Source organism: Martes martes, assembly GCF_963455335.1.
Source record: "Martes martes genome assembly, chromosome: 13".
Taxonomy (NCBI): domain Eukaryota; kingdom Metazoa; phylum Chordata; class Mammalia; order Carnivora; family Mustelidae; genus Martes; species Martes martes.
The window spans coordinates 14,116,781-14,405,138 of NC_137901.1; the positions used below are offsets into that span (position 1 = coordinate 14,116,781).

The following is a 288,358-nucleotide window of genomic DNA, read 5'->3' on the forward strand; positions in this document are numbered from 1 at the left end:
GTACCAGTCAAAAGAGAGTGTCAGAGTAGATCAAAAAACAAGACCAAACTATTTGTTATCTACCAGAAACTTACTTTAAAACACATATAGATTAAAAGTAAATAGATGGAGAAAGATATACCATGCTAACACCAATTAAAAAAAAAAAAAGCAAGAGTAGCTGTATTAATTTCAGACAGAGCAGACTTCAGACAAAGGAAAGTTATCAGGGATAAAGAGGGGCATTATGTAATGATAAAGGGGTAAATTCTTTAAGAAGACATAAGAATCCTAAGATGGTATGTGCCTAACAACTGAGTGTCAAAATATGTGAGGCAAAAACTGATAGAACTGCAAGGAGAAATAATGAATCTGAAATAAGTCAATCGGAGAAAGACAACTATCATATGATCTCCCTGATATGAGGAAGTTGAGAGGCAACGTGGGGGGTTTGGGGGGTAGGAAAAGAATAAATGAAACAAGATGGGATCGGGAGGGAGACAAACCATAAGGGACTCTTAATCTCACAAAACAAACTGAGGGTTGCCGGGGGGAGGAGAGTAGGGAGAGGGTGGTTGGGTTATGGACATTGGGGAGGGTATGTGCTATGGTGAGTGCTGTGAAGTGTGTAAACCTGGCAATTCACAGACCTGTACCCCTGGGGCTAATAATACATTATATGTAAAAAAAAAAAAAAAAAAGAAATAGATGAATCCATTATTACAGTTGGAGACCTCAACCGTCTCAAAAATGGACATAAAATCAGTATGGACATAGTTGAACTCAATAACATCATCTATCAACTGGATATAATTGACATCTGGAAACTACTTCATCCAGTGACAGCAGAAAACACATTCTTCACAAGCTCACATGGAACATTCACCACGATAGACCATATTCTGGGCCATAAAACACATCTTAACAAATTCAAAAGAATGGAAATCAGAAAATGTCAGCTCTCAGATCACAATGGAATTAAACTAGAAATCAGTAACAGAAAGATAAATGGAATATCCCAAAATATGTGAAGACTAATAAAAAATTCTACATAATGCATAGGGTCAAAGAAGAAATCTCAAGAGAAAGTACAAAATATTTTAAACTAAATGAAAATGAAAACACAGCTTATTAAAATTTGTGGGAGGTGGCAAAACTGTACTTAGTGGGAAGCTTAAAGCATTGAATACACAGATCAGAAAAAGAAGATCTAAAATCAGTCACCTAAGCTTCTACCTTAAGAAACTACATAAAGGGGGGTGCCTGGGTGGCTCAGTGGGTTAAAGCCTCTGCCTTCGGTTCAGGTCATGATCTCAGGGTCCTGGGATCCGAGCCCCGCATTAGGCTCTCTGCTCAGCGGGGAGCCTGCTTCCCCCTCTCTCCCTGCCTGCCTCTCTGCCTACCTGTGATCTCTCTCCCTCTGTCAAATAAATAAATAAAATTAAAAAAAAAAAAGAAAAGAAACTACAAAAAGAACAAATTAAATCCAAAGTAAAAAGAAGAAAGAAACAATAAGAGTTAGAACCACAAACAAACCAAAAACAATGAAATTGAAAACAGGAAATCAACAGAAAAAATAAACATAATCAAAAGCTGGTTCTTTGAAAAGATCAATAAAACCAGGAGGCCACTAGCCAGGTTAACTAAGAAAAACAGAGAGAGAGAGAGAGAGAAGACACAAATTACTACTATCAGAAATGAAAGAGGATGTGGACATAACTACAGAGTCCATGGACATTAAAAGGATAATAATAAAGGAATACCGTCAACAACTCTATGCACACACATTTGACAATTTAGATGAAATGGACCAATTCCAGGGTGCCTGGCTGGCTCAGTTGGTAGAGCACATGACTCTTGATCTTGGGGTGGTGAGTTCAAGCCCCACATTGGGTATAGAGATAACTTAAAAAAGAAGAAACTAATCAATTCCTTGATACAATCTGCCAAAACTCAGAATCAGAATAGGCCTATATTTATTAAAGAAATTGAATCAAAATATCAAGAACTTTCCAAAATAGCACTAGGTCCAGATGTGTTCACTGATAAATTCTTATCAAAATTTAAGGAAGATATTATACCAATTTTCTGCGATCTTTCAGAAGATAGAAACTGAGGGAATACTTAACTCATTTTCTGAGGCCAGCATTACCCTAATACTAAAACTAGACATAGACATTACAAGAAAACTACAGACCAGTATGTCCCATGAACAGACCCCCACACAGTCAAAAATCTGCATATAATTTTTGACTTCCCTCAAACCTAACTACTAACAGCCCACTATTGACTGAAAGCCTTACCAATAACATAAACAGTTGACTAACACATATTTTGTATGTTACATGTATAATATGCCATATTCTTATAATATAGTAAGCTAGAGAAAAAACAATGTTATTAAGAAATTCATAAGGAAGAAAAAATACATTTACAGTTCTAGACTGTAAAAGAATTCCATGTATAAGTGGATTTGTGCAGTTCAACCCCATGTTGTCCAAGGGTCAAGTGTAATTGAATCCTGGCTCGCCCTAAGACACCACCTTCCCTGCTAAGCTTCAAAATGGAGGCTTTTCATTTTTGTTCTAAAAAACTTCTGTACCTTACAGCCTGGAGGTAGGACAGGTATCTTATTTGCTTTTCATTTTTACTCCCCAAAGAAGTATCTTTCCAGTTCACCTACTTGAATAGTTTCACTAAAACGTATTTTTAAAATGTTATTGGGACCCATCCCTCAGATTTTCATTTCCCCCCTCACTCCAGTATTTCCTTTCTCCCCTTCTCCAGTTTGGGTTCTATGGTCCATCGCTATAGTCATTGCTTCACAAGTAGCTGTCAAGTCCTTGTCCTTTCTCCTCCTCAAGCATCTAGAAAAACCCAGCCCTGTTTATACTTCTCTGATGCTTCACACCTGCTCTTGAATAGGTAGTTGCTCCTGGCTGGAGAAAAAGAATTCACTTGTGTTAACTAGCTCTCTTTCAATTCATAATTACTGTTCTCAAATGGGCTTTCAAAATTGCTTAGCAATCCTGCAATTCCCTCAGTAATTCATCCTGCCATTCACAGACAACCATGTCTACCTTCTTTCTCCTCCAACATTTAACACTTTGTAGATGCCAGCCAAGTTGATTTCCATGCTTCATACTTCACTGAGAAGATAGAAGGAATTAAGTGGAAACCCCCTAATCTTCCCACCACTAAATCTACCCAATCACCTCCACGCGCATCTGTCCTCTGCCTTCTCCCCTATTATAATGGAGGTCAGTCCCTCTATTTGTTCTCTGAATCTCAACCTCTCCGTCTTCCCAAGGACTTTGGTTGCACAATTTCTGCTTGTTACTGCTGCTGCATCATCATCTTCTTTCATTTTACTGGCTTATTCTCATTCGCGAACACGATCTGATTTCTCCTATTACAAAATAAGACTAAAAAAACCTAAAATGACCTCCTGTTATTTTCTGGTTGCCAGTAGCTCTTCTCCCTTTCATGGCAAAATGTCTTAAAAGAGCTGTCATCTTTAGTCACAGTCTCTCTTTCACCCACTCCAATCAGGTTTGCATTCCTATCAATGCACTGAAACTAGTGTTGAGGTTATCTTCCAGTGGGTTTCAGATCTATCCTCATCTCCTCATCTCTACCTATGAGTAGAAACTGACCCTCCTTAGAAGGTTCTTTGCTGGGGCGCCTGGGTGGCTCAGTGGGTTAAGCCTCTGCCTTCGGCTCAGATCATGATCTCAGGGTCCTGGAATCGAGCCCCGCATCGGGCTCTCTGCTCAGCAGGGAGCCTGCTTCCTCCTCTCTCTGCCTGCCTCTCTGCCTACTTGTGATCTCTGTCAAATAAATAAATAAAATCTTAAAAAAAAAAAAAAAGGTTCTTTGCTTCCATGAAACCACTCTCTTGGTTTCCCTCCTATCTCACTGTATACTCCTTCCAATTCTTTGAGTAGTTGTTCTTGCTCTGTTGGATTTTGAAGTATGGAGAGTGTCCCAGAGTTCAGATTTGGATCATCTTCTCCACAGTTCCTCTCTCCCCAGGCCATCTCATATAGTCCCATGGCTTTATCCAAATATTGATGACTCCAGAGTCTAGCCTGAGGTCCATTTAACTTAAAAAAAATTTTTTTATTAACATATATTATTAACCCCAGGGGTACAGGTCTGTGAATCGCCAGGTTTACACACTTCACAGCACTTACCATGGCACATACCCTCCCCAATGTTCATAACCCAACCACCCTCTCCCTACCCCCTTTCCCCCAGCAACCTTCAGTTTGTTTTGTGAGATTAAGAGTCTCTTATGGTTTGTCTCCCTCCCGATCCCATCTTGTTTCATTTTTTCCTTCCCTACCCCTCAAGCCCCCCACATTGTCTCTCAACTTCCTCATACCAGGGAGATATGATAATTGCCTTTCTCTGATTGACTTATTTTGCTCAGCATAATACCCTCTACTTCTGTCCACATCATTGCAAATGCCAAGATTTCATTTCTTTTGATGGCTGCATAGTATTTTCCATTGTGTGTGTGTGTGTGTGTATATATATATATATATATATATATATATATATACACCACATCTTCTTTATCCATTCATCTGTTGATGGACATCTAGGTTCTTCCCATAGTTTGGCTATTGTGGACATTGCTGCTATAAACATTTGGGTGCACGTGCCCCTTCGGATCACTACATTTGTATCTCTAGGGTAAATACCCAGTAATGCGATTGCTGGGTCGCAGGGTAGTTCTATTTTCGACTTTTTGAGGAACGTCCATGCTGTTTTTCAGAGTGGTTACACCAGCTTGCATTCCCACCAACAGTGTAGGAGGGTTCCCCTTTCTCTGCATCCTCGCCAGCATCTGTCATTTCCTGAATTGTTAATTTTAGCCATTCTGACTGGTGTGAGGTGGTATCTCATTGTGGTTTTGGTTTGTATTTCCCTGATGCCTTCGAGTGATGTGGAGCACTTTTCCATGTGTCTGTTGGCCATCTGGATGTCTTCTTTGCAGAAATGTCTGTTCATGTCCTCTGCCCATTTCTTGATTGGATTATTTGTTCTTTGGGTGTTGAGTTTGATAAGTTCTTTATAGATTTTGGATACTAGCCCTTTATCTGATATGTCGTTTGCAAATATCTTCTCCCATTCTGTCAGTTGTCTTTTGGTTTTGTTGAGTGTTTCCTTTGCTGTGCAAAAGCTTTTGATCTTGATGAAATCCCAATAGTTCATTAGATAACTAACTTCTTCCTTAACATTTCCATAGGTAGCGCTCAGATATCTTGAATTTAACATATCTAGAACAAAAATGTAGATTAACCCCCCAAACTTGTTCTTTACTTCCTCACTATTGTCAGCACCCATTATTTTATTCTGTTATTGCGGTCAGAAATCTCAGCAACATGTTTGGTTTACCCCTTTCCTTCCCTCTTCACACTCAAACTGTCAGGCCAGTTCTGCTTCCGACTATGTTGCAGATCTGATCCTTTCCCTCCATTTTTGCTCAGGCTACCGTCCTCTCTTGCTCAGGCTACTGCATTCGGTGGGTTCTGCCTTCAGCCTCTACTCATCTCCTTTTTAAAAACATCTTACAAAGCACAAGTATATCCAATATAAATTGGATTAAGCCATTCTACTACAACTATTCAAAGGCTCCCCTTTCTAATTTCTAATCATAGTGTACAAAGCTCTCTATGATCTGGCTATATCCATCTCCAACTTCATCTTTTGATACTGTCTCAACCATATTGGTCATTTTTTCCCCAGTTCCTTGAACACAACAACACTGTTTCTCATCTCATTGCCTGTGCACATACTGCTCTTTTTTCTCTTATGTGAAAACATGTTTAAAGCCTATTCTTCCTGGTTTTCAGGTAAAATGTTACCTCACAGATGTCTTCAAAGCAAACCATAAAGATAATCCCCCTAACTAAAGTACATCTTCCTCAGCCCTACTTTCTCAACCTGTTTGTTTCCTTGTCCAGCTGTTAAGCTCTGTCTTGTCAGTCTCGTTCATGCTTAGCACAAAACAGGTCCTCCACAGGTGTATGCTGAATGGTGAATGACTTTACAATCTTTAAAAAGGGATGGCTTCTCTACACTGACAGATCACTTGGAAGACTTGGTGAGGTTTGTTGGTAAGAGGTGCTGCGTGGAGAGCCAGATATGAGTATAAACTCTGCAGAGCTTTTTAGACCATACACACATGGCACAATTCTTTTTTGCACTTTTATTTATTCCATATATTCTACCTTGGATATAAATAAGGACATTATGAGGAACAAAGTCAAATATTTTGCTGAGGCCAAAATATGCACAAGACTACACAATCCTCCTGATCAACAACATGTAATAGCTCTATGAAAAGGACTGTAGGTTAGTTTGGCATGTAGGCTCAGTAAATTCATCCTGTTCTGGGGGTCTCATCCTTTTAATCTAATTGGCAAACTTGCACGGAATTGGTATCAAGCTCACAATTCATTAATTCATTCAGTTAATGTTGAGTACTTATCATACACCAGGCATTCTTCAAATACCGGAGACATATTGGTTGAAAAGGATAGACAACATTCTCTCTCATGGAGCTGAGTCTAGTGAAAGAGACAGACAATAAAAAACAAGAAAATGAGTACTGAGAAGAATAATTATGAAAGAAAAAAACAGGGAGATCTTAGGGAATTATAGGGGTTACTTTGGACTGAGTAGTCAGAAAAGGCCAACCTGAAGAGGCTTTATATAGATTTAGAATGGTAGTCCATATTTTGTCTTATCTTTTGGCTTCTCATTTTTTAAAATCAGGAGATTTATCCATTTCTAGTCTGTCGCCTCTCCATGATTTTCTTGAGGGTTACTACACTACAACACCGTGCCTTCAGTAGTATGACAGAACAAAATGGTCTCCAAATTTGGTATGTAGCATTTACCTCCTAAGATGTGAAAACTTTTGTAACGTTTTCAAGAAACCAGGTTGACTTTTAAAATCAATGGTCAACGGTTAACTGAAGAGTTTCCTTCTCTTAGATAACACTAGGAACCAATTATTTTCAAGAAATGGCAGTTCTTATTTTTCTTCCCTTAGTATGAAAAGTTCAGTTATAAGGAACTTCAAATAAAATACCAAAGAAAGCTGTAAATTACTATAAGAATCAAATATATACTAAAAGACACGAGTGAAGTTGCAAAGGGTAAATAAAATATTTTATAAAATCTAAATAATGTAATAAAAATTAATTTATTGGACTAATTTACTTATTAGGCTTTTGAAAAAAATTAATTTCAAGTTTTGGTAAGCAAAAAGTACAATTACCTTACCAGTCTTCACTAGGTTGGAAACTCTGGGAATGGTTAAAGTAGGCAAAAGTAACAATCAAAAGTGGTTTCTGCCTTCTACTGTAATTTTAGGTAAATGATGCATGTCATGGTAACCTATACACTTACTAGAAAGCAGAAGTATGGGGGAGGAGGTTATACAGTTACCCATGCTTTAGTTATTCAGGGGCTTATTTTAAATCCAATTTGAACCTTCCTGATACTAAGTGCTAACATACTTTCAGGTTTACTATTGTGTAATTTTCATTAAGTCCTGTAAGGAATAGAGAGCATGTTATTATTTCCATGCTTTTTGATTCTAAGACAAAAAAGAACTTGCTAGAAAGGAAACGATATTTATAAAATTCATATAAAAATGAAATTAGGAAATGATTTACATTATGAAAAGCATTCACCTTAGGTTCAATACTTAATACATGACAGGGAGATTTATGAATAGAGGAAGCTAAAAATTTAAAGAATTGTCATTTATCAGAAATGTAGATAAAGCATCTATAAAACTATAGTCAATGAGAAATCATTAGATTTACTTAGCAATGTATATGTTACATAAGATACTTATAACATTCTCAGCTTCATTGAAAATGCATATCCTAAAAATATCTAAGGTTGGAAATGCCAACAATTTAAAAAGAGGTTGTTTTTCCAGTAATAATAGTTCTTAAAAATTTTATTTTTAAATTTATTTTATTTATTTTAAGAGTTTATTCATTTGAGAGAGAGACAAAGAGAGAGCACAAGCAGGGGGGAGGCAGAGGCAGAAGGAGAAACAGACTCCCTGCTGAGCTGGGAGTTGGACATGGGGCTTGATCCCAGAACCTGGAGATCATGACCTGAGCCAAAGTCAGAAGCTTAACCATCTGAGCCACCTAGGTGCCCCTAAAAATTTTGAAAAGTAGACTGTCAACAAATGATAACCCTAAATAACAATCACTGATGAAAAATTTAATATCTATTACATATAACACAAAATGCCGGCTTAAAGACAACATAAATTTTACTACACTGAAATCCCTCAAGAAATCTATTAATGCAATGATCTAACTGAAATAAATATAATGGATTAGTCTTTAATGTATTAAAAGGATATTAAAATAGTAATATACTTTTCTTTCTTTCTTTCTTTTTTTAAAAAGGATTTTATTTATTTATTTGACAGAGATACAGCGAGAGAGGGAACACAAGCAGGGTAAGTGGGAGAGGGAGAAACAGGCTTCCTGACAAGGAGGGAGCCCGATGTGGGGCTCGATCCCACGACCCTGGGATCATGACCTGAGCCCAAGGCAGACGCTTAACAACTGAGCCACCCAGGCACCCCAATAATATACTTTTCTATATAGATATGCTTTGGACAGAATTTTACAGCTATTACTGAAGACTCTTAAGGAAAGTAAATAATTTACAACTGTCACCACCCTGAACCGAAGGAAATATTTATATACTATCAAAATTATTTATATACTATCACTTAAATATATATATTTATATATTACATATAATATACATATACTATATATAGTATAGTTATATATTATCGCTTATATTGTGTTGAGTTCGCATTATCTATCATGTACTTTATGATTGGTGTGGTCTTACAGTGAACAGGAATTTTTAAAGATTTTTCTTAAACATGCAAACAAAGTAAACTATAAAGAAAGCAAAGTTTCCTGTGCTTAGTTCTGATGGGAAAATCTGAAAGACTGCTGTGCCACTCAGAGATTGTGACTGGAGTGCAAATTCTAGACAAAATGCATGCAGAACATCCATTTGTAGTGTGAAAATAGCCTAAAATACAATTATTTTGCCAAGATGCAGAAATCTACCGGATACATTATTTTTTATTACTAGCAAACACCTTTAATCTATTATTTTTTAAACATACTGAAATAAAATAGTAATGAAAACAAGCTTACTGTAAAGTTACATGAGAACTTTCGAACACATATCTATTCATATGAAAAGCTAAATTTATTTCATAGTTTGCTTATAAAAGAGTTAACATCCAAGACAAAGTTGGAATTTTGTGACCTAGCCAATCTGGAGAATTTCTGGAATTAGAATTGCTAATTACAAAACTCTTCAAACATACATTCTTTATACAAAAATAGTTAAGGAATTGGTAACTAGCACAAAATGTTCACTGTAGTTAGCTCTCACAGTTCAAAGATCAACAAGGTGATGTCTGGAGATAGTTCTGTCCTTAAAGTTCAAATAATGGTCTAAAATAGGTTATTTTAAAAATTGGGATCATGACAAGACAAATCAATACATAGCCATTTCATCTCCCCAAACTTTATCAGAGACTATTTATTTGAACCAGTATTTCTTTCCTGTTAAAAAAGGAATTTGATAGCAACTTGAATCGAGACTCTATTAAAATTATTTGCAATTTCATTCAGGCTGCAAGTCTGTTTGGTGTTTAGCAAAGTAATCTTTCAAAAGGGGTGACTGGTGCAAACAAATGAAGTCAAGGACATCCACATATAAAGTTAGATACTGCTATCATTCAAGCATAGTTCTTGGAGTAATTCAGCAAAATTGCTAGCTATGGCATTTCTGGGTTTCTGAAAATTTTTAATTTCTGGCTTGCTTTAGAAACACAGGCATAATTTCAAATTAGCTTTAAATCAAGTTTACTTTGCAAACTTAGTTTTTTGTTAAGTCAAATATTTAAATCTGTACTGTTTTTATTTCTGTGTAAAAAGAGTGAGTATGGGAATTTTATGGCCTGTTTTGGAAGAACTCAGTTTCAGTGATTAGTGTGATTAGTCTATCTGGTCTTTAAAGAATCATAGTTTGCCTTAAAAATCATTGTGAAAATAAACATGAAGTCTTACTGACATTAAGATACTTAACAGCATAATAAGGGAGACTCCCTTGAAATATACTGTGTATCTTACTAGATGTTGCCTTTTAAAGAAAACACTAGCATTTAGACAAATGGATTCACAAACTGATAAAAATTATCACAATAAAAATATTTATATTCATACATTTGGTAACGAATATATTTATTTTACTGTATTTCAAAGCAAATGAGAGCCATAACAGTTCCTTTAAACTGTCTCTGAAATATATTCATTTTAGAGCAACAATCTTTTTTTAGTAAAAGTAAATTAAATAGGTAATTTATATAAATTATATTCCTTAAATAACATAGTACATTTTAATGAATACATTCTTTCTCATTTCCTTTTGCTTGGATACAGAATATATAGTGCTTCAAAATGAAAATAAATACACATAGCCAGAAACAAAACAAAAACAAATATGCAAAAACATTTTATTTATAATAGATCAACATTTTTGACATGAAAGGTAGCCACTTTCAATTTCTCAGGAATGCCTAGAATCCAACAGTTTCTGAAAGACTAATTTTAACAATTGTGTCACTACAGGTAAAAGAAATAATTTCAGAATGAACTTTTTAAATGGCTTTGTTTATGGCAACTCATTTTATAAGCTTGACTGTGTGGTAAGCTAGTTTTTCCAGAAGTGAATGTAATCCAACTATGTTCCAAGTGTATTAAAACAGTTTATACAACAAACACGAGAATCACCTATATGCATCAACTGTGCTCAAACAAGAATTCTCTTTACCAAAATATTCATTTTTCAAAAAGGCCTCACATTACCCCCTCAAACCAATCATCCCCTTCTATGTCCAGTCCCACTCTTTTCTACTTCAAGTTGCATTACTGCAGAGACAACTGTCCAATTCCAGTGGAGCTGTACACTGACTTAAGACTCTATGTAATATATATCAAACACAAGAATAGTCACTGACTGTAAGGGACAAGGTGTTAACTAACCAACAGTAATTTAGCTAATGTCAGTTTTAGTTTAGAGGGAAAAAAGCAGCCCCCAAAATGTCCTTAACTTTTCGGTACTTCTTTGTAACACACAGAATGAAAAGATAATCTCTGAAATCAAAATCATTAGAAAATATTTTAAATAAAATATTTTATATAAGTAAGTGTTAAATTTCAAATTCAAACCATATTTTCCTGTGTACTTAAATTTGGGAAAGAATTTCACAATTATTAGCTCTTCTTACCTACATTTACTTTTGAGTATTTAAATCTACTATATATCAGTTTGCAAAATTCACCTTGGTTACTACCCACCGTGTTTATGTGCTGTCTTCCCTCAGGTAAGTCCATTATATGCATGTAAGTGCTGGGAGGTTTGAATAGCACTTAAAGAATATTCATGAGAGCTCTGAAATGTGGAAGGTTTCATTATAATCTACTTACTGTAGGATCTGTAACTCAAATTCATCACAGCATTATAAAATACTGTGTGAATGGAATGCACACAATTCCTACAGACACAAAAACTGAAGTCCCAAAGGCACAGAGTAATGCTGGTGGCTCTTTCTAGTCAGTTAAGAAACAATAAAAAGTCTGCATTATTCTTTCATAATTTAAATACTTAAGTAATCTCCACTTTTATTACTTTATAACAATGACTTCAAATTTACATTATTTTAAGTACCATTGTAATAGCTTAGTGTATAATACAGATATTTGCTAATATCCCATCCAAAAATTAAAAAAAAAAACCAACTCTTCACTATATATATATATATATATATATATATATGTAAAAAAAAAATTATTCTGAAAGACAAGAACATAGAAGAGGGACTTGGTACAGACTATAAACCCAGTTTTCTATCACCACAGTTATAACTCCAAAATTAACAGATATACAGCAATAATCAAAAGCAGTGCAAATATCTTTGGAGGTTAGGATAAAATTATAATGCAAGAACATAAAACAAGGAAATAAAAAAGGCAAGTACTTCAAGTACAAGGAACCAGTCTGCTTGAGTCCATCTTAGTGTTTACTGGGGGCTTCCTTCCTGCTTTTACTTCTTTCTCTGAAACACATTGGCCAACATGGCACCTGATGTTGTCAACTGGCCCATTTTGTTCAAAAACTTGGTCTTTGTATCTTCACTCACTAAGCTTGCAGCAATTGACATTGAGCTAGGAAAGAAATTTTAAAATTCAAGTAAAGCAATTAAAAAACTAGAATATCCATTTTTTCATTTCTTCAGTAGTAATAATGTTAATAAATACATTCTGAGCTGGTATCACAAAGGGGAAGCTAGTATTTACAGACAGGAGGTTTTATAGACCATACTAGGTTAGGAGCTTCACGTTCATTGTTTATATTAAAGGAAATAGTATGGTGTAGTGGTTAGAAGCCAGTCTGCAGTGAGACTGAATCTTGGCTCTGTCATTTGGCAGCTTTGTGACCCTGGGCAAGTTATTTGATCTCATCTGTAAAGTAATTCTCATCTGTAAAATGGAGATAAGTCTATTACCTACCTCATAGGTCTATTAAGAATTATACATGTGTACATAGTGCTTATTAGTAGTGCCAGGCACGTAAAAACATGCTGTAACTATTAGTAGTTACTCTTCTTCTCATCACCATCACTTCGCTTAATTCTTATAGCAACCCTGGAAGATAGATATTATCCCTATTTTCACAAATGAGTATATTAAATCATAGTGAGGTTTTATAAACTGTTCTGATAACAATCCTATGACATATTACTTTTGGGAGGACAGGGCACAATGTCCTCAACTGCCACTTGCATTTAGTTTCAATCAACGATTTCAAATCCATTTCTTCTTTCTTTTTGAACAACCTTCTGTGTAGGGAGTAAACACATCTAAACAACTACTAAAGATTGCTAATTTATCATAATACCAAATAGAACATTGATCAAGTGCAATTTTTCAGTGATCCAACAATAAACCCAGTTTGCTGGCCTGTAGCTTTGGCCAACATGCTTTAGATTATTCTGATTCAATTTCTTCAACTGAAAAATATGGATTGCGATTACTGCTACAATCTGTATTTGCAGATTGCATTTGCAGGACCAAAGGAGAGAATATGTTTGACCATGTCAAGGGCAGTGAATGGCGAGGTGCAGGAGCCCGGGACCTGTCCAGTGAAACTACAGATGAAGTATAATGCTGCCATCAAGTGCTTCTGGTTTTCTTAGTCCTTAAAGGTGTGCGCTGTGAATTACTAAGTTAAATACCAGACCACGACTCCCATCTTGAAAATCTCTTCTTCCCACAGCTCTTCTGCCAGTACACCAACCTGGACTCTCCTTTGTGTCTACTTGTCTCCTGCTGCATTCTCTTCCCACAAAGTAATCCTCCATAAGTTTTGGTATTCAGCACCTGGTTCTTCAATTACAAAACTTACTACTGAAACTTGCTCTTGAAGTTTCAAGTATCATCTCCATAAGGAGTTTGGAAAAAGTGTCCTGTTACTGTTGTTTGTTAGATAAGCTAACATGAAGCTTTTTTCCCTCCTAACTTTAGAAATGATCCACCGTTTTTTATTTCCTTATTTGTTAGTGGTTTTAACATTTTCCTTTCCTCCCAACAGTGAATATAATGGCTCCCTGTCTTCTATTTAAAACACATCACCAGGAGTGCCTGGCTGGCTCAGTCAGAAGAGCATGTGACTCTTGGTCTTGGGGTCATGAGTTGGAGCACCACACTGGGTGTAGAGATTAAATAAATTAAACTTAAAAAAAATAATAAAACCAATCATCAAATCCTCTGATTTTATTCTATGAAACATCTATCATTAATTTTTATTTCCACTGACAATACCTTCCAACTGAATTATTCCAAGTCTTAGATCTGGTCTTCTTGCATGATCAGATTAACTTCTGAAATAATCACTTTTTCATATCCTATCCCTTCTCACAAATCTTCAACGGTTACTTACTACCTACAAGATAAATTGTGCTTGGCATTCAAGAAACACAGCAACCTATTCGTGTGTGTGTGTGTGTGTGTTTAACCAACAATTAACACTCAATTTCTAGATCCCCCTGCGTCAAGCCTGCTGAGTTTGTGTTCAAAACATTTTTTTAAAAAAAGTTGTTTTTTTTTTAAGATTTTATTTATTTATTTGACAGAGAGAGAGAGAACACACATAGGCAGAGCAGCAGGCAGAGAGAGAGGGGGAAGCAGGCTCCCTGCTGAGCAGAGAGCCCAATGTGGGGCTCGATCCCACATTGATCCCTGAGATCATGACCTGAGCCGAAGTCAGAAGGCTTATTAACCCACTGAGCCACCCAAGCACCCCTGTGTTCAAAACATTTTTAACTTATCTCTTCCTTTCTATCTGGTGTCTAAACAATCTTTAAATCCCAGTTCAAGTCCTAGATTTTCTCTAACGCCTTTCCTTAATGTACCAAGTTTACAGTTTTGTTTTCTTTCTGTAGAACAAAACTGTAAGCTGAAAGGTAAGTATGATTTTAGTTTGCATTGAGAAAAATAGGATTCATGGGTCAGATAATACTTGAGTATTATCAAGTTGGTTTTTTTTTAAGATTTTATTTATTTATTTGACAGAGAGAGACACAGGAAGAGAGGGAACACAAGCAGGGGGCGTGGGAGAGCGAGAAGCAGGCTTCCCGCTGAGCAGGAAGTCTGATGCAGGACTCCATCCTAGGACCCTGGGATCATGACCTGAACTGAAGGCAACCGCTTAACGACTGAGCCACCCCGGCGCCCCGAGTATTATCAAGTTTTAATGATAGTCTAACCAGAGGGCAACAAAGATGTTAAAGCATCTGGGACGTTCAGTCTGGAGAAGAGTAGATTCAGAAGACTTAACAGATACCAATGTTACATGTAAAAAATTAGATATAAATAAATATCTGCATAGCTGCATATATTTGTATAGCTCTACTAATATACATCACAGTCACCTGGAGAAGTACTGAAAATACAGATGCCTTGTCCTAACCTCAGTTATTCTGATTCTTTCCACACGGTATAAAGGATGCAGGCATCTACTTTACACAAAACTTTCCAACAGAGAACCATTACATTACAGCATTTTTTTCTGAAGAGAAAGTTTACATTTTTATCAGTTTTCCAAAGGGGTCTGTAACAACCCCCCATCTCTCTGCCAGATGATGAAACCTATTTTAGAGAGGAAACATAATAGGAAGGGAGACTAACTCAGGATAAGAGTAATCTGTAAAAAACAGAGTTGTTAAAAAAGAAATGGGCTGCCTTGTAAGGTAATATTGTCTCTTTCCTGCAAGTTTTCAAGAAAATCTCAGATCTTTCTTTTGCAACTCATATCAAACCAGTTGCCGTTTCTTATTCTGTGTCTGCAGAACCTCTTACACCTGACTAATCTTCAGAACTATTTATATCCTAGAATGTTTCTCTTTCCCTCCATACCATTTGATTTTGCAAATTAATGTCAAAAGGACTTGGGAAGTCAATTGGAGAAGCCTTACAATGGCCAAAGATGGGATCATTTGGGCATCAAAAGATACTAAGTGCAATACACTGAATTATATCAGCTATTTGAAAATACATGAGTTTATGATACTTGAGCAAAAAAAGTACCTAACTAGTCACCATCAGAAGATGAATCAATTCATTATTTTAGAAAACTGGTAGGTAAAGATAAAGAACTGAACATTTACCTTGCCTTTACTATAAAAAAACTGTATCACTGGGTAATTGTAGTACATATGGGGGAAGGTTTCTTCCCTGAAGTATTCTAGCTCACAAATGAAGAAGGAATGACAGAATTAGAGTAATGTACTTAGTAATAGCTAACCAATTAGTAGAGCCAGGTACTGATCATTAACAGATGCTAATACCACTGAAAAAAAGAAAGAAGTAGACACTGTCTCCCTCATGATAAAAACACACCTCCTCCTATGAAGCAGTCTTGCAAAATAAAGAAACATGCACTGAATACGATGAAGCCTCTAGATCTAGACCCAACCACCAAATTTATTTAGGAAATACAGAGGAACATGTTAGAACAAGAGGGAAATGCAATCGGCCAAATTCAGACTGTGGGGACCTCTACAGAACAAAGACTCAATTTCTTCAATAAGTACATGAAGAAAAAAATGAGCTAGAAGGGGAACCTATTGATTAAAAGAGACTGAAGAGACATGTCAATTAATTGCAATGAATGGAACTCTGGATCCTGACTCAAAGAAACAGACTGTAAAGAAAAAAAACCAACAAATTGCTAATGACATTTATAAAACAATAAAAAATTTGAACACAGGCCAGATAGTTGATAATATTAAGAAGTAGTTATTTTGGTTTTAATGACATTATGTTTATGTTTTAAAGAATAGCATTGGTCTTTCGGAAATGCATACCGGAATATAGGAGGGGGATGGATGAAATAAAATTGACCATGAGTTGATAACTACTGAAGCTGAGTGATGAGTACATGGGAATTCACTACATTATTTATTCTGTGCTTATTTGAAATTATCTAAAACTTAAAAAAAAATACAGAAGATTTGAATAACATGGGAAAATATGATTATAAAAATAAACTGTTTTTAAAGGACGTTCATACAACTGAAGCAATCTTGGGAAGTTATGAAGGTATTTTTCTCTTTCTTAATTCCTGCATGCTAATTAATGAAATTTCATTTAGAATACATTTCACATATACTTCTTCTTAATTTTGTCCCCAAACTTTTTACATTTTCAACTGATAAGGCACCAGATAATCTTAGCCCTAAATATATGACAAATGAACAGAAGCATTTGCTTTGGCATTAATTTTATGGATTATGTGTTCAGAATTGAAGTCTATCGAAGTACTTTTACTGTTTTAACTCTCCATGGCTACAACGGCAGGAAAGTTCCTCTCATCCCAGGAGGCTCAAGAAAGGTTTCTGACACACAGTAAGAAGTAAAAAGCTGTATGTGTACGTGTGTGTGGAAGAAGTTGGGGGTGTGGAGAGGTTTAAGTGTGTGTCTGGGTACCTAGCCTGATAGGATGACACACTTATTCCTAGTAGTCACCTTTATAAAGGAAAAACCTTTGAGCTTTTTATGCCTAACAGAGTCCATTTAAGATTAACTGCTCAAGGTTACATCAATAAGAGGTAAGAGTACACAGTCTATCTGTAAATTACTTCCTCTCCTGAATGCCCACCTTTACTCTTCGACATCTATGCTTATATTTTAACTTCAGTGAATCTTTGAATTCAAGTTAGTTTGGTTAGGAGCATGTGAATAGAACATTCACAAGTTTACAATCCTTTACGCAGTGAATCAAGTTACACCTTATAATTCTTGTCATAAATTTCTAAGAAACTATTTTGACCAGTGATTCCCAAATCGGGCTACCTATCCCATTGTCTTCAGCTTTTAAACATACAGATCTCTAGGCTGAATCAGACTGTTGAGAGGATGGCACAGAGCACGGGGTAGAGATGTAAATTTTAAATTCCCCAGATGATTCTGATACATGGTTTATAAACTAGCATTTGATAACCACTGATTTAAATAATTTTTTTACCTTCCAAATAAGCGACTAACGAGTAACACAAAATAAAACACCACACGCATCTATAGAAAATTTAGACAGAGAAATTAAGGTTAATATGAAGTCTTAAAAAGAAAATTAATGTCTTACCCTTGAGGCTCTTGGACAGTCTTGTTCTCTACTTTTTGTTCACATTCTTTTATCATGGAACTTAAAATGACCTGATTTAAAAAAAATGAATTTAGTTAAATACTATTATTTAATCTAAACTTTTTAATTTAATTTTTAATATTACCACAAACTAGTGTTAATTAAAAATGTCAACTTTTAGCAGTCACTTTGTTAAAGAAATTCACATTAGATTGCTACATTACGTGCAGAAATAGTTTTAAAAGACCTCAGTCAGGGGTGTCTGGGAGGCTCAGTGGGTTAAGCCTCTGCCTTTGGTTCATTTATGATCTCAGGGTCCCACATCGGGCTCTCTGCTCCGCAGGGAGCCTGCTTCCCCCTCTTTCTGCCTGCCTCTTTACTTATGATCTCTCTCTCTCTAATAAATAAATAAAATCTTTTAAAAAAAGGACATCAATCCTATAACCTAGTAACTGATTTTGATTTTCACTAACCTTCCTAACTCTGACTTCAATTCTCCCTTAGTTTTTCCTACCATCTAATGGTAAAAATAAAATTTGTGTACATTTATACATTTAACATATATATATATTCCATGATCACACACATTTTTCCCAGTAAAAGCTGCTTTGCTTTCTCCACGTTGCGAATAGTAAGATGCTCTATTTTAATGTCAAAAGCAGGGACCAGGTATAGGTCTGTGGTTACTAAAGTGTAATTGGGAATACAATGGGCATCTAAGAGTTAACATCATTTTTTCAGGGAGATTGAGTGAGTGATGAAAGGGTGGAGGGATCTAAGCTGCTCCTCCAAGCTGGTGACCACACCAGAAACTGAATGTCTTCCTGAATATTCCTGGCCCATGTTCGGGCATGGAGGTCACTAAACAACAAATATTTACTGTCACCTACTATGTGCCAGGCACTTTTTTAGATACAAAGAATGCACGAACAAACAGAGAGCATTCCCACCTTATGGAGAGCTTTTTCTTGACAATAAATATAAAAAATAGGTAAGTTATGTAGTATATTAGGAGGTGACAGGGCTTTGGAAAGAGCATTGAATAAAATATAGGGTACTAGGAGGTCAAGGTGAAGAACGTTACAATTTACATGGAGGTATCCCAAGCAGTCTTCATGGAAATGACATTTAAGGAAAAGCCTGAAGGAGATGAAGGAACAAGTGTTTTAGACACCAGGAAAAGGCTGAGCAAAGGCTCCATCTAGGTGAGAGTATGCCTATCACATTCTAGGTAGGAAAGGAGGCCAGACTGGTGGGTCCAGAGTGAGCAAAGGAGAGGGTAGAAGATGAGGTCTGAGATGTGAAGGAGGAGGAAGCCAGATCTTAGATTGCCTTGCAGATTATAGTAAGGACTTTGGTTACTAAATGAGACTTTTGTCATATGCATGTTAGATCTAGATTAATCCTTTTTGAATCTTATCTGATTTTCCATTCTCTCATCTCACAGATTATAGATTTTGTTTGTTTAGCTAGCTTTTGCTTTACTGTGTTTGGGGGGCTTTTTTTTGTACTTTTTCTTCTGCTCCCTGAATTGTTTCTGTTTCCTCCAGAACCTCTTTCTTGCATGCATGTTTTTCATCTCTGTCTCTGAAGTTAGAGGGTTTTCCTCAAATGGTTGGTGATCCTGGGATGTCCACTAAAGACCGGGGCACGAAAGTGCTGATTACAATTTTTTCCATGCATGAGTAACTTCACTTTAAGGTAAAATGGGCACAAACAAACTTTCTGTCTATCTTCTTCCCCTGTGGGTATAATCCCAACTGACAGCATTTTTGGACCCAAGAAGGGGAACGGTAACAAAGTTTCCCATCATTATGCCTTCACTTAATTTCCCCCTTCTCATTATAGCACTCATTCCTGTTCTTAGCTACATGTGATAACCCAAGTTTAGAAAGTAAAGCTCCAGAATTCTACCAAAGTCGGAAAGGGAATCTGGGAGTCTGATCCTTTGAACAACTTTTAACCACTCCTACTTTCAGTCCAATCTACCCTAATAGAGTGGTGAAATATGGCTTATAATATCATTTCTTCTATCCTACAGGCTTAGCCTTCATCTTGGATGCAAAAATTCTCAACAAAATGCTAGCAAACCAAGTTTAGCTTCATATAAAAGGAATTATGCACCATAACTAAGTGGGATTTATTGTAAGAATACAAAGGTTGATTTAATGTCCAAGAATCCATTAATGTAAAACAATGAATCAAGAGATTAAAAGAAACAACCATGCAATCTTCTCAACTAAGGAAGAAAAAAACATCTGACAATATTCTAGACTCCTTCATGATAAAACTCAACCAGTTGACAATAAAAGGGAACCTCCTCAACCTGATAGAGGGCACCTGCAAAATATACCAAGCAAAGACTGAAAAAACTACAAGGAGAAAAAAGGTAATTCCTAATCATAATTTTAATAGGTGTTTTAAGAACTAAGAGAAGAAGCAGACCACAAAAAACTTGTAAAAACACAGGAGAATTAAATCTCAATTTACCTTATTAAACAAAACCCATGGATCAATTAATAATAGAAATGAGAATCCAATTTGAACTGAATGATAATGAATATACAATGTAGCAAATGCACAGGATGTGGCTAAAGGAATACACAGAGCCTTAAATTCATGTATCCAAAAAGAAAAGTTTAAAAGTAAATAATCTAAGCTTCCTCTGTAAAAAGCTGGAAAAACAGAAAAAAAAAAAAAAATCAAACCTACCATGATAATGGGTAGATAAAACAGGCTGAAAATACAGAATAGGAAATAAATGACAAGCGATTTTGGAGGAAACAAGAAGACAAACAGAATAAAAGAGTTAAAAGGAAATGCAAGACAGAAAATGCAAACTTGGTTTCTAAGAAAGTTAATGGTCAGAGATCCAATCGCATAGCATTTTACAGATTAAAAAGCATTTCATGTACATTAGCTCATTAGATTCTAATTACATTCAGTGAATGATGGCATGTAATCCCAACCATACATAATTAAACAGAGGATCAAAGATGTTAATGGACTTTTTCAAGATCTCCTAACCAGTAAGTAAAGCTGTAAAATGACCCTACACTAGATTTAAAAGAATTAAGCACAGCATATCATAATTGTGCCTCACATAAAGAATGCAAGTCTGTAGAGGAGACAGTAAAACATATGAAGGTGGCACAGATAATCACAGAGGCTTAATCATCATGGAGGCTTACCTCATGCTCTGGAGAAAGATGTTCCATGTCAGTGCGTAAACATCTAAGACCAGGTAAAAAGTGATTAACCATTAAATCCTCTGAAATGACTTGAGACAAGGCAGTTAAGGGAATTAAAAACCAAACTGGTATCCAAAAGAACAACAGAATAATAAAAATGATGCCTAAGGCATGCAGATCACTTAGAGCAAACAGGTTTCCCTCAAGCATGATTCTCATTTGTTGAGTTAATCACTTACCAAGAGTCAATTGTGTTTAACCCCACAAATCCCTTTATGTCAGTGGTCTTCATTATTTTAACACTACATAATTTAATTACATGTTATGTAAACACATGTGGTAAGTGTAAAAATTAAATCGTGTAATTTAGTTGGATGCTTAAATGAGTATGAAAAGTAAGAAAATTAATGTTTCCATGACAACTAAGTTGAAAAGTTTAAAAGAACTGGTAAAGGCCAATTGCTTAAAATGGTGCTGTTTAATTATGCCTGAAACAACTGTAAAAGATTAGGAAAAAGATAAAAACCTAAAAAAGGTCTATACCCAGTATCAGAAATGTTTCTGGATCCTCTTTAAAGAAACTTAAACTGAAAATCACAATTATATTATGGATGTGGTTTATCTAACAAAGATAATATTTAAGTCTGTGAAGCAGACTCACACAAAAGAAAGACCTCAGTCCTACATCAAAAGATTGGTAAAGAAAAGATCATGTATTTTAAGTTAAAATAAGTTATATAAACCATTTTCTTGATTTCCTGCTTTAACCATCCTATTAAACTAGTCTACTATTGGTCCTAATTGAATTGGATAAGAGAACTTTTACTATAACGTAAATTTAGTACTAGTTATATTTGGTGGTCACTTTAGAGTTTTAGTTGATTATCCTGACATTCAAAGGGATCAAGAAAGCAGGTGTATTTCTCAAGAAAACAATTCGCTTTGTTTATTTACAGCACATTCTTAGCTTATCATAGTTGTTAGCTATTTAAAAATAATTCTTAAAAAAAATTCTTATTTAGTATTATAAATACCATATTCAAGAGAAAAATGCAGGTAACTGAGTTCCCTTATAAAGATGAGTTAACTAGTCTTTTTGGAAAAAAAGTTATAATGAATTTCATTAATTAAAAAAAAATCGGTATTGATATATAACTTCTGCCTTAAAAATACTGTTCCGACCAGGGCGCCTAGGTGGCTCAGTCAGTTTAGTGTCTGCCTTGGGCTCAGGTCATGATCCCTGGGTTCTGGGATCCCTGCTCAGTGGGGAGTTTGCTTCTGCTTCTCCCTCTCTTCCAGCCTGTGCTCATTTGCTCTCACTCTCTCTCTCAAATAAATAAATAAAATCTTGAAAAAAAAATACATTTATGACCTAGATAAACTTACAACAAACACAATTTTGAATATTGTTTGTAAATAAGACTCCTATAATGAGTGACTTATATTTAGAAGGACTAAAAATATGGACATCATTTGGTTGAACTAATCCCTATAGTCCTAGAGAGGGCTGCAACATAATGGCTATGTAGTCTTATTCTCTAGATCTAGGGAAAGCACCACCAACATGTAACTGTGAGTGACCTTTCAATTAGTAGTTAAGAGTCTGACTGGGGTGCCTGGATGGCTCAGTTGGTTAAGCCAGTGACTCCTGACTTTGGCTCAGGTCATGAATATGAAACCAATCTAATTAGGGTTATGAAACCAAGCTCCACATTGGGCTCCCCACTGGCTGTGGCCTCCTCAAGCTTCTCTCTCCTTTTCCCTCTGCACCACTCTCCTACCTGGCACACAATCTTTCTCAAAAAAAAAAAAAAAAAAAAAAAAAAAAAAAAAAGTCCAATCTAGAGAAATATGGGCATGGATTAAGAAGCTGAAGATGGCCTTATTTGCAGGTAAATAGTTACGTCACCTCCTCTTTCTACTCACTGTTTGGTTATAACTTTTCCCTATGGAATCACACACTCTTTCTTAAGGGTTGGAAACTTAAGAGGTCATTTTATCCTATCTGATATTAGGAATCACCTCTATCTCATCTGTGAATGACGGCCATAAACCCTCTAACTGCTAATAATGACAGGACATTCATAGTTTAGATCCCTCCATTTTTAAATAGCTAAATTTGAAAGCTTTTCTTAAAGATTTTTTAAAAGATTGACTTATTTATTCTAGAGAGAGCAAGTGCACAGAGGGACAGAAGGAGAGGGAGACGGAGAGAAGCAGACTCCCTGCTGGTCGCAGAGCCCAACAGGGCTTCCGTGACCCATGAGATCATGACCCAAGCCAAAATCAAGAGGTGTATGCTTAACCGACTGAGCCGCACAGGTGCCCCCAGGAAGTTTTTCTTATAAAATCAGACTCTTTGCAACCTTCTTATGAGTGTTAGCTCTATACCTGAGTTACACAGTGTGTCTAAACTTGCTTCTACGTAACAACACTTAAAATAATTTTTGAATTATTTTTTCATCCCCAAGCTAGCTCTTCCTTGGGTTAAACATTTCCAAATTCCTTCTAATTTTTTTAAAACACGATTTTTTGACTTATTACTATGCTTAAATGTTAAAAGTTATAGTTTTTCCATGTCCTTATTAAAACGTGATGTCAGTGTTGAAAGGAATATTCTTGTGCTCTATCAGCTCAGAATTCAATGGAACCTCAGAACAGATTTGGATCACAGTACAATGTGATTTTATTGTGGCCATATGGCATTCTGTTGACAAAAGCACACATTATGACTCATGTAGAACTAACACTTTAAGTAACTGAAGTGGGTCTATTGTTCAGATGTTCTTCCCTTTACTGTATTGGTGTAAAGACTTTATTGTATTTATTCTATACTGTGTGTACACTAAAACACACAATAATATTCTTTCTATACAGATTCTATGTGCTTTAAAAGCCAATGGCTTGCCTACTTGGAATATTTGGTTTTATATAGCTACAATTTTTGATTTTTTGACTTTCCAGTTTCCCTTAAGGCATACTCCTTTAGAAACTCTCTGCTATACAAGGTTATACATAACTTTTTGCTTCAGTTTCTAAACATCTATTTTCACAAAGTCTAGGAAGGTATAAACATAGCAGTATTTTCTTGCTTTGGAATACAAACTTTGACACGCCATTATTACTTTCTTGAAAGTCTTGTTACTTCTCCATTAGTAAAGAGTTCTTCCTTGCCAGTTCAGAATATCACTTCCTCTTTTTGCTTCCTCTATCTTCTCTAAGTAGAAAATGCCAACAAGATAAATCAAGAATAATAGTAAGTTCTCCTTTTAGTAGAAATAAACTTAGAGAAGATATATGGATAGCCAAAGTACAAAATTACCAAAATATGGTGTCTCTGCCACTTTATAAACTGTATTATAAAAAACACAGCTTACATCATCCACATGAACAGGTAATCTATAGTCGTTTCCTAAAAATAAAATGCTCTCAACTACTCATCCAAACTCAAGTTTTAACATATCCCAAAGGACAAAGAGCTCCTTAACAGCTCTATGTTTCTACTTTCCCTACTTGATTTGTTCAGAATAAGACCTCCCACTAGAATGTTCCAATCAAGAATCCAGTGCCAATCAGTGGTATTTTGGAACATATTTATTTCATTCAAAATTACTTGTTCACTTGACTTATCACCTCAAACTGGTATATAATAATATGGAACAAAAAATATTAATCCTGAACCTTCCTTTGTCCTCTGTTTTCTCCTAGGAACCTGTCTCTACTGTCATTTTTTCTGTTACAATCAGAATTCTCTGAGTATGTTGTCTAGCCTGTACTTTTATAGTTCTGTTTGCATATTCAGCCTTTCACTCCTTTTTCAATCTCTTATTTCCTCTTTCTTGACCTCGCCTGCCTTTTAGTGGGAAAGCAGAGAAGCTGGAGCTCACTCTGCCCATCTTTATCTTTACTTCCTTCTTCGTTTTATTTTACTAGGTCAAGGATAGTAAAGAGAACATGTAACAGGACAGCTAAAGTTCTTTGTTCTAGTCACAGTTTTGCTTTCAACTATAAAAAACAGAAGAAGTCACTAATGGCTTTAAGCTTTAGTTTAATCATTTAAGTTTAATCATTAATAAAATGTAGTGGTTGACATGGGTTAGATGATCTTTGAGTTTTCCTTCAGTTGTACCGTCACTGGAGGTGATCAGCCATGTCGGCACTATACCTCCATGCTATGGAAAGTGATCTCTCCATAGCATTTCACAGGATACAGATGGTTAAACATTCATTGAAAAACCTAAATGCCAGAACACATACAATGCTTCCTTCCTTTTGATTAAGAGAAGCGTCAGCTGTAACTCATTTCTTCCTCAGTTACATTGCCAATTAACATAGATAAAACTTTTGTCAGTGTTTCAAAATTATAGAACATATAAGCACAGAGGATTTAAAATAATCTTTTAAAATTAGGAGTGGCTAGAATACGTGGTGGGGCAAGTCAAACCAAATTTTAATTTTCTATAACCATTATGTAAGTTGAAGAAAAAAAAATTACCTTTCAAACTTTAATAACTGAGGTTCACTGTAAGAATGGTTATATAAATATAGATACACATTAATAAAGCAAGGATACAACAACAGGAAAGTGCACTGTAGGCTTCAAAAAGATGGGTAGCAATATCCAGTCTTTTAGAATCCACAATTTGTAAATTGTTCACCAAGGCTAACTTATGCAAGTGTGGTATAACAACTGAAAAAAGAAAAGAAATTGTTAGATTTTTATCTAAAACATTGTACACACTATACTCATACATTAAACAAAATTTTTTTCATTTAAAAATTTTTAAAATTTCATTTTAATTCTGGATGATTTCAAATCCTTCACTTACTTTTTCTTACTAGAGAGGAAAGCATGTTTTTCAGAATAAAAACATTTGGAAGGAACAGACCATAGCACTGTCACTAAAACCTAAATATGAGGGTGTCTACAGGTTATTTGGCCTCACTGAAATTAAATTTCCCAATTTGAAAGATGAAAACCAAATAAACAAATGTAAACAATCAACCTCTTGTGTTATTATTATCTTTACAATTAAGTTTCTTTCTAAAAATCAGATATTACCACTGCTACTAAACAAAGGACAAATACAGTATACTTATTCTTTTCTAATATCAAATTATTTCACTCCATAAAACAATTCTTAGCTTTAGTTTCTCAAATTCTTAGAAAGACCAATGTCAAATAGCACCAATGGCTTAGTTCAAGTCACTCAAAGGGCTCAATATCACCTTCTGTCTCAATGAATAAGATAAAATTTCAAAAATATAAACATCCTAGTACTAAAATAAAAGTGATGGCCCAAGGAACAGTATCCAATGCAGTAGCAATGAGCACCTCTAGGGCCTAAAACTGTGTTTCCTAAATACCACTTCCCAGTAAAACCAGGGTTCCTTGAAGAAATGGTTGCAGGGCTAATGACTATTAAAGTATTGCTCACAGGGCCCCTTTCTAATCTCTGCTCAGTTAGGGAATCCAAAACACCACTCATAAGCACATACTTCTGATCAACTGTAGTGACTTCTTTCATTTTGCATTGAGTTTATGTATGTGAAAGCCACAATATTCCCTTAGAAAAACCTCCTGCTTCCCAATTAACCGACATTATAATCACACGTTTTACACTTATGTTAGTAAATGGCCAAAAAATGAAACAACAAACAAACCATGAAAACCATGAATTAACAATGGCCATTTTTAGGGTATTTTGACTTATCAAAATTAATAACAAGATACTTAAAAGGAGCTCTTGAAAAAAACTGGGAGACAAAAACTCCAAACATTCATTGATTTCCCACTGAATTCACTGAAACTCCAATTCACTAACTGGCACGCTTAGGCCTCAACAAATGGTGGCTCTAAGACAGTCTCTCTAGAGAATCTTTGAGATTCACTTCCCCTCAGCCTGTAGAATGTTCCTTGAACTTTTTCTATTGACACATGGCCTCTTTATTCCTTCTGCTCCTTTTCTGACCTCCTAATCAAGTAATCCTTTCCTTAATGTTTTTCTCAGAAACTCAATAACCATACTGCACAATAACCCCTTAAAGTTGCTTAACTAGAAAACAAATCTATATAAGTTACTTTAAACTCTAGATCCAATTAAAGGCTCTTGATCTAAGAGCCTCCTAAAGCTCAGAAGATAGACAAAAATTTACTACAAAATTCAACATTTCATTACATACATAGTATCCTAGCTACCATATCTGTAGCAATTAATTTATTTAACTGATAACTCCTTAGATGGCAAAAATGGTTAAAAGATTTACTAACCAAGATATGCATAATTCTACAACTGACCTTCAGTGGGCAAAGAAAATAGGAAATGTATAACATAAGGTCATTGCAGAAGCCTTTCGCTTAAGGGCAGATTAGATAGAGTCTACACTACAAACAAAATCAATCCATAGGAGACTTTATAAAAATTGATTTCAATAAACTTTCCAAAAATATCTGGGGTAGATCCAACAGCCAAAGTAAAGAGAATCTTATCCTTTCTTTTTGTAAATGGGCTCAGAACTGAAATAAAGAACTTCTAAAAAAAACCCCAACTAATCTGAAATGTAAAACTGCCATGTTAGAAAATCTCCAGCATATGACCGAACATTTTCAGAGGGCTTTATAAAGTAAAAAAGCTGAAAAGAAACAACAACAAAAGACTGAATTGTGTTCCAAATAAAACCAATGGCCTCTGAAAAAAAATCAAGACCAAAACGTCCTGTGATAATGAGGAGTTGGGAAAGAAAAAAAGTCCACTGGCTTCTGTTCTCTAAGAAATAGAATGACGAATATCCAAAATGCCACTCCAAGGAAGATACTACAACTCAACAATTCTCTGACCTTCTTCTAAACTCCTAAAAAGCAACGGTCTATAAATAAAGATGGATATCAGTATGGAATCCTTGTCAAAATGACTTCTACTCTACCACTAAATTTATTAACATAGTACATTAAAGTCTTCAGGGTAAAGTTTTAAAATAAAACGAAAGCGGGGCGCCTGGGTGGCTCAGTGGGTTAGGCCGCTGCCTTCGGCTCAGGTCATGATCTCAGGGTCCTGGGATCGAGTCCCGCATCGGGCTCTTTGCTCAGCAGGGAGCCTGCTTCCCTCTCTCTCTGCCTGCCTCTCTGTCTACTTGTGGTCTCTGTCTGTCAAATAAATGGATAGAATCTTTAAAAAAATAAAATAAAATAAAATAAAATAAAATAAAATAAAATAAAATAAAACGAAAGCCATTGGGCAATAAGTACAAAAGAAAACAAAAGGTTTTTTTTGTCTTAAATGGGGGAAAAAAAATCTGGTTGTACCAGAATGTGAAAGAAGACTGTGTTAAGACATATCTGTGGGTATACATTAAATTGTAGAAGGCTACAGGGATAACAAGTGGTTTATTACACCTATTCAAGCAGTGGAACATCTATCGTCAATATTCCCAAGACAACCTTTGTTATTTCGGGACCTTTATGAAAAGAAAATGTCTTTCTTCTCTGCGATACATAAACCTTTCTTTTGAATGTGCACAAGAAGGTTAGACCATGTTCTAGAGAGTTACTAACTCGACAACATGGGCACACACCAAAGACTCATTGCCTACTTAGCCAATTCCTTGATCTAAAAGCCAGGACGTAAGTCTCTCCACTTTAGAACAATGACAGCCTCAACAAAGCTGGTCAAAGTACCTTTACAGTTTTTACTAGAATCGCCTATAAATCTGATGTTACGGTATGTGGAACTATCCCTATTGCTAGCTAAAATGCCAAATCTTTTCCTGTTAACTAATCGTGAAATATTGCTATTTTCTCATGTCATCAACATTACCCATTAAAAAATCATTTCGTGATTATGTTTCTGTAGCTCAGTAAGTGTTATGCCCTCGAAAGGCCTTTTGGATAATGCTGTCCAATTCCTAACAATATTTTTTGTTGATGACACTTACATTAAAAATATCAGGCCAGATACGTAACAACTAGACTGTGGAAGAGTCCAATTTTGTTCTAGAAACCAAAATGACTTTAAGAAGCCAAACTTGTGGTCCTCTCTAGGGCATGTCAAATTGCTAAAAATTAAAGGACTGAAGAAGTATAGCAGTGATAACTGACATATGCTTTTGGAGTAATAATTACTGGATACTTTGATGCCACTAAAAGAAATTCCCGTCATAAAGGCTGAGGCCTACAGTAAAAGAAATACTACAGAAAAAAAAAAAAAAAAAAAAAAAGAGCTACTACAGAAACTAGAGAAAATGTTTTAGCAGATAATTATGCAAATCATTAGTAGATGAACAAGCTGTGCATTAAAACAAAATCATTGATCATAGCTGAATGGCACGGTAAGTGGAAGAAAAGCTTATTTTTCTTAAGAACATGTTTAGAAACACAAAAATTTCCTTAAAAATGAGAATTAAATAGTAAGTTTTAAATAGAACACAGTAAAGTATTTTGAAATTTACAGTTATTTTAAAATGTCTTAAAAATAACTTGAAATTGTTGATGAGTTACTTTTCATGTGTTACAGCAGTCAGTATATAGTATAAAAATTATCCAGGAATAGTATTACTGATCAGTTCACAACAGTCAAATGTGGCTCACTTTTAGCTTTCAGTATACGAAAGATAAAGTGGAGAAGGGCTTTAACATAAGACAAATCCTGAGAGAAGCTTCTGGCTTTGATCTTACATTACAATTTAGGGAAAAAAGGTAGAAAAATGTAACTTACACTCATCTCGGAACCTCGGTTCTGCATTAGGCCCAACTCTACCAAAAGTTTTTATGATCTCTGTATGCAAAGAATACTGGTCTTGGTACTGAGGATCTTCCAGAAAAGAAGCCAACTGCATTTTCACCCTTTCCAGCAACTTAAAATTGGATATTGTACAGTTATTTCACAGAATATTAAAAATAGAGTAGAGTTGTTACAGAGAATGTTATACATTAATCATGGCTTGCAACATGGATTCAAATGATTTATATCAACATGACACGAAAAATTTGCAATTAAAAAGTACTTATTTAGTCTTTCAGTTCAGAAAGTTTTTACATTTTTGTTTATGCTTGTTAATTCTTCTTTATTTTTTTGAAAATATAAATATTCCCTAACAAACTGTAAAAACAAAAACACCCACAGTAGAGAAGAACATAAAATTTATAATGATTTTGTATCTACATTTTAATTCTTAAAACCAATCACAGTGTAAATTACCCAATTATTCACCTTCTGAAAGCAATGAGTCATTAATGACTTATATCTTACTCACATTTCCCTAAAAGACATTTTTATTTTAGGATTTAAGAACATGTTGAAATTCTGCCAAGACTGCAAGCTTTGCAGAATGACACTTTTTAATGTTGCTTCACCAGTGAAATATATAAGGAAAAGATGGAAAACGTCTCCCCCGCAAAACTAAGTTGTTTAATTTGTTATTAAAAAATCTTTATGACAAAGGAACTTTATAATATAGTGTTTCCTTTTTTGGGGGGGAGGTAAAATGTCTATTTCCATTTAAGTGGCTATGTAATACGTGCACAAATGATTTATTTTCTATCTGTAGGGTTTTTCATTTGTATAAGACATGTCCAATTTGATAATAAAGAACGAAATTCTGATACTAATTTTAAGAAGTGTCTTACAGTTAATGTTGCAGACAGAATGTAATAAACTTGAAATTAAATCACAAGATTCTAAATCAAAATACACTGTTAGGGAGAAAGAACTTGATCATCTCCTGAAGCAGGCCTAACAGAGGGTTGTCACAGTTCTATGCGCTGCAGTGACATGATATCAGCCCACTAGACTTGCACCTTGCTATCAGTGACACAGTTATGAGAACAGAGGTGCCCTCTAGCCTCCATTTGTGAAACTGAAATAGGTCTGTGTTCCTAAAGTTATCTGGCAAAATTGTCTTCAAATCTGTGCAAACTGGTAATCAGGAATTAATGTCGACTATCTAGAAGTTTACTGGAGAACAGAAGGCCTTCTGCTTTGAAGGTTATTCAAAACTGCAATATTCAGCTAGGCTTAAAATGGAACATCTAAGAGTTGGCTTATATTTAATTTTCTAATTGAGGAGAAAGATGGAGATTTCCTTAGGATATGAAGATATACTTTGGGCAAGGCTCTCATATTTTCAATACTGAGATATTCCTCTGGCCCATAACGAACTAAGAGATAAACTAAGAGGTATAATGCTCCCTGCCCCCTACCACTGGATGCATGTGTGTAATGTATCATTACCTCAACAGTACACAGATATTAAATTTCAATAATTTCCTACCTCTCTCTGAATAACTGTTTCCATAATAGTGCCAAAGGCCGGAATTGTGGCAATTCTGACAGAGCTGTTAGAATTAAAAAAGAAAGAAACTGAAACTTTCTTTGAGGTGAAAAACTGATTATTAAAATGCATATCAAAGTAAGTACAAGGTAAATATACTGTATTAGTCTCTAGCAATGACAAATTAAATTTAAAAAAAGCAGACCAAGAAGAATGCTCAAAAAGACAGACAGGATAACTTAAGGTCGCAGTCTGTGGAACTCACAATTCAGGATCACTGGACAAGGTAACAAGGGCCGGAGCAACCCGCTTGTCAACTAACGCTTCACTCATGCCTCGAAGAGTCAGCTGTAAACCAGTCAACATGCAATAAAAAATGGTTTGGTAAACTGGAATGAGAACTGGGTTAGCTGTGACTGAGGATGGGCAGGCAGACTCATTGGTCTTTCTTGGTTTAGTCACCCACATGAGACATTAAAAGGTTAAGCCTTTGGTTCATGCCACTATACTTACTGGTAACAACATGTTAGTGAGATTAGCAGAGCATCCTTTCTTGGCTTGGAAGAAATAGTCCATCAGCATATTCTAAGTTTTGGAAATGTTTATTGAGAATGATAATAATGTATTCTTTTCATGTATGGCCTCCAAATGTGATGGTTGACATTCAAAAAAAAGATACATGAACAGTATAATAAAGTTTAAAATCAAGTGAATATAATCCAATATTATTATTTTAAAGAGATAAATATATTCTTTAATGGATTTAAAAGCTGATGGTTATTTCTTGACAGGCACATTTTGAAAGGGATGCTGAATGTAAAAGGCAGGGATGACACTTACATTTCAGGGTCACTGGAGAGAGTAATGAGAGCAGGAACAACCCTCTGAGCTACCAGAGTTTCATTCACCCCCTTCACCAACAGCTGATTGGTCAGCGTGGGGGGTATTCACAGGTGATGCATGGAAAGAGCAAACAGTGCCACGGGAAGAAGAAAGGAACAACCAAGAGAAAGAGAGAAAACACAAAAGCAAAACCAAAATTAGAAGCTAAGCAAATATTGCTTCTAGAGTGCTTTATAAAGGCAGAGAATGCTTAGAAGAGAATAAAGCTTAAATAGCCTAGCAGTCCACGAAAACAGAGTCTGTCACCAATTCAATGGCAGTTTGTACTTTTGGTCAAAGTATCCAGGCAATTTTTGTGTTCAATCAAATACAATTTTTTAAAAAAACTTCTCTTTCTTCCTTTCTTTTTTTTAAACTTAAAAAGAAGATATATACTGGATTTTATGGTTAAAATTGTTGAAGTAAATCTGGTGTCATTTTGTTATGACCAACAAGGTACAAACTGGACTGTTTTAAAACCAAACTCAAATGGCCAGCAGACACCACTGAACTGCTCTGATTGTTCCATGGCAAGTCAACATAAAAATCCAGGACAATTCCCAACCTTTTACATCACACAGTTTTCTCTTTTTAGGTACAGAGACATAATGCAGACTAAGTGGAAAGTACTACGTCTGGGAGTTGGATCTGGGTTCAGACTCTACCTCTCCACTTAGCCCACGTGGCCTTAGATATGTTACATAATCTCTTGAAACTCAGTTTTCTCATCTGAACGTGGTGATACTGTTATTTATCTTAAAGGATCATTGTGCTACTAACTACATGTAATATACCTAAGTACTATATCTGACAAAGATTATGCATTCAAGAAATGTGAGTTTAATTATTATGAGTACTCCAAGATATAAGATTTATGATGTATTTGAATGAAGAAATTATTAATTAAAAAATTGTTTTGGCCAGTCCAAGTTGTTAACATTTATAGTTATTTTACATTTCTCTAAAAGCTCAAATGAATAGGAAAAATATGATAAGCACAATTAGACCAACCTATTTCTATGATCTAATGATAAAATAATTCATTTAGCAACCAACCCTAAATCTAGAAGAAGAGGACAATATTGGGCAGTATACATTTTGTTTTTAAAAGGGCGACATCCTAATCCTACATTCTCAATTTCAGAATTAAACAAATGAATCCTAAATGCTAATCAATCTGTTCACCTTGTAAGGGATCTAGGCCTCATGGAAGATGGATGATGGGCTTTAGTAACAAAAGCCTAACACTGTGTGCATGTTAACACATTCCCCCTATACACCATATCAGAGACAGCAGAACTCACTTTACATGGGATTTTTAATTTAATTCTTAATTCTATTTAACAACTGATTGACTTTAAAATCTACTTTCATATTTTGAAATAACTTTTATAAAAATACATGGATAATTAGGCTGGAATAAAATGACAAAAGAACTTTTGCTACCACCTTAAGATAGTAGATATCAAGCAGAAAGAAACAGTGGAAAGAAGTTCAAATACTGTTAAATAAAACTTTCTTCTCTGTACCACTTTATAAATAAGATAGCTTGGATTTGAATCAGTAAAGTGTATTTTAAAGTGTCTGCTATCTCGTGCCAGCCAAAAAGCATTTCAAAAGGGGGGGAAAATCTAGGGGACAAGTTAATTTTTCATTGCTCTGCAGTTTTAAGTGTAATTTCTTTATTAAGCTAGAAAAAAAAGGGAAAATTTAAGAGCTATTGCTTGTTATACATTTTACATACAATGTATTGTTTGACTTTTTTTTTTTTAAACGATTTTATTTATTTACTTGAGAGCACAAGCAGGGGGAGTGGCAGAGGGAAAGGGAGAAGCAGGCTCCCCACTGAGCACAGAGCCCCATACAGGGCTTGATCCCATGACCCTGGGATAATGGCCTGAGCGGAGGCAGCTGCTTAATCAGTTGAGCTACCCAAGTGCCCCTCATTTGAACCTTAAACCTGGTGAGCCAAGTACAATGACTAATATCAGTGTTCTAACATATGAAGAAACGGAGTCTTAGGGAAGAAGTTAAGTAACCTGTCCAAGGTTTTGGAGGCAATAGGCAGTTAGAAAATGGACTCAGCCACATGGGTCTCACAAGCCCCAGTGGTCTTTGAGCTGGCTACTGTTACATGCTTAGCTAGTATGAGGAATCATCCCATGAAGTTCTTTTCTGCATCTTTTGGGAAATCCATTATGTCATATGACAATTTCCTTATAAATCAATTTCAATAACAATCTGTCACTTCAAAAAGTAACATACTACCTCTTATTTAACAACGACAGACTGAATTTCCCCTTTTTGCCCTGCTGTCTGAAAACTCAAGAGCTGCATTTAGCATATAATTTCACTAAGTATCTCCTATTATGTCCTTGGTATATCCATTTCTTGCTTTCTTCTCAACAGTTTTTGGTCTCACATTAAAAATTTTCTTTTGTTATAAATGTCCCGCTTTTTACGTTTTTATTTTGAATTAACTTGATTGGCAGGGGGAAGCAAGCACAATTGTAAATTATAAAGAATTAGTTTAAAAAAACCTAATGAAACATACTTATTCTTTCAGTACAATTTTGTTCAAAATAAGGTTCGTTGACAAAAAAGTAATTATTTTTTTAAAAGATTTATTTATTTTTAGAGATTTTATTTATCTATTTATTTATTTATTTATTTGACAGAGATCACAAGTAGGCAGAGAGGCAGGCAGAGAGAGAACGGGAAGCAGGCTCCCAGACGAGCAGAGAGCCCCACGTGGGGCTTGATACCGGGACCCAAGCTAAAGGCAGAGGCTTTAACCCACTGAGCCACCCAGGCGCCACTCTTTATTTATTTTAGAAAGAGAGGGCAAACAGGGGGAGGGGCAGAGGGAGAGCAAGAAAGAGAATCCTTAAGCGGAGGCCCTGCTGAGGCTGCAGCCTGATGCGGGGCCCCATCCCAGGACCCTGACATCATGACCTAAGCTGCACTCAACCGACTGAGCCACCCAGGCTCCCCCAAAAAACTAACTTTATTTTTTTCTACTGATGACTTTTACTGGCATGATCACTGAAAATTTTTTTATCATAAATGAGTTTGAAAAAATATTGAAATAAATTTCTCAAATTTGACTCAGAAGTTCATAATCAACCTGAAAGAACACTGAAAACTCCTGGAGCACAGGTATAGCTTCCAACCCAGCACTGACTGCAACCGTAGAAACCAAAGCCAGGCAAAAGCCACATATAAGAAATAAGACAGAAAAGAGCCAAAAATAGAGAGGATGTTTTATTTTATTTGCTTAAATTTTTTCATTTATATGGTATACTTTGCCAGTGCATACATAATTTGAAAAACAAATGGTTTAAGAGAAAGAAGTAGCTTTTAGGGTCTTAGAATAAAATCCTATGGGAAGAGTGTATTAAAGACAGTTCTTTATATAAAAGGATGCTTTTTTCTTTCGTGGATGACTTTTTTTCCAACATATTGAATAATCAAAATTATTTATACTCACAAGGAACTTTTATTACAAAGCAAACTGATTTTTTAATTTGGCATTCAACTTGACAAAGAACACTTGAACATAGTTTTTTTTTTTTATCAAATATGTATAATAATGGAGGGAGTAACATGGACAGAGGATGTTCAACCTCCTTGGTAAAACTGGAATTTTCTTTAGATTTCACAAATCTATTTTCTGTATTTAAAAATTTGCTTAGATACATATTTTAAACATACCAATGCTCTATGCTTCAAATGACAATTTATCTTAAATTGTGGAAAAATTCTGAAATTCAGGAAAAATTATCCAAAGGACTGAATTAACCAACTCTCTTTATGGAAATAAATGCTTTAAGATATTTTAAGAATCACATGCATATTAGGGATAATTTTAGCTTAGATAGATATATGTTCCCTAAACTATATGTTACTTTGTGAAATAGCATGATAAGAAAAAAAGAATAATGGTAATGACAGTTAACATTTACTTAGTTTAATATGTGCCAGACACTGTTTTAAGGGCTTCACAAGTATAAATTCATTTCATATTAACAAAAATCTTTTGAGATGGACACTTATTATTATCATCTTCATTGTGTAGATGAGGAAACTAAGGCACAGAGAAGTCTGAACTTGCTGCTAAGTGGCAGAGACAGACACTGAACCCAGGCAGTCAGGCTCTATGGCAAGACTCAGTAGCAAAAAGAAATAAGGAACACACTTTATCAACTTTAGCCTTCAAATATAAGTTCTAGAGCTAGAAATCAATCAAAATAAAATAATCAAGTAGGTTATGGAATAATTTCCTCTATGATGGCTATTTCAATTTTCAGAAGATAGGCGTTTTAATTTTCATACTTAACTTGGGTTGGTGGCAATTTAAGAAAATGTAGTTAAACAGACAATTTCTCTTAATAAGTCTATGGGCAGTTAATGTACAGGGATGTTATTCTAGATACAACATGTGAGAAAATAAGTAGAAGTAGTCAATAAAGTAAGTATTTTCATATTTCCAATAACTGATTTTTTAATGTGATTAATGAATCCAACTATAATTTACAACTTTAAATATATCTTATATTGTTTTAGTTTATTTTAGTAGCTCTTTTATCTCTATAAATAGAAAAGTATAATCAGAAAGATTTATAAAGGATGGAAATTAAGTAAGATTTAAAAGAAAATATGAGAAATAGAACTGATAATAGAATAACATCCAAGGAACCAATAAGGCTAGAAAACATTCTTAAATATATCAAAGCTAAATTTCTGCCCCATCACACAGTACACAACTAGATACTGTTTACTGCCAAAAAAATACACATCAACATAACATAGGATTCAAAACCTTTTTAAAAAAACATTCCCTTCTCCTTCTTCCAAAGAAAATCATTATAATCTGAACCGAGAGAAGCATTTATTTACATACCTCGAACATTCTAGCAGCAGTACATCTCACAAGTGCTGACGTATGGACAACACCATACCACAGAACAGTTAACAGTAACTCATGGTAGGCTGGATTTGCACTGAAAGAAAAAACTTGGTGTTAAAAGTGAGAGCCACAGTGCCTCACTGGTGTACTGAAAAATACTACATTTATAAGTAATATTATGACAAAATGGCAAAACTGACAAAATGACAATGACAAAAACATTGGCAAATCATATGAAATTACTCTGTGTAGGTTTAATAGGTTATATCCAAGATTCTTTAAAAAAGGAAGTCACCTCACAAAGCCACAGACTTTTAGCATATTCAGGAATTATAATTTTAGGTTCTACAAACATTTGCAATTATGACAGAAATTTCAACTGTTTAATAGCATAAAAGTTAAAATTATTAAAAAAAATAAAGAAAAAGAAAATCTACCTAGGAGGAAAAAAAGATAGGGCACTGGACTAAGAGTCAGATGGGTAAGTTAAACCTCTGTGGGGCTTAATTTCTATATCTACAAAAATTGGGGAAGCAATGCATGTCCTTATTTATGTCGTATGTTTACTGTAGGATCAAATGAGATCAACTCAAATCATGTACAGGGAAGGATAAGTTGGCTGTGAAGCCTATCTAAATGTAAGACTGTATTGCTATTTTTTTTTTTTAAAGATTTTATTCATTTATTTGACAGACAGAGCTCACAAGTAGGCAGAGAGGCAGGCAGAGAGAGAGAGGAGGAAGCAGGCTCCCTGCGGAGCAGAGAGCCCGATGTGGGGCTCGATCCCAGGACCCTGAGATTATGACCTGAGCCGAAGGCAGAGGCTTAACCCACTGAGCCACCCAGGCGCCCAAGACTGTATTGCTATTAAGTGCAGAGATAAAACTACAATCGCAGCTAGATGATATGATTACGAGCAGGATTAGGGAAACCATAATGAACTGGTTTTTACTTGGGGCTCCTTTTTCAGTTTTGGAAAACTAAATTTTCTTCAAATCTGAACTTTATTTTTTCAACCACTTCCAAGAAAACACCTGCAGTCTTTCCCATTCTTTTATTACAACGTATTGATCACAAAATATTAAGAATGTACAAATAAGCAAAACCAGAAACCAAAAAAAAAAAAAAAAAAATCCTTAGGCCTCAAAACCCAAAAGATTTGGTGTGTATGCCAATATTTTTAGACTCAAATTATGTATTTCATAAATCCAATTTAAAAAACTTTATATGAGTTTAAAAAAAACAACAACTACAAGCTATTATTTTTACCCCAGTTCCACAAAAGAAGCCTTCAGGCTATCAAGAGGAGCATGAGATAATGAAAGCAGGGTCATTACGTCTTCTAAAAATCCAACTAACAGTTTTCGGTCTTCTTCCTAGAGAGGAAAAAAACTGATAAGGAATTTGTAACAAAGTAAGTAAAACTAAAATAATAATTTCCTACCTATAATTAGAAAATTTCATCAAATATGGGGAAATATCCAGTCTTAGAAGTATTTTAATTAAAGCTATTTATTCACCATATCTATGACCACAATGGTATGAGGACAAAGACTATCCTGATTCATAGATTTAGACCTGTGCTGTCCAATATGGTAGCCACTCACCACATGTGATTCTTTATAATATTTAAATTTAGACTAAAAATTAAGTACAGTAAGGGTGCCTCGGTGGCTCAGTCGTTATGCATCTGCCTTCAGCTCAGGTCATGATCCTAGGGTCCTGAGATCAAGCCCGCATCGGGCTCCCTGCTCAGTAGGGAGCCTCCTTTCCGCCTCCCTCTCCCCCTGCTTATGTTCCCTCTCTCAATCAAATGAATAAATGAATAAATAAATCTTAAAAAAAATTAAGTATAATAAAAGATTCAGTTCCTTAGCACTATTCAAGTGCTTAATACCCACATGTGGCTAGTGTTTTCCTTATTGGACAGCTCAGATACAGATTATGTCTGCTGTTGCAAAAAATTTTATAAGACAGTCCTGGTTTAGAACATAATAAGGCATATTTTAAAATTAAAATTAATTTTTACCAACTTCAGTTCTCATTAATTTTGACAATAAATACTTAAATACAAACTAGTAAAAGTTATCCCCTTAACAGAAAATCCATTTCCTAAAAATTATCTTTGCAATGTCTTAGTGGTAAGAAGCTACATGCTTGTTGAAACATAGACTACTGTGTTCTTAAAAGACTATATTTTGAAATTTTAAGATGGCTCAAACCTGTTTTTAGAAGAAGAGTACAATAAATATGAATTGTTTTACTTTGAATTCAAAGGACAAAAGAAACCTTTGGTATTAATAGGGGAAAACTCAGCAAAAAAGGCCTTCCTTTTTGATTCTCACACCCTGATTTCTATTTATTAAAAAAAAATATTTTTAAAGTAATCTCTACAACCAATGTGGGACTCGAACTCATGACCCTTAGATCAAGAGTCACATGTTGTACTGACTGAGCCAGTCAGGTGCCCCTCACAATCTAATCTCTAAAAATGCTTTATCCTGAAGCTATACTTTCACCTTACTGGTGAGACTGCCTCACACTTAAAAATGACTGATAAACCTCAATACAACATCATACTATTTCCTTAAAATAAGGTTAAGTAGAGTGTGGTGGTCTGTTATACTGTGACCCACAACGCACCACAGCTCCTGATTCATGTCCTTGTTTAGTGCCCTCCTCTTCAATTTGGGCTGGGCCTATAACTTTCTATAATCAAGAGACAGCAACAGAAGTGATGTGCTGATTCTAGGCCTCAGCCTTAGCCTAGAAGATGCTGCTTTTGCACTCCTAGGAGCCCCGAGCCACCATGTATTAGGTCTGGCTCTGCTGCTCTAGAAGTCCCGTGGAAAGAGAGAAACCCCAAGACTGTACGTGGAGACCGAAGCTTGGTCACCCTAGCTGAGGTGACTTATTCAAATATGCTCTCCACTAGTAAATTACTTACTGAGTAAGACAAATATTTAAATTTTGGTTTCCTTTATGGGTACCACTTTTATTTGTACACACATTAAAAAGGCATAAAGTTAAGTATCTTTCTAAACACAAAGTGCTTTTATATTTTCTAGTCAAAGAATTTTCCCCTTACCTGAATGTAACATGTAAGGACTCCTGTTGCATAAATGGGGACAGTAGCTTTCGTGAGGACCCCATTTCCTGCTGAGGAATCTAAAATCATTAAAATAATTTTAAAAATCTAAGCATATTTTAAACATAAAGCAAAAAGTCACAACACAAATTATACTTAAAATTCCAAATGGCTAGAAGGTTTACACATAAATCTTATCCTTACTTTGGAAAATGATTTTGATTAAAACATATATCCAATGGTGGTTGTAAAAGTACAACTTAGTACTTTTTATAAAGCCATTAGCATAAACATTTTTGGTAGATGGGAAAAAAACTTTAATAACCAAAATGAGATGCTATACTTCCATTTCCATACTTAGAAGTTAGCGCTTTCCTGAAGTCTCCGAAGTGCCAATCCATAAAATCAGGTCTTCTTACATTTTTATACTTTCAATTTACAGTAAAACATAAAGGTACTTAGGTAAAAGGCACCTATGTACGTATTATTTATCTGCTTCTAGATATGAGATATTACCTAGCTTCCTAGGACCAGTCTAGTTCCAGAGCACCTCCTGCATTTTCTATAGTGTTTTTCAGCCAGATAACCCTGATTATTTTCAATGGGAAAATTCTAGCTAAGTAAAGCCGTAGAAGAGAGGAAAGCATTTAACCCTAGGAAAGTACCCTGCGACTATTTTAAGAGAAGATAAAATCACCTGTAGATGCTTTCAAAAAAGCACTTCTAGAGATGGTATGACATTATTTGTTGTACCAACATCTCTTGCTTATTGTTCCTTAGGCACTATTTTAAGTCCTTTATATTTGCTTTTACATACCCCCAAATTATTTATTACTTTTTTCTTTTTTTATATTGCTCCAAATTCTTTTCAGAAAGTAGTACGTAGTACATAAAGAAATTTAACTAACTGCACTGAAAGAATTATAACAAAAAAGAAAGTTCCATTTTCACATCAATTAGTATTTGAGGTTTGCTTATCTCTTAATAAGATTAATTTTTTTTTCCTTGGGGGTAATACTGCTGTGCTATTTGAGAGTTAAATCTGAGGTTAGGAATATAGGTCTAAATTGGATTCAGAGATACAGACTGTATATACAGGGATTAATAATCTCTTCCTACATGAACAGCTAACATTCAGAGCTAACTGAATAATTCTAAAAGCTGTCAGTTTCTAAAATATGTAAATCAATTCTTCACTAATTTATCATCAGAATTAATAACTGAACAGATAATACCAACTACTAGGCATTCCAAACATCAATCCTTTTAAAAAAATACAAATTTTGAGAAGCATCTGTCAAAAAAAAATCTCATGTTTTATTCTCTCTGAGGACAGCTCAAGGTGGAGTTTTGTAGATCACTCAAACCAAATCACTAAGGAAGGACTGAACTGAGATAAGAATTATCTATATATCCCAAATCAACAAAGTTAAAAAAAAAAAAAAAGAGGGAGGCTATACATTTTCCTTTCTAACATTTTTCAATTCTTAGGAACTAGAAAAATACACAGGGACATAAGATCCATAAAGAAATGAGTTCTTAGGCCAACGGTGCTATAACTAGACTTCTTAAGACAGATGAGTGAAAACAACACAGAGGCTAGAACTCCCCAATCAAGCATGTAGTTTCATTTTAAAAATGTATATGCATACCATTCATTCTCTTCCGCTATATTTGTTTTAATTTTAAAAGTTTTAAATAACTAATTATGACATAGAGGCCCTTTATTTTATAATTTTCAGTATCTTGAATATACCACTTCAAACCTGTAAGGGTACAAGTACTCAGTTTGAGAAACTCAGACTTAGGTCAGTTTAATTACAAAGAAGGTAGATATTTATAATCAAATTAACAAATATTACTACCACAGTCTCACAGGAAAGAGATTAGATGTGACACAGCTGTAAAACCAAGAAACAAATTTTCCTTTTCACGTGTACTTTCATGTGTACTTGCTAGTTTACAATGTGCATATAACAAATACAGTATTTTTCCTGAGTGAAGAGATTCAATTGCTTTTAAAAGTAATAACAATGAACCTACCAATGTTTTCTTCAGACAGTCTTAAAATCTCCTGGAACTGAGGTTTTACCTAAGCAACCCAAAGAAGATACAAAGTTTTAGATCCAATGTATCAACTGATGATTAAACGTTTTACTACTATTGCTAGTATTTATTTGCTTTGCTTTATAGACTATTAGAGTGGTCAGAAATATAACAATGTCTAAGAGGCTTAGAATAAAATAAAAGGCAAGTTACTGAAAACAACACCTTTAGAGAAAAAGTATTTTCAAAATCAATTCAAGTCAGTAAGTTTTTCTCAAGGGCCTTTGGTTTCCTTCACTAAATTAAAATAATTTCCAAGATGATTCTCAGTGCTTGAAATAGATACCTCCTAAAACTGAACTTGATTATTTAGGTAAATATTACCATATGATTAGATTTATTTTTTAAATATTTGCTTATTTAAAAGGAATGAAAAGGAAATTCCATTTATTTAATGTATTAAATAAGTAATATATTCATCATGTAATAACCATCTGCTTAGATTTTAACTTCCTTAAAATATAAATTTAAACATCAAATACAGAATTTAATTATAATTTTTAAGTTAGAGTAAATGCTTATTTCAGTTCTTTTGTTAACATTATCACAAATTTTAGATTTCAGGCCACTGAAGCCAACCACTTAACTGCTAAATGCTAAAGCAGACTCCTACTTACTTCTTTTTCATCTCTCTCTCTTTTTTTTTAATAATAGCCACTTCTTTCAGAGTTGTCAAACAATTTGATTGCCAATGTTGACAACCATAAGATCAAATTATATTTAACAATTAGATGTTAGTTAAAAACGTAAAATGATCCTGTTTCTTCTACAGTGGTATCGAGGTCTGGTTTTTGCCCTCCTATCAGCAGGTCAGCATGATAACTTACATATTCAACTTAAGCTGAGGTGAAGCCCCTGTTAAAAGATTAATCTACAGAATCATAGAACAAAGACACTGAAGTGACTTTTCATTTCACACACGGAAGTGACTTGATTTCACACATGCCCAGACAACTTAATTATTTATTATGGGTCACAAACATAATAATGTTATAACCCATTTTCTGAATTTTGCCCAGTCTGCTATACCAAATTACTTTACTTTAAATATTTCAGTAACTACAGAGTAAAGTAACAGTTAGAAGTAAAGAGCTGCACAAAATTCTTACCTTTTAAACATCTTGTTTAGCATTCGATTATAGCAACTGTATCTTTTAATGTTTTTATGAGGTCTCTAAAGAACTGGCTTAACAATATGCCAGCAAGACAAATGGATTAAAAAGGAAATTGGGATCTGAGGACATTCTGGTTTTAATTGTCTAAAACTATAAAATAACCTGGATGTGCAAACGTGACAAACAATACTGCTGGTAGTGACTGAAAGATGCAGCATTAATCTCAAGTGTCCATGCTATTCTAAGAGCTGGATCCTTGCAGCAAGTCCTCTGTATAAGCTACTTTGGTTCCACCATAGCCTGGAGTTTTGACAAAGTGTGCTGAGCAAACAGCCACCCCCCTGAATCTGGGGTAGATGGTAAAGCAGGAGGAGCACATCGAAGAATTGCAGTTGAGTTCCCTAACTGATACCTATGCTGGAAATCTTCAAGATATCTACAGTGAGTAGATCTTATACCCAAATCTGGATACAAACTAAGTTTAGGCTAAATCATCTGAAAATCAGTAAAGATGAAAATATTACTGACTAGAATTTTCTTTTACTATCATATTTTTCTAAGATATTAAAAGATAATTAGGCTAAAGGAAGGGCTCATGCTTTTATTTACTCTGTTACAGCATTAATTAACACATTACATTTCTGTATCTCTTGCACATAAGAAAACATGGAATACAAGTTTTTACCTTAGTGTTTGTAAAAATTTTGCCAAATGTCCGGCAAAGGCGCCAGAAAAATCTGGAGAATTCATGGACACAGGCAGTTGAAGTAACATTAATTTTGCCAACTATTTCTATAAGTTGTGGCAACCTAAATGTGAAAGGAAAGAAAAATAGGCAGGGGATACATATAAATTTCTGTTTCCTGGCCAATTTCTGAAACAATGCAAATCCAACAACCTCTTGTTTTGCTTTTGTTTTCTTTTTTTTCTATGCCCAGCATGGAGCCCAACACGGGGCTTGAACTCACAGCCCTGAGATCAAGACCTAAGGCTGAGCCACTCAGGCGCCCATTGATTTGCTTTTCATAGTCAGCAAACTTGCAAATCAAAGGAGTAGTCTGAGGTACTTTGGAAGGTTTTAAGCTTATATTCTTTTCTATAAACTGCTTCTATATTTTTACTGCTTGCCATAAAATATAGGAACCTTAATGGTAGCGTTCTAACTATGAAGTTGAGACATAAGTTACGGGATTTGATGCTTCACATAAGAGCATGGCTAACGTGGCATTCATTTTAGCTTCAACAATGAGAATCTGGATGTAGTTTAAAATTCATCACCACTATTAGACAACTACAAGGCAGCAGACAGGTCATTCTGACATAGTTCAGCAGCACCCTTTGCATAGATAAACAACTACATATCCAGTAGTATAAATCTCCTCTCCGAAAGAAGTTTATCACAGATAATGCCAATTATGTTAAGTTATATTTTTTCTATTTTGTCCCTCAGTGCCAAGGCTAAACACAGTGAGCTATCTTCCATTCAACTGATAGAGGTGTATGAAATGAAAAGGGAGGCAGTAACTTACAACTGATTGACAACCCATAGTAAAGTCTCCCAGCCTGTTGTCCCTTCATGTTCCAGCTGGTAATCATAAAGTTGTAGTAGCACTGCCAATTGCTCACGACTTCCGATTATTGTAGATACATCTTGAAGAGGCGACATAGGCCGAGGGAACCTAGTCACTATAAATAATAGAAGCAAAATAAATCACGTGAAAAATGGCAGTTTATGAAATTAACTGTTCTGTCCAAAGGAAACTAAGATTCTGCCTCCTGATATTTAATTACCTTATTATAAACTTTATCTTTTTTTGTTTGACTATTTTATTTTTATTTTTTAAAATAATTTATTTTTATTTTTTTAATAAACATATAATGTATTATTAGCCCCAGGGGTACTGGTCTGTGAATTGCCAGGTTTACACACTTCACAGCACTCACCATAGCACATACCCTCCCCGATGTCCATAAAAACTTTATCTTTTTTTAAGAAAAAAAATGAAACAAATTCTTGTCACATGTGAACGAATTAAACAAATCTCAAAAATTAAGATTTTATGAAACTAAATAGTTAATAAGCAAATACTGTAATGACATAGTTTGCTAATGAAGAGTAAAATTTCATTTAGGTTAAATTAAAATTGGCCCAAAGATGTCAGACAAAATACATATTTGAATTCAATTTAAAAAAATAGGAATACTTGTTAAATCTACCAGACTGTTTATAACTATGAAATAGTAAATATGACAAATACGTTTCCTTCAGGGAGTAAGCAACTAATAGATTAATACTGGGGAAATAATGAGTACCAGAGAATAATGACATAAAATACATTAAGGCTTGAGCCGAACATCTTTCTTACATATTTAATCTCTAATATCAAATACTTAATTTTAAAAATTCCCATAGTTTGAGAAACATTAGCTTAATATAAAGTATAAAAACCAGTGACCAGAAAGATAAGGCAAAATATACTATAAATATTATAACCAGGGAGGGTCCCAAGAATATACGTTAAAAATTTGGGGGGAAAACTGAAGAACTTATAAAATTATGTAAATAAAACATGAATATATAACCAACATATTTTAAATTAGCAAACATATCAATAAAATTTATGATCTTACAGAACCTAATAGATCCCAAGTTATTATTAAGAGAACACTTTTTTTTTTTTTTAAGAGAACACTTTTTGATGGCTATTAAATGAATAATGCATGCCAACACCTCATTCACTGTTAGTCAGAAACTCCTGTATAGTGACTAACATCCTAAAAAGACACAAATATACAGAATTGTCTCAAACATATTAATGGTTTAATAATTATTATTAAACTTAAGAGAACATGAAATACACATAATTTTTAAAAAGGCTCAAAGACAAAATTAAGATGTTATTACCTTTCTATGCTGCCGAAGGCTTTTAACAATATATTAAGGACAGATCAGATAAAGGTCATCCCTTGCTAGCCAGACTCTCCTATTTGTATTTTTTTTTTTCTCCAAAGATTTTATTTATTTATTTGACACAGAGAGAGAGATCACAAGCAGGCAGAGCACCAGGCGGGGGTTGGGGGGGAAGCAGGCTCCCTGCTGAGCAGAGAGCCCAATGCCAGGCTTGATCCCAGGACCCTGAGATCATGACCTGAGCTGAAGGCAGAGGCTTAACCCACTGAGCTACTCAGGTGCCCCTGGACTCCTATTTGTTATCATAATATACCAACCAACAAATAAATGAGTTTGGGTAATATGGTATTTCTCACTATCTGGAGTTTCTGCTGGAATTCTCACTGTATCCCACCCATGAGTCATACAAATATGAATTGTGAGGGATATTTGTACTTCATATAGAAATATATCATGTCAAAGCATATCTGACATAATTTCAAACAGGATTATATCATATTTGTAACAATCTGCTACACTATGATAGAATTAATGTTATTTCTTCAAAAACACTAACAAATTATTGAAAAATAATTGAACAGTTTAAAGTAAAATAGATACATCAAAATTAATTATAGGGAAAGTGAGGTCTAAAAAGATTAAAAGGTAGGTCCAACAGAAGCAAAATAATGTCAAGAAATAAGCAATTACTTGAATAACTCAGTTATTATAGGTAAGTAATCAGAATGGTTCAAGAGCCTCAAAACAGGATTCTGTTTTTTTTTTTTAATTTTTTATTTTTAAAGATTTTATTTATTTATTTGACAGAGAGAGAGATCACAAGTAGGCAGAGAGGCAGGCGGAGAGAGAGAGAGAAAGGGAAGCAGGCCTCCCGCTGAGCAGAGAGACCGATGCGGGACTCCATCCCAGGACCCTGAGATCATGACCTGAGCAAAAGGCAGAGGCTTAACCCACTGAGCCACCCAGGAGCCCAACATGATTCTGTTTAAGAGGATTTTTTAAAATATGAGCATCTAACTTATAACAATATAGAAAGGTCCCCAGAATGGCATTTTAATAGGCTGGCAAAATACCAGCATTTTATTGTCAATAAAATAACCACAATTATCCAGCAACCTAACAGTTGTTACAACTTTTTAATACGTTTTCCTCTCACTAGAATATAAGTTCAAAGATGGCAGAAAGTTGTGTCTATTTTATTCATGTATGATCCAAAGTGTTTAAAATAGTGCCTGACATAAAGATTAGCTAATGCTGTAGAATAAATTAGTAAGAAAAATATTTGTGTGGATTAAAAAGAAAAGATTATTTTTGGTCTGAAGACATAAACACAAGAAAAGTTCACATAAAAGATAGAAGAAATATGTTCAGGATGTTAAAGCACTTGTTTTGACAATTTTCATCTACTCTCCAGCACCTGGCTGGCAAAAGGTAACATTCAAGAGTCATTGAATTGTATTTCCTTCATGTTAAATACATGAAGGAAAGGATGATAGCAAATGTTATAGGTTGAACTATGTATGTATTTCCCCCCCGCCCTAAAAATTCCTATGATGAAGTTCTAATCCCTAGAATCTCAGAATATGACCTTATTTGGAAATGGTGTTGTTGCAGATATAATTAGATAAGAAAAAGTCATACTGGAGTCAGGTGGGCCTTTAGTCCAATATGACTGATCTTATAAAAGGGGAATATTTGGACATAGAGACAGACACACACAGAGGAAGCATGGAATGTGGAAATGAAGGCAGGGATCAGGGTGATGGCATCTATACGCAAAGGAATGACCAAGACTGCCAGCAAACCATCAGAAGCAAGGAGAGAAGCATGGACCAACTTTTTCCTCAGAGCCGTCAGAAGGAACCAACCCTGCTGACAAACTGATCTGAAACCTCTAGTCTTCAGAACTGCAAGACAATAAATTTCAGTTTGTGGTATTTTGTTATCGCAGCCCTAGCAAACCAATATGGCAAGACAGAAAGAGAAAGATGGAATTAGAAATAGGAAAGCCCGTAGGCAGACAAGGAACCTTAATACAGGAAGGGGTAGAACCCGAAGCAGATGGCTGTGAATGCTTTAGGAAGGCCTTTCTTAAAAGTCTGAGTTTTCCTTCTCCTCAATAATATTTTGAAATGTTAAATTAACTCTACTCCATCCATTCTCAATTTTTCCAGTAAAACAGACATTCAAACAATATATACCATTTTTTATTCTATGATTCGTGTATTCTTGGGACACAGCTTCATATCCCAAAGATTAAAGGTAGCCCACAGTTTACATGAAAACTGCAATTCTTAAAAACATTGTCTGTTGATGTTCTCAGTGTTATCATTCTTTTGTTTATCAGAAGCCAGTCAGAGACATGGACAATTTCACAAATCTGAAGATGTTGCAAAGGGATCTCCTACAAAGTAATAGCTGGTCTATAGCCATTTTTTATCCTGGGGGTTGGGTGCAGTAGGGTTACTAAGTACCATGGATCAAAGGTCATTTACTAGTTAGGTGGACACTGAGAGGAGACTGGCTTTTGCTATCGATGTCACAATTTCTGAAACTAAGATATATTCCTTCTTTGGAGAAAAAAAAGTCTGCTACAAATGCTTATATTTCTATCAAGGACAAGTAGAAAAGAGTAATTACATTTACCTTCCCCTACTGAAAGTAAGATGAAATAGACGGGGCAGAAAAAAATATAAAGAAAGTGGAAATGACAAGCTTCATAAAGTGGCACTAGTAACTGTTCAGTGATCTTTCCACTGATTCAGCTCTATTAATGAAAGAAAACTTACTTCGGCCACTGGAAAAAAGGTTATAAAAAGACTATAGATTAGGATTGGAATGAAAGTACAAATATTATAAAATAATACCATGAGGCTTTTTCATAAAAGATGGAGGCACAGTTTAACTTAGCTATCATATAATCTATGACCACGAGATTCCACACACGTATTATAATAATCATGCTGTCATAAAAAGTGATCTTTAGAAGTTTAAATAAAAACAATTCTTTGGGAAGCCAAGTTGCTAATATTCTACATCTTCCTTCCATAATTTAAGTTCAGTACCTTCTATCTGTGGCACTTCACCATGAAGCTTGGCTTTGCTGGAGAAAGGTGCATTCTGTAGCACTAATGCAAAGAGAGATGGGATCAAGGACTGCAAAGCAGAAAGATACATGTGGAGCTTATGTTCATCCAGCCCGTGCTCTCCTTCCTGAAACATAAGGAGGTGGAAGCTAGTTTTAGTTTTCTGAAATTAGGTATTTATAATGCTCTTCCTTTCTCTGGCTATGAATAAAACATTTAAAGATCTGTATGGTAGACTCATAACATAGCACCTAACGGAGATGTCCATGAATCTTTTCTTAATTTCTTTTTTTTTCTCTTAATTTTTCTAAGTTCATGAAAATGTGAAGAAGCACTAAGGCACTATAAAAGTAATATAATTTTTTATATGGAAAACTACTAAGGTGGACATCAGTCATTTCCATTTGTATGAAACTTCTTTTATAGTGTTTTTTTTCTTTTAAGAGGATCTTATCCTTTGAAATTTTATAAGTTGGGATAAAGAAATTAAAGTGAGCCACATGAATCATTTTAAATGTTCAACGGTTAAACCAGCAGCAGTGCTTGCTACTTTCCTTCGACTTGCGATCTTTTACAGATTTGGTGTCATCTATATTTGCAGGCACTGAAAGCATTTTAAAATAATTCAAAGCACAGATGAAATGTAGGAGAAAAAATTTCAAAAGGAAACAAAAGAAAGAGAAAACAGAAAGAAAAAAAGAGTAAAAGAATCGGTATGGAGCACAGAAACCAAATGTTAAAGTAGAAAATAGAATCATTAGAGACAAAAGTGTTTACTGCTATTCAAATCCACTTGAGATGTCATTACTATGCTGTAAAATAACAACTGTGTCAGAAATACCAGACACATGAGTTACATACCATCAACTTCTAAATTAGTTAATCTCTTCATGAAAGAATTACCTATGCTGAATACTATATATATGTTTAACAGCAAAATGGAATTAACCATGTTACGAAATGGAACAAGAAAAACAAAGGTATGGATAATTTTCAGGTACAAGGAATGCAAACATTAAAAAAAGTGCTTTAAAAAATTTCCTAGGTTTCACAAAAAGATGTACTTCAGCCTAGTTATCCATAGTTTTTTAATACCCATTTTTAAATTTACAGAAAAAACAGCTCAATTTTTAAAATTAAATAAATACGTGTGGATACTTATAAGACTGTCTACAGAGTAGTTACGAGGCAAGAGCCTTATAGATTCTTTAAAATCTGGGGGTAGAACGGTAAGAGTTTGGTATCAGTGACCCAAACCTGTCATTTGACGGCTACAAGACCTTGGGCAGGTTCCCTAAATGCTCAGTTTCCACACCAAAACCAAAATACAATTCAAAGAGTTGTAAGAATGAAATAATAATGTTTTATTTATAAGGTATTCACTCTAATGCACATAAGAGCCATTAAAAAAACGTTAGTTTTTCTTCTAGACCCTAAAAGGGACCTTTAGTATAAAAATTAAATCAAGAAGTTACTATCTTCTTTTCAACTTTTCTTCCTTTCTTTTACTCGGTTAAAAAAAGTTCGTAATGAACTACTGCGGTGAGGGAAACACAGTTAAAGCATTTGACATCGTGTAAGAAAGTTTTGGAGACTAGTATTTGAGTCAGCTCTGCATTCCGGGAACTGGAGCAGACACGTTACCCAAAATCTTTAAATCTTCAGAAGAGACAAGGCAGAGGTAGCTTTCTCAATAATGTACAAGTGAGTTCCACAAAGGTGCTACTTCATTTCCTTTTTCATCTGGCTTTCGCAAAGCAGAACTTCCTCCAATCTCTCTTGGCTCCACTCCAGTAAAAATCTTTAAGTGGTAAATTATTAGAATGTTCAGCCAAGTGGTATTTTCTGCCTTTGCTTCTTTCAAGATGATTTAGAACACACCTTTTAATTTCTATAAACTGTATACATAAAGAAAGCATTTACCCTGAGAAGTTTTTCTATCTTGTTCAGCAATGTAGGTATAAGATGAGACTGTAAATTTCCAAGTTCTGTAGTCCAGGCAGCGTAGGCTGGTAAAAATACTTGATGTGTTGCACTAACTACTCTTTCTGAGGGATCACCCAAGGCTGACAACAACAATTCAAAACCCTGCCAAAAAGAAACCGGTAAAATTTAGATTTTTAAAAGAATAAACTTCCAGAAAAAAAGCCCCTCAATAAAAAAGGAGTAAGTATACACTGCAGTACATTTAGAAAACATTTAAGCAAGAAAGCAAGCCATCCGTAATCCTATCATTCCCATTTTCTTGAAAGAAAATGTCACGTATCCATTGATGCGGAAACCAAAGAGAAAAGGTGGTAAACATGGCACGCATGTTGCCAATTTTCTGCCACAAAACTATGGTGGAGATTGTAAATGAATCCTAGCACTCTTTCTTCTGAACTGAAGAAGTAAAACAAGGCAGCCATAAGCCAACATACCTGCCATTCCTACTGCGTATTCCTGGGTAGCTGAATCAGATTTGGAATATTAACTTATTTGGAATTTCATAATGGAATAAATGGGGTTCATTCTGAAAAACATACCTGTTGATATTTGTCTGGATCATCAATGTATCCCATAATGATACCGAGGCTTTTGATCACAGCTTCTCTTACTAAATCTGCCTTATCTTCCATTAACATTTGTTGCAACATTGAGAGAACCAAGGAGCTACGTATTTCTTTCTGAAAGTAAACAAAAACATGTTTTTACTATTTATTCTATGCTAGCAGGAGAAAAGCAAAGAAAAAATAAGATGGACATCCACATATTCTACACCCAGATTAAATACATTTACATTTTGCTGTTTTTTTTGTCTTCATTTTCCAAAGACCTAAGACATTACAGATACAGCTTTTCTGATTCTCTTCACCCTCTCCCTCTTCCTCCATCCTCCCTAAAGATAACATCTACCTTGAATTTGGTATCATCTTCCAACATGTTTTTCTATCTACTAAATATGTGCAAATCCTTCAAATCCTACAGCACACAGTAGCAGGCACTTTTGGCAAATGAACAAAGTCAACGCTGCATTAAATGGAAAATGACTCCTCTATTAATACCTGTCTTTAACTCAGAGAGGAGCTTTCAGAGTTTTAGTAACAGGAGAGATTACAAATATCTCTCCGTTAATCAAAAACATTTGTCTTGGGTAGGAGTGTGGAAACATTCTAAAATCCTGGTGTTCCTAATTTTGAAGAACTAAGAAAAAAACAAGATGATAAAATATGAGAGCAAACTTTAAAAATACTTCAAAGGGAACTGCATTGCTAATCTCAGATGCTACTCTTTAATATAATGTCAATCACTGTTGTATCTTAATTTCACACAATTTTTTCTTTTGTTTGTTAAAGAATGTTTTAGCCCAGTGAATTCTGGAACACTGAAAAGAAATAAAATTAAAAAAAAACAAAACACCAACGAATGTTTTAGACTAATTAATGGCTGAAGATAAAATAAAGAGCTATCATTACATAAATTTTTGCCCTTACTTCCTTTCTCTGGACCATTATTATAATTTGATCAGTTTATAAAATTCTTCAAATCTAAACTTGTTTAGGTCCTTTTCCCATCTAATGGTTAGAATACAATAAAGATAGAGGATGTGACCATTTTCATAAATTTACAGTGTAATTTTAGTATGCAGAGCAAGGTCTAACAGTCATCTTTAAATGACCTATTTTTTTTTTTAAGATTTTATTTATTTATTTGACAGACAGAGATCACAAGTAGGCAGAGAGGCAGGCAGAGAGAGAAGGGGAGGAGGCACCCTGCTCAGCAGAGATCCCGATGCGGGGCTCGATCCCAGGACCCTGAGATCATGACCTGAGCCGGAGGCAGAGGCTTTAACCCACTAAGCCACCCAGGTGCCCCTAAATGATCTAGTTTTTGGTTTGACTTCCTAGAAACTAAAATATATATAATTTTACCAAATTTTGGTCACATTTAGCTTGGTGAGTATGTATTTTAGTACAGCCTTATTTACTTATCCTTTAGGATAAAAACTGCCCAAAAACTATCTTGGAGATCTTAAAAGGGCTTCTGGATTGGTATCAGCCTTGGCAGCAGGATGGAGATAAGTGAACTTCAGCTGGGTATTTTCTTCACATTGGTCTGGGCTGAGGTCAAGTGCGGCAGTTAGCTTCAGTATGCCATAGCGAACCCACAGGACAAGTCAGGAGGCATTACTCCATTTAAGCTATGACCATGCTGAGATTTTACTGTTAGCAACTGTGGTGGGATATAAGGCAAAGGAAGATCCATAGAGGAAACATTAAGTCTATTACTAAAACTGCTTAACATTCTAATATCTGGGGCAGCGTAGAACAGCTTATTTATCCCCTTCGTGCATGTGATGTTCATCTCTGCTTGGAACAGTAAATAAAAGGATGCTCAAAACTGACTCATGTATATCTATCTACATGATTTATCACAACACCAAGATACCAGTTTTCTCCTATGAGATGGGAAAATATTAAAAAAGATTTCATCATGTCCAGTTCCTGCAGAAGGTATGTGAAAATAGGAACTCCAGTGAATTGATGATAGGAGTATAAATCTGTGCAGTCTGGGTTGGAGCCAATTTAACACTGTCAAAATAAAAGAATGCAAATGCTGAAAGAAGCAAAATGTGGAAGTATTGACAGAATGAGAAATTTAAAAATACAAGTTACCTGTACAAGAACCTACCCATAGTGTCTACCGTCAGGGATACAGAATATTATTATATGTAGTATGATTAATTTTGGGTAAGAAAAACTCAAATATAAAAATGCAAACTGGAATATGCATAAATTTTTATTTTCTCCAAGAACTGATTAAAAACTATTAACAGTAGATGAATATCTTTGGAGAGAATGACTAGGTAGGACACAGAAGCAAAGTCTTTGATTTTCATTTTGTTCTTCTCTATACCATATGAAAACTTATTTTTAATAAAATAAAAAGAAATATTACTGGAAGTGAAACTATGGACTAGTCTTTTCTTCTCTATATTTTTCTGAATTAAAAAAAAAAGAAATTTTACTTTAAAAAAAGACAACAAAGTCATCTTGGTTTCTCACTCTTCACCAAAGAATATGAGGTTAACAGTAAGTGTGACATAAATGGCTCATGCATTATCATACAATTCCATTTTTTATATCATTTTTAAGAACAATCTTACAAAACTGACCATTTAAGGCAAGGGCCAACAAACTCTGTAAAGGCCAGATGGTACATGCTTTTGGCTTTGGGGCTGTGAGGTCTCTGTTGCTACTACTCAACTCTGCTGTTACAGTGTGAAAGCAGACATAGACAATACATAAACAAATGGGTATGTGTTCTGATAAAATTTTATTTACAAAAACAGGCTACGGACTAGATTTGGTCTCCAGACTGTAGTTTGTCAAGTTCTCCTTTAAACTACAGTTGTTAAAATTAAAATAACGGTGATGTCACTTCATTCCTCTACCTACTCTAAGCCCTGGACCTATGGGAAGATATCTAAAAGAGCCATCTTTTTGGTGGAAGGATTCCTTTAGTCATTTAAAAATTAATGAGCACTGCAAACTGCTTTTATTTGGGTAGGTAATATCTACCGACATTTATCGTATTAGAAATTACACTAAGAAATTTAAAAACAACAGTAAAATCTTTTAAGGTTAGCAACATGTAAACATTTTAATGAAAATAACTTTATATGGGGCATCTGAGTGGCTCAGTGAGTTAAACCCTCTGCCTTCGGCTCAGGTCATGATCCCTGGGTCCTGGAATCGAGCCCCGAGTCAGGTTCTCTGCTCAGCGGGGAGCCTGCCTTTCCCCCCACTCTGCCTGCCTCTCTGCCTACTTGTGATCTCTGTCTGTCAAATAAATAAAAGATCTTTGAAAATAACTTTATAAGACAAAAAAATTGGTGAGAATGGTGCTTTATATTTTGCTGCAAATCACTTTAATGTCTGACTTAAAAGAAGACAGGTAGATTCCTTGCTCTGCATTCCACTGATATGATACATAGCTTCAGCTGAAGTTTTTAAGAAAATCTGGCCCCACAAAGACATGTAATTGAAAAAGGGAGCATTTTAATAGCCTTTCCTGATAAGAACATATATTTTAATTCTACACTAAAACTGGAAAAGTGGTAGTTTCTTAAAGGTTAGATGCAATATAGAATCTGAAACCATGATGTTTTTCCTTGCTAATAAACTCTAAATTCTGGCGTATTAAATTCCACTAGTTGGGGCACCTGGGTGGCTCAGTCTGTTAAGCGTCTGCCTTCGGCTCAGGTCATGATCTCAGGGTCCTAGGATTGAACTCCATGGGCTCCAGCCTCACACTGGGCTCCCTGCTCAGCAGGGAGTCTGCTTCTCCCTCTTCCTCTGCCTGTGCACCCTCTGCTTGTCCCCTGCTCTCTGTGAAATAAATAAATGAAATCTTAAAAAAAAATTCCACTAGTCTATCTTGGAGTTTGCCCCTCTTTTTACCCATGTGTGATTTTGAGCAGTATGCATTGGTCATTTGGGAAACATTGTACCACACTCACTCAGATGCTCTTTAATACTGACACGTTTTATTATAATCTCAAAAAATCACATTTGTTAATATCACCAGTGATCTCAGAAATGTATTTATATACTTAGAAGCTGTGAAGCCCATGGTGGCAGATAATAAATTTTCCAAAATTCTTGTTCTCACTTAAAGTTGCAATTTTATTATTGGCAATAAATACCATCTACTTTTTTTTCCATAAAGTGATAGGCTCACTTCACTCATTTCCATAAAAAAGTCTGCTAAATACCAGAGCTTGTGTGTTAGTGGTTGGTCAAGTAAAATCAGCATCTCATAAAAAAAGGCAACTAGTTCAAATCACAACTCGAGCCTATTTGAAATGCTTTTCCTTAAATCGCCGTTATACCTCAGGATTTAGCAAAAGGGATTGTTATTAGTATTCTCCATTCTGTCACACAAAATATTAAAAAGACACATACTCAAGGGTCAAAATTTAGTAGAATTAATAATTTTATTGATTCATCAAGGTTGTTTTTAAGTGAAACTGGCTTCTTCTGAGTGCATGGCAGTGAAGCATACATCATTATCAGTATATTTGGGGGTCACTGCCTGGATCAGTGCTAATGCACAGGCACTGTTGCCCATTAGAGCTTTTGCCCAATCATGTAAATGTAAACACAGAGAAAAAGATGAAAAATATTTTAATGTTATGAAAGTAATTTTCAACTCATGTACCTCTTTGAAAGTATCTCAAAGAACCTCCCAGGGTCCTCGAATCACAAACTTTGAGAACTGCTGATAAGTTAATATATTTAAGACTCATGCAAAATAGTTAATATACCTGTCTGCAAAGCCACATTATATCAACATGAGCCTTATCTTTTTGGCTTATCTTCTTCCTTTATTAGGATAGCATGCCCTGGCAGAATTTGAATTAAAATATATAAGTCACTTGAAAAAAGTTTTCTCTATTATTAAAAGGAAAAAAAGTTTTAAAGAAAACAATGACAATTCTTACAGGAAGATAAGGTGCCAACGCGCCACAGGATTCTGCCACGAGTAGTCGTCTTTCTGGGTATTTGTGGTTAATCTAGAATAAAAAATACACAAATCAAGCACGAACAACATAATCTCCTTTCCTCCAACAGGGAATTACTTCTCACAATAAATCCTGTTAAGAATGCAATAAAGCACCTTTTTTTTTTTTTCCCCCACTTCTGGGAATCCCTGTGTGCCTATAACTGGATCAGGAATAAGGGAATGAGAGAGAGCCTTAAAAATGAGGTCACAAGGGTTATCTGTTAAAGAAAAAAGGATAAAGCAAAGATGAAAACGTGGCATGGTGTCGAGAGGTAGTGGGCTTACCTACAACTAGGTTTTCCTTAAGATGTCAGAAGCACCTTTCTCCATCCCTAGCAACATTAGTTTATTTTTAAATTTGAAAAACTCAGCTTCTGGATATTATAGATATGGCTTATAATATGTGCCAGGAATGACTCATCAGTTCTCTTTTTTAACTAAGGGATTAGGAAGTAAGTTAATCAATGATTTAACCAGAGCCCTTGACTAGTGATATGATTTTGTTTTTAAGGTAAGCAGACTTCAATCCATTCCTGTTTGTATATGCAAGATGATAGGGTTTTGCTGCTCTGATGGCTACACTGAACCATTACAAAAAATAACAAAAAAAAAATGACACATACTGGGTTTTGTTCCCATATGTCTTCTTCATAGAATATAAATCTTTCCTTGACTGGAAAAGAAGTATATCTGTTCTCATATTCCCATATGAAAAGGTGACATAATTCATTAATGTATTGGATGCCTAAAATTAAGAAAAGAAATTACATAGCAATCTACTGGGCAACAAACAGGAGGTAGTCGGCTAGACAGATCCCCGATATCCATGTTTATTCAAGTAATAGAAGAGATGGTGGTAAAGATGTTTATAACTAATATATGTAAAATAAATTTTCCAGAAATAGTAACTTCAAAGCAGAATGGTTTGAATGTCAAAGTATGTTATATGTAAACTTTCATTTTGCTTTTCTTTAGTCTAGCTCGATGAGTCTTAAAATTAAATGTACATACAAAAATCAACTGTATCTCTCTATACTGTAACAAATAGAAAATAAAATTAAGAAAATTCTGTTTACAATAGTATCAAAAAGAATAAAATATTTAGGAATAAATTAAACAAAAAAAGTACAAAAATTATATTCTGAAAGCAACAAAACATTTTTGAAAGAAAATTGAAAAGACCTAAATAGATGGAAAGACATCCTAAATTCATGGGTTAGATGGTTCATTATTGTTAGGATGGTGAGATATTCTCCACACTGATCTATAGATAAAATGCAATCCTTATGAAAATTCCAGATGCCTTATTTGCAGAAATTGGTAAGTTCATCCTAAAATTTACATGGAAATTCAAGGGACCCGGAATAGCCAAAACAAACTTGAACTAAGAGAACTAAGTTCAAAGGTATTTGGAGTTTCTTTTTGGGGTAATAAAACTGTTTTAAAATTGATTGTGGTGGGAGCACCTATGTGGTGCAGTTGGTTAAGCAGCTGCCTTCAGCTCAGGTCATGATCCTGGGGTCCTGGGATCAAGCCCCGCATCGGGCTCCCTGCTCAGCAGGAGCCTGTATCTCCCTCTGTCCTCCCTTGCTTATGCTATCTTTCTGACAAGCTCTCTATCTAAAATAATAAGTAAAATCTTAAAAAGAAACTGATTGTGGTGATGGTTGTATAACTCTGTGGATATACTAAAAAGCACTAAATTGTACACTTTAAATGGGCATATAATATCTATTTCAATAGTGCTTAACAACAAAAAAAAAGAAATAGAAAAAATGATTAGTAATTGTATGTACCTATGAATAACTGTACAGATTTGTAAATTTAAAATTGTATATGCTGTTCCCAAGTTTGGCTTTCAATGATTAGAGCCTCACACCCTAAATTAGTATGCACTATAATCCAGGTGACATAAGGAGACTGTCAGAGACAAGAGGACCTTATATAACATTCAGTTTAGATGTTTAGTCTAGATAAAACTCCACTACATTTTAAAGAAAAAAAATGAATACTCAAAGAAATTAGGAATAGAATTCTAAAGAGGCATATGCTTTAGTGATATCCCAGGGACCAGTAATAAGAATAAATGACTATGCTATTTATAAATAAGGCCATGAAATCTGTCTTTATAAGAAAGAAATCCAACTTTTTAAAAGATGGATAAGTAAGCCACTTAGTGACCTAAACACTAGTCTAGAAAGTCAATGACTGTCAGTTCTCCACAGGACTGGAATATTAAAATTCAATATAAAACCAAAAGTATTGTGAGTAAATGGGTGAGCTGGATTATAAATACAAAAACCTCCCATATCAACAGTTTATACTTTATATTCTGCATTTATTTGCAATATATACAAATGTATTATACATATGTTATTTCTCCCACCCCCCCCCACACACATGAAAACACGCATGGCCTCACTATCCCTTGAACCCACCTCAGAGCTTTTGTATTTATACTGACTCACTTCATTCAGATCTTTACCTAATCATTCCTTTCTCAGATTCCTGCTCTAACCACCCTTTCTAAAAGAGCATTCTCCATCACTCTCTAACCCTTATTCTGCTTTATTTTTGTTCATAATTTATAATATAAGACATACCATTTATTTGTTTACTCTTATCTCCCCACTAAAAGGTCTTTGTCTTTTGTTCAGTACTATCTGTATTTTGTTCATTACTGTATGTAATGACTGCAGCAGTACTAATGTTTCTTAACTATTTGCTGGAAGACTGAAGAAAGCAAAGCATCCCAGAGCATTCTTAAGTGCTATGAAATTACTGTGCTGGACTACAGATACAGTAGCATAATTTAGATTCCACATATTTCCTATTGGCATTTAAAAGAGAAAATAAGAACACTTATAACAGGTTAGAATATAATAGTGAGGGGAAAACTCAATACAGTTATTTACCTGTTCCCAACACTGTGGTAAAAGTTCAGCCTCTACACGTGTTGGTCCAACATGACGTGCAAATGCCACACAACCCGTCAGTATCATCTGCCTGAAAAATAACATAAATTAATAAACGTTTATAATTGCATGAGAAAGCACAATGCTAAGGGTTAAAAAGAGCCAGCTCTGTAATTCACATAACATACAACATTTTTGTACAATCAAACTGGACTTTTCCAACAATGGACTAGGCTGCCACCAAGAAAATGAGTTAGTTAAGATTCCTTCCTCCAGCAGTGACAGCACCATTTGTGAGACACTGAAAGAATTCTCTGTTGGTGTGAAGCTTAATCTCATACCTCCTAAATTAACTTCCCATACATGCATTCTGAGATACTATGTCTAATACTTCAGCTTCTACTGAATTTCAGTTTCTAGACACTAAAACAGCCAGTCATTATTTCCCCAATGTTTCTATAATTATAATCTAAAAATGATATTTCTTAAATTGGAATTTTTTTTTAAAGGATTATATTCTTTTTTTTTTTTTTTTAATTTATTTGACAGACAGAGATCACAAGTAGGCAGAGAGGCAGGCAGAGAGAGAGGGGGAAGCAGGCTCCCTGCAGAGCAGAGAGCCCGATGTAGGGCTCGATCCCAGGACCCTGAGATCATGACCTGAGCCGAAGGCAGAGGCTTTAACCCACTGAGCCACCCAGGCGCCCCTTAAATTGGAATTTTATACAAAAGATAAATGGGGTAGGCAGCTTCTGACGTGGCTCTCAATGTTGTCTATCTCCTGACATTCAGGCTCTTAGGTCATTCCATATCCTTGAGTGTAGACTGGACTTAATGATTTGCTTTCAATGAATAGAATAATGGCCAAAGTGATGGGATGTCACTTCTGAGATTAGGTTACAGAAGTCTGTGATGTCCATCTTTGGGACCCTCTCGACTGCCTTCTCAGCTGGCAAGCTTTGATGAAGTATGTGAGGCCTCTGTGGCAAGGAACTTAAGGAACTGGCTGAAAGCCGCTAAGAAACTGAGGACCTCTTCACAGACACAGGAAAAACTGAATCCTGTCCATGATTCAACTATTTGAGTAAGCTCAGAAGCAAATCCTTTCAAATTGAGCCTTGACAGGACTACAGCCTCAGCCAACACTTGATTACAGCATTATTTACAGACCCTGAAGCAGAGGACCCAGATTAAGTGACTCACATAAACTGTAATATAAAAATAAATGTTTTTTCAAACCACTTTCTTTTGGGGTAATTTGTTACAGAATCAGTATATAAATATAGTAACTTCACTTGAATTGACAGATTTGAAACTTAAGAAAGTATAAAGCTTTAAATATGATTTTTCACTCTTCAGAATGAAGTTCATTTTAAATGACTTTAAAGTGCAGAATTATAAACTTTTCCTCTTTTATCTAGTTCAAAACAGTAAAATCTCATGGGAAAAAAAAGTATGTTTTTAATACATGTTTTAAAGTAGGCAGCTTCTAAGAAAAACAAATTAGAATGTTTAATTCATATTAATTATAGAAACAGCACTTTAAGCCCAGGCACTGCCCATTGCTACTTCTCAAAATAAGACAACTTAACTTAAACTGCAAAATGACCTTAAATTTTCTCTCAGGTTAGAAGAATAATGTCAGACAAAGAGTATCTGGACAACAATGAGGAAAATATTGAACCAGTGTATCTTCATTGTACGCTGCCCCTTATTCTCATTTACCACAATCTGGTATTTTTATCTATCCGATTCCCCTTTTTATGTATATTATTGTTTTCTATGCCTATTTCTCAACTTTCCCTTTGCTTTTCTATTTTCTTCTACTTTGGAGAGGCAAACAAAGTGAATAAAAGAAAATGGTGGGGGGGGCGCCTGGGTGGCTCAGTGGGTTAAGCCTCTGCCTTCAGCTCGGTCATGATCTCAGCCTCATGATCTCAGCCCCGCATCGGGCTCTCTGCTCAGCAGGGTGCCTGCTTCCCCCCTCTCTCTCTGCCTGCCTCTCTGTCTACTTATGATCTCTCTCTCTGTCAAATGAATAAATAAAATCTTCAAAAAAAAAAAAGAAAGAAAGAAAGAAAATGGGAAAAGAAATTCTAAGATATACAAACAGAATTTTAGCTGCCTGTCCCCCAGTGGAAATTTCCCAATATCTGAACATTGTTTTTTCCCCACTAGTATCTTATAATAGTGAAAAAGCATATACATTGGTTCCACAAATGCTGGACTTGTGTAATAAATGAATTTAGGTAAAATGTAGGCACTTCAACATTTGCAAGAAGTATACACTTGTATGAAAACTTCATGTGAAATAACTTTAATCATGAGCCACTGCCTACATACTAAAGATGTATAAACTTGTTGAAAAAATTTTAGGCCCCTCAAGACAAACTTCTTAGCCAACAAGAGTTAATTTTAAAAAGTATGACAATTTTGAAATACAGGTTGAAAACAGAAGAGGTCAGATGGCCTATTAACAGATTATTAATGGCATTGGAAACAGGTTTCTGTTATGGTAAAAATTAATGTTCACTTGGGGCACCTGGGTGGCTCAGTTGGGTTAAGCATTCAACTGCTGACTTCCGCTCAGATCATGATCTCAGGGTGCTAAGAGCACCTGTGTGGAGCTCCATGCTCAGCAGGGAGCCTGTTTGAGATTCTCTCTCCCTCTCCCTACTCTGCCCCCCACTCACACACATTCTCTTTCTCTCTAAAATAAACAAATAAATCTTTAAAAAAAATTAATATTCCCACTTGTAGAAAAATCACAGGACAGGGACCGTTTTACTAGTATTTGATGCAGGTAGAAATATGGTGTCAATTACAGTTGTTAGCAAAGAATAGGCAAAAAGCACCAATACTAAGCATAATATTAAGTTTTTCTTAGGATATAATCGAAGAAGCCTGAGGTTTATTAAGTAAGGAAAAGTAACAATTAATTATATGGTAAATATATTACACTTTGTTAATTATATACACAGTGAGTCAACTGATAGGTATATTTTAATAAGTACTTGTGTATCTGAAAGGTAAAAAATTTAAATGTGAACATGAGTGCTGAATTCCTGTCATATCAGGTAAATTCATTATTTTGAAGTAAAGTAATAACAAAAGTTTATTTCTCCCTTTCAAAGAAACATGCAAACCAAAGCTGTTTCACATTTTAAATAAACGAAGACAAAATTCTAAAATATATTCAAAAGATATTAATGTTTTTCATGTTGGAATAGATCTTCAAATCTAAAGAGAATAAAAAGTCCAAACCTGAAGTAAGGCTAATGGGTACTTTTGGCCACCAGGTGGCAGCTATTAGCTTCACATGTGGAGTCTATGAAAACGGGCTAGAGATCTCGAGGCTTTTGCCTTGTAAATTTTTTTTTTTTTTTTTTGTAAAGATTTTATTTATTTACTTGACAGACAGAGATCACAAGTAGGCAGAGAGGCAGGCAGAGAGAGAGGGGGAAGCAGGATCCCTGCCGAGCAGAGAGCCCGATGCGGGACTTGATCCCAGCATCCCGAGATCGTGACCTGAGCTGAAGGCAGAGGCTTTAACCCACTGAGCCACCCAGGTGCCCCTTGCCTTGTAAATTTAAAAATAACAATGTAATAATGGCATTTAGTTATTAGTTAAGTCATGAAGATAGGGAATAGTATTTTTATCTGACTTTACTTAAATTCAATTAATTAACATATAGCATATCATTAGTTTCAGATGTCCTTTAGTTATTCATCAGTTGCATATTAAACCCAGTGCTCATTAAATCACGTGCCCTTAATGCCCATCACCCACTTAAATACCATCCCTCCACTCCGGCCACCCAGCAACCCTCAGTTTGTTTCCTAGAGTTAATAGTCTGGGAATAGTATTTTTCAACGCGAAAATAGAATATTAATTTTCCTAAACAGCACCATCAAACTGTTCCAGAAAATTTTCAGTTTGCAATGAATAGTGATTTAATTTGCTTTCTTTCAATTTGACCAGCCTGTGAGGTGCTGGTGCAGATTCATCTTGACTGGATCCTGAAAGGACGTGTTTCTCTGCTTGCCCAGGTATATTTTGGTAAGAAGGGGAAAGAGATATACACTCATAAGGTTTTAAAGTCTGTATGACTGTTTTTATTCTCAGAGTTGAGAGATAATTTGTATTTAAAATTTTGAGCTTTACTTGTTCTATGGTTCACTCTTAAGATTTTCCAACATTTTCAGATGAGGTAAAAATGTTGACAATCAGTGAAATGAATACTGAATACATAAAGTTACCTAATCATAAGGTACTACTGTTTTTCAAAAGTATTCATTAAAATAGAAAATTGTAACACAGAAAAACATTTCAACTGCCCAATTTTACCCATCCATTGCTTATTTAACCCAGGATGTTTTGTTCATGTTCACATTTGCATGGCTTCACTTAAAAGTTTCACTTTTATTTATTTATTTATTTACTTGACAGAGAGAGAGAGAGATCACAAGTAGGCAGAGAGTCAGGCAGAGAGAAAGGGGGAAGCAGGTTCCTTGCTCAGCAGGGATGCTGAGGCAGATGCGGGGCTCGATCCCAGGACCCTGGGATCATGACCTGAGCCGAAGGCAGCAGCTTAATCCACTGAGCCACCCAGGTGCCCCTCACTTTTATTTAAAGGTTTATTCTCTGTGGTAAACATCATTGTTGCTTGACCAAAACCTATTACCATTCTTCTGGAAAGTCACCCTGATGTGTGTACCTTCACTACTCTCAGATATAACTCATTTCTTCACTCAGGTATCAATAATTGAGATTTGAGTCACAACTAACAAAATAAAATACTGTCTTCCTGTAGCCACACAGTTAACTGGTTTAAAAATAGCCCAGTGATGCAGAAATTCATATATTAAATATTTAACTTCTGTAGAGAAGTCATGATATATCTAGTTAAGAAGTCATGATATATCTAGTTCATCTGTGGGAAAAGGGGGAATATTAAGCAGTTCTTTGAAATCAAAAGTGAAAGACGAAGGTGGAGAGATATCTGAATCAGAAGTCTAAAGGTAACTAATACAAAACTGTACAAATCCAACACGAGTAACTGGAATAATAAGAATGGAAACACTAAAAAAAAAAAAAAAAAAAAAAAAGAAACACAGCAGAACTCTGTGAATGGGGCCAATGTTTCCTCTGCTTATTAAAATAAATACTGGAACAGAAAGAAGGCACTTAGATTAAAATGCTAATCATTGATGCCAAATGAGTAAAATTAATAAATCAACATTATATGTGTTTCCCAAAGAAGTAGTCATACCTACCTTTGCTCATCATCTGGCCTCTTGATCAAATTGAAAAGTATATGGAGAAGCTGGTCTCTTTCTTTAGGCTCAGGATGCAGGCATGCTGTACACAATATGAGGGGGATCAACTCCTGAAGAAATATGAAGGTGGAAAAATGCAAAGTAAAAATGCGTTGCAAAATATTCATTTTTCCCCCCAGAGTATTCTTAAATGGACATTTAAAATGAAATAAACCTCAACATACAGAAGAGCAAATTCTAATTTGGTAAAATAAGTAATTCAAGAGAAAACTCTGAAACATACATTTATGCGTTGGTTGTAGAGAAAGTGTGAATCACAACGTAATCAAGTTACTAAAGATTCAACGAACCTTACTTCCTCATCCAGTCCTTTCTAATGGTCTACTAGCTTTTGCACTAAGTAACATTCTATCTTACTTTAAGCTAATACGGTAATTTTAATTTTGAAAGTGTTTTAAAAAAAACTTGCAGAAGTTAACTATATTTTAAAATTTAAAAAGCTAGCAGAAAATGAAGACAACTCATCCCACTTCCATAAATACAATATTATGTCTTAATTAAGGCTACCTATAATTAAAAAATTTGTACCCTTCCCACATAACCCCATGGCTAATTAAAAAGAAAACCATTTCCATGGGTGCCAAATGCTCTCAGCACTGCTGTAGAAGTATTAGTAGAAATATTTTATGTTCAAATGGAAATTTTAGTAATATCTTATTTGTTGCACATTCAACATGCAGAGGTAAATTCAGTATTTTGTACGAAAGTAATAACAAAAGTTTACTTCTCTCTCCCCAAGAAATATGTAAATCAAAGTTGTTCCACATTTTAAATAAACTAAGACAAAATTCTAAAATATATTCAAAAGATATTAATGTTTTTCATTTTGGAATAGATTTTCAAATCTAATGAGAATAAAAGTCCAAAAGTGTTAAATATTTTTGGAGGAAAACTTTTTCTAAGTTGTAAAAATAATATTCTATAGTTAATCTAAGGAAATCAGTGTGATGTAATAAGAACAGAATGATTACTCCTACCATTTCTTTTTCCCATCTATCTTCCTACCCACCAAAAAGTGTTAGTAGATTTAAAACAGAAACTGGTGGGGGCACCTGGGTAACCCAGTGGGTTAAGTGTCTGCCTTTGGCTCAGGTCATGATCCCAGGGTCCTGGAATGGAGCCCAGCATAAGGCTCCCTGCCTGGCGGGGAGTCGACTTCTTCCTCTCCCTCTACCCCTCTACTCTACTTGTGCTCTCTCTCAAATAAATAAATAGAATCTTAAAAAAATAAACATAAAAGGAACTGATCACTATGTAGTAAGGTACAATATCCTGTAGAAAAGGCTACACTGTAGAAGTATCTTCCCAATCTGCAGTCAAATGCTCTACCACTGAGCTATACCCCCTTATCTTCCCATTCTGAAGATGCTCCCTTAGAAAAGGATGATAAAATTTTTAGCAGAGTTGAAACTACAGCTTAGAGGAATGACTACAAGTCCCTTCCCATTATTTCTAAAGTCTTTATGTATTATTTTAAAATTATAATTACCTGGTACAAATCTTTAATTGAAGGTACAAAGATATAGATAAGAGCTAAGAATAAATCTGAGAAGAACAAATTTAAAACATTTATTCTGTCATCTTTGTATTTGGGCCCTCTGTAGGTTTTACATTAGTGAGCAAATGAAAAGCAAAACTAATAAAAAGTAATTAGGGAAAAAAATTTTGTACTGGGAATGGAAGACAAAGTATAGATCTTACATTGTTAAGTAATGTTTTTACCAGAGATTTGATGTGATGCTTGAAGCATTAGTCTTGACTTTGTAGGAGAAAAATAAACAACCTTTGATGAAATACTAGAGGAGGAGATTATTAATAACAAGGACTATCCTAATCCTTAGAGGATTCCATCTGGACTACTAAGAGCCAGCGATACTCATGAGAGGACTGAGACGTTGCATCAGCATATCCCAGTGAGAGAAGAACCTTAAAGATGAAAAAGCAGTTATTCTAGAAGGCACTAACAAAAGGAGAAAAATATTAATGTATGAAAATCAAGAAAGACTCTAAATATTTTATTCGTATTTTCCCCTCATGTCAGATCCTTCTTTCCTCAGTTTTCTTGCTTCTCCTCAACCTTCTTCCTGTTTCCAATGTCTCTACATACGTACTCTTCCATTCTCCTCCTACTGTATTTCTCTTTAAAGTTTTGTAATGTAGATATTTGCTATAATTGCAAATGTATACATATACACTGTTGAAAATATCAAATACAATTATTTAGCTTTTTTATCTGAAAACAAGCATTGCAAAATAATTGTTACTATTTATTCTTTGTGCCTTTCATTGTCTTTTTTTTTTTTAACTCATGAGGCTTTGTGATCCTTAATCAAAGAGGAAGGTTATATCCTACATTAATATAAAGAATCTTTTAACTGAAATATGGCCGTAGATGTGCCAAAACTGAAAACCTAAAGAAAAATCACAAACTTCTCTGATTTTTAGTTTCTTCATGTAAAACATAAAAAGAATTAAGATCAGGGCAGAAATGGGAAATATTTCATATACAATCTGCAATTTCCTTCTTTATTGCTAATGCGGAATTATTAATTTTTCCTTGTGAGATCAAAGTTGGGCTCACAAAGCCTTAGCACTTACCAAAGCACTTCTCAACACACCAGCTATTACCAACCAATCCAAACTGACACATGGGAAGAAAACCTGTCACTTCTTGTACCCTTATGAATTTACCTTCTTGTATGCTTATGAATTTAGGCCTTTGAAGGAAAATACTTTTCACTTTTCTGAATCAAAGTAATAAGTTATATTGCCATTTGCTTTTATTTCTTGCTGGCAAAATTAACAACACATGGGAAGTCACTGCCAATCATTTTTGGATATTCCATGCCCAGGAGAATTGAGTACATCTGGGCACATTAATGACTCAAACAGTTATAACTCAGTGTATAAAGTAGGTCAGTCTCTTCCTCTTAAAGAAATATAGAGCTGAGAAGAGGCCCAGTAAGTGATGGCAGAAAAAAGTGGAAAGAGTAGTCTGTTTCTCACAGGATCATCAAGGATTTTAATTGCTAAGTTATGACTGGCTCCAAATATCTTAGTTGTTCACAAGTTCTATTTGTACAAATTCATTCATTTATTCAAAAGTTCTATTTGTGCCACCCTTGAAATAAAGAATTCTGTACATATGTATCTGCTGTTGTATATTCACATTTATTTACTGTGAATTCATCTCTTTCAAGCCTCTGAAGTATTAATATATCCACATCAGAATCTATTAAGTCTGTATTCACCATTTTCACACTATTCATAAATATGTAGATATGAACCAATATTCTCTCTTTGGTATCATGTCTCCAACGAAGAGGTCTAGTGTTTTAAGAACTTTCCTTATAATTCTTGAATGAAACATTTAAAAAGTGGTAGCTAAATTTCCTTCAGGAGGCAAGGTGGTACCTTTCCCCCCCCCCCAAGGTGATAGTGGTTTAAAAATGACTTTAAATGATTACATACAAAAAATGTATTGAGAATAGGAGAGCAATGTCAGACATCTTATCTAAAGCTCTAGAATGTTTCACATGGGATGCATAGGTGGCTCCATCGGTTAAGCATCTACCTTAGGCTCAGGTCATGATCCTGTGGCCCCCAGTGCAGGGCTCCCTGCTCATGGGGAGCCTGCTTCTCCTTCTCCCCTATCCCTGCTTATGCTCTCTTTCACTGTCTAGCTCTCAAATAAAGAAATAATCTTAAAAAAAAAAAAGGAATTTTCCACATGAAAAGATCCTTAAGCAAATCAGATTTAATATTGCATGTTGATAAAAAAATAGTAATAACCATGGTAAGAAAATACTATCGCTTTGATAACATTATATTCAAAAGGTAGTGGCCCCCCAACCACACACAGAAAGTTACTGAGTCCATACCTCAAGGCAAAAGAAATCTTAAATGTTTTATTTAAAACATGCTTTAGCAACTGCTAGTACTCAATAAGTGTGTACTGAAGTGAAACATAAAACAGATGTCCTACTAATTACTAGGGAGGAAATCAGTGCAGTAATCCTACTGTAGTACATAGTCCATTACTTTATTGTCATTTTGGAAAAGATATTTGTAAGGCCTTTAGAGTTCATTAATCTAAAAGGCTTAGTTATTTACATTTTACTCAAGTAAATGACTTTTACAGTTTTAATAACAAAGCTAGTTCTCTCTATATGAAGGATCTCCCACCTCTCCAATCTTAGGTTGCCAAAGGGATTTTGTAGGGCATTAAATAGTTCAGTTTTACAACTAAAACAAAATAACATCTAATGATAACAAAGAAATCACTTTAGAGGTAGGAAACGTCTTTAGAGAATTTTACATTTGATTTTATGAGGTTTTTTTTAAAATTTTATGAGTATTTTTACTTAAATTTCTTAGTCTTACGAAGATTGGTGTGTTTAGACTATAAAAAGTGAGAGGTGGGGAGAGGAAGCACCTACAAAGGATCTAAAACAACCTGAGGGATTAGCTGTTGGGTGGGGGAAATGAAGGCAAATTTTAACTTTAAAAAAAGCCTGGAAATGTTGATTAGACAAGGGCTTCAAGATCTGTAAGAACTCTAAAACAGAAATGGAAGCATTACATTTAGATCAGATGCCAAGGAGGAAATGTTTGAGTGCTTCAGATCAACAAGAAAAATTTCACCGTTCTAGAAAGGTTAACATATTAGTCCAGTAAACTATAGTTCACTGCTTGCCCTCATTTTTCCATTAAATTATTTCCTATAAGTAAAGCTTCATTTAAAAATTTTAGGTAGCTGTCATCTTAAAATTTTCCATTTTGTCTTTTGCCTAGATATTAAGCAATAGCAAATTACAATTTAAATTCAAGTTATAATAAGGGTACACTCTCTGATTTAGATTTTCAGTTGAAACTTGTCAGGGTGTTAACAGTAACACATTTAAAAAAGAAAGAGGGGCTCCTGGCTGGCTCAGTTGGTAGAGCATGAGACTCCTGATCTCTGGGTTCTGAGTTCAAGCCCCATGATGGGCATAGAGCTTACTTAAAAAAATTAAAAGAAATAAGGAGATAAAGAAAGGAAGGAAGGAGGGAGGGAAGGAAGAGAAAGGAAGGACATTACAAAGACTCACATAAGAAATAAAAAGATTACTCACCTCTGGAAAAGTTCTATACTTCAAGGGTCCCTAAAGTATCTATTCTCAAAATTATTATCTAAGGCTTATTATTATCTATCTTAGAATTATTCCTAAGGTTCAACCTTCAGGAAGCCTAATTAAAATACATGAATGACTTTAAACCCCTGATACTGCTGGGGCGCCTGGGCTCAATTGGTTAAGCATCTGCCTTCAGCTCAGGTCATGAAATCAAGCACTACACTGGGCTCCCTGCACATTCAGCAGGTGTCTACTCCTCCCCACACCTCTCCAAAATAAATCTTAAAAAAAAAAGGGGGGGGGGGATACTGCTAAAGAGCACGTGACTTACTTCCAAAATGAACATACACATAAAAACACACATTAAACAGGTAAAGGAGATGGACAAATCCTATCTACTTCACCATACTACGTATTTTACTTTACTTATCTACTATTCTTCTGTATAATTCTTGAAGGGGTTCAGAACAAGTCTTCCCAAAATATCCCATTTTGGCATGTAGACTATTTTGAGCTGAAGGCAATCAAGATCCAGCAGACCCAAGAAAAACTTTCACCTCTTCTTTAAACTACCAAAAAGAATTTAGATAGGGGGCCTGGCCCCCAAAGAGAGCTACTTCCAACAAATACGTGTTTTATCTGAATGACTTATCTAAATGAAAAGACAAACACCTAACTACCAAACATCTGCTCTTCTTACTGTCCTGTGAATTACCCTCCTCCCCGTTCTTACACCATCAGCTCAAGACGGCATGTAAGCCTAATTGCCCAGCTTGTCCTTGGGTCTTATATTGCTATGGGGCCCCTATATACATAGGTAATTGAATTTATTTTTCTCCTACGAATCTGTCCTATGTTAATTTCATTATTAGACTAGCTAAAGAACTTAGAAGGGTAGAAGTCAAACCTCTTCCTACCAGTCTCATATACTTATAATTACCTGGGCTATTATCACTCCTAAGTTAAAAAATGCATCATGGAGCAAACATGATTGAGCGAAGTTTGGTTTCTCAGAAGACAGGCAGATCTTTAGAGACAATACTACACTTAAAACGTTTAGGAAAGGGCACCAGGATGGCTGAGTCATGTAAGGGTCAGATTCTTGGTTTCAGCTGTGTCGTGGTCTTGAGGTCACAGGATGCCCCTCCACAAGCTCTGTGCTCAGGGCGCAGTCTGCTGAGATTATCTCCCTCTCTCTCCCTCTGTTTCTCCCCCTGCTCATGTGGCGCTCCCACTCTCTCAAAAATAAATAAATAAAATTAAAAAAAAATTTTTAGGGAATTGGTTCTCTCCTTTGCCCCCCTTTTTTCCTAGCTTAATGAGACATATTTTATATATCATAAAAATTCAAGTGTACATTCAGTGGTTTTTAGTATATGTAGAGTCGTGCAACTACCACCAATCTAATTTTGGAACAATTTCAACATCTCAAAAAGAAAGCTTGGACTCATTCCCCATTTCCACTTGCTCATCCCCATTCCAGGCCCAGACTTCTTTGCTTTTCCGAGTCAGCTTTCCTTGGCATAGAATGAAAATAAAAATTAAATTTAGATGTATTATTTAAAAATGCTTTTAGAAGTAATCTGTTATGAAATCTTATTTTTAAATTACAGAATTTTCCCTTCAAGTGCATTTAAAGCAGAGACTGAAAAATCAACTTCTTTAGCCTATATACATACATTTATTCTGTAATTTGGTTTGAAAGATTCAAGTTCTTCAATGAACCCATTAAGATGAACTACTACAAAAGCCACAAATAGAAAATTTGTTCATGATTTTTTTTCCTCCCCAAATCAACAGGCAAGTAGGTCTTTTGAAACACTTTTTTAAAAAGATTACCATTACTTAACAAGAGATAGGAGGAAATTTTTTTTCACTTTTAATTATCTCTGAAATTGGGGTGTACCTTATAATGGAAAATGTTATAATTTCATGGGACTTCTTCTTTCTTAAAGGGGCATAACTGTTATAATTAATGGCATCTTAGATTTGAAACATTACGGTATATTAAATTTAAAAAATGTAATAATTGTGACCTAAAAATTTAATGAGTTTGTTACTTTTCTTTTAAAAAACAAAACAAATAACACTAACATTTATATTCACTGTGCTTTCCACTTTTATAAAAAATAAAAAGTTTAATTTATTAGATAGCTTTAATTAAATTTTATGTCACTCCCTTTAAAACTATGGGTCAAAAACCAATTAAATGGATCGTGAAGAGCATTCTTTTTTTTTTATTAAATTTTTAAATTTTTAAATTAACATATAATGTATTATTAGCCCCAGGGGTACAGGTCTGTGAATCACCAGGTTTACACACTTCACAGCACTCACCATAGCACATACCTTCCCCAATGTCCATAACCCCACCATCCTCTCTCTACCACCCCCCACCCCCCACAACTCTCTCTTATGGTTTGTCTCCCTCCTGATCCCATCTTGTTTCATTTACTGTGAAGAGCATTCTTTTCTTTTTTATTGTTTATTTAGGCATTATTATTTAAAAATATTTATAAAATTATGCTTGATATTGATTGTCTTCTATTTTAACTTTTCATAATTAGTAAAGGCAATACTGGTTTGTCAAACTTTCATTTTAATTATATATATATGTATTATATACTGGCACATCACATAAAATGTCTTACTAAGTGTGGCCAATAAAGTCTGAAAAACACTAATTTAAAACATGTTTAAAAGACTATTAAAAAGACTAGGTATTATGCAGCCTTAAGAACAAGGGTAGTTCTTTATATACTGACATAGAGTGATACAAAAATATAATGTTAAATGGAAAAAAAGCAAAGTAAAGAATAGTACATAGAAGTGTAGTACCATTTGTGTAAGTCATGGAAGAAAGATCATGTATTTGCGTTTGCTTACATGCACAAAATATTTCTGAAAAAAATACAGTGCAGCACTATAGTATTTGGAGACTTCAATTCCCTAGTTTCAATAATGGATGAGTAACTAAACAGATCAGTAAGGAAGCAGAGGACCTGAACACTATGAAGTAATTAAATCTAATAGACATATATAAAACACCCTGACAATGGCAAAAAGTTTATTTTTCAAGTGCACATGAAACATTCTCAAGAATAGACCAGATGTTAGGTCAGGCAATTCTCAGTTACTGTTAAAACTTTAGACCAATATATACCACAAATTTTTAGATGCAAAAATGTGCAAAAGAATACTAACACCCAATCCAACAATACATGAGAAGGATTATACACTGAGACCTAGTGGGATTTATCCCAGGAATGCAAGGGTGGTTCAATATATGAAAAATCAATAACATATTATACTACATCAATAGAACAAAGGGAAAATAACTATCATCTCAATTGATGCAGAAAAAGCATCTGACAGAATTCAACATCCTTTCATGATAAAAACACTGCAAACTATGAATAGAAGAAAACTTCCTTAATATGATAAAAGGCATTTATGAAAAACCCATACCCAGTATCATACTCAATGGTGAAAAACTGAAAGGTTTCCTCATAAAATCAGGAACAAGACAAAAAATATCTGTTTTCTCAAAACACTGCTATTCAACATTGTACTGTAAGTCCTAGCCAGAGAAATTAAGCAAGAGAAAGTAATAAAAGCCATCCAAAATTGGAAAGGAAGATTTATAGATAATGTCACTCCAGATAAAGAAAATCACATTAGAATCCACAAAAGAACTACTAGAACTAATAAACTAGTTCAACAAAGTTGCAAGGTAAGAGATTACCACACAAGTATCAGTTCTGTTTTTATAAACCAGCAATGAACAATCTGAATGGAAATTAAGGGGAAATTCCATTTACAATACCATCCAAAACAATAAAAATACTTAAGAATAAATTAAAACAAGGAAGCAAAGAAAAAAAAAAGTAACAAAAGGAGCACCTAGGTGGCTCAGTAGGTTAAACATCAGACTCTTTGGGCTCAGGCTGTGATTTCATGGGTCAAGGGAAGGAGCCCAGTGTTAGGCTTTGTGCTTAGCAAGGAGACTACCTGAAAGATTCTCTCCCTTTGTCCCTCTCACACTCACACATGCATCCTCTTTCTCTCTAAAATAAATAAATAAACCTTTAAAAAAACTAAAATAAAGGAAGTGAAGGACTTACACATAGAAAACTACAAAACACTGCTGGAAAAAATTAAGGACATAAATAAATGAAAAGAATCCCATGTTCATGAATTAGAAGAATTACTGCCATCTGAATGGCAGTACTCCTTGGATGCCTGGGTGGCTCAGTTGGTTAAGTGTCTGCCTTCATCCCCAGTCAGGTCATGATCCCAGAGTCCGGGGAGTGAGCCTCGCATCAGGCTCCCTGCTCAGTGGGCAGTCTGCTTCTCCCTCTGTCCCTCCCCTCCTCTCTCAAATAAATTAATAAAATCTGGGAAAAAAAAAAAAAAAAAAAAAAAGAATGGCAGTACTCCCTAAAGTGATCTATAAAATTCAAGGCAATTCCTTTCAAAATTCCAATGATGTTTACTGCAGAATGAAAGTGGAGTATTAAATTCCTATGGAACTGCAAGGGGCCTTGAAAAGGTAAATACTGAAAAAGGAAAAAAAACTTACTGAATTCATACTTTTCAATTTCAAAACTTAGTACAAAGCTACAGTAATCAAAATAGTGTGGTTGGTACAGGCGTAGGGATAAACATAAAGACCAACAGAACAGGACTGACAGTTTAGAAATAAATCCAAACATCTGCAGACAACTAATTTTGACAAAGGTGCCACGACTATTCAATGGGGAAACATTTCAACAACTAGTGCTGGGACAACTGGACAATCACATGAAAGGAATAAAAATAGACCCGTGCCTTATTCCATATACAAATGCAAAATGGATCAATGACCTAAATATAAGAGCTAAAGCTATAAAACTATTAGAAAGCAGCATAGGGGATAAATCTTCTTGGCCTCAGACTTGGCAAGAGATTCTTAGATTTGACACCAAAAACACAAGCAACAAAAGAAAAACATTTAAATGTCCATCAAAGGACACTATCAAAAATGTGAAAAGACAACTTACCAAATGGAAGGAAATATTTGCAAATCATATATAAAATAAGGGCTTAATATTCAGAATTGTAAGAACTCTTACAACTCAAAAACAAAGACAACAACCTAATTTAAAAATGGGCAAAGGACTTAACAGAATATACTAGAAACTAATAACATTTATTGCATGTGGAATGGTGGCTCAGTGACAAGGGAAGAGTTTTTGTTGTTTATCTTTTTATATTTAAAAGAAATTAACCATGTAAATGTGTTACTTAACCAAAACCTTAAATCAAGTTTCTAATGATTTATTTATATAACCAGCTAGGATATTACTATGACCAGTTTACTGAAGGGCATTTTAATTGTATTTACATATTAATAAAAAGGCTTATCCTGATAAAAGATTATATAAAACTTGAGAAATAAGAAAAAATCAAAATATTAATCCTTTAATCACAAGATCTTTTTAAAAATATGTATTTAAGGAATTAAGGTGAAATATTAAATAAAGGTAATCTAATATCAAAGCATGAAATGAAACAGAAGTTTTGTCCTTTCATGCCCTGGGATTGGTTTCAAACCAAACCAAGATAAACTTCATTATTTATCAATTTAATTTCAAGAGAATACAACTTTGATATATTATAAATGGTAAATTTTCTGGTAAAATAATGTACAAATAATTAAATCAACAAAGATAAACGATCACTTCCTTCATGAAATTATAAGTATATATTTTTTAAATACAAAAAACTTAACCCAGCCATAAAAGTAAACATCATACCACAAACGAAATGTGTATATGTATAAATATATATGGTTACATATATATTTATATATATAGTGTATCTGATTACTGATGATGCAAATTTATAAATATTTCATGCAGTACAATCAGATTTTAGTGGTAGAATCTTTTATGATAAAAAAAGGGAAAATTAAAATAAGGCTTAAACTGCATCTCATAACAATTAGGTTTCTGTGCTATTTTAAATATTATATTAAGGAAACACAGTAAAAGGGATGCAAACATTAAGGCATTGCATGGATTATGTTACAAGCTAAAAAAGGAAAAGAAGCTCAAACACCATTCTGCCAGGCAGAACTGCAAAACAATCTGAAATTGGACACTGATCCTTCAAGATACAGGAATCTTCCACACTTAACGAATATCTCACAACTATTTTCATATATTAGGTAAAATAAAACCACCAGTAAGAAAACAGTCTTTTAAATTTTTCAAAACACCTACAGGAATAAGCATTTTTAATATAAGTTTCACATGTAAGTTTCTACATATAAGTTTTCTTGAGGATCAGTACAAATTTCTTGTGCTAAACGGATAATTAAGGATAAGCTTTATATGGGTTTTGCCAATGCACTGTGTACCTATCATACTGTAGGTCCCAAGAATTATGATTGAAATCAGGTAAATATTAAGAGGATAACAGAAGACTTGTACGATATATTCTAAAATATTCTTAACCCATTTTTTATAAAAAATATTTTGTTAACTGGAAGTCATTTTTATAAATTGAATAATTCAAATAAATTATTAAACTCGGTTACAAATAAATCATCCACTGTCATTTAAATTAGATAATGGATAACTTTTTATTGCTCTTTTCTTGGCTAAATATAACTCTAAAGATAACTCCTTACACTATGGCTCATAACAGAGGCTATCTGAACTAAAAGATATCTGCTACTGTATTTTGAGTATTTTAAGCATCTGTCAGTAACAGAGTTAACTATAAGAAAAGAAAAAGAAGGTACTTTCAAAAGTTATTGTCAATACTATAACTATCCTATCATTGTAAGACAAGTGTGATTATTGACAAACAAATATAATAAAACTAACATTTATAAGGTCATTACAAGTACATTTAGGAAAAAAGTTACATTATTAGTCCCAGTTATTTTCAATATGAAGAGGGTCTATTTTTGTATACATATCAAGCATACCATATCAAAAGCTGAGATAAAATAAATTGGTTAACTGGTAATGTAAAAAAACATACAGTATTCATGGCACATAAATGGACCTACAGTAATAGTTAGTGTTGCAGAAGCTAATGATGCTTTAAGCACAATTGGAAAAACATGAATACCATGCAGTTTTACTGAACTCACCTGACAGAGGTGTAAAACCATTTTCTAGGAGCAGAGATGCATGCACAAAAGTAAGAATATGATTGCAAGTAATAGACTTTAACAAAATAAAAATATAACACTAAACTTCAAAATGACAGAAAATGGACAACATGATGGAATTACTGGGATGAAAACACTTCTAAGTGTCTCACCTCTCTCTTTGCCAACAGCACATTAGGAACAATGTGTGGCAGGCAGCGCCCCAGCATTAACATAACGCTCTTCTCACTGTCTGCAATCCGAGACACCTAGAAAACCAAAGAATTAATAAATGATGACAGTGTAGAACTTCTATGAATGATGGTTCTTGTAGTTTAGAACCTGCTTTAGACCCTGCCACCTCTGCTCCAAGCACGCATCCAAAATCCCAACTGCTGATGGTAATGGCAGTAACAAGGACATCCCCATCAACAAGAACAAGAACTGTGTTCCACATAGCATAAACATTTCTGTAGCATGAAATGGGTTGAAAACACCAGGAAGAAGCAAGGGGGAATCCAAGGAGCCCTACTAGGCTGCAGTTCTGGGAACAACTACAGATAACATAGGACAGATGCAGCTTCAGCGGTTTTTCTTTTATTCTTGAAGATGCCCTACAGAGCTAGGATCTATGCCTACAGTGAGAGTTGGTAGAGTGAAGCTGCATACAAGAGGTGGCCCCGGAGGCCAACCTACTCTTGCTGTGAGGATTGCCAGAAATGTAACCAAACCATCCTCTCGCTCTTTTCAATTAGCAATGACATTGTGATACTGAAGCCCACAAGAGGTCGAGTGGAATCAACCACAAAACAACTAAAAATGGGAAGAGTGAGTATAAAGATAGAAAAAAATAATAAAATATCCTGTCAAGATGAGCCTCCAACAATTACAAAGCACTCGGAGAAAACTAATCTGAGAGCTAACAAACTCAGCCATCAAAGATAACCACTCCTGGGGCACCTAGGTGGCTCAGTCAGTTAAGCGACTGTTTTCCAACCCAGGTCATGATCTTAGGCCCTGGGATTCAGTCTAGTGTCGTCTAGCATTGTGGGGCTCCCTGCTCAGTGGGGAGTCTGCTTCTTGGTCTCCATCTGCCCCTCCACCGCACTTGTGCTCTCTCTCTCTCAAATAAATAAAATCTTATGAAAAAAAAAAAGATAACCACACCTAATGAAATAATGGAGTGATCTAAAAATAACTGAAATATAAACAATATGTACACTTATACTGGTTTCCAAATTATACCCAAAAGAGGCATATTTCCATATGTCAGACATAACAAATTAAAAATAGACTACAAAAGGTCACTTTAATACTAAACCGAACTTTAATTGAAAGGTCAGAAATAATCAACTACCTTTCTTAAAAGTTTAAAATTTTAGGAATATTTCTTAGAGCATTATTTATTTATTTATTTATTTTTATTTTTTTTTTATTTTTTTTTAAAGATTTTATTTATTTATTCGATAGAGAGAGATCACAAGTAGGCAGAGAGGCAGGCAGAGAGAGAGGGGGAAGCAGGCTCCCCGTGGAGCAGGGAGCCCGATGTGGGGCTCGATCCCAGGACCCTGAGATCATGACCTGAGCCGAAGGCAGAGGCTTAACCCACTGAGCCACCCAGGCGCCCCTTAGAGCATTATTTAAAAAAATAGATGTTTATTTGAAATGGAGTCTTATCACAGCTGCTTTTGGATGAGATACTGGGAAGAAAAACCAAATATTTTAAGACAGTTCCAAGAATATATGATATAATTTACCTCTGATCCTAAACGACTATCTGCTGACATTCGACAAAAAGAGAGTAGAGCTTGGTGGAAAGCAGGAGACAATTTCCTAGAAGAAAAATTGGATGAAAAGGGGACAATACCAAACAGTTACTACTGGCATGTAGGAGAAGGTAAGTTGCGTGTTATAACTCCGAAACCTGCATTAATACTGCCCCACAAATGCTAACTGGATTTTTCAACCAACAATGACTTGAAGGATACTTCCCTAGAGAATTACAGAGGGGAAAAAAATTAGCAATAACTAATTTTTAAAAAGTTTGATGTTATATGAACAAATAGACATAAATGTCAACAGATCAAACCTGAAATGTAGAACAGGTCAATGATTACAGAAAGTACTTGTAAAATCTGAAACGAGGACTTTTTTCTCCCTAATTCTCTCTAGTCCCAGAAAAGTAAACAGTGGATACAAAGGTGCTGGCAGGAATTAGTTTTGCAGACCTCTCTAATGATAATGATAAACCTTTGTATCAGAAGCCCACATAAAGAGGTAAAAACCAGAGATAAATGAAGCAGAGACTCAGTCAACCTTCACAGTATATTGTAAAGTATTTTTTGTAATTGAAAATATTAACTTTTTAATGTTAAAAAAATGAGTTTAAAACATTCATATCTCCAAAACGACACTAGTCTCTATGTAGTAGTATTCATAAAAATATGACTAAGTTGTGCTATATGTGTTCAATCCACAAAGAAAAGGTCTAACCCTACAAGTTACAAAACAGAGGTCATTTAGTATACACACTACAAAGTGATTCAGTAATTTCTATGATCACAGAGAGTAATGTACCAAAGCTTACGTCTATTTGCTCATCTATGTTCCTTCTCCCATATTCTTTCAGTGGAACAGCCATGATCCATCTAATCAACCAACCCAGAAATCACAAATCAGCCTTTATCTTTCCCTTTCATTTAACCCCAAATTCAATAAAGCTTTTACCTTCGAATTATCTTACATTCTACTTACTTCTTTCTAACACAAGTCAGGCCTCAATCATTGCTTACCCAGATTCTTCTAAGAGATGCCCTATTACAGTCTTCTTTCCTCCCATCTTGCTACCCTCCAACACCTCTACCTTAGAGGACTCTTTCTAAAACTTAGATACATACCATCATGTCCCAGCTCTCTAAAATGAGTTAACATGGCTTTATATGACTTAGTCTTTGCTTAAACCTTACTAAATTCTTCTTAGTTCCCCAAAATGTGTGTTATTCTCGTAGCACATGCTATCCTTTCTTTTCTTTTCTTTTTTTTAAGATTTTATTTCTTCATTTGACAGAGATCACAAGTAGGCAGAGAGAGAGGAAAGGAAGCAGGCTCCCTGCTGAGCAGAGAGTCTGACTCGGGGCTCGATCCCAGGACCCTGAGACCATGACCTGAGCCAAAGGCAGAGGATTAACCCACTCAACCACCCAGGTGCCCCCATGCTATCCTTTCTTGATGAGAACACTCTTCCTCCTACATCTTTGTTTGGTTAACTTCTATTTAGTTTTCAGGCCTCAGGTTAGACACTTCTTCCCTGAAAACTTCCCTGTTCTGATGACTAGGTTAGGTGTCCTGACTGTGTGTTCCTAAAGAAAGCTGAACTTCTCTTATATTACTATTTTTCATACTTTATTAAGATTGTCTGATTGTTGGCTCTCTCATATTATAATGTTCGTGACTGAACGGATTACCACGTTTTGCCTTCCATTATATTCCTTGTTAACACTGCCTAGCACATAGTTAAGAGCTAAAAAATTAGTTGAACATATTTAATAACCATCTTTCTCCAGAAAGTGGCTTTGTATATCAAAAGAGATATACGGAGGTACTCCTAAACACTAAAGAACTACTACAAATGCCATTATTGCTGAGTATTGTAACATAGATTTTTGACTCTATCTTACCCATTCTAGAAAAAATACATTTTGAAGACTGGGCCATATGTACTTCAACTTTGTAACCTCTCTAATACCTGAAGAAAAATGTGGCTTAGTAGTTATACAAAAAGTTGTGGTTCATCAGTGGAAAGATTTGTTAAAAAAAAAAAACAAAAAACTTCTTACCAATAGTGAGTACCTCTAAATCTAAAAGAAATCAGTCGTACTTTCCAATCTCCCAACACTAGGTGTAATACCTGTCTGTTTAATAGAAGGAGGAAGCATGACTTGTGGCTCAGAATCGCACCATAGGATATTTGTGAAGATGAAATAAGTTAGGATACAGAAAGAATTTAGAACTGTGCTTAGAATATAAGAAAAGAGCAGAGTAAATATTCCTTTCTTAAAACGATTTTTTCACATTACAACCTAAAAAATTTTTAAATTATATTTTGTCTCCTTCATTAGAAAACCTGATTGTAAAGGGCAGGTACCACCGTTATCTCATCCGATTTCAATCACTGAGACCCATAAAAATTAAGTAAATGAATCAAGAGAAGACTAATGATATAGTATTAGTAATTGAAGCAGACACAGGAAAAAGGACTAGGAGCAGAAATAACTCCCCTGTTTACACTGGTAACTATGTAGTACCAAAACCTTCTCGTGAATCTGTTAATGACTGAACAGAGAAAAGGTAAAAATCACTGGCTACAGGGGCGCCTGGGTGGCTCAACTTGTTCAGTGTCGACTCTTTGATTTCGGCTCAGGTTGTGATTTCAGGATTGTGAGATGGAGCCCTGTACTGGCTCTCTGCTTAGCAGGGAGTCTGCGTCATATTCTCGCTCCTCTTCCTCTGCCCCTCCTGCCTGTGTACACGTGCATGCTCTCTTTCCCTCTCTCAGATAAATAATTAAATCTTAAAAAAAAATCACTGGCTGAGTTTATAGCACATAGAACATACATATTATTTTGTGGGTTTAAGTACTCTGCTAAGATAGAAGATACCCCATTTATGTTTTAACCCTCTTTAACGTAATTGAACTTAGCAATTACTTTGTGATATGTATCTTGTGTTAAGTTCATGCCAAATGTAAAAATTCATACATCTGACCTGCAAAACAAGAAATGAAGCTCTTCCAGTTTCGCAAGGTATTAAAATAACTGAAAGATACATTTCCAAACATACGTTGCATACTAACCTATTAGGTTTATCAAAATGGACTGTGTTTTTACTTGATGGAGAAGAAGATGGCATTTCTTCTTTTTCTCTCCTGGGGACAAAATTTGGGAAATTCTCCTTAGGAATAGTGGCATCAACTTCATCTGACTTTGAAAGATGGATATCTTTGTCTTTTTGCTTGTCTGAGCTACTTGTAACTGGATTCTGTCCACTGTCTTCGGAGTCTTTATGATCCAAAGAAGATTGAACAGAGTCACAAACTACTGGGATAGCAAAGTGTTCATTTTTGAAGAAGTCCATTTCACTGTAGAAAGAAAGAGAAATTATCAGAGAACAACTATATTCTTAAAACTTTGGCAATAGCATAAACCTCATACTAGGTTTCATGCATTTAAAGTATAACATATTGATAGAAAATTGTTCGGCAACTGATTAAGCTTTTCTGTACTATATAAAGGAATGCTTCATATACCTAAAAGTATAACTACAAACTCTTTATCAATGAAGCATAAAAATGGCCTTATAAACTCTGTTTTGAATTGGCATTTAACTTTCCTTTCTGTATTTGCAAAATGGGAATAATTCTATCTAACCCACAGGATTATAATAAGAATTAAATGAAATAATCAGTGGGAAATATTTACAACATTAGTGTGAAGAAGTTATTTTATTAATGCTGACACAACCATGGGGAACCGATTACATGATTACTACAATGACTTAATAACATTTTTGGGGGAAAAGAGCATATTAAATATTTAAAACAAATATAAGATTTTTAGAAGTATCAGAATATGAAAAATTATGTCTTACAACTGAAATATTATCTTATATATTTATATAATCTGTCAATTTTTAAAAAAACTTTAAGAGGTTTTTTTTAAGAAATGATGATTAAGTACTAACCTTTCAAGTCTTCTGATTTGCTCCATCAAAGACCATTTCTCACTATTTAATAAACTAATTTTATCTTCTAATTTCTGTACTAGCAAGGAGTTCTAAAATCAAAATGGGAGAAAAACAGAAACTCAAGATCTCATAGCATGCTTTTACACAATTTAAATACTTTTTGTGGACTTGACTAGTTAATGCTGTTCACCTCTACAGTCTGAGGAGTTTCAAGGCTTGTAGGAAGGCTGCCTAAAACTGGTGTAAGAGCCTCTAATTCATCTTCTTCTACACCACTGGCCACATCCACAAGATCTTTCCCAGTGACTTGATGATTTCCAAAATCTCGGTAGAGTTGCAGTAAGTCTGGAGGTTTTGGAATGTTTAATCCTACATCATCCCAGAGTTCAAAATCCTAAAAGATAAATAATAATAATATTAAAAAAAACTTGAAGAAATTTTACCCTGCATTTTTGAGATTCATTTTATTCCTTATAGCAAATATCTTAAGAACCCAACACAATCATAGTTTTGTTGTTATGTCAAAGTGTATGTTCCAAGTGTGAAAACCTCATTGTTAAACTTACATCTTCCACTGTCTAATATTGTTCTTGTAAGTTTCCTGATACTCTAGGTAAACAGGTTTAACTGTTTTAGAGGTCAAAATGTTGCACATTTAATCTTGTTATTAAATCTCTCAAAACTCTTAACTTTCAAGATTGTAATTTTCAAGCTTGTAAAATATACTTAAATATTTGGATGAAGTCATACAACATGTCTAGATTAAGAAAAATCTTAGTTTGTAAGTTGTACCCATTATTTAAAAGTAAACTAATTGACAGCATTAATTTTGTTCCTCCTTTCTTTATTATTCTAACCTATATATATTTAGTGTAATCTCTGGTGGGTAAGCAAGCAATTTAATCTGCTTGCCATCTTGCTATAGCTGTTTGAACCTAATTTACATTATTAAAAATGCTTCTGACAATTTTCAGAATCCAAATAGCTGTTCTTCAATCTGTTGTATATAAAACATTCTCTTGAATTCAGTCTAATACAATTTTATTACTAAAGTTCAAAAAGGAATAGCACCTCAAGCACTCTATGAGCAATGATTTTTTGAAGAGCTTTATAAAATTCCAGATTAATCACAGTAAATTAATTTATGCAAATATATTGTCCTACCATTCTCTCTTTCTCTAATACATCAAAATTTAGTATTAATTTGATATCTTGCAACTTATTTATTTATAATTTATTTGGGAAGTCTTTATTTGAGAAACTATGGCATATTCATTTGAATGTTCTAAATGTGACCTTTTTATTCCTTTGAAGCTTTATTTGAATAAAGAAAATAGCCATTATTGAGGCTTAAATCTGAGGCAAATATAAGGCAGGTATTAAAAGCAGGGGCTTTGGAGAAATCGGACCCAAGGTGAAATTCATATTTGCTCTGTTTATCATTGTTATAAATTAATTTGAAACTTAAACAGGCCATCTGTAAAATGGATATAATACTCATCTCTTAGGGTTTTTGTAAGGATAAAATAAAATGTCTATTAAGATCTTAACACAGTGCTTGGCCTACAGTAGGAACTAAACAAATTTAAGCTTTTAAAAACAGTTATTAAATGACTACTACACATATTATTCAAATGTCCATTTATCCATCTATATTTATCAAACATTTATTAGCTATCTACCATGTGCTTAGAAAAAAGAATATATACTGTCTCCACTCAGGGGCTTTCACAATTCAAGAGTGAGGACATAAATAGGTACACTTTTTAGTATTACAGATATTATAATTAAAGAGCTGTGAAGAATTTAGAGAAAGGAGTCAGTTTCTGTACTGAGGTAGAAGGAAAGGTTTTGGAAAGGTGATGACCTGTGTACTCTCTTGGAAAAGGCTTAGGTATTTACAAGGCACATGGCAATGAAAGGATAAGGGAACTAATTATTTCAGAGACAAGGGTAAGAATGAACAAAAGCACAAAACCCTGAAGGAACCAGATATGTTAAGGGGGATGCGAGCCCTTCTGTTTGGCAAGATTATAATGAATAAGCAAAAGATAACACTGGAGAGGCAGGTAGAGGATAAGCTAAAAACAAAGTTGAGAGTGCTTATAAATTTAGAATTGATAAGGAAAGAGTTAAAGCAGTAGGTAGGAGAGATGACGGACATGAAAATGGGGAGATTCAGAAGGCAGAGATACAGATGTAGCGGGAGTAAGACAGTGACATAGTTGAGTGTGGCAATGGGAGCATGGCCAAAAGAATACCAGACTGTGTGGGCAGAGAAGTGTCTGGTAACTTAAGAAATTAAAGAAACTTAAAAAATTAAAGAAACTAGATGAAAGAGAAAATAAATACACTATAAGTTAATAAGGAAACAAATCACTGTAAAAAAAAAAAATTGTACCTGATCATCATTTTCATCTGAAAAGGTTATTGATGTAAGCTTGTAGTTATTCTTCAATAAAAATTCATTGACTAAGAAGTTTAGAGCTCTCTTTTCAAGAGGTTTGATTGGTTCCTACAGGCAAAAAGAAGATACAATATTATAAGTTTCCTTTCTTCAATACTTGCGCTACCATTTTATGTGGAAGATACTTTTAGGTCTGTCATTCACCCACCTGAATTTCAGGACTGGATTTGTAATTTTTTCGTTCCTGTAAAGGAACTTCGTGTTCTGGTGGAAGAAAATATAAATAACACTTTACTATTTTACATCTGAAAATATCTCAGCTACTTCTACATTGTCAAAGTAGAAAAAGTCTCAAAAAAGTTTTATGTACACCACCTGCAGCCTTTGTCAGGTTGGCTCGGAGGGCCTGAATGGTCTCCTTGGCTTTCCGTAGTTCAAACTCCAGGACTGGACAGGGATTTGGAATAAACACACACAGGCATCCAACCAAGAAAAGGGAAACAAAATTAAAAAATAAAAAGCAAGGATGGGTATGAAAAAAAAATACAATTTGTATTGAAAACAGAAAGCATGCAATCTTTATGAAATTTGTGAACGCATGCAGCAGAGTTGGTTTGCAAGCAAACTGGTGAATGTTTTCCATAGTTTTTGAATTCAGGGGACTGTTTATCAAACGTTCTAGCTGTCTGACAGGGAATAGCTCTATTTAAAAATAAAATCTATGGCATACTCTCATTTAGGTAAATAAAAATACTGGTAATTTGGGTGCTTGTACTTCACTCAGTGTAGGTAAGACAATGCAATGGAATATTTTCAGGTGGAATAATTTTAGGGGAAAAGACAAAAATTTAGACCAAGTCCAAGCAAATATACCTAAAGAAGTCCTTAGTATTAAAAAAGAAAAAGGCATCTTTAAATGCATTATCTAGAATAATGTTATATATCAATATACAGAAACATCAGTGACTATATCCCTTCATTAAGATGTTGAAGGAACATGGCTTAAATATTTAATAAATGTTGGGATGGCTTTAAGTTTTTCTACAAAGTTATGCTATCTACAAACAAGCATAGATATGTTAAATACATATCTTTAAAAATGTTCCTATGGTTTTAGGTTTTATTTAAAGCTAAAGGGTTGAAACAGTATGTTTTTTTCATTTCTATTTAAGACCATCCTAAAGTACCTGTGTACAATTCTAAAAGTATAGTACCTAAGGATGCTATGTAAAATTAAATAGGATCTCAAAGTTTCCGGTAACTCTCCAAATAGGTATCTCTTAGTGTTAAGAGACACTAACTAGTGAAACTCAAAGACTTCTCTTGTTACTGATAAGATAAACATGAATATTGAGGAAACATTTTTAAAAGCTCTTTAAAATGTTTCATTGCCAGCAAGATTTAACTAAATGTGTCTTAACTGGCAAGTTTCTTTAAAATATATAATAAATATTTCTCTGAAGAAAAAGCAAGCTTAGCTGTGGGGAAAAAGGCCATTTCCATGAAGTAAAGCTCTGGGAAAATAAAGTAATCTTTGTCACAACTGGATATTAAACAAAATTATGGTATTTAAATAGTTCTTGCATAAAAACTAGCAAATTAGAAAGTTTAAAGATGGCAATTTTTTTTCCTGATTGACTAATAAACAGAAAAAAGAAGATGGCAAATGAGATGCTATCAGAGACAACAAAGCTATAAAAATATATGGAAAAATTAGGATTCACTCAGTTTGCACATTTTCATTAAAAACTTATGATGTAATTGAATCACATCTAATACATGAAGGCCAATTATTTTGATGCACAGAATCTCACTGCAGCAACATGAAGGCACAACTAAAAGTCAGAAGACATGTATGTTTCTATTTCTTTTTTGGTAGTTAGCAATGCTGATCTGCAAACATTTCTGTGCAACAAAGTTAAACATTTTCCCTAAAACACTTCTGGAAACAGAGTTTGTCTTTAAAGTCAGACTGTACACATTCAGTGTGTAAGTACAAAACAGGTTTACTTTCTTTTTTTAATTTCAAAGTTCTAAGTAATTGATTTTGATCTAAAAATATTTAACAGTACCTTAGGTAAAATCAGTGTATGTATTATGCTTTCAGTATCACTTACAATTTACGAAGATATATTACAGAACAATTGCAGATCAGAAATGCCTGCACCAGAATGATAGAAATATGAAAAAAATAAATTGAAAAAAAAAAGGGTTAAAACACAAACTGTGAAAAACTCAAATTCAATTGGTGGAAAGTTTAGGTGACTAAGAGCAAAACACTGAATGATCAAGGCACAGAAAGCCAGAAAAACCCATGTCAGACGGCAAGAATTTATATTTTTATGCACATCTACAAATACATTGCCAAATGTCACTAAAAATTACTAACGCTTTGAAAAGATAGTGCTTATCAAAATGAATTCACTCTGCTGCATGTTTCTTAATATACAATATAGACTTTAAAAGACAAAGGCATTATCTTTGAAGCTATATAGCATATCTCTAAAAGGCACAGTATGATCAAGTAATTACAATTACATGAGAAAGTTTCACAAGAAAGGTCTCTGAACAGCTATATTCACATATATATGAATTTGTCTCTTCTTTTTTAAAAAAAAATTGTATTAAAGCTCAAAATTAATGATCCTATAAAGAGATGCACTGTACCAAACAATCTCCAAGTATTTTTCAAATATTTTTATTCTTCATAAAAATGTTTAAGGATGTGTATGTTTGTAAAAAAACCAAGAACCAAAAAACAAAAAACAATAACAAAAAAAACTGTAGGAACCAACTACCTACCTGCTCACCCCACTATCTCAATCCTCTAGTACTAGTCTAACCCTATTGACAGCAATTTTATTGGAATTAAATAACTGCAAAGATGTAGCTATATTCTAATATTACATATTATAGTCTTACCAAAATAATTAATGAATTTCAGTATAAGCATCTCTAGATTAGTTGAAATTACTATCTTCCAACAGGGGATGGAATACTAGTATTCTGTCAGAGGTACCTGAGTGTTTAAAGATCATGCTCTCATGACTTTACATGAAAGGTAAAGTGTTAAATTTCAAAGCAGAAAAAAAAAATAGCAATCCCCTGTGCCCCAATCAATATATCACTATATTATCTTGAAATATTTGCTAGTCTTTGATCATCTTGGCACGAAACTCAAAACATTATTTTGGAAAAATTTTTCCATGACTCGGACATGACAAGAGTCAAATACTTTTTCATTCCCATTCCTGTTCACTGTTGAAGAGTTCAAATCAACAAGACTGAGTCAAGGTCCTTCCCATAGTAGACATGAAACCATCTTCTTTCAGGTCAGAATTTCCTGGATTTCTTTCTTTCTTTCTTTCTTTTTTTTTTTTTTACTATAAAGTGATTTGAATTCATAATAAAATACGACTTCCCCATTTTTAAATATTTATTTTATAATTCCAGGAATGGTTCTAAGAAATAGGAAAATTATTTTAAGATCTCAAGTTAGAACAGAAATCTATTCCTAAAAATGATACAACAATCCTAAGAGAGTACCATTACTTCCCCTCCTGGGTTTAGAGAATTCTTGCCTATTATAGACTTCAGAAAGGAATAGTACTGTTAGGTGTCTTAGTAGATAGTGAAAAATAAATGAATGGAAGCAAGAAGCAATCTTTGTAGTTTATAGATATTTAGTTTTCTATATTCATCTTAGTCCAGGGAAAAATCCTCTTCCCCAAATCTTACAGATTCCTCTATCACTCATCTCAAAGCTGGTGTTTTTCAAAGTACCATCTTTGCCCTTTTCTTACCCTACATATCCCAATGGGATGATATCCAGTCTTATGGTTTTAACTTTGACAAGTACGCTGAAGATTCAAAAATCATTAAACCTTTTCCCGAAGATACAGACCTACCTAATTACATCTAGGACATGCTCACCTGAATGTCTCATAAGTTTTGAATTTGATCTATCTATATGAATTTCATCATCTTCCTCTCATATCTACTCTCCTTCTTCTGCCTGCAGCCTCTCTCCATTAATGGCACCACTATCGATGCAGATACCCAAACAGGAAACCTGGAATTACTCTTTACTTATCCCTTGTGCTTACTCAGTCCACATTAATCAAATGTCTAAGCCATATTAATTCCAACCCTTGAGTAACCCTCTCCTAAAAAACCATTCATCTCAACTGTCTCTGCAATTTTCCTAGTTCAGACCGTTAGGACTTATCACATAAATTGTAACACCCTTCAGTCATATTAAAAGCTTGTTACCTTTAAAGCCTTGCTTGAGCATCTACCTCATTTAAAATCATAAAGACTTAAGTAAGGCTCAAAATAAGAAAAACAAAAAGTACTACTAATAGGAAGTATAAATATCTGTACTAGGGGAGAAATACATCAGGAAACAAATAGGTATATTTAATCTGGTAAGTCTGTATATGCATATTGCAGGCCAATAGCTAACAGACGAGAGGACTGTTGATGCTGCTTTTAAATCAGTGGACAGGCCAGGTTATTCCCAGGCAAAAACCTGAAAGTAATTTCAGAATGTCTACTAGATTATGTAAGGTTTACAGAGGTTTCAAATGTCTATTTTATTCATTATTATTAACAGAACAGCTTAATACCTTGAGTATTCAATAAGTACTCAACAAATATTAGTTGAGTAAATGGATATTCAGAGACTCTGATGTTAAAAGACAGATCATGTGAAACGGAGACAGGGTTATAGGTGGTCCCAAACTTAACAAGGCCCTTACCACCGTTTCTAAAGTACTGAACATTTATTTACAATTACAGATATAGACATTTTTCAGAACAAATTCCTTGAGAGTGGAAACTTTATCTCATGTTTCTATATCTAGTACCTAACACATAGCAGATGCTCGGAATGTCTAAAATAAATTTTCAAATGGCAATCCCAATATTTAGAATGCGCATGTCCCTTGCTATCTTTAAGAAAACTTGAAAATTTAAGAGGTGCACTGTACACACAAAGTAACACTAGATTTCTTTAATAACATACAAAAAGCTCAGTTAGGTTAAGCTCAGTTTGGTCTGGTGTCTACCACTTTTTAAATAATTTTTATGTGAAAATATACACTTCTAAATTCAGAAACAGAAAATACTTAAAATGAAAAACTTTTTAAAATTTTTAAAATTTTACTTCTTTTAAAAGAAAATGGCTATGCTGAAATAGTCTTGTATGGGAAAGACACAATTTGGCTATCCACCCACAGGAATGTACAGATGGGTGGAAACCATGGCCTGTTACTAAAATATATTTGTGGACTCTGTGGACACAAAATAAATATATATATATATATATATATATATATATATATTTTTTTTTTTTGGACTCTGGAATAAGGAATTATGTGTCCACATCCTAATCCCTTATAATTTATAAATAAATAAATAAATATTAAAAAAATATATATATGTGTCTGTGTCCACATCCTAATCCCTTATAATTTGGAGGCTACCGGGCAAATTGGTCAATTGTGGTGAGCCTCAGTGTCCTGATCTATAAAATAAGGATAACATGACCTATTCTTCAGAATTGTTAACAAGAATAAAAAATAAAATATTGTATACAAACCACTCTACCATAGTGCCTGACACAGAGCAGATGCTCAATAAACATTATTTCATTTAGAGATGTCTTCCTCGTTGAAGGAAAACCTATGTAGACTTGATAAAAAAACCCGATTTTTAATTTAGGAAAAAGATGGTAAGAATGATGCTGAAAAAAAACATATAGTATCATAAACAGCAGCCCTTGAATAAAGGTTGGAGCAGACTCTACATTTACCTGGTGGGACAATGGACTCAATCAATACCTGTGTTATCTATAATCTCCCTCTGCCCAAGACAGGTAAAGAAAGATTTAATAAAGAAATTTCTAGAGGGTGGTTGGGTTATGTGCATTGGGGAGGGTATGTGATACGGTGAGTACTATGAAGTGTGTAAGCCTGACGATTTACAGACCTGTACCCCTGAGGCAAATAATACATTATATGTTAATGAAAATAATAATAATTTAAAAGAAAATTTCTGTTCTTCCCTAGTGAGGTTTACATGTGTTCCAATCACAGATGACAGGATCTTTTCTGGATTACTGGTTCTTTAGATAAGCTTTTAAGTTACTACCAATGGTTAGTGAAGAGCCATAAATCTTTTTAGAAATGGGAATTGTGAATTGAAACTTTTTCATAAAGTTTCACTCAAATATCACACATTTGATTCAATTACAGCTTATCATAAAGAACGCTACAAGTCTGAAAGTAATTCTCTTATAGTAACGTATGTTTTCCTTCCCTTTTCCAATTAAGATAAAAGGTTTATTTATATATTAGCACTGTATAATGATCAAAAATTACTTTAGCTCCCCAAACCTAGAGACAGAGTATAAGCTTTAGATTACAAATACAAGGTTAAAACCACCATGTATTTATAACATTTCATTCTTAGTTATGCTTGGTTATAACATTTTGCTTTTACATCAATAATGTTTCCCCTAATTAGAAACACTAAAACACTTAAATAACAAGAATAATGAACCTCTTAAATCTGACTAAATTTTAAATTTAGGTTTTCAAATGAAAATTAAAGGAAAAAATAATTATGTAATCTATTTTTGGGTAGAACTTACTTGCTAATTATATAACCATTTGAACAGTAATACAAATATACAAAACCAGATATATTTGGTTAGTCTAAGAAACTACCATGTATTTAATATTTAACATATATTAACATAAAATATTTTTATGTTATATATATGACATATATATAACATAAAAAATATATATATAACATATATGATATAATTATATAACATAATATGACTTAACAAAGGATAAAATAAATAGGATAAATTAGTCCTAAAGTTATACAAAGAATTTCCATTTGATTTGTAAATTTTTAGATAAAACTGATGTAATTTACTGTTTTGATACAAGTCAATAAATAATGCTTCTGACTAAATCATGATTTAATATTGGGAGCCACATTAAACTCTTCCAATGATTTCCCATTCAACTGACACCACTACTATTTACACTATTGAATCCTCTCTTCCGCTGAAACAGTTACATTATTTTTTTCCTAATACAACACCATCTGAGATTTATTATATGTGCTGCCGAAGCAAGCACCCAACTGAGATTTAAAATTATTCTAATATTTCTATTCTTGGGCAATGAGTGAAAGTCATATATTGAAATGTCATTTTTAACCAGGTTAAACCTCATCCTTCCTGCTATGACATACTATATGGCATAGTCAGTTGCGGACTCTGTTGCTGGGCTATCTGAATTTGAATCTGAATTCTAGCCTTGCCACTGAAGCCTTAAATAATCCTTCTGAGTGTTTCAGTCTCCTGGGGTGGAGAGGATGATGACAACTCTGTAAGTCAATGAGTTAATACACATTTAGAATGGTGATTAGAATAGAGGAAGTGCTACATAAAAATTAGTACTCACTTTTATTCATAATGACCACAACAGGAAAACATTTGGTAGACTGTAACAAACTTGTTCCAGTAAATGGAAGAAAAATTCATGGTCAAGAAAGTAATCCACATTATGGGTACTTCCTGATAATCATATTGCCCCCAATGGGTCCCATCTGTCCCATGTGGCATCCCTCCTCCTCCAGGAGTGCCACCATTCTGGTGGAGATCAAACTACCTAACTGATGTCTGTCTGCTTTCCCCATCTAAGAGCCAATATCCTATGAAAACTACAATTCCTGCAAGGCACTCCAGAATGTCTTCAATGACAGATAGCCACAGCTTTGAAGCACCTGACAGGTACCAAACATTTGACACTAAAGGAGCCAGGGCTGCTACCCTGATAATTTCCAGGGTGTACCCTAACCAGAATCTACGTGGCTTCATTAGATGGAGGCAGAGCAGGTCGGAAGGTAGAAAGGCGAGGAGAGAAGGAGATTGGGTGAGTAACCAAGCATTTAGAAAGAATGTCAGTCTTCTTATTGGAATAAACAAGGTCCTGGAGGCCCCTGTTATACCAAGTATTAACCCTTTATTTTTGGCTTACAGGAAAGTTAAGGGAAATTTTTAGAGAGATGCTGTAATGGCTAGGGAGCACCCAGAGATCTCAAGACAAAGCTTTATTCACCAGCCAACATAGAAGTATTTCAACCCATTTTTACAATCAGTAGAGTTGTGTTGATATACAACACCTAAATGTCAGCCCTGGTTTGGAAGATCCAAGGAGTGAGGAAGACAAGGTCCAACTAACTTTGTACTGAACTATAGCTAATTTAAAACTGCTTTACACCAATTAGAGAACTACATGGTTGTAAACTGTTGGTCACAAGCAGAACTCGGCAAATTTTAGGTATGCATAACCAGAAACTCACAGCACAACTCCAAGAGGAAGTTGAGGGTTCAGATGTTCCCTGTAGCCAATAAGTTAGTAACATAATTTTGTGTAATAACTACATAATTATATTCACATACCAAATCGTAGAAGGAAGAAATTCCTCAAGTCACTTTATAATTTCCCGAATGTCAAAGAATCCAAATCTGTCTTTACAATGTTACTCACCTGCCACTCTCTCATCTGTTTCCCTGTTACCGTCATCTGAGTATCTTGCAAAGTCTAAAGAATCAAGAGTACTGATGCTTCCAGCTCGATCTGTAATAATAAGAAAAATAACAGAAACTTATTTTTAATTGTCAAGATAAAACACTGGAAATCATTTACCTATGATTATTTTTAGCTTATAAAACTATGATTCTAAATTCTACTAAAATAATAAACTAAGGTAGAAATTCTCACATCAACTAAGCTACTTTAAAGCAACTCAAGTTTCTCTGCCTAAATCTCTGGCTAACTCCTGAACAATGCACACACAGGGTAGACTTAAAGGAGTCCAGCTAAAGATGAAAAAACCCCAAACAAACAAACAAACAAAATCAACTTGAAATGAAATTTGAGCTATTGTATGAGAGTTTGCAGACTGAATTCAAGAAAAAAATTTATGAAAAAACATAACACTGTGTGAAAAAATAGAACAGAATCCCATCTCCACAACATAATGCATATTTTGTGCACCATACAGTCCAAACTACTTGATACACAAGAACCAGTAAAATGCGACTTAGTCTCAAGACTAAACACAATCAATAGGGATCAACTTGAAGATAATCTAGATGTTGGAATTAGCAGACCAAGTTTTAAAATAACTACTAGGGGCGCCTAGGTGGCTCAGTGGGTTAAGCCTCTGCCTTCAGCCCCAGTCATGATCTCAGGGTCCTGGGATTGAGCCCTGCATCAGGCTCTCCACTCAGCAAGAAGCCTGGTTCTCCCTCTCTCCCTGCCTGCCTCTCTGCCTCCTTGTGATCTCTCCCTGTCAAATAAATAAATAAAATCTTTAAAAATAAATAAATAAATAACAAAATAAATAAAATAACTACTAAAACTGTGCTTAGTAGACTAAGATTTAAAAATAACTACTAAGGGATGCCTGGGTGGTTCAGTGGTTAAGTGTCTGCCTTCAGCTTGGGTTATGATCCTGGGGTCCTGGGATCCAGTCCTGTGTCCGACTCCGTGATTGATAGAGAGCCTCCTTCTTCCTCTCCTGCTCTCTCTGCTTGCTCGCTCGCTCTCTCTCCCTCCCTCTCTCTGTGAAATAAATAAAATCTTTAAAAACAAAATAAAATAAAATAACTACTAAAACTATGCTCAGTAAAGGAATATATGCGCACAATGAAAGAAGAAAATCTTAGCATAAAAATAGACTATAAAAATACTAATGGAAACTAAAAGAGAAAGTTATCTGAAATTTAAAATTCTCTAAACAGTTTAAAAGCAAAATGGAAGTAACTGAGGAAGAAATCAGTGACTTTCAAGATAGATTAATAGAAATTATCCTAACTCAAGAACAGAGAGAAAAAAAGATTGAAACAAAAATTAAGAGAGCCTCACGAATCGATAGAATAATAGCAAAAGATCTGACATATGTGAAATTGGAGTCAACAATAGGTAAGACAAGAGATGAGACAGATACAAATTCAAGAGGCTCAAAGAACACCAATAAAGATAAAGAGAACAGAAAGTTAGGAACATAATCAAATTGCTCAATATCAAAAATGAAAAGAAAATATTAAAAGTAGCCAGAGAAAAACACTATTTTACATATAGGGGGACAGTGATTTGAATGACTGGTGATTTCTCATAAAAACTCTATGAAACCAAAGGCATCCAGATTGGAAAGAAAGAAGTAAAACTTTTTCTATTTTAAATATAAAAAAAGTAAGGAATCTAATAAAAGATAAACAGACCTAAGAAACAAGTTTTTCAAAGCTGCAGAACACTGGGGCGCCTGGGTGGCTCAGTGGGTTAAAGCCTCTGCCTTTGGCTCATGTCAGGATCCCAGGGTCCTAGGATCAAGCCCTGCATTGGGCTCTCTGCTCAGCAGGGACCCTGCTTCCTCCTCTCTCTGCCTGCCTCTCTGCCTACTTGTGATCTCTGTCAAATAAATAAATAAAATCTTTTAAAAAAAGCTGCAGAACAAGATCAACACACAAAATTCAAATTTTTATACACTAGCAATGAACAATCCTAAGGCAAATTTTTTTTAAATTGATTTCTAATAACAACTAAAAGAATAAAATACTTAAGAAAGACACCCCCAAGCTTATAGATGAGAATATCCATGCTAAGACAATAAAAATCCGCAATACACAGATTCAATGGAAACCCTGCAATCCCTATTAAAAAAAAAAACAAAACACAAAACTCTGCTGACTTTTCCCCACTTCTTTGCAAATATTGAGAAACTGATCCTAAAACATGGACATGACAACGGTTCAGAAAAGTCAATTTTTTTTAAAGTTTATTTATTTAAGTAATCTCTACATCCAATGTGGGACTTGAACTCATGACCCCAACACCAAGAGCCCAATGCTCTTCTGACTGAGGAAGGCTCTTTTGGCTTTCCCAAAGCCAAAGTAATCTTGAAAAAGAATAAGGATAGAAGAATCATACTTCTTGACTTTAGACTTACAGCATTTTTCAACAAATGGTACTGGGATAAACAGATATCCAATGCCAAAGAAGGCAAGTGGATCATTATTGTATACAATAAGCGAAAACAAAAAATGGATCACAGACCTAAATATAATAGTTAACACTATAAAACTTTTAGTAGGAAATGTGGAGGGAAATCTTTGTGGCCTTGTCTTCGGCAATGATTTCTCAGATATAACACAAAAGCATAAGCAATGTGATAGGCAGAAAAATCCTAAACCCTTATTATCTGTGAATATGTTATCTTACATGGATGGAACTAAGATTGCTAATCAGCTGATCTTAAAATAAAGAGATTATCTTGGATTATTCAGGTTGGGACAACCATAATAGCAAAGGTCTCTAAAAGTAGAAAAGGGCCATAAGCCAAGGAATATAGGTAGCCTCTGGAAGCTATTTTAAAGATTTTTATTTATTTATTTGACAGAAATCACAAGTAGGCAGAGAAGCAGGCAGAGAGGGAGGGAAGCAGGCTCTCTGCCGGGCAGAGAGCCTGATCCCAGCTTGATCCCAGGACCCTGGGATCATGACCTGAGATGAAGGCAGAGGCTTTAACCGACTGAACCACCCAAGTGCCCCTAGAAGCTATTTAAAAGGCTTCCCCTAGAAGAAATAATGACGAGGGAGGGAGACATGATGGCGGGGAAGTAGGAGGAGGCCCCGTTTCAACCTGTATCCTAAAGTGAGCTGATTACCTACCAAAGAACTCCGGGCACCCATGAAATCAGCTTGAGATCAGAATTATACACGTCTGGATCTCTATGGGGGCAGAAGATGCCAGTGGGCAGGTAAAGCAGAGTGGGAACGTCAGACTGATATCGGAAGATAAACAAAAGGGGGAGGGAGCCACCAGAGGCGACCCATTGGAAAGTAGTACCCCAATATGAGAGTGCCCTGCGACTAGGGACCAGCTTTAACTTGGAGTCTGGCTGAAAGCACTCAAAAAGAGCAAAGGATCGCAAGGGGAAATTGTGGGAATTGGGGCGGTTAGGGACAGGGGCTTAAGTCTCCTGACACAGGACAGCCACCCTTGGTGCTGAGCCAGAGAGAGTGCAGCGGAGAAACCAGGTCTTAGCTCCTGAGCCACCGGGGTGGCAGCTCCTGTGAGGGGCTGGGAACCTCGCCAGCCGGCAGAAGCACAGCCATTTTGCAGTCCCCATGCGTGCGCGCCCTGCCGTGCTATCAGAGCCTGAGTCGCGCCTCACACCCTCCCCTGAGAGAGGTGCGCGTAGGCGCCAGCCCAGTGCTCTCGGACCCAGAAAGTCTGAGCACTCCCAGCCCGGGCCAGCAAGAAAATCTCAGTGTGCGAGCGCTGCTTGGAACCTCTCTGGCGGTCTGGAGCTGCCCAAACAGCCACCGCCGCTGTCGTGGTTTTGGGTACAAGCAGGAGTTCCTGTGTCCCCAGGGACCGCGACTCGGACGTGCTCTGCCAGCGGCTGAGGGGTAACTTATGTGCTCTGCAGCACCCAGAGGGGAACAGACTGAGGCTTCTCTCTGAGAGGGAGGCCTGGGTGCAGTTTGCTTTCCTCTAAACCTCCAAAAACCACCAAAAGCTGTCAAGGCGAGAGAAAAAAAAAAAAAAAAAACGAACAAACAAACATAAAAACCTCCAGAGAACAAAAGCCTGAAACACCGGTTTCCTCAGAGCCCACCCCCTTGAGGGGGGTGGGAGGACGTAACTCAGGGAACATTGACTGAAAACCCACGTGGCAGTCCCCTCCCCCAGAAAGCCAACCAGGGAAAAAAAAAGACGACAAGAGAACAACCACCACTACTTCATAGATAGAACTTTATTTTTAATTCATTCCCACTATTCTGGTTCATTTTTTTTTATATAGATAATTTTTTAACCTATTTACCATCACAGTGAGATGTCCAGTACATCAAATTCCATAATAACCTTTTAACCTCAACTTTTTGATACATATACCTGTATTTTTCTTTTGCTTTTCTATTTTTAAAATTTTTAAAAATTTTAGTTTAGTTTATTCTTTTTTTTATTTTTATTTTTTAATATTCATATAGAGTTAAACTTCAAGGTAATCCCCTTTCCCCAATCAATGCTACCCTTATAGGTAAACCAACTTTTTTTTTTTTTTAAAGATTTTATTATTTATTTATTTGTCAGAGAGAGAGAGAGAGAGAGAGCGAGCACTGGCAGACAGAGGCAGAGGGAGAAGCAGGCTCCCTGCCGAGCACGGAGCCCGATGTGGGACTCAATCCCAGGACGCTGGGATCATGACCTGAGCCGAAGGCAGCTGCTTAACCAACTGAGCCACCCAGGCGTCCCTAGGTAAACCAACTTTTAATCCCCCTTTATCTTAGGAAAGTTGAGTCCTTTAACAAAGATATCAAGATACATCCAGAAAGAATCAAAATAACCTTCCTCGGCCACACTGAGAATTTATAACCACTCTCCCATCTTTTTCTTCCTCCAGTGTTTCTGTGTATTTGTGTTTGTCCTGATAGTATATAAATCTTATACTTGGGGTTCTTTTTGAAAAGGTTCTTTTTTTTTTTTTGCTTTTATATACATATATATATATTTTTTTATTCTCTTGTCATTTACTTTTATCAGTCTTTTTGTTTGTCTGTTTTTGTTTGTATACTTCATAAATCTCACCTTTGGGCCCATTTGGGCTGAGACTTCTCTTTTATCTTTCTTTTTTTTCCTGTCTCTTTCTCTCTCTCTCTCTTTTTTTTTTCCTTTTTCTTTTCTTTTTTCTCTCTTTCAGGTGGGGACTCCTGATTGCTCAGAAGCATTCCAGGGTGCACCTTGACTGCACCACGGTCGATACATCCAGCTATCTACATCTGTTCAGCCATCTCTCACCAAAATGACTAGGAAGAGAAATGCCCAACAGAAGAAAAATTCAGAGGATGGGCTTTCTGCAACAGAGCTAATGGCTATCGACATACACAATATGTCGGAAAGGGAATTCAGGCTAACAATTATCCAGGCAATAGCTAGGTTGGAGAAAGCCATGGATGACCAAACGGAATTGATTAGGGCAGAACTGAAAGCCACCAGGGATGATGTTCATAATGTTAGGGCAGAACTGAAAGCCACCAGGGATAATGTTCACAATGCTCTCAATGAGTTCCAATCTAATCTAAATTCTCTAAAAGCTAGGGTAACTGAGACAGAAGATAGAATTAGTGATCTGGAGGACAAACAGATAGAGAGAAAGGATCAGGAGGAAGCCTGGAACAAACAGCTTAGAAGCCACGAAAACAGAATCAGGGAAATAAATGATGCCATGGAACATTCCAACGTCAGAATTATTGGAATCCCTGAAGGGGAGGAGAAAGAAAGACGTCTAGAAGATATAGTGGAACAAGTTCTCCATGAAAATTTTCCCAATCTCGCGAATGGAACCAGCGTTCATGTACCAGTGGCAGAACGGTATCCCCCCAAGATTATAGATTCTCGAAAGTCCTCGAGACACCTAATAGTAAGAATGAAGAATTATAATTGTAGGCAGGCCCTCTTGAAGGCAGCTAGGACAAAGAACTCCTTACATACAGAGGAAAGCCCATCAGAATAACGTCAGACCTGTCCACAGAAACCTGGCAAGCCAGAAAGGGCTGGCAAGATATATTTAGGGCACTAAATGAGAAGAACATGCAGCCAAGAATACTTTATCCAGCAAGACTGACATTCAAAATGAATGGAGAGATAAAGAGTTTCCAAGACCGGCAAGGCTTAAAAGAGTATGCAACCACCAAGCCAACGCTACAGGAAATATTAAGGGGGGTTCTATAAAAGAGGAAAAATCCTAAGAATATCACTGAACAGAAATACAGAGACAATCTACAGAAAGACTTCAAAGATAACACGATGTCAATAAAAACGTATCTATCAATAATCACTCTCAATGTGAATGGCCTAAATGCGCCCATAAAATGACACAGGGTTGCAGATTGGATAAAACGACAGGACCCATCCATATGTTGTCTACAAGAGACCCATTTCGAACTTAAGGATACACCCAGACTGAAAGTGAAGGGATGGAGAAGCATCTTTCATGCCAATGGGCCTCAAAAGAAGGCCGGGTTAGTGATTCTCGTATCAGATAAATTAGATTTTAAACTAAAGACTGTAATCAGAGATACAGAAGGACACTACATCATTCTTAAAGGGACTATCCACCAAGATGATCTAACAATTGTAAATATCTATGCCCCCAATATGGGAGCAGCCAATTACATAACAAAACTATTAATCAAGATAAAGAGTCATATTGATATGAATACGTTAATAGTAGGAGATCTTAACACACCTCTCTCAGTAATAGACAGATCATCCAAGCAGAAAATCTATAAAGAAATAAGAGCATTGAATGACACATTGGACCAGATGGACCTCATAGATATATACGGAACATTCCACCCTAAAACAACAGAATACTCATTCTTCTCAAGTGCACATGGAACCTTCTCCAGAATAGACCATATACTGGGTCACAAATCAGGACTCAACCGATACCAAAAGACTGAGATTATTCCCTGCATATTCTCAGATCACAATGCTTTGAAACTGGAGCTCAATCACAAGGAAAAGTTTGGAAGGAACTCAAACACCTGGAAGCTAAAGACCACCTTGCTTAAGAATGCTTGGATCAACCAGGAGATCAAAGAAGAACTTAAACAATTCATGGAAACCAATGAGAATGCAGACACTTCGGTCCAAAAACCTATGGGATACAGCAAAGGTGGTCCTAAGGGGGAAATACATAGCCATCCAAGCCTCCCTTAAAAAAATTGAAAAATCCAGAACACACCAGTTGTCTCTACACCTTAAAGAACTGGAGAATCAACAACAAATTAAATCAACTCCACACATAAGAAGGGAAATAATCAAGATTAGAGTAGATATCAATGAGGTAGAAACTAGAGATACAGTAGAATTTATCAATGAAACTAGAAGCTGGTTTTTTGAAAGAATAAGATTGATAAACCATTGGCCACACTAATCCAAAAGAAAAGAGAGAAAGCTCAAATTAATAAAATTATGAATAAAAAGGGAGAGATCACAACTAACACCAAGGAAGTAGAAACAATCATCAGAAGTTATTATCAACAGTTATATGCCAATAAGTTAAGCAACCTAGATGAAATGGATGCATTCCTGGAAAACTATAAACTCCCAAAATTGAACCAGGATGAAATTGACAACCTGAATAGACCAATATCTAGTAACGAGATTGAAGCAGTGATCAAAAACCTCCCAAAAAGCAAGAGCCCAGAACCTGATGGATTCCCTGGGGAATTCTACCAAACTTTCAAAGAAGAAATAACACCTATCCTCCTGAACCTGTTTCAAAAAATTGAAGCAGAAGGAAAACTTCCAGACTCTTTTTCTGAAGCCAGCATTACCCTGATCCCCAAATCAGGCAAAGACCACACCAAAAAGGAGAATTTCAGACCAATATCACTGATGAATATGGATCCTAAGATTCTCAGCAAGATCCTAGCAAACAGGATCCAACAGCACATTAAAAAGATTATCCACCATGACCAAGTGGGATTCATCCCTGGGTTGCAAGGATGGTTCAACATTCGCAAATCAATCAATGTGATAGAACAAATCAATAAGAAAAGAGAGAAGAACCACATGGTCCTCTCAATTGACGCAGAAAAAGCATTTGACAAAATCCAGCATCCGTTCCTGATTAAAACACTTCAAAGTACAGGGATAGAGGGAACATTCCTGAACTTCATAAAATCTATCTATGAAAGACCCACAGCAAATATCATCCTCAATGGGAAAAAGCTCACAGCCTTCCCGTTGAGATCAGGAACACGACAAGGTTGCCCACTCTCACCTTGTTCTTGTTCAACGTAGTATTAGAAGTCCTAGCAACAGCAATCAGACAACAAAGAGAAATAAAAGGTATCCAAATTGGCAACGAAGAAGTCAAACTCTCTCTCTTCGCAGATGACATGATTCTTTATATGGAAAACCCAAAAGACTCCACCCCCAAACTACTAGAACTCATACAGCAATTCAGTAACGTGACAGGATACAAAGTCAACATACAGAAATCAGGGGCTTCTTATACACTAACAATGAAAATACAGAAAGGGAAATTAGAGAATCGATTCCATTTACTATCGCACCAAGAACCATAAGATACCTGGGAATAAACCTAACCAAAAAGGTAAAGGATCTGTACTTGAGGAACTACAGAACACTCATGAAAGAAACTGAAGAAGACACAAAAAGATGGAAGACCATTCCATGCTCTTGGATCGGAAGAATAAACATTGTTAAAATGTCTATACTGCCTAGAGCAATCTATACTTTTAATGCCATTCCGATCAAAATTCCACCAGTATTTTTCAAAGAGCTGGAGCAAATAATCCTAAAATTTGTATGGAATCAGAAGAGACCCTGAATCGCTAAGGAAATGTTGAAAAACAAAAATAAAACTGGCAGCATCACGTTACATGATTTCAAGCTTTACTACAAAGCTGTGGTCACCAAGACAGCATGGTACTGGCATAAAAACAGACAGATAGACCAGTGGAACACAGTAGAGAGCCCAGATATGGACCCTCAACTCTATGGTCAAATCATCTTCGACAAAGCAGGAAAAAATATACAGTGGAAAAACGACAGTCTCTTCAATAAATGGTGCTGGGAAAATTGGACAGCTATATGTAGAAGAATAAAACTCGACCATTCTCTTACACCGTACACAAAGATAAACTCGAAATGGATAAAAGACCTCAACGTGAGACAGGAGTCCATCAGAATCCTAGAGGAGAACATAGGCAGTAACCTCTTTGATATCAACCACAGCAACTTCTTTCAAGATATGTCTCCAAAGGCAAAGGAAACAAAAGCGAAAATGAACTTTTGGGACTTCATCAAGATCAAAAGCTTCTGCACAGCAAAGGAAACAGTCAACAAAACAAAGAGGCTACCCACAGAATGGGAGAAGATATTTGCAAATGACAATACAGACAAAAGGTTGATATCCAGGATCTATTAAGAACTTCTCACACTCAACACACACAAAACAGATAATCATATCAAAAAATGGGCAGAAGATATGAACAGACACTTCTCCAATGAAGACATACAAATGGCTATCAGACACATGAAAAAATGTTCATCATCACTAGCCATCAAGGAGATTCAAATTAAAACCACATTGAGATACCACCTTACACCAGTTAGAATGGCCAAAATTAGCAAGACAGGAAACAACGTGTGTTGGAAAGGATGTGGAGAAAGGGGAACCCTCTTACACTGTTGGTGGGAATGCAAGTTGGTGCAGACACTTTGGAGAACAGTGTGGAGATTCCTCAAGAAATTAAAAAATAGAGCTTCCCTATGACCCTGCAATTGCACTACTGGGTATTTACCCCAAAGATACAGATGGAGTGAAAAGAAGGGCCTTCTGTACCCCAATGTTTATAGCAGCAATGGCCACGGTCACCACACTGTGGAAAGAACCAAGATGCCCTTCAACGGATGAATGGATAAGGAAGATGTGGTCTATATACACTATGGAGTATTATGCCTCTGTCAGAAAGGATGAATACCCAACTTTTGTAGCAACATGGACGGGACTGGAAGAGATTACGCTGAGTGAAATAAGTCAAGCAGAGAGAGTCAAGTATCATATAGTTTCACTTATCTGTGGAGCAAAACAAGTAACATGGAGGACATGGGGAGATTGAGAGGAGAAGGGAGTTGAGGGAAATGGGAAAGGGAGGTGAACCGTGAGAGACTATGGACTCTGAAAAACAATCTGAGGGTTCTGAAGGGGCAGGGGGTGGGAGGTTGGGGGAGCCAGGTGGTGGGTATTAAGGAGGGCACGTATTGCATGGAGCACTGGGTGTGGTGCAAAAACAATGAATTCTGTTACGCTGAAAAGAAATTAAAATAAATAAATAAAGAAATAAAAGGCTTCCCCTAGAACCTCCTGAAAAAACACAGGCCTGCTAACAGTTTAATTTCAGCCCATTTAGCCTATCACAAGACCCATTTTGGATTTCTGAACTACAGAACTGTGAGATAATAAATAATAAAAATAATAAATTTGTGTTGTTCTAAGATACCACATGTGTATTTTTTTTAAGCAGCCATAGGAAATTAATACAAGTGATAAACAAATGAATTGATAAACTGGATTTCATCAAAATGAAAAACATTTGTGCTTTAATGGATAAAGAAGAGGTGATATGTATCTATATATGTCATATAGATATATGTATATCATATATATAATCATATACATATATACATACTTACGACGAAATATTATTCAACCATAAAGAACCATTTGCAACAACATGGATAGATCTAGAGACTATAATGTTAAATGAAATATGGCAGTCAGAGAAAGACAAATACCATATGATTTCACTCATATGTGGAATTTAAGAAGCAAATGAACAAAGGAAAAAAAAAAGAGACAAACCAAAAAACTCTTTCATTACAGACAACAGGCAGTTACCAGAGGGGAGGTAGGTTGTGGGATAAATGAAGTAGGTGAAAGGGATAAAGTGTTATTTACCTTGTTGAGCAGTGAGTAATATATGGAAGTACTGAATCACTATATTGTACACCTGACACTAATAGAACACTTCATGTTAACTCTACTGAAATTTAAAAAAAACAAACAAACAACATTTAAAAAGTAAAAACAACCCACAGAATGTGAGGAAATACTTGCAAATCAAGCATCCGAAAAAGGAGTTAAATCTACAAATATAAAGCACTCTTCTAACTTAATAAAAAAAGAGCACAACTTCAAAATGGGCAAAAGATTTAAACAGCCATTTTCCCCAAGAAGATACACAAATGGTTAATGAGTACACTGACGGATACTCAGCATCATTAGTCATTAGGGAAATGAAAACCAAACCACAATGAGTTACCACTTCAAATCCACTATATGGCTATAATCAAAAAGACAGATATGACAAGTGTTTCAGAAGATGTGGAAAAAGCAGAACCTATATATTTTCCTGGTTGGAATGTAAAATGGCTCGAGTCCTTAGGAAAAGTTTGGCAGTTCCTCACAAGTTAAACATAGAATTCCCATATAGTATACACCATTGGTATATACCCAAGATACTGGAAACCTGTATTCATACAAAAACTTGTTCATGGATGTTCATTCACAACATTATTCACAATGACAACAAGACACAAAGGAATCAAATGTCCATCAACTAATGAATAAATAAATAAAATGTGGTATAACTATACAATGGAGTATTATTCACACATGCTACAACATATATAAACCCTGAAAAAATCCTAAGTGAAAGAAGTCAGACCCATAAGGTCATATATTGTAGGATTTCACTCATATAAAATGTCTAGAATAGGCAAATCCATAAAACACAAAGTTTGCCAGGCGTTGTTGATACAGAAGAGTGAGCAGTGACTACTAATGGGTACAGGATTTCTTTCAGGGTGATGAAAATGTTCCGGAATACAGAATAATAATGATTGCACAATTTTGTAAATATACACTAAAACTACTTAACTGTATATTTTTAAATGGTGAATTTGGGGTATTATACCTACTTTTATGAATTACACCTACTTTTTAAGTGTTGGCCAAGATGCACAGAAATTGGAACCCTTGTATATTGCTGGTGGGAATGTAAAATGGTACAGCTACTTTGGAAAACAGTTGGCAATTCTTTAGAAGGCTAAACATTTGAGTTATCATATGACCCAAGCAATTCCTCTTCCACCCAAAACAAATGAAAACATATGTTCACACAAAATCTTGTACATGATCATTTATAGCAGCATTATACACAATGGCAAAAAAGTAGAAACAACAAAATGCCTATTAATGGATGAACGGAGAAATAAAACATAGTATATAAATTCATACAATTGAATGTTATTTCCCAATAAAAAGGACTGAAATACTGATACATGTTACAACACGATGAAGCTTGAATATATGCTAAGTGAAAGAAGTCAGTCACAAAAGAGCCACATATTATATGTAAGAAATGTACAAAATAGGCAAATCTATGGCAGCAGAAAGTAGATTAAATAATTTCCTAGGGCTGGAGGGTGAGGGCGAATAGAATGTGTGATAATGGGTGAGAAATTTCTTTTCTGGTCCATGGAGATGATCTAAAATTAGATTAGGTGATAGTTGCACAAGTTGATAAATATACTAAAAACAACTGAACGATACACTCTAAATGGGTGAATTTTAAAATACTTAAATTCTGTCTAAGTAAAATTAATACTTTAAAAAAGGCGCAACAGCGTTGGAGTGCAATAAGAAAAAATGTAATTCAAATTCTGTATTCAACAAAAATATCCTTCCAAAATGAAGGAAAGATAAACTTAAGCAGTTCCCTAAATAATTTTCACAAAGGTCCTTGTGCCTTAAGATGTTCCTAAGAAGAGTTTTAAGAAAAGAAAGAAAAAACACAGTTTTGCGGGTGCGTGATAGCTCAGGTTTTATAGTGCGCATCAATATAACAAAGATCCATAGAAGTCCTGAGTTAAAGCAAAATAAGATAACATTTCCCAAAATCATTTATCCACCACATTCCTTTTTTGAGTAATATCTATTTATTATCACGAGGAAATAATGTTACTCAGAACACATTGTGAAAAATGTTAAACTGCTTTCCCTATGTTTTGTAATTAAAATTTTTCAATTGGTAAGGGAAATAATGCATTAGAACAGGAGTTGGCCAGCTAAAGCCTGAGCCAAATGTGGCCTGAGTCCTGTTTTTATATGATCCCCAAGCCAAGGGCAGCATTAATGTTTTTAAAGGGTTGTTATCACTTATTCATTTACTAAACATTTATGGAGCACCTAATCTGTACCAGGTACTGTTGTAGATTTGGGGTACATAGCAGTGAAAAAACTGATAAAGAAATAGTATGCCAAAAGATACCCTGTAGAAAAGCAAAACAGTAGAGAAGGGAAAATTAGTTTATAGAAAAACATCTCAACTATATTAAATTTAAACATGCAGAACTGGTTACAGTTGAACACTCAGCTTTCCAAGGAAGGTGGTTCCTCAGTAAAAACTGGCTAAGCTTTTTACTCTTTCTGAGATAGCACACAACTGCCTAGCATTCTTACTCAGAAGACACTGTAGAATTTTGCAAGTGTTGGTGTCATTATTATAAAAAATATTGCTGTTTTACTATATAGGAAACAAAAGAAATAGAAACTCAAGTATTCAACTTAGGGCAAGACTTATTGAACTGCACTTAATACTTGAAAATACTTCATATCCTATTACAATTTGTCAGGCACCCTCTTAAGTGCAGGGCATTCAGTGTCAGCAAGACCGGTAAAGTCCCTGTTCTTAGAAAACAATCTACAGTGGGGAAGAGAACAGTATGTAAGTTAAAAAAAGAAAATTAATTAATTCAGATGATCAAAATGGTATAAAGAAAATAAAACAAAGCAAAGCCAGGGGCGCTTGGGTGGCTCAGTCACTTAAGCCTCTGTCTTCAGCTCAGGTCATGATCTCAGGGTCCTGGGACTGAGAGCCCCCGTCAGGCTCCGTGCTCTGCGTGGAGTCTAATTCTCCCTCTGTCCTTCCCCCTGCTTGTGCTCTCTCTCTGTCTCTCTCTCTCAAATAAATAAATAAAATCTTAGAAAAAAACGACAAAGCCTGAGTAGTAGGTAGGTTGGGGTATAATATTGTGTACTCAGACAAAGCCCTTTTCTGAAGAGGTGAGAATAGGTAAGAGTTTCAGGCAGACCTGGGGCAGTAACAACAGAGGCTAGTGTAAATAATCGGAAAGCCACTGTGAACAGTTTGAACTCTATTTCAAATACAAAGGGAAACAACAAAGCACACAATTTTTAATCATTTAACCAATTTTTAATCAAAATCATTTTGGCTTATATATGCTTATATATGCTATAAGGAAAGTGATCTGTGGAGAGACCAATTAAGGTAGACAGTATTATGTGAAGTGAAGTCTGTCTGAGAAAGACAAATACTCTATGATTTCACTCAGATGTGGAATTTAAAAAACAAAACAAATGAGCAAAAGCAAAAAAAAAAAAAAAAAAAAAAAGTGATGGAGAGACAAAGCCAAGTACAGACTTTCAACTTTAGAGAACAAACTGAAGGTTACTAGATGGGAGGTGCGGGGGGGGGGGGTGTTAAATAGGGCGTGGGGATTAAAGAGGGTACTTGTCCGGAGGAGCACCAGGAGTTGTTTGGAAGTGATGAATCACTATTGTACACCTGAAACTAATATTACACTGTATGTTAACAGGAATGTAAGTAAAAACTTAAATTATAAAAAAAGAGGCTCTTATGGTCAAGTGGGTAAGAGACAGTAAGATTTAAACTAGAATAGCGGCAGTAGAAGTGTGAGTAGAAGTCAGATTCAGGTCATGCTTTTATTTTTACTTATTTTTTTTTTAAAGATTTTATTTTATTTATTTGACAGAGAGAGAGATCACAAGTAGGCAGAGAGACAGGCAGAGAGAGGGGGAAGCAGGCTCCCTGCCGAGCAGAGAGCCCAATGTGGGGCTTGATCCCAGGACCCTGGATCATGACCTGAGCTGAAGGCAGAGGCCCAACCCACTGAGCCACCCAGGCGCCCCCAGGTCATGCTTTTAATGTAGAACTACATGTCCTGCTAAAACAATGGATGTGGGTTTAAGTAAAAGAGAGAAAACAAAATTATTCCTGAAGACTTCATTTACTGAATTTGTAATGATACAAAAGGTGAATAGAGTTTCAGAGGTTCTGTGTTTTAAGTGCACTGTGGTGATGGGGAGAATCCTTAGCTTACACCAGATTTTTAAGGGTCCCTAAACAGAAAGCTCTACGTTAATATTCTCACTTGGGCGAGGAAATCAAAGCAGATACTTATTATGGATGACCTAACTAGCTAATGCAAAAAAAAAAAGGACAATTTAGAGGCCAGGTCAAGTTTTTTTTTTAATTAAAATATTACTTTATAAAGTACTTAACTATATATTGATCTAAGGAAATAGATTATCTCTGTTCAGAAACCAGAATCAGAACAAATGAATGCAAATTACAGAAACAGATTTGGACCTCATGTAGGGCTCCCCATCTTCCTTTTTTTTTGGTAGTTTATTTATTTATTTATTTAAGTAATCGCAATACCTAACATGGAACTCGAACTCATGACCCTCTGATTGAGCCAGCCAGGTGCCCCCCACCATCTTCTTTTAAAACAATTAGTACACATCAATAACTGAAGTGATTGACTTCAAATAAAACCATGTCATTATCAATCTACCTTATCTTTAAATTCCTGTTAAGGTAAACTAAGTGAAATTCTATATATAACGCTCTTCTTAGAACACTGAGTTTCGAGGCATCTGGGTGACTCAGTGGGTTGAGCGTCTGCCTTTGTTCGGCTCAAGTCATGATCCCAGGGTCCTGAAATCGAGCCCTGCTCCCTGAAATTGCAGGGAGCCTGCTTCTCCCTCTCCTCCCACTTGTGCTCTCTCAATTAAAAAAAAAAGAACATTGTGTTTCTATTCAAGGAAGCATTTAATTTTCTTGCAATTTAATTGTATCTGATAAATAATAATTTGCTATTACATTTTAAGACAGCACAAGCAAAAATGGCAAAAAACAAGTAATACAGTATTCCTCATTATAGCATAATCTCTTTTAAGCACAAGCCAAGAAATATCAAAAACAATAGGAACCACCAAAGTATCAAAAGTTCATATTAAAGGGGCTGGCTCAGTTGGTAGAGTATGTAAACTTTTGATCTCGGGTTCTTGAGTTTGACCCCACACTGGGCAGAGAGACTACTTAAAACAGAAAGTTCACATTAAAAATGGGCTGAACTCAGGAACATTACTCAGCAATTTAAAAAAACACTATGATATATACAACATGAGTGAATCTCAATGCTGAATGAAAGAAGCCTTACACAAGAGTACACACTGTATAAGTTCACTTAAGAGGTGTTTTAGGCCACACAATAGTAATTTATAGCAGGAAAAAAATCATAATAATGGTTCCTGGAGTGCGGGGCTAACAGGGAAAGAGCATGATGGAACTTTTGGGGGAGATATGTATTAATAGGAGTTTGGGTTATCACAGGTGCACTCTTTTGTCGAAACTCATCAAATGAGACACTTAAAACTTACATATCTTGTTGTGTTTAAATTTTACCTCAAAAGAAAAGATTCTTGAGCTCTTAGTATTGAGCTCTTAGTAATGACAGGCATACTAAAGATTTTAAAAGATATCTGCAGCTTAATTTGAAATACATAAAGATAGGGTGGATTTTTGGATGAATAGAGGGTTGGAGAAATATCTAGATATAAGCCAATGCAAGTAGAGTAGAAGGTGAACTGTGTAATCTAGTGGTGGGTATAGGTATTAAAATTCTCTCAACTTTTCTTTAAGTTTGAAATTTTCAAAATGTGGGAAAAAATAAAACTTGTTAAGTTAAACATTGATAGGATCCACTGACTCCTAGATTTTAATAATTAAAGCTGTAATACTGGAAATAGCTACTATTATCGCCTTAAATGACAAAAATTTTTTTTTAAATGTTTTCCCTCTACTGTTTGAAATTGAGGCTTATGTGGTAAGAATTTGCCAGATCATTAAGGTTATCAATACATATTGCTTAAAAGGCTTCCCCTAATAAGTATATATAGCAATCTAAGTTCCAGTTTATAACAGTCTAAGTTCCAGCAGTTTATAATTCCAATACTTGGTATTATTTTTAATCTCACCAATTTAACACACTATAAAACTGTGTATTGCTTAATTATGCATCTCTGATTGCTGATGATCTTGAACACTCTTTGAAAAATAAGTGTGTGTGTGAATTTTTAATTCACATTCTTTGACCTTATAGCTAACATCTAGATTTTCCTGATATATTAGTTTATCTGGCCATTACTGCCCTAACCAGAAACTCAACTTTTAAGAACTACATCCTCTATTCTTAGTCGCATGTCTTAGCTCCTCATTCTGATGTCCCTAACGTGTGTATTAAAACATGCACACCCAACAGGATCAACTTTTATCAACCAATATTCTGGTATTGTGACATCAGTCCTCACAGTCTCACTTCTGATTTCATGAAATGTTAAGGATGATGTTGATTGTTGATTTCAGATAAATATTTTTTATTATGTTAAGTATTCATCTACTGTTAGTTTTCTAGTTTTTTTCTTTCTCCTCCTATTCATATGTTTAATCATACATATAGGTCTAGATTAGAGCTGTTTAACCACCATACATTATTCCTCCATTATACTGTTATTATTTCTCTGAAGGTTTCAAAGTTATCTAACAATGGGAGAGTCCTTGGGGAAAACAAACACCTAGTTTAATTTTCAACTTGGTATTATTATGGCCATTGAAAAATATTTTGGTACAAGCCAACAGCTTCATATTTTCCAAAAAAGAACATCTGACACCTTTCTAAATAATAACTATGATGTCACAAAAGTAAAAATCTCCTAATTCATTAAAATTTACTCTACCGTGTCAGAAAAGGAAAAAACTACTAATAAAAACAGTAATTTCAATTTTGATTGAACTAAACTATAACAGATTTTGTAAATACAATGTACTTTGGATTTTCAGACTAGTAACAGGTAATCAATCCTATAGTCCTAAGAGAAATATGCTTCTGTAGATCCAGCCACAATTCTTTACAGGTTAAGTGCCTTTCTAAGTACTCTAAAAGAGAGAGCTTGAAAACTACTCCTTTTATTTAGAAAAAATCTACCATATTCTAAAATAAAGTACACCACAAAGCATTTCATCAAATTCTAGGATTGTGTAACTTCTTAATAATTCATTTTATAACTTAAGAAACTGAATGGCCCGGAAGTTTCATCATAGCAGGCAAACTGGTAAAACCTGTATGCAGGTTTTAACTTAGGTCCGAGAACTAAAACATTACACACAGTGTGACTTTAAAGCATGCATATTAATTTTATAAACCACATACCAAAGTCTCACTTATATTTACATTAAATATTTTAGCACTGATGCAGGATGTACTTTTACAATAGTTCAAAAAATTAGTTTCAGATCCTTGAAAAAGTATTTTTTTTAAAGATTTTATTTATTCATTTGACAGAGAGAGAGAGATCACAAGTAGGCACAGAAGCAGGCCCCCTGCTGAGCAAAGAGCCTGGTGCGGGGCTTGATCCCAGGACCCTGAAATCATGACCTGAGCCAAAGGCACAGGCTTTAACCCACTGAGCCACCCAGGTGCCCCAAAAAAGTATTTTTTATGGAAATTATACAGTACTATAAAATCTAAATGTAATTGATCAGCTGCTGATTGGTAAAGAGTACTGGTTAATTCAATTAAACATTTATTGATCAACTACTGTGTACCAGGTTACTGACAGGAAGGTACAGTAAGGTATTAAAGGATAATTTTAAAGGATGTGATATAAAAGTCCATGTAGGTGTGTTGTGTATGCTTATTAAATATTTCTGTAAACACACAGAATAAGTTATTAATAGTAATCAACTCAGATGAGTAGAATTAAAATTTTCACTACATACTCTTCTTTGTATTTTGGCACTCTACCCTCAAAGACGTGTAATACTTTTTATAATATGAGCGTTTAATAAGTAAAAAGTAATGAAAGCACCCAATTCCTAATGAAAGGATAGGGAGTAAAGCATTACCAAACAATTAGATTTTTATTTCAATTTTTTCAGTAAAGGTGATTTACTGAACCATGCCTAAATAAATCTATGTCATAATACATAACAAAGGAATGTATATTATAGAAATTCAATAAAAGAAAGATAATAAATTTCCCTTAAAAGTAATTATCTTTAAACCTGAGACCATGTAAAAACATTTTAATATGCTATCTGCCTAAATTAATTATGGACCTTAGAGATCTGTCAAAGGCAAAACTTACATTTATAATTTCTGATGCTCAATTCTCCTCCAGTGCTGGGGCTCACTTCACTGACTCCCATGTTTAAAATATTTGAGAGCAAGAAGGAATCGCAGAGATCGTCCAATCCCCTCATTTTTACAGATAAGAATACAGAGTTATGTATTCATTCAGTATTTACTAACCCTTAGTGGGAAGTATAAAATCCAGTAAGATTTGGTCCTTGCCTTAAATAAGCTTATAAACCACTGGAGTTAAGTCATGTACACAGATAACAACGATACGATTAGACCATTGTATGTTAAAGGTTTAAATAAACTAATCTGAGAGTAAGCCAGGAACAGAAACCCAGTCTCTCAGCTTGCAGTCCGCCGTACTCTCCTCTTTATCAGAAGATTCCACAATGAACTAGACTTCCAAAAGACTGAAAATTAGGAAGAGATTTAAATGCTGAAATTTTATAACAAACTATTTACTTAAGCTAAAATTTCTACAGCATGGGATGATTTTACCATAAGAACTGTCAGGCAAAGAGAAGGATTATTAAAAACCATTATCAATAATTGTATTTTTAACATGTCTAGAATACTTATTCTGTGCCAGACACTTTCCATGGATAACTTTACTTAACCTCATAACAACCCCTGCAAGAGGAGAGGAGTCATTGGCATCTGCTTTTTTTAAGATTATTTGAGAGAGAGCATGAACACATACATGTGGGCACGGGGGCAGCACAGGGGGGTAGGGGGGTTGTGTGGCTGGGAATCCTCAAGCAGACTCCCTGCTGAGCACAGAGCTCAACTCAGGGCTTGATCCCAGGACCCTGAGATCATGACTGGAGCAGAAATCAAGAGTCCTACGCTCAACTGACTGAGCCCCCCAGGTGCCCTGCCATCTGCTTTCTACAGGAGAAGAAACAGAGTATGCAGAGTGCTGCAATTAGAAAGTAGCAGAGTAGAAATGTAAAGTTGAGCTCTCTGATTTGGAGGCCTGAGCTCTAAACCATTAAGTTTCTTCAATAATACCTAAGAACATGTAGGTTCAGATCTCCCAGATGCCAGGTAAGTTGGGCTTGATACTGTGAATGGCTTCAGAAAGATCAGACTTGACTCAGCTTTGCTCAGACAGAGTTGAGGGAATAGGCTATAGAGGAAAAGGCTAATTTTCACAAGGAATATTCTAAACTCATATATTTAAAGGAAATGACTATCTACCTACAGATCATTTCTTTAACACAGCTTCAACATTCAAAGCTTTTTCGCAGGCACAATGTTAGGCACTGTGCGTTAGGGGAAAAAAGGTCATTAGTAAGACATGTAAATTCACAAGTCTCTAAATAATTAATTTCCATAAGTGGAACAGATTTTAAAAAATACCACAAGTTAGAGGATTCAGAGCTCACTATGGGCTGGAGAAGCTTCAGGGAGAGGAAGGAACATAAACTGGACCTTCCTTTAAGGATACACAAAATCTGGGGGGGAAAAAAAAAGGACAACAGGGAATAAGCATTCTCAGAGAAGGAAAAAGGTACAAAGTCACTAAAATATAAAACATGTTTAAGGGACATTGAGTAAACAATGTAAGTATACTAAAAGTTTTGTGTATGGACAACATGGCTGAAAAGGCAAGAAGAAACAACATTTTAGAAAGAACTTTATTATACATATCCATGGTAAAATATTTTATAGTCACTTTTATCATACTATGCAAAAACTGGCAAAAAATTAAAATTTCTAAACAGGTTTATAAATTCTTTTTTTCTGTATGTAATATACAATTTTGCTAATAAGAGTTGGAAAAAGTTGCTTTAGACAGGAGGAAGCAATTTTAAAAGGTTTTAGCTGGAATGATATGAATAAATAGCTTTTAAAATCAAGTAAGAACAAGAATGGAAGAAAAGATTAAAAGCACATGAACCAGTTATAAGGTTAAAACTGATGGTCCAGATGTGAGCTAAAGGCCTTAACTAAGGCAGCACACAAGCAAAGAACTGACAGACGGTCAGAAATAACAGAAAATATGATGACACTACTTTGAGTGAGCAATCTTATCTACCTACAACAGGACCAACTGGTTGCCAAAACAAATGAACATCATTTCTGATTGCTGGGAATTTTTGAAATACTGGGTGGGAAAATCTGGAAGAAAGCTACACCCATGATTGCAACTGTGGTCTCCTCCTTGAGGCTTTAGTTAGTCATGCTCCATGACTACACCAGAAACTCAGATGTAACCATGCAGCAAAACTTCAAGACTGAAAAAGAGAATACAAACAAATTCAGCCTTATAAGATTATTTCATTCAGAAGAACAATTAGTGACTACATCTGGCTCTAATTTGAAGCTCAGCTGATCCTGGTCTATGGCCCAGATATCCTACAATCACATGTAAGACATGTATGTCCTGAGTTAGATTAAGTTAAGTGCTGTGTAACATGGACATCTTGAATTAGGTGAAGCTTTAGGCAGACTATTCACCTCTGTCTTAGTGTGGTGCTACAGTTTGTCACTTTGACTGTTTTTTAAATGGTTAGTTTTAGCCTACCTGACCTGCCTTCTGCATTAAGGAGAATGGCGGATCATACACTAACATGACCTAAGAATCGTGATAAGCTATTTTAAAGGTGACATAAAATAGTAGCTGTGGTGTAATGGAAAGAATGCAGACTTTGAAGTTAGTGATCTGGGCCGGAATCTGAGTCCTGCCACTAAAGACATGATTTGTGGTAAAATAGAAAAGGGCATAAAAGAAAGGTAAGCCCCTGTGCCTATCTCCCAATCAGCAATCCTCCTCTGTGGCATCAATCACTGTTTAGACTCTTCTGTATGTGTCTTTTACGCTAGGCATATGGAAATTTCTCCCTTTTTGTACATAAATGGAAATATTTACATACTGGCTGCATCCTAAATTATTCAATTTATAATATATCTTGGTGATCATTCCACATCAGCACATATAGACTATTCTGCTTAAATTAACCAATCCTTTACTGTTGCATATTTAGGTTGTTTTCAAACTTTTTTTTTTTTAAGACTTATTCATTTATTTATTTAAAAGGGAGAGAAAGCATGCAAGTGAGCATGGGAGGGGCAGAGGGAGAGGGAAACCAGCAGACTCCCCGCTGAGGAAGAAGCCCAACATGGGGCTTGATCTCTGAGATCATAACCTGAGTCAAAATCAAGAGTGGAATGCTTGGGGCGCTTGGGTGGCTCAGTGGGTTAAAGCCTCTGCCTTTGGCTCAGGTCATGATCCCAAGGTCCTGGGATCGAGCCCCGCATCCGGCTCTCTGCTCAGCGGGGAGCCTGCTTCCTCCTCTCTCTCTGCCCACCTCTCTGCCTACTTGTGATCTGTCTGTCAAATAAATAGATAAAATCTGAAAAAAAAAAAAAAAAAAAAAAAAAAAAAGAGTGGAATGCTAAACTGACTGAGCCATCCAGGTGCGTTAGGTTGTTTTCAATCTTTAATACCTTTACTTATAAATGATATTTTAAAAATCTTGGTTCTAATTATTTTAATGCAAATGAGCATGTATGTCTATAATACATTACAGAAATGGAAGTAGAGATTAAAGACTATTTTTTAAATGTGATTGATATCACCAAATTATTCTCAAGTGTGTGACCCCAACAGTGCATGAGTATACTTTTACCTTCCAAACTTTGTATCACACGTCTATTTTTATCAAAACTACACTCAGAAGACAATACTGCTTATAAAAAATTTGTTGGGAAGAGTCCAGTGAGACTACAGATTCAAAAATTACCCACTGATGCAGGCTACCTTTTTGATATGGACATCGTATTCAAAAGTTTAGGAGACAAAAATTGGTATTCTTACTATTATGACTTATTAAAGGGCACAAAATGCAAATATTCATCATTAAGAACAATGATAAAAATGGACTAGAAATTTTGGGGATACATTCATAACTCCTCATTCCACCTTACATTCCTGGATTAACTCTCCTTACTCACACATCTCCCTCTGATGGAAAAAAGAAAAAAAAAAAGTTTCGATTCTTACCATGATTGTAAAGAACATCTTTAATAAAAAACTACTACTGACTAGAAAAATTAGAAACCTTAAGGCTGTTGCTAGGTCCTTTTCTAATTCCACTTCCACACACATACAGAGAATATTTATAGGACACCCATACAACACAATAAAGAGCTATTGGCATAGGGGTTCCTGGATGGCTCAGTAGGTTAAGTGTCAGGCTCTTGATTTTGGCTCAGGTCATGATCTTAGGGTCATAAGACTGAGACCCCCTGGGGCTCCACGTTGGGTGTGGAGCCCGCTTAAGATTCTCTCTCTCTTCTTCTCCTCTGCCCCATTCCTGCTGCTTGCATGCACCCATCTGCTCTCAAATGAATACATAAATAAAAGTTTTCTTTATTAATCCTTATATTTGTAAGATATATAATTTGCAAGCAAAAAATGATTTTTTACAGTTAATTTTTGCAAATTTAATTAATACATGATATTCAGTATAAGGTAACAAAAAAGGTAGGCAAATTCCAGACAAAAATGAAGAAATAACTTATCATTCAAAATAAAATAAAACTAAAGCAAATCCCCAAAAATCAAAGGGGGCACTGTATTCAAAATATGGACAAATAGCAAAACACTATTTACTTAAATATTAATAAATATATTTCTAGTATAAATAATTTACAAACCATAATTAATCCTCAAATCTCATAGTACTTATAGGTCAAAGCCAGTAAAAACAATAGGCCTTTCTCAACTGATATTTGTGTTTTTTTTAATTATAGATTTATGTATTTCATAAAGAGAGAGAGAGCCGACGCAGGGAGGGCCAGAGGGAGAAGAGAAACTTCAGCAGACTCCATGCTCAGCAGCGAGTCCCATGCAGTGCTCCATCTCAGGACCCTGAGATCAGAACACTGGGATCACGACCTGAGCAGAAATTAAGAGTCAGTCCCGCGCTTAGTTGACTGTGCCACCCAGGCACCCCTCAAATGATATTTGTAATTTAAACATAAAACTACATTTTTAGACCAAGACAAATGTTTTTCATCATAAGATCATGGGTGAGAGAGGCATAGTTAAAAGCCATAAAAAAATTAACTAAATTAACCAAACTTCGTTTTTAACCTAAAAATACCAAACAAAATGAAAATTACACAAATTGAGAAGTTTTTTCCAATGAAGTTTTTTAAAAAACAAACAAGCATATATTCTGAAGATCACTAACTTTCCTTCTAACAAATAGTATAATTTTAATTTTTGACAGAAATAAGGTCTGTTTTCCTTGATTAATAGTCTTATCTTGGTTCCTCTCAGCCAAAATACCACAATGGTTTGAAACATCACACTGCATTTTTCCAAGTACCCATATGGAATCACTTTATTTAGCAGAGCCAGATAATGGGGAACCATTCCCAGATGTTTTAAATAAGGCAAAATATAAAATAAATATTATCTTTTCTTTACCCTCACTTCCTTTTCCTCACACAAGATAAAGTGTCTAAATAGGGCCAAATAATAAAGTAACTATTCAAAATTTCACTTTCTCCACAAGGGCCATTTCATTACCACAATCAACAGTAATTCTTCTATATCTGAATGCTTACTCTACTATCTGTATGACAGATGACTATTCTACAGTTCTGTCATGTGTTGGTCTTGTCTCTTCTCCAAGAACATAAGCTCAAGGACCTGCACTAAACATCACTTGGATTCCTACAATCCTGATTACATAATTTAATATACTGATCAACATAAAATATTGAATACCAACTATATTCAAGTCACTATGCTAGCCAGTGACAATATCTGATTAAATTTTTATCAGAATTAATAATAATGTTGAAAGTACTAGACAGATATAGGCAAGAAAAATGGTAAGTTATGCAACAGATAAATTTGGGAATGTACAGGATCCAGAAAATAGTAGAAAGTCTCATTCAGCTAAAAGCAGTGAACCCAAAAATATCAGAGATATTTTATTGATGTTTTCTTTCTCAGAAGCCAGAGGAAGCACTAAACTCAAATTCAACCCAACAAGGGCAGAACTACTTTGTAAAGTGGAAGAGATGGGAATGCTGGAAGATGGTAAATCTTGACATGTTAGCATTGGTGATACTGAAAAAAGAACACTGACAACAATGAGATGTGTAAACTTTGTGAGTTCTGAGAAAAGACAGGTAGGATCATGAAACAGAAAATTTTAAAAAGAAGGAAAATGACTCAAGAAGGCTGTAGGATCACAAATGAAATTATCACATTCATTCATAAATGCCTGCCTCCTGACAAGCTACCTTATAAAAACTTGAAGACATGGTAAATACAGATTAAAAGAAATCCATCACTGAAAGGTATTAAGTTACTTGTTTTTCCCATTTGATCACCTACTGCCTGTACTATAAAAAAAAAAAGCCGGGCTCATCTATGAAATTACAGTCCAATTTTAATCAGTTCTTAAGACTTCAAGAGGAGCCAGCATTACTCGGACAAAGACAGCACAATCTGTTCAGTGTTAATCAATGACATTGCCTCAATTTTTATCTTGCAATCTAACTGAAAAGCAAAATAATTACTAAATGGAAATTTATTCTGGCCCATTTGGCAAAAATACAGAGGAAAAAAGAAATACATATATATAATGTGTGTATATAAAGATATAATTAGTTCACTAAATAGATCTAGTAGAAAATCTCACAAAGATGCTACAATTTAACAAACACTGAAACTTCCTTAGATCATTTGCTAGAAGTAAATTTTTTAGTTAATACAAATCTATGGGACACCTGGGTGGCTCAGTCTGTTGACCCATCAACTCCTGATTTCGGCTTATATCTTGATCTCGAGCCCCACATTTGGGCTCCACACTCAACTCCTGGAGTCTGCTTTAGAGTCTCTCTCTCCCTCTCTCCCTTCTGCCTCCCTTCCCCCACCCCCCTCGTGCTCCCATGTGCTCCCTCTAAGTAAATAAATAAGTAAATAAAGTCTTAAAAAAAAAATTCTTCTACTGAAAATACCAAACTTATAAAGCTGTAATTCTTTTACCATTTGAATGTTTTATAAATATGAATTATTCTTCCACCCAAGAAAAAAAGGTTAAATACAGTATGAAGACTTCTTAAAGTATTTTAATAGCACAACCATACTATTTACCTAGGTCAACAGACTTTTAATAAATAATTCAGTAAGTCTTTTTTTCTTTTTTTAAATGATTCAGTAAATCTTGCAAAATTAAATTGTTTTTAGACATCAGTGAAAGAAAGAAACTACTTTTGGTTATATATTTATTGTTTTTTGAAGTATTATTAAGTTTCAGATCAAACACATCAATCAAATTTAGAGAAAAAGAAATAAAAATAATTTAATGTTTTAGATAATCCATACTCTCAATTTTAACACTGTTTATAATGAACTATGATGCTCTTATTGAGTATTATAAAATCATAATCCAATTAGTAGCAATCAACATGCTACACTTGAATATAGGGGACATTTAAAAGGAGGCAGTAGCTCAATCCTAGAGAAACATCCTCTGAATTCCTAAAATATAATTTGTGCAATCAGGGGCTTAGTCAAAATCTTTAAAACATGGTACTAAGCACAGACTTACAGACTTATATTAATATTTATCTATTTTCTAACTGGATTAAGACACTTACAGGCACCGATATTTTGAAATATACAATGCATTTGTATTTAAGCTGTACTAAAGTTCATGCTACGTGTACACATTTATAGAAAGAGTATTTAAGAAATATTTCTTCTTTTTATAACTTTAATTAAAATAGTCTTGCCATCACAAAACTAAATTAAAAGCTAAAACGCTAAGACTTCTAGAAGAAAATTTCTGCAACCTGGGATTGGTAAATATTGTTTATGTAGGACACAAAGAACATGAATCACTAAAGAAAAAAACTGATTAACTGAACTTGAAAAAATGCAGAAAACAAACAAAAATGTAGAAAACAACACAGCAAACCATACTGGGAAAAATATCTGCAAAACACTATAAAGTTTTTCAAAACTCATCAAACTGTATCTTGAAACAGGTGCATTTTATGTGTGCAATCTTACATCAAAGTTGATGATAACAATTATAGTGCCTATCAATATAAAGCTATATGAAACAGGTTAGTCCAATGTTTACTTTTTAAAATACATGCATGAAAAAGACAGGTTAGGCATATATCATTGGCAAGATTACAGATAACTTTTTTTTTTCTCTTTTGCTCATTTCCTTTTTGTTAATTTGAAAATGCTGCTTAGAGTCTAAATTATACACATGATCTTAGCCAAAAGGCCGAGAAGCAACAGAGTCTAAATTATAAATGTAAGTATCTCTCTCTCTCTTTTTTTTCTAAGATGTATTTATTTCAGAGAAAAAGAGAGAGAGAGAGAGAGAGAACACACACACATGTAGGGGAGAGAACAGAGAGAGAATCCCAAGCAGACTCCCCACTGAGCAGGGAACCCTATGCAGCGCAGACTTCACCACCAGCAATCACTACCCCAGCCTAAACCAAGAATCTGATCCCCAGTCAACTGACCCACGTAGGTGCTCCATAACGATTTCTGTATACAAAAAGTTTTTTTTTTTTTAAAGATTTTATTTATTTATTTGTCAGAGAAAGAGAGAGAGAGTGAGCACAGGCAGACAGAATGTTAGAGGGAGAAGCAGGCTCCCTGCGGAGCAAGGAGCCCGATGTGGGACTCGATCCCAGGACGCTGGGATCATGACCTGAGCCGAAGGCAGCTGCTTAACCAACTGAGCCACCCAGGCATCCCTGTATACAAAAAGTTTTAATGAGAAATTTTCAGTATGAACAGTGATATCAAACTGTAATAAGGAGGCACAGAAATTCTTTCAAATAGAATGAAGTCATGAAGTAAGGAATAACCTATTTCACTTTATTAACATGGTAGAAAACCATAGCAGATGCAATTAAGTTATGCCCAACATAACATAACTTACAGCCAAGGACTGTACAAAGTATGAAGAATATGAGGATATCCCTCAAGAAGTGACTATTTAATGGAGAAAAATGATACTGTCAACAAATCAAATACAAAATAATTAAAGACTATAGTTTACATATGAAAGCACAATGAAACAAGCAACTAAGGGAAAAAAGAGAGAGAAAGACAGATGCAACTAACTAAACACGGAGAGTGTGGGAAGCATTTACAAAGGTGACATTTAGGCTACCCAGCAATGGGAAAAATCTCTTCCTGAAATGATTATCCTACATACTGAGTAAGGAACTTACACCTACTGAGAAAATTCCATATCAAAGAGGGAAATGTGCCTAGAATTTACCAGGACAGAAAATGTACTCTTTGCACTTGCATTACATCTAGATTTGGCAATAGAAGTCTCCGACACCATTCAAAAGTACAAAGAAAAAATAATCAATTAGACTACAATTTAAAAATTGTACATTTAACATTTGTTAGTAAATTCCAGTTGGCCTCATCTGATAACATTAAAACTTCTCATACCATTAGTAAGGGAAAATCCACGATGCCTCCCAAAACTGAATCTGGGAATCCAGAATACATCCCTAATAGTATGTTTTCAAGCCCAAAGAAACGCTTATAAATATATGATGGATGGGGTAAACAATTACTCTGTACTGCTAAGAATGATTATAACACGGTGAAAAAGGAAATTCCTAACTTGTGCAGAGAAAAAAAGACTGCGAGGTAGTGGGACCACAAGATAGACTACAGGCAGAACCTGTCCACCCTACTCCTTGTATTTTCTGTCATTTTGGAAACTTCTTGCAGTTAAGGCATCGAAGTGGAATTAAAAAGACTTTACTTAAACATATTTTGGGCAGCAGAAAACCCAGTTTTTGAGTGAGAAAGTCATTCCACAGTAAAGGGACTTTGGGGGATCTGTGCGTAAAGAACATTCCCTGTTCTTTTCCCCCTCTTGACTTTGAGTCAAGGAATTACTGCAAGCAATTTAAGAAACACTATTTCCTGGTAGAGGTGATTTAGGAGATTGGAGGAAAAAGAAAAATGATTAAAGCGATAGGCCAGTTTGCAAGGGAGACTTCTGCAGTCCCGTAACAGCCAGCGAACTGGAAACTGGTATTTTTTCAACACCGAAGCCAAGAGGAACCAGGAGCAAGTCGAAGTCCAGCCAAAGGTTGGCGGCACACAGAGAACAATCGGTGCCAGATCCTTTTGCTTCCACCGCAAAAGACTCCCACCCCCCTCCAACTCTCTCTAAAATGTTCCTAATACGCACTACCCGCCCAGAAATACCTCCTCCCCGACAATCCCGACCATCCTGCGGGAGTGACAGGCTGTGTTCACTTACTGAGCTGTCCCCCGCCAGACGTCGTACTCGGTTCCCGACCTCCTCCGCCTCCAACGCCGGCTGCTCCAGGGATCCCCGGCGCTCCCACCCCTGGCGGGGTCCCACTCTGCCTTTCGAAGTTGCCTGGATTGGAGAAGTAGTCGCGCAGCCGAGGCAGTTCGCGGCCGCTCTCTAACAGCTCGGTGTGCAGCTCCAGGGCGGTCAGCAAGTATTGATCGCGCAACAGCTGAGCCGCGATCGCATCAATTGACAATCGGGCAGGGGTCTCCCCGCAGCCCCCCAATGCCACCGCAGCCGCCGACACCTCCCCAGGGAGCCCTGGCCGCGCACTGCTCCCTAAGGCCACCGGATCTTGGGGCGATAGCGAGTCCGCAGAGCCAGGATCTAGGCCGCTCCCGGAACCCAGCCGAAGTCCTGCCCGCCGCTCCTCGGTCGCCGCTACCTCGTCGTCGTCCTCGTCCGAATCGCTGAGGAATGGATTCACACCGCCGCCACCGCTGCCACTACCTCCAGGCGCCATTGCCGCCATCTTATCCTGTCAGGACCGTGGGCGCCTCCCTAACTGGCTTTGACAGGCCGCAGCCTGGATTCCCCCTAAGCCTCAGCGGGCACTGCGCACCTCCACAATCCTGGCCTGGCCACGTCCCACCTCCCCACCCGGAGACCAGGAGTAGGCTCGGAGGCAGAAGGTCCGATGCAGCAGCACCCGCTACCTCAGCCACTGCTGCACCAGCAGCGGGGCTCTGCAGGCGTCTTCCTGGTCTCAGTCTCGCGAGAAAGGGTGCGAGTCCTGCCCCCCTCTCCCCGCCCAAGCCCTGCCCCAGCCCCGCCCGTTCTCAACACCAGAGGGCGAAGATTGAAAGCCCCGCTCCCCGCTCAAAGGCAAAACCCCGCCCCCACTCCTGTTTGATTGGCTGGAGGTGGAGAGAGGGGCTGGAGTTACCGAGGACCGGCTCTAGAATTATCGCGAGAGCAGTCTCCCGGCAGGTAGGTTTCGGGGGGCGTTCCGCAGTTGAGAGGCAGTTATGACGGTGGCTTAGGAACGTTCTCTCCCCTCTCCTTTCAGGGGTCAAAGGGTAACTCTGCGGGAGAGCTGGATTCTGCCTTTGCGCCGAGGAGGCCTCCTTCTCGAGATAACGCCTGACACGGAAAAGCCCCAGGTAAAGCCCCGGGACCAGAGCGCAGAGGTGCGGTGGCACCAAAACTGGCCTCCACGCCCGCGGGCGCGCTGCTTCCCTGGCGCTCTTCACTTTTTCTTGTTGTTTGCTGCCAGTGGGTGGTACTGTCTTCGCACATGTAGCAGGTGTCAGGGCAGTACTTAGAATTTGGCTTCCTTTCTCTTCCGTTCCCAGCCAAGTGCCTGATCGCTCTGGAGGCCTGGCGACGGCACCGGCTGCTTGAACTTCTGGAAGACCGCCTTCTAACCTCCGAGTTAGTGCTGTGAAAGGGCGGGGCGTGCTGGGCTGTGGGAGGTGGAGGAAGTAACCGGACAGAACTCTAGAGTTTTGGATTTCGATGGATTTGTGGATAGATACCCTGAATGAGCACTTAGCATTTAAAACACGGTTTGCACAACAGGGACCCTTGAAAGTGTTAAATGCAGCCCCAGCAGTAGAGAGGTAATGCAAACTTAAGCCTAGAAACGTTCAACGACCTGGTCAGGTCAACTCCATTAGAAGTATTCGAAGGAATTTTAAAATCAGTTTTCTTATGTGCAAAGCCATTCTTCTCCCACTAGCCTTCCAGCCTTTCTGGCTTGGCCATTTAGGCTGGAATTAAGGTATTGACTGTGGAACATATTTATTTTAAAGCTTGGATGCTTTGCACAGTTTTAATTTCCTTCATCAAATGTTAGCACGTAGAGTAAGTACACTAAATTTTGGAAGTTCCACCTTTATCTTTTAGGTCATTGCTTGACTACAATGCAAGGTGGTAAAGGGGATGTTAGTTTCTAGTCAAACGGTATTGGAATGCTAGTCCTAAGATCTATTTTCTTCACACATAAATTGCCGCTTTTGCAAGGTTTTAAACTTCCTTTCTTTCCGTATAGCTCCCTGTAAGCACCAACATAAATAGGTAGCAGTAATTTTGTTATCGGGTGAGTTACATGTTACACTGAAGTAGTAAAGTATCTCCTTTAGCTCTGTGGAAAAATAAAAACAGAGCATTCTTATATAACCATAGGTCAGGTTATTGGCTTACATGTGAAAGTATGCCAGCGGTTAAGTGTAGGCTTTAATTTCAGTTTACCCAGGCTCAGAAAACTAAAATTTTCATTTGAATGAGGCTTTGGGTTTTTTTCTTCTGTTTTTGCTGGAAACTTTTTTTTTAAACATTCTTAGTACTAAGAATTCAAAATATATATATATTTTTTTACAGAACATGAGCTCCTAATGTTTGAATTCTAAATATTTTTCTATGCTATATATATGGAAGAAAAACATGAAAAAAGAATCCCCAATCTTAGAAAAATAGTATCAAGATAGCCAATGCAACATCCTGTTATTGTTTGTTAGCAAAAAGGATTGCTGATACTTATTGTAGTTGAATTTGCCAGAGAGATTGAAAATGGAATCAATTTCTGGAATGGAGAAATGGGAGGGAATAGTGAATGGCATGAAAAGGGCACGGTTGGAAATGTATTATTTATATACAATATTTCCATCTCTGTAATTGAATTTTTAGAAATCCCCTGCACTTAGGGTCCCTAAAGAAGATAGTCCTTGTCTGGCAGAAGTGCCTAGAGTTCATATTCCAATTCTGCCAATTATTTGCTGTAACACCTTAAGTTACTTAGCTTCTCTTAGTCTCATTTAACATTTATCTGTCAAGGGGATTAATGAAAGTACACAGAATTAGAAATGTGCTTGTCACAGTGCCTGGTACCTAGTATACCATAAATGTTATTATAGTCAGTTGCAAGTAGTGCAATATTAGTATATATTGAAAGTATTTGAGAGGTTTTTAAAAATAAAACAAGAGGGGCGCCTGGGTGGCTCAGTGGGTTAAGCCTCTGCCTTCGGCTCAGGTCATGATCTCAGGGTTCTGGGATCGAGTCCCGCATCGGGCTCTCTGCTCAGCAGTGAGCCTGCTTCCCCTCTCTCTGCCTGCCTCTCTGCCTACTTGTGATCTCTCTCTCTCTCTCTCTCTCTCAATAAATAAATAAAATCTTAAAAAAAAAAAAACAAGAAAAATTTCAACTATTCAGCCACTAAACCTGGAAAAAGCAATTAAGTCAGTAGGGTACAAAGGGAGTATCTTTCATTTAGGATCTGATTTCTAAAATGTAAGTTGAAAATATATTTAAAATATGTTTTCTCAGAGAGCTGTAAGAGGTTGGATGAAGAAGTGCTTCCATGAGTGACTTCCTGTATAAATCTGTAATTTCCTGATTGTACTTCGTATCCTATAATCATGGACTTGTTTATATGACCTTTCCAGCCTATAACAAATCAACTGGCCAGTTTTCTCAGTAAGTACTTTTCTTTTCCACAGTACATAGAGGTGTACTTATCAATAAAAGTTCTTAAGAAGTAGCACATACTGGGGCAGCAGGGTGGCTCAGTGGGTTAAGCCGCTGCCTTAGGCTCAGGTCATGATCTCACGGTCCTGGGATTGAGTCCCCCGTCCGGCTTTCTGCTCAGCAGGGAGGCTGCTTCCTTCTCTCTCTCTCTCTCTGCCTACTTGTGATCTCTGTCTGTCAAATAAATAAATAAAATCTTAAAAAAAACAAAAAAGAAGTAGCACATACTAGAATGTTAATAATTGCTAATCTCTATTTATAATAATTTATTAATATGGTTGGGAAATCTTCTCCTTAGCAAAACTTACATTAATGTAGGTCTTTGCAGCTAAAATTTGGATAAGGATAGTCATTGAACTTTGTATGTTAGCAATAAAACGTTAAAGATTTTTTATACTTTTAAACACTTCAAATATTTTAAAGATTTTATTTATTTATTTGACAGACAGAGATCACAAGTAGGCAGAGAGGCAGGCAGAGAGAGAGGAGGAGGAAGCAGGCTCCCCGCTGAGCAGAGAGCCTGATGTGGGGCTCAATCCCAGAACCCTGGTATCATGACCCAAGTCGAAGGCAGAGGCTTTAACCCACTGAGCCACCCATGCACCCCAACACTTCAAATATTTTAGGGCTTAAAAACTAATTTATGGTTTTAACAGTCTTAAAGTAACCACAGGTAACATTTTAAATGCAAATTTTTGGTTAATGTGAAATTTTAGAGATATGTAATTTTTAAATTGTTTTTCAATGCCTGTAAACATTCGACAGGTATAAGCTAAATAACTTTTATTGGTACATGGATATGTATCTTTTAAAATTTTTAATAGTTATTCATTTGTTTTGAGAGGTTTCCAAACAATTCAACCATGACAAAATTTTCTTCAGTAAATCTGAATAAAATGTGGTTCTCTTTAAAGAGCAATGTTAATAAAATTGCTTAATACACATGTGCTTGGCAATAATAAAATAATTAGTATGCGAAGAATATTTTGGAATCACTTCAATTTTATGTATAGTAAATGACTCAAGCATATAAGTTTGATTTTTGTTTTGTTTTTTATGGATCCTGAATCTTCACAGTTCAAGTGTTTGTTCTGGAGAAGTAAAAAGAGAAACAAGGCAGCCTCTAGTGGCTATAGTGCATATTACATGTACCTTTGAAATGATAATCCTAAATAATTTCTGCAGCGCACATCTGAGTCCTTTCTAAGCCCGTAGGACTGTGATGAGTGCTGGAGGAGCTCTGTCTTGCTGTCATGGAATTACAGTTAAGTAATAGAGACAGACATTAATTGAAATGGTAAAAACTGAAGTATGTATTTATCAACTTGAAGTAAAGGCTTTGGTTTTTGGTTCGGACTGCATAGTTTCTGAGGAAGTGATGTTTGAAAGTGCAAGGAGATGTCATGAGACAATGCAGTGAGAGAGGATAGAAGGTGGGTTGGAAATGCAATTTATGCAAAGGTCTTAATTACAATAGGACGCATGGGCTCCTGATATAAAAAGGACCAATATGGTGCGATGCCATAAAGCAAAGAGGAGGGCCATGGGACAAGGCTAGAAAGCGAGGCAAAGACCAGTCCGTGTAACACCTGTGTTGTATTAAGGATTCTACTTTTTATTATGATGGGGGAGAGGCACTGAAGGGTTTTACCCAACAGATGAGGTGTTCCTATTTGCATTCTGAAAAAAGCAAAATAAAAAAATAATACGTGGCTATACAGCTGAAGAATGGGTTTTAAAGAATGACTGCTAGTTTTCAGATTGGTATACCTGAGTAGAAGGTGGTGCCATCTCCAGAGACTGTAAACACTAGAGAGTTAGGAGGTTTACTACCTAAACAAGGTTCATGGGGAATATCATGAGTTTGGTTTTAAACATACTCAGTTTTTGTCTCAGGTGGATGTGTTAAGGTTGGAATTGCGTATATGCATTTGGAGCTGTCTGTTAAGACTTTCACATGTAAGTGCTAGCTGACACCAAGGGTAGGGTCAAAAAAACCTAGGCAGTGGGGTGCCTTGCTGGCTCAGTTGGGGGAGCATGCAACTCTTGATCTCATGGTTGTGAGTTTGAGCCCCATGTTGGGTGTCTAGATTACTTAAAAATGAAGTCTTAAAAAAAAAAGTCTAGACAAAAAGTACAAGAGTGAGAATAAAAGAAACCCTAGGACCAAATTTTGAGTAATTCCAAAATTCATTGACCATATAGAGACCCCTCAATATTGGACAGAGAAGTAGGAGAAAAACTGGAGCAATGTTCACAAAAGCTTAGAAATGTTGGCTGTTTAAGAAAAAAGTCATGGTTAAGGAAGACAAATTGAGTGGAAGATAGAAGACATAAAAAAAAGCCACTGGTTTTTGTAATATTGGCTACATTACATTAACAGAAATTTTTTTCTCTGATGTAGTAGAAAACAAAGGCTCAAATTGTTTGAGTTTTAGAGGATCAGGGAAAAAGAGATCATATTATTTTCAAAAAGTTTGGCTGTGTTGGGGAGAAAAGGGCAGCCAATGCCTTTAAAAATATTCTTTATTAATCCTTTATTTGTAAGATACATTTTTGGCATAGGTGTGGCTTGACTTGTTTTCCATACTGTATAACGTTTCCCTGAACAAAAACTATATCTGTTCCTCTTGTTAGATATTGTTTCCAACTTTTATGATACAAAAAGCAAAAGACAAGAATTGCATTTAAAGGGGTTTTTTTGGCCTGTATTTGTATTTGATATAGAATTTACCTTAGGACATTCTAAAGTGGTAGCTATACTAGTGCTTCCATCAGGTAATTAAAAGCTTCGGACTAGATCTCTGTCTCACACCACATACAAATAAATTCTAGATAATGCCAGGTGAAAAGCAAAAATCTTAAACTTAGAATTTAGTTCTAATTTAAAACTATTTTTATGTGACATTAAAACAAGGGAAGTTTTCTTATGGAAAACACAAAAAAACTTACTGCAGAAAGAATAAATTTGGTAAATTATACTGTATTAAGGTTGTAAAACTTCTATTTAACAAAAAGCACCATAAACAGATTTGTGTTTGCTTTGTTTGCATGTGTGTTGCAAATAAATATCTATGTGTCTATATCTATAGAGAGAGAGATACACAGGTACACATGCATATAATATAATGTACAAGTCCAAGAAAAAAGGCCAGCAAGCATAATCCTGTGTGATCAAAGGATACGGACACGCAGTTGAAAGGATAGGAAACCCAGTTGGCCAGTAAAAACATGAAAAGATGTTCACTCTGAGTAGTAATCAGGCAAATAGATACTCAAACAACAAGATGCCATTTCATCCTGTGTAGGTTGGCATAAGGTGAATATGATAGTAACAGTCAATTACGGGGATTTAGAGAAAACATGAATTCTCATACACTGCTGGTGACACTTTGCTACTATCTTGTAAAGTGGAGAATATAGGTTTACTCCAGCAATTCCACTTAATAGAGGTGATTTTCAAATTTATTTGAACGTAAAATAGTTTGAAATACTTTTTTTCAATGCTGTATTCATACAATGCACATGTATGCATGTGCACACATAGAGAAAAAATAAAATAATTTTTCAGAACCATCATTTACCTTCCTACTTCTGAAGTACTTCATTGTGATGTATTCTCTATCCTACCCTATTCTATTTCACTTTTTTTAAAAGAAGCTAATGGCAACCCACCAAATTAATTTTGTGATGGATCATCATTCTGTTTGTCATTCTGAAAATCTCCCAAGTTTACCATGAGAAATAGGCTAAATTGCAGCATTCTTTGTAGTAGTACAGGCAAGTAAAGTGGCAGGCAGAGGCAGAGGGAGAAGCAGGTTCCTGCGGAGCAAGGAGCCGGATGTGGGACTTGATCCCAGGAAGCTGGGATCACGAGCGGAAGGCAACCACTTAACTGACTGAGCCACCCAGGCATCCCAGAATGAGAGCTTTTATTCCCATTATTGACTGAGTTTAAAATGTAGACCCTCCCTGTAGAAGAATTCAAATAATCTGTGTGGGTACTTCATGCTCTCAGAAGATCGAGTATAACTCAGTATAACTCCCTACTCCTTCAGTATTAGTTGTACATATAGCAGCTTCCTTCCAAAGAGTACAATGTGAAATCATTAAATTTATAGTGGAGAGGAACCTGACAAACACTACCTTGGCCAGAGGATCAAGTTTAATATCAGTTGTCTATAAGCCTTGTTGATGGCATACGCCCCTGGTAAGATGTGATAAAAATGGCACCTTACACATGTGGTTTTCCTTCCTCTTCTCTCCATAACCCCATTCTAATCATGAGAAAAATATCAGACAAGTTCCTATAAGAGAAGTCTCCTACAGTATACCTGACTAGTACTCTTCAGAACTTGCAAGGTCATCAAAACAGGCAAACTCTGAGAAATTGTCCCAGCCAAGAGATGCCTAAGGAGGCATGATAAGTAACTGTACTGTGGTATTCTGGAACAGATGAAGGATGTTAGATAGGAAGAAAAAGAAAATTGAATTCTTCTCAAGTATGTAGCTGGGAATGAATCCTCTAAATAATTAGCAAGTCCTGTTGGTTTACTAGCCATGAGGGAATTTGAAAATTAGTTCTTTTATGGCATTTGTAAAGTCACATGTAGTTTTCACTTGAAAGTGATGTATAGCATGATGAAAAAAATATACACCCCAAAATAATAAGTATAAAGAAACAAGTGAACTAGTGAACTAATAAAGAAACAAATGAACTAATAACCTGTTGTGTGCAGACCCCAGCTACTTCCTTACAGTTTTAACTGGCAGTTAAACTGTAACAGAGTCTAAGAGAACTGCGAAACACCGTCTTTAAATAATAAGCTCTTTAGTATGGCTTATGCTGATGTAAACACTTAAAGGCTACGAGTTTAGTAAATAACCTTTATTTACAAGAACACAGGTTACATGAAATCAGAGCTGTCCACGAAATTTGTGGTGGTTATAACTATGACTCTAGTCAGTGTTATCTTTTGAGTACAGACTTAGGCTTCAAATTAATTTTTTTTCTATTTATGCTCCAAATTAATTTTTTTCTACTCTATTTTTAGATCCATAGAAAAGTTTCAAAAATAGTACAGAGAGTTATTGTACACCCTCCACACTGTACCTAATGTAAACATCTTATGTAACCACAATGTAGTTATCAAAACCGGGACATTAACATTTATACAAAACTATGAACTAATCTACACTTCTTAGTTGACATTCACCAGTTTTTCCACTCTTGTCTATTTTCTGACTCAGGATCCAGTTCAGGTTTCCTTATTGTGTTTGGTTATGTCTCTTCAGCCTTCATTCTGTGACTATTCCTCAGTCTTTCCTCGTCTTTCATGACCATGATACTTTTGAAGAGTACTGGTCCATTATTTTGCAGCCTGTTTCTCAATTTGAGTCTGTCTGATATACTCCCATGAATAGATCAAGGTTTGCATTTTTGGCAACACCACATATTCTTTTACCAAAAATGTGCTATGCTGGGCCTTTCTTAGTGCACCGAATTAGGGTTACATGATGTTAATGTGTCTTATTACTGATTATGTTAACTTTGACCACTTGGTAAAGTGGTATCTGAGGGGTTTCTCCATTGTAAGTTAGTGTTTTACCCTTCGTAATTAATATATATTTGGTAGAGATTTCTTTGAGACTGCAAATAGCCTGTTTGGCTCAAACTTTGACCCATTGAGTTTAGCATTTATCAGTGCATCTTGCTGGTAACAAGTATTACTGTGGTGTTTGTCTAGTTGTAATTTTATATTTTTCTCATTCCTTCTCCATGTATTAATTGGAATTCTTCTGTGGAAAAGAGGTGTGAGATTCTAAGATCATTAATATCTCGTTGTGTTCTGGTGGAGATCCTTAAGTTATTACCTGATGAAGTAATTATTTCTAACACTATGTTTTTTTAAAGATTTTATTTATTTATTTGACAGCGATCACAAGTGAGCAGGGAGGCAGGCAGAGAGAGAGAGAGGGAAGCAGACTCCCTGCTGAGCAGAGAGCCCAATGTGGGGCTCAATCCCAGGACCCTGGGATCATGACCTGAGCTGAAGGCAGAGGCTTTAACCCACTGAGCCACCCAGGCACCCCTCTAACATGATTTTTGAGAAAAAATATCAACTATATTCTCGTTTGATTTTCCTTCCTGAAATTCTTTTAGATATTCTCATTTCACCTTATCTTTCTTACATTGAAATAAATTATTTAAAACTAAGGATCACTTGAAAATGGGTTAGAAAGTACATGAGTTTTAGGGTTAAGGCCTATGTATAAAATTCGTGAAGACCCATTAGAATAAAATATAATGACTAGTGAAATTTAGTATGATTTCTAGAGTGCAATATATAAGATCATTACTTTGAGGAAGGGAAGAATTTGTATCATGTAGTTTAGTAGGGAAACCCATTTGTAGGTTGTTGGCATGGTCCAGGTGAGGACCTGATGAACTAATGTGGTGGTTGTGAATGTGGAGAAGTAAGAAACACAGGCCCTTTCGAAAATAGAACCCAGGGTTTGCTCGGTCGGTTAAGCGTCTGCCTTCAGCTTGGGTCATGATCCCAGGGTCCTGGGATTGAGCCCCACATCGGGCTCTCTGCTCAGTGGGAAGCCTGCTTCTCCCTTTCCCACTCCCCCCTGCTTGTGTTCCCTCTCTCGCTGAGTGTGTGTCTCTCTCAAATAAATAAAATCTTAAAGAAAAAAAAAAAAGAAGAAAGAAAGAAATAGAACCCAGAGGCTCCTGGGTGGCTCAGTCGGCTGAGTGACCAACTCTTGATTTTGGCTGGGGGCGTGATCTCCGGGTTGTGGGATCCAGCCCTGTGTAGGGCTCTGCACTGAGTTTGGAACCTGCTTGAGAGTCTTTCTTTTCCTCTCTGCTCTTCCCCTCTACTCATACTCTCTCTCTCAAAAAAGAATTAATGAATGAATGAAAGGAAGAAAGGGAAATAGAGAACCCAGCTGGACACTGAGAAATAGTAAATAAATATATAGTGCTTGTATCATTAATATTTGGTGGTAAGGAATATTACAAGTCTAATCAGGAACTTACAAAAATTGATTTGACTGGAACAGGAAAATACAGTATACCTTTTTCTTTTTTACTGCTTTCTTTTAAAATAATGTAAACTCAACTACTTAAAGTTTGATTTAAAAAATAAAAATAAAAATCGAATGCTTTATAATCTAGAGTATGTATTCCTAATGCTTTACATTTGTATGGTGCCATGTCTTAGTTACTTCACACTAGACTCCTGCCATGGAATAAGGCTGATGGTATCTTTTTTTATGGATAAGGAAGCTAAGACAGGGAGTGACGTGACTGGGATCCTGCTGTTCTTACATAACAGAATGTGATTTTTAACTTAGCTCTTAGAGCTGTAGAAAGGTCAAAGTTCTCAAATAAAATTTTTGTTTGATAACTTCAGTAAGCATTTGGGTAGTGGAAAATTTATATGTTCCTTTAACACATAGACTTTGTTTGATACGTTATTCAGAAAAGCTGTGTACTAGCAATGGGGAAAAAAAGAAAGAACATTAAATCCAGGGAGTTAGTTGTCAATGCAAATGAAAGTGGGAAATGACTTAGATGTTTGCTTATTTATAACCATGATAGAAAGTGCTAACGTTTCCATGATAAAGAGGAGATCTTTAAGTCATTGTGAGCTTGGGGTGCTTGGGTGGCTCAGTCAGTTAAGCAGCTGCCTTTGCCTCAGGTCATGATCCCAGGGTCTTGGGATTGAGCCCCACATCTGGATCCCCATTCAGGGGGAACATGCTTTTCCCTCTTCTTCTGACCCCCCCCACTTATGCTCTTTCTCTGTATCTCTCTCTCTTTCTGTCAAATGAATAAATAAAGTCTTTAAAAAGAATATATAAATCAGTGTGAGCTTCTGTACATCCGGATATACCATATGTGCTTTAGCTCTGACTAGAATTTAAGATCTAACTGAAATGAAGTAAGTACTTGAAAAGCAACTTACTTTGAATAACTGAATAAGATACCTGGTAGACTGTGTCCTGGAATGGAAGTTAGGAAAAAAGGATAAAAATTGAATATAATATTATGAATGATTTTAGACCAATAAATTTAATAATTTGGATGAAATCAACAAATTTCTTAAAAGGTATAACTACCAAAGCTCACTCAACAATTAGTAAATCTGAATATCCCTAAAATATATGAAGAAATTGAATCTAGAGTTAAAAACCTTCCCACAAAGAAAATTTCAAGTGAGTAGGTTCACCAGTGAATTCAGTTACACAGTAAAGGAAGAAATAATACAAATTCTACACAAACTATTCCAAAAAATAAAAGAGGTAGCAACACTTCCCAAGTCATTGTCTGATACCAAGACCAGAGAAAGACAAGAATTACAAGAAAAGAAAATTAGAGTCTAGTATCTTTTCATAAACATTGCTTTAGAATGCTAGATTATATTTTTAGCAAATGAAATCTAACAGTCCATAAAAGGATGATACTTAATGACCAAGTAGGGTTTATTCTGGGAATGCAAGCTTGGTTTAACATTTGTAATTCAATCAGTGTAATCCACCACATTAAGAGACTGAACTAGAAAAACCAAATGATCGTGATCATCTCAAAAGATCCAACAAAAAGCATGTGACAACATCCAGCATCCATTCATGATTTTAAACTCCACATATGAGAGTGAAAGCAAACCTCTTTAACTTAATAAAGGAAACTTCCCAAACCTGGAAGATTGACAACTTTCACCCTAGAGTTGGAAGGCAAGGATTTCTGTTGTTACCACTTCTGCTCAATATCGTACTAGAGGTCCTAGACAGTACAGTAAGCATGAGACAAAGATAAAAGACACTTAGAATGACAAGGAAGAAGTCCTTCATTCATAGGTGATAATAACTATCTCTGTAGAAAATCAAAAGGTATCTACATAAAAGCTACTATATAATAGTTTGTCAGTGTTGCAGGATACCAGGTGAATGTATAAAAATCTGTGATTTAAGAACTAACAAAAGGAAATTGAAATACAAAATAGCATTTACAATAATATCAAAAAATTAAAAAAATATGTAGAGGTGAATTACACAAGCATGAGGAGAGTTTTGAGGGTTATGGGTGTGTTCATTATCTTGACTGTGTTTATTGTACATTTTAAATCTGTACAGTTTATTATAGACTAGTTATGCCTCAGTAGAGCTGTAAAAATGCTATAAAGAATATTATTGGGGCATTTCAAAAAAGTTGTGGTGTACAGATGGTAGATGAGATAAAATACTGACATTGAACATACTGAAGTTGACAGTTGCTGTCTGTGTGTAAGAGAATATCATTGTTCTCAGGAAATAAGCACTGAAATATTTAGGGGTTAAGGGCCACAGTGTATGTAATTTATCTTCAAATGGTTCCGAAACAGTGTTATGTGATTTTATACACATGCGTGAGTAAAATAGACCAAGGGGTGAGGTAGACATGAGGGGTAAGATAGATAAAGCAGGGACAGGAGAGGCAAGAGGAAAAATGACAAAGCAAACAAATGTTAGCATAGATGTATGTGGCTAAAGGATATGTGGGTTTTTGTACCATTATGCTTGCAACTTTTTTCTCAGCTTGAAATTATTTTCAAATAACAAGTATTAAAAATCTGTATTAAAGTAAGTGCTATCATTTATAAAAATTTCTTATGTAGGACACAAAATAGGTAACTAAAAGAAAAATTAATTGAACTTAACCAAAATTGAAAAGTACTGCTCTTTGGAAAACACTGAAAAATAAAAAGGAGGAAAAAAAAGAGAGTATTAAAAAAAAAACATGCCCATTAAACACATGAGAAGTTGTTTGACATCATTGGTTATCCAGAGAAATGTAAATCAAAACCACAGTAGGTTACAAGTACGTTCCCACATACAGAAAAAGCAAAATTAAATGGGCTACAGTACCAAATATTTTTGGCAAATATATGGAGCAACTGGGGCTATCAGCCATTTCTGGCCTGGAGGACATTATACTAGCTGAAATAAGCAGTCAGAGCAAGACAAATATCGCATGATTCTTCCTATGTGAGATACCTAAGAGAGTCAGACTCACAGAAGCAGAAAGCAGAATGATGGTCCCCAGGGTCTGGTTGGGGAGGAGAAATGGGAGTTGTTGTTCAGCAGCTATAAAATCTCAGGTACCCAAGATGAGTAAGTTCTAGATATCTGCTGTACAGTCTACAGTTATCAGTACTGTATTGTGCACTTGAAAATAGATAAAGGGTAGATCTCCCATGTTAAGTGTTCTTACCAGAATTAAAAAAAAAAACAAAACAAAAACCATATAGCTAAGGAAAATAGCAGTAGAGCAATTATGCTAAAGTTGATGCTTTGGTATAAAACAAAGTTTGAGACTTGGTTTCTCTAAGAGATTTACATCCGTTAGATTAGATTTTTAAAGTCAACAAGGGTGGCAAACAAATTTTTCTCACGTGATCAATCCAACTTCATGTACATCAGAAACAATAATATTAGCCAATAGTTAATGACTGACTGTAGTAGGCACTCTTTTGCATATTTTACACATATTACCTCAATTCTTTTTTCTTTTTTCTTTTTTTAAAAAGATTTTATTTATTTATTTGACAGACAGAGATCACAAGTAGGCAGAGAAGCAGGCAGAGAGAGGGGGGGAAGCAGGCTCCCCGCTGAGCAGAGAGCCCGATGCAGGGCTCGATCCCAGGAACCTGAGATCATGACCTGAGCGGAAGTCAGAGGATTTAACCCACTGAGCCACCCAGGCACCCCTCTTTTTTCTTTTTTTTTTAAGATTTTATTTGGCACAGAGAGAGAGCGAGAGAGCACAGTATGGGGCAGAGGGAGAGGGAGAAGCAGACCTTCCACTGAGCAGGTAACTTGATGGTGGGGCTTGATCTTGGGACCCTGAGATCATAACCTGAACCGAAGGCAGACACTCAACCACTGAGCCACCCAGGTGCCCCACATTAAACACATAATGTGAAATGTCTGAAAGTTAGCATGAAAATTACATTAAAATTTAAATTAATCATGTTGACATTTTTAATAATGAAAAAATGGAAAACAACTCCGTGTTTACCAGTGTGGAGGTGATCAGGAAAATTAAGGTATGCCCATTGGATAGAGCATGGTGATGGTAAATGATGTGTGAGAAGAATTTTATAAAAAAAACAAAGAAATGTTCATGTATGATAAAGAAAAAAATCAATACATGAAATTGTGAGCCTTTATAAAAATGTAGATTAGATAAAAACTAAGGAATGTAACAGGTTTTTCTTTAGGTGGTAAAATCATAAGTAATTTTTCTTTATTTCCAAACTTACCACAGTGATTGTTTAACTTTTCAACTTTTTTTATTTTTTAAAGATTTATTCATTCATTTTAGAGAGAGAGTACAGAGGAAGGGGCAGAGGAAGAGGGAGAGAGAGTCTCAAGCAACCTCTGTGCACGGAGCTTGGAGCCCAATGCAGGGCTCAGTTCCACAACCCTGAGATCACAGCCTGAGCCAAAACCAAGCCTTTGCCACCCAGGCACCCTGTGATTGTTCTATTTTTATATTCAGAATACAGTTATTAAGATAATGCTTGCTATGTAGTTGAAGCTCATGTATACTAGAAAAAGCAGAATATTCTGAGAGTTTTGCCTTAGGTTGCAGAATAGCATCTACTCACTAAGGGACTTTTATACTTTGTGGAATATCTTTGATCCTTATTGGACTCTTAAATCTCTCGGGAAAAAAGTGGCCCATAATTTGGCCATTTACTTTATTTTACATTCTTTTTATGATGTGCTTAACTTTGACAAGGTTTTGGTTTTTTTGTTTGTTTGCTTGCTTGTTTATTTGGCCACCCTTTCCTCCCATGATATAATTCTTCAGGCCAGGAAGAATAAGATGTGTCTGTAATTAAAATTACTTCATCTTTGGTGTTTTTCAGCCAAGTGTCACTGTGTGTAACCAATGTTAGTTATATTACAAAAAGACAAGTTAAGAGTATTTTGTTGTTTTTAATCTGCAGGGAGATTCACCAACAAAAGTAAATTATAGACTGGCTTGAAAAGCATTCCCATGGACTTGATCTTGGCAGTTAATGGCATACTGTCATACAGTATTATTTAAATGTTTCATATTGCTTAGTTTTCCTTCCGTAAGTATGTGTTTATCAGATCTGTGACTGTGTCTTCTTGGTGTTCTCTCTTGTACTCCACACAACATTATGTACAGAATGTATGCAAGAGCATTTTAATTGAATTTGTGAATATAACTTGCACTTTCGTTGGTTCAGGGAACTCTTTCTTTAATGAGTGTACATTTTTTGAAACACATGGAATTTAACTACCTTTTCCTTCCTGTAATTTATTTAAATGGACAAAAATGCATATAATCTGTCAGGACGATCTAGAAGTCTCCTGAGCTGATAACGAAAAGTCAAAAAAAAAAAAAAATCCTCAGACTTTAAGTAATGTTAAATTCCAGGAGTATCAATGGTGGTCATATGGACAACCAAGACCACCATGAATTATATTTTCTATTTTATATAGGATTTGATTTGACTGGACCCTGACCCATTTTAGGACTCATTTATGTATTTGTTTTTGATCCTGTATTGGTTTTTATGAGCTTAGCATACATTTAAATACATTTAGCATACATTTAGCATACATTTAAATTTATTATGAATAGTTTAGTGGTATTAATTGGGTATTATACTTGAACTTTCTCTTTTTGTGTGAGTGTATTTTATCATGTATTTTATTTCAGTATTACCTCATTATTAAATAATGTTTATTTTTGCTATCTTAAATGAAAGTGAAGTTGTAAATTAGGTAACATCTTAAAATATATGTTCAGTCTATATGCAGTCATCAAAATATGTGAAAATATGTATAATTGCATTAAGGTTTATCCAAATTTAATTTAATTTTTTTCCCTCTTTCAGTTTTTCTTGAAGATTAATTAGTTACACTGGATATGCTGCTCTTCTTTATTTTGGGATTGCTTGTACATTTTGTGTTCTTCGGCTCCATCTTTGATATTTATTTTACATCTCCTTTGGTTCATGGAATGACTCCTCAGTTTACACCATTACCTCCTCCAGCAAAAAGATTAGTACTGTTTGTTGCTGATGGCTTGCGGGCAGATGCACTTTATGAATTTGACGAAAATGGAAATCCTAGAGCGCCATTTATTAGGTAAGCATGTCAACTGATACAAAGACCTTTCTGGAAAGTGTTATCTTGACACTTTTATCTCATGTTGGACACAGAAGTGATGATGAGAAAGAGAATAGGGCACTTATACATCTGCCTTTGTCTTATGGATTAAGAAATTTATTTCCTCCTAGGAGTTAGGTATGACCTTAGCTGCTTGGCTTAACTTGTCCTAATTTTCCAAACCTGACTTACAACTCACTATATTTTTCTTATAAAATAAACTTGTTACATTTTTAAAATAATGATAAGCATAAATATTAATGAATTGCTAATTATAGTGCTGTTTAACTAAAAAATAGAGTTCAACTGAAAACAGACTTATGAAATACATAAAGCCCTTCTAAGTTTATGTCACTGTTAATTGTGATTTCAGATTTTATGAAGTGGCTTTGAAAAGAAATGTTTAATTTTTTAAAACTTATGGGGCTCCTACAAATAATTGTTATTTTTCTTTTTAGTGACAAGTTCCTCAAAAGCCTTTCTTTTTTTTTTTTTTTTAAAGATTTTATTTATTTATTTGACAGAGAGAGATCACAGTAGACAGAGAGGCAGGCAGCAGGGAGCCTGAGCAGAGAGCCCGATGCAGGACTCGATCCCAGGACCCTGAGATCATGACCTGAGCCGAAGGCAGCGGCTTAACCCACTGAGCCACCCAGGCGCCCCTCAAAAGCCTTTCTTCATGCTGGTATAGAGAGGTTAAAACTCAAATTCAAGTGAAAATTTATCTAAAGTATTCCATTTTCTTCTGTTCTCACCTACCATCATTACTTTTATTCTTAACTGTATTTTAGTTTTCTTTATAGTACTTGGCACGAGCAGGTTCTATGCAAGCTGGGCATCTGTTTTGTATACTACTTTGTTTCCGGTTCTTAGAACATAGTAGGCCATTAAATATTTGTTGACTGCTAGAAGAATGAATGAACTTGGAATTCTGTTGAATTTCCAGAAATTTGTGGTGGCTCAAAGAAATGCATACCATATTAAAGGATAAAAGTAATTAAGTGATCAACACAGGGCAGCAGAAAAATATGAGTAGGAAAATAAGATCAAACCAGAGTTAAGTTCGGGTCACAAAAATATGTCACATGAATTTCTACAAATAATTTAAAATTGGGGTAATATATTTGGAGGAATTTCTTAGCTGTCACAGAAAGGAGAGAAATATAGTTCATTGCAAATTAAGAACAAAGTATACCAGTTATTAGCGAAAAGGTGAGCTTTCCTGGTAGCACTTACTTCTCCTTTGGCTGGTGGGTAGCAGGCCAAGAGCTTGAGTAGTTCATGTGCCTTGTGCTGTATGCCATCATGTTTTTACAATTTTAGGAATCTTCTAGTTTCTTTTAAACCTGTTTGTGAAAGTTTTTATTTGTTCTTCACTTCAGTTTTTAAAAAATATGACCTGAACTTATCAAAATGTTTTTAAACAGAGATATCCAAATTTCTTTATACCTCCTTCTTTGTGTTGAAGTTCGGTTTTCGTTAAATAACTGAAGAAGTTAAAAAATATTTCTCCCTTAACAAGTGGTTCACTGGTTTTCAAACTTCTACTTATTATGCATGCGTTTTACCAAAATTGGTTTTAGGATGAGGTAAGTCAGTAATAAAGAGTATCTAAACCAGTACTCATAGTTACCCTTTGGGGCGGCTTCACCCCAGAAATTGTTATGGATGCAGTCACTGTCTGATAGCTTGTTGCTCTGCTGCTTTCTCACGTGCCTTGGCATTGTTGGTCAGTCCTTTGCTTTCATTGCAAAGGATATTGATACATTTTAGCAAAAGAAACCTTTTGCCTGTTTTAGTCTCAAATTTAGGAATGTAATTTAACTCCTAATTGGGAGTCTAGCTGTTTCCCCTACCTTTAATTTTTTTATTTTGAGAATTTTTCAACACAGAAATTGAAAGGACTCTATGTTGAAATCTGTGTACCTTATCCTAGTTTGAACAATTTTTAATTGTTTTCATATTTGCATCCTCTCTCTCAATACACATACATACTTACACACACATGCTTAAATTTTTAATTATTCTTTTTCTGACTAATTTGAAGGAAAGATCTCATGACACTTGACCACTAAACACTTAAGCATGTGTCACATCAAAACAGGGACTTTTCTCCTATAGGACCGCAATACCTCATCACACCTGGTAAAATTTGACATTTATAGAACAATATTGTGTATGTCAGTTGTTTCTCATGTAACAAACCATCTGAATACTTTGTGGCTTCGTACAAAGATTGTGTATTTTGACTCATAGTTCGGTGTTGTGGCCAGATGGTTCTTTGTCTCGCCTAAGCTCATTTATGCTGCCGAATCCAGCTAGTCGGAGGGCTGGGACTGGGCTCAGCTGGGATCAGAAAGATTCCTCACCTTGTTAAATTGTGACTCACTGTTTGGTTTTGATTCCTTCTGTAATAATCTTGTTTTTCTAACACTCTAACAGGATTTAATACAAGTCTGTGCTATTGATCTATAATATCTTTTAGGAATATCATCATGCATGAAGGCAGCTGGGGGATATCTCATACACGTGTGCCAACTGAATCTCGGCCAGGTCACGTAGCCCTGATAGCTGGGTTTTATGAAGATGTCAGTGCAGTTGCCAAAGGTATTATCTATGTGGACGACTTTATTATACGATAAACATACTGCATATAGACCGCTTCTTTAACACTGAATTATGACACAAAGTGAAGTGTGTTTTGGCATACTTTTGGCAAGTATTTTAGCTTGCTTTACTCATAAACACATGCTGGTGTTGATTCAAGAATTAAGCTTTGGTCTTTTATCATTCTGTGCTACTGAAACAATCTGGATGGGTCCATGGTTTTCCTCAGTGTTAACTCTCAAAAGTTCAAAAGTGATTCTATGGTTTAGTAAGAAGTAAATTATCTCTTGCAAACTTTTTTAAAAAAATGGTATAATACATGTAACATAAGATCTGTTACTAGTTTTGCATTTGTTCTATAATTAATTCTCATTATTACTATTTGAAGAATATTACTTTAGGGGCTATACTAATACTTCACCATATATATGTTACTGTTGTTACTATTTGCTTTTTTTTTTTCAATGACCTGAAGGATGGAAGGAAAATCCTGTGGGATTTGATTCTCTTATTAATGAAAGCAAGTACACATGGAGCTGGGGAAGCCCAGATATCTTGACTATGTTTGCCAAAGGTAAGAGTCATTGATTATATTTTCCTCAGATGGTAAAGTAATAAACCAGTATGGTAATTTTTGTGTATTGCCTACTATATTTTATTGATTTTTGAGATACTTGTTTTTACATATTTAACATCTCTGACATAGGAACATATATTACAATGGATAGATATGACCGTTTGATTTTTTCTCTTAGTTGTACTTGAAATATTGGCACATCATATAGGTGTTAGTATCTTGAATTCAATGAAGTGGTATATGGCTCTCACATTTAACCACTTATAGTCCTGGACAAGTTAGATGACTTCTCTGAACTTCAGTTTGCCTTTTGTAAAATGTGATGATAATAATAATTTCTATCACATAGGTTTGTTTTTAGGCAAATTAGATAATTCCTGTGAAATATTTAGCTATGTGCTTATCATGTAATTTTTCATTATGATGATGGTATTGATGTCTGGTTCATTTTACTTTGATAATTTATGAAGTTTGTGAAAAACTTTCATATGAAATATGTAAAAATCTTTCACATAAAGATTTAAATGCTATAACTTATAATTCCTATTTTCATATATTCAAGATAATGCCGTTTGGATTTGTTCTGTTTGTTTCTGTGCACTGATTATAAAATTCATTAAAATTTTTTTTCTGAAATGATTGGATTCCACTTGAAGTTTGTGTCATTAAATGCTTTTTAGTGAGAGTAGAATGACTGGTCATTTCACTTGATAAAAAGGTTTTGTAACATTATACTTAGCCATAGGTCTTAATAATTGGCATTATTGAATATTATTGTATGTCCTGAAAGCAAAATATATATTCAGAATTTTACATATGATATTCATAGAACGTAATTATATAGGTCATGGTAAAAAACCTCAAACTAGGGGCACCTGGGTGGCTCAGTGGGTTAAGCCTCTGCCTTTGGCTCGGGTCATGATCCCAGGGTCCTGGGATCGAGCCCCACATCAGGCTCTCTGCTCCCTGGGGAGCCTGCTTCCTCCTCTCTCTCTGCCTGCCTCTCTGCCTACTAGTGAGCTCTGTCTGTCAAATAAATAAATAAAATCTTTAAAACAAACAAACAAAAGCCTCAAACTATTTGCCACACACACACACACACATACACACACTCTCCTTTCTTTGGAAAGCAGTTTAGCTTCTGGGGGGACTGGTGGTGGTGAGGGTGGATTAAGTTGCTATGATTCACCAAGCTTACCTTCTTGCTTCTGGCTGTAGCTGGTAAGATGTGAGACTAACACTTGAATCAGAAACAATCCCATAGGAATGTTCCGTTTATGGTAACCAACAAAATCACTCAGATCCGTACTTAGGATGTGGAAAGTGGAATGGCTGAGCGGTGGTTGTGTCATTGGAACTGCTATTGCTATTATAAGAGATCGTTATTACTTTGTTATATCTCTTCCTCGTGACCTGCAAGAGCCTATCTCAGCAATTCACTAAGTTGATTAGATTCTTAATTAAATCTTCTAAATGTGTAAGATTAATATATTTGTTGACCCCTTCAAAGAATTTAACAATGGATAATATTTATTCCCTTATATTGAGAAAAGTACACATTTTATGAATAAGATAAGGGAAATTTTTGAATTTTCTTCTTGCTGTACGAAGTACCAAATGACTTCATCTATTTTAGGTTGTAGTGTTCCAAGACAAATTTGTGAAGAGTTTAATCTGTACAGGGAGACAGACTTTGGTGTTTATTTTTGTGGTGTTGTGTATTAGCACTGTGACTTTGGCTAAATTAATTAACTTATATGTAGTGTATCTTTAAAATTAAGAATGTTACTGTGAGAACAAAAACAACAGCATGTTAAAGTACAAGTCATGGGGGCGCCTGGGTGGCTCAGTGGTTAAGCCTCTGCCTTCGGCATGAGGTCATGATCTCAGGGTCCTGGAATCGAGCCCTCCATCGGGCTCTCTGCTCAGCGGGGAGCCTGCTCCCCCTCCACTGCCCGCCTGCCTCTCTGCCTACTTGTGATCTCTCTCTGTCAAATAAATAAATAAAATCTTAAAAAAAAAAAGAAAGTATAAGTCATGGTCCATGGCACATGAAATAAAATGTTCATTATTCCTCCTTTCTCTTCCCCATTATAATTTTGTTATAATTGTTAAAAAAATTTTTTCCCCAAATTTTCTTTTCAGGTGTTGGTGGAGACCATATTTATACATATACCTATGATGCTGAGAGTGAGGATTTTGGTGCCCATGATGTAACAAAACTAGATACTTGGGTTTTTGATCATGTGAAGGTGAGCGCTATTGAGTTGATCATCTCCAGCACATGTATTTGTACCCAAAGTACTAGACACTGATTTGTTGTAAATACATCTTAATTTTTTCTACTTACTTAAACATGAAAGTTCTATATTTGTAGCATACTATTTTAAAAAGACTAGATTCTAAGAAATTACACATTCTACTATAAATAGTTAATGGAAGTTTTTAAAAAATAATTTGAAAAAGATGACTTTTTAAAATTCCATGTTTCTGACAATTAAATGGGCTCCATAGATTGGAATTCAGGGAACTTGTATTTCATTCTTATTTGCTGAATAATCCTAGGTAAACTTTGATCATTCTTTGACCATACAATAGTCTCTTATAGTGGTAAGATCATGTAAGATGTATGAAAACTGCTTTTGAAAATGCTATTCAAGTGTAATGCATTGAAAACAGGATTTTTAAAAAATTGTACTTCAGAGAAAGATAAAAACAAATTAGTAAATTAGTCATCACAAAATATCCATGAGTTTCTCTAAGAAATAAAGTTGTTTGGACTATTTGCTAGTGACAATTATCACAATTTTCACCAGGAATCCAATAGAATTTACATTTTGAGAAATTGTTTGAAAATCTCACTTGTGGATAACGGCTTCCTTTCTTCCTGTCCATTGTTTCTCATTTACATATTACAACTTACAAGTTGTCTGTTGTAAGAAACATTTATTGATTGACCCTTAATGGTTCTTCTTTTTACCAGTAGTGTCTTTTGAAATGACATTGTGGACTTCTCCATGGTATAGTCATTTTTGTTAGTTAGTTTGTAAATATATTCCTCAGTGTATTTCTGCATTTTTCTTTGTACTTACTTAGCAGGAATTAAGTTTTCAATACATTCTTTGATAAACCCTATTTCCTTCATCAAGATCTTTCTTCTTGAAATTTTTCTTTTTTCATTTAACATATACTTTTGTCAACAGGAAAAACTTGAAGTTAAATAAAATCTCTTTAAGAAAATAATTGACAGGGGCGCTTGTGTGGCTCAGTGGGTTGAGCCTCTGCCTTTGGCTCAGGTCATGATCCCAGGGTCCTTGGTATCGAGCGGGCATTGGTCTCTCTGCTCAACAGGGAGCCTGCTTCTTCCTCTCTCTCTCTGCCTGCCTCTCTGCCTGCTTGTGATCTCTCTCTCTGTCAAATGAATAAAATATTTTTTTTTAAAAAGAAAACAATTGACAAATTTTACTTTGCTAATTATTGCTTCTTAATATCATCTACTTATGTTAGCATCCCTGAAAGGCATTTGGCTGCAATTTCAAAAAACACAGCTAAAAATGCTCCAGATTCATGGATTTGATTCCTTGTGTATGGGCAGATACAGCTTATGGCTGGCCTGATTTTATGTCTTCTTTCCTTTCTTTATCTCAATACTGCTAGTCATCAGAAAAAATGATTTGCCCATGACTTCATAAAATATGGTTTGTATGTATAGTAATAACAGTAACATGAAATCATCAGCAGTGAGAAGTGGTATGAAGGAAAAATACAGGGACTAAGAATATACCTTTAGAAAATTGTTTTCTAGACAGTTAGAAGAAGGCTTTTCTGAGAGTTTTGAGGTGATCTCAGAAGTATAGGAGACAAAGTTGGATGGACTGGATTGCCCATGAAAAAAGCATATTTCAAGTGAACAGCAATATATGTACATCTTGGGCACTGAAGGACGAGCCAGCATAATAGATTTGAGGAACTGAAGGAAGTTAAGTTGGCAGGAGTACTCACTGGGAGCAAGATCTGAGGGGAGGGTAGACAGGGAGTCAGGGGTCTTACCTGGACTTGTGCCCGGGCCAGAGACTCATGCTTATTTAATCCAAGCAAAACAAATCCATGTAAATGTCTACTCACTTTTTTTTTTAATGTGGTAAAATACCTATCACATAAAATTTGCCATTTTAGCCATTTTTAAGCGTACAGGTTCAGTAGTGTTAAGTATATTCACATCATTGTCATCCAATCTCCAGAACTTTTTCATCTTGCAAGACTGAAAGTCTGTTGTCATTAAACAAATCCCCATTCCCCACCCCACCCCCAGCCTCTGGCAACTACTATTCTACTTTCTGTTTCTTTGCAGTTGTACCTATATATCTATGTTTTGTATCTAGATAGCTCATAAAAATGGAACCATGCCATGTTTGTCCTTTGTGAGTGGCTTATTTCACTTAGCGTCATGTCCTTAAGCTTCATTTGTGTTGAATCTATTTGCTTTTTAAAACTCTGTGCGGGGGCACCTGCATGACCCAGTCAGGTAAGCATCTGCCTTGGCTTGGTTCATGATCCCGGGGTCCTGGGGTGGAGCCCCTCTGCAGGGAGTCTGCTTCTCCCTCTGTCTCTCCCCTATGGCTTGTACTCTCTCTCTCACTCACACACTCAGTCTCAAATAAATAAAGAAAAATCTTTTAAAATAAATAAAATAAAGAAAACGCTGTTTGTGAACCATCTCCTTTATTAAGCCTTCCGTGACTTCCCTTTGCTTCACTTTGCTTCCTGCTAGACTTAGATAACCCTCTTCTATATTCCCTTGATACCTCTATCTTAACTACTTTATTATGCCTCAGCATTGGCATATCCCCCTTCAATTCTGTATACATCTTATTGGTAGAGATACTGACTTTTCCTCATTGTTAACTCAATTCTTTTTTTTTTCCCAAAGATTTTATTTATTTATTTGACAGACAGAGATCACAAGTAGGCAGAGAGGCAGACAGAGAGAGAGGGGGAAGCAGACTCCCCGCTGAGCAGAGAGCCTGATGCCGGCTCGATCCCAGGACCCTGAGATCATGACCTGAGCCGAAGGCAGAGGCTTAACCCATTGAGCCACCCAGGCATGCTGTTAACTCAGTTCTTGTCAAGGAATTGTCTAGTACAGAGATAAAAGTATTAGCTTAGATTAGGTTAAGTTCTGTGTAATAAGGAAAAAAAATCGGCTTAAAAGTTTACTTTTATCTCAGTAAACATAATGCCAGAAGTAGGCAGCCCAAGATTGTTGCAATACATGACTGTTGTAATCGTTCCACGGTGTCATTAAGAGCCGGTCTCTTGAATTTCTCCTCTGTCCTCTGAGCATGAGTTTTATCTTCAAGAGATGCCATTATTTCAGTGTTTAAGGACAACAGTGCAAGGAATCAGAAAGGACCTTCTTTCCTACTAAGTTATATTTCAGAGAGCCTTAGGTCTTCATAGTCTTTTGACTGAAATACTTGATTTATATCTCGTTGGCCACAACCACTAAGGCACATCTGGCTGTATGAGAGGATGAGAGATAGGTGGTTTTAAGGTTGAGCATTGGCATGTCTCGTGAAATCACAGGTTTTTACTCAGAAAAAGAGAGTGCAGGTTGGGATAGTCATCTAGTAGTCTCCCTTGATGCATAACAAATATTTGTTGAGTGTAAAAATGAATGAGTGCCTTTCCAAGGTGATGAGGAAAAGTTGGGGCTGATGCTCACGAGCATACTAAATATAGAAGGGAAAGTAGCTTCAGGTATATTTCACCTCTTGTGTCCAAAAGACTAACTTTTAAAAAGCCAATAGGAATCTAACTGGTTGAGCTCTACAACATTAGTATTTCATAGCTTCCCAGATCTTGTGTCCATATATGAATGAACAGCACTTCTTACACCCTGGAATATTTTTTTTTTTTTTTTTTACCAGTCGTGGAACAAATTCTAACTTAAGTTGCTAGGTTTTGGGGGTTTTGTCAGCTTTCAATTATATCATTAGAATTTAACTCCTTTCTTTTGAGGAACTTGCCACTTCTATCTTGATTGAACACTTCTTAGGGGGGACACCTGGGTGCCTCAGTCAGTTAAGCGGCTGCCTTCAGCTCAGGTCATGATCCCAGCGTCTTGGGATCAAGTCCCACATCGGGCTCCTTGCTTGGCAGGGAGCCTGCTTCTCCCTCTGCTTCTGCCTGCCATTCTGCCTACCTGTGCCCTCTCTCTCTCTCTCTCTCTCTCTCTCTATCTCTATCTCTCTGAGACAGATAAATAAATAAAATCTTTAAAACAAAACAAAACAAAAAACTTAGGGGCTAAGTAGAATGTATATGAAAACTAGGGCACAGTTTTATGCTTTTAAGGAGAGTGGTAGCAGGTTACATATTGTGTTTTTTAATTTACTTCTATTTTTGAATAGCAGGCTTCTCTAATGGCACCATTTGTATTTTTTAATATTTGTAATAATGAAGAATTATTTCAAGACGTACTTCAGACTCGTATTGGACAATTAAATAGCTCTTGTTAAAGTTACCATCTACTATATGGTTAGAGACATTTATATGAACAATAATTATGTATCTTGGCCTAGCTTGTTGACTTATCTAAAATAATTTGAAAGTATTCCCCACAGGTACTTGTTTACATGTTCATGTGTATGTAAGTAGCAATTTAATCCTTTGTCTTAGGATGTTTTGAATCCAGCTTGTCATTATGAAATTAATATAGTAATTTTTGACCCATATTTTATTAAGTTAGGGCATTTTTCTGTCATACAGTGTGAAGAACAGATTCTAGTCTTGGGCGGAGGAGAGTGTTCGGAAGCTATTCACGGTGTCCCGAGCGAGCAGTTATGGTTGGACTTGTTGGACTAGGGTGGTAGTCTAGACAGGACAGCAAGAAGTAGTCCAGCGCTGAAAACATTTAAAAATGATAAAATGTTCCTGAAATGTTGTCTCTAGCACTGTTTCGCTTGGCTCTTGTCAAAATATTTCTTCAATCTGCTGTATTTTATTCAGTGCTTATGAGATCTTCATGAAATCAAGATCCCCCTTCTATAACCTTTTCTTGGCCTGCTTCTAGCCCAGAAAATAGCTCACTCATTATTCGAATGTTGCTGTCTGAACCGACAATAAAAACTTTGTATTGGTAGGTCCTGAGGACAAATTTAAACAAAATAAGATAGTTTAATTTTATCGTTATATATAAATGTAATTAAATGTTTTTATCAGAATTATTTTTTAAATAAAACAAATGAACTAAATTTCTTTAACTGATTTGTTACATATAGGAATTCTTTCATGCTGCCAGAAACAACCAATCTTTGTTTTCTAAAGTAAATGAAGAAAAAATAGTCTTTTTCTTACATTTGTTAGGAATAGATACAAATGGACATGCTCATCGGCCAACATCGAGGTAATTTTAATGCTGTGTTTAATTTTGTGTTTTTGAGGGACTTAGCTATTCTGTTTAAACTTTTAAAGTGTTATAATTTGGGGGGGCACCTAGGTGGCTCAGTTGGTTAGGCATCTGCCTTTGGCTCAGGTCATTATCCCAGGATTCTGGGATTGAGCCCCGCATCAGGCTCCCTGCTCAGCGGGGAGCCTGCTTCTTCTCCCTCTTCCGCTGCCTGCTGCTCCCCCTGCATGTGCTCTCTCTCTGTCAAATAAATAAATAAACTCTTTTTTAAAAAAAGTATTATAATATTTTTGTAGTTATCATGTTACTTATATTCCATATTCTTGATTTATCAAGACAGGAGAAAAACTGTATGTTTTAGAAATATTTAAGGAAAACTTGGTGGGGGGGGAGCATTTATATGGTGTTAATATTTATATCCTGAAAAGATATAATTAGCTATTCTTTGTGTGTTCCATTTAATCAGTATTGTATCTAGCAAATGTATAAAGTTTTGTGTGCTATATTTCAGTAGCACTCCGGTATAGAACAGCAAATATTTTTCTCAGTTTTGCAGACCGTAAGAGGAAGAACCATGTTATACTTCTGTTCTCTACTTAGAATTTGGTTTAGATAAATCTAACTGTAACTCTAAAGCCTATTGATTAGCTGCCAGGAATGAATACCTCATGCTCCACTTCTTGAACATGATGGACTGTTCAAAGTGATAGAGCTCATACCAAAGCAACCTGTTCAACTGAATGGAGTGCTTAAATATAATTTATTTAGCATGTTATGTTAACGTTTTATATCACAAACACTCTAAGGGTTGGAAACATTTTATACTTGAAACAGTGATACTTACCTATTAATACAACAAGAACAATATAGATTGCATTATAAGAGACATGAACTTGTAAGTCATGATACATTTGAGATGTAAGAAGCATTCATTAAAATATATTTGCTAGTATAGGGGGGTATTCTTTTAAACTATTTCTAAAAACTATTTCATATTCTTTTGCTTCTTTAAAAGGAGAGAATAGGGGCGCCTGGGTGGCTCAGTGGGTTAAGCCTCTGCCTTCAGCTCAGGTCATGATCTCAGGGTCCTGGGATCGAGTCCTGCATTGGGCGCTCTGCTTGGCAGGGAGCCTGCTTCCTCCTCTCTCTCTCTCTCTCTGCCTGCCTCACTGCCTACTTGTGATCTCTGTCAAATAAATAAAATCTTAAAAAAAAAAAAAAGGAGAGAATAATATTTTTAACAATCTCAAGAGCTCTGACTTTAAAATATTAATGATGAAGTCTAAAAGTATTTTAGGAAGGGACTCCTGGTGGCTCAGTTAGTTAAATGTCTGCCTTCAGCTCAGGTCATGATCCTGGGATCCTGGGATCGAGTCCCACGTTGGGCTCCCTGCTCAGGCGGCAGTCTACTACTCCCTCTGTCTGCTGCTCCTCCTGCTTGTGTGTGCTCTCTCTTTCTCTCTCTCACTCTCTTACAAATAAATGAGTAAAGTCTTTTAAAAAGTGTTTTGGGAGCGATGTACTCTATGTTGACTAATTGATGAATTTAAATAAAAAATTAAAAAAAATTAAATATCTTAGGAGTTACCAACTTTAGATGTAATTAGTTGATGTTGAAGAAATTTGAGTTTTCCAAATTATTGTAATTTAATTTGTTCTTCTTTTTCTTTTTAAACAGGGAATATAAGGACAACATTAAAGTAGTTGATGACGGAATAAAAGAAATTGTGTCCATCCTTGAACATTTTTATGGAAATGATGGGAAGACAGCATTTATCTTTACCTCTGACCATGGGATGACAGACTGGGGTTAGTCTGTCTTTAAACAACATGTACTTTATGATTAAAGTAGTGGTAAATACAGCTTGCAGGTATCCTGTAATGTTGAAAAGGATTAGATGTCTTACTATATGCAAAGTGTCTAGCACACAATTGTCTGCTTAATGTATTAATGTAAAAAAAAGCTGGTTTTATGTAAGGAATCTTTCTTCTAGCTACAAAAGGAATATATTCTCATTTAAATGAGAAATTAGAGGACAGTGTGGAAAAGAAAACAAAAAGTATCTATCCTATTATTTATCTTCCTAGAGTTAACTGTAAGGGACGGCAAACAGGGTGAGGTTAAAGTGGTATCACCAGGGACCCTAGGGCTCCTGAAAGTCTCCCCTAGATGAACTTGTCCTCCCTGTGAGATTCCCAAGGCAAACACAGTGCGTGCACAGAGAACACAATAAGGCAAAGATAAGGTGTGGGTCCCCAAATCACAGTACAGGATTCTAGCAAGCTGGTACCACTCTGTAAAGGCCCTTTGGCTACACCAACCAGACTGGCCTGGAACAATCTCATCAAAGAGGTTTTGCCGTCCTCTCCAGAACAGATCTGGCCTTGACTGACTGCTTGCCCTACACGGAGCTGCTCTAGTGGCATCTCCTCCAAGTCTTACTGTGAATATTCTTCTTCTGCTTTCAACCAATCAACAGATACTCTTTTTTTTTTTTTTTTTTTTGCCTGTTCATTGTGGATGCTCTGACTTGCTTTGGGAATATTTTAAAACTAACTAATGAAGAGTTGTAAGCATTTGGGAGTGTAGTGGCTAGAAGTAGAATCACATATGGATCAACTCTTTAAAATTAAGTATTTAAAAAAATATTTAGTTGTAAGTTAGTTCATGCTTGTCTTCTTACTCTTGGAGTCTTATTTGTAGGTTTCCATGGCGCTGGTCATCCTTCAGAGACTTTAACTCCATTTGTCACTTGGGGAGCTGGAATCAAGTATCCCCAAAAAGTATCAGCACAGAAATTTGATGATGCATTTTTGAAAGGTATAAACATTTATCTTTATTGTCTTTATAAATATAACAATTTAAAATAAAACCAAAGTTTAACTTTAAAAGATTACTTTTCAAGTTATATAAAAAATATTTTAGAACCCTTTTGGTAATATATCTTAAAATCATTAAATCAAGACATGGTCTCTCATCATTTGTTTTGATGACTAATGAAATTTCTGAATTTATATGTAGGAAAATAGGGGAATGAGATACCTCTGAAGGTGATTTTAATAATAACTCACTATAGTATTTTAACATTTGGATTAGTGACAGTAGGAACATCACAGCTACAGTTTTAAGTATTTTGTAAGCAACTGCCATTTGAGAAAAAAGAAAGGCTTGGGTTGACTAACAGACTATCAATCATGTTAATTACTCCCTGGAGCAGGACTATCATTAGTTGTAGTCACGCTGACAGCTGTTATCATTGTGCGTTTTACTTCCATCTTCCCTTCCTTGGCCTTTTGATGTTTTGAAACAATTGTCTGCAAATGAGCATTTTGGAAGTTTAATAAATCATCACAGAAAACATCCAAATACTTATTTTAAAGCTATTCTTTTAAAATTCTACTTTTAAAAATATACAGCTCTGCCTGTTTAAGTGCCCTTTTTATTCATAGTTGGCTTAAAATAGATTTTCCCAATACTTTAGTTTGACATTATGCCTTGATCTCTCTTAATAATGAAACTATTTTTTTTTTTTTTAAGTCTTAACACCAGCTCTTGTGTCTAATTGTGTTTCAGAATGGAAATTAGAGAACTGGAAAAGGCAAGATATCCATCAGGTATTCAGTTCAATTTAATCACTTTCAAGTTTAATTTTATCTCCTATAAGAAGTTTAGACCAAAAAAAAAAATCTGAAAAACAGTATTAATAATAATGATGATAAAGGATTTTTCCAAACATTTCAATTACCAAGGGAAATCCTTCTAGTGCAAATATTTTAACTCAACTAATCTTTCTTCTGGCAAAATAAAAAAGCTTCAAGTAAAACTGAAAGAAGGTTCCCTCCAAATAACGTTGGCTAATTAAAGAATTATTATGTAAATTGAAATCTGCATGCCTGTTCGATTTCTGTGATTTCTTGTCATGGTTGCCTTGCTTAGTTGCTTTAAGCATAGAGCTAATAAATAATAAAACCCTATTATGGGTTTTTTCCTTCTAGTATGAGAGTTACCATTTCTTTTTTTATTAACACATATTTTAATTCTACCCAGGATGCTTACAAATGCAATGGAAAAAAGATGACAAAATATAGATAACTTAGCTAGGAACCTTAGATTACAGGAAAATACATGGCCAACCTAATCAAGTTAGACCAGTAACATTGTGTATAAATATGAAGCATGGAATTTTCATTGTCGAAGATATGCTCTGTAAACAACCATTTTCACTATTTGTAGAAGGCATGGCATTATCGGTATATGGCCTCCAAGGTGGTAGGAATATTTTACCTTCTCCAGGTCACCTCAAAAGCCAGCATTTCTTATTATAGTGAATAAACCAAAGTTCAGCATCTCATTTTCAGGCCTATGATTACAGAAGCCTGTTCTCTATCAGCATATTAAGAATGGTCTTTGGGGCGCCTGGGTGGCTCATTGGGTTGGGCCTCTGCCTTCGGCTCAGATCATGATCCCAGAGTCTTGGGATCGAGCCCCACATCGGGCTCTCTGCTCAGTGGGGAGTTTGCTTCCCCCGCTCTCTCTCTGCCTCCTTATGATCTCTGTCTGTCAAATAAATTAAAAAAAAAAAAAAAAAAAAAGAATGGTCTTTTCTGTCAGGATGGCTGCATATCACCCAAATAAATGGAAATATATAAAATTAGAATAGCAACTTAATTAATTATGCAATAAAAATCACCATCAGAGGAATAGGGAATATCTTGAAGATCATAAAACATGTTTTACTTATAGCCAGACTGGATTATAATTTAAAACTAAATATAGATTCAGCTATTGCTCTCTGAATGCTCCTACTTCAGATCTACATTAGATGAGAATTTCTTTATTCATTCTTTACACCAACATTGATATGTGTCTATAGTGTGTTTAAACATTGTGTAGACATTAGCATTAAACATGTATAAGGGATATAATGGTGAGTAAAAGCAGACAAAATGCGTGCCCTGGGAAGCTTACAGTTTGGGGTGAGAACAGAGAGTGACCAAATTATAATACAAATAAATGTAAAATTACAGCTATGCTAAGTACTACAAAAGAGGACTGTGAAGCCAGGAGAGTGTAGAGTGGATGTATCTGGTAGATGGTACGGTCAATAAAGTCTTCTTGAGACATTGAGGATTGAGCTGAGACTGAAGATTAAGTAGGAGTTATCAGGCATATGATACTCCCTCTCCCTTTCCAGGCAGAGGCAGCATCATGTACACAGAGCTCTGGTAAGAGGATACATGGCACGTTAAAGGATCACAGCATAGAACACCCGGGACTGTGGTATGATGTCTGGGTAGGCATTAGACCCCGCAGGGTCTTACGGGCCTATGGACTTAATCCTAAAGCTTGGGGAAGACCTTGAAGTATTTGAAGCTTAGAGAGTGATATAATCTATCTTTTTGGGAAAGGATTTCTCAGGCTGCAGCATGGAGAATAGATTAGAAGAGGCCAACAGTGGATTCTGGGGGAAAGGGAGAAGGTGACTAGAGGCCATTGGAGTTTTCCAATTTTCTATGGGTTGGTACTTCATAGAGAGAGTCCAGATGGTAAAGAGTGAGAAGCATTGAGAGCCTGGGACCAAACTCCAACTTTAAATGGGGAACTAGAGATGGGATCTGGAAAAGAGCCACAGTGAAATTGAAGACATTCAGTGGAGTGGGGTGTTACAGAAGCCAAGAAGGGAATGGTCTACACAGTCTGCTGAGAGGCCAAGTAATTAAAATAACCACAACAGCATTTGTAGCGACCATTTATTGCATGATTATCATGTGCCAAGTACTTTATAAATTTAATCTCATTTAATTATGCCATAACTCTGTAAGGGATAGTTTTTTAAAAATAAATAAACGATAAGGAAATAAGTAAATAAATGATAAGTTAACCTGCCCAAGGTCTCAGAGATTGCAGGCAAGGATTTGGAACTGGGTATTCTGACATCTAAGCACTTTACTGCCCGAAAACTTATAAGGACTAATATAAAAAGAGTCAATCAGATTTAGAAAAACAGAGGATGTTAGTTACTCTAAGGAGTGGTCTTTGGGATGGGTGAAGGGTCATAAAGGAAGTTGGAGTGGGCTGAGGAGAGATGGGGAGTCAGGGAAGTGAAGGTAGGGGCGCAAACAACTCTCCGGGAAGCTGGGGGGTTATATCATTTCTGGACTTAAGTGGCTGGCCAAACCTTCTGGTGTATACTTTTTCTTTAGTTGATATATACTTTTCTGGAGTTGGTGCCTACTATTGCTATTTACTTTTTATCTAGTTAAGACATCCTTTTCATAATACTGAAAAACTACTATATAAAGTAGTCAAGTTCTTAGCTATCAGAGTAGGTAACTTTTTGTTTTAGCATGTTTTACATTTGGGGCTCTTTCAAATTTATTTTTTTATACGTTGATACAGCTGTAACAAATGATATTTTTAGAGTTGATATCTACTGTATGTTAAATGTTTGAAGGTAATAGATTATAATGGACATCATGATTATAGTCCAAAATATAGTTGCATTAAATTATTTAATTTTCTTATTAGTATCTGTAAACTTAGTAGAATTGAACTTTTTCTGTTTGTAGGCTGATGTTGCACCACTGATGGCTTCTCTTATTGGAGTTCCCTTTCCCCTTAATTCAGTGGTAAGGAGTAAAATTTTTTTTATCAACTCTCAGGGAAAAAAAAGTTAGTGTACAGTAAAATTTGCTTTTTTATGTCTTTCTGAATAATCTTTGGTTACATTTAAAACTATATTTCCCTCTCTTTCTAAGTATATAATAATATCTCATAAGTGTATGTATTATATAACCTACAACATGGAGTACTGGTGTAATAGTTTTTCTTTAAAATTTTTTATTTTCTAAAATGTGTACAGATTTATCTTTATATTTCAGTTATAATTGGTAAAAATATATAAATAATTTTTATTACAAGCAGCACAAACCCTATCCATTTAAAGGGGGTTTATTAAAAAGATATTGCTGGGTTGTTGAATCAAAGGGGTGTTCAAAAACCAGGCTTAGAAATGAACAGGAACTAAGAGAACACCGGAGACTTGGAAGAAAGAGCCGAACAGTTGTGGCTAGGGCACCAACACTAGGGGAGAAGAGTATTACACCTGTTGTACCTTTTGTTCCTTGACTCCCAAGAGTCAAATTCCAGTGCTTACCATTTGAGTGGGCTAGCCTTATTTGTCTACCCTTCAGTAAAGGAAGGTGGGACTCCATCAGAAACCTACTATATTATATCCAGTGGGGGAGAATTTATTTTTTCCTTCCAAGAATTTTATTTAAATTCAAGTTAGTTAACATATGGTGTAGTATTAGATTCAGGAGTAGGATTTAGTGATTCATCACTTACATGTAACACCCAGTGCTCATCACAAGTGCCCTCCTTAATGCCCATCACCCATTTAAACCATCCCCTCCAATGCCCCGTCAAAACCCTCAGTTTGTTCTCTATAGTTGAGTCTCTTATGGTTTGTCTCTCTCTCTGTTTTTTTTTTTTTTTTTTTAAAGATTTATTTATTTATTTATTTGTCAGAGAGAGAGAGAGAGAGAGAGAGAGAGGAGTGAGAGTGAGCACAAGCAGACAGAGTGGCAGGCAGAGGGAGAAGCAGGCTCCCTGCCGAGCAAAGGAGCCCGATGTGGGACTCGATCCCAGGACGCTGGGATCATGACCTGAGCCGAAGGCAGCTGCTTAACCAACTGAGCCACCCAGGCATCCCTCTCTCTCTGTTTTTAATCTTATTTTGGTTTTCCTTCCCTTCCCCTGTTTTCATCTGTTTTATTTCTTAAATTCCACAGTGGGGAAGATTTCTAAACATAGAATGGTAATGCTGTAAAGAATGGGAACTGGATGCTGAAAAGCCAAAATATATATTCCAACCAGCCATTCTTATTAGCTCTTCAAATGAAACTTTAAAAAAAGTTATGTTGGGGTGCCTGGATGGCTCAGTGGGCTGGGGCCTCTGCCTTCGGCTCAGGTCGTGGTCCCGGGGTCCTGGGATGGAGCCCTGTGTCAGGCTCTCTGCTCGGCGGAGAGCCTGCTTCTTTCTCTCTGCCTATCTGTGATCTCTGTCAAGTGAATACATAAAATCTGAAAAAAAAAAAAAAAAAAAAAAAAAAATGTCATCTAACTCAGAACTCTGAGAAAATGATCCTTATAGTCATATTTTTGAGTGTATGTGTATAACTGAAAAAAAAGTTTCACAGAACAGTCTTTACTCTTACTGTGCATGGTATACTCTCAATTTTCTTATTAGGCCTTTTTTTTCCCCTTAAGTGTACTGGTTGTGGCCCACCATAGTGATTTTTCATGTGTGCAAAGCATTTCGTTCACTTCCTAGCACATAGTAGTCTTTCGATAGATACTGGGTTTTATTGAACTTATTTCATCTCTTTGCTTTATACAACTTACTAAATCTACTTTGTAGAAAAAATAATAGAACATTTTTCAATTATGATTTTTAAAAAGATATTTTGCTTAATTATTTCGGTAAGTTATTCATCTACCTGTCTTGTCTTTAGTGCTTCCTTTGTAAGTTTATTTTGTTTTATAAGAATAGCCTGAGCTATTAATACTAATAATAGTATGCTAATAATATTAATACAAATATTAAACCAGTGTTTATTATTTACAGGGTATCCTTCCTATAGATTATCTTAACAACACTGATCTCTTCAGGGCAGAGAGCATGTTTACAAATGCAATGCAGATTCTTGAACAATTCAAGGTAAAATAAGACACACACAATGATGGATACTACTACAACTTTAAAACCAAGTATATTAAGTGAAAATAATTGATTCTGTGTTTTAAGAAATTATTTTCTATAGTTTATTATCTTTAAATTTTGTGTATTTGACTAGTGTCATAAAGTTTAACATTTGTGAGGTGCACATTCCATGAATCAGTTTGAAGTATAAAATTACCTTTGATAAATATCTCTAATTGTAAGACTATCACATATGCTTATAAAGACTACACTCCAACTCTGCTTGCCCCACAGAAGTAATAGTAGAGATTGCAACATTTGTTGTCATTTCATGTACATCACCATATACATTAAGCTAAGTAGAGAAGTGACAATTTAAAGGAAACTTTGTTATCCTTAATACTCTTAATGCAGCTTGTTTTGTTTTCTAAGAGTAAAAGAAGTATTAGTTACATTACAATATGTTATTTTGCAGGAAGCTTGGTATGATTAATTCTCAGGTTATTGTGATAGTATGATAATTGAAATTTCTGTTTAAATATTTATGGACTAATGTAGTAACATAAAATTCCATTTAGTTTCAAAGTAATAAGTATCCCCAATGAGACATTTTAATAGATGTTTGTATTTCAAAATGAAACTAATGTTTTTCTCATTTATAGTATATTAAAATATTTTTCTATCTGGCTCCCAGGTAAAAATGACCCAGAAAAAAGAAGCTATTTTACCGTTTTTTTTCACACCATTTAAGTAAGTCTCATATTTTTTATTAACTCGTAGAAGGAATTTTTTAATGAGTTTGAGTACTACTGATAGGATAGAATACTTAGAAACTTTGTCTTTTTTGTTTATATTAGTGCAGACTCCAAAACAAAAGCCTCTTCTATTATTTTTGTAAATAATGGGCCAGTTGCCAGATGCTTTTGAATGGCTAATAAAGGAGATAAAGGAGCCCAGAGAGATGTGGGAGACATTAAGATCATTGAACAGGGCCTGCCTGGGAAGGTGTGGGGAGTCTTGGTTTGGTTGATTGGGAGGTGGTGTTACCATTATGGCTTGTAGAAAAAAAGATGAGGTGGTTTTATGGGCGAGGATGAATGCTTCTGAGTTTAGCCTACATTGAAGATATCAATTAATTAGAACTAATTGGAAATTAGTTAGAAATAAGATTTGTATAGCAAGTTAGGGACTTGGATCTCTACACAGAGATGAAAGTTGTTTGTGTAGATTGGAGATATCAGCATGGCGGTGTTAACTGTTGCACATGTAGGAGGCTCTAGGAGAACTTAGAAAGTGACAAGAAAAAGCCCATGATACAATTCTGGGAGACCTTGATAACTACTGGATGGGTAAGGAGGAGAGCAGCCTTTGGTGGGCAGCAGGATTTTGCTGTCCTAGATCTCTCTTCCTTGGATCAGGAGAGGGGAGATATGAGTCCCAACCCTGGCTCTGCAGTTCTGACGTGGGGCGCTTTATTCAGCCTTCTTTGTTCCTCCTCCTCAAGGGTCATTTTCAATTAGCAAGGATTTGCATTTAATTATGAAGGATTTGGTCTTGACCAAAATACACGGAAACTCCTTGAAATGTGGGTGTTAGGAATGCATTTGAATGACTTCGTTGGTTATTTTTGACAACTTCTGTAGTGCTAGTGTGGTATTCATAAACTAGAAAGGCTTAAGTATTGCCTTGCTCTCTGAATAATGTGATTACCTCCTTGACTTTGTGTGTGTGTATTTGTGTGAATAGAAGATAAAAAAAAAACAAGGGCCATATGGGTGGCTCAGTGGGTTAAGTAAGCCTCTGTCTTCAGCTCAGGTCATGATCTCAGGGTCCTAGGATCGAGCCCCACATTGGGCTCTCTGCTCAGCAGGGAGTCTGCTTCCCTCTCTCCCTCTCTGCCTGCCTCCCTGCCTGCTTGTTATCTCTGTCTGTCAAATAAATAAATAAAATCTTTTTAAAAATTAAAAAAAAAACAAGCAAAATTAGGGCTTTGCAACTTATGATCATATGAAATTAATTACCCTAAATATTATATAATATATATCAAAGGTAGAATTACCTTTGGAGAGTGTCCCTAATTGTAAGATTATCACATGTACTTATAAAGACTATAAACCAAGTCTTTACTGATTGGAACTTGCCCCATCTTATCTCATATACATGTCTTATGCATCTGTTTATCTTTAGTGTAGTGGTACAGTCAGAGCATAATAAGATAAATGAATAAGAAACATATTATCAATTCCTGGTATGAAGAAAATACATAGGACATTGGAAGCAAGACTTAGTTTAGACCAGCCATTCTAAAAGGACTGGTCAGGGAAGATGTACTCTTCTGTACAGGGCTCAGGTGCACACTGCCTGCCTTCTTCCACTTAGGCCTGCTGGCTGATCGTGAACTTCCTGTGCTCTGATGCTCAGCTTCTGCCTGTAGAACTGCTGCTGGCCTCGTGTCCTCTGGGGGCCCTGCAGCATGCTTGATTCCTCCCCAGTGGTCACCCACTCTGAGCAAAGCTCCCAGGCCTGCCTATGCTGAAAATCACCATTTATCAAGAGCCTGCAACATGACCAAGAAGTACCTTAGAGTACATGAAGAACTGACTCCTGAGAAAATAATTTAAGGCCCAGAAAAGAACCTAAAAATGTTAAAGTTCTCAGAAATATCTGAGAAGCTATTGTATCCATAAAACAAAAAAAGCCCACACTTTGCAAAAGAGAAAGAGTTCAAAATGCAAATTTTAAAAAGAGAAATGCAACTAAAAATTTACAGAATAGTACATTGTACAAGAATAGACCAACTGGGAGACAAACCCTCCAAATGAGAATAGCCAAATGAAATGAATTTTAATACATGGATTGGATAAGAAGCTGGAGGAAACACAATGGCACACATGGATGGCATACATTTCTTCATCCCCTGAAACAAGGACAAGTGGAAACTTCAGGGAAAAGAAAATATTTCCAACTGTACAAGAAAGCCTGCTTCAAACATGAAGCAACCTAATATGTCAGGTGATTTCAAACAGCTGCTAGGAGGATGAGAAAGAGAATTCATTTGAACAGTGGCACATAGATTAAAGCTTCAATGAAATAGACAAGAAAATCTAATCATAGCATAAAACTTAGCTACTCAGTGAACAGTATTTAAATAACCATAATAGAGCAAATACTGGTTTTCAGTTTCTAGAGTCAAACCTTAGACAAAGCAAGGAAGACTTAATTGCGATTACAGAACAGAATGTAAATGTTCCCCGTCTTGACACTGTACATGTAAGGGTTACAAGTTGGAAGGCAGAGGAGGAAAGAAATGTAAGTGGAATAGTAGTGATGCTATTGTTCTCATAAAATAGAACATGGAAATTCTGGATATAGTTGAGAAAGTAAGACCGAGATGTAGGTATTACATTATTAAAGTGACCAATGTAGGGGCGCCTGGCTTGCTTAGTTGATAGAGCGTGTGACTCTTGATCCAGGGATTGTGAATTCGAGCCCCATGTTGGGGTACAGCTTACTTAAAAATGAAGTGACCGGGGCACCTGGGTGGCTCAGTTGGTTAAGTGTCTTCCTTTGGCTCAGGTCATGGTCTCAGGGTCCTGGGATTGAGCCCCACATTGGGCTCCCTGCTTGGTGGGAGCCTGCTTTTCCCTCTCCCTCTCGTTCCCCCTGCTTGTAATCTCTCTCTCTCTCTCGCAAATAAATAAATAAAATCTTTTAACAAATAAAGTGACCAATGTAGCCAACAGAAGACGTAAAGATGGTAGTATAACCATATGGGTAGAGAGGAGACCATGGGAACAGGCAGAGTCAGTGAGGAGTTCACAGAAAATGCCTCAGGTCATCTAGTCAAGAAATAGTAATAAAAGCATATTATTAAGAAACATGGAGGTGACTACCAGAATAACAAAAATAGGCGTAAAAGGTTTTGTCTCTGGGTTGGGGAACTGAGTGATGAGAAGGGTGGAGCAGGGGTTTGTTGGCTGTCTTATGTCTTCTGTACTGTTTGTTTTTTTTTTAATTATGTGCCTATAGTACTTTGATAAAGCGTATATTTTTAAAAAGAACAAAATAAATAAGTATTTTAGTCACTAGCACAAATGATCAAATGAAATCATAAAAATAATGGGCATCGGTAAAGTAATGTATTTTTCCATATAAATATTAGAATCAGTGTCTTGAGTTATTAGAAAAATTCTTTGGTTATTATACTATATTTAGGAAATACTTTGGTGAGGATTGACATTTCTACAATATAAAGTATTACTACCCAACATTTACTTATTTATATCCTCCGTTATGTCCTTAAGTAAAATTTTAAAGTTTTCCCCATAATATACATTTTTCATTGTTTTATTCCTGCGTAATTTATTTGTTATGAGTAGTATCTTTTTTTTTATTACATATGTTCAGTATCCCAGGAAAAACAGTTATTGCCATTTACTGAGTACAGGGGACTCTCTATTTTTCTCTAATCCAGTGAATTTACTCATGTTTACACCATCCGTTTTCTTCCAGTCACCTTTATGTATACACTTAATATTAGCATTATCCACTTAGAAACTGTATCATGTAAATGTTGGCATATAAACATCATAATAGATGAAAGAATATAGTTTTCACAGATCCTTTTTGCAAAACAGTTCAAGTTTTTGTTGCAAACAGGTTTTGTTTTGAAGCCCTTCCCTCTTGAATAAGTAACATATTTCCTTTTTCTTCTTAGAAATATATAATTCACTCATCAATTCTTAAGTTTGAGAAAATTTATCTAGGATATTGACACGTGAAGTCATAGTTTTGAGATTTTACTTACCACGATCGATTTCACCAGCATCACTGGATTTTAGTTTAATGATATCTCTCCACCATTCTTCCATTGTCTTATTTAGTCTTGTCTAGCATGAATAATTTATGGATAATGTAATAATTCCTGGGGTGATGAAATAGCAAACGTTTTAAGAAGTGCGAAAAATTAATTGCTAAGATCCTTTAACATATCTTACACTGGTAAAAGAGTCCAGTGGATCCATTTGGTAATTGGATATCCTATGTTATCCTATTCTTTAAAAATTAAGTAGATATTATCTTTTATATCTTAAAGACCTCTAGAGAAAAAGTAGAGTCATGAAATAACCTATTCTGACAACTCAACAAACTCAAGCCTCGTGCTATGCCAAGGGATAACCAGCAGGTGGCGCTACATGACTAGGAGAGGCATAAAAGTTTTGACGACATCTTAGTACCTCAAAAAGGAGGAAATACACTTTGTATTTGAAAACTGTAGACTTTAGAGGACAAAGTAAGATCAGAATAACTTTAAAGGAAAACAATTACATGAAATGAGAAAAGAACAAGAAAGGTCTCTTAAGGAGTATTTCAGAAGAAAATGAAATCGGAAAGAAATATTATACCTTGCCAACAGAAGCGAAAATAGCTGTTCTCTTTTACTTAAAAGTCACTATATAAACTCGGGATAGTTAAACTTTAACGAAATATTGTAATATGTTTTCTACCAAAATGGCAAAAGCTGTTTTGGTTCTTTTTAATATGTTTGTTTGTTTTGGCTGATGTGGCTTAAAATTCCTCCCTTAGACCAAATTTAAATACTGATTTTAATGGGACTCTTTCTACCACTTCACCCATCTGGCTTACGAATTATTTATTAGAAATGCAATTTTCTCTTTCAAAATTGAAATTCTTTTTAAAAAAGTAACTTTTATATATCACATACATACATAGAAAATGTTTATTTACTCACTCTGTCTTTATCTTCTTCAGATATTTTTCCTTTAATCTAAATAGGTGTTCTAAAAAGTAGTAGGCTAGATATCACTAGCTATCTCTAAAATATCATGAATAAATGCAAGCAAAATATTTTGTAATAAAAATCTGAGGAGATGTGGAAGATAAACTTCAGAGGGCAGCATTTTAAGGAGATCTTTTTCCTCCAAACACTAGTCACCCTAAATAATTGATGATAAAATTCTTAATAATTCTAAGCATGGTTTATTTCTTCTGCAGTGTTCAAATAACTGAAAAAAGTTGGAATAGTAGCAATCACAGCAGAGAAATGTGCACAATTAGTACTCATTCTTTCTTTCTTTTTACTGAAGTATGATGTGCTGGTAATAGATTGTTTTAAAACTTGATGTTTTCAATGTAAAAAATTTAATCAATAAAGAAAAATTTTTCATACACCTTACTATGTAGACATGCGCTGTCACCATTATCATCAAATATAACTTCTGCCAAATTCTCTCTCCCTCTCTCTACAGGATTCTAATTACATGTATAAATATTAGGGCTATTCACAATGACTTGTATGTCGTTTGGGGGTTTTTGAATAGTCTTTTCTGTGCTTTTCATTCTTTCTGCTCTTCAAAGTTCAGGCAGGACATTTTCTGGTGACCTATCTTCTAATACACCAAATCTCTTTCCTACCTTGTCCAGTTTGCTGCTACTGAGTTGAGTCTCAGTTAGTACATTTTTTTCAGTTGTAGAATTTCTGTTTCATTTTTTTAATTTTTTAAAAATATTCTATTTATTTATTTGACAGATGACAAGTAGGCAGAGAGGCGGGGGGGGGGGGGGAAGCAGGCTCCCTGCTGAGTAGAGAGCCCGATGCGGGGCTCGATCTCAGGACCCTGAGATCAAGACCTGAGCCGAAGGCAGAGGCTTAACCCACTGAGCCACCCAGGCGCCCCTTTCATTTTAATTCATTTTAAAAATAGATTCCAGTTCTTCGGTGCAGTTTTCTATCTTGCTTTTTATTGTTGAATGTATTAACCACAGTTATTTTCAGGTGGACCTGATAACACCACCAATAAGCAAATGATTTGTGAGTGTGCTTCCGCTGTCTTTTTTCATTCCGTCCTGTTGTTGAGTCTGGTGATTTTTAGATGAATGCTTATCATTGTATAGTAAAAGTTTTGAAAGGTCTGGATTATCTCATTCTCCAGAGAGGTTTCATCTTATCCTGACAGGCCCAGAGTGGCAGTTGCCTCAAGGCTGTGTTGCGTCTGTCGTCTTCCTCACCTCTGGTCTGTGTCTGCTCTTAGAGTGTAGCTTCCCAGGGATCTCAGTGGAAGGCGTTTGTTATCCAGAGCCCTTCCTTAGTGGCTCCTGAACACCAGTTTTTGTCTCTTCTATATCCTGACATTGCCAAAACTTCTGTCCTTTCTTTCAGGGGCTTTCTTCAAAGCATCTTGTTCTGTTGTCCTGCACAGCTGAAGAATTTGCTGGATGCCCAGCTTATTCCCCCTCTCACCAGGACGTGGCCTTTGTTTCTTTACCTGAATTCTCAACATAGAGTAGAAAAGAAGTTGTTGCTTATAAAAGTTCCTTAAGACTTCACCTCAGAATCTGTATTAAATTAGTTTAAGTAAATTCCAGATAGCTTTTTATTCGTGTTTTTTTTTTTTAATCCAGAATGAAAATTGTATTTTACTTTCTTATTTGTCTCCTCAAGTCCTGGCTGCATTAGCAGCCACAGATTTTATGTTTTATCTCTGCAGCCTTATAGGATTGCCAAAGGCTCTATTGGATTCTCCACCTCCTGGTATCAGCTATAGGCCCAAGTTCTCAGCCTTTTGCCCAAAATAAGTATGGGAAATGCTCTAAAGGTTACACTTCGTAAAAGGCTGGACTACTTCTCTGATTTCCTTCTCTCTAGGATCTTAACTCTTCAATTCTTGATGGTCTCAGCAGCTCTCCAGCACCTTCAAAGTGATTTTTAATTTTATTTTATCAGGCTTTCTAGTTGTTCCTGGTGGGAGCATTGAAATGGGCAAGCTTTTCCATCATAGCTAGAAACTGTGCTTATACTTTAATGTTTTAATTATTTTCTTAAAAAATAAAAGCTCATTAGTAAAATATGAATGAAAAAGTAATATATACACACAATGAAAATTATATAAGCAATAATAAACTGTTACTGCTCCTGAGTTCTAGTGTTAGTCCTTTTCCCTGGAGGCAAAGTTGCAGTTTCTCATACAACTTTCATATAGATCCCTCTTCAAACGTGCTGAAAAGAATAAAGAATATAACAAAAATCTTTGTACACATAAGCAGGTTTAAGAAATGTTATGTGGTAAAAATAAGGACAAGGAAAAGACATAAAGAGAAAAATGAAAGGTTAAGGGAACAGAAAAGGTATATGGTGTAGTATAAGAATGGCAAAGAGATTCAAATTATTTTCTAACTTTCATTGTTGGTTTGGACTGCCTGGAGTTTTCTGACAATTCTCAGGCCCTGTGTAGCTCCAGGGAACAGAGAGCCATAATGGATTTGCCTTGTCTGTTGTGTGCAGGTGAGCGCAGGACTGCTGAGCGGTGAAACCACGCCACTAATTTGCTGTTCCATTAATTACATTGATTTAGTCAGAATTTCTTTGTTATCTAGAGTATTCCAGTTCTCCAAAATGATGGATCATATGACTGTCATAAGAGTGGTGTGGAGTCAAGAAAACGAAGAAACTTAGAGTCAAGAAAACGAAGTTTAACCAAAGCTATTTTTGGGGAGAGTTCAGATAATGAGCAATAATACAATTAGCTTTTGGTTTCTTTATTTTCTTGTTTTGTTTTGTTTCATTTCTTTATTTTCTCAACCATCACTGTCCTTTTATTTTTCAGTTAAGAAAAAAATATATCACTGAAATGAGGAAACATTTTAAACCTAACCTTTTTTTTTGTAGGTTGCTTTCTGAATCTAAACAGCTAAACATTTTAAGAAAAGCAAGATCATATATAAAACAGAGAAAGTATGATGAAGCAGTAAGTATGCAGGCCTTGTCTATATAAATAGCTAGTCGTCGTTTTGGGTATGGGGAGGGGCAAGGTACATGATGGAGAGCAAAGTGGGCAGGGAGCTTTCCTAAACCATTAAGGAAGGATTGAATTTTCTAAGTAGCTGCTTTAGCCATGGAATGCTTCTGTTATTTCAAATATTATCAGGGGTAAACTTTTTTAGGTTAGCATTAAAAATGAACAATTGCCATTTTCTTTAATGAGAAAGTATATTCCAATTTTCTGTAACCCTACTTGAGTGCATAACATTTCAGAAAATGGCATATGTTTATTACATTTGACATTATCTATCCACTATCAGAAGTCTAACGATTCATACTGAAGCTTCAGATCTCAACAACTACCCCACTATGTTTTCCATTAATTTTCTTTTTATTAAATGGTCATAATTTTAAAGAAGGAGAGAGTTCTATTTTCAGTTTCTCAGATTGCCTAAGCAAAATACCACGCATTTCTAATGCTCATTTTTGTTATGGTTTTGAAACAGCAACCTATTGTTTTTGTTTTAATGATGCTTTATAACTGATGTGGGTAATCTGGTATGAGAAAATAAAACATGATACAAATGTGGATATCTCTGCCATTTGGGATCAATATTAGAGAGACTTCATTTCTTTCTTTTGTATGTATGTCACCTGTAGATATTTCCACAGAGTGAATCATTTTAAATCACTACACAAATCATAGTTTACAGTGAAAATGCCCTTCCTTATCAAGATTCAAAATCATTCTAGTCAGGAATTTTTCTTGTACTTTGCAAAAAGATCCTTGAGTAATTAAAATCTGTTCTTGATCCATCATTTACAGTTGTACACTCTAATTTTAACAATTTTCCTTGGGTTTTCTGGTTCTTCCCATGTGGCAAGTTATGTTTTCCTTTCTCTGTAGGTCTCCCTTTGCAAGGAGCTGATTCATCTTGCTCTGAAAGGCTTGTCCTATTATCATACTTACGACAGATTCTTCTTGGGTGTCAGTGTTGTTCTTGGTTTTGTGGGATGGACGTCTTATGCTTCTTTGTTGATCATCAAGTCTCATTCCAACCTTACTAGAGGTGTCAGCAAAGAAGTTAAGGTATGTTCCGAAAATATAATGAAGATTCAGATAATGGTGTAAAATCACTAGGACCGGGGAAAGAAATGGAATCAAATCAGCTGTTATGAGTTCATACGATGTGCAAAGTCGTACTAAGCTGACTCTTACCTTTCATTGGCTTTTGTCGTTTTGAGTCTTTTTTTTTTTTTTTCTCAGTTATCTTTATTTCTCTGGTTTGGGAAAGGGTATATTAATAATAATGGCCCTATAACTTAAGAGGGTTATAAAGATAACTTACAATTTAAATCCTTCTATGGCATTAACTGTTGACTTCCTATTCCTTTTAATAATTATTTAGCATGTTATAAGCATCCCATATCTTTCTAGTACAGGTGGTCAGAAAACTACTTCAAAGCAATATATTTAATTTTACCTGCTGTCAAAAGTTTAGGAGCTAGAAAGCAATAAAATCACTTACTAAAAATGCCCCTTTAAAAATAATATATGAGCTTTTCTGGAACTATTCTTACCTTCTTGCAACTTACTGAAATTCTTAATGCAAATTCTCAGAACTTTCTATTTATCCTCGTTTTAAGAATTAGTCCCTAATTTACTGTACTTTCAATGAAAAAAAAAACCAAAAAGCTTTAATAGTACTTCATATAACTGAGTAAATATAAAAGCACATATATGGTTTTCCTACATTAAAACACTATACTCTTTTAAAATATATTGCCAGTTATCATTTATTAGGGAGAATATGCCATTTCCATTTCCTTTACTTCATCCTAATGATTATTACTGTGTCCAAATCCTCTATGAAGTAATATATCTGGATGATATATTATTGATACTAACAGTCTGCAAACATTTCCAGTAGTAACTTTTTCCAATTTTATATTTCATTTTTCTGTAATGAGGGAAGGAAGAACAGTAGTTTATCCCAGTTTTTTATAGCGCTTTAGTGCATCTTAAGTAATCTCAAGTAATTTTCATTATTTGAATGTATGTAAAATGGACGAGGACAAGAATGATTTTTGACATGGTACCAAAGGAAACAGAACCAGCCGTGTTTTAGCAATGGCATTCTGCTGGGTACTTGGAGTTTGTCATTGTAAACTCCTAACAATGCTGGAAGTAGGCATTAACATCTTGTTTTACAAAAGAGGAAACCAAAGCTGTTGAAGTATTTTGCAAAAGGCCACTGAGCTAGGATGTGGAGGAATTGAGATTTGAATTCAAAACAGTCTTGGGCCAGACACTGCTTTTTCATGTTTGTCTTGATATTCGGAGAATAGTTGAGAAAAGATACGAAGTCTTTAGATTGATGAATCAACACAGTTTCATGGCTGGTAGTTCTCCTGTATTCTATTCATCTGAGAATGCAGTGAATGTTTAATTGAGTGTACAGTATTATGCGAGCTACTGCCTAGGCTGTCCGAAAATATAAAATCCAGATTCTGCCCTCAAGGAGCCTGGAATTAAGTAAAGTAGGTAAGAGATGTACACACATAATCACCTTGTCAGATGTAGGTCGCTATACTACACGACATTGGAAAAGACGGTTTTAACATTTAACAACTTCAGTATACATTATTTGTGATACAAAGACCATCATATTTTCAAAAGAGGGGAGCTCACTTTAGCAAGGGTGATGATAACAGGAAAATGAAGGTCTGGTGGAAATTTAACAACTATAGGGAGCAGATGAGAATCGAAGCAAATTGAATGGTATAAACAGAGGCAGAGTTGGGAAAATGTATGATTATGCTGGGATAATAAGGAATATTTATTGAGCCCCACTATCCCAGGACTGTCCTGGGTGCTTTACATGTGTTATTCAATTAAGCTTAACACTACTCTAAATTTGGTGGTTGTGATTCTCATAAATACAGATGGGGGAATTTAGGCTCAGAGAGATACATGTTTTCTTCAAGGACACACGGGTATGAAATAACTAATATTTTCTAATACTTAAATTCAGGCTCTTTCATACTGCTTTCAAAATAAGTAGTTCAGTTTGGGGAGAATGCAGAAGGGTTGGTTCAAGGGACTAATGAAAGATCATACCAACAGTTTAGATTAGGCCGAAATAATCCAAGGCCTCAAATGGTGGACTCTAGACTTGAAACCATTACTGAGGAGTTGGTGCATTCGTTTGCATTAAACCAGAGTGAAAGAACCAGTGGGATCTATGTATTAGGAGATTTTGTGTAAGGAATTGGCTTATGTGATTGTGGGGGCAGTTAGGTAAGTCCTAAGACCATAGGTCAGGCCCTCAGGAGGGGCAGACTGGAGCTGACGGGCAGGAGCCGCGGCCAGGAGCCGAAGCCACACTCACTAGTTACACTTTTTCTATAGGGAAGCCACCACTGTGCTCTTAAAGCTTTTCAACTGATTGAAGCAGGCCCACCCCAATTGCAGACGATAATCTCCCTTACTTAAACTCAGCTGATTATGGACTTTAATCACATCTGCAAGATACGTTAACAGCAACACCTAGATCAGTATTTGGAGAACTGGGGACGGTCGCGTAGCCAAGCTGGCCCAAAACTGACTGTTACCATTGAGGTTATGAAAAGTATTTTGAACGCTTTCCTTTTGTTTGCAAAAACGTTCTGATTCCTCTTTGGTGAGAGTTTATAACCTAGCGAAGAGATGCGGTCTTGACAGTTTTGAAGGAAGAATAAAATGCCAGGGGTCGTCCCTAGCCTTAACTGAAGGCAGGCTTGGAGAGCAACTAGGAGGTCAGATGAAGCCCAGCTGTGCATGTGTTAGAATGTGGTGCCTGCAGTGGGGTGTAGGGAGGCTTCGCAGGGGACGTTGTTGCCAAAGTGAAGTCTTTTTTTTTTTTTTTAAGTTTTTATTTATTTATTTGAGAGAGAGAGCGAGAGCACAAACAGAGGGGGTGGGGGGCAAAGGGAGAGGGAGAAGCAGACTCCCCACTGAGCAGAGAGCCCAATGTGGGGCTTGATCCCAGGACCCTCGACCAAGCCAAAGGCAGATGCTTAACCAACTGAGCCACCCAGGTGCCCCCAACGTGAATCTTAAGGGGTGAATAGTATAGCTCAGTAGAAAAAGGGAAGAGGACACACAGAGAGAGCAGCATGGGCCAGCTGAGGAGGGAGGTAGCATGGCCTCTTGCAAGAGCGGCAAGTCACTGATACGCTGAGTAGAGAGGGCCTGCGGGGGAGGGAGCCATGGGCTTGCAACAGATGCTATGCTCATTGCCAGCTGAGGAAACAGGGCTTTAGACTAAATGGGTTAGTCAAAGGGATGGGCAACTATGAAGACAGCATTGGAATTAAATTTAGGTCTGACTCCAAAATTTATGTCCCTTCTCCATGATAGTGTCATCCAAATTAAACAAGTCGTTTTTAATTTATCACCATTACAGGCAGTGGGTATCTTCTTTTCTTTAAATGTGATTTGCTACAGCCCCTCTTCGTTGTCTTCTGCAGGTAGCTTCTAGATACTCTTCTCCCCTGCTTTTTTGCCAGTTCAAATGTTACTTGCTTTAGAACTAAATATCTGTATCATGCCATATGCTTGCCTTTATTTTCCTGTTACCTAATAAACATCCCCAATATCAATCCCTTAAACCAAGTCTCATGATTCCATCTCAACCTGTATGGTTCAAAGCCCTTGAAGGCCAGCACCTAGCATGAAGCACAGCATAGAGAGTGCAGCTTAGTAAGTGTTTGCTGGACAAAGGACTGATCCTAATGCCCCCGTGTGGCTCGTTACCATCAGGTGTGTCTTGAGGGGCGGGGAGGCGGTGGGGAGTCAACTCATGATAAAGGAGAAAATGCCCCCCACTCTTATTATTAAAAAGTCTTTCAATCTCTACTTCAGCTGAACTTAATTCCTCATGACTTCATTTCCTACAAGCGGATGTCATTGGTAATGTCTAATTTAGGTATCAAAGGGTTAGATTATTACATCATATTATACTGGCCCCAGAAAATCCCTGGAATTTTTAAAAAATACTCTTTTCAACTTCTTTTGTTATTATTTTACTATTCTCAAAATGATGTGAAACCAGTCTCACCTCTTAAAATGAATACATGCCTCGGCTACCTTTAGCTTGTAGACTCCAGTCACCCACTTGTCTTGGAGATGTGTGCCTTGCTGCGGGACCTCCCTAGCTGTCTCGCACATCTCCATCTCCAGTGGTGTTACTCAACACGTTTCTGTGTGCCTTTTGGAACTAACACAAAGAAATAGGGGAGGAAAGAGTAAAAATGAAGGTAATAAAAGCAACGGTTATTTACTAGGCCTTAATGACATTCCAGACATTTTGCTAAGCTCTGCATAACCTAAACATTATCAACCATGATAAGTAGATATGGAATTATTATTCTCATTTTATAAATGGGATGAAATTAAGTCTCACTACAGTTTTGTACTTTGCTCATGGTTGTATGTGGTTGTACACAGAGCAAGTGACAGAGCCAGATTTTGAGTTCTGATCTGTGTAGTCCTAAACTCTTAATCACACTGCTGGTGTTTCACCTTCCTTTTCACAACGATGTCCTAGTTTATCCTTATTTCTTACTTCCTTTCTGATGACATTTTATGCCAGTAAGGAGGAATTATAAGGAGGGAAAAAAATCTCTTGTCTCCCTCCTCTGCAATTCCTCTACTCCACTGAGTAATTCTTAATTCTCACCTTACTTAGCTTTGGCTAGCAATGCAAGAGGAAAACAGAGACAAAACAAGGGACAGACAAAAGATAATGCCATATTACCCCTCCATTCCTGGTTTTTTCCTCTGGTGCTGTTATTATCATCCCAGCTTTCCATAGATGCATTCTTTTTCCAGTCACTGGAATGTCTGTCCCTGAAGCTTGCTTCATTACCCCTGGCCCAGAGCACCCATGGGCCCACGTGGCCCATGGAGGCCATCACAGGTGGCTTACATTGAGGAACTCCTTTTTTGTCTGGCAGGTGGTTGGGAAGAGAAGATATGACTGAATGAACACACTGTGGTTGGGCAATGGGGAGAGGAGCGTGGGCAGCATGTCAAGTTGGAGTTTGAATAGACAGAAGCATTGTTCCAAAGGAAGATTAAGTCCCACAGTTTATTGTGCATTAAATGGGCTTCTGTGAGCTGGTCAGGGAGCTCAGTCAACATTTTTAAGATTGTTACTAAAGAGAAGTATGTTCAGAGTTCCAAACAAGTTACTTGCAAACAAACTAGAGGAACACGATCACCTTTAAATTACAGCAATACCAGGATATCCAACTTTTTTCTCTGTAATGATACTTCTCCAATGACAAAAAAAAATTTTGATGCCGTTCTTCAGTTAATCAGGTAGTGGTATGGTTTTAAAAACCTATCAATTAATATGAATTTAGAAGTGTTTTAATGTTCTGTTTGATTTTCAGAAACCAAGCCACCTCCTGGCGTGTAGTTTTATAGCTATTGGTGTTTTAGTAGCATTTTTCCTGCTGATTCAAGACTGTCCCTGGACTTACTACGTATATTGTTTGTTGCCCATCCCCATATGGTATGCTGTGCTGAGAGAGTAAGTAACACATCTTACTGTCTTACCTTACACTTCATTGACAGTTTAATTTGTATTTAAAGTGCATGAGATTTCTATGGCATAAATCATCAAAGATATTTATAATATCCTCCAATCTCTGAGCCTTCTCACTTCATTTGTAGCGCACAAATGTTGCACATAAACATCCTTTTTGTTTTGCCTTTCCCTTTTGACTTCATCTTTATTGCCCTGAGGTACTATTGACCTTGTCCCCTCTTTTTGTATCCTCTATAAATAAGAAAAATCTGGACGACAAATAGGGTAATTAATATTGATGGTACTTTGCCAGAAATAACTTCTGTTTTGAATTTGTCTCATCATCTGAGATCCCCAGCGTATCTTCATGTTTCACAAGGAAATGTACATGTTTTCTTTCCACGCATTTTCCCCCTTCTTTTTGTAGCTATCATGTCAACCTAGATAAATGGAACTTTGTAATTAAATCCAGGCCTGTAATGTATACCTACAGAGAGTGGTAGATATTATTCACATGGGCCATGGTTTCTTCCTTTAAGCGCCTCCTTACAACCTGGAAGTAAGAGGGATACTTACCATTAGAGAAAACATCAGAGGTAGAACTCTCAGGCGAGTTTTAAGCACTTTAAGATAAAACCACCCAAATATTGGGCTGGTTCACGTTCATAGGCAGCGAGGGTCATGTTGCACATTATGTTGACCTCTATATTTGCACCAGTAACCTAGAATTTAAACTTGGTCTTGGGTATCCAGGCATCCTCTTGAGAAAACCAGACCCCAAGAGCACACCATGGAGAAAGACCCAAGACTTAGTAAGGGTATTTTCAGGGTTAGCCAACATGTTTGTCAAGACATGATGTGTATTTTTATTCTAATTTTTGTTAACTCCAGCTTTGACCACATTTTCTATCCTTTAAAAACATTAAGTATTTTAAAATATTAACATATTAAAATATCAAAAATAAAAATTAATATTAAAATGTTTAATATTTTAAACATTTAAAAGTATAAGACAAAAATACACTAACAAAAGTACATGTGTGGCTTCTCCATTTGAAAGGACTGGGATTGCTACATAATATATACTTAAATCAGATTTTTTTTCTCGTGTCATTTACTCTGGTTTAAAAATTTTTATTTATTTTTTTTAAGAGTTTATTTATTTATTTGACAGAGAGAGAGAGAGATCATAAGTAGGCAAAGAGGCAGGCAGAGAGAGGGGAGAGCAGGCTCTCCATTGAGCAGAGAGCCTGATGCGGGGCTCGATCCCAGGACCCTAAGACCATGACCTGAGCCGAAGGCAGCGGCTTAACTGAGCCAATCAGGGGCCCCCTGGTTTAAAAATTTTTAGAATGGAAGTTTTATCCTTGCAGAAAATTCTATTCTACTACAGAACCCCTCCTGAATTATTAAATGTCTTCATTATGAAGATGACGTATATATTTAAACTTTAAGAGGAAAGGTGATTTTGAATGTACGTTGTGTTCTATCTTTATCTTTTTGATAGGTTGTATAGAAAGTAGTACCTAAAAATTTACTTTTCTTATAAGATCTTCTAAATAATTTACAGAATCATCTCTTGTTTTCCTATGCTTATTCACTGTTGAAAACAAAAGAAGCATTCTCCTTTGGACTGGTGTTATATTTACTTAGTAGTTTTGATAACATTATGTGGCCATTGTTTTCAGTCAGAAAAAGATCATAAACTAAATGATACTGACCTTTTATAATTACTTGCTTAATCACTACAAATGCTAAAAAATTTTTCCAGTGATAAAATGTAAAGTACTCAAATATGTAATACATTTTTAACGGTTGTGGATTCACATTTAATTACAATGAGTGTACAATTAGCAGCATCTTAAATTGGGTTTGGAAAAGGTTATTTAGTTCAGAGAAAAAGTGCAATTAAGATTTTCTCTACCTAGATTAGGAAAACCTATGCTCATTAAGATATTTGAGATTTCAATATAAGATTAGCATTGGTGAATTTAAAAATTTTTCCAGTTTTTGTCCATTTGGGTTCATTGTATTTTGTTTCTGATCATATATCTATAATTGTATGTACTCATGTGTAGCCTAGGATCAAACATTTATTTATCATTAATGTTTATTTTTATTTTTATTTTTTTATTGAAAGGTTTTTATTTATTTATTTGACAGAGAGAGACACAGGGAGAGAGAGGGAACACAAGCAGGGAGAGTGGGAGAGGAAGAAGCAGGCTTCCTGCTGAGCAAGGAGCCTGATGTGGGGTTCAATCCCAGAACCCTGGGATCATGACCTGAGCCAAAGGCAGACACTTAACAACCGAGCCACCCAGGCGCCCCTAATGTTTATTTTTAAAACAAATTTTTGTGATCATTATCAAATTCAGAAATTATACTTTTTCCTAAAATACTTCTAGCTTTCAAAAAAATGACTTAAGTGAAGAAGCCATTGAGAGAAATCTGTTAGAGATTATACTAGTTTTTGAATAACCTATGAATTGAAAAATCAGTCCCTGATTTCTAGGTTTGCCCAGTTTTTACTTTTTACCATACATAACCTAAAGTTTTGTTCACTATATAGTATAAATAATCTTTTTGTAAATAATCTTGTCAAACAGGTTTAGAGTCATTCAAGACTTTGTCTTATCCCTGTTGACCTTTCCTCTAAGTCAGTTGGTTGCCTACCTGTTCATCTTTATCCTGGGAATTGAAGTATTAGTGAGTAATTTACCGCATTACAGCATTTTCAGATCTCTTTTATACATATGTAACTCCTTTTAAATGACCTCATTTTTCATTTCTTCTTTGGAATGCATTGCTAGGTTCTCAGTTTTTTCTACCGCTACACGCTCACCGCTGGACTTGTAGCTTTCGCGTGTTGGCCATTTATCACTCAGCTACGGACTCGAGCAAAGGTACAAGTACTTGTTTTGACATCAGACAGATGAGTCGCTACTTTGTTTTGATATGTGTTTAACTCAGGGAATTGTTCATTTTTAGAGAAAAGGGTAGAACGTGTCCTTACATAAAGAGCCTGGTCCTTTTGACAGGAGGACCGAGGTTACCTTTAAGTGATTCACATAGACTTTCATATAAAAATGAATTGGTCATGCGGTGATTGAAATACTCTGAGGCAGAACTGGTATGTCCTTCTCTAAATTGCTTCCTAGATTCCATTAGCCTCAAATATCTAAAGGATGGTATTGTCTAGAGCAGTGCAGCGGCTTAAGAGGCAGTGCTCGGAACTCAAGTCAGAGGAGTCACCTTTCCCCCAGCCCTGAGAATTGGCTCATGTTTCCACTTTGATACTTTTTTGATGGAGGTAACAGGAGGATAGAAATATCTTCTTTCCACCCTATGAGAACTTAGAAGCTTCTCCAACTAAGGGGGTGATTGATAATTTTGTATCTTAATCTAATTGCAAAAGTATTTCTACTTCCTTCCCTCCTGAGCTCAATCACTTGATTGCTATTGCAGGCCAGCTTTCCTTTAGATGCCATCAGTATATGGTGTCCCATAAGTTGATTGAAGCCCTTGCTGTGAAATATGACACAGGTTTAAATCCTGGCTGTTTCATTTGCTGGTCATAGACCTGGTACCACTGATACTTTAACATCTCTGAGCTCCGTTTCCTCATCTGAAATATTGTGAGTAATATAACCTACCTTATGAGGTTACTGTGGGAAGGTAATCAGATAATGCTCATATTATACCTAATACAGTACCTATCACATGACACATCTGCCACCCAGAGGAACTGTTTTACAGTTTAAACAGCTCTAAGGTTTTGCATGTAGTCTTCACAGTCGTATAGCCTGTGAAATACTAAAGACAGTTTTCTTTACCATACTTGTCTAAAGATAACTTTTTTATTTATTTTAGAGCATCTCACTGAGTTGGATTTTCTTCTCTTTGCTCCTGGCAGTGTTCCCACTGATGCCTGTTGTAGGACGAAAGCCAGATATCTTTCTAGTGTATGGACAATATTTTAACTTACTTTCTTTTCAACATAATTGTTTTTCTCCATCCACACCATGAAATCTGAACCTAATCTTGGTCATGAGTTTCAAAATAAACTAATTAATAAAAGTTAAAATACTAATATCAAACAATTAGAGATTTTGGCTCGGGCTCTGGGGAGCATTAAAGCTCCTTGGAGATGCTTCTGGGCCTTCAAAAAAATGAAATTGGACCAAACACTGATAATTTAAAATGCCAAATTTAAAAAAAGTCTAGAAGCTTTTGTATATTGAGGAATCAGTAAAAGGTTTCATATGAAAAAATGTTCTGTTTGCCAAAAATGAAAATATCTATAAGCCGTTGATGCAATCTTCATCTTTGCCTTTGAGCATGTCCACACTTTACATGTCTTAGAATAATGAAATTGTCTCCTATTCTAATCCACATGTAATGATCTCTAGGGGAGGAAGGTCTGTACCTTGACAACTTTACCATATCTAACCACGTAAACTGTTAGAAAATTCTGTATACATGCATGCTGCCATCACACTTATTTCTTCTCAATATATCCCAAATACATCTCTAAAATAATTGATTACCCTTGCTTTTAAATTATTATCAAGAAATCCACTGGCTCTGTGTGTATGTGCGTGTGCCTGTGTGTGCTTTACAAGCTAAATGATCTGTATTTCATGTAACATTTCCTTTCATTTTCTAATCATGCAATCATCTTTGCTACTTTGTTTTAAACTCTGTATAAGCAACTTTTTTTAACATTTTAACCTAATCTTTAATTGATGAGGGTAGATCTTTTTTAGCTGAAGGAATGATATTTTTTAAATGATATTTTTTGAAGTATATGTTAATTTTGGGTTGTTATTTATATGATATTTATCAGTGAACACATTTATCTCATTTCTGTGAATTACTAATATGGAATAAGTCAGGAATTATTCCAGAAAATCCATTTATTAGTAGAGCCCAAAATAATTGTATTGAATTCTAAGACCATACTTCTAAGCCATAATTTATTAGTGTTACTAAGTAAAAACATTTTGTATCTGTCATAAACTATAGTAGTATGTAAGAAGATGAATTCAAATATTTTCATTTATTTCTTGCTTCGTATTTCTGTGTGAGCTCTCCTATTGTCTTTGTCTTTTTTTTTTAAGATTTTATTTATTTATTTGACAGACAGAGATCACAGGTAGGCAGAGAAGCAGGCAGAGAGAGAGGGGGAAGCAGGCTCCCTGCTGAGCAGAGAGCCCGATGCGGGGCTCGATCCCAGGACCCTGGGATCATGACCTGAGCTGAAGGCAGAGGCTTTAACCCGCTGAGCTACCCAGGCGCCCTCTCCTATTGTCTTTATAAAGCCCCTTTCCCCACTTTGGTCAGTCTGCCTTTCTGTCCTGCTCAAGCAGTGTTGGCATAGTTGAGCAGAATTTATATACTGAAAGGAGAAGAGATTATATAAATAGTCTCCATAGAAATTTGCCACTTGCATATTTTGCTAAAGATGATTTCAAGATGCAAACGTGTTAAAACATGAGAAATCTAATTTGTATTTTTAAAAATTGTGTTTTTTCCCTCTATGCTTCTTAATTTAAATTCCTCAGTGATTTAAGTTTGTGCTGGTATTTTAGTAGCTATATTTGCAACTTCTTTACTTTGACTCCTGGTTCATGGAGAAATTTCTACTCACCATTTGATCTTTTACATCCCCTCCCTCCCTCCTTTAGAAAATTACCAAGACAGATATGTGAAACATTTAAGGATAAAATTAAAGGAAAAATAAAATATAAAAAAATAACAATAACTCTTACTTAAGTCTCTAAAACAAAAAACATATTTGCCAGTGAATTAAAATACCAAATTATTTTTTAAAAAGGAAAAGCAAAGAATCTTGATCATGACAGCTATTTTCATAAGTTTTAATGGTAATCCATGTTGAATGTATAACTACTTTTTCCCCCTTAAAAGAATCAAAACAAAAACAAAAGCAAGCAAATATGTTCCTAGGAATTCCTGCTTTGCATTCATTTTTAGCCCTGCTTTTTGCTCTTTCTTATTTCTCTTTAACCAACTCCTTTTCTCTTAGTTTTTGTATTGCCTGCTTCCAGATTGTGTCCTTAACCTTATTTCAGTTGTCCTGTTACTCAGATTTTTAGAAGGCGAGAAATACAGCTTAATATTAGTATACCATTTCCTTGGTGTCAGTTCCTTCAGCTTCAGGAACCAGACCATACCTGATGTTCTTGAAAAAGTATAATTTATCGGGGCACTGGGTGACTCAGGCTGTTAAGCAGCCAAGTCTTGATTTTAGCTCAGGTCTTGAGGTTCAGGTCTCAGGTTGTGAGATCAAGTCAGCTCATGTCAAACTCCAGACTGGGAGTGGAACCTGCTGGATATTCTCTCTCTCCCTCTACTTCTGCCCCTCCGCACCTTCTTTCCTCCCTCTCTTAAAAAAAAAAAAAAAAAAAAAAGAAGTGTTATTTGTTGTTTCTTTACTGTACAGATGCCTCACCTGCGTGTTGCCTTTGTGATCCTGTCCTGCCCTTCCTTTAGCCCCAGCAGCTGAGGAAAGTACCAAGATCAGTGCTAGAAGGAAACATGTTATCCTCCTAACAATAGTAGGGAATAGAAATGTTGATCCTTTTTGTGTGAATTAGTGCTCATAGTCAGAAAATTTATGTTGTAGATACTGATGATATGTTTGTATAACTATTTTTTATGTTGTTTTCTGTAGATTTATCCAAGTCAGGCTAAGAATTATGGTAGCTGGTATGCATAAAAGTTTAAAAAATCAAAATAATCAACAGATTAAAAAATCAAAAGTTCAAAAAGTCAAAGTAAAGAAATAAGGTAAGGATATCTAAAAAATTGTGAGAAATGAAAAATAACCCCATCCCTACTGCATCTTTTTTTTTTTTTAAAGATTTTATTTATTTGTTTATTTTTCAGGGAGAGAGAGCACAAGCAGAGGGAGGGGCAGACAGAGGGAGAAGCAGGCTCCTCACTGAGCAAGGAGCCCAATGCAGGACTCCATCTCAGGACTCTGGGATCATGACCTGAGCCAAAGGGAGATGCTTAACCTTCTGAGCCACCCAGGCACCCCCTACCGCATCTTCATCCTGTGATTTTTATTCCTGTTACACCAATATATCTATTTTGCTCTTTATTCCTGTTACACCAATATATCTATTTTGCTCCTTCATCTTGATAAAACCAAATGACTAATAGGGTCTACATTAGAGTGAATATCTGACATGTTCATATAATATGTGTTCCAGTAACTATCTTAAGAAAAATTAAAATTGTGAATTGTGTTTTAAAACAGAATGGGTGCCGGCTCGCTGGTTCTCCTGCTATCCCTGTGTGTTGTAACATCTCTCTTAAAAAGAAAAGATCGTTTTATAAATGAAGAGCTGCTGTTACATCTATTTCAGGTCAGTTACAGATTTTCAACACCGTGTTATACTAATGATAGACCAAACGGATCTTATGGTTGTATTTAATGATATTTTCTTAAGATGCCATCATATTTACATTGCTCAGTGCCTGCCAGCTGAGAAGAAAGTTCTCTGTTTAAGATATTACATGGAAATATATTCTCTAAGAGGAATGAAATTGCCAAAAGATCAGCAGGAGGCAGCCCGAAGGTGCCAAGAGAGCAGAGGTTAGGGAGATATAAGAGGCATCCATATTGACCAAAAAGCTGAGCTGTAAACAGCCTCCTTTGGTCTAAGATTCTGTACTGTTCTCCTTTGAGTCAGGGGAAGGGTCATCTTTGAAGTGAGAGCAGCCTCTGAGTATGTGTCTATAAAGAATAGCCAGTTTAATACTTTAGATGATGTGCCAGGGAAAGTAGACTTCACCTTGGTTGCTGGCTTTGGTGTGGTGAAAAGAACTTTGAACTTGAGGTTTCAAAATCAGGTCAATTCCCAGTTACATTGCATACTAGATGTGCGATTTTCAGTAATGTAGCTTCGGTCTGTTTATTCGTAAACTGTAGAGATAATACAGAGTTGTGAGCATGGAAACTACTTGTTTGGTTTTTTTACAAAAAAAAAAAATAAAAGAACACATCCAGAACACTGACAAAAGAAAACTTATAGGAGTCTTCTCAAAAAATTTCCTCTGAACAAAGCTGGGGTAATAGAAAGTAATGCCAAGAACACTCTAAAATAAAAGTATAACAACACTTAAAAGATGTTATTTTATATTCTTGGAGAAAAACAGAGAACATATAAAATGAGAAGAAATATTTTGTCAAATGTTCTGTCAAAACAAAGGAATGTATATTTCATTTTAAATGGTACACTGACAGGCTTTACACTAAAGCCCATAGGTAGCTTTGACAGAATTCACCTATAATTATGACTACTTTGGCAGAAGTGAATGTTTCTGGATCCCACTCTATAGGAACAAGTATATTAAAATTCTTTTTTTTTTTTTAAGATTTTATTTATTTATTTGACAGACAGAGATCACAAGTAGACAGAGAGGCAGCCAGAGAGAGAGGGGAAAGCAAGCTCCCTGCTGAGCAGAGAGCCCGATGCGGGGCTCGATTCCAGGACCCTAGGATCATGACCTGAGCTGAAGGCAGAGGCTTTAACCCACTGAGCCACCCAGGCGCCCCGTATATTAAAATTCTTATAGTCTTTGCTGAAAATACCCCTGAGTTAGTAAATCTGTTATGAAATTTCTTTTTACATTAACTTTATTAATTTGAATTAATTGCTCTATTGTATAGCATATTTTTGGTGATTCCAGGATAAATCTCTTTTGACATATTAACATCTCTGACATGAGAATGTGTCTTACAATTGAAAGGATCCTAGGATTGTGTCATAGCTTTATCAATAATTTTTTTTCTAAAATTCTTTTTTCAATTTTTTTTCTGAGTTCACTGAAAATATAAGAGAAATTGAAGGTACCTCAAGGGTTGGTGATGAGGTTGCTAATCTGATCTCTAGGAGATATTACTTTATTTACAGCCATAGTTATGTCATTTCTTAAAAATAGCAAATAACCCATTAGTTCAGGGGTTGGCAAATAATTCCCTAGAGCGCCAGATTATAAATATTTTCAGCTATAGGTCATATGGAGTCTGTTGTAAATTCTCAGCTCTACCACTGTCGCGTATGGGGAGCTGTAGACTACGCATGAATGAATGAATGTAGATTACACATAAGTGATTAAGTTTCGAGAAAACAGTATTTCTAGGAACAGGCCACCAGCCTACAAGCCATAGTTTACCAGTTCTCCACTTTTATATATATTCCCTGAAGAATATTGTGTTCCTTGTGTTCCCAGTACCAGGTAAACATTCAGACCCCAAATATGTGTTGAGTCAGTGGATATGACTGGGTGAGAGCCACAGGTAGAAGACACCCAACCACATGGCACCATCTGCCTTTCCATGAGTTAAGAAATCTTCAACATTAATAATGAGTATTTCTAAATAGATATGGTGTCATCACGTTTATCAGACTACTCTTGAAAGTGTAAAATGCCTTATTTTGTGCTTGTAAAGAAGGGCCTTTGCTTACTACCAGAGCTCTATCCTGTAGCCTTGGCTGTGAGACGGTGAGCTGGTCCAGGTTTAGTAGCTTTGGGGCTAGATTCCAGTTGTTCAAGCAATTTTCTTTTTTTTTAAAGATTTTATTTATTTATTTGTCAGAGAGAGAGAGAGAGAGAGCGAGCACAGGCAGACAGAGTGGCAGAGGGAGAAGCAGGCTCCCTGCGGAGCAAGGAGCCCGATGCGGGACTCGATCCGAGGACGCTGGGATCATGACCTGAGCCGAAGGCAGCCGCTTAACCAACTGAGCCACCCAGGCGTCCCTCAAGCAATTTTCTAAGGATTCTTTTTATATACAAATTAGTCTTTCACCACCTTCTCTTCTACTGGTGTGTTTTGTATTTACTTTCAGATGCTGAGCATTGTGCTTTCCATGTATGTTGTGTATACGACCCATGATAGTTTGCTCAAGAAACAAGGACTGCCTCTTTTTAACCAGATCATTAGCTGGATAACATTAGGTAAGAGGGCAATCAAACCAAATGAGTTAATGTTATTATATCAAGTCATATCTTAAAATTGTCCATTTACATCTGTATTATTGTTACTGAAAGAAATAATTTTGTTGAGTGAAAATAATAATAACCAACTATGATTTCTATCTCATGCTGGGATTTGACAAAGAAAATTAGAACTTCTGTGACCATTCATGTGTTAATAAGAATTACTTGATAGAATATTATTTACCTGATAATAAGGCTATATTTGTTCACATTTGATAAAACCCTATGGGATTCCCCAAGAGATTTTTATGCTGAAATTTCCTGTCAATTCATAAGTTCTCCATTCTTACACAGGGACTAGGAAACAGTTCACTTTTAACCTGGATTTCCCTTGCTGAAAATAACATTGATTAGTCACCTCCCAACACATTACACCTTTTATAAAGCCAGTTAAAGGTTTCAAAACACATTCCTCTTTAGTACCTTTACTTAAGGATCGTGAAATATGCATGTGAAGGAAACAGAAATAATTTAAGGACCTAAGGTTTTCCTTTCAACTAGAAGACAAGACAGGGGCAAGCTTGAATCTAGGTTTTTCCTTTAAAAAAAAAAAAAGACATTTTGTGATGCCTATGAATAGTGTAACATGCAGTTTAACCCCTCTAGGTTTTTATTTTTTAATGATTTTTGTTGTTCATCATTAAAAAAGAAAAAGCTCTTTGGATGGAACTTTACCTTAAAAATGATGGAGGCTGTTCTGCAGGCCTTCCCATTAAATTTCTTGATTTAATAAGATTATCATTTATATTCATTTTGCATGAACAATATTGATGACCACTCCTTCATTTAAAAACAAAATGTGTTCAATTTGTACTGTGTTCTGGCACTGCACTCTTCTGTTCCCTGAGAATAGTAAAGGTAGACCAAATCCCTGCCCATTTGGAGCTTATATACTGCATGGAAGGGGTGGGTAATATTTCCAGTGAGGTGACTATTAGTAATGATCTCTCTCACATGACATGTTAGTTTTTAAATCCCCAGAAAAAAACAGAAACTATGAATGAGAACTGTGGTATTAAAGGGAAGTCTTTCTGTCATAGTGCATAACTTCACGAATGCAGTCATATACAACGCACACCAGCAGGTAAACAATATACGGCTGATAGGAGGTCCCATGTCCATAGTAGCAATGTAGCCATTGCTCAATCCTCTCTAGGGCAGCCTGCCTCACCTCCTTAGTATTCTTACCTACCTAGGGATAAACTACAGTGAAGAGAAGCAAAGAAAACACAACTTGTGAGCATTTCATTATATCTCATTTTTAAACATCTAAAACTTCCAAAAAGGTTTTTTTTAATTATTATTATTATTTTTTAATCATTTTTAAAAAAAATTTTAATAAACATATAATGTATTTTTAGCCCCAGGGGTACAGGTCTGTGAATCGCCAGGTTTACACATTTCACAGCACTCATCATAGCACACACCCTCCCCAATGTCCATATCCCCACCGCCCTCTCCCGTCCCCCCTCTCCCCAGCAACCCTCAGTCTGTTTTTTGAGATTGAGTCTTTTATGGTTTGTCTCCCTCCCAATCCCATCTTCTTTCATTTTTTTCTTTTCCTACCCCCCAGACCCCCCACATTGCATCTCCACTTCCTCATATCAGGGAGATCATATGATAGTTGTCTTTCTCCAATTGACTTATTTCGCTAAGCATAATACCCTCTAGTTCCATCCACATCGTCGCAAATGGCAAGATTTCATTTCTTTTGATGGCTGCATAGTATTCCATTGTGTATGTGTGTGTGTGTGTGTGTGTGTGTGTGTGTGTGTATATATATATATATATATATATATATATATATATATACCACATCTTCTTTATCCATTCATCTATTGATGGACATCTAGGTTCTTCCCATAGTTTGGCTATTGCGGACATTGCTGCTATAAACATTCGGGTGCATGTGCCCCTTCGGAGCACCATGTTTGTATCTTTGGGATATATACCCAGTAGTGCAATCGCTGGGTCATAGGGTAGCTCTATTTTCAGTTTTTTGAGGAACCTCCACACTGTTTTCCAGAGTGGTTGCACCAGCTTGCATTCCCACTAACAGTGTAGGAGAGTTCCCCTCTCTCCGCATCCTCGCCAGCATCTGTCATTTCCTGACTTGTTAATTCTAGCCATTCTGACTGGTGTGACATGGTATCTCATTGTGGTTTTGATTTGTATTTCCCTGATGCCGAGTGATGTGGAGCATTTTTTCATGTGTCTGTTGGCCATCTGGATGTCTTCTTTGCAGAAATGTCTGTTCATGTCCTCTGCCCATTTCTTGACTGGATTATTTGTTCATTGGGTGTTGAGTTTGCTAAGCTCTTTATAGATTTTGGATACTAGCCCTTTATCTGATATGTCGTTTGCAAATATCTTCTCCCATTCTGTCAGTTGTCTTTTGGTTTTGTTAACTGTTTCCTTTGCTGTGCAAAAGCTTTTGATCTTGATGAAATCCCAGTAGTTCATTTTTGCCCTTCTGTTGCCTTTGGGGATGTTCCTAGGAAGAAGTTGCTGCGGTTGAGGTCAAAGAGGTTGCTGCCTGTGTTCTCCTCAAGGATTTTGATGGATTCCTTTTTCACATTGAGGTCTTTCATCCAATTTGAGTCTATTTTTGTGTGTGATGTAAGGAAATAGTCCAATTTCATTTTTCTGCATGTGGCTGTCCGATTTTCCTAACACCATTTGTTGAAGAGGCTGTCTTTTTTCCATTGGACATTCCTTCCTGCTTTGTCGAAGATTAGTTGACCATAGAGTTGAGGGTCTATTTCTGGGCTCTCTATTCTGTTCCATTGATCTATGTGTCTGTTTTTGTGCCAGTACCATACTGTCTTGATGATGACAGCTTTGTAATAGAGCTTGAAATCTGGAATTGTGATGCCACCGACTTTGGCTTTCTTTTTCAATATTCCTTTGGCTATTCGAGGTCTTTTCTGGTTCCATATAAACTTTAGGATTATTTGTTCTATTTCTTTGGAAAAAAATGGATGGTATTTTGATAGGGATTGCATTAAATGTGTAGATTACTTTAGGTAGAATAGACATTTTCACAATATTTGTTCTTCCAATCTGTGAGCATGGAACATTTTTCCATTTCTTTGTGTCTTCCTCAATTTCTTTCATGAGTACTTTATAGTTTTCTGAGTGTAGATTCTTTGCCTCTTTGGTTAGGTTTATTCCTAGGTATCTTATTGTTTTGGGTGCAATTGTAAATGGGATTGACTCCTTAATTTCTCTTTCTTCTGTCTTTTTGTTAGTGTAAAGAAATGCAACTGATTTCTGTGCATTGACTTTATATCCTGACACTTTACTGAATTCCTGTACAAGTTCTAGCAGTTTTGGAGTGGAAGCTTTTGGGTTTTCCACATATAGTATCATATCATCTGCAAAGAGTGAGAGTTTGACTTCTTCTTTGCCGATTTGGATGCCCTTAATTTCTTTTTGTTGTCTGATTGCTGAGGCTGGGACTTCTAGTACTATGTTGAATAGCGGTGGTGATAATGGACATCCCTGCCGTGTTCCTGACCTTAGAGGAAAAGCTTTCAGTTTTTCTCCATTGAGAATGATATTTGCAGTGGGTTTTTCATAGATGGCTTTGATAATATTGAGGTATGTGCCCTCTATCCCTACACTTTGAAGAGTTTTAATCAGGAAGGGATGCTGCACTTTGTCAAATGCTTTTTCAGCATCTATTGAGAGTATCTTATGGTTCTTGTTCTTTCTTTTATTAATGTATTGTATCACATTGATTGATTTGTGGATGTTGAACCAACCTTGCAGCCCTGGAATAAATCCCACTTGGTCATGGTGAATAATCCTTTTAATGTACTATTGGATCCTACTGGCCAGTATTTTGGTGAGAATTTTCACATCTGTGTTCATCAAGGATATTGGTCTGTAATTCTCTTTTTTGATGGGATCCTTGTCTGGTTTTGGGATCAAGGTGATGCTGGCCTTATAAAATGAGTTTGGAAGTTTTCCTTCCATTTCCATTTTTTGGAACAGTTTCAGGAGAATAGGAATTAATTCTTCTTTAAATGTTTGGTAGAATTCCCCTGGGAAACCATCTGGCCCTGGACTTTTGTTTGTTTGGAGATTTTTGATGACTGTTTCAATCTCCTTACTGGTTATGGGTCTGTTCAGGTTTTCTATTTCTTCCTGGTTCAGTTGTGAAGTTTATATGTCTCTAGAAATGTATCCATTTCTTCTAGATTGTTGAATTTGTTGGTATAGAGTTGCTCATAGTATGTTCTTATAATTGTATTTCTTTAGTGTTGGTTGTGATCTCTCCTCTTTCATTCATGATTTTATTTATTTGCGTCCTTTCTCTTTTCTTTTTGATAAGTCTGGCCAGGGGGTTGTCAATCTTATTAATTCTTTCAAAGAACTAGCTCCTAGTTTCGTTGATTTGTTCTGTTGTTTTTTTTGGTTTCTATTTCATTGATTTCTGCTCTGATCTTTATGATTTCTCTTCTGCTGGGTTTAGGCTTTCTTTGTTGTTCTTTCTCCAGCTCCTTTAGGTGTAAGGTTAGGTTGTGTATTTGAGACCTTTCTTGTTTCTTGAGAAAGGCTTGTACCGCTATATATTTTCCTCTCAGGACTGCTTTTGTTGTGTCCCACAGATTTTGAACCGTTGTGTTTTCATTATCATTTGTTTCCATGATTTTTTTCAATTCTTCTTTAATTTTCTGGTTGACCCATTCATTTTTTAGAAGGATGCTCTTTAGTCTCCATGTATTTGGGTTCTTTCCAAATTTCCTCTTGTGATTGAGTTCTAGCTTCAGAGCATTGTGGTCTGAAAATATGCAGGGAATGATCCCAATCTTTTGATACCAGTTGAGACCTTATTTATGACCCAGGATGTGGTCTATTCTGGAGAATGATCCATGTGTACTAGAGAAGAATGTGTATTCTGTTATTTTGGGGTGGAATGTTCTGAATATATCTGTGATGTCCATCTGGTCCAGTGTGTCATTTAAGGTCTTTATTTCCTTGTTGACCTTTTGCTTAGATGATCTGTCCATTTCAGTGAGGGGAGTGTTAAAGTCCCCTACTATTATTGTATTATTGTTGATGTATTTCTTTGATTTTGTTATTAATTGGTTTATATAGTTGGCTGCTCCCACGTTAGGGGCATAGATATTTAAAATTGTTAGGTCTTCTTGTTGGACAGACCCTTTGAGTATGATATAGTATCCTTCCTCATCTCTTATTATAGTCTTTGGCTTAAAATCTAATTGATCTGATACAAGGATTGCCACCCCAGCTTTCTTCTGATGTCCATTAGCATGGTACATTGTTTTCCACCCCCTCACTTTAAATCTGAAGGTGTCTTCGGGTCTAAAATGAGTTTCTTGTAGACAGCATATTGATGGGTTTTGTTTTTTTATCCATTCTGATACCCTGTGTCTTTTGATTAGGGCATTTAGCCCATTAACATTCAGGGTACCTATTGAGAGATTTGAATTTAGTGCAATTGTATTGCCTGTAAGGTGACTGTTACTGTATATTGTCTCTGTTTCTTTCTGGTCTACTACTTTTAGGGACTCTCTTTGCTCAGAGGACCCCTTTCCATATTTCCTGTAGAGCTGGTTTGGTGTTTGCAAATTCTTTCAGTTTTTGTTTGTCCTGGAAGCTTTTTATCTCTCCTTCTATTTTCAATGATAGCCTAGCTGGATATAGTATTCTTGGCTGCATGTTTTTCTCATTTAGTGCTGTGAATATATCATGCCAGTTCTTTCTAGCCTGCCAGGTCTCTGTGGATAAGTCCACTGCCAATCTAATGTGTTTACCCTTGCATGCTACAGACTTCTTTTCCCAGGCTGCTTTCAGGATTTTCTCTTTGTTGCTAAGACTTGTAAATTTTACTATCAGGTGACGAGGTGTGGACCTATTTTTATTGATTTTGAGGGGCGTTCTTTGCATCTCCTGCAACAATTTTGATGTTTGTTCCCTTTGCCATATTAGGGAAATTCTCTCCAATATTTGTCTCCAATATACCTTCTGCTCCCCTCTCTCTTTCTTCTTCTTCTGGAATCCCAATTATTCTAATGTTGTGTCGTCTTATGGTGTCGCTTATCTCTCGAATTCTCTCCTCGTGGTCCAGTATTTGTTTGTCTCTCTTTTGCTCAGCTTCTTTATTCTCTGTCATTTGGTCTTGTATGTCACTAATTCTTTCTTCTGCCTCATTTATTCTAGCAGTAAGAACTTCCATTTTTGATTGCACCTCATTAATAGCTTTTTTGATTTCAACTTGGTTAGATTTTAGTTCTCTTATTTCTCCAGAAAGGGCTTTTATCTCTCCGGAGAGGGTTTCTCTAATATCTTCTATGCCTTTTTCGAGCCCGGCTAGAACCTTGAGAATCATCATCCTGAATTCTAGATCTGTCATATTACCAATGTCCATATTGATTAGGTCCCCAGCCTTCGGTACTGCCTCTTGTTCTTTTTTTTGTGGTGAGTTTTTCCGCCTTGTCATTTTGTCCAGATAAGATTTGCTTTCTCCTCCTCTGGAATTCCACTGTTCTCCTTGGTGAGTGAAGTTGGTCTTGGCTGGGTTTCTTATTGATCTTCTGGGGGAGGGGCCTGTTGTAGTAATTCTCAAGTGTCTTTGCACCGCCCTTCCCAGGGGCCAGGCTAAGTAATCCGCTCGGGTTCGCTTTCAGGAGCTTTTGTTCCCTGAGCGCTTTCTGTAGAGTTCCGGAGGACAGGAATGAAAATGGTGGCCTCCCGATCTCCGGCCCAGAGGGGCCCAGAGCTCGGGGTCCTGCTCCTCAGTGCGCCCTCAGAGAAAAGCGCCCAACCACCCCTGTCTCCCTGGCCTCTGGTCGCGCTTGGAGAAAAGCGCTCAATCGATCGCACTTGGAGAAAAGTGCTCGGTCGCTTCTGTCTCCCTGGCCTCCAGCCCCGCGCTTGGAGAAAAGTTCTCAGTCACTCCTTCTCCCTGGCCTCCGGCCACGCTCCAAGCTCCCCCAGCCTATGACCGGCTCAAGGTAACCCGGAGCTGAGAGCTCACTCCTTGGCTTTGTCACTGTAGCCAGCTTCCCCGCTCTAATACCTGTGAGCTTTGCGACACTCAGACACCCCCGGTCCTTCTGTGACCCCGTGGGACCTGGGGTTACACTGACCTCACGTGGGCTTCCCTCCGGTTTAGCCTCTGGAGTGATGTCCCTCCGTGGAGCAGACCTTTAAAAGTCCCGATTTTGTGCTCTGTTGCTCCGCCGCTTGCCGGGAGCTGGCCCCTCCCCCCGCGGTCTATCTTCCCGTCACTTTGGATTCACTTCTCCGCAGGTCCTACCTTTCAGAACGTGATCGATTTTCTGTTTCTAGAATTGTTGCTCTTCTTCTGTTCAATTTCCCGTTGGATTTGTAGGTGTTCACAATGGTTAGATAAGCTATCTAGCTGATCTCCTGCTACCTGATGTCGTCTCAGCCTGCTACTTCTCCACTATCTTGACTCCTCCCCCTCCAAAAAGGTTTTTAAAAAAAAAAAAAAGAACATTTACCACATTTACCAGAATTACAGAAAGCCTTCCTCCACTTCATGTGCTTGTCCCTCATCTGTATTTATGAATATATGTATGGGTAACATTTTTTAGATACCATATTCAGTATTTTTATTTATTCTGCCATCCTTATATTAATTTTTCAGTTGACCTAGCAATGATCATGGCCTTTTTTCTTTCTTTGTCTTTTATGACATTGACATTTTTGGAGAATATAACCCAACCGCAAGCCCCACCCCACAATGGACTGTTACTCAGTTTGAATTTGTCTGCTGTTTCCTTGTAATTAAATTGAGGTTATGCATTATTGGCCAGAATACTGTATAAGTGATGCTGTGCCCTTCCTCAGGTTATGTTTGGAGGCGCATGATCTCTATCTGTCCCTCATTGTTGATGTTAATTTCCATCACCCTATCAAGGTGTTGCCCAGTGTTTTCACTTTGCATAAGCTGTCAGTGGGGACACACTCTAAGACCAGCAAATATCCTCATCAGAATTTCTCCCTAGATGTAGCATCCATTCGTAAATCTTTCCTGATCCAGTCTTTGTCATAAGCTCTACAAAGTGACTCCTATGGCATTTACCAGAGGTTCTCAGCATTCTCCTCTAAGAATCTTCCCTTCTTTCCTATTCATTCATTCATTTGTTCATTCATTCACTCATTTATCTATTTATTGTTGTTGTGGACACATGAGGACCTACTTTTTTCAAAGATTTATAACTCATTACTGTTGATACTTCGGTGCCCAAATTGTCCCAGACTTGGCTAGAGAGCACCTTCGAGCTAGCTTGTAAATAGACACCCACCCTCCCTTAATTTTTTTGAGCATTTTCTTATTTTCTGACATTAAAAAGATGTTTACCTTATAAGGTTTACTTTATATCCATACTGTCCAAGGTCTAGAGTCAGTTATTTCTCTAAGGAAACATAGCTCTTTTTATTGGGTGAATGGTATTAGACACCAAGATCTGAGTGCCGTATGTACCCATCATGACTGGGGTATCTTTGCTTCTTTGCTCTTCAATGGACAGAACTAAGAAATACATGCTTTCATATACATAAAACTTCTCTTACATATAGATTCATATGCACACATTAACACATACGCATATGCACGTTAACATGCATATACACATACCTATACATATTTCAGGAATCGTAAGTTCACACTGATACCTCTGTTTCTATCTGTTCTTTCTTGCCTTCCCCCATTCCATATTTATATGTTCCTCCCATGAAGATAACCAACCCTGGCTCCCAAGAACATCAACATGTGTACTCATTGGTTCAGTCCTAGAGTACATCAAAGCAATTTCAGGAGTGTTTCACCCATACCATCACAATAAACAAACTTAATATTATTCGAGATTTGTTTGTAATTCTCACTCTGCCCGCACACTTCACCTTGCCCAAGACCAAGGGTTTATGGTTAAATATTGTGTTCATATTTATTTGGATTTGCCTGCCTGCCTCCCTCCATCCCTTCCTCCATCCCTTCCTCCATTTTGTTCACTGCAATCATGATATTCATTTGAAATACAAGGTTTGTTTGTTTCAGTTTGCTGTTTTGGTATTTTTTTTTCCGTTCCTGTTCTTTTTTATGTAATTCTTTGTGTATGTAGGATAGTCACACACTTCCAAACATAAAAACTATACAAAAGGTTATACTCAAAGAAGTGCTGCCTGTGGTACTTTCACCCTATTCTCCTGTACCCCTAATCCTTTATGGGCTATGACCTTCATTGCTTTCTGGTTATCCTTTATGTGTTTCTCTTTGCACTGATAAATAGACATAAGTATGTTTTCTTATTTTTCCTCCTTTGTTATACAAAAGGGGTAGCATTTTATATATCCTCTTTTGTACTTTGCATCTTTCACTTAATACCTCTTGGCAATCACTTCATATCAATTCTTAGAGCTCTTCTTTTATTTTATTTTATTTTATTTTATTTTATTTATTTATTTGACAGACAGAGATCACAAGTAGGCAGAGAGGCAGGCAGAGAGAGAGAAGAGGAAGCAGGCTCCCTGCTGAGCAGAGAGCCTGATACGGGACTCGATCCCAGGACTCTGGGATCGTGACCTGAGTCGAAGGCAGAGGCTTTAACCCACTGAGCCACCCAGGTGCCCTAGAGCTCTTTTTTATTTCTTTTGGCAGCTATTTAGTTTTCCATTGTGTGTGTATTCCATTGTTTATTTAACTAGTCTTCTATGCTTTCATGTTTAGGTAGGTAATCTTTTTTTTTTTTTTTTTTTTACTACAAATAATCCTGCAACATATAACCTTGATCATATGCATAGTTTATATTGTTAGAGGTATATTTTCAGGATAAATTCCTAGAAGTTGTATTACGGTGCAAAGGGTAAATGCACATGTAGTACTTTCAGATATTACTAAGTTCCCCTCCAAGGTATACCATTTCTCATTTTTGCCAAAAATAAAGGAAAAATGCCTGTTTCCCCATAACCTCACCAAAGTCTTTTGAATTTATTCCAGCCAACAAAGTTATGTCATTCTTGTGTTTGAGAAATGGTATCTCTGTGTTTTTAATTTGTATTTTTCTTATTATGAGTGAAGTCAAACATCATTCCTCATGCTTAAGAGCCATTTTTATCTCTCTCTCTCGGGAATTATCTATTCATCTCTTCTCCCTTGTTTTCTATAGAATTTTTGGTTCTTTGCTTTCACTTTTAAAAGCTCTTTATAAATTAGGGGTATTGGTCCTTTACCTATGATATATATAACAAAAATTTTTCCCAGTTTGTCACTTACCTTTTGACTGTGCTTATGACGTCTTTTGCCTACAAATGATTTTTATTTTTGTGTAATCAGTCTTTTTTTAATGCATCTGAATTTTTAGACAACTAGAAATCCTTTCCTTATAGAATAGATAGGCCCAAGTGTTGTCTAAATTATTTCAGAGTACAGAAATCAAAGAGAAACTTTTTTTTTTATGAAGAAGTTTGGATTTGCTGGTTTGGTTATGGAGGAATTCACTCATATTTCCTTCTTATACTTGCATACTTTGACATTTTACATTTCAATCCTTGATATATTTAGAGTTAATTATTCTAAATATATGGTTTAAGGAAAGGATTTCATTTAATTTTTTTCCAAATTGCCATCCAATATCATTAATGCTTAATTTGCCCCAGTGACTTGATATAACACTTCTATGTCATACTATACACTGGCTTATTTCTAGACTTTCTGTACTATTCTAATTGTGTCTATTCATGTGCCAATAATATACTGTTTTATTACAGACTTCATAGTGTATTTCAATAAAGTCTGAACTTTAGGATCTACTTGCTCACACTTCAAAAAAAGCCCACTGGAAATTTTATTGAGATCATATTAAATATGTCAGTTAACTTTGGGAAGTTATATCTTTGGGAAGACATATCTTAATCATGAGTAATGTTGAGACATTCTAACCAAGAACAAGGGATGTCTTTCCACTTGCTCCAGTCTACTTTTGTGCCTCTCAGAGTAGTCTTTATTGTTTCTTCATATGGGCCTTACATATTTCTTGTTAAGTATATTGCTAAGTGTTTTATCTGCTTTTTTGCTATTGTAAATGGGCTTTTCTCACTCATTTTAGCTTCTAATTATTATTGAGATAAGTTGCTATTGATTTTACATATTGATTTTACATGTCGATTTTATATTCTATTTTTTTTTTTTACTGAATTCTTTCATTTTTTGAGTTAGGTTTATCGTTGACTCTCTAGGATTTTCCAAGTATACTATCATGTCATTTACAAATTAGATGTATATTTCCCCCCTTTGCAGTTCCTAGTCGTCTAATTGTTTCCTTTAGTTCATTTGTATTCAGTAGTATCTACAGAACAATGTTAAATAAGTGGAGATAGTGAACTGCCTTGATTTTTTTTTCCCTTGACCTTAGTGAGAATGCCTCTGGAGTTTCCCCATTAGGGTAGATGCTGGCTTTAGGATTGAGGTACATATATTTGTCATGTTAAAGAAAGTACATGCATTCTTGTTTTATTTAGAGTTCTTATTAGGAATGCATGGGTGTTGAATTTTGTGAAAGGCTTTTTCATCATCTGTAGAGACAATAATGTGATTTTTCTTCTTAGACCAATTTATGGCCTGTTGATATTACCGAGTTTCAAGTATTGAACTGTCCTTGCATTCTTTATATAAATCCCTAAGCCACATTTTATTATAATGTATTATTTTCTTAACATTGTATTGGAGTCCATTTGATAGTATTTTTCCATCAGTATTCATAAATGATATTGACCTTTAATTTTTTGTGTGTTCTGTGTATCAGGTTTAGGTATCAATATTAAACTTCTTCATTAAAAAATAAGTTTCTCTTTGATTTCTGTACTCTGAAATAATTTAGACAACACTTGGGCCTGTCTATTCTATGTAGTTTCGGAAGAATTACCCCTTGAAACTACCCAAACCTAGTTCTTTGTTAGGTAGTTCCCTGATAACTTCCTATATTTCTTATATGAAATTGGCCTGTTTAAGTTTTTTAACTCTGCTAGGGTTAGTTTGGGAAACCATATTTGCCTAAGGAATTAAACACTTCTTCTAGATTTTCACATTTATTTGTATAGAGGGATGCAAAGTAATCTCTTAATGATTTAAAATAGTTCCTTCTGTATCATTAGACATTTCCTTCATCATTTATTTTGTGTATTTGCACTTTTCCCCTTTTCTTTGATTAACTTAGCTAGTAGTTTGTCCTTTTTGTTTATTTTCTCAGAGTTTGGATTTTGATTTATTAATTTGTATTTCTACTCACTACCTCTTTAATTTTTGTTTTATTTTCAACTTCTAGTTTCATTGCATTGTGCGTGAGATTGTTGTTAGTACTATTTCCACATTATGGAACCTACTGATACTTTCTTTGTGCTCTAGTGTATATGAGAAAGATTCCATATGTACTCGAGAAGAAAGTGTAGTCTCTCTCACAAGACTGTACTATTTAGTGTAAATAGTACAGAATATCTACTTTGTCGGTTATGTGGTTTTATATTCTTGTTTTTCGTCAATTTATCCTATTATATTGAGAGTGGGGTGTTACAGTTTTCTGTTATTAGTATGTCTCTACATATTACTTTTTGTGCCTTATATAAACTTTGTTTTATGCAGGTAGTTGATATGTTCTTTGTAGCAAAATTCATAACTTACATTGTCACTGTGGAATGTGGCTTTAACATCACAAGGTGCCCCTCTTTGTCTTGTTCATTGCTTTTTGGCCTGAAATGTACATTACCTGGTATTGGGATTGCAACCCTGAATTTCTTACTCTTAACGTTTGCTTAGTCCTTTCCTTATTTTTAGTCTTTTGAATCACTGTGTTTTATTTTATTTTTTTTTTTTTTTAAAGATTTTTTTATTTATTTATTTGACAGACAGATCACAAGTAGGCAGAGAGGCAGGCAGAGAGAGAGAGAGGAGGAAGCAGGCTCCCTGCTGAGCAGAGAGCCCGATGCGGGGCTCGATCCCAGGACCCTGGGATCATGACCCGAGCCAAAGGCAGAGGCCCTAACCCACTGAGCCACCCAGGCGCCCCTGAATCACTGTGTTTTAAGTCTGTCTCTTATTCAGCATAGAGTTGGGTTTTGCTATGTCTGCCAATTTGAATTTTTTTCTATTAAGTGAAAATATTCATGGTTAAGCTTGATCTCAGTATTTTCTTATGTTGTAGCTATGTGCATATTGTGCTGTACTTCCTGCGCTTCTCTCCAAATTTGAATGTCCTGTGTCATTTTATTTATTGTCCTTACTGATTTTGTCATTGTTTTGGGAGGGTTGAGATTCCATCTACCGCTTTTCTCCAAATACATAAATGTTCCTCTCAGCATTTGTTTTATTTTTATTTATTTATTTGTTTATTTTTTCAGAAGAATTTATTTATTTATTTATTTATTTTCAATGATTGAGATATAACTGGCACATAACATTGTAGAAAGTATGGGAATACAGTGTGTTGATTCGATGCATTTATGTATTGCAACATGATTACTGCTGTAGTGTTAGCTAACACTTCTGTCATGCCACATAATTATCATCTCTTTTTTGTGGTGAGAACAATTAGATCTAGTCTCTTTGCAACATTGAAGTTTATAATACAGTATTATTGATTATAATTGCTTTGCTTTGTCTTGGACCTCTAGGACTTATTTATCTAATGGTTAAGTTTCTACCTTTAAACACCTTTCCGGGGTGCCTGGGTGGCTCAGTGGTTAAGCCTCTGCCTTCGGCTCAGGTCATGATCTCAGGGTCTGGGATCGAGCCCTGCATCGGGCTTTGTGCTCGGCAGGGAGCCTGCTTCCTCCTCTCTCTCTTTGCCTGCCTCTCTGCCTACTTGTGATCTCTCTCTCTGTCAGATAAATAAAAACTAAATCTTTTTAAAAAAATGAAATAAAATAAACATCTTTCCAATTCCACCACCACCCAGCTCCTGATAACCACCATTCTACTCTGTTTTTATGAGTGTAGCCTTTTTAGATTCCACATACAGGTGATATAATACTATATTTGTCTTTATCTGCCTGGCTTATCTTACTAAGCATAGTGATCCTTGGGATTGTCACAAATGACAGGATTTCCTTCTTTCTCATTATTGAATAATATTCCATTATATATATATGTGTGTGTATATATATATACATATATATATATGTATGTATATATATACACACCACATTTTCTTTATCCATTCTTCCATTGACAGATACTTAGATTATTTCCATGCCTTGGCTACTGTGTATAATGCTACAGTAAACATGAGTGTACAGATACCTCTTCAAGATCTTGTTTTCAGTTCTTTTGGATAAATACCCAGAAATGGGATCATCAGATAATATGGTAATTCTACTTTTAATTTTTTGAGGAGTCTCCATACTATATTCATAGTGGCTGCACCATTTTATATTCCACCAACAGTGCACAAGGCTTCCAATTCTCCTACATCCTTCTCAGCTCTGGTTATTTTCTGTTTCTGTTTGTCTGTTTTATAATGGCCATTCTACCACGTGTGAGGTGATATCTCATTGTGGTTTGCATTTGCATTTCTTGATGGTTAGTAATATTGAACACCTTTTCATGTACTTATTGGCCATTTGGATGTATTCTTTGGAGTAATATCTGTCTAGTTCCTCTGTCCATTTTTTAATTGGATTTTTTAAATTAATGAGTTGTGTGTGTTCTTTATACTTTTTAGATGTAACCCCTTATCTGATATATGGTTTGCAAATATTTTGTCTTATTCCACAGGTTGACTTTTCATTTTGTTGATTGTTTCTTTTGACATGCAAAACTTTTTCATTTGATGTAGTCCCACGTTTCATTTTCACTTTTGTTGCTTGTGCTTTGGGTGTCACATAAAAAAAATTATTGCTGAGAATAATGTTATCCTAAATGTTATCCCCATATTTTCTTCTAGGAGTTTTATGCTTGAGTCTTTAATCCATTTTGAATTAATTATTGTGAGTGGTGTAAGATAGTGGTCCAATTTGATTTTTTTGCATGTGGTTATCTAGTTTTTTTAACACCATTTGTTGAAGAAGCTATCCTTTCCCCACTGAGTGTTCTTGGCTCTCTTGCCAAATATTGACTGTGTATGTGGGGGTTTATTTCTAGGCAAAAAATGTATTTTATTTTATTTGAGAGAGATAGAGCATACAAAGGGAGAGGCAGGCTCCCCACTGAACGGGGAGCCCAATGTGGGGCTCGATCCCAGGACCCTGGGATCATGACCTGAGCCAGAGGCAGATGCTTAACTTACGGAGCCATCCAGATGCCTCTGAACATACATTTTAAATAAGACATTTAGTCCTTGAGATTGAGAGAACTAGGTACTAGAGGATGCCTACCAAGTGCTGTAAGGCATGAAATAGTTGACTTATAGGTAGGTCAGCAGATTCTCCAGAGATCTCTTCCAGGTACTAATTCACCTACTCTAGTTCCAATGAGCACTTTTTGCTAATGTGCTGAGATCTCCAAATGGATTGTATGTTATGAAACAGGTTCTAACATATGTCATTCAGAATGGGGACTCTTATTGCCCCCTCATCAATTTTTTAGACAAATGTAAAACAAGGATAGAAAATAGAGTTTTACAGAAGAGATCTCATTTGAATTGGCTTTTATAATAAATATTAAAATGTTGCTTTGTTTCTGTTAAAATATGTATCAGGTGAGAATAACAGTATTGGAACTACACATCTGAAAAAGATCAGAAGCTATTTGTCTAGGGGACTATTGATATAACTTTCAGAGTCTTACATCCTGCAGTGACCTGACTTTGAAGGGGATTGTCTTTAAATTTAACTTATTAGTAGACGTTGGTTGGTAATAATAACAGCAGCTCAGAGTTATTAAGCACCTATTATATCCCTTGCACTATGCTCAGGGAGAATTTTACAGGTGAAGTTGTATTTAAACCTCACAACAATTTATTTTTATCCTCACTACTTGACAGATAGGAATACTACTTAGATGGGTTAATAAACTTGCCCCATGGCTAAAAAGTTAATAATGAATCAACCAGGATTTTATCCCAAGTTGTCTGTCTCCGTACTCCAGAGTGTTTAACTCCAGGCATGTTTTCTGCCTGACTAGGATGATGAGGAACTTAGGCATATTTCCTTCCCAAAATAGAAATGGGGAGTTAATGTTTGCTGCCCTCCTACTGAAGTACTTGCTTTCTTGTCCTGTAGGGGAAGATTACTTCATTACTCTTACTACAATTCTCATGTGGGGAAATCCTCTTGTATTTTTTGTTTTCTGAGTGGCACGCTACCGCTCTCAATGCATATACTTTGCAGTGGGAAAACTTGGGAACAGGAGAAGGAGGTTAGGAAAAATCAATTTCTGGGGAATAAGTTGCCTTTTAGCTATATGCCTAATTAAGAGAAATTTGCTAGATCTTGAGCAACATGTTGTATTATGTTTTTTATTATTTATATCAGCAAATAACAAGTTACTCATTTAGTGAGCAAGGCTAAATAAAATTGAGAAGATCTGAGCCAAAATGTGGTAAAAATAATGAATTGTAATTTTAATTAAAAATGTGAAGTTTCATCACTTCTAGGTCTTTTGGCTAAGATCAAGTATAAAAATGCAAAGTTTCAGGGGTGCCTTGGTAGCTCATTTGGTTAGGCCCCTGACTCTTGATGTCCACTCAAGTCATGATCTTGGGGTTGTGGGATCAAGCCCATGTTGTAGGGCTCTGCACTTAGCCAGGAATCTGCTTGTCCCTCTCCCCTCTGGCCCTCCTTCCCAGCACCACCCCCCAACTCCTCCGCATACATGCATGCACTTGTGCATGCATGCTCACTCGCTCGCTCTCTCTCTCTCTCTCTCAAATAAGTAAAATCTTTTTTAGGAAATGTGAAGTTTCAAATTTCTTAAAAAAATGATTAGGATAAGTATAGTCCATTTGAGAGGTCACAGAAACAATAAATTCTATAAATGACACTAGAATTGATGCTTCTAAACTCGTATACATTGTGTTTGTCGTACTGACATCGCCCTGCTTTGTTTCGCTGCAGCCTCTTCCTTCGTCCTACCGCTGCTGAGTCCGACAAGTCTCTTTGAGCGACTGTTCAGCATACTTCTTTCCTCCATGTCAGCCTACCTGCTGCTAAGCACAGGGTATGAACTGTTTTTAAAATTTAATTTTTAGTAGCAAGTTTTAAATGATCTTGACATTTCTCTTTGAATATTTTACCTCTGGAGATGAAAAATGTATAAATCTTGGGGAATAAATTATACATATTTTCTGCTTCATAAGAACTATATATAAGTTGATCGTAAATCTTCTGCTTTCTTTTTCATATGTTCATAGTATTGCCTGTTGTCTTTGTCTTTCTGTTTATTTCCTGAAGATGCTAAAATGTCATTTCACTACCATATTAAAAGTTCTGATTGATTATGGAGAAATTTGAAGTCTCAAGCAATGAGTTAGGAGAGCTGTAGCATTGTTACATTCCTTTCCTGAACTTCAAATTATACCTTGATTTGTTCATTCTTATTTGAATATACCTTTTATTTTTACTTTTACATATATTTGGTCCAAATATTCTTTAGATTCAGAAACTTTCAGAACATTTTCCCGGAAGTTAAAGAATCCCTTTTTATTTAAGATTAAAATTTTCTTGCAAAACAAAAACTAGCAGCTTGCTTTGGGGTAGATCCTGAAGGGATCTCTAGAAGTCAGTGAAGCAGTGATACAATCTCCCCACCTGCTTTGAAGAAAAGCATTCTTTACTTTGAATTTTATTTCATCCTTATTTAAATGCTTATGAGGTGAGAAATGTGTACATTTTAACAACATTGTATAGAACAGACAAATCAGATTACTACCACTCAAAAGATAGCTCAAAATTTGGCCCAAATAAAGGATCTTAATCCCAACTAGATTAAACCTGGGGATTGACCATTGTGCTATCAACAGATTATTCCCAGTTTAGATGATTTTGTAAAGCCATTTTGGGTCCAAGACTTGGGTTCATTCTTTAAGAACTTAGTCGGCCTAATTTAGAATTAGAGGGATGTTCTAAAAAATCTTTTCATAATAGGCCCTAACATCCTAAGTGAACTAGACCCCAGGAGTTCTTGTCCTCAGATAGAGATGGTCCAGTAGGGTACAAAACCTTCTCCTACCAAAGCTCCCCACACCTCCTGCCTTGTTTTCTCCCTGCATAACCAGATCTGATGCACAGATGTGAAGAAGTAATGGAACATGGAAACATGGAAAGCAACATGGAAATTTTCACCAGTTACCTAATAAGATTTTAGGAGGGGCTTGGTTTGAGACTTAGAATTTTGAACTTTCAAATAAAACTTGAAGTCTATCAGCATATTCTTACTCAAGAGTGATAAACATAATGAGACTTTTAAACTGTTCACTCTTGGGGTGCCTGCATGGCTCAGTTGGTTACATGTCCAACTCTTGACCTTGGCCCACATCTTAATCTCAGGGTTGTGAGTTCAAGCCCTGTGTTGGGTTCCATGAAACCTACTTAAAGACAAAAACAAAACTGTTCACTCTTACCCCCTTTATTGGTGAAATTTCAGGATAAATAATTTATAATCAGAATCCATCAAACTATATATGAATTAGTTTTTAGTCTAGATGAGAAGGCAAAAGATAAAATAATTTCTATTGTAACTCACCATTTTGGGGTGACATGAGTTTCTTTAAGATATCTTACCTAGAGGTTGCCTTAAGGAAGTATATATTTGAGAGGGTCCAGAAATATGTGCCAAATTCTACAGTCACTTAATAATCAGTAAGCCCTTTTCTTTCTTGAGCCTTCACATTCTAAAGCAGCAAACAAATTTGAAGGAATGTGTAGAAGTTTAAGAAATACAAATCTAGGAATGGATCTGGTTTCCTGGATTAGAAAGGAAGGAAGGAAAGAAGAACAGATGATTAAAGTTGAATTTTGAGTGAAAAAATATTTCGGAATGTATAATGAGTTAGTCATGTAACTTACATTGGGGATAAATATGATAGTATTTTAAATCATCAATTTCATAGTCATAAAGATACCAAAGCATATTATCAGAAGCACATTTAATTTATTTTAAGAAAATCTGAAAAGCAAAAATTCATGTGTAAAAACAGAACTATAATGATGAGTATAACCTTATTAGTGAATGTATTAAGAAATATATTATTCAACATCAGAAAGTGTATTTACCTTTGCAGAAAGATGCAACAGAGATAGCCTGAAACAGCACAGTCTAACATTTTCAATTAGCACAGTTTTCAATTTCAAATCAGTTTTGCAAAACTTATAGCCCACCTGATTGTTCTACATAACTATTTTGGACGATCTGGAGGATTCTCTATGTAAATTAGTGAATAGTCGGGTATATAAAATATTGAAAGAAATGCAGTTTTATTACTTTACAGAAAATACAGTAATAGTAATCCTAAATTCTAACAATGTATCCTTGATTTAATGAATAAAGAAGATTCATTTTAATCAGCATTTCATTATTTTTATGCAAATGGAGGCTATTGAAATGCTTGAAAGTAGTTCTCTTAAGTTTGTTAAACATTTCTTGCCAAAATTGTATTTATATTATCCCTTTGCTTAACAAACTATAATACAAAGCTAAATGCCTTTTCTGCCCTGCTGAATTCGCATAGAGACCAAGCTAGGAGATCCTAAGTTTGTAAGGTTTTACTATGTACACTGTGAACCTGTGATGACATTTTATTGGTATTTCAGTTTATTAATTCAAATATGCAGACTTTATACAAGATATTGTCTAAAGAAATAAAGTCCCATAGGAAGATTGTCTTTATCACATTTATTCATCCACATTTAACAAATGAAAATGATTATAGTTTATAGTTTCTGAAAGGAAATAAGTCTGTAGCACCATTTGTAGAACTATGAAATTTATGTTTTCATATATTAGGAAAGAATTCTTTCATATATAACTGCAAATATTTTTAAAAATCTTGGTCCTCTTTTGCTTAGAGTACATACCTTCTTCATTCAATTAATCAACAGTTGTTTTTTCTTTCCCATCTCCAGTGTCCTGAACGCTAGACTGACAAAAAGGCAGCACAATTAGCTTACCCCAGGTGTCTAATAGAGTTGTAAGCTGCTATAAAGTAAGGACTTTGTTTTACAGTGTTAGGCACTTACAGAATGCAACAGTTAAGTTATTGTGACTTAATTAGGCTGGGAATTGTAAGATATAAAGAATGGCTAGAGAAAGTATTTGAGGAGAGGAGCTGAATTTGTGCCATCAGGGACTCCTGTGGAAGTTGAACTAAATTTTAAAGAATGGCTAAGATACAGGTATTCTACGTCAACATTTGTTTTTCAGTTATTTTTTTTAATAGCTCAGTTTTGTTGTTGCTGTTGTTTTTTAAGATTTTTTATTTATTTCGCAGAGAGAGAGAGAGGTCACAATAGGCAGAGAGAGAGAGGGAAGCAGGCTCCCCACCGAGCAGAGAGCCAGACGCAAGGCTCAATCCCAGGACCTTGGATCATGACCTGAGCCAAAGGCAGAGGCTTTAACCCACTGAGCCACCCAGGCGCCCCTCAATTATTTTTTTAAAGCTGTTATAAACATAGTATTGATCGCATTTTGGAAAGTATGGATAAAGGGGAAAATCATCTATTAACCCTATGCATCCTGCTGATATTCTGATAGATTTCTTCCAGTCTTACCTCTGTTTGTCTTTTTAACGTAATATTAATCATAGTCCATGTACTTACTATTTTATCTTTTTTTTCCTGCATAATATTATTTTAAGATTTATTCATTTCTTTATTTGAGAGAGAGAGTGAGGGGGGGCAGGGGCAGCGGGAAAGGGAGAGAGTCATAAACAGACTCCACACTGAGCACAGAGCCCAACTTCACAACCCTGAGATCATGACCTGAGTCAAATCAGGAGTCGGATACTTCACCAACTATGCCACCCAGATGCCCCATACCTAATGTTATTTTAGAAGCGTTGTCCCAGGTGGCTCATAGGCTTCCTAACCATCATTTTAATAGATATTTAATATTCTTTGATGTGGATGAACCTTAATTTATTTAGCCATTCCTCTATTTTTAGTCATTTTATTTATTTACATTTTTATTATAATATTTTGAGTTATATTTTTGTGCCAAGCTTTCTATATAGTTTCTATTACTTCCTTTGTTCATTTCTCACATGTAGTATAGGTGGCCATAGAGTATGAATTTATTTTTTATTTTTTTTACTTCTGTCTTCAGAACAGTGCCAGTTTATAATATCACCAGCAACTGATGAGAGGTCCTATCCTTCACAGTATTTAGTATTTTCATTTTTAAATAAGAATATCAACGGCTATTTCAATGGGTCAAAAATGGTACAGCTTTGTATAAATTTTCTGCATCTGTTTGACTAATGATACTTTCTTATGTATATATTGTCTGTTCATGTATTTGGGTATTCTACATCTTATATACCAGGTGATTTGTGTATGCTTTCTTAAATCCAAATACTTCCTTCTCCCTGGTCTTTAGTTTTTATCTTTATGATCAGTGATAGAATTTAAAGCATTTTGCTTCTTTTGTCGTCTCATGTTTGGGAAGTAGCACCAAATGGAACAGAGTTCAATATGTGAAATAGTTGAGGAATGCCTGGGTGGCTCAGTCGGTTAAGCGTCTGCCTTCGGCTCTGGTCATGATCCCAGAGTCCTGGGATCAAGTCCTGCATCTGGCTCCTTGCTGGGCAGGGAGCCTACAGCTCCCTCTGCTCCCTCTGTCTCTGTTTCTCTCTCTCTCAAATAAATAAAATCTTTAAAAAAAAAAAAAAAAGGTGAAAAAGTTGAAGAAATAAAATTGTTTTGGTTTGGTTTGGTTAGTTTGATTTTGTTTAGTAACTCCTGCTTAAGTAACTGACTCAGCAAATACTTACTAGCTGGGCCTGCAGTGGTGACAAGACTGACATGGTCAGAGCTTTTCCAGACTGGTGAGAAAGGTGTGTCAGTGAACATGTGATTAAAATGGTGGTTGAAGAACTTTAACAGGGTATTTGAGGGATAACAAAGGTGACACATTTATCCCTAAGTAGGCTGGAAGAGGATTAGAAAAGACTTCTGTCACTGTCTTATCTCATGAACATTTCTCCTTTGTCCATATTATAATCACCATTAAACTAGCCAAGAGATGTACCATACGTTATTTAATCACTCCCTAGCTTGTTTCCTGTCTTTGTTTTTGTTTTTCCCTTCTGTAGACAGTATTACAACAAACATCTTCATATGAGAATTCTGGTGCCCATAGTGGATTATCGTCCCAGGGTAAATTCCTAGAAGTGACATCACTGGATTATGTTATATGAATATTTTTGAGATTCTTGATGTAGAATGTCTGATTGCCTTCCAGAAATTGTTTATTCCTATGTAGAGAGTGTGAGAGTTAGTTTTCATTATACTCTTGTTAACATTATTTTTTTTTTTACTGGATAAATGTGATAAGTGAATGTGTTACCTTCCTATTGTTTTAGTTTCCATATCAGTTATCAGTAAGGTCAAACATATTTTCATGTGTTTATTGGTTCTTTTTTTTTCTTTCTTTCTTAGAGATTTAGGTCCATATCACACCCTTTTTTTATTTTTTTTTTTTAATTTGGAACATTGGTCTTGCTCTTCTGGGTATATTAATGATTTTAACTCAGGCATTGTCTTTTTACATCCATCTTAATGTTTTCTTTCCTTTTTTGTGTATTTACCTTATGAGTGATTTCTAAATATCTCAACTATTTTAAAAATTAAAATGATCTCAAGATTTAATAAATTTCAAAAAAAGATGGTGTTGGAGTTAATATTTAAATGTTCCTTTCCTTTCCCACTTTCTTCTTCTGGAGAGCCTAGAAAATTTAAATTTTGTGATATTGTGACTTTGAAATATTATCAAGGTGGTTTTAATTTTGCATAAATTTGCATTTTTACTTGTTTAATGTTTTTTTCTTTTTTTTTTCACCTCCCACTGCCACCCCAAATCCCCTTGTCCCTTAGGTATGAAGCTCTCTTTCCATTAGTATTGTCATGCTTAATGTTTGTGTGGATACAGGTGGAACAAGAAACCCTGCGGCAACCCAGTGTTTCCTATAAACAGAAGGTAGCTTGTCAAAATCATTGTTGCGTTTGAGAATATTAAAATATTCCCTCTTCTGTATGAAAGTTGCCGTGTTATTTCATCAAAAACTCTGCACCATTTAAGACAGTCATAATTAAGTTAATGATTAATAATCAAGTTAAGCAGTTTATAAGAAAATTGTTCATTTACAATAGAAAAGCATGATTTTATACTTTTATAGGCATTAAATAGGTTGGGTTATTCTTAGAGATTATTTGAGAATCCCTGATGTCCAAAAACGTCAATGTAGATGAAGGAGTGGAGGAGAAAGAATGCTCTTTATCATATTTTCCTCTGTTTTCATATCTCATTTTTCTTTCCCTCAATTTATTGTAGTCACAAGAATATTTATGTTGTCACAAGTCAGTGCATGAATTTGATCATGAGGCGACATTTGTGTTTGCAGTGTTGTTTTTCTCTTTCTAGTGGTCCTACTCCAAATTGCTTTTTCTGCCACCCTAGTGATCGTGGCCTCAGTCCAAATCTTAGGCTGTTTATTCAACACAGTACACTTTGAATTGGCTAAAAGCCAGCTAAATTTTAAGGACACATTTATCATAGTGAGTTATGGAGTTAAATTGATGTCTCTTGCCTTTATTTTAGAACTGAAGGTAATTATAAACCATTGGTGGTAGAATATTTACAGTTTTACTGAGGTCAGATGAAATGAATATTGCAGAAAAACACCTTCATAGTTGGTCCATTGATCCATCCATAACCGGTTCCAGTTGAGCTTACAGAGTAATTGGTCATTTAAAATAATTAATTTCAATAATGAGGAAACTGTATTGAAGTATATTAAGTAATTACTGGTTTTTAACATTAAGCCCTGGAATATTAAAAACAGTACATGAAAACAGTTTTGTTCAGATTCTAGTAAATGGTCAGACTGTCCTTAATAGCAAATATTAAATATTTTAATATTAAATAAATATTAAATCTAAAAATGAGATTCATTGTCATTTTTTACATTCTGTTTTTTAACAGAAAGCAGGTATTTCTTTTTATAGAAAGGAGTATTAAAGCATCCAAAGAACTTAGTGGAAAATTACATGGATAGTGGAGGAGGGGAAAGTTTCCCCATGAGTTTTTCTGTTTGGGGGAGAAGGGGATTAAGCAAAAGTGCATCCTTCTTGTTGAAATTGAGTGACTGAAATTGAATGGCTCAGTCATTGGACATCTGCCTTCGGCTCAGGTCATGATCCCAGGGTCCTGGGATCAAGCCCAGCTTCAGGCTCCCTGCTCAGTGGGAAGCCTGCTTCTCCCTCCCCCACTCCCCCACCTTGCGTTCCCTCTGTCACTGTGTCTCTCTCTGTCAAATAATAAATAAAATATTTTTTTAAAAAATTGAGCGACTTTCTCTTTTACCAAAAATAGGAATATTTTGCATTTGTATATAAGAAAATAACAGAAGAACAAAGAAATAAATATTTGATTTTATCATGTTTTTTTAATATGATACTGTAGCTGGGTTTTAGAATATCAGGACACTGAGAAATCAGGACTTAAAGGGTATATAGGGATTTAAAAGTGAAGCATTTATACAGGATAAGGAAAAGCCCGATTCTCCCTTTTATTACACATTCAGCAATACTACAGCTCTGTTTTAGCATATGATTAGCAATGTATTCTAACTTTTAGCAGATTGTATTAAGATGTAATTAAACTATAGGAACAGCTTTATTGTTAATTAATTTTGTCAGTGCAGGATAACTTTCCAGCTATTGTACCAGACTGGAAGTTTGCCTTTGAGGGTAGGAGTAAGCGAACTGTCTTTGTGTGCTCATGTACTTCTTACTGTCTCACAGGTCACCAGTCTCCAGTTCACCTGCAGTCCTGATATTACCCAGTTTCGACAGCTCTATCTGGATGACGTCCGCAGGGCCTTTTTCCTTGTATCCTTTGTTTGGACTTCTAAGGTGCTGTAACCTGCCATGTAGCAGAGTAGGGCGGGTACTTCCGCTGCTCACGACCACTTGGGGGCCATTCAACTCCCTCTCAGCCATAATTTTCTCATACGATCCACATCTTTAAAAAATGTTGAAACTGTAGTAAAGCATGCAGAATGATATAACAAGCAAATGTACATGTGTATATTCCCACCATCTAAGAGATCAACAATTACTATTTTGTCACACGTTTCACACATTTTTAAAAAATTAAAACATTACCGCTAAAGCTAAAGTTTTTTTTTCTTTTCAATTCCCAACTCCAGATGAAACCACTATAATGAGTTTGGTTTGTACTTTCTACGTGTGTTTTATACTGTATTCATGCTTGATGGCATCTCCCTCACAAGGTTTTTGAATCACATCGGAGGCAACATTGCGTGAAAATTGTTAGTGTTAGAAGTTTGAAAGACAATACGGCAGAATAAAGTCACATTTGGAAGGCTGGCTGACTGGCTTCAAGAAATTTGGAGGGAGGTATTATTTCCTTTGACCTTACCATGGTGCTGTCCTTCTTCCTCTTGCTTCTGTCCTCGGTTTTGCTCTCTCTCTTTGCGGACTCCTTGCACTCACCCTCGACCAATCGACACTTCTTCCCTTGTACCTTCCCTTGAACCCTGCCTCCCCCTAAAGTATAATTTCATTATGTCTTTGTTTACTACCAAGCTCCTTAAAAGAAAAATCTGTAGTTGCTCCTACCATTTCCTCTCCAGTTACGTACTGTATCTCTAAGCCTTGAGCAGTGCCTGGCACACGGTAGCTCTGCGAGTACATGCACCTGTCCCTGCCGAGGCTGTGCCGCCAGTGGTCTGCAGGGGCTCCCTGACAGCACAGTCCGGGCTTCAATTTCACTTGACCACTTGCAACATTCGACTCTGTTGACTTCTCTTCCTTTTCCTTTTCCCTCCAGGATATGATCCAGGTTCTCCTCTTAGCTTTTATAGCATCTCTCTTCTCCTCCACAAAAGCATACTCTTTCTTTGTCTGATCTTGAAAGATGTTCTTCTCCAAGCTCTACCCTTAACCTTCTCCCCTTACCTTGCCTAGATGCTGTCACCCTCTCCTATAGCTTTGACTGACACCTCCGTGCAGACAACTCTGAGATTTACTTCTCCACCCTTGACTTCTCTTGACCTCTTGAGCCATATGTCTAATATCCTGCTGGGCATCACCAAATGTATGTCCCAAACTGACTAACAGCCACCCACCCCTCTCCAAAGTCTCTCTAACAGGCCTCATCTTATTGAATGGCATCACCATATTCCCAGTCACCCAGGCCATCAAACTTGTCATATTTAACTACTTCTTATCCAGTTCTAAGGTCCCACTGTCTCCCCTCCTTCTCTGTCTCTGCTCCCACTGCATCAGTTCAGGCCTTCCTTGCCCCTGACATGAACGACTGAAATGGTTTTCCAATTGTGTTTCCTGCCTGTAATTACATATCTCCCTGATTTGAATATCTCACTGTCACTGGTGTTTCTTGTATCGGTCATGTAAAGTGTTTCCGGCTTTTCATTGTCTCCACAGTAAAATTCAAGGCTTTTTATTGATATGCCACCAGTCTGTGTTCCTGCTTTATCTTCCATTGTATCTTTCAGTAAACCCTAAGCTTCTATCATACCTCTCAATGTTTCTTGACTATGTCTTTTATTTTCCCCATTTACCTTAAAATGCCTCTCACATACTTCTGTATATCCTCATAATCCTAGCTACTGTGTGAGCACTTTGAGACTATTTTATTCATATTTATGTTCTTAGTGTCTAATTTTGCCTCTGACATACTAGACAATAAATGTTGGTTTGTTGGTTAGTTGATTGGTTGAGTGACTAGATCTGTGATTACATTTGAGGTTCAAGTCACCAACTCAGATGCCACCTTTTCACTGAAAGTTGTCATAATTCATATATCCTGTTCAGTGTTTCTTTACCACTTTCGTGTATTTGTCTACAATAATAAAATAGCTAACATTTATTGAGTCCTGTCAAGGGGCCAGGCAGTATTTTCCTAGTGCTTTCCTAGCAGTTAGTTCTTAAGACATCAACAGGATTAATATTTACCTTTTGCTAGTGCACTAAAACAAATGTAAGATTAAAAAGTGTCAAAAAGATGTCTAACATTTTCTTGTGTCTCATTCTCTGTTGAATTATTTGAGAACGTGGTCTCTTCTTTCTCTCTGAGCCTTCCAAAGAACCTAGCACATTTCACATTTAATGGGCACACAGCAAGTATATGTGAGCTGAAATTTTCTCCTGAAGATATCTATCTGATGCACTAGGTCCCTGTTCTTGTGAGAAGATCACCAGTGGCCAGCTCCAGATACAATATTCTGATTTGCTTTTGCTAGAGAAGGGAAAATGCCCTCCCAAAGACACTAGTCACAAGTGAGGATAACCTCTCAGGCCTCCAGTTCTTAGCACATTCCCTCTTCGGTCTGGTTCTTTCAAAATGCATTCACAAGGAGGTATAATGGAACATTCACTTGCAACAGTTTATGCCCAGATGTACAGGGTAAAAATAAAGTTATCCTCATGGTAAAATAGAAATACCTTTTCTTTTTTTTTTTTTGTTTTTTGTTTTTTGTTTTAAGATTTTATTTATTTATTTGACAGACAAGGGATCACAGGTAGGCAGTGAGGCAGGCAGAGAGAGCCCGATGCGGGGCTCGATCCCAGGACCCTGAGATCATGACCCGAGCCGAAGGCAGAGGCTTTAACCCACTGAGCCACCCAGGCGCCCCAGAAATACTTTTTCTAAATGAAGGAGAAATTTGTAAGAATTCTGACTTGTTTTGGCATTTCCTTAACTGTATTTAGGTTTTCTTCTTAGTGACAGCGTTTTTTGGAACTGGGAACATAGCTTCTGTTAACAGGTAATTTTAAATGAAAAGAGCATATTTTTAATGAAAGATAATACAAGTTAGGATTTTGTTCTGTACCGTGGTTTTTTATACTGAAGGTTATTTTGGAGATTGGTATGTTATTGGCGCATAGAGATCTACCTCATTCATTTTAGTGGTTTCCTGATATTCTTGATACAATGTATGGTTGTGTTTTAGTAAGAGTAGTTTTCAGAAAGTTAGTTTAAACATTCTCTTTAGTAGAACATTATTTTAAAGTTACAATGTGAATTCTAAAATCTTTTTTCTTATGTTGGTTCCTTAGCTTTGATCTTGCTTCTGTCTATTGCTTTCTGACCGTGTTTAGTCCTTTTATGATGGGAGCCCTGATGATGTGGAAGGTTAGTTTTCTTATTTTCCTGTTTTCTTAAGATATTGATTATCAATTCATCGTGACATTAAGATTATGTAACATTATATGACTTTAAGACTATAAAGTCATTGTGACAGAGTGAAATAGCATAAAGAAGATACCTTCACAGACGATGCTGAATCGGAGTTGGGACCCTTTAGCTTTTACTCTAAAATAGTTAACCTTTTTGCTTTATCCTTAAGCCCATTTAAAGTTCAGAGTATAGATTCTGTGTAACTCCTGGGAAGTCCTATCACAGAGGATTAAAGCCCGTGGGGAGGGGCAGTGCAGATCAGAACCGCAGTGCTCCCAAAGATTCTGTATGCTCCCCATGAGACTACCCGCATGTTGTGATCTTTTCTCATAATCCACGTACCTGGAATTCATTGATTGATTCCACAAGTCTGTCATTGAGTGCTTGCATTCAGTAATGCAGCAGGTACCAGCGGGGTGCTGACCACACCAAGATAATGGCAAATTCCTCAGCTTTGGAGGTTCAGACTCCTATGGAATGTAATTCACGTTCTTTCCTTTCTTCTGTCTCATTCCCTCTGCCACAGTGCCTGGCACATTTTATGGAGTTGGTATATATCTGGCTAAAATCTAATTACCTTCTGTGAGATCACATAAGTACTAATTGTTAAAAGTATGCTTCTCTTAATTGGATTACTCTCCTTTTTTATTACTGCATTAATAATAAATACGGGACTATATTTGAGATAGGACCTTTAAAGAGATAATTAAGGTAAAATTAAGGTTACCAAATGTAACCTTAGGAAATGTTAAAAAGATGTTTTTCTCATGTTCCAATTTCTATTGAGTTATTTTATTTTTTTATATTTACCTGTTGAGTTATTTTAAAACATACATTATTTCTTGAACTTTCATTTATGTTTTTAAATGATAGTTGCTCTCTTCTTACTTTACTGGAGGCCATTGGCCTTTCATTAAAAATAAGAAAAAAGTAAAGAAAAACAAAAGTTTAAAGTAGAATATTAGATCTTTATTCTCCAGCCTCATTCAGAGCTTTCCTGAAATAATGCACTGGATGGCTCTTTTTGACTAATGTGGCCAGAAGTGAAGGTTCTCCTGAAGTATTTTAGTCTATGTCCTTCACTTGAAGGAATCTTACACAGTGCTGAACACCATTTCTTTTCCATATTTTTTCTTTTTTATTATACATCAAGTATATATATATATTTAATTGGTTATTAAAAGCAGTATCTCATAATATTAACAGCATTAGCTCTGCATTATGGGTTTTCAACCAGTATAAATTATGATATACTTTTCTCAATTTTTTAACAAATACTTTACAGTGAATATGAATTATATAATCAGAAATAAATTTGTATTAAGATATATGCACCAGGAGATCATGTTTATAGAGTTATAGTATCAAGTGACCAGATGGATTCAGGGATCTGTGAATCAAATTATCAAGCTCTATAATTTATCTGATTTGGGCATTTTGTGCCTCTCATACTCTCTCGGAAACATTTGAACATGGTCATTATTATAATGAGTCAGAACAAAAATTTGTATTAGGTTTTATTTGGAATAAGTGTTGATATTTATCTTTTTATGCTATATACAGTATTGATGTAGATTTTTAAATCCGTTTCATCAATATTCTATGTGTCATCGATGTCATGGTTTTATTTCAGAGTTTGCTCTTCACTAATAGAGATAAAATTTATTTGAGAAGTTGAAATACTGCAGAAATAACACTTATTTTTAAGTTTTTCAAATGTTTCAGCTACCCACGGCATGGTTTTTTGTCCTTTTAAACAGATTTTAATCCCCTTTGTTCTTGTGATGTGTGCTTTTGAAGCAGTGCAGCTAACTACCCAGTTATCATCAAAAAGGTAAAGTGAATGTTTAAGAAGCGTTGAACTTGCCCATGTTCAGGCAGTAAGAGTAGGTATGTGATTGCTACAGTGCTGTAGCAAAGGTTGTTTATTATAAAAATGAGAGAAAAATGTTGTACCCTTATAGCCAGAGTTCAGCTGTCATTAGAGGAGATTAGTTGATTAGAGCCCCAGCAGACAAATGTGCTTTCTCAAGAATAAAATGTTATTAGAATATTATTCAAGCCAGTGAAGAGCTTCCCTAGAAAACAGTAAAACATAAATGCTAAATTATAGTTAATGACTTGTTTATTATAGATATAACTGTGGTTACAAAACACAAGGGATATCATTCTGCTTTCTTTTGGGTGATTTCTTAAATATGTATGAGATAAATGTACTAACATTATTTCATTTTACTTTAAGTCAGCTGTTCTACATGTCAATAATTTACATAGCTTCTTAGTCTTATTTTTTACATATTTGACAAGTGGAATGGGAATTATTCTTTCTAAGTTTTGAGGAATTTCTGGAGCAGTCAGTCTTAAGCAATCACGACTTGCAAAGAGAAGCTATCAACTAAACTATTTGCTTTTTTTAACTAATAAAATTGTCTCATCAGCACAGGACTGATCAGTCTCTCTGAAAGACACTTGAGATAAATAACGAAGCTTCTTAGCAGTTCCGTTATTCTGAATCAAACTGGCATATTCAATGCTGAAAGAAATAACTAATATTAGCATAAATTTGCATGTTCTTTTTGATGAGTTTAAGCTAGAACTGGGTTTAGCATATTATTATGCATATGCCATAATAACAAGTATAATTTTAAAAGGTTTTCTTCCACTGTTTAAAAATAGTAGAAATTTCTTTCTAGTTTAATTTAGTATTTTGTAGGATATTTACATAAATTTTAACAGTGAAAACATTTATACCTTGTCAGTATCACATAAAAAATAGTTACTTAGATGCAATTAAAAACTGGTAAATGACATGTACTTTCTTGCATCTCTGTTAGTGGATACATTTTTTTTAGCAGGGATTTTAAGGTTTAACTCAGAGGAACTGGTAACATGTGGAATGAGGAGTAGAGGTGTGTTGAGGATCTGCCTTCTGCTCAGGTCACGATCTCGGGGTCCTGGGGTCGGGCTCCCTGCTCAGTGGGGAGTCTGCTTCTCCTTCTCCCTCTGCCCCCCACCCCCCACTTATTTTCTCTCTGTGTCAAATAAATAAAATCTTTAAAAAAAATACTTTGGAAAAAAAATGATGCCTTTGGTTATAAATAATGAAAATCTAACCTCTCCCCTCCTATCAGGGAAACAGTTTCTTTCCCAAATGCCTCATCCAACAGATTTCGGATTATGTCTGAATGAACTCTAACGAGCACACGTTCATTCTAACCTGGAAGGTGATTAGAGAGCAAGAAGTAGTAGTTTGGAATGGGTGTGGGAAACAGACAACCTCAAGGGCCTGTTAGAGTTGAGAAAGGTATTTTGAGGCTAATCCACTTCACAGCATGAGATGATGTGGAGCTTCCTCACCTTTAGAAAGCAACAAAGCACAAGAGAGCTGGGGAACAGCTGAGAAAGAGAAGAAGGTTTTAGGATTACAGAAGTATTTGACAATGAACCAAATAAGGAGACCTAAAAGGGATAATTTTCTGTTCTATATTTGATTACATACTCAAATATACAAGAGAGCCATGGATAAACAGTAGGGATTGAAAAAAGAATTTGGGGAGGTCAAATTATCAGCAGTGTGATCTAGCAACCAAAAAGCTAGCTTCTCTTGCCCTGTACTAACTGAAATGAATATAAGATGTTTTGACACTATCATTTAAAATATACTATTCTGTTTTACTAAATGTTTTGATCTTCGGGATAGTATGCTTCCATATTTAGGAATTCAAATTTGAATCAGAATTCTATCTATATTGAATCACTTTTATTGCAAGAGCACTTTCTAGTGTAAACTATATTAAGCCAGCTTAATTTTTTAATTAATTTTATATGAAGTGAATATTCTAAAATTTCTTAACAAAGAGGGGTGCTTGTGTACTCAGTTGTTAAGCGTCTGCCTTTGGCTCAGTCATGATCCCCCGGGTCCTGGGATCCAGCCCTGCATTGGGCTCCCTGCTCAGCGGGAAGCCTGCTTCTCCTCCCACTCCCCCTGCTTGTGTTCCCCCTCTCTCTGTCACTCTCTGTCAAATAAATAAAATCTTTTTTAAAATTTCTTAACAGGGGCGCCTGGGTGGCTCAGTGGGTTAATCCTCTGCCTTTGGCTGGGGTCAGGATCTCAGGGTCCTGGGATCGGGCTCTCTGCTCAGCAGGGAGCCTGCTTCTCTCTCTGCCTGCTGCTCTGCCTGCTTATAATCTCTCTCTCTGTGTGTGTCAAATAAATAAATAAAATCTTAAAAAAAATAAATAAAAATTTCTTAACAAAGAAATTTGGGTTCATTTATCTAATTTTTGTCTATCTTAAAATCTATGAATTTTAGTTGGTGCTGGTGTGATTTCTTTTGGTGATCATTATCTCCAGCAGGTCTAACTAATTTACCTGGGTCAGAGTATAGAGCTGGGTTTTGTCAAGAAGATTTGCTTCTTCCATCATTATTTTGTCACTTACAGATTTTACCCTGGTGGTTTTAGCTTTCTATGGTGTTATTTGGTGGTTTAGGAACAATTTTACAGTGTTCTATGGAACCAAAAGGTAGAAGTCCTAATATGTCTATAAGAAATGTCACAATGTGTAGTAGTAGCCATTTTCATTTTTTTATTTTATGCTGATTATGTCTACCATTCATTTAGCATATAATGTTTTGTGTTTCTATTACAAACAGCCACTGTTCTAGCTGCTGGTAATACAGTGGTGACTAGAGCTTACCATCTACTCAGTGAGATGAATAAGAAATAAAACAGTTGCCATAAAATGTCAGATTGTGTTAAATGTCAGGAAGAAAAATAGATTGAAGGGGAGACATTTAAGCAGAGACTGAAATAAACACAGAGTGAACCATGAAACTATACGAGAAAAGAGCACTTTCAGGTAAGGGTGTGGAGCATACACAGGGCGTGAGGTGAGACTGGGTGTTGAGTGTTTGCAGAGCAGCAGGAGGGCCGCCCGTAAGCAGAGTGTGCTAGCAGAATTGTAGGAAGGACGGTTGGAGAGATAGGCAGGGGCCAGATCACAGGAGGCCATTTTGGCCATAGTTTGGACTTCGGAATTTTTCCTAGTTGTGGCAAGAAGCAATTGGAAGGTCTCAAAGGCTCCGTTGTCTTTTCTATGGCTAATACCCTCAGGAGGACGAGAGTAAAAGCAGGGAAGTGGTTGGAGGTGACTATTGGAGGTGAATGACCTTAGTGGGTTGGTGGAGGTGATAAGAGGCAACACTCATTATCATTTGTATAAAAACCCAGTAGCATGCATTTATTTCTTGAATCAAGGAGTACTCTCGGGACAGTCTCAAAAGATCTAGGTGCTCAGTAGCTTGAAAACAAGAGATAAAATAGCAAAACTAACCAGCTTTTAATAGAAATATTATTTCCAGAACAAGGAGAGTAATAATCCCATCCTACTTTCATAGTAATTTGATCACCAGAAGTGTTAAGCACTGTCACATTTATACCTTCCTGTCTGAACAATATATGAATAAGCAAGGGAGACGAAGGACACATTTAGGAGGAAATGGCAAGCATGCCAAAGGCTTCAAGAGTAGATAGTGCCTTGGGGAGACAATGTGCATCATGGCTAGCAGAACAGGTTCTGAGGCCAGACTTGCTATGTTGAAATTCTGCCCTTGGGGCACCTGGGTGGCTCAGTCAGTTTAGCGTCTGCCTTCAGCTTGGGTCATGGTGCTGGACCCCCAGGATCAAGCCCTGTGTCGGGCTCCCGGTTCAGCAGGGAGTCTGCTTCTCCCTCCTCCTCTGCTTCTCCCCAGCTTGTGTTCTCTCTCTGTGTCTCTCTCAAAAAAATAAAATCTTTAAAAAAAGAAAAGAAAAGAAAACAAAGTTGCCCTCTCACTAGCTGTGTGACCTTGGACAACTTCTCTTTTCCTTAGTCTCCACATACTACTTCAAAATTTGCTCTGGAAAAGCTTTTTCCTTCTTGTTAATTGAGTGTTAGATCAGACATCGTATTGTCTGATGAACTTTTCTTACCCAGCTGCCATCGCCTCAAATTCCTAGCTAAAGTTAGGTAACTCATATGGTGATGGAACTTTTTTTTTTTTTTTTAAGATTTATTTATTTGAGAGAGAGAGAGGGAGAGAGAGAGAAAGCACACCTGCAGGGGGAAGGGGCAGAGGGAGAGGGAGAGAGAAACTTCAGCAGACTGCGCACTGACCGTGGAGCCTGCTGCAGGGCTCCATCGCAGGACCCTGAGATCACAACCTGAGCTGAAACCAAGGTTTGGATGCTTAACTGACTGTGCCATCTAGATGCCCCATGATGAACTATTTCTTACTTTTCTATTTCACACCCTATTGTGGGCTCAGGTGTGTGCCCTCCCCCATCCCCATACCAACAAAGCATATGCCGAATGTGACTATATTTGAGATAGGATCTCAAGGAGATAATTAAGGCAAAATGAGGTCATGGTGGGCCCTAATCCAATATAAATGGTGTCTTTATAGGAAGAGATTGGAACCCCCCCCCCCACACACACACACAGAGGAGAGACCATGTGAACACAAAGAGAGAACATGGCCATCTCCAAGCCAAGGAAAGAAGCCTCAGAATGAGAGCACTCTGCCAACACCTTGACCTCAGACTCAGCCTCCAAAATTCCCCAGTCTGTGGTACTTTGTTATGACAGCCCAACCAAACTAATACACATCCTATGAACTCTGAAAGGGCAGAGATTCTATCTTTCACTGTGTCTTTAATTTTATCTAAAGTTTTTGTTACAAGGAATGAAAAAGAAACCAGTATATATTAGGCACCTACCACATGCAGGCACTGTATTAGATACTTTACATAGATTACTTAATTTTCTTAACAGTGCTGTGAAGCAGGTATTACTTTGCCCATTCTACAGATAAGGAAACTGAGGTTGAGAAGATAGTAAGTACCCTAATCAGGTGTGTCTTTCTTTCTTTCTTTTTAAGATTTTATTTATTTATTTCACAGAAAGAGATCACAAGTAGGCAGAGAGGCAGGCAGAGAGAGAGGGGTGGGCAGGCTCCCTGCTGAGCAGAGAGCCCGATGCGGGGCTCGATCCCAGGACCCTGGGATCACAACCTGAGCTGAAGGCAGAGGCTTTAACCCACTGAGCCACCCAGGCGCCCCAGGTGTGTCTTTCTTTGAAAGGGTTGCAGAACATCATCTGCATCCTACAATAAAATGTGGTTTTAGAAAAACATCTAAAAATGTCAAACCAAACTTCAAAAAAGATATTTAAAAGTCTGTTGCATTTAAATTGCATTTTTTTTTGTTTCAAGGTTTTATTTAAATTCTAGTTAGTTAACATACAGTGTAATATTGGTTTCAGGAGTAGAATTTAGTGATTTATCACTTACATAACACCCAGTGGTCATCACAAGTGCCCTTCTTAATACCCACCCCCCATTTAGCCCATCCCCTGCCCACCTTCCCTCCATTGACCCTCAGTTTGTTCTCTATCATAAGAGTCTCTTATGGTTTGCCTCCCTCTCTTTCTCCCCGCAACCATGTTCATCTGTTTTGTTTCTTCAGTTCCACATATGAGTGAAATCATATGCTATTTGTCTTTCTCTGACTGACTTGTTTTGCTTAGTGTAAATACACTCTAGTTCCATCCACATCGTATTGCAAATGGCAAGATTTCATTTTTTTTTTTTGATGGTTGAGTAATAATCCATTGTATATACATCTACCACATCTTCTTTAGCCATTCATCAGTCAGTGGACCTCTGGGCTCTTTCCATAATTTGGCTGTTGTTGATAATGCTGCTGTAAACATCGGGGTGCATGTGTCCCTTCAAAACAGTATTTTGTGTCCTTTGGGTAAATAACTAGTAGTATAATTCCTGGGTCATAGGGTAGTTCTATTTTTCACTTTTTGAGGAACCTCTATGTTGTTTTCCAGAGAAGCTGCACCAGTCTGCATTTCCACTAACAGTGTTAAGAGGGTTTCCCCTTTCTCTGCATCCTCGCCAACATTTGTTGTTTCCTCTGTTAATTTTAGTCATTCTGACGGGTGTGAGGTGGTATCTCATTGTAGTTTTGATTTTTATTTCCCTGATGATGAGTGATGTTGAGCATCTTTTCATGTGTCTGTTAACCGTCTACCTGTCTTCTTTGGAAAAATGTCTATTCTTGTCTTCTGCCTATTTCTTAACTAGATTATTTGTTTTTTGGGAGTGTTGAGTTTGATAAGTTCTTTATAGATTTTGGATACTAACTCTTTATCAGATATGTCATTTGCAAATATCTGCTCCCATTCCTAAGGTTGCCTTTTAGTTTTGTTGATTGTTTCCTTCACTGTACAGAAGCTTTTTATCTTTCTTTTCTTTTCTTTTCTATTTTTTGTGAGAGAGGAAGAGTGAAAAAGGGAGAGAAGGAGAGAGGGGGTGAAGGGCAAAGAAGAGGGGAAGAGAGAATATCTTCAGCAGCTCCGTACCCTGTGCAGAGCCCAATGAGGGGCTTGATCTCACGACCCTGAGCTCATGACCTGAGCCAAAATCAAGAGTCAGACACTCAACCAACTGAGCCACTCAGGCACCCCAAGAAGCTTTTTATCTTGAAGACCCAGTAGTTCATTTTTGTTTTTTTTCCCTTGCCTCTCGTCATGTGTCTAGTAAGGAATTGCTGTGGCCAATGTCAAAGCCTGTGTTTTCCTCTAGGATTTCGATGGATTCCTGTCTCACATTTAGGTCTTTCCATCCATTTTGAATTTACTTTTGTGTATGGTGTAAGAAAGTGGTCCAGTTTCATTCTTCTGCTTGTTGCTGTCTGGTTTTCCCAACACCAGTTGTTGAGGAGACTGTCTTTTTTCCATTGGATGATATTCTTTCCTGCTTTGTCAAAGATAAGTTGACCGTAGAGTTGTGGGGCCATTTCTGGATTTTTCTCTTCTGTTCCATTGATCTGTGTGTCTGTTTTGATGCCAGGACCATCCTGTCTTAATCCCTGCAGCTTTGTAATAGAGCTTGAGTCTGGAATTGTGATGCTTCCAGCTTTGCTTCTCTTTTTCAAGGCTGCTTTGGCTGTTTGGGGTCTTTTGTGGTTCCATACAAATTTTAGGATTGTTTGTTCTAGCTCTGTGAAAAATGCTGGGGGTATTTTGGTAGGGATTGCATTAAATGTGTAGATTGCTTTGTGTTTCTTTTTTTCTTCTTGTCTCAGAAGAACCAGAGCCATAGGGTGGAATTTTTATTTCACTGATTTTGATTCAAAGAAGGAAAGCATTTTGTAATTGGGGCTGTGTAAATTGGTGTGGATTCAGTAACTGGAACCATTAAAGCCTGCTAGACAGAGCTTTCATTGGGACTGTTACTTTGAGAATTGGTGGTTTGTTCAGAAGGCTTTACCAAATGACCACTGTGTTCTCCACAGACTCTTAGTTTAATACACTTATTGTATGTCTGTTATGTCAGACTTGTTTTGAATGATACATAACACTTCAATTAGATATAAGTCTGACTTGTGCTATATGTCTGTGTATGTGAGCTATTGAGTGACATTTCTATATTTTAGACCTATAGTTTGAAAAACAATTATGTCTAAAAGAAGTCAAGGATGATTTCAGAATAAACATACTGAGTTTAGACTAGTTGAAATGGAACTGTGTAATGCAATTCAATGATTGGTCACATGAGCTTTCCCTGGAGGAGAGACTTTTTTAGAACATTAAACTTGTAAATGAGATGAGAGAAATCTAAGCTTTCTTGCAGCTCTGTATTGTATATAGAAATTTTAAAAATCTGAGAATACTTTTCATTGTTGTTTTCTGTTCGGGCTTAAGAGGAAAGCACTAGATGACAAAAATGATTTGCATTTTTCCCTTTTATTATCTAATTGTTATGATACCTTAGTGGGGGAGGGAAATTTGTCCATTTCTTCTGCAAATAAAAAAGCTAACTTTCTATATTACATCTGAACATTAAGTTCTTCGTTGCCTTGTTAAGGAAATCAAGTAGGCATGCTGTGATTTTTTTTAAAAATCTCAACCAAAATTTTACACCTTACATAAAAATTAACTCAAAAGAGACCACAGATTCAAACTTTTAGGAAAAGCATAAGAAAAAATCTTTGAGGTTTGGGCTAGGAAAGAGTTAGACTTGATACCAAAACCATGATCCATGTAAGGAAAAATTGATAAATTGGACTTAATCAAAATTAAAAGCTTTTGCTCTACAGAAAAGAAGATTCTATTAAGAGAATGAAAAGACGAGCTACATACTGGCAGAGACTATTTACTTATAAACTATGTATCTGACCAAGGACTGCTATCCAGAATATATAAAGAACTCTCAAAACTCAACAGTAAACACCAAACAGTTTAATGAGAAAATGAGCAAAAGACTTGAGAGCATATAAAGATGGCAGCTGAAGCTGTTCAACATCGTTAATGATGAAGGAAATGCATATTAAAGCCACGGTGAAGTATCATTACACCGCGATCAGAATAGCTAAAAATGAAAAGTAGTGACATCAAATGCTGGTAAAGATGCAAAGAAATTGCTCTCATATATTGCGGAATTACATATATTACATAACCGCTCTGAAAAGAGTTTTATTTTCTTAATTTTTTTTCCAGGATTTTATTATTTGTCAGAGAGAGAGAGAGAGCACAAGCAGGGGAAGCTGCAGGCAGAGGGAGAAGCAGGCTCCCTGCTAAGCAAGGAGCCCGATGTGAGACACAATCTCAGGACCCTGAAATCATGACCTGAGCCGAAGGCAGCCATTTAATGGACTGAGCCACCCAGGCATCCCATAGAGTTTTAGTTTCTTACTAAACCAAACTTGCAACTGCCATAAGATCCAACAGTTACACTCTGTGGTATTTTTCCTAGAGAAGTTAGAACTTATGTTTGCATAAAAAACTCTACTCAAGTGTTTATAGCAGCTTTATTTGCAATGTCTTTCAGTGTTTGGTCAATCAGACCGTGGTACATCCATAAATGGAGGACTACTCAGCAATAAAAAGGATCAAACTACTGCTACATTGCAATACTGTAGATGAATCTCAGTTATGCTGAGTGAAAAATATAATCCCAACAGGTTACAAAGTGTTATATAAATGGGTCCACTTACACAACACTCTTGAAATGACAGAATTATAGGAATGGAGAACAGATTAGTGGTTTTCAGGGGTTAGGGGTTAGGCAGGAGGTCGTTGCAGGGAGGATAGATGTTGCTATAGAACAGTATCATGAGGGATGTTATAATGGTGGAAACATTCTGTATCTTGACAGTATCAGTGTCAATATCCTAGTTGTGATATTGTACTATCGTTTTATAAGATATTACCTTGGGGAAAACCAGGCCAGGAGTACATGAGATCCCGCTCTGCTGTTTCTTTAATTGCATGTGATTATCTCAAAATAAAAAGTTTCATTAAAAATCGTAATTCTGGGCACCTGGGTGGCTTAGTTGGTTAAGGTCCAACACTTGATTTCAGCTCAGGTCATGATCTCAGGTTCGTGAGATCACGCCCTGCATTGGGCTCTGAACTGAACATGGAGCCTACTTGGGATTCTCTCCTTTTGCCCTTTCCCCCACCCTTTCCTCCTCTCCCCCTCTCTCTCTCCAAAATAAATAAATAATAATAAATAAAAATCATAATTCACATCCCTTTTCTACCATTGAAATAAATATTCAAAATGTTAAATAGCATCTTTGAATTCCAGACCATCACTGTGGCACAGTCGCCCATTAGAATATATGAAAAGAGCCCTTCTCTAAAATAGTATTTTCAGAAGTAAAAATACTAATAGAGGATTATCTGATTATTCTCATTTTTATTTTAATGTGGTTTAAAAATGTGCCTGTTCTATTACATGTAAACTTTTTTTATTTTTTTCCCCCAGCCTTTTTCTCATGGTTCTCATCATATCAGACATTATGGCTTTGGTAAGGCATTATTGGATATTCAGTATAAATAAGATTGAGAAAGTTAAGTGCTGATTTAATTTAATCAAGGGAAATCTGAATGCATTTCTGTGCATGAAATCTTTAGATATTAAGTTATAAGTGCTGGCATAAATTACACATATAAATTACTTTCTTTTCATATGACTTATGCAAGAAGGGTGTTCTTCTGAAGGTGTCAAAAGTCTTCTTACTTGATTTATTTGCATCTGTCATTTTATACCTAGTCTTCCATGGTGCATTGTGTCTGAAATGAGCCTTCCATAGGAAGTTCACAGAAAAAGCTAACTTTAGATTTAGGTAATACATCATTTTCCTACTTGAAATGTTGATTGTTCTAACCCTTCTCTAAGATTGAGAAAACAGAGGGAAGGAAGGAAGGAAAGAAGAAATAGAGCTTTTCAAGTGGGGAGATGTTACCAAGTTAATGACTCTCCTAAGTGAGTTCTGAGTAAGGAGCATACAGGTGGGCCTATTGTGTGTAGTATATTAAGAAAAAGAACCTACTTTACACCTACAAGTTTGGGGGTTCTCAAAACTACCCTTGGGTTTGATAATTCATTAGAAGGACACAACTCATGGAAAACTATTATATTCAGTTATGGTTTATTATAGGAAAGGATACAGATTAAAGTTATCCAAGGGAAGAGATTCCGAAGGCAGAGTCTAGGAAGGGTCCAGCTGTGGAACTCTGGTCCTCCCCTCGCTGTGGAGTCAGGATGGCATTACTCTTCCAGCATTGGTGTGTGATGCTCATAGGGAGTGTTGCCAACGAGGCTCACAAGAGCCTTGGTGTCAACTTTTTAATGGAGATCAGTCACATTTTGTTCCCATGACTGACCTTTAACGTTCAGTCCTTCTAGAGATGGAACAGATACCACATGGCCCAAAGCCCCCAGTACAAATCATGTTATTAGACAGTCTAGTGGCTAAGGCCCCCCAGGCAAAATACTCCCATTAAGCATGACATTCCATGGGCCTAGAAATCACTCCAGGCAGCTGAAGGAAAAGGCCATATTTCTCTTTGGGCTAAGCTCATTCTTCACTGTATAATATCCTATGCCAGAACAGATGAGAGCCACCAAGTGGGCTAACTTCCCAATCAGGTTCTTAGTCACTTGGTTTAGGTGAAAGCATTTTTGTGTTCTGTTGAACTGGGTATCCAGTATGTATCTGAAATGGACAATACATAATAATGTTAGAAAAAATCAGCTTTCAGTTTTCCTCACAAAGTGGCAAATGAGTAAGACAGGTTAATAGAAAGGAATCTAAATTATCTGATTAATTTTATAAAGGGTCAGATTGCATTCTTTAGCTTACAAAGCCATCTGTGGCCTTGCTTCTGCTTACACACCTTGTTCTCCACACCAGGCTCCTCACCTCAACCTGTCGCTCCCTCTTGACTCCTGACATTTACATAGGTTTCTCCCTCTGTCAGAAACATATTTCTCCTCTGATCTCCTCAGACTCGTCTTACATCTGATTCCTACTTTTTGCTTGCATCTGTAGGCTCTTTATTGGGACAGCCTTCCCTTATACTCCTTCCCTTATACTCCGTCTGGGTTATGTACCCTTCCTTTGTGTTCCCATAATTGCTCGTCTTTTCCACTGTTAACACTCATCACGCACACACACACACACACACCACACACACCTGATAATTTGATTGAATAATTCACTAGATTATACAATTCCCAAAAGAGAGTTTATCTCAAGGACTTAACACAGTGATTAGCACATAGTAGGCTGTCAGTAGATATTTGCTGATAAATGGATGATAATGGCTATTTTTCACTGAGGTTTTTGATATTATTGTCTTTTATTAAAATCAGTAGAGCCTGCAACTTTTGATCTCAGGGTCTTGAGTTCAAGCCCCATGTTGGGCTTAGAGCTTACTTGTAAAAATTAAGTTGGTTATCTTTATTTTTAGCTCTTCATAAATGTCACTTTTGTGTTCATTTGATTGAGTGGTAATGCTATGTCTCGCTTTTAGGCTATTGCTCATATTGCTGTCCAAGCAGAAATTTCTGTAGAGAGCATATTCTTATGGATTCTAATCAGATAGTAGTTATAAGAGGTCAAAAGTCTGAAACTCATAATCCTAAAATAACACTGTTTTTCATCTGAATCAAAATCCCTTTGTTTTTAATGGAGCTATATTTTGTTTTATTTTACAGCATTTTTTCTTCTTGGTCAAGGATTATGGCAGCTGGCTTGATATTGGAACAAGGTACTGTATATATTCACATTGAAATTCTTAAGAATACAGTGAAAAAAATAATAACTTGACATCTTAGTAGAAGGTACCAATTTGATTTTTGAGGTAAACATAACAAGTAGCAATTATTTTAAGCCTCTGGAAGTGAGACATGTCTCTCCATTTCTTAGCATTAACACATTAGCACGTGTTTTCTTGGGATGATGTGAGGATAGATGCTAACTCTGGAGAGAACGATAGGACGGCGGGAAGGTGTAAGAGAAACTGTTTGAATCTGATCTGGGTTTTCAGAGTCTGTCCTCATAATCTCCCGGTCTTTCGGTGGCAGTATGAACTTGCTGTGGCAATTTAAATTGAGTGTAATCGTTATCTTAGAATCTTTAATAGGAGAACATGTAACATGTGAGACCTTACAACAGTGTTCTAATATCTGAACAAAACGTCAGTTTTTTCTTTATTATGATTTGAGCGTGAATGATTGCCATAATCTGTTAAATTTTTTCTCTGAGGGAAAGAAAGCAAAGTCGATCTTTTTGCCTTTTTTTGCTTTCACATGCATTCAGAGGCAATACACACATTTTTATAGGCTGATTTTATTTCATTTAGTCAATATTTATTTAGTACTTGTGTTGCTGGGAAGTGCGTAGGTTTGGGTGAGATTGTTAGACATCCTCTCCTCTGTTCCTGCCTCTTAGGCAGCTCATTGCTGGCCCTGCTTTCTCATTTATAGACACGTTTGCCTCCCTGCCTCATCTGATTTGAATCTCCTTCATTCCATATGTGCCAGGCATGTAAAAGGTGTCCCGACGTCATTTTGTTGTCATTGCTCTTAAGCTTGAATGCTTAGGGAAAGTTTTGACGTCTCTTTCTCTCTCCAGCCCTCCGATCCCAAAGTGTGCAGACAAGATAGTGAGTCAGAGCTTTAGACCAGAGGCTCTCTGCACATGACACTGTCAGCAAGTGACTTAATCCCTCTCATCCCCTCCGACCCCCGGCCCCAGTCTCGTGTAGTTGTCTGAATGGGTGACTCCACGTGGAGCACCAAGCACAGTAGCCAGCACCTAGGAAGTTTCCGTAAAGGCAGCTATTAGAATTGACGTTATTCCATGATTCTCTTGTTTGTCCTCCGGGGTGTTTCTTGTGTTTCTCCTTACTCTCTCTGACATTTGATTAATTTTCTTTCATTTTAGACATACGCCAGAATTTTGTTTGGAACATGTTCTCATAAAATGTAGTATTTTCCTGTGTGAGACTTTTTATTTTTACTTGTAAAATAGTGATAACAAAACTTACCATCTTACCTTTTTTTAAGTGTACAGTTCGGCAACAGTATATTCACTCTGTTGAGCGATATCGCCATCATCAGTCCCCAGAACTGGGAGCTAGGGTGAGCTTGACTGTAAAAGGGAATGTGGGAACTTTTGGGGTGATGGAAATATTCTCTATCTTAACAGTGATGTGAGGGTATTTACATGGTGTACCATGTGTCAGTACTCATCGAACTGGAAGCTTAAAGCCGTTCCATTTTCTTACATACAAAATATTCCTCAAAGATGACTCATAAGGAAAAACAGAATAAAAATTAATAGAAGAAAAAACAACTATCTGTGAGTGAAATGAGTAGGATAGAGTATAAGTAGGCTCAGTTTTCCTCTTTCCTAGCAGGGACTTCATAGATAATGTTTTATTATTTTTTTTCTTGAAATAGATAATGTTTTAAATTGATGTATCAATGAATAGCAACATAAAGATACTAATTCATGGTAAGGAGGTAACCCCCAGAAGATCTAAAAAGAGAAGTGGCCAAAGCAGCTGTCTTGAGGAGTAGGGAAGGAGGAACGAGGATTGTCGGTTTTCATCCTAAATCTTCCTCTAGCACTCTGATAAAAATCAGAGGGAAAGGAATAAACGAAATGGGAGGTCAGGAAGCAGAGTTTAAGTGTAGACCACTCTTTCAAGCTCCGCTGGAAAGGAAAGGAGAAAGAAATATGGGCAGTAACACATGGAACTCCCTCGCCTCGCCCTGAGATTTGACTGTCCTTTCATTTCACTCGGGAGCGTGAGCAGTGCTACTACAGCCGGAAGGAGCGAGTGTCCCTCGATACAGCAATTCTGATCACGCTCTGTCAAAGCTGGGGTGCTGGAGCCCGTATGGGAGCCCAAATGGAGTAAGCTCGTTGACAGAGTCGAGTCAAGGTCAGAGCCAGGCTGTGCATTGCAACACAGGGTCCACATGGCCAGCAGCTGGTTGTTCGAGTCGGGAGCCCGAAAGACACGATGAAGGCTGTTCAGAGACCGGGGAATCACTTTACATTAGATAAAGGCAAAGTAAGACAGAAGCTCGAACTTGAATAGGAGGTCCAGGATGTCCACCAAAGGATTGCCCCGAGTCACACCTGTGCCACAGATGACCAACCTCTGGGTTGTGCTGCAGTGTTTTAAGGATCTCCCGGCACATTATTTCATGCGATCTTTATCACAACGCTGTAAAGTAGCTACTCTTCACAGTGGACGTATTACTGTCTTCATTGTAGAGATGAAAACACTGTGGTCCCTTTTAGAGATGAGGAGATTGTGACTTGCTTCTGCCACAGACCAGTAAATGGCGGAGCAGGTGTGGAGGACAGCGCTTCGGTAGCCAAGGCGGCGGAGTCCCCGCTGCCCCGCACTGCCTCTACTTACAGGGAATTTCCCGAAGTCTTGGTTTTGTGATGCTCATAAACTCGTTGTTAAAAGTCGCTTTGTGTCTGTTCCTGTGTGTGATTGTTGCAAAGGAGCCATTCACTGCAGAGTTTTGATAATCTATGTTTAGGATTTAAAGGAGAAAGAAGTATTGATTAGGAGGGAATGAGCCAGAAGTAGTTGATTGTGTCCTTTGATGCACAGAAGTTTTAAATTTTTGTGTAATCCAATTTATCTATTTTTATTTTTGTTACCTGTGCCTGCTTGATCCTTTTTTAAAAAGAGGCTTTGAGCCATTGCAAAACTTGTATTTAACATCTAGCATGACGTTCTCCCTGGCACTTGCATGCTACCTCCAGGCCTATTTCTTGCATTCCTTTACACAACCATCATGGGAATAAAGTGCTCATTAGAGCACAAAATAATTACAGAAAGAGAGACTAGAGGTGCATAAGACAAACATTGAGCATCATTCAAACCAAGGGAAACACAATGGTACATCACCCCTTGCGGGTTGAGAATGCTTTGATGACCCCCCACTCTGCAGTACTAATCATGAGAAAAGGATGTTAACTCCATGTTTCAGTTCTATAATTTATTGATAATACTTACTAAAATATTATTTAATTGATTCATGGTATTCATGATAAAAACTATGCTTTAGGAATATTTTGTGCTAATAGTACTTTTTATAATGGGAGCTGCCCTCCACACCCAGTGACAAGTGCCAGGTTAACCTGGAACAGTCCTCGTTTATGTCTGTTGTCATGGTGCACTCATTACCCCCAACAAAATCCAGAGGGGCCAGAAAGGTGATAAAGGCATAGCCAGTTAGTAAGTTAGGCTAAACCCCAGTTCATTTCGGTCTCAGCGCTCCGTCCTCATAGATCTGACTCCCGTAGGTGAAATGGGCTGCTTGTCCTGAGAGGCTTCTCGAAGGTGGGTGGAATGGGGGACTTCAGAGCTCGGGTCCTGTTCACCAGGCTGAAAGCAGGGAATGGTCCTCCGTAAATTCCCCACATAGTCTTCTGGTCACCCCCGCTGAATTACATCCTAGCTCTGTTGTTTGTCTTGTCTCTTAATATAATGTCCAAAAAATGCCCTCTTAACGAAGGAAGATGACTGCAGAGGGGAGGTGGGGGATGGCAGGGGTTGGGATAAGGAAACAAAATGATATCCAAGTTAGAAAAATTAGGCTTCTAAATGGAATTGCCTGGATTGAGGCTGCAGGGGGATGTTTTTGATTTGCTGCTGCTCCTATTGATAAGTTAGAATTCTAGAATCTTCTCTGTGTATCCTGTGTAGCAGTGATGGCATATACCACCTTGGGGAACCATGTGGGACAGGTCTGTTGGGCACAAGTGGTTCATGCATGTTCATCAGCATCTAATTTATTGCCAGGGAAAGGCTTGGATAATGGCTGGAAAACATGCTTCAAGATTCACAGCTAAAGCACCATATAATAGGGTTCACGTTATCAAGACTTCATTTTTGTACTTTATCCTGCATTCGGTTTGTGAGAATGTTGCTTTTAAGTTGTGGGTTTCTAATTATTCCTGCGTGAATGTGTATATGAAAAGCTGAGATGGTTTTTTGTCGTGTTGTAGGTATTACTAAATTAATTGGCAGTTTAATGGGATCTAGAGTTACTTGAATTGTGCTCCTGTGGTGGTTTCCTTTTGTGGCAATTTTTTTTCTAAACTCCTTTTTATTAGTAACATAGTTAATAACTTTATCCATAACATGCCTATTATATACAGGAATGGAATGTTGTCATTTTGTCCTTACTGCTTGGTTTCCTTATGAATACAGAAACAGTAAGAACATGTCCCAGAATTCTAGAGAGGAGTGGGAGTTCACCAACCCCATGACTGTGGTCTGCACATGTCTGTAATGGTCATAGTGTCATCGTGGTGATCGCAGTGGGTTTTCAAAATCAGTTTGAGAGTTCCTCAGCTGTTAGGTTCAGGTTAACAAATAAGTGCTAGCTACTTTAAAAATGAAGATTGTATTATTAGGGGATGAGACAGTCTTTGTGTTTATGGGTATAGTCCAATATGTTTAAAATTGCATCTTCGGAGCAGATTTTACCAAAATTAAACTGAGGCTCTTAAAGGAATATACTCCAGTCAGTAGAGTCGGCTGAGCCTGGGGCTGGGAGCTCAGTGGTTTTCTGGAGAACCTTGTGGCATCAGGTGTTCTTTGAACAGCCATGTGAAAAATATCCTGCCCAGGCCATAAAACTGAGTTGGGCTGTCAGAGCTACAATTTAATATTTTCTTCTTTTGATCTTTTACACTGTATCTTCATTCATAGTGGGTCGTAAACTTCACAGAGTCCTGCCTTTTATATGGCATCCTAAAAGAAGTGCATTTCATAAACTAGAGAACAAGTTCCTTTGAGGTAATCTTCATAACTATAAAAACAAATTTAAATTTATGTTATAAGTGTATTAAGTATGAGGCAAATGGAGTCAGCGTCACCAGTTTGATTGGTTTGATTTGATGGTGGTGTTCATTTGGACATGGTTTCCTGTGTGCACTATTTATACTTTATTAAAATAAAAATGACAACTAAAGTATCATTTCTCTATAGATATGATAACTTCTCATTATATTCAATACTATTTTAATACCCTCCTAAATGTAATTAATAAGTGCCATAAAACACCTTTGCTCTTATAATGAATACTAAGCTTTATTAAAATCAGTGATTCTCAGACTTTTTCTTCTCCTACATCTGACAGAGATGACCTGCTTCTGTTGTCCTTTATCCTGATTGAAAAGTACAGTCAGCCTGTTAGCACCCCTTGTACCAGCTCAACAGGCCTTCCCGGGGCCTCTGTATGCCCCTCTGGGCAGAGACCTTGTCCCTCTACCATCACATGGGGGCACCTTGAGAATACCTGACATCCAGATGGTCCCGGGGAGAGAGCAGGAGCAGCTGAACTCCTTTCAACTTGAAATTGGGTGCTCCTTTAACTCTGCTCTGCTAAGATGACACCGAGACTTGATTGATGGAAAATATCACAAGCTGAATGCCTTATGGCTCCATTGCTTGAAGATGATGAGCTTCACAACTATTTCCTACCAATAATGTTAGCTTAAATGAGCCCAGAGTTTGTGATTTCAGGCAACTGTAAAGAGATAAGTGATCTGTGAAATACCTTTTATGGATAGACTTCCACTAAATTTGAGGATAGCCGCCTACCTACTGGCCTTATGAAACTTACTAAGAAATCAAGTCATATTTAATATTATTTATATTAAAGTAATTTAAAATGTTAAGACTGTTTCAGGTAATTTAAAGTATTAAAAGTGATAAAAGTTCTAAAAGAGCAAAATCTGGGAGACAGTAGCTTTGGCCTGGAGATTAATGACGAAATGTATCCTTTTTCCTTTGTTCAGATGCTTTGACTATAAAACTTTCACTTCCCTGAATTTGAATTTGGGTAACGTGTGTGTGTGTGTGTGTGTGTGTGTGTGTGTGTGTGTGTGGTAGTTTTGTTAAAGTACTTCTAACTTCTGACAAAGCATAGAATGGCCTGCTTTAAAATGTCAGAATACTTAACCTGGGGACAGTAACCTTGAATTGGTGACAAAGACACAGGCGCTGCCAATATCAGTCAGACATTTCATAACATATTACAGTTGTTGGAGAGATCTCAAAATATTCTTTACGCTCATCACTACTTGTATAACCAATTTGTTTTTTTAACATTTGACGTCTATTTCAAAATCATTGGTGGGGGGTGCCTAGCTGGCTCAGTCGGAAGAGCATGGGACTCTTGGTCTTGGGGTAGTGAGTTCGAGCCCCAGGTTGAATGTAGAGCTTACTAAAATAAGCAAATAAACTTGAAAAGGTCATTGGTATCTTTTGTAATTCTGTGTATTTTATGTATACATTTAGAATCATTATTTAGAGGTATCTTATGTTCCTTCCCATACGGGTTCTCTCTTCCTGTAACATGTTTCTTTTTCTCCTTCTGTAGCATCAGCCACTACGTGATTGTCATGTCTATGACCATCGTTCTGGTGTTTCTCAATGGCCTGGCACACCTGCTCACGACAAAGAAACTTGAACTCTGTGGCAAACCCAAAAGCCACCTCATATGATACTACTGTCGCCATCATTCAACATCTGGATCCTGTTTTCACTCGCCTTTTTAGTATATGTGCTGCCGAAGCGAGCACTTCACTCGCCTTTTAATCCAAACTCTTATCAAGGATTCTGTAAGAAAATGGATATTGATGTACGGCATGTTCTGCTCCTACAAAGAAAATGATATGTAGAATTCTGAATCTACAGCTTGTCTGGAATAAAGGAGCTTCCATTTTCTTTAGGTTTTGTACACGTGGAGTAGTGGTCACATCTGTGGCAAAGCATAGTAAGCTTTCTGCATTTACATTTCTTCCTTCGGCTGGCAGCTCTTCCTCTGATGTTTCGGAGCCCCTGTAACAGTCCGGTCACCAACCGTGCAGCTCCCCACCCGTGCGAAGGAGGGTGTGCTCCTGTGGGGACGGTCGCAGTCACATTCAATGACGGCGAAACTTGACGGGAGTCACCAGGTGACACCTGAAATATTTATCAGCGCTGGTTTTGCAAATAGTTCTGTCTACTAAGTGCTAACACTAGAAAGACAATCAGGATCTGTTACTTCCTGAAGCCTCAGTGGAAACAGTGCTGCCAGGTGTTTGTCATTTCCCTTCAGTGAGCACCAGGACTGTCTCTGCACTGTTCCAGGGTGTTCCTCGTGTACCGGCCAGCTGCAGGTTTGACCTTCACTCCTTTTTTTTTTTTTTCCCCATTTCTGGATTCCCATTGGAATTTCAGGAGATGGAAAGGTAGAAAATGCTTGGTACTTGTATCTAGTTCAGGGGAAAAATTTTTAAAGGAAAAATATTTAATTGTAGACTCGGTATCTGTTTCCCCCCCATACCTTTTATCATGTATTGTTTCAACAGAATTCTTGAAGTCAATGGTTAAACTGACAGCATCACAGAAATCATTGTTGATATTGCTTATCTTTCATGTTGTAAGATTCTACCCCAAAGGCCTAGAGTCCTCTCATTTAATTTAAATTTCTGTCTGTAAACCGATTCTAATGGACAAAATATTTTGAGAGTAATTTTTATTTGAATTTTTCATAAAGTGACCTTTATATAGCACTGTAGAATTGGCCTTTTGCCCACGGTGTGCCCGTCAATTTTTGGCTGATGCTAAGCTTTGCTGGTCTGTGTCCCATTTTAAAAAAATAATTGCTTTTGAATTAAATTATAGCATTGCTAACTCACATTAATGATAAAGAAGCCCTCTACAAATTACTAGATTTTTCAAATTGGCAAGTGAGTGAGCAAATATAATTTGGAAGATTCAAAAGTCAGTTTGGCAAAATGTGCTTCCTTAATTTCTGCTTCTGATGAAGTGTGGTTATAATTTGTGTGTGATAGGACTTCATGGTACACCAATGACAGCACCATAGTAAGAAAAGAAAGAGACCGATGTCAGTATAGGACAACATACATCAGTCTGTAATATAAAATTTCTATCAACAACTAAGAAGCTGCTGTTAGCAGGTGATGACATTGGCAGATATAAAACCCATGAACTCTAAAATGTCTCAGAATATTTAATCCGTTTTTAAACAAGTCAGAGAAAACTGACCTTATAAACACTTAGTGCTAAATTTAACTCCTTTTATATCTAGTTTTACCTCCCATCTTTTCCCAGATTTTCACACGGAGGAATTGATGAATATTTTATTATGGCATTGTAAAAGGTGCTCAGTGCTTTACCTTTATTTTGTTCTTCGAAGCACATCTTTTCCTAATATCGTTTGGAGTCAGTTTGCACTTGCAAAGCAGGAATATGTCCTTGTGGCCACAGGCTGGCCTTGCTGCGCTGTTTATTGGGAGCCTCAGACTTGCTTGGGAACAGTTTGCTAGATAGGCCATTTCTGTTGTGCAGCTTGTCAAATACCTTGAAGTGTTTTGAAATGCATATTTTTATATTAATAACAAAAAATAAATATGATTTAAATATATTTCTGTTTAAGGCATTTACTTTTTCATTCTGTTAATACCAGATCTCCAAATCAAAACTTAAGACATTTGCTGGTTCATATTTGCTTAAATTAGGAATTCCTATAATAATTAAAGGGTGTATGTCAGATTGAGAAAATACTGAACAAATAAGCCATGGACCATGAATAAATCTTGGAGCATAGTCTAAGGACTTCAGAAGCTAAGTGCGTCTATCCATAATTAATCAACGTCTTAGTTCTCTGTATTATTATATTTAGGGTGTACTATTTAGAACATAAAAGGCTTTTTTATTTTTTTAGGGAAATGTTATAAATGGTAATATATTTTCATAATAATGCCTGCAAAATGATCTAACAACAATGGAGCTGGACTACAGACCCAGATACCTGTTCATCACTCACCATATTGTTTCTCCTGAAAAACTCATTCCAGGTTTCATCCAACTCACGTATCAGGAGTATATTCGTCCCCCAACCCCACGCACTACTTTTATACACTTGCAGTAGGTTAAGGACTCCTTTGCTCCCCCACCTTTGATACATACCTCTGCCATCAAAAATGTTATTTCTGATGGAGCTGACCAGGGGGAAGGAGGAAGGGTTAAGGTGAAGGGGGCAGACTGTCTCCAGAGGCAGTATCTCTGCAGGGTTCCAGCTCTCCTGGGGAGAACCTGGGGTGCTCCTAGATAAACCCTAGACATCCTAAACATCGTCTGATCCAGGAGGCTGACGGCTGTGAGCTAAATTGACTCAAGTCATTTGGAGGGGATCCCCTTTTGGCAGTTCCGAGAACTCCCTTTAAGAAACCAGAGAGAACTTGGTAATTTCTCACCTTTTCTGAGTCATTCTTTATATATCTACATTTTCTCCGTCTCTTATAAAATGCTTTGAAGTGGGATTGTTGTGGTGTGTGTTTTCAGTACTATGGTAATATCTTGTAGCATTTTTGCATCAAGGGATGTAAAAAAGGGAGATGAGATTTCTGCACTTAATACTCATTCTGTAACAAGAGCATTTGAGAAGTAATGTATCACTAACTAACTTACTAACGCAAACATCACTGTTTTTCAACTCCTCCCCCTCGGAACAGCAGTATTAATTTGGGACACAGCAGTTCTCAAAGTATGTCTCTTAGAACATCGGTTCCTTAGGATTTCCGAGGAATCCTTTCTTTCGATACAAAGAGATGTCATCATAAAAAGGGTTCTCTGATTAAATACAGTTGAGAAGTACTTAGTCAAATGAAGTTAAATAGGTGTATTTATTATAGTACTTAGGGAATTTAACTTGGTCTAAGCATTGTAAAGGGAGAAGAAGAGCAGTATGCCAGCAATTTCCACTTGCTTGGCGGCAGACCCTCCTTCAATTCTCCCTTCCAACTGGTAAGCACGCTTTAGAAATGTCGCCGTATACTTTCACACTTCAAACCTCAGTTTGTCACAGTTTTGGAAAAGGGTGTTCTATGCTTAATTGAATCTGTTTTCCAGAGAAAACCTTAACCTTTAATGTGGGAAAACTTTAAAATTGTACCTACCTTTTTATAAATTATGCCTTCTGACCATGTAATCTCCCATGTGGGACCCTTGTGTACTATGATACAGCATCCAGTTCATCCCCGATCATCAGATAGCCCTGACAGAACTTGGACTAGGTCTTTTTACCTTATATTTTACAGTCTTTACCAGAAAATACACTCACAGCAAATATTGGCTTGTTTTCTTGTGATCTGTCCCTGTAGGAGGTGATAGCTAGTTAAAGTTTTTATGCCTTCCTTGGTTCTTTTGTTTTACTTATTTCTCTCCTGCCCTTCTCTACTCATGTCACTCCTCTCTCTTAGCCATGTTAGAAGCCGGTGTGGATCCACATAATGGATTGTCTTCATGAATAGTTCCCATCAGCTCTTCCGTTCAGTGTAGACAGGGTGAGTGGATGGTGCTCAGCTGGGCCAGTGTCTGCTTGGCGTTCTCTCCTGTGGGGTCACTGAGCCTCCATTGCTAATTGTGTGTGTCTGGCAGGAGCCAAGTGGGGTTTTATGACTCTTCCCTCACCACAGTTGACTAGTTTAGAGGTGTACATCTGACGCAAGCTGGGCCATTCTGAGTTCTTTGCAAGATTCTCAAGCTAGAAAGGAGAGGAACTTACTAAGATTCAAAGTTGAAGAGTTATTGATAGCTAGGTTGGATGGAGATACTCTAGATGCCTCCTGATAGGTAACCTTCCATCACATGCTTACTTATCCAATAAAAAGAGGGATTATTTTTACTATCATTTCTAAGGACACGGTGGATAATGACAAGTCCAAAGCTCACTTAAAATGCTTAGTTTTGTATATTCTTTTTCCTTCTGCTTTCTAAGCTGGAAATCAGTGGGACAGAGTGGTTCAGTGATGTTCTTTGCAGGTCTATTTGGCCCTGCCCTCTGCTGCCCAGCTTCTCTTGGTTCCAGCCATCTTGTAAACCTTCCCATTCATTTCAAAAAAATATTTGTCTGCATTTCTGTTACTTGCAACCAAGAACTTTAATGGCTATGCATGCTTTGAATGTGTTTGTAAATGATCTCTTAATGTTCAGTGCAATTTCTTTTTTTTTTTTAAGATTTTATTTGTTTATTTGTGAGAGAGAGAGTGAGCATGAGCAAGGGGGAGGGGCAAAGGGAGAGGGAGAAGCAGACTCCCTGCTGAGAAAGGCCTTGGGGCTCCATCCCAGGACCCTGAGATCATGACCTGAACCAAAGGCAAAGGCTTAACTGACTGGGCAACCCAGGCGCCCCTGTTTAGCGCAATTTCCAATTATGATTTTTTAAAAATTTGTGATAAAACTTAGAAAGCCCTTACAATGTGCTGGCACGATTTAAATGCTTTACAAATACTAAACTATTTAATCCTTGTAACAACTCTATGAAGTAGATAATATCATACTATTTTATAGATGGGAAAACTGAAACACAGGCTGATTTATCAATAATTTGCCCAAGATCCCACAACTAGTGTGAGAGTGGCTGGCTGGATTGCTTACTTTGCTTTTACATTTTAAACAGACGGTTTCTGCCAAAACATTATATCCTGGAATCTGCGTAAAAGTATTTGTATATTTTCACTTCTGAAAGCATCCTGTAATAAACAGGTGACTCCTCAGTTATATGTGTATACTAGAGCGTAAACAGTATAATTAGGAAAACATGCTTTGGAAGTTGCCTACACGTGTGCAGTTGGCATGGGGCTCGCTCGCACCAGATTCTTAACATTTAGAGGCATATGCCAGCTGTCTTCCAAATGGTATATAAAGCAAAAGGAGCAAGTTTCCTCACTTTTTTTAAAATCAGCATTAAAAGAAGAAGGGGAATTATTTGCCAACTATTTTCAAGCACTTGAAGTTTTGTGGAGACCTTGAAGTCCAGAGTACGCTTAGTGTAGTGGGTCAAATTGTGACCCCCCAAAAGAGAGGTCCACATCCTAATCCCTGGGACCTGTGAATGTGATCTTATTTAGAAAAAGGGTCATTGCAGATATAATTAAGGATTCTGAGGTGAAATCATCCTGGATTATCCAGGGGCGGGGGCATAAATCCAAAAGCAAAGTGTGCTTGTGAGAGGAGAGATGGTAAGAGGAAAAGGCCACGTGAAGGCAGTGATGTGGCCACAAGCCAGGGAAGCCACCAGAAGCTGGGAGAGGTGAGGAAGGACCTTTGCTCCGGGCCTTCAGAGGGAAGTGGCCCTGCCAGCACCTTGAGTTATAACTTCTGGCTTCCAGAACTACAAGAGAATAAATTTTCATTGTCTTAAGCCACCCAGTTGGTGATAATTCGTTATGGCAGCCCTAGGAAACTAATACATTTGGGGAGGTTAGCTTTCCAGAATCAGACTGAATCATAGCACTTGCATGGCTAACTCATAAGATTTACTGGATCATGAGTTTGAGTACCATAGTTCACCCTCAAATGTGAATATAAAGATATCAGCACATAAACCTAGAGGTGGAATTAATTATTATTTCATGTCAAGATTGCTGATGATTTTTTCTGGAACATTTCAGCCATGCTTTTCTGGAGGTACTAAACAGATCCTTAGATTTTCCTTTTCCCTTCAATATCTTTGGTATTTACGCATCTGGATTCAGTTGAAACCAGAAAGTTGAAAGCTTGTCATAAATCTGGTCGTCTTTTAAACCATTACCCTCCGGCTTACTAGAGAGGAGCCTTACTCTCCTTAACACTGTGGCATCCATGACCTAATCCAGAATGCAGGAGGGAATTTTCCCACAGGAGCCCTGGACACAAATCCTCTCAGTCTTGATCCAGATTTGGCGTGAATTAGACATGCCACCACAGGCCCCGTGACAGGGCCTGGCACCGTCACAAGAACATTCCTTGAACCTTTGAGTGAAGCCTTCAAATGATGTTTCCTTTGTTAAAGCACGAATTTTGTGTAATGTTAACTGACATTCTGGTTTATAAGATCTTATCCCTTGTCAGTCTGATGGTTGGAGCTGCTGTTCTTAACGCTTCTAAGGGCCTCAGAGCCTGACCAAAGTCACTGGGGTCTAAGACGGGAGACTAATGAGGTGAGGGCCTCTTAGCCATCCCCTGGGTCTCTGCATTGGAGAGCTTGTGTGGCCGGAGGCTTACTGATTTCCGTATTTTACCTGGTGGACCTGCTCCTCTGAAGGTGGCTGACCTCAGGGGCAGAGCTAGTGAGGCCTGGAGCTTGGCCTAATGCAGTGAAGGTTTGCTGTGAACTGAAGACGCCTGGGATCCCGGAGATGGGGTCCCTCCGGCAGAGAAGCGTCTGCTCTCTCTCCTCGTTCCTAGTGACCCACCTCCCAGCTTTTCTGAGAGGCAGCTCGAGGTTTTGGCCTTGCTCCTGAATAAATCCTGAGGTGTTAGCAGTCACCAAGACCAAATTCTGCTTTTTGAGATTAAGTTCAGCTGGCTGTCAACAGAGTAAAAGTGCTCTCCTTCAAAAAGGAAAGTTTCCCTCCTTTCGTGCATCCATCCTGCCCAACCATTCTTCATTCAGCCCAGCACCGCCCCTGGGTCTCCCTACAAGAAGCTTTCCTTGAGCACTTGTGTGTCAGCTCGAAGGTTGAATGAAGGAACCTGAAACGGCTAAAACCCAGCGCTGACTTTACAATCCCAATCTCAGGCTTTACAGGTAGGCAGAAAAGCTAGCAGGAGTAAGGCAAAAAAAAAAAAAAAAAAAAAAAAGAGAGAGAGAGAGAGAGAGAACGAGAGAAAGATCAAAGGTGTTCTCTGGATCAGTTTACCCAAGAGGGCAGAAAAAATGAAAAGTGTTGTCAAGCCATCAGACGAAACAGGTCTTTTTCCTCCAACACTTTTTACTGCCCGCCTTGTGTCCCAATCAAAATTGTGTTACCACTTGGGAGATATTTGTAGGAGGAAGACAAAGACGCAGAAAGCGCATGGTAGTGACTCACCGAAGTGACCAGCAGCCTCCATATCGCCCCATCGCTGGCTTGCCCCAGTCTGTGCTGTGCTTGGATTTTCCCTGGTCTTGGCTTGCGGCCACCTGTTCTAGCCTTACAATGTCGGTGCTGCATTTCACATGGGGAGATGACGACGTTCGTCACGCATCCAAAGGACAAGCACGGGGATTGCTTCTGGGGAATCAGGGTGACATTGCTACCTATGAAGACTTTTTTCCTTTTATAACTTCCTTACTTGGGAAGCACACCCAAACCCTTGGCTTTGTTAGATCCATATTCCAGGGAGCTAAGAAAACACAAGTGGGCAGTTGCTGTACAAGAAACTGTAGCACGTCTTACTTGGAAAACTCCAGCAACTTTACATGAAAATGTGAATCATTTGCAAAATGGCACTTCGCGCAGAATTGTTATCCTTTATTGGACAATGCTTTTCAGTTTGAATAATTAAAATCACAGTATGGACAAGGAGTAGAAACTTGCTTCCAAAAATGTAAGCAGGAAATTCACAAAAGTTTGTCAAGAAGACTATCTTTGCCTGCTCCTGCCACCTCCATAATAGCATTTCCTTCAACTGCAATATTGTTAAAGCCTTTTAATTTCTTCTGTTTCTTTTTAGAGTAGATGGTCTAAATGGCCTAAGCCTGTCAAGGTGGTTTGATCCATTGTTTCAGAATTGCTGACATGTGGAGGGGGATAAAGGGCTCAGGAGAGTAAAGTCAGTGATTCTCTCTGCTCTGTCGCTGCCCTTGTAGGTTTCTGCTCTAACAACTGGCAAATAGAGACTCCCCCGGGGGGCAGGTATATAACGGCCCAAAAAGCCTTAACACCTGTCAGGCATTCTTATCCTCATCATCACTGTTAGTAGGGGCAAGAGGAAAGAGTTGGAAGCGAATTTGCCAGGATCTCTCTGTAGATCATAGAATCCGGTGCTACCAATAGCCTGGCGGCAGGAGAGCACAGTGTAAATGAGGAAATTGAAATTTAATACGTGATGTTGGAAAAGGATATTTTAAATAAAAATAAGTACTTATCATCTTAGTGTCTTTTAAAAAGCTTGTGCCTCGGGGGAAAACCCTGATTTGCACACTTGCAGTCAGTCTGGTTTCACATTTGGTCTGTGATGACAAAAGTGTCACCTCCTTATTTCTCTGGCAACTTCTGATGGGTCTGTCCAGTCCCAAAGCAAATTCATTCTGGGATATCTTTTGACAGGAGTGGCAGTGGCGGGTCCAAAGCTACGAAGGCTGAGGGGACTCTCCGAGTGAGAACATATTACATACATTGGGAGGTAATAAGACATCAAACGCTATGTTACAGTTATCCAAGAAATTTTTAAAAGTAGATTACTCTCCAATTTGGAAGGTTCAGCTTTAAGTGGGGCCTGTAGGCTATTTAACTTGGCTTCATGCCAGCATCGGTATAATCTGTCATTGTTAGCTCTCGAGGCAGTAGAGTCTGTAATAATCAGACACATAAAGTTTCCACTTGCTTTTGAAATTCAGGGGGAGCTAAGAATGCTTAAGTGTGTACCGTTCCTTAGAGTTTATGATCCTGGGTCTTGTTCAAATTAGCTGTGAAAATTGAGGAGTAGGCGAAAATTGATTTTCACCTACTTTTAAATGATCTATTGAAAAGGGATAAAATAGCATGAACCACTTATATCTCAATAGTCACTTTTCTGGAACCTAGAATACTATTTCTGATCACCTAAGTATTCTGTGGAATTCTTTTGTGTGTTCCTTTAACAAAGGTTTACTGAGTTCTTACTGTGTGCCACTCACAGTCCAGTGAATGACAGCCATATAAACTGATTGCTGAGCTGTCGTGATCTGTGTGACATAACTAATATATGTCCCAAGATCTACGGGAGTCCAGAGAGATAACTTCTGACAAGGTGGAAAAATTGGGGGAGATTTCACAGATGTAATATTTGAAGTAGGCCTTGTTGGGGCCGTTATCATTAACTTGGAGGAGTTTAAGATACTGGAATTGTAATAGTGTTAGGTAAAAGACTAACTGAGACTGAATTTAGACAGGGGGCAGTGGTGGGAAGTGTATTTGAAATCTTGGCCAGACTTATTGAATTGACAGTAATTGCACAAATTGTGAACTTCGCAGGTCCAGCTCCTCAGTCCCCAGGTCACTAGGTAAATAACAGATACACATCCTGGTCGGTGATCCATCATGTTACTTCTTCTAAAGTCTGTCGCTGATCAGTCCTGGTGGAGGACCTCTTTCCAGAAGAGAGAATGGGCTGGTTTACCAGTATCTGCTAAATAAAGTCAGGGCTTCCAAATTTCAATGTTTTCTCTGCTACAGTGTCCCCCACTGAGTGTGCAAGCAACACTTGGCTCTCTTCATGTCACTCAGTGGGACAGAAGCTCAGAGAAAGGACACAGTTATGTTACTCTGGTTACGTTATTGCCATGGTAATAAGCTGTCTTTTGTCTGGCTCAGAAGTCCTACATCTCTCTGTGTCTATGAAGTGGTGATGAGATACCATGTTAGCTTGCAATCAGCATGAGATCTCAAAAGGTTTCACAGTTCCTGACATAACATATGCCACAATTCGTTTATTTACCCATCTTTTAATGGACATTTGGGTTTTTTCCTGTTTGGAGTTTCTATAAATAAATCTGCTGTAGACATGTAGGTCTTTGAACATGTGAACGTATACTTCCTTTTCTCTTGGGTAAATACCTAGGAGTAAAATGGCTAGATCATATAGTAGGTGTATGTTTATTTTTTTAATATATTTTCAAACTGTGTTCCAAAATATGTGTAATGTTTTTTATTCCCACCAAAAGAGTGTTGGAGCCCCAGTTCTTCTGTATCTTTGCCAACATTTGACAAGGTCAGTATTTTTTAAATTTTAACCACTTTGGGGCGCCTGGGTATCTCAGTCAGTTAAGTGTCCATCTCTTGGTTTCAGCTCAGGTTATGATCTCATGTGTTCATGAGATCAAGTCTTACATCGGGCTCCATACTCAGGAGTGTGCTTGAAGAATCTCTAACTCTGCCCTTCCCCTCACTCACAGTCTTTCTCTCAAATAAATAAATCTTTAATAAAATAAATATTGACCATTCTAATAGGTGTGTAGTGGTATCTCATTGTGGTTTTAATTTCTCTAATGATGCATGTGTCACTATGCTGATGTCCCTATATCTTCTTTGGTGAAGTGTCTCTTCAAATATTTTGCCATTAAAAAATACAGCTGTTTAAAAATATAGAAATATATAGCTGTTTTTAAGTCTTTATCTGCTAATTCTATCATCTCTGTCATTTCTCAGTCTTTCAACTAGCTATTTTTCTCTTGGTAATGGATATCTTGCTGCTTCTTCACATGTCTAGAAATTCTTGGTTGTCTGCTACAAATCATGGATGCTACATAGTTGAGTGTTTAGATTCTCTTGCTTCTCTAATACAGTGTTGAATTTTGTTCTGGCTGGTAGTGAATTTGCAGCTCGCCTTAGTATGTTCAAGGGCTGGTTTAGAGCTGTGTTAGTGTAGGTCTAGAACAGCCTCTCTGGGGTCTCTCTTGAGTGCCTGGGACCAGTGACGTTTCTCCACTCTGATTGGCCCGTCCTTGAACATGTCATGGACCTATGCAGGCTCCAGTATTTGTTCAACCCCCGGTGCTACAGTGTCTTTGATCAGCCTCATGGAGTCTTGTCCTAAGATGAATAGTCTGGTATTTAGCTGAAGCCTCAAGGGGAAACCCCTACATCCCCCTGCAGATATCTGGAACTCCCCCTGCGCAGCTCCCTTCTCTATGTACCTTGCCCTGCACTCTCCAACCGTCTTACTAATCCAAACTTCCAATTTCTGTCTCCTCAGCTTTGCAAGACCCCTGTGCTCTGTTTAGCTTCCTCCTCGTGCCACAGTCTAGAAAGTGCCTGTAGAAAGGGTATCACGGGACTTATCTCTCGGGAATCATGGTTTTGTGCTGCTTTTTGCCTGACTTTTGGAAACTGTAATTCCATATATTTTGTTCGCTCTTAACAGTTGTTTGCTGTAGGAGGGCTAGTCTAGGACCTGTTAATCTGCCATGGCCAGAAGCAGAATCCCAAATGTGCTGTAATGAGGAATTCCATTTAGAAAAGCGGGTCTGGGAAGGCCTCCCTAAGGAACAGATGATGACTGGGGGGTCAAGCAGTGGAGCAGTGGGTCACCTGGGCCTCCTGACTGGGCCCTCCTTTGCCTCCTAACTGGTTCCTCTGAGATGAAGTAGGAAAAGGTTATTTGGATGAATTTAAAGACATTTTGCCTTGTTTTTGGTTTTCAGCAAAATCATCAAGCTAAAATGTGTCTAGAACTAGTTCCTGGCAAGTTCCCCTAGCTCTTTACATTCAGGACATGATTTTTGTTTTTTAAGCTATGTGTTTTGTTGGTCTGGAAAGTAAAAATTTTAATGTGGTTAATGAAATGTCTTGAAGACACATTCAAGTTTGAAAATGATCTCCATCTCTGGCGAAAAAGTGGAACTAACCTTGCAAACACTAAAGGCATCAGTTACGTAGACTCTCACTTTGTGTCAAGAAGTGAGTTGACTCAGGGTTGTCTGGGTGGCTCAGTTGGTTGAGCGTTCAACTCTTGGTTTCAGCTCAAGTCATGATCTCAGGATCGTGGAATCAAGCCCTGCATCAGGCTCTGCACTCATCGGGGAGTCTGCTTGAGAGTCTCTTTCTCCCTCTGCCCCTCCTACTTCTGTGTTCTCTCTCTCTCTCAAAACAAATAAATCTTTAAAAAATATATATTAAAAAAAGAAATGAGTTGACTGGGTTCAGATATTTAATATGCCTTCTATAACTGCTAGTCTTGGCCAGGTCTTTGACACCTCAGGCTGTGTGTGTTTGTGTGTGTGTGTTTTCTTCCTTAAATCAGGGAGTTAGACTAGCTTTTTTCTGGCTTCAAGGCGATGAGGACAAGGTTTTTGTTATATGTACCTGCTTTCAGAATCAGTCAGCAGATGTGGATCTGAACCTTGCTACAGCTCCTTCTGGAGCCCCATGTTTCTCATCTTAAAAACTGCAATACAAAGGGCACCTGGGTGGCTCAGTGGGTTAAGCCTCTGCCTCTGGCTCAGGTCATGGTCCTGGGGTCCTGGGATAGAGCCCCGAATCGGGCTCTCTGCTCAGCGGGGAGCCTGCTTCCCCCTCTCTCTATCTGCCTGCCTCTCTGCCTACTTGTGATCTCTGTCTGTCAAATAAATCAATAAATAAAATCTTAAAACAAACAAACAAACAAACAAACTACTGCAATACTGTTATGATATTCTGAGGACAAGTGAGAAAAAGCAATGGGGCTTGGGGCCTGATGCAAGGTAGAAGTCTGTAGTAGACCCGAAAAAAGGAGAGTTCTAGAGTAATGACTAAGCAGTATATGGCTTGTGTGTACCGAGTTAGTAGTTCTGCAAGTGCAGGCTCCCAGCCATGTGTAGCCTAGTGAATATAAGGCTTAAAGAAGAAAGGAATAATCCCAAGCACGTAGGAAGTGAAGGAGGCAATGATTTGTACATGTGTACAGATCAAATGGAATTGTTCCACCGAACATGCGCACAAGCGATTCCCTGAGGGCTGGCAACAGCTGTTTCTATTCTGGTCTTCAACTTGCTCTGTCCCTCTGTCAGCCTCCTAGCTGCACCAGAAGCTGGAGGTCTTCCCGGGGGCCTTTGTTAAGCTTCCTGTCCCCGGGGAAGCAGGAGTCCGTTCTGCTTTCTCTGTACGTTCTCAGAGATTCCTCTGTTCTTGACTTCAGGTTCTCATGCCCATTCCTTCCCAGACAGCTCAGAGTTGGTCTCTTGAGCTTTTAGCTATTGTCAAAGGCTCTTACTGCTCTTCTCTCATGGGGGAAAGGAATCAATAGGGGAAAACAGGTAAACTCTTGTAACAGACTCTGTTGTTTGCCGACCCAGTATCAATTATCTTTCCCTTTTTTTTATTATTAACTGAGCCTCAGTTTTGCTCAGGGTGGCCCAGTGAAACACTGACTTGTCTTTGTGGCCATTTGAGATGGAAGAGCAAATTGCCTGGTGAGGCTTTTGGGAATATGCTCTTTATAAAGGGGCGGACTCAATAGACCATGCCTTTTGCACTTTGCTTTCACCTCTTCTGGAATGTGGAAACATGGCCTGGAGGTGGAGGGACACGTCTCACAAACGTGGTGCTGAAGGCCCTGCTCGGTCTGAAAGTGAAGGAGCGGACAGCCAGAAATAGGGCAGTTACTGGTAGCACAATGGAGACACCAGACCAGCCCGGGATGACACCCCCTGGACTCCTTCTTATATGAAAACAATGACCCCCCGCTTTATTTAAGCCACTGTTTAGTTGGGTTTTCCATTTCTTTCAGTATGCAAGCCTAAGTGACTCCTTTAAATTGAGATAAATAGGGGCACCTGGGTGGCTCAGTGGGTTAAAGCCTCTGTCTTCGGCTCAGGTTATGATCCCAGGGTCCTGGGATCAAGCCCCACATGGGGCTCTCTGCTCAGCAGGGAGCCTGCTTCCTCCTCTCTCTGCCTGCCTCTCTGCCTACTTGTGATCTCTGTCAAATAATAAATAAACTCTTAAATTGAGACAAATATTTGGTTCTATACATGGGACATAGAACAAAGAGATTCTGTACCTCTTTGGCATAGGAGGTATGTAAGCAAAGGCTTGGCGGTCATTACTCAGGGATGCCTTAGAGGGTCCTCCAGGAAGTGCAGGGTTGAATTTCACAGAAAAGTAGAATGCTAATTTATAAAGAAAATAATTCGAGGGGCACCTGGCTGGCTTAGTCAATAGAGCATGCAACTCTTGATCTGGTGATTGTGAGTTCAAGCCCCACAATGGGTGTAGAGATTACTTAAAAAAATAAATAGAATTTTTTAAAAAGAGAAAGAAAATCATTTGAGGTAAAGGTGGCTTCTGGCACCTCAAAGTGAGATGGAGAAGGGAAATTAGCAGAGGAGAAAAACCATAAAAATCCATTCCTGCACCCTACAGCTAACACAATTAATAATGAAATATAGGCTTCCTACCTGTGATTAGGAAGGAGACAAGAATACCTGATACTGACTTCTCTACTTCTATTGAACATTGTACTGGGGGAACAACGAAACTTAAATAATACATTTTACAATAATAACTCAAAACATCAGATGCCTAGGAACAAACCTGTTAGAGTTTTTTTTTATTGTTTCATAAAAGCTATATAATATCATCAGAAGAAATTAAGAAAATTGAAATATATAGAAGGATTTACCATGTTTGTGGATTGGAAGACAATAAAGAGACAATGTTCTAAAATTGTAATTCTTCCCGAAGTAATTTATAGGTTCAGTGCAATTCCAATCAAAATCCCAGCAGGTCATTTTAGGGAAATTGGCAAGTTGATTCTAAACTTTATATGGAAATGCAAAGCGCCAACAATAGTGAAGAAATTGGCAAATTTATTCTAAAGCCACAATTACTATGATGTTGGTACCAGATGAACCAATAGAACAGTAGGAGAAATAGAATATTCAGGAGTAAACTCACATAAATAAAGACGCTTTATTTATGGGAAAGAGCGACGTTGTAAGAGCAGTGAGAGAAAGGCAGTTTTTCACTATAAACAGTGTCATGGCAATTGGATACCCATATGGGAATAAAATGTGTCCTGACTTCTACATCACACCATATTTAAAAAGTCAGTTTCAAGTAAATTGTAGAGAAAGGAAAATCATAATGCTACTAGAAGATAATATAGGCACAAAATTCAACAGTTATACAGGGAAATGCTGATGTTTTGGATTTACATTAAAATGAAGAGCTATTCATAAAGAGATTCCATTATGTTAGGCAAAGGGGAAACTAAAGCGAGATAACCTTTTTTTTTTTTTTTAAGGTTTTATTTATTTATTTGACAGAGATCACAAGTAGACAGAGAGGCAGGCAGAGAGAGAGAAGCGGGAAGCAGGCTCCCTGCTGAGCAGAGAGGCCGATGCGGGGCTCGATCCCAGGAGCCTGGGTTCATGACCCAAGCCAAAGGTCGAGGCCCTAACCCTCTGAGCCACCCAAGGGCCCCTAAAGCGAGATGATCTTTTTAACACATGTGATTGGCAAAGGGCTTATACCAAGAACACAGAGTTTCCTCAAATCCACAAGGAAAAGGGCACAAGCTAGTTAACAAGAGACTCGCTGATATTAAATAACTTTTTCAGATACGTAACAACATACAGCAGATCCCTTCGAACCGCAGACTCACCGCGATCTCAGTTACCGGGAGAATCACAGCCGGAAGCAGAAGGTCCTCCTCTGACGCAGCGTCTGAACGTAGGTGGGAGTTTGACGCTACGTCATACGTCACACGCTACGTCATCCTCCTCGTTTCGTCTCGTCATGTCTCTGTCGCATCTTTTTACTATTATTATTATTTTTAAGAAGGCGGGGGGCTGGAGGGGAAGAGGGACAGGGAGAGATTCCCGAGCAGGCTCCACGCCCAGGCCACCACGGAGCTCCGTCTTTCCACCTGAGCTCAGGACCTGAGCCGAAACTTGGAGTCGCGCGCCTGACTGCCTTCGCCACCCAGGCGCCCTGTCATCTGATCAGTTCACGTCACCACAAGAACGAAGGTGAGTACATACAGCTGAGCCGCGGGACAACCCCCCCACCCCCCCCCAAGTCAAAAATCCGTGTGTAACTTTGACCTCGCAGAATTGAACTACTCGTAGCCTGCTGGTGATGGAAGCCGGACCGAGAACACGAACAGTCGATTAACGCAGTACTGTATACTGTACTCGTGTAGTCAAGTAAGCTAGAGAAAAGAAAACATTAAGAAATCAGAAGAGAAAAGACATGCACAGTACCGTACTGTATTTATAAAAAATAAAATCCATGTATCAGTTGGACGCCGTAAGTTCAAACCTGCGTTTTTCAAGGGTCAACTGTATAGAAATATTTTGAGAGATGGACCACATTCCACAACTGTGATTACGGTATATTGTTACAATGATTTCATTTTATTATTAGTTATTGTTGTTAATCCCTTACTGTGCCTAATTTAAAAATTGGGCTTTATCCTAGGTGTGTATGTATAGGGAAAAAATGTGGTAGATATAGGGTTCAGTACTCTCTGTGGTCTTAGGTATCCTGGGGGTCTTGGGAACCATCCCTTATGGATAAGGGGGGACTAGGGTAGCATTGTTTAACAGCAGAGGCTCTCAACTAAGGTCATCTGAGTTCAGATCCTTGGTGTGCCTTTTACTTTATTTTATTTTTAAAGATTTTATTTATTTGACAGACAGAGACCACAAGTAGGCAGAGAGGCAGGCAGAGAGAGGAAGGGAAGCAGGCTCCCTGCTTTGCAGAGAGCCAGATGTGGGGCTCGATCCCAGGACCCCAGGACCATGACCTGAGCCGAAAGCAAAGGCTTTAACCCACTGAGCCACCCAGGCGCCCCAATGCTGTGCCTTTTATTAGCCTGCGGCCTTGCTGTAAGTGTCATAGCTTCTTGTGCCTCAGTGTCCTGCTAATAATAGTATGTATATCTTCAGGTTGTTGTGAGGCTAATAAAAGCAAAACTCTGAGAACAGTTACAGGCCCTTTTTGTTAACTGCAACAATGCTTATCACAATCATCAGGGATTAACCTTTGTCTTCATCCAAAACTCATCTCTTGCTTATTACACTATATGGGCTTCAGGAAATGTTTGCTGTTCAACTTCCAAATCACTAAAACCTTGAATAGTATACCATTCAACCATAACCCTCATCCACCGTTCAGGAGTTATATTATTGGATCAACACTTTATTATAAATGTACTCACTCATTAAAAAGTATTGGAGTAATACAAAGATGATGAGGGTAAGAATAACTTTTATTTAATACTTACTGCATGCCAGTCACTAGTCTAAGCACTTAACACATTATTTCCCCTTTACTCGCCGCATAAGGACTTCAAAGTAGATACTATTTTTTTTTTAAGATTTTATTTTATTTTTTAAAAGTAATCTCTATACCCAAGATCAGGCTCAAACTCACAACCTTGAGATCAAGAGTTGCATGCTCTCCCAATCAAGCCAAATGGTCACTCCCAATGTAGGTACTATGATTATCCTCATTTTAAATGAGAGGAAACTGAGGTATACAAGGTTTAAGAAACTTGCCCAAGGTTGTAAAGCTGCTTAGGGTAGATCAGTACTTAACTCTGTTGATCTCTGAACCTTTCCACAAGAGTAGTCAGATAGCACTTAACTCATTAAAAAAAAATGAGATATTTACATAATGAAGTATAACATCATTCTTTAGCATTCTCAAGGATGCAGAGGATACTCAAAAATATAATTGAAACTATGGACGTTAATAAGCAATTCATATTATATGTGTATAAGTAAACTGCAATGATGCATTACCTATGAGTAGAAAAACACAAGCAAGCAATACACTAAGACAATAATAGCAGTTATTTCCATTGGGAATTAGAGTTCGTTTTATTTTCTTTTGTAACCTATTTTGTATTTTTCAATTTTTCTACAATAATTGTACTGCCTATGTTACTGTCGTAAGAAAAAATATTAGAGAAAATCGTATATTGCCACAATTTCCAAATGCTGATTGAAAACTAAAAACTGCGGGCTGTCTTCAGTCCTACTGAGTCTTTGTGACACACTTAGTGGCTCAGCTGTCTTTCAAAGCCAAATTTGGGGGCAAAAATTCTGTTTCCAGATGTCAAGGCTATTTCCACATTTAACCTCATATTGGGACAGACTTCGTAGATCTGCTCGTCCATCTTCTGGGTTGCAAAATAGCCAAGCCACTTCTTTTTATTGCCCCACTGAGAAAAGGCCCATGTGGAAAGGGTCATACAAGGCTAGGGGAGGCACTCACCTTGGGCAGCCAGTGAGAATGTCAAAGAGACAGGCACTTGAAAATCAATGTCATTGTTCAATCTGTGGGCAAAAGACTTCCTGCATGAATTTGAGATTATGACTGATGGCAGGAGACATGTGGGGAGCTGTGGTGGGCAGTCAGTTCTAGTCAAGAAGGTAAGCTTTGGAGAAACGTCCTGAGCTGGGAGATTGATGTGGGAGAGCTGGTTTTCTGAGGGAGGGGGAGGGGTCTGAGTAGTCTCCAGAATAGCAGGGTTATCCAGGGTGCTCCCTGGAAGGACCTGGAAGTGTTTAGTAGGCTCCGGGTCCTACCTCTAGGAAACCCAGCCTAAGGCAGAGTCTGGCGGGGAAGAGGTGAAGACACTGTTTTGGCTGCAGCATTTCATACAGATTCGCTGCAACTAGCATGGAATGGACCATACCAGAATGAAGACAGTTGCAATAAGGTCCTGATGTGAGCTGTGGGTATGGACGGAGCTGGGAATCCTGAGTCTCTAACATGTTCCCTTTGCTTGCCACTGTGCTGCTGGCAGTGAAATGATGCAGGTGCAAGCAAACAAACAGGACAATCCATCTGTCCACCAGCGCCATTCTCCCCATCCTTAGCACTCGCTGCTGCCACCATGCAAGACGGATTCACACTGTCTTCCTCTTCTTCCTCCCTCTTCCCTCTATAGGCTCTGATGGTTCTGAGGCTTTGCTGCTTCTTCTCTGAGTCTGTCTAATTATTTGTTTCAACCATATTATGCATTTTCTTGGAACAGACCTTACTCTGAAAAAAGGACCAGGAGAAGCATAGGGCAGATTGAGAAACATGAAGGAGAAACTGTCCAAATTTGGCCAAAGCCAGGACTTGGCAAGACATGTGAGTGAAAATGACCTGGAGGTTTTTCTGCCAGATGAGTAGCTGGGGCCTTGGGTAGCTGCATATTCTCATCAGTGGCTTTGTTTCTTTCTGTTCTCACCTTAGTTAGGAGCCCATACAGGGTTCATCTGACTCTCAGGGGCTGGTTTGTGGGCACAAATGCTGGTGGTTGATAAGGGTTTGGGCCTTTAGTAGAGAGAAGTTCTCTACACAGCTTTTCATACAGATGGATGAATTTCTGACACACATACACACAGTGAAATTTCTTAACATTACAGGTGGCAATGTTTTAGGGGAAATATGACAAAACTAAGGTTTATACGGCTTGATTTGAAATCTGGCCTTTCAGAATCAGGCCTTCATTTCTAGAATGGGTGATATACCAAACAAATTTCGACAGGTACCTGGCCTTGGCATCCTGCCATGGTGGGCTATTTAAACTGATTGAGCAAACTTGTTCACAGAATGTGCTAGAAGCTCTGCTTCAGCCCAACTACTGAGACTATAGGGAATTTACTGCACCCTACAGTCTACTCGTGTATATGTTTGAAAGTTTCCAGGTTAGATAGTTCAAATATTCCCTTTGTGTCTGGTGGTATTGGAATGTTGGAATGGCTACAAGCCCTTTGGTGATGGGGCTTAGAGGAAGTTGAGTTGGAGATACCTTTAGTTTGGGTTTAGTGGGATATATTTGTGTTCTTTTGTAGTTTCTTTTGTGTATATCGGAGTTATCTCTATCCCCCTGGTGCAGGAGTGGCTTTGAAAAATGCTCCTACTGCCTAGTGTGCTGACTTAACTGGCATCAAGACACAAAAAGCGTTGCTCAGAAATCAAATCATGATATTAAGGAATCTGTCTCATGGCACACAGCACCAGAGGTACATGAGAGTAAAAGAGAAAGTTTGAAAAGCAGTCTGGAAAAATCCTTCTTACCACCAGATGTGTAAAATAATACGTTCTTCCTGTGAAATTCAATTCTTTGATACCTTATCAAAATTGGAGTTTTCTCCTAATCAGGAATACAAGAGAATGCAATTATATATGTACTGCATATTTTAAATCCTTTTAAAAAGAAGGATTGTCCAAAATCAAAGTTAGAAGATTTTTTGGTGAAAATAACCCCAATGTATTTATTTAATATATTTATCACAAGGGCTCAGCCAAAGATTTAATTTAAAAAACAGAAACAACACAAAAATGATGCCACAGCTTAAGATACAGAGTCCTAGACAGAAATGAAGGAAAGGACAGACCATCTAAGGAGAAAATAAAAAGACAACACAAGCAGAGAGGCTGGACAGTTAGGGTTCTTGGCTGGAGACCTGTTTCAAGTAGGTTTCTTGCAGACACTTCTTAAAGGCTGTGGGGTTTTTCCCCAGCTCAGCAGCATGTGTGTGCAAAGGGCTATCAGTGTTGGGTTCCCGGGATGGAGAGCGGATTGGTCCTTCAAGATGTCCAGGCAGGTGTGATAGCAGGCGTGAGGAATTTCACCGTGGGCGTGGTGTAAGCGTAGCTGTTGGGGAGCTCCAGGGGGAGCTCATTGTAGCTCAGGTCTCCATGCACTGTGCCAGCTGCTCCATGGATCGACCCCACCTGTTCAAAAAGGTTATCTGGTTCAGGGAAGGCAGAAATTCCTTTGTCACCAGGCATCATGGGGGTTATCAGCTCCTGCCGTGGCCTCTTGCCCACGGGGCCCCGGGCAGTGACCCCGCTGGGCTTGGCTCCTCTGCGGTTGCGGGCGGCGGCCACACTGGCAGCAGCAGGTCAGGGTTCTGGGAGGCCATCCAGGCAGCGTGGGCAGGGAGACAGCAACTCGGAGAGCATGGCTGCCACCCAAATTTGGAAAATTCTTGTGTTGGTGGAGCTCAGACTGCTAACTGGGTTACAAACAGCAAGGAAGCCTGTTTGTGAATACACCAATTTTATGCATTTTATGCATATAAACTAAAAATAAATTGAAAACGGAGATCAGTCATGCTAGAAGGAAGAATGACTGTTTTTCCATTTTCTCTGTGGAAATTATTGTAGAAAACAATTGTAATACGAAGAGCTGACCAAAAATGGTGCAGCCAGAAAATGTAAGGATAAAAGTATTATAGAGGTGTATCAACAGTGAAATAATTTAAACTGTGATTTATTGTATTTGGCAGTTTTAAAAAATGTCATTTGATGTGATCTCTTTTCCCCATTCTAAATGTATATTTTAATGTATAATTTAAATTTTTATTTATAATCTTTTTCATTAAGACACCCCCTCCCCAATTGTATAAACTTCAGGTGCTACAGTGTCCACTCCTGCTTAGTTTTCTTCACTGATCCCTCCTTTTCTCTCTGATTTCCAAGCATTGGAAAACCCCAGGGCTCAATTCTTAAACTCTTCCTCTTCAGATTCACTCCTCGAGTATATAGGTAGTCAGGGTTTAACCAGAGAAGCACAACCACAATGGAATTGGGATTTATTGTTGGAATAAGACCTTATACAGTTGGGAAGGAAGGTCTGAAAGGGGGCAGGAGGAGATGGGAGCAGACTTCCTAACTAGGAACCACTGGGGTGGGAGACAGAGTTGGGGCTTCCAAAGGCACATCCACCTGCTACTGTGGGACTGAGAGTTGGAGAAGTCTATACAGAAGGCCATTACCTCTGAGTCTGGTGGTAGGGCTGGGGCTACTATTGGCCATGAGGGCCAACAGTTGGAAAGAGGAGTTGCAGAGAAGATGCAGAGTGGGAGAGAAGGGCCTGAGCTGGAGCTCAGCAGTACCTCCGTCAGCATCGAACCACACACCCTTCAGAGAGTCGCGATGGCCACCTCACTTCTGCCTGGCAATTTCATGCACATATCTTTTTTGGTCAGTGCTAATCTGAAACCATACAAGGAAAAAGACTTTGGGATATACTTCAGTTTAGCCAAGTGAACGCAGTTCAAAAGCACATACTAGGTAATCTCACTTTGTCTTATTGCTTTAATTCTACCCATACTCTGATGATTCACAGATTTTTAATCCTTGGAATTATAGGCCTTCTCTGGAATACAGGAATACAGATTTATGTCTAATTCCCTCCTTACATCACCACTTGGATATTTAGTAGACTTTTCAAACTTAAGATATTAAAAAAAAAAAAAATGAGATCCTAATCTTTCCTAAACCTGTTCTTTCCAGAATCTTCCTCTGAGGTCCAGGTGTTCTGGCTAAAAATCTCAGGATTGCCTTTACTCCTGTCTCCCACCCAACAAGTAATTGATCAGAAAATCCCGTTGGCTGTTCCTTCAAGAAATATCCATGACCTCCTACTTCTGTTGTGGGCTGGAAAATTGTCACCACTCCCTGAGAGATTCATACCCTAATCCCTAGAATCTGTGAATATTACCTGAAATGGCTTTAAAGGAGCAGGGGTGCGGTGGGTAGGGTGGGCATCAGTTAAGGATCTTGAGGTGGGGAGATTATCTGGATTATTCCAGTGAGACCTAAATGCAATCTCATGTATCATTAAGGAGGAGGCAGAGGGAGATTTGCACCCGTCCCCCACCAGAGGAGAAAGGGATGTGAAGAGAGCAAAGAGAGATTGGAAGATGTCAGCCTTGAAGATTAGAATGATGGGGCCACAAGTCAAGGAATGCCCGTAGCTACCGGAAGCTCCCAGAGGCAAGAAGTGGAATCTAGAGAGTGCACAGCCTTGCTAACACATAGATTGGGGTCCAGTGATACTGATTTTGGACCTCTGAACTCCAGAAGAGGGAAAATAAATTTCTGTTGGCTTAAGCACCACGTTTGTGATCGTTTGTTACAGCAGCCACCAAAACCAATACCATTTTTTACCATTTCCTCTCTGGCAACCATATTGCAGAGCGCCACCATCTCTTTCTGGATTATTCCAGCAGCCTCCTTTCTAACTGACCTCTCTGTTTCTGTCACCGCCCCACTCCCTATGGTCTGGTCTCGGCACAGCTACTAGAGTATACCTTGAAAAATGTAACTCAGGAGATGCCTGGAAGGCTCAGTTGGTTGAACATCCGACTCTTGGTTTCAGCCCAGGTCATGATCTCCGTGTCCTGGGGTTGAGCCCTGCGTCAGGCTCTGTGCTCAGCATAGAGTCTGTTTGAGATTCTTTCTTTCCCTCCCCCCCTCCCCCCCACTCTGTAAAATACCTAATTCTCATAACCAGCTTACAGAGCTCTAACTTGACCCCTTTTTAACCTGTCTGACTTTATCTCCTACATTCTACCGTAGTAATATAGTTTCCTTGATGTTCCTTGAGCATATCACGTGTGTTGCTGCCTCAGGACTCTTGCACTTGCTCTTCCCTCTCCCCACCTCCCGTGGGCTTACATCTTCACTTGATAGATGAAACCTTCTCTGACTACTCTTAAAAACACCAGCCGTCCAACCTCACTCACACATCCTAATGCTCTTCCCTTCTTACTTCCTCCACAGCCATATTAAATTCTGACATATGTATTCTTGCGGAGTTGTTTAATTCTCCACCCTCCCCCATTAGAATGTAAGCTCTGTGAGGGCAGGGATATCTACCAGGGATTTTTTTTCACTGTTGTATCCCCCAATGCCTAGATAGGTCTATAGCACATTAATGGATGCTGAATAGTATTTGTTGAAGGAATAAATTATGCAAGAATGCTTAGTTAGTTTTTTTAATTAATTAACTAATTTATTTGAGAGAGAGTATGAGGAAGAGGAGAGAGGGAGAGGGAGAAGCAGACTCCCTGCTGAGAGCCCGCCCCAGGGCTCAATCCCAGGACCCCGGTATCAGGACTGGAGCCAAAGGCAGATGCTTAACCGACTAAGCCACCCAGTTAGCTTTATATTACAAACATTTTACTCCATTAAAAGGTCTTGCACTGAGCTGTAATCAGCAATCACCCAACTCATTCCTTGGTTTCATTAATATTCTTGAGATAATAACGCTTCCAGTTTCCCAAATGTCACTCTGGTCAGGAACTGAACCATATGTTGGATTCAGTTGTAATGTAAATAATGGAACTATCATGCATTCCGGAAATGAAGGCATTCTCTCCATTTCTGTGTTTTTCCCATCCCTCTACTTTAAACTGGAAGGAAAGGCTGGAGTGGGAATTTGGTATTCCTTTAAGGGGTTTTCCCAATCCAACAGTCTTTGATCCTGGCTGTGGGTTTAATAAGCACCATTCCTCTCATCCATCCGCCTCTTCTAATTCTTCCTCCCCCAGTCATTTCCTGTCACAGCAACCCTTTCAAAATTAAACTCCAATTCTAAAACAAATGAAGCAAAGGCAGGAAGGGGGGGATGAATCACAGCATATGGGAACAGTTTTGTTTGAAAGCATGATCAGCACTCTTTGCAAACAAGCTGTGACCATATGCAGCAGGGTGGGCGTAGAAGGAGTTTTAAAAGACAAGTGATAAACTGTGAAAAGTGTCTGAGTTACAAAGAAAAAGCCCATTAATGATTGGTTTGATAGCAAGAAGTAATACCTTGAAAGAAGTCTCTCTCTAAGGAAATAGATATTTCTGTGTCTTTTTATAAATCGAAAGATTGCAAAGAGGTGGCCTGTAGTCAGTTAAAATTCTTGCCCTGAAGTAGCAGAGAGGCTATGAATAATAATAACTGGTTAGGACTTGTTTCTTGGCTAAAACCAAGGTCACTTGAATTCAGATTTATTGGTATACCAACAGAAGTTATTTTTAGAACCAGATCTGTTGCCTTTAGGTGCTCGTCCCTAAGGAAGAGAGAAAAGAGATGTAAAAGATGTGTGTGTGTGTGTGTGTGTGTGTGTGTGTGTGTTTCTTTTATTGTCTCAGTCAGTAAATAACTGAGTTCTGACTAAAAGCCAGGCACTGTGCTAAGCCCTGGACATTCAATATGGAACAAAAATCCTGGGTATTTATGGTAAGCAAAAATCATCACAGTCCCTACCTTCATGAAGTTTACAGTCCAGGGGAAACATAGCCAGTAATCAAATGGCCACAGAAACAAATGAAAAATAACAACTGTGGCTTATTGTCATTTGTGCTGTCAAGGTGGGCAACAGTATGGATCCTATGAAACACTGATGGGAAGCCTGAGCTGGTCTGGGAAGTCAGGAGAGGCTTCCCTCTGGTGATGATGGACTTGCAGCTGAGAGGTTATTTAAGAGGGGACAAGGGTGTGCGAAGAATTCAGGGCAGAAAAGGTGATATGTGAAATTGTCCTGGAACAGGCAGGGTTGCAGTTTTATTCAAGGAGCTGAAAGAAGTACAATGAAGGGAAATGTGTCTGGAGCTTGACCGTGAGAAGTCAAGAAGCAGAAAATAGAGGGGCATGACCACCCAGTGCCTTGTGGGCTATGTTAAGGATTTTGATGTCTCAAGAAGAAGCCAGTGGAAAGGGGGACAGGGCAGCTATAAGAGCACACAACCCCCCCACCCAACCAAGCTCCCTCTTATATCCCTCCATTTTTGGGTCATAGAGAATGTGCTGTAGGAAGGTAGAAGTAGTAAAAATTGGTTACATTGAATCAATCTTTGATTTAACAAATATTATGAGTGATTACTCTGGGGCACATACCGTTGTAGGTCCTAGGGTAAAAAAGATGAACCAGAAACTTACTGATCACACCTCATAAGGCTTACCGTCTAGGATGCAACATGTGTGGTAAAGATAGTCCCATGAATAAATCATTGCAATTTACATAATTCACCAGAAGAACAACATAGGATGCTCTGAGCTCAAGTGACAGGGTCCTCACCTTGGGTGGAACTAACTAAGGAACTCAGGGAAGCTCTCCTCTGAAGGTTAGGTCAACTAACTATTGTCAGTAGGATCATTTGGAAAGTTACTGAAAACTTCAATTCGCCTTTTATTTTCTACTCCCAGTCCCTTATTTCATTAGGTGACCTTGACTTTCATGCTTTCTCTCTATGTATATAAATGGCAGTGAGTAGGTAGCAAGGCATCTGTGTTTCTGGAAGAAATGCAAAAGCCCATTTATTCTGAGTGCCAAGTCTGGGACATACCTGGTGGTAAATGAAACAATGAACTATGAGATCATTGGGCAGCTCTGATTTTGTTCTGTCTGTATATAATCCACCAGGAGGGTAGTAGTATTGATATTTATAAATTAACACCCTTTTCCTTAGTAAACCAATTACTTCCAACATGTTACAGTTCATCACCTCAAACTAGTTTTTTTTTTTTTTCCAATCAGTTGAAGACAGAAAATCCATAAGCAGTTTATCAGTGTGTGATGCTGTTTGCATTTCTCTGCTTCTCCCGATTTGGATTTTCATCATTCTTTGTACTCTTAGCCCAATCTCTGCACAAATTCATGTATTTATGTGAAAACAAGCAGCAATTCTTGTTTATAAATGTAGCCTGGAAACCAGCCAGAGCATACTTACTAGAAACTTCGGGTGTGGTTGGTTATTCCTGAAGATAAAGCTCAGTATTGTTATTCTTCTAAATTGACCTAGCCCTTTACTGAAACGGGCCAACCCTGTGCCTACAGTGGAACTATATGTGCTGATCGACAAAGAACCACTGTAGCATGGTTTGAATTCTATCTGAACCACTTAAAAGTATATATCTATTTAATATACTTGATAATTCTGATTTAATTTCATATCAATCATTTAACAGTATTTATCATGCGTAAGTTACTTAAATCCTCCAAGTTTCCCTTTTTCTATAGTGAAATAGGAATAATTATATCTATTTTGCCCTTTTGGCCTAGTTGTGAAATTAAATGTGAAAATCTTTGTGATTATTCTTTGTAAACTCAGTATTTATGTGCAGGATGCCATGATTTGCATCATTGACCCCAATTCTTCACCACTTCCTGTAACTAAGCCCTTGGACATGTGGTTTTGCAAGCCCCTTTCTAAAGAGGGGGGTATCTTTCCCTGCCTCTTGATTTTAGTTTGGATATATTACTTGCTTTGGTCCTTAGAGTACGGTCAAAGTGACAGTGTACAGTTCTGAGCCTAGATCTAAAGAAGCCTAATACGTTTCTGCCTGTGTTTGTGTGCTCTGCCAATTGCCATGAGAAGAATATGTCCCTGGTCCCGCGAAGAAGATGAGGGGCATGTGGAGCAGAGCCACTCCAGTCCAGCTGCCCCAGCTATGCCAAGCCTAGACCAGCTGGCTCCCATTTGACCTGCAGATATGTGGGTTAAGTCCATCCCCGTCAGCAGAACACCCAGCCAAGCCATGTGAATGAAATAAATGTGTGTTATTATGTAGCCCTGAGGTTTTGATGTAGTTTTTAATATACAGCCAATTAAACATCCATTGGTTCACTAAGACTATGTTATCTTCTAGGGAAAAGGACAGAGATTTGAGTTTTGAATGGATTTTTCCTTCTGTCCCTGTGCTTTTCTATGTTTTTCCTTTCTTGGCCCAATTTTCAAAAGTAGATTGTTCAAGAGTTGCAAATATGAAATTCTCTGTATGGCACCTCAGATTATCTGAATAAAAGGCTCAGTAGAAATCTAACAAATAATGTTTTAGTGCAAATGTTTACTTCTCACTGAGATGTAGATGAGGAATTCTGTTAGGATCACATGCTTTCTTGTTTATTGTCTCTTTTATAAATAGACTGATCTACAAGTATATGCAAAAGGCAGGAACAGGGCATGATATTTCACCAAGAGCCTTAGTGTGTCACCCAGCTTTGGGAGTCTTTTAGGATAATTCTAAGCTAACAATTCAATATAACACACATTAAATATATACCACATGTAAGGCAAATGTAAGGTCCTAGGGAAACAGAAACGAACAAGACAAATTAGCTCCCTCTTAATGATCTAGTAAAGGAAATGACATGCAAATTACTCACGATACCATATTTCATTAATTCTGTAACACTTTTTTTTGGTACCTTTTCATATGTTGAAATCAAGATGGTTTGCCTTAGTTTAGTTAATAGTGTTTTTTTCATTCTGTGGTATGTAGGATAATGATGCAGGTTATACTTGATATCCTCTCATAGCCAAGAAAATACAGAAATAAGGTGCTATAAGAACAGCGTATACACTGTGTCATACAATCAAAAAGCAAGGAGGTGTTACTTCTCCTAGATAACACAGAGGGAGACCTCATGGAGGAAGAAGCCCATGAGATGGATTTCAATAAGAAAAAGTACTGGGATAAAGACCACATAGGTCAGTTGATTCCTAAACTTTCTATCACCAAGGAGTACTTTTATTGCTTATCTCTTCTCCTGTTCAGTGTGGTTGTCGTCAAAATGACTTTGTCATGATAAATAAATTTGCATTTATCAAGAGATACTTTACTTCTCAATTTCATAGCAAACGCCATACATTACTGGTAATCAGAATTTCTTATTTTTTTTTTAAAGATTTACTTATTTTTAGAGAGAGAGAAGACAGAAGAGAGAGAAAGAGCATGCGGTGGGGAGGGGTTGAGGGAGAGAGAGAATATGGAACAGACTCCCCACTGTGCGCATAGCCTGATGTGGGGCTCAGTGTCAGGACCCTGAGATCATGACCTGAGTTGAAATCAAGAGTCAGACACTTAACTGACTGAGCCACCCTGGATCCTATTAATCACAGTTTCTAATCAGAGGAGATAATCAGTATTCTCAGATTAAGTTAGCATTTTTGGCCAGAACCCAAGAAATTTAACATTTTAATCTCTGAAGTTATTGTTCCAGGAAACTTTAATCTGTACTAGGATTTTTGAAATATTGACAAGAATTCGTCCTAGATGGGAACACCACTTTACATGAAAAATTCATCATAGGAAAACACATAGACATGGGACCAACGCTTTGTGATCCTTAATATGGTCTGCCTGGTGCTTTGAGTGAAAGAGGAAAGATCAGAGAAGATGAGACAGGAATTATGAGAGGACCAGCTCATAGAGAGTCTTGAATGTCATACTTAGGAATTTAGACTTTTATTATAACTATCGCTGGAAACATCATTAGCTTGAGTATAAAAGGACAAATAGAATGAATTTGGTTACCAAAAGAAGAAGAAGAAGAAGAAGAAGAAGAAGAAGAAGAAGAAGAAGAAGGAAGAAGAAGGAAGAAGAAGGAAGAAGAAGGAAGAAGAAGAAGGAAGAAGAAGAAGAAAGAAGAAGAAGAAAGAAGAAGAAGAAGAAGAAGAAGAAGAAGAAGAAGAAGAAGAAGAAGAAGAAGAAGAAGAAAGAAGAACTTATATATAAGAAGTAAAACCTGGATGACTAAATTCCCACCAGAAGAACACAGACACGCCATAGCTTGTTTGCTCACCTATAGTGCACCAGCTGCCAATAAGACAGGTGTAGGAGGAATGCATAAGCAGCACCATCAATTCTATCTTTCTGTTGTGAGGATTCCAAGCAAAGTATTGTGTAATAGTCAGAGCTTAAATTCTGGAGTTAGACCACCTAGGTGCATGTTCTGACTCTACTGCATTCTAGTTCTACGGCTTTAGGTGAGTTATTGAAGATCTTTGACCTTCAGTTTTCTTTTTCATAAATGGAGAAAATGATATTATCAATATTAGCTGATATTTGTAAGAATGATGTAATTTTTGTAAGTTGTCTGGTGCATAGTTACCAAAGACTCAGCACTTAATTAGTTTCTTTTAGAACTTGCTTAGAAATCCAAAAGGATGTGTGAAGCAGAGGCAAGAAAAAAATTAAATTTCCTTACCTCCCACAGCACACTGACAAGTCCTTGAGACAGGCAGAGTGACAGTCCTCTCAGAACTCGGCTGCCTCGATGTTAATACTTTGCTAAGGGCAAAAGGCAATCTTAGCCTGACCCCCAGGATCCTGTAAGTCTACTTCAGCGTAAAAATTCCTTTGGAAACTTCTTTTATCTCTACTCACAAGATATATGTTGGCAATCATCCCCAAGCATATGACCCCCAATATACATGTGAAGGGTCTCATGACCCAAGGGTCTCATGACTAAGTTTTTATTAGACGGTAACAAATGACCTTTTCTCAACAATAACTAGCCCCTCAAAGTCATGGAAACCTTTCTTCCAAAATTCCTTAGCGATTTCCGCTATCCCTAACCCCCTACTTGAAAGTACATAGTGGGCCACTCCTCACGACCCCAGTGCAACTCTTTCTGCCCATGGGTCCTGTCCCCGTACTGTCATAAAACCACCTTTTGCACCAGAGACATCTCAAGAATTCTTTCTTGGCCATTGGCTCTGAACCCCAACATCTTTCATACATCAAAAAGACTGCATGGTGGTGTAGAACAATAAATTCAGTCTTCTCTCTTCTCATCATGTCCTAAGATGCCAAACTGGCTGGTAATCAAAACCCTAAGGAGAAAACATATGCTCCAGACACCAGCTTTGTCTTGGCAATGATCTGCGTTTAACTTGACGGTAAATAGGAGGTGACAGCTGAATCTGGTGTGGAGATTCCAGGAGGGAGGTTCTCCTGGAGAGCTTTAACCAGAAGCTCATCTATTGCAAATAAATTGTTGTTGTAAATACCTGAGAGTAGGCGGTAGAGGGTCTTGCAGAAGAAAGTCCTGGAATTCCTGGACAGGGCTGAAAATAAAAAGTGGGAATAATGTTGATAGTATATCCTATTGATGAGACCATGGCTGCCATCACTTCCTCTACTCCACAAGTTTCTTTAGCAATTCCTTTTAATCTGCCATATTTGAAATTGGCACTGTCCAAAGTTTTTTCCGTGAATGTTCTTAAATATTTGCTGAACAATAAAAATTACACCTTATCTTTGTCATGCGTTTTTGGACTGTTTAATGTGCTTTCATCTTTACAATTTCATGTTTTCCATATGACCTTTTAAAGAAAGTGGGGTATTATTATCCCCCTTTTCCATATGAGGAATCTAAAGTGGCAGGTGGCCCAGGGAGCCTACTTAATTAATGGTCACGGTTAGTAAGTGGAAGAGAGCTCTGCCTTTTGACTGACATTTGAGTCTCCTCTATCCTTGTCTTTATATGAAGATTTCTGTTTTCTCAGTAGACAGTAATAGTCATGATCCATCCCCTTTTTGGAGGATTTTTCCTCTGATATTAATTATATTTTCTTATTCAACAGTTTTATTTCAGGCCTTGCTGCCTCTAGGGTCACAAGAGACTAACATTTGCTATTTTTCATCCTGCATAGTTTTGGGAGGATGTTATGGAAAATTGGCAGCATATCACTTCCTTCATCCGGTTTGATCCCAGGCTTTCAGAAGACTAGAGATTTGAACTTCTCATCTGTGAGAGTGAGATGAGTGTTGAATTATTGAACACCTGGTCAGAGTTAGATTTCTTTTTTTTTTTTTTCACACCTTATGTCTGTTCACCTTCTGATCTTTACTGACTAAGACATTGGCTATAACACAATTGAGTCCCTTCCTTTTATTCTCTGGGAACTGTCAAATAGAGTAAAATTCACTGTCCTTCACAAGAAACAAAACTCTCTTCTCTGGTTCAGAGAGTGTCACATTCCTTCCATGTTACTCAGCATTTTACAGTCACTTTGAGGCATAGAATACCCCCACCCCATTTTTGTCCCTTCTCATTTTAAACAGGAAATCACCTCTGAGAAACCCTTGGGTGAAGAAAAACAATGGTATGAAATCTTAAGACATCTCATGGAAGTTACAGTAGCTTTTTGCAAAAACCTGTGTTCTCATCCTTTTACTCTAATTCTATTCAGATAGTAACAGTATTTTATTAGCAGTCGTGTCAGTGATTGGTCAGATCACCTCTCTAATGTTTCAAAAGGACCAGTTTGGTTATCTCCATTACAAGCCATCCCCAAATTTAGTGGCTTATAACAACAGTCATTCATTTGCTTATGATTTTGTAATTCGGGCAGGCAAAAGAAGTCGTTGGGATAGTGGTTCTAGTCATCTCTCTCAGAGTTTCTCATGCAGCTGTTGTGGCCTGGAAGCTTGAATGGGGCAGGGATGTTCAAGATAGTTTCTGTACTAAGTTGAAAAGTATCTCCCAGAATTTCATGTTTACCCAGAACCGCAGAATGTGATGTTACTTGGAAAAGGGTCTTTGCAGATGTAATTAGCTAAGATAAGATCATGCTAGAGTAGAATGGGCCCTAATTCAATATGACCACTGTCCTTCTAAGAAGAGAAGAGGAAGAATGCCATGTAACAAGAGACACATATTAGAGTCATGTCGCTGTAAGTCAAGGAATCCCGAAGATTGCTGGCAGTCATCAGAAGCTGGGAGAAGAACACATTCTCCCTCAGGTCCTCCAGAAGGAACCAGCCCTGCTGACCAGTTTGATGTTGGACTTGCAGCCTCCAGAAGTGTAAGTGAATAAATTTTCTATTGTTTTAAGCCACCCAGTCACAGCAGCCCTGGGAAACGAGGGTAAATCTGCCTTAAAATCCAGGTATATCTTAGAATTGCTGAAATGGCTGGGGACTGACCAGCCCCACCTCACTGCCCCAAACTCCCATCCCCCTGCCATCTCTCTTGGTCTCTCCCTCCATGTGGTCTCTCCACCAGAGTAGCTGGGCCTCTTTATGTGGAGGCTTCATGTTGCAAAAGAGTGAAAGTGGAACCTACCAAACATCTTCTGGATTAGGCCCAGAGCTATCACTAGCTTCCTTCTGCCATGTTCTGTTGGTTAAGGCATACTGCTGAGCCTGCTCGGGTTCAGGAGGAAACAGACTCCACTTGTCGATGGAGAAGCGGCACACATACACGGGGATGGAGGAATCGTTGATGTCTGTCTTTGGAGTCAGTCTACAAGGACTGTAGCTACCTGAGTTTGAATGAGTATTTTATTCCGTGATACACCTCTTAGCACAAGTTATTACGTAGGCTTAACAAGACTTCTCACATTGACGATCTTCTACATGTTCAAGTCATGTCTTTGAATGTCAGCCAGCCTACGCCTCTGTATCAGCCCCTCCCAGCTGGGCAAGCAGAGGTGCGGGGGTCAGGCAGCCCACACTGAGATTCTAGGATCTAGGACTTCAGCATGGGAGTGGGGTGCAGTTGCCCGTGGGAGAGGTACTGTGGCATTGCTCGTGTCAGAAATGATTGTTTCCTTGAGGTCAGTTCTGACCATAGTCCGTACCACTCTCTGAACTAGAGCTTTAGGATGACAGTGCCTTTCAGTGAAAGATTGTAATGTTGACACAAACGAGACAATGCATATGATCAGGTGAAATAGAAGTTGCTGTAAGAATAAAAATCCACAGCCGAGGCCCCTGTCATGAGCTCCTGCTGGAAGATGGCGGCTGCAGAGGTGACACTGCAGCAGAAGTCCCTGGGGCAGAGTAAAGGGAACAAAGACGGTGCTCAGAGGGAGCGCCGGGTTCCAGTTCTTCAAACAAACAATGGTCCACGTCCAACAGGACTGAGTACTACCAGCTTATCTTGTCAAGCAGGTGGACAAAGAAGATTCGCTTGGGAGCGCTGCAGAAGAAAAAGCAAGTGTTCAGCAGCGGTTGGAATACAGGGTAACTCGAGTACATGGGCCCTACAATAGAGGCAGTATCCGTCTCTGTTGGAGGATCTTAATTCCCGTCTTGAAGATAAAGTCTACCTTAGAGGATTTAACTCTACCTTAGCAGATATCCTACTGTACTACGGACTTCATCGCTTTAGAGTTGACCTGACAGTTCCCGAAAAGGAGAAACATCTTGCTGGTTTTGTCACACTCGGCACTATCTAGGGATTAGGAAACATCTGTCTGTTGTCCTCTTTATCAAGAACAGGCTCTATACTAATTCCCACTAGAAGCTATCCATGGCATAGAAGCATGATCACAAATATTTTAAATGGAAAGTGTATTCTGGACTAGAGAACCAACATAAATAGGTACACAGTCATTCTTTATTTGCTGAAGTGGATGGAATAAACTTATGTCTGAAAAAAAAATCAACAGCTGAAACTTGACTTGAGAGTTTTAGAGGGCACAGGTATTGAACTCGAGTTTGTTTGAATTCTAAATCCCTGTACTTCCACTATAAACTGCACAGTATTTTATGAAGTACTTATTTTATTAAGTTCTGTGGAAGAACTTAAAAGATGGGTAAAAAAAAGAAGCTACAACTTAATGTTATTTAGAAATGGGATGACATTGTAGGGTAATGCAATGTATCTCTTTCTCAGGCAACATAATTTTTTTCTCTTAAAAATATATTATTGAGGGTGCCTGGGTGGCTCAGTGGGTTAAGCCTCTGCCTTTGGCTCAGGTCATGATCTCAGGGTCCTGGGATCGAGTCCTGCATCGGGCTCTCTGCTCGGTGGGGAGCCTGCTTCCTCCTTTCTCTCTCTGCCTGCCTTTCTGCCTACTTGTGATCTCTCTGTGTCAAATAAATAAAATATTTTTTAAAAGATTTTATTTATTTATTTGACAGACAGAGATCACAAGTAGGCAGAGAGGCAGGCAGAGAGAGAGAGAGAGAGAGGAGGAAGCAGGCTCCCCGCTGAGCAGAGAGCCCGATGCGGGGCTCAATCCCAGGACTCCGAGATCATGACCTGAGCCAAAGGCAGAGGCTTTAACCCACTGAGCCACCCAGGCGCCCCATAAATAAAATATTTTTTAAAAAATATATATTATTGATATCTGACAATACAAAAAAAGATATGTATTCTACATGTAAATAATAATATAGAGGCACTTGCATGGCTCAGTCAGTTGAGCATCTAACTCTTGGTTTTGGCTCAGGTTATGATCTCATGGTCATGAGATTGAGCTCGCGTTGGGCTCCACACTCAGTGCGGAGTCTGCTTGGAACTCTCCCCCTCTCCCTCTGCCCCTCCTTCTCTTTCTCTCACTCTCTAAAATAAATAAATCTTTAAAATGATAATAATATTATAAACTGTGGATCCACACCTAACGTAAGAAGTGGAACATTGACAATATCATTGCCTCAAACTTCTTCCCCTTCTCCATCTAGAAGATCTTCATCTAGGGGCACCTGGCTGGCTCAGTTAGAAGAGCCTGTGACTCTTGATCTTGCGGTCATGTGTCTGAGCCCCACATTGGGTGTAGAGATTACTTAAATAAGTGAAACTAAAAAAAAAAAAAATAGTAGATCTCTATCTGATCTTTAACCACAAGTCTGAATTTTGTTTTATCATTGCCTTGGTTGTTAGGGAAACTAGATCTTCAGGTTTGAATTAAAAGGAGGAAATCTTGCTTGGCTACTAGTTAACTCCAAAACAGTTTTCTGGTTATTAGCATATTAATTCATCTGCTCTTTGCACATCCTATAGAAGTGTGGCATTGACATCTACATGATAAGCAGCCTCTAGAAGCGCAGTGATTTCGCGACTGCTGGGTTTGCGATAATGCCTCATGGTTAACCAGATGTAGTAGCTTCCTTCATCTGGTCTTACACAGGCACTGTGAGCCCAGGACACATTCAAAGACCTTCCTTCTCATTCTGTTGTTAAATTGCATCTCTGTCTTCTTCTTGGGTGTCTGGGTCAGCTGTACTCCAGCTTACATCTATAGATTCTAGAAGACTGGGAAGTCTAAAGCGTTTCAGGCCTGAAACTGTGACAGCCATGGGGCTGTAGCAGCAGAAGTGTGTGATGTAATTTGCATAATCTGTTTTCCAAGAAAATCACAGCAGCATGGAAAAGTTTATCAGGAATATGCCAGATCTCAAAGGTAAAGAGTCCGCCTGGAATATATTTGCTGTTGAGTTACTTCAGGGGTGTATAAATCATGCAAATTCTGTTATGATCACTTTCAATGCAGACAAATACATTTTTTTCCACTTGGAGAGTTTTTAATTTCATTTCCCTTTTATAAAAGTAAAATGATATACACGTGGGTTTTTTGTTATTGTTGTGCAAAAGATTTAATAATAAGGTATACTATTACCTCCTCTCCCATCCCCAGTTCAATTTCCTAGAGTCAACCAACTTTCAATAGTTTTCATTTCTAGTTCTTCTGGGGGCCTCCTGAATATCCTTAAATAATATGCCATCCTTGACTTATCAGAAATACTGTTTGTTCATTCATTCTTAATGAATTTTGATATTATTTCATTTTTTCTAATGGCTGCAACTGCACAGTCTTTGACCTCGTAACTTATTTTTCTCCCCCCTGAGAGACATGCCTGTTCCTCAGACATACCAGGTTTACTTCTGCCTCAGTTTCCTTGCGCTTGCTGTTGCCACTGCCTGGAATACTTTTCCTCCAGATATGCCCGTACCCCACTCCCTCTAGTCTTTTTTTTTTTTTTTTTTAGATTTTATTTATTTGGCAGACAGAGATCACAAGTAGGCAGAGAGGTAGGCAGAGAGAGAGGAGGAAGCAGGCTACCTGTGGAGCAGAGAGCCCTATGTGGGGCTTGATCCCAGGACCCTGGGATCATGACCTGAGCCGAAGGCAGAGGCTTTAACCCACTGAGCCACCCAGGCACCCCTCCCTCTAGTCTTCACTTCAGAGTCATTTCAAGAAGACAGAGCTGGGATTGAAATCCAGACACCAGATCCAGAGCCCCCACATGTTCACGTCAAGGTTGATAATACAGCATTTTGTTCTATACTTATATTAAAATCTTCCCTGAGTGGATTCTTAAAGTTTGAAAATGGATAATCTGTTTTTAATACTCTACACTAGGATTATTGTCCTCTTTTTCAGGTCCCAACTTATGATTTCTTGCCAATCAGAGGAGACTGTTCCCAGATGCTTCTTTCCTTTGTGCCCAGCTTTGTTTACCTCCCTTTCTGATCCTAGAGGCTGGTGAGACTGTAGTCAGTCAGAGCTGGCCTTGCCTTCACTGAAATGACCCATGGTGGTCCCTCTCCTATTCTCTTTGCTGTTACGGATTTATTTCTTTACTGCCTTTTGGTTGGCATCTCAAGCATAGTGGGATGTGGGCAGAAAGGAGTAGAACAAGGGAGGGAAAGAAAATACCAGTGTTCAGGGCACCCGGGTGGCTCAGTGGGTTAAGCCTCTACCTTCGGCTCAGGTCATGTTCTCAGGGTCCTGGGATTGAGCCCCGCATCAAGCTCTCTGCTCAGCAGGGAGCCTGCTTCCCCCTCTCCCTCTGCCTGTCTCTCAGCCTACTTGTGATCTCTCTCCCTCTCTCTCCCTCTGTCAAATAAATAAATAATCTTTAAAATAAATAAATAAATAAATAAAAAGAAAATACCAGTGTTCAGTGACTCATCTTAAACTGGAAGTCCCCCAAAAATAGAGTTTTTAAAATTTTATTTTAAAATGAGACTCTGGAGGGGCACTGAGTGGCTCAGTCGGTTAAGCGTCTGCCTTTTGTTCAGGTCATGATCCCAGGGTCCTGGGACTGAGCCCCGCATCGGGCTCTTTGCCCAGCGAGGAGCCTGCTTCTCCCTCTTCCTCCGCCTGCCACTCTCCTGTTTGTGCTTTCTCTGTCAAATAAGTAAATAAGTAAAATCTTTAAAAAAATAAAATAATTCAAAAATAAAATGAGAATCTGGAACAAAAACAGGGAGAGGAAGAACTAGCATTTATTGAATGGCTTCCCATGTGCCACACACTGAAGTAAGTACTTCTTCCATATCAGCTGCTGGAAACTTCATGACAGTCTGAAAGCCTAAAGGGTCTGATGGTGGAATGAGAGGAGGATTTCAGACACTTGAAACCTTTTCTTTGTACCACTTGTGTGACGTTTGGGGCCCTCCACTGCTCTCTCACAGGGGTGGTTCAGATCAAAAGACCTAGGATAAATGGAGTGTGGGGACACTGAGGCATACGGACTCCTTAAGGAGCAGCCATGGCTTTTGCGGACAGCCTCCTGGATTGTCTGTCAGCCCACGGGCAGGTTGCAGCTTTGCATCTGTCAGTGTCATAACCCCAGACAGAAGCCGTGTGGCCTTGGGTTTACTATCATGAAGGGATATTTAGCTTTTATTTTTGAGGGATGGAAAAGAGTAAATGATGGTAGAGTACATTTGAAAAGTGGTGAATATTGGTAGTTTACATCCATGTATGTCCAATTCCCGATATTTTCTGAAATAATTATATAAAATGATTAATTTACATATCTCTACAAGAAACCCAAGGGTAGCTAACGATGCAAACACGGTTTAGAGTTCATTAGATTTGTCTACTGTTCACATTAATATAAAATAGAATAAAAAGACTTGTAAAGCCCTAAAAAGAAAGCCAGGCTCTGTCATTCCTAACAATATTCTGAAAATTCCTAAATGTAGCTTTGATGAAATTTGGGTGCCGGAAGACGTATTTCCCAAACTGCCTGACTTTTTTCTGTTTGTCTTAAGATGTTATTTATTTATTTTAGAGAGAAAGAGAGAACACAAGTTGGAGGAGAGGGGTAAAGGCAGAGGAAGTGGGAGAAGCAGACTCCCCACTGAACAGGGAGACTGACTCAGGGCTCAATCCCAGGACTCTAGGATCATGACCTGAGTCAAAGGCAGACGCTTAACTGACTGAGCCACCCAGGCACCCCCTGACATTTTTCTTTTTTCAATTTTTATTTACTTGTTTTTGTAGTCAAGTATAATTAACATTCAGTGTTATATTAGTTTCAGCTGTACAACATAATGATTCAGTGCTTTGATACATTTTTTGGTGCTCATCAAAATGTGGACTCTGTCTCGCCTTTATCTAGTTCACCCATTCCCCCTGCCCACCTCCCCTCTGGCAACTACCAGTTTGTTCTCTGCATTTAAGAGTCTGGGTTTTGTTTGTCTCTTTTTTTCTTTGTTTGTTCATTTGTTTAGTTTCTTAAATGCCACATATGAGTGAACTCATACGGTATTTGTCTTATTCTAACTTATTTCACTTAGCATTATACCTCCTAGATTCATCGATGTTGTAAATGGCAAGATCTCATTATTTTTTTTATGGTTGAGTAATATTCTATTGTATATATGTATCATATCTTCTTTATCCATCTACTGATGGACACTTGACTATCTTCCATATCTTCATTATTGTAAATAATGCTGCGATAAACATAGGGGTTCAGGTATCTTTTTGAATTAGTGTTTTCATTTTCTTTGGGTAAGTATCCAGTAGTGGAACTATTGGATCATATGGTAGTCCTATTTTTAATCTTTTGAGAAGCCTCCATCCTGCCAGACTACCTGACTCTTTCTTTGTATTAGGACAAGTCAGGATGGGAAAGGTCTTGCCTAAGACACAGCTGGAACTGTAGGAACAGAAACTGGCAGATTTCAAAAACCCTCTGGGCAGCTGCAGAATTATATTTTGTAGCAAACACATTAAAATAACTTCCAATCCATGCGTTATGGGGAAAATGAATCACTTCTGTGCTGTCTTCAGAAATTCAAATTAAGTCATTTTTCAAAGGGAAAAGAAGTTACAGAAATGATAAGGTTGACTACCTCCTGATAAGCTCTATTCCCAAGCAGACAAGTATATTGGAATTACTTTAAGAAGGTTGTCAGCTTTTCCTTGTTTGGGTCTAAATGAACTCCTAATATAAAAATGTTCCTGAATTAGACCTTGGCAGTCCCCTGCTTACAGATGGCTTGAGTTCTCCAAATTGGATTCTAACCCAGTTGTTAGGAAATAAGAATACATTTTGCCGTGAAACTATGTTATACATGATAGTTAGAGTCCCAGGCCAGCCCACAAAACTCTGTTTAACTACCAATGTTCTAAGAGGAATATTACAGGGGCACCTGGGTGGCTTAGTTGGTTAAGCTTCTGACTTCAGCTCAGGTCATGCTCTCGGGGTCCTGGGATCAGGACATGTTAGGCTCCACGCACAGCAGGGAGTCTCTCTCCTTCTCCCTCTGCCCCTACCCCTGCTCATGCTCTCTCTCTCTCTCTCAACTAAATAAATAAAATCTCCTAAAAAAAAAAATTATAGACCAGTATTTTTTCAAATTGAAAACTTCAACCAATTAGTGGGTCATAAAAGCAACTCAGTGAACGGATAAGAATAGGATGGAATGGAAGAGAAAAATATCAGAGCATGTTGCCTGAGACAAGGGTAGGTATTGTTTCATGGAACTCCCAATTTCAGACATATGTGGTATGTATATGTATACTGGGTAACAATGCAAATGTATGTTTTACTCTAAGTCCAAAGAAAATTCGGGTGGCATTGCGATAAGCCATGTGTGTAGGCCGTGCGATAAGTGTGTCTCCCTGCAAGACATGTTCAGAGTCACAACTCTGGGCATCAGGATTACATTTCTGCAAATAGTTTGGATTTCGTGTGTGTGTGTGTGTGTGTGTGTGTGTGTGTGTAGCTCTTGAATGAAAAGCTGGGGTACCTGGGGAGGAGATGAGGGGTGGGAGTAATGAGTACTGGTGGAGTGGGGAAGTAATGACTGGGATTCCTAGGTGGGAGTTGACAAGTTTTTGTGCTACTTGTGAGCTAAAAATGGTTTTTACACTTTAAAAAAATTGTTAAGGAAAGAAGAATAAAATGTAACAGAAACCGTATGTGGCCAGCAAAGCCTGAAATATTAACCACCTAGCCCTTTGCAGAAAAAGTTTGCGGAACTATTCTAGGGGAACAAGGAGCAAGTAACTGTTAGGACTCTGAATGAAAGTAAGAAAAACCCAAAGTGCGCTCGAAGCACCAAGCCAGAGGATAATGAGATATCTTCACCTAGTGTAACTACAAAGGATCAAGAGTAAGGATAAATCTTAACATTTTTTTAGTGAGAAAAGACGGAGGTCCTCAAAGAAGTTACTGTCAGGCTAACAGCGGACTTCTCATTAGCCGGGATGGAACAGAAGCAAAGTGTTAGAAGAAATACTTCAACCTAGAATTTTATTCCAGATAAGTCATCTTCCAAGATTGAGGATCAAATCTTTTTTTTTTTTTTTAAAGATTTTATTTATTTATGACAGAGACACAGTGAGAGAGGGAACACAAGCACAGGGGAACCCAAGCGGGACTTGATTCCAGGACCCTGGGATCATGACCTGAGCTGAAGGCAGACACTTAACGACTAAGCCACCCAGGTGCCCCAAATCATTGGTTTTAACAATATAATTTTTTTCTTTTTTGGATCTGTGTTTGAGTAAAAGCAAAAATAAACTATTGGGACTACATCAAAAAGCTTTTGCACAGTGAAGGAAACCATTGATAAAATGAAAGGACAACCTACTGAATGGGAGAGATACTTGCAAACGATATATACAATAATGGGTTAATATCCAAAAATTTATAAACAACTCAAACAACTCGACACACACACACACACACACACACACACACACACACACTGATTAAAAAATGGGCAGAGGACCTGGACAGATATTTTTCTAAAGAAGACATACAGATGCCCAGCAGGCAAATGAAAAGATGCTCAACAACACTAAACATCAGGGAAATGCAAATCAAAACCATGACAAGATATCACCTCATACCAGGTAGAATGGCTGTTATTAAAAAGACAAGAAATAACAAGTGTTGGCAAGGATGTTGAGTAAAGAGAACTATTGTGCACTGTTGGTGGGAATGCAAACTGGTATAGCCACTGGGGAAATCAGCATTAAAAAATTACAAACAGAGCTAACGTATGATCCAACAATTCTACTGCTGGGGATTTATCTAAAGAAAATAAAACCACTACTTCAAGAAGATATATGCAATTCTATGTTCATTGCAGTATTATTTACAATGACCAAATATGGAAGCAACTTGTGTCCATCAGTATATGAATGGATAAAGAAGATGTGTGTGCAGCATGTGTGTGTGTGTATAATACTATTCAGCCATAAAGAAGAATGAGCTCTTGCCACTTGTGACAACATAGAGGGTATTATGCTGAAATAAGTCAGAGAGACAAATACCATATAATTTCACTTAAATGTAGAACTTAAAAAAATGAAACAAATGAACAAAAAAAAACAAAGTAGGAACAGACTCATAAATACAGAGAACAAACTGGTAGTTGCCAGAGGGAAGGGATAGTAGGGGAATGGACAAAATTGATGAAGAGGATTAAGAAGTACAAACTTCCAGTTATAAAGTAAGTAAGTTATGGGGATGTGAAGTCAGGATAGGGAAGAGAGTCAATAGTATTGTAATAACTTTGTATGGCAACAGATGGTAACTAAACTTACTGTGATCATTTCATAATGTATATAAATGTTGGATCACTATGTTGTACACCTGAAACTAATATAATATTGTATGTTAACCGTACTTCAATAAAAAAGATTAAGAGTAATATAAAGAAATTTTCTAACATAAAAAGTTTATGGGGGCACCTGATCCCCGGACCCCGAGAGCCTTCGGCTCAGGTCACAATCCCAGGGTCCTGGGATCGACCCCCAACATTGGGCTCTTTGCTCCGCAGGGGGCCTGTTTCCTCCTCTCTCTCTGCCTGCCTTTCTGCCTACTTATGATCTCTGTCTGTCAAATAAATAAATAAAATTTTAAAAAAAAGTTTATGATAATTTCCCTCCCATAATCCCTCAGTGAAATAACAATTAAAATAAGAATTCAGCAAGGAGAAAAGAGAAACCTGAAGAAACATTTGTAAAAACTAAGGTATATTTGACCATAAAGCAGGGCTCAAGATCTGTCAAAGGACGGAAACGTAGAGTGTATTTTCTAACCGGAGTGGAATTAGGCTAGAAATCAGAAGATTACTAATAAATCCCCATATGTTTAGAAATTAAATAATACACTTCTAAATAACCTATAGGTTGAAGAAGAAATATTTTAATCAAAATGATGATGAAATATAACACATCAAAATTTGCAGGATGTAGCTAAATACCAAATACTAAAACTTAAAGCATTAAAATCATGTGTTAGAAAAAAAGGAAGGCTGAAACAGAAGAGCTAACTGTTCCTCCAGAAGTTAGGGCAAGAATGACAAACCCAAAAAAGTATAAAATAGGAATTAATAAAAAAAATAATAACAGGAATCAATGAAATAGAAAATAAATATGTAATAAAGGAGATCAAGAGGTACCTGGGTGGGGCAGTTGGTTAAACATCCTGACTGTTGGTTTGGCTCAGGTCACAATCTCAGGGTTGTGAGACCAAGCCCCACATGGGGCTCCACACTCAGCAAAAAGTCTGCTAAAGACTCTCTTCCCTTCCCCTCTTCCTCCCCCCTATTCTCTCTCAAATAAATAAATCTTTAAAAAAGGGGGGGATCAATAAAACCAAGTGTTGATTCTTTAAAAAGACTCATCATTAAAATCCTCTGGTGATATGAGTCCATTAAAAAAAAAGAGAGAAACGACACATATAACCAATCTTAGGAATGAAAAAAGGGTCATCATCACAGATCTAATAAGTAAATAATAAGTATCTAAATGATAAAAAATTCTATGAACAATTATATATATGTGTGTATGTAAATGTATACATACACACACACACATATAGTTTCAAAATTTAGATGAAGTAGACAAATTTCTGAAAATGCACAACTTACCCAAACTGGTAAGATGATACAGAAAACTTGAATATGTCTGACTATTAAGGAAATTAAATCAGTAATTTTAAATCTTACCAGAAAGAAAACACCAGGCTCAGTCGGACTTACTTTAGAGTTCTACCAACAACTAAGGAAAAAATAAATGATCGTAAGCTCTTTTAGAGAAAAAAATGGGAAAAATCTCCGACATATTTTATGAGGCAAATGTAACCTTAATATCAACATTTTACAAAGATCTAATAAGAAAGAAAAGTTACCAATTTCACTCATAAACATAAGTACAAACATCATAAATAAATTATTAAAAAACCAAATTAGCAAAATGTAAAAGTAACACACCATAACCAAGTAGGTTTTCTTCTGCAAGGGTTTAACTACATCAGGATGGTTTATCAAACAAAAACCAACAGTGTAGGGGCACATGGGTGGCTCAATCAGTTAAGCATCATCTGCCTTCAGCTCAGGTCATGATCCCAAGGTCCTGGGATCCAGCCCTGCAGTCAGGCTCTTTGCTCAGCGGGGGCCTGTTTCTCCCTCTCCCTATACCTCTTCCCCCACCTCGGGTGTGCTCTCTCTCTCTCTCTCAAATAATTTTAAAAATCTAAAAAACAAACAAACCGTGTCACAGTGTAATTTGCCCATTAATAGAATAAAGGAGAAAAATCATATGATCATCTACGGATGCAGAAATGGCATTTGACAAAACAGCCATTCACAGTAAAAACTTGTAGCAAATTAGGAAAAGAGGGAAAATTCTTTAAACTGATAAAGTTTCAGGAGAGAGCAAGCAAGTGCCCTGGAACAGACTCATGCATATCTGGAAAGCGGATAAACATTCTTGTGTGTAAAAATTAGAGCCCCTTCTATACACCATTTAGAAAAATCAATTCTAGGAGGATGAGTGCCATTCATTTGAAAATAAAATTTTCAGAAGAAAATATAGGAGACTCTCTTTATGTTATCAACATGGAAGAAAATTTCCTAGTAAAGACACTGAAATCACAAATGTGAAAGATTAATGAGATTTACAATTTTAAAACTAAAAATGTTTGTTGTGGCTCCTGGTTGGCCTAGTCAGTTAAGTGTTTGACTCCTGGGATGCCTGGGTGGCTCAGTAGGTTGAGTGGCTGCCTTTGGCTCAGGTCATGATCCCAGAGCTCTGGGATGGAGCCCCACATCGTGCTTCTTACAGCGGGGAGCCTGCTTCTCCCTCTGCCTGCTGCTCCCCCTGCTTGCCTCCCTCTCTGACAAATAAATAAAATCTTAAAAAAAAAAAAAATCAGTACATCAAACAAAAGCCATACTGAAGTACTGCCTTAGAAAGTTCTCTACTGGGAAAAATAAGCCCCTGTCTCTGGCCCACCATATTTTCCTCTGAATTTCTCTCTTTTCCCACAACATCTGGGCCAGACACGAAGTGGTTATCATTAATATGCAAATGCCACAGGTCACACCTCCAGGGGCAGGTGTCCCAACAGAAAAGCCCTTGCTAGTGCCATTAAATCAATTGGCTTCTTTCCTTCTCACAGTGTGTAAATTACTTCTGTGCTTCCAAAAATCCTTATGAAAACACTCTTAGTCTGGGATAACAAAAAGTCAACACAACTGATTATTTTGGTAGATTCTGTAAGGCCCACTTTAAATGTTCAAATACACCCGATGAAAAGAGCATCCCTCAGCTGAGTAAGTGCACAGATCATTGCTTTAAGGACCTGGGTATCAAATCAAGAGCAATCCACTTATTTTTACACAAGTAGTTCTAAAACTAATTTAGCATGGGTCAGAATCACCTGAAAGGCTTGCGACAACACAGTTTTGACTGGGCCGCTCCTCTGGAGTTTCTGACTCGGTCAGTTGGGGTGGGGGCTGAGAATTTTGCCCCCCCCTTTTTTTTTACTTCTAACTTCTAAATGTTTTAAGTAGAGGTATAATTGACATATAACATTGCATTAGCGTCAGGAGCACAATGTAATGAATTGGTATTTGTATACAAGGTGACATGATTGCCACAGTAACTCTAGTTAACATCCCTCACCTTACCTAGTTATAAATTTTTTCTCTTGTGATGAGAACTTTTTTTTTAGCTTTTTTTTTTTTTTTTTAACTTTTACTTATTAGAGAGAGAGCAGAGCAAGAAAGAGAACACAAGCTGGGAGGGGGCAGGTAGCGGCAGAGAGAGAAAAGCAGTCTCCCCACTGAGCAGGGAACCCACAACGTGGGGCTCTATCCCAGGACCCTGGGATCATGACCTAAGCTGAAGGCAGACCCTTAACCAACTGAGCCACCCAGGTGTCCCATAATGAAAACTTTGAAGATCTACTATCTTAGAAACTTTCAAATATGCAATAGAATATAATTAACCATAGTCACCATACTGTACACTATATTTCCATGACTTATTTATAAAAATTTGTGTTTTTAAAAAGATTTTATTTTTGTGACAGACAGAGATAACAAGTAGGCAGAGAGGCAGGCAGAGAGAGAGGAGGAAGCAGGCTCCCTGCTGAGCAGAGAGCCATGTGGGGATCCCAAGACCCTGGGATCCCCACCTGAGCCAAAGGCAGAGGCTTTAACCCACTGAGCCAGCCAGGCACCCCCAAAATTTCCATTTTTAACAGGTTCTATGCTGCTGGTGTGGTGGGTCTGGGGACCACACTTTGAAAGTTAACTATTTTAGGTCTTGCTGGCCATCAGCCATTTTAGCTATGGTTTAGATGTCTTTTTAAAATGACCTTTTTTATATTTCATCTTGTTAAAATTTCAATGGTGATTTTAGGCTTAAGAACCAATAGAATCTGCTGTCTGTGACCCATGTTCTGCCTCATGAAAACATGTAATAACGTCCAAATGGAATCCTTCTATCACTTTTTTTTCTTCCCACTGGATGTTGAAAGAAGAGTTGAGAGGATTTTGATGTCAGGTTGTTGAGTTATAGAGTTACCAGTGAAAGCATCAGAGATTGGTACTATATCCTTTTATTTCACTTCTCTTTTAATTTTTTAAAAGATTTTATTTTTGAGTAATCTTTACAACCGAAGTGGGGCTTGAATTTACAACCCTGAGATCAAAAGTGCCATGCTTTACCAGCTGAGCCAGCCAGAAACCCCTAACACTGTATCTTTTAGCACCCCAAAATTGCTACTGTGTCTTTTAGCAAAGGTTGTTACTATATCTTTTTAAAGCAGAGGTTGCGACTGTATCATTTTTAGTCTTAGAGATTGCTGCTGTATCTGTTTTCTGATCAGCAGTAGAGAATTTGGTGTTCTCATTTTTAAATTATATGAAAGTTGTGTACATATACACACTGACAATAGAGAAGAAAAACACTGTCCAGGACTGGAATAGTGTTCTAGGGTATTAAATTGTAATTAACACCTGATTCTTCTGTCTGGTTTTACTTCTGACTTGTATTTTGGACTTGGCTCCACCAAATGGATGTTCTTATTTAAACTCAGCTATTTCTGGTGCCCTCCTCTGCTTGGTGACCGTCTTCACCCACTGTTTGCTTTCAAAGCACTCATAACCTTAAAGGAAAAAAAAAAAGAAGTAAAAGTTTGACAAAAAGAAAGAATTAAGGCTTTAGAAAGTGTTACACTTAAAATCTTCCTTTTCATACAGGCTGGCAGACTGAGTTGCTTACTCATGTAGGGCATTATACCACCAAAACAGTATTTCTACAAATATTTTAAACAATTTGGAGAAATAGGACTGGATTCAGTAATACACATGTTAGTAAAAAGGAAGAAAAACACGTACTTCTTCCCCACTTTTTAACTTCTCATCTCTTCCAATATCAATTTAAAAAGAAAACTTGCAGGTCACATTCATAGATGGACCTCATTTTTTTTATTTTTATTTTTATGAGTATATTCTTTGGTTTGGCTTATTTTAAAGTTATCCACACACACACACACACACACCCGTTTTTTTTTTTTTTTTAAACCTGTTCTCTTTTCTTTCTCTCTCTCTCTGTCTTTTTTTAAAAGATTTTATTTATTCATTTGATGGAGAGAGGGATCACAAGTAGGCAGAGCAGCAGGCAGACAGGAGGCGGGGCGGGGGGGGGGGTGTTGGGGGCAGGCTCCCCAGCCCAATGCGATGTGGGACTCCATCCCAGGACCCTGAGATCATGACCTGAGCCAAAGGCAGAGGCTTAACCTACTGAGCCACCCAGGTGCTCCCCGCCCCCCCCCACCCTCCACCTTGTAAAGATGAATTAAAACTATCATCTCTGTGGCAAGAATATCTAGTCAGTAGTCTAACACTAACTGAATGGTTCCTTAATGGGGAATCCTCAAGGAAAATAGAAACCAGTATTTCCTTCAATTAGTTATTACTGAAATCCTTTTCTGATGTTCTGTTCTCTTTTCAAAAGACTGTCTTAGGATTTAAATGGATGTAAATTGATATTCTTTTATGAACACAGCTAGACTAAATAATACTTTAGAGAAATCTTGGCAGGGGTGGGGGGTGGGGAGTGGAAAACCCTCCTGGTTTTAAAACACAAGACTTTGGGATAACACTCTCTTGAGGACAGCAGGAGAAAAAGCGTAAGTGAACTTTCAACCAGACTCCTAAATCTCTTTGAGGAAACTTCTACTGAGCCCTATAGTCACAGATAGACCACTTACAAAAAAATCTCTTTTCCCAGTCTGTTTCCTTTCCTTCCTGTTCCTCCTGGTTTGTCCGCTCATTGTTCTTTTATCCATCCCTTTTCTCTTTGTTCTTCTTTCCCAAGCTCTTCTCCTTCCTTATTTTCAGCCCCACAACCCTCTCTTCTGCTCTTAGCTCTTCAGAAAACCCCTGGAGATAAGCTCACAATAATGTGTGTCTTCCAAAGGGAAGGATACACAATCAGGAAAGGGAAGGAGCGTGGAGTGGGTGGGGAAGGTTGGCAGTGAGGGCTAGGACTTAAAAAGGGGAGAAGCACAGTAGCCCAAAGGTGGAAACAGGCCAAATGTCCACCGTCAGATGAATGGATAAACAAAATATGGCCTCTATACATGATGGAGTATTACTTAGCCATAAAATGGAATGGAATATACTGTGTCTGCTACGACACGGAGGAACCTCAGGAGCCTCATGCTAGGTGAAAGAAGCTAGACACAAAGGGTCAAGTATTTTATAATGCCATTTATGCAAAGTGTCTGCAATAGAGAAGTCCAGGGCGACAGAAAAAGATTGGGGACTGCAGGAGAATACTAACTGGGTGAGGGGTTTCACTATCGGGCTTGGAAATGTGTTCAAACAAGACACAGGTGATGGTTGGACAGTATTGTGAATGTATAAAATGTCAATGAATTGTTCACTTTAAATGGTTAATTTTAGGTGACACAAATTTTATCTCCAAAATTTAAAGAAATTTTTTCAAAAGAGGAAAACTGTATCAACATTTCCAACTCCATTTCTCTTAGATTTTGTAAGCACACCTGCCTTTCACTTTAATGGTATCCCAAAGAAAGTTTTTTACATTTAATTTAGATATTAAGCCAGGAGAGGTCTTGCGTTGACCTCCAAATCTTAAGTATTGTATCAACATGCAATAAAAATAGCCCTAATAACAATGGGAATAATAAAGTCTCCCTGTGAGTCAGTGATAGAACTGGGAATGGATCCCAAGGAGCATTACCTCTTAGTCTCTTCTACATTCTGCTGATTATCTCTCCATGTCCCTGAAACTCCTGACGTAATTGAAGATGACTTGTCAATGATGTCATCCGTCCAACCAGGAGAAAACACAGAAGAGCCTTGAACATAGGTTACAGATTGCCGTGTCCTCTAGAGGCTGCTGCCTTCAGATTCCATTTTGCCCTTGGCGCAACATGACGCAACATGAAATCTGTCTGGGCCGCCTTTCACTCACTCTTTTCTAATATCCTGCATTCTTCCCTGGGGCCTCCCCCTTTGTCTCTCAGGCACTAGGGACAGCGTCTAGGCCTTCGTCCCCACTTTCCCTGTTCCTCCATCTACACTGGTATTTAGGAAAGAGATTGACATCATTATTTTCCTGGGAGTGAATTTTCCATTAATATCTCAGACCTGTATTATTGGAGGTCTCTCCACTTTGATACCAGACATTTTTGCAGGGTTTCTGGGTATTCACAGGACCCACAGTCCCCCTGCATGCTGTGCTTTAGGAAGGGGCACACCAGGGACTCTCACGGTCGCACATCATTGTCAAGTTCGTTTGAAGTTTAGGTACCACAGAGGAGAAAAGGCAAAATACAGGGCAGCCTAGCAAAAAACTGACTTTCAACAGATTGAATTGTAGAATATTATACATACATACAAGTGATGAGGATTCTAACTTTAGTTTTGCCCAGAGGCAAATAGCTGTGTTTCTACACCTAGAAGAATCAAGGAGTTGATCAATGATTCAATTTAGACTAGAGCCATTTTGACTAAAAAATAGTTTACCCTCAGGGAATTTGTGAGTCATTTCTGTATTCTCTTCCCCACACCACATGGTATCCATTTATAATAACATGCAAACACAGTGTCCTTGTTTAATCAAGTCACAAAGGTGGGGCCCAGGGTGATGGTCAGCTAACCTTAATATCAGAAGAACAACACATCTGTGCTTGCAAATAATCCGGTTTGAGCCTCTCGCCTTGTTAGTTCAACCTCTTTTTGTAACTTCAAAAGCATCGCTGTCTAGTTTCAAGGGTGCACTCCCCATTTCCTTTTCTTTCTTTTTTTTTTAGATCTTATTTTTAAATAATCTCTATACCCAACATGGGGCTCAGACTCACAACCCCTAAACCAGGAGTTGCATACTCTACTGACTGAGTCAGCCAGGCACTCAGTATACCCCATTTCTGATTGTTTGTCATTACCAGGTCCCTATAGGAGCCCCTACTTTCTAGGAACAAAAGGTGTTATCAGTGTTAGGTGATCCAATCAGCAAGTGTTGGGAGCTGCTGGTCAACCGAGATAACCTGGCGGCTTTGTCAACTGTTCTGTGTCTCTCTGGGAATTCAGCTTGCTTCGTATACTGCCATTCTGATCTGTCAGGTCACAGCCATGCACCAAAGAACCAGAAGGTTGAGCAGAAATATTTATGCCTACATTGCACTCCCAATTTTCACACTTTTTAAATGCAGACTAATAAAATCACAAGAAATATTGGCAAAGTAGTTGTGTAAAGAGGTCTTACCAGGATCCCTCATCTTTCAATGAGATGAATACACTTGTCTGTATCTTTTCCTAACATTTTGGTTTGCTGGGTGTTCACTGAATATTTGGCATTGATTTTCATTAATCCTCCTGGGGGTGGGAACTATATTTTTTCCCCTTGTTATTTTCAATATTTATTTTTTCCATTTGAAGTTCAATCTTTTGGGGGATGTTTCTTGGTCCGTGTTTGGGAAAATTACTTGTGGGGCTGATGCCAGCACTCTGGGTGACTTTGAAGTCCAGACAACACCAAACTAAACACGGTCATGGTTTTTTTTTTTTCCTGCTATTTGTGCAAGTGTCAGTTACATTCAGTGCCTCTGGGCAGGCCATGGAATCTTTAGAAATTAGATCGATCCCAATGCGTAAATTAACTCAACAATACTGCACAGATAAAATCAACATGCTTTTAAAATTACACTAGAATGGATATTTGTTTTGTTTTGTTTTGTTTTTAAATAGTCTCCAAGCTGGGCATGGAGCCCGACATGGGGCTTGAATTCCTGATCCTGAGACTAAGACCTGAGCTGAGATCAAGAGGCAGAGGCAACTGACTGAGCCACCCAGGCCCCCTGGGTGGATATTTGCAAATACTCTCTAAAACTTTCAAAATAGTGTTGTCTTAAGAGGAGAAGTAAACCATTATTTTAAAATGTTTTATTAACACCATTTCAGAAGACTTTAGAAGTCAGACTGAGTGGTAACAGTTTTGGGTGGATAAGTTTATAGAGATTTTTGTAAGGCTAATTACCTGATACAGCCAAGAAGTACGTTGGGGATGGTGCTCAAGAATGACCGGGGGGAGCTCAGCTCCTCTTGCAGGTTCCTAGGGCATTAGTTAAAGAACTAGTTGAGAAAATGTACCCATGACATTAATCATGGATAAAAAAGTTGAATGCAGTGCGGGGCCTGGAGGGCTCAGTCAGTTAAGCATCCGACTACTGATTTCAGCTCAGAGTCCTGGGATCGAGCCCCTCATCAGGTTCTGTGCTCAATATGGAGTCTGCTTGAGGTTCTCTTTCCCTCTCCCTCTGTCCCTCCCACTTGTGCGTGAGCGCTCTCTCTCTCTCTTTCAAATAAATAAATCTTAAAAGAAAAAAAGTTGAATGCACCACCCCTTCCTCAACTGTTTAACCAGACCCTCTATTTACTTCATATTTGTTTGTATTTTTCTGTACCCTATAACGTCAATGGGCACTGTTACTCTCCCCTCATCCCCTAAGTTGTTTTTTTTTTAATTTTGTTTTTATAAACATATAATGTATTATTAGTCCCAGGGGTACAGGTCTGTGAATCGCCGGGTTTGCACACTTCACAGCACTCACCATAGCACATACCCTCCCCAATGTCCATAACCCCACCCCCCTCTTCTGACCCCCCTCCCCCCAGCAACCCTCAAGTTTGTTTTGTGAGATTAAGAGTCACTTATGGTTTGTCTGCCTCCCGATGCCATCTCATCCCCTAAGTCTTTAGCACAGCTAAATCCTGAGAAGAAAAATTAACCCCCAGACTCAGTGAAAGCAGTCAAACAATGAATATGGTTATTTCCAGGTTTTCAGAGCAAGTCTGTGTGTGTAAAGTTTTCTCCGTGTTCCTGACCTGTGGTCACCAGTGACTTTATATCTAGTAACATACCTGGGATATTAGTTATCTATTGCTGTGTGACAAGTTGTCCTCAACTTTAGCAGCTTGACGCAGTAGCAGACATTATCTCACACAGTTTTTGTGGATCAGAAGCAGCTTCGCTGGGTGGTTCTGGCTCAGGGTCTGTCATGAAGTTACCATCAAAATGTTGGCAAGAACTATGGTTATCCGAAGGCTTGACTCAGCCTGGAGGATCAACTCCCAAGATAGCTCACTCCCAGGGTCGGCAGATTGATGCTGGTTGTTCGCATTGAGCTTCAGTTCCTCGCCATGTGAACTTTTCCACAAGAATCCTGGACGGTCCTATTGACATGGCGGCTGGGTTCAAGGCAAGTGATTCAGCAGAGAGACAGACGACACCGTGGCTTTCATGATCTGTCGTAGAAGTCACAGATCACCAGTTCTGCAACATCCTTTTGGTTACGCAGGCCAGCTCTAGTCAACGTTGGGAGTACACAAGGTGTGAATACCATGAGGCAGGAATCATTGAGGCCATCCTGGGCACTAGCTACCACACCTGGGTAAACCTGGTCACATTATCTTGGACCAAGTGAAGTCATGGGGGAGCTGGTAAGGCCTCTGTTTCCGGTGGCCTCTCTGTGGCTCTAGACTTGCCTGCCTACCAGGGCCTGCCCTTCATCATCTCTTGCTGCCTGCCTGTTCTGTTTCCAAGCCTTTGGAAAGTTCTATGTCTGAACTTGAAGATTGAAACTCCTGAGAGTCAGAACATGGCAGAGTTTGGGAAGATCAACAATTACCTGGTCCAGTTCCTACCTTCTGTTAAAGATTTATTTATTCATTTTAGAGAGAGAGCATGAGCAAGGGGAGGGGCACAGGGAGAGGGAGAGAGAGAATCTCAGGCAGACTCTGCTGAGTGCAGAGTCTGACACAGGGCTGGATCTCATGGCCCTGAGATCACAATCTGAACTGAAATCAAGAGTTGGACACTTAACCAATTGAGCCATACAGGTGTCCCCTACCTTTATAATAAGGAAATATCACTGTTCACAAGACCAATCTAAGATAGTTCTTAGGCAAGTTACCTGTGATAACCTATACCTATGCATCAAATTGAGGGCCCTGGAAATTTCTTGTAAGTAACTTGGGTTACTGAGATCCAGAAGGTCAAGAGTTTAAAAATTACCCTTAGGGCGCCTGGGTGTCTCAGCTGGTCAAGCATCTGCCTACAGCTCAGGTCATGATCTCAGTATCCTGGGGTCCAGCCCCACATCTGGCTTCCTGCTCAACAGAAAGTCTGCTCCTCCCTCTGCCCCTCCTCTGCTTGCATGCTCTCTCTCTTTCAAATAAAAAAAAAATCTTTAAAAAAATTACTTTTACACTGCTTCCCTTCTTATTTCAGGGCTTTGTTCTGTACAATATTCCCTCCGTTGCCTAGGCCCTGTGGTTGTATGAATGAATAAACAATAGAATCAGTTTTGAATAAGGATGGGAAAATTGCTTATGGCCTTTGATGCGAGGAAGGCAGGTTGGCGAAGGCCTAGAAGGAAGTTGGGGTACTTTATTTCTCAGTTTTGCCTAGTATATGCTCCCCCTCTAAGCTGGTAGGAATGGGGGTCATGCCCGGCATTGGAGGGGTAAGTGGACCAATCCTTTCTTACTCAAATCCACCCTTCCTTGGGCCCTCCCTGCCATGCTTCCAAATTATCCTCTCTCAAAAGGGCCATGGAA

General features: G+C 37.1%; 2 protein-coding genes and 2 pseudogenes across 9 annotated transcripts; 2 read left to right on the forward strand and 2 right to left on the reverse strand.

The window, feature by feature from the left end:
- Window positions 1-6,193: 6,193 nt before the first annotated feature.
- On the reverse strand, window positions 6,194-124,317 carry RELCH (RAB11 binding and LisH domain, coiled-coil and HEAT repeat containing). Of its 6 annotated transcripts, none has more exons than XM_080821046.1 (29): window positions 123,786-124,317; window positions 94,113-94,202; window positions 85,912-85,983; window positions 85,745-85,800; window positions 85,531-85,644; window positions 83,320-83,523; window positions 83,127-83,218; window positions 82,240-82,524; window positions 79,145-79,220; window positions 77,561-77,656; window positions 65,064-65,176; window positions 59,787-59,877; window positions 56,810-56,881; window positions 51,849-51,989; window positions 51,247-51,411; window positions 49,303-49,450; window positions 44,856-45,012; window positions 44,012-44,135; window positions 42,149-42,197; window positions 40,106-40,185; window positions 38,287-38,393; window positions 37,012-37,111; window positions 31,492-31,574; window positions 31,227-31,290; window positions 29,672-29,810; window positions 25,534-25,650; window positions 20,961-21,049; window positions 17,770-17,840; window positions 6,194-6,560 (listed from the first exon to the last, which is right to left on the reverse strand). In XM_080821046.1, the coding sequence occupies exons 1-29, from the start codon at window positions 124,312-124,314 to the stop codon at window positions 6,464-6,466; spliced, it is 3,621 nt and encodes a 1,206-aa protein (XP_080677172.1). In that variant the 5' UTR covers window positions 124,315-124,317; the 3' UTR covers window positions 6,194-6,463. The 6 variants fall into 6 exon arrangements, 5 of the variants coding, with proteins under 5 accessions (XP_080677172.1, XP_080677171.1, XP_080677170.1 ...); XM_080821045.1 differs by lacking the exon at window positions 31,492-31,574 and adding an exon at window positions 32,067-32,149; XM_080821044.1 differs by lacking the exon at window positions 6,194-6,560 and adding an exon at window positions 12,036-12,293.
- Window positions 124,318-124,791: 474 nt separating this feature from the next.
- PIGN (phosphatidylinositol glycan anchor biosynthesis class N) lies at window positions 124,792-236,391 on the forward strand. Its single transcript, XM_080821151.1, has 31 exons — window positions 124,792-124,945; window positions 127,108-127,257; window positions 139,317-139,445; window positions 140,238-140,490; window positions 142,997-143,118; window positions 143,594-143,692; window positions 145,841-145,947; window positions 150,979-151,103; window positions 152,785-152,915; window positions 153,811-153,927; window positions 154,681-154,721; window positions 157,677-157,736; window positions 159,737-159,829; window positions 160,506-160,561; window positions 168,498-168,576; window positions 169,498-169,680; window positions 175,032-175,171; window positions 177,775-177,874; window positions 177,979-178,071; window positions 179,039-179,130; window positions 182,454-182,562; window positions 185,050-185,158; window positions 202,244-202,346; window positions 208,217-208,319; window positions 210,146-210,232; window positions 213,101-213,156; window positions 213,449-213,524; window positions 215,330-215,403; window positions 225,395-225,437; window positions 227,633-227,685; window positions 234,347-236,391. The coding sequence occupies exons 4-31, from the start codon at window positions 140,270-140,272 to the stop codon at window positions 234,468-234,470; spliced, it is 2,796 nt and encodes a 931-aa protein (XP_080677277.1). The 5' UTR covers window positions 124,792-124,945; window positions 127,108-127,257; window positions 139,317-139,445; window positions 140,238-140,269; the 3' UTR covers window positions 234,471-236,391.
- Window positions 236,392-254,854: 18,463 nt separating this feature from the next.
- LOC308354457 (ubiquitin-conjugating enzyme E2 C-like) lies at window positions 254,855-255,337 on the reverse strand (annotated as a pseudogene). The gene has a single exon. The product of its transcript is annotated as a ubiquitin-conjugating enzyme E2 C-like (transcript).
- A 12,367-nt stretch (window positions 255,338-267,704) lies between these two features.
- On the forward strand, window positions 267,705-268,231 carry LOC308354234 (eukaryotic translation elongation factor 1 epsilon-1-like; annotated as a pseudogene). The gene has a single exon. The product of its transcript is annotated as a eukaryotic translation elongation factor 1 epsilon-1-like (transcript).
- Window positions 268,232-288,358: the final 20,127 nt, after the last annotated feature.

Excerpts from the sequence above, each read along its gene's own strand:
- RELCH (XM_080821044.1), bottom strand. The coding sequence starts at position 124,314 with ATGGCGGCAATGGCGCCTGGAGGTAGTGGCAGCGGTGGCGGCGGTGTG. Across the intron at positions 85,801-85,911 it reads CAACCTGACAAAGGCTGCAG|AACACGAAGTTCCTTTACAG; the intron begins GTGGTGTACATA and ends TTCTTCCACCAG. Across the intron at positions 12,294-17,769 it reads ACTGTCCAAGAGCCTCAAGG|CTCAATGTCAATTGCTGCAA; the intron begins GTAAGACATTAA and ends TTTCTTTCCTAG.
- PIGN (XM_080821151.1), top strand. The coding sequence starts at position 140,270 with ATGCTGCTCTTCTTTATTTTGGGATTGCTTGTACATTTTGTGTTCTTC. Across the intron at positions 140,491-142,996 it reads CCTAGAGCGCCATTTATTAG|GAATATCATCATGCATGAAG; the intron begins GTAAGCATGTCA and ends AATATCTTTTAG. Across the intron at positions 227,686-234,346 it reads TGGCTTGATATTGGAACAAG|CATCAGCCACTACGTGATTG; the intron begins GTACTGTATATA and ends CTCCTTCTGTAG.